Here is a 288358-nt window from a genome sequence, read left to right as displayed (position 1 = left end):
ATTTTTTTTTTTTGTTGGGATCCAATTAACCTATCAGTATATTTTTGGATTGTGGGAGGAAACCGGAGTACCCGGAGGAAATCCACGCAAGTACGGGGAGAATATACAAACTCCACACAGTTATAGCCATGGTGGAAATCAAACCCATGACCTCAGGGCTGTGAGGCAGTAATGCTAACCATTACACCATACGTATCATCAACAAGAGTATCTATGTAAAGATATGGGGGAACAACATACAGTACCAAAGGGACAGTTCCTTTGCATAAAAAGAAGCTGATCAAATAAAGAATCCTTTGGTGAGCAAGCTGTGGCTTTTGTATAATTCCTTCTGAAAACAAGAATGGCCTATATAACTTTTGGATAAAACCTTAACATCAGTTCTCAAACTTGATCCTCAGGATCCCAAACAGTGCATGTTTTCTAGGTCTCCTCACAGAATCATAAGTGAAATAATTAGCTCCATCCCTGGATTTTTATTAAAATGTGTCAGTGAGTAATGAATACACCTGTGTACCAGGTAGGTGACTGGAAAACATGACCTGAGGACAGAGTTAAAGCTGCATACACATGGTACGATTTTCCGTGCAATATGGACTATACAGTGTGTGTGCACTTGCGATGCCGATGTGCGGTCCCGCGGGATCAGCATCGCAAGAAAATATAGTGTGTGCAGGCTGGGCCGACACCGACTACATGCCCCCAGCCACAATGTAGTCAGTATCGGGCGTTAGCCTGCATCAATGTATGTGTATGCACCTTTAGAAGAAGCAGATTGGTATGTTAGAGAACTTATCCTTAATGCAGAAATCTGTGAATATCATACTTACCTACTTTCTGGCAGCTCTCTCCGGGAGAGAGCTGCCAGGACAGCTCAGTGGAGGGGCTGGGCAATGTCGAGAGGAGGGGGCGGGGAGGAGGCGGAACGGGGCGGGGAGGAGGCAGAATGAGGGTGGGGGGAGGCGGAACGAGGGCGGGGTTACAGCGGTACACGTTTAAACCACGCCCCCGCTCTGTAATGCCGCGATAACCGGCATTTTACAGCAGGGGGCGTGACTATGATGACGCGATTCAACAAGAATCGCGTCATCTACTGTCCGGACTGCCCACTTTACTCTCAAAGTGGGTAGCCGGGCAGGGGGGAACTTGAAAAACCGGGAGACTTGTCTGCTCGTCCGTGGGGCCGGGAGGGTCACCCGATTTTCGGGAGCCTCCCGGCCATTCCTGGAGAGTAGGCAAGTCTGGTGAATATAGATATCCCACTGTCATGGCCTAACAAACTAAACAGACGCAATAGATGTGGGAGAGGAAATGTGTAACCTGTAAATATACAGATGGTGAAAATGTGGGTTTTGAGTCATACTGCGTGTGGAAGCCTATCAAGCGTCATCATTAGTGGCTAGACCTGCAACTAGAGATGAGCGCCGGAAATTTTTCGGGTTTTGTGTTTTGGTTTTGGGTTCGGTTCCGCGGCCGTGTTTTGGGTTCGACCGCGTTTTGGCAAAACCTCACCGAATTTTTTTTGTCGGATTCGGGTGTGTTTTGGATTCGGGTGTTTTTTTCAAAAAACACTAAAAAACAGCTTAAATCATAGAATTTGGGGGTCATTTTGATCCCAAAGTATTATTAACCTCAAAAACCATAATTTACACTCATTTTCAGTCTATTCTGAATACCTCACACATCACAATATTATTTTTAGTCCTAAAATTTGCACCTAGGTCGCTGGATGACTAAGCTAAGCGACCCTAGTGGCCGACACAAACACCGGGCCCATCTAGGAGTGTCACTGCAGTGTCACGCAGGATGGCCCTTCCAAAAAATACTCCCCAAACAGCACATGACGCAAAGAAAAAAAGAGGCGCAATGAGGTAGCTGTGTGAGTAAGATAAGCAACCCTAGTGGCCAACACAAACACCGGGCCCATCTAGGAGTGTCACTGCAGTGTCACGCAGGATGTCCCTTCCAAAAAACCCTCCCCAAACAGCACATGACGCAAAGAAAAAAAGAGGCGCAATGAGGTAGCTGTGTGAGTAAGATAAGCGACCCTAGTGGCCGACACAAACACCGGGCCCATCTAGGAGTGTCACTGCAGTGTCACGCAGGATGTCCCTTCCAAAAAACCCTCCCCAAACAGCACATGACGCAAAGAAAAAAAGAGGCGCAATGAGGTAGCTGTGTGAGTAAGATAAGCGACCCTAGTGGCCGACACAAACACCGGGCCCATCTAGGAGTGTCACTGCAGTGTCACGCAGGATGTCCCTTCCAAAAAACCCTCCCCAAACAGCACATGACGCAAAGAAAAAAAGAGGCGCAATGAGGTAGCTGTGTGAGTAAGATAAGCGACCCTAGTGGCCGACACAAACACCGGGCCCATCTAGGAGTGTCACTGCAGTGTCACGCAGGATGTCCCTTCCAAAAAACCCTCCCCAAACAGCACATGACGCAAAGAAAAAAAGAGGCGCAATGAGGTAGCTGTGTGAGTAAGATAAGCGACCCTAGTGGCCGACACAAACACCGGGCCCATCTAGGAGTGGCACTGCAGTGTCACGCAGGATGGCCCTTCCAAAAAACCCTCCCCAAACAGCACATGACGCAAAGAAAAAAAGAGGCGCAATGAGGTAGCTGTGTGAGTAAGATAAGCGACCCTAGTGGCCGACACAAACACCGGGCCCATCTAGGAGTGGCACTGCAGTGTCACGCAGGATGTCCCTTCCAAAAAACCCTCCCCAAACAGCACATGACGCAAAGAAAAAAAGAGGCGCAATGAGGTAGCTGTGTGAGTAAGATAAGCGACCCTAGTGGCCGACACAAACACCGGGCCCATCTTGGAGTGGCACTGCAGTGTCACGCAGGATGTCCCTTCCAAAAAACCCTCCCCAAACAGCACGACGCAAAGAAAAATTAAAGAAAAAAGAGGTGCAAGATGGAATTGTCCTTGGGCCCTCCCACCCACCCTTATGTTGTATAAACAGGACATGCACACTTTAACCAACCCATCATTTCAGTGACAGGGTCTGCCACACGACTGTGACTGAAATGACGGGTTGGTTTGGACCCCCACCAAAAAAGAAGCAATTAATCTCTCCTTGCACAAACTGGCTCTACAGAGGCAAGATGTCCACCTCATCATCATCCTCCGATATATCACCGTGTACATCCCCCTCCTCACAGATTATCAATTCGTCCCCACTGGAATCCACCATCTCAGCTCCCTGTGTACTTTGTGGAGGCAATTGCTGCTGGTCAATGTCTCCACGGAGGAATTGATTATAATTCATTTTAATGAACATCATCTTCTCCACATTTTCTGGATGTAACCTCATACGCCGATTGCTGACAAGGTGAGCGGCGGCACTAAACACTCTTTCGGAGTACACACTTGTGGGAGGGCAACTTAGGTAGAATAAAGCCAGTTTGTGCAAGGGCCTCCAAATTGCCTCTTTTTCCTGCCAGTATAAGTACGGACTGTGTGACGTGCCTACTTGGATGCGGTCACTCATATAATCCTCCACCATTCTTTCAATGTTGAGAGAATCATATGCAGTGACAGTAGACGACATGTCCGTAATCGTTGTCAGGTCCTTCAGTCCGGACCAGATGTCAGCATCAGCAGTCGCTCCAGACTGCCCTGCATCACCGCCAGCGGGTGGGCTCGGAATTCTGAGCCTTTTCCTCGCACCCCCAGTTGCGGGAGAATGTGAAGGAGGAGATGTTGACAGGTCGCGTTCCGCTTGACTTGACAATTTTCTCACCAGCAGGTCTTTCAACCCCAGCAGACTTGTGTCTGCCGGAAAGAGAGATCCAAGGTAGGCTTTAAATCTAGGATCGAGCACGGTGGCCAAAATGTAGTGCTCTGATTTCAACAGATTGACCACCCGTGAATCCTTGTTAAGCGAATTAAGGGCTCCATCCACAAGTCCCACATGCCTAGCGGAATCGCTCCGTGTTAGCTCCTCCTTCAATGTCTCCAGCTTCTTCTGCAAAAGCCTGATGAGGGGAATGACCTGACTCAGGCTGGCAGTGTCTGAACTGACTTCACGTGTGGCAAGTTCAAAGGGCATCAGAACCTTGCACAACGTTGAAATCATTCTCCACTGCACTTGAGACAGGTGCATTCCACCTCCTATATCGTGCTCAATTGTATAGGCTTGAATGGCCTTTTGCTGCTCCTCCAACCTCTGAAGCATATAGAGGGTTGAATTCCACCTCGTTACCACTTCTTGCTTCAGATGATGGCAGGGCAGGTTCAGTAGTTTTTGGTGGTGCTCCAGTCTTCTGTACGTGGTGCCTGTACGCCGAAAGTGTCCCGCAATTCTTCTGGCCACCGACAGCATCTCTTGCACGCCCCTGTCGTTTTTTAAAAAATTCTGCACCACCAAATTCAAGGTATGTGCAAAACATGGGACGTGCTGGAATTTGCCCATATTTAATGCACACACAATATTGCTGGCGTTGTCCGATGCCACAAATCCACAGGAGAGTCCAATTGGGGTAAGCCATTCCGCGATGATCTTCCTCAGTTGCTGTAAGGGGTTTTCAGCTGTGTGCGTATTCTGGAAAGCGGTGATACAAAGCGTAGCCTGCCTAGGAAAGAGTTGGCGTTTGCGAGATGCTGCTACTGGTGCCGCCGCTGCTGTTCTTGCGGCGGGAGTCCATACATCTACCCAGTGGGCTGTCACAGTCATATAGTCCTGACCCTGCCCTGCTCCACTTGTCCACATGTCCGTGGTTAAGTGGACATTGGGTACAGCTGCATTTTTTAGGACACTGGTGACTCTTTTTTTGAGGTCTGTGTACATTTTCGGTATCGCCTGCCTAGAGAAATGGAACCTAGATGGTATTTGGTACCGGGGACACAGTACCTCCAACAAGTCTCTAGTTGGCTCTGCAGTAATGATGGATACCGGAACCACGTTTCTCACCACCCAGGATGCCAAGGCCTCAGTTATCCGCTTTGCAGCAGGATGACTGCTGTGATATTTCATCTTCCTCGCAAAGGACTGTTGGACAGTCAATTGCTTGGTGGAAGTAGTAAACGTGGGCTTACGAGTACGACTTCCCCTCTGGGATGACCATCGACTCCCAGCAGCAACAACAGCAGCGCCAGCAGCAGTAGGCGTTACACGCAAGGATGCATCGGAGGAATCCCAGGCAGGAGAGGACTCGTCAGAATTGCCAGTGACATGGCCTGCAGGACTATTGGCATTCCTGGGGAAGGAGGAAATTGACACTGAGGGAGTTGGTGGGGTGGTTTGCGTGAGCTTGGTTACAAGAGGAAGGGATTTACTGGTCAGTGGACTGCTTCCGCTGTCGCCCAAAGTTTTTGAACTTGTCACTGACTTATTATGAATGCGCTGCAGGTGACGTATAAGGGAGGATGTTCCGAGGTGGTTAACGTCCTTACCCCTACTTATTACAGCTTGACAAAGGCAACACACGGCTTGACAAATGTTGTCCGCATTTCTGTTGAAATACTTCCACACCGAAGAGCTGATTTTTTTGGTATTTTCACCAGGCATGTCAACGGCCATATTCCTCCCACGGACAACAGGTGTCTCCCCGGGTGCCTGACTTAAACAAACCACCTCACCATCAGAATCCTCCTTGTCAATTTCCTCCCCAGCGCCAGCAACACCCATATCCTCCTCATCCTGGTGTACTTCAACACTGACATCTTCAATCTGACTATCAGGAACTGGACTGCAAGTGCTCCTTCCAGCACTTGCAGGGGGCGTGCAAATGGTGGAAGGCGCATGCTCTTCACGTCCAGTGTTGGGAAGGTCAGGCATCGCAACCGACACAATTGGACTCTCCTTGTGGATTTGGGATTTCGAAGAACGCACAGTTCTTTGCGGTGCTTTTGCCAGCTTGAGTCTTTTCAGTTTTCTAGCGAGAGGCTGAGTGCTTCCATCCTCCTGTGAAGCTGAACCACTAGCCATGAACATAGGCCAGGGCCTCAGCCGTTCCTTGCCACTCCGTGTGGTAAATGGCATATTGGCAAGTTTACGCTTCTCCTCCGACAAATTTATTTTAGGTTTTGGAGTCCTTTTTTTTACTGATATTTGGTGTTTTGGATTTGACATGCTCTGTACTATGCCATTGGGCATCGGCCTTGGCAGACGACGTTGCTGGCATTTCATCGTCTCGGCCATGACTAGTGGCAGCAGCTTCAGCACGAGGTGGAAGTGGATCTTGATCTTTCCCTAATTTTGGAACCTCAACATTTTTGTTCTCCATATTTTAATAGGCACAACTAAAAGGCACCTCAGGTAAACAATGGAGATGGATGGATACTAGTATACAATTATGGATGGACTGCCGAGTGCCGACACAGAGGTAGCTACAGCCGTGGACTACCGTACTGTGTCTGCTGCTAATATAGACTGGATGATTGATAATGAGATGAAATCAATATATATATGTATGTATATATAATATCACTAGTACTGCAGCCGGACAGGTAGATAATATATTTATTAGGTATTGGTAATGATGACTGATGACGGACCTGCTGGACACTGTCAGCTCAGCAGCACCGCAGACTGCTACAGTAAGCTACTATACTATAGTAGTATGTACAAAGAAGAAAGAAAAAAAAAACCACGGGTAGGTGGTATACAATATTATATATATATATATTATATACAATTATATATATATTAAACTGGTGGTGATTGATTATTAAACTGGTGGTCAGGTCACGTTGCAACTTGCAACTAGTACTCCGAGTCCTAAGCAGACAATCACAAAATATATTATTATACTGGTGGTCAGTGTGGTCACAACAATGGCAGTGTGGCACTGACTCTGGCAGCAAAAGTGTGCACTGTACGTTATATGTACTCCTGAGTCCTGCTCTCAGACTCTAACTGCTCCCCACTGTCAGTGTCTCCCCCACAAGTCAGATAATACACTTACAGTCACACTATCTAATCTATAAATATCACTTCAGCAAGTAGTATAGTAGTATACAGTATAGTAGTACTCCTCCTAATAATGCTCCCCAAAATACTGTGTCTCTCTCTTCTCTAAACGGAGAGGACGCCAGCCACGTCCTCTCCCCATGACTCTATAAATATCACTTCAGCAAGTAGTAGAGTAGTATACAGTATAGTAGTACTCCTCCTAATAATGCTCCCCAAAATACTGTGTCTCTCTCTTCTCTAAACGGAGAGGACGCCAGCCACGTCCTCTCCCTATGACTCTATAAATATCACTTCAGCAAGTAGTAGAGTAGTATACAGTATAGTAGTACTCCTCCTAATAATGCTCCCCAAAATACTGTGTCTGAGTAGTATACAGTATAGTAGTACTCCTCCTAATAATGCTCCCCAAAATACTGTGTCTCTCTCTTCTCTAAACGGAGAGGACGCCAGCCACGTCCTCTCCCTATGACTCTATAAATATCACTTCAGCAAGTAGTAGAGTAGTATACAGTATAGTAGTACTCCTCCTAATAATGCTCCCCAAAATAGTATACTGTGTCTCTCTCTTCTCTAAACGGAGAGGACGCCAGCCACGTCCTCTCCCTATGACTCTATAAATATCACTTCAGCAAGTAGTATAGTAGTATACAGTATAGTAGTACTCCTCCTAATAATGCTCCCCAAAATACTGTGTCTCTCTCTTCTCTAAACGGAGAGGACGCCAGCCACGTCCTCTCCCCCTATGACTCTATAATATCACTTCAGCAAGTAGTATAGTAGTATACAGTATAGTAGTACTCCTCCTAATAATGCTCCCCAAAATACTGTGTCTCTCTCTTCTCTAAACGGAGAGGACGCCAGCCACGTCCTCTCCCTATGACTCTATAAATATCACTTCAGCAAGTAGTATAGTAGTATACAGTATAGTAGTACTCCTCCTAATAATGCTCCCCAAAATAGTATACTGTGTCTCTCTCTTCTCTAAACGGAGAGGACGCCAGCCACGTCCTCTCCCTATGACTCTATAAATATCACTTCAGCAAGTAGTAGAGTAGTATACAGTATAGTAGTACTCCTCCTAATAATGCTCCCCAAAATACTGTGTCTCTCTCTTCTCTAAACGGAGAGGACGCCAGCCACGTCCTCTCCCCCTATGACTCTATAAATATCACTTCAGCAAGTAGTATAGTAGTATACAGTATAGTAGTACTCCTCCTAATAATGCTCCCCAAAATAGTATACTGTGTCTCTCTCTTCTCTAAACGGAGAGGACGCCAGCCACGTCCTCTCCCTATGACTCTATAAATATCACTTCAGCAAGTAGTATAGTAGTATACAGTATAGTAGTACTCCTCCTAATAATGCTCCCCAAAATACTGTGTCTCTCTCTTCTCTAAACGGAGAGGACGCCAGCCACGTCCTCTCCCTATGACTCTATAAATATCACTTCAGCAAGTAGTAGAGTAGTATACAGTATAGTAGTACTCCTCCTAATAATGCTCCCCAAAATACTGTCTCTCTCTCTTCTCTAAACGGAGAGGAACGCCAGCCACGTCCTCTCCCTATGACTCTATAAATATCACTTCAGCAAGTAGTAGAGTAGTATACAGTATAGTAGTACTCCTCCTAATAATGCTCCCCAAAATACTGTGTCTCTCTCTTCTCTAAACGGAGAGGACGCCAGCCACGTCCTCTCCCTATGACTCTATAAATATCACTTCAGCAAGTAGTAGAGTAGTATACAGTATAGTAGTACTCCTCCTAATAATGCTCCCCAAAATACTGTGTCTCTCTCTTCTCTAAACGGAGAGGACGCCAGCCACGTCCTCTCCCTAGGACTCTATAAATATCACTTCAGCAAGTAGTAGAGTAGTATACAGTATAGTAGTACTCCTCCTAATAATGCTCCCCAAAATACTGTGTCTCTCTCTTCTCTAAACGGAGAGGACGCCAGCCACGTCCTCTCCCTATGACTCTATAAATATCACTTCAGCAAGTAGTAGAGTAGTATACAGTATAGTAGTACTCCTCCTAATAATGCTCCCCAAAATACTGTGTCTGAGTAGTATACAGTATAGTAGTACTCCTCCTAATAATGCTCCCCAAAATACTGTGTCTCTCTCTTCTCTAAACGGAGAGGACGCCAGCCACGTCCTCTCCCTATGACTCTATAAATATCACTTCAGCAAGTAGTAGAGTAGTATACAGTATAGTAGTACTCCTCCTAATAATGCTCCCCAAAATACTGTGTCTGAGTAGTATACAGTATAGTAGTACTCCTCCTAATAATGCTCCCCAAAATACTGTGTCTCTCTCTTCTCTAAACGGAGAGGACGCCAGCCACGTCCTCTCCCTATGACTCTATAAATATCACTTCAGCAAGTAGTATAGTAGTATACAGTATAGTAGTACTCCTCCTAATAATGCTCCCCAAAATAGTATACTGTGTCTCTCTCTTCTCTAAATGGAGAGGACGCCAGCCACGTCCTCTCCCTATGACTCTATAAATATCACTTCAGCAAGTAGTATAGTAGTATACAGTATAGTAGTACTCCTCCTAATAATGCTCCCCAAAATACTGTGTCTCTCTCTTCTCTAAACGGAGAGGACGCCAGCCACGTCCTCTCCCTATGACTCTCAATGCACGTGTGAAAATGGCGGCGACGCGCGGCTCCTTATATAGAATCCGAGTCTCGCGAGAATCCGACAGCGGGATGATGACGTTCGGGCGTGCTCGGGTTAACCGAGCAAGGCGGGAGGATCCGAGCCTGCTCGGACCCGTGGAAAAAAGCTGAAGTTCGGGCGGGTTCGGATTCAGAGGAACCGAACCCGCTCATCCCTACCTGCAACACCGCAGGCTGAGTGCAGAAATATCCGGATGAAACAACCGTCCCATCTCCGAGCATGAAGTTCATCTACATGCCCCCCATACTCCTGTGTGACAGAACAAGCCCTGGCTCTAAGTGTGGGGGCTCGTGTGTGTGTGTGTGTGTGTGGGGGGGGGGGGGGGGGGGAAGCTGTGGCAACCACGCTGTTCGGCATTGTCCATGGACATCTCCAGGCTTGCACAGTCTGGCACACACTAGAAGGGGAGAGCTGACAATAGTCTTTGCATATTAGTGCCGCAGCGACTCTGCAAAAAGTCACAGGCACACATGAATTATCATCCACTGCTAAATCAGGCCTATAACCGTTTTTATCTATGGCATTGTTAGGCATCATTATATAACGGAAGTCCACGGAAGAGCTTGTATGCTCAACAAGCACCTGTCATGGCTATGGGGCAGATGTACTAACAGAGAGATAAAGTACCAGCCAATCAGCTACAGTCATTTTTCGAACACAGCCAGTAACAGTTAGGAGCTGATTGTCTAATACTTTATCTCTCTCCACTTCATCAGTCTTCAAGGCTTAGGACACCTCCCCCTATGTCACATAAATGCAAGAAGCCAATCAGTGCACCTAGTTCTGTGGAGTAGGGCAGAAAGGAAATGTCATTTAGTGGAGCGATATTACTGCAATTACATCAAGTGCTGGAGAAGGAATACATTTAGGAGCTGTGGTGGATTTTACCAATGGACTGCAGTCCCCGCAGTAAAATCCAACACCTCAGAGAGCCAGTTGTAGTCCCTGACTGCACTGGCTACACTGTGACTGGCAGAGACTTCCCATTGGAAGTGCTACCTGCCAGTCAGCCTTACCGCAGCCCAACCCTAACCCCCCCCCCCCCCCCCCCCCTCTCCTTTACACACTGCAGCTTACCTGACCGGCAGCTCGGCAGTCACTAGTTCGGTATCTGAGCGTCGGTATTCTGAGCAGTGTCGGGATTCCGGCGTCAATATTTCCACTGCCGGGATCCTGACCGGATCCCTGATTAACTTTAAGAAAGGAAAGAGACATGTCTTAACTAATGGTTCTCGGATAATTCTCTTCAGTTTTCCATATTACAGTAATATCAATTTCTGATACCTTAATAGATACAAACCCCTAGGTGTCAGGATAAACACAGCAAATGTAAAACTGAACTTTGCCATTTATTAGTGGCCATTCTAATATCTCCTCCAATAGTGCTGTTTTTCAGATGAAAAGATTGAGCGGTGATACAATATATATGCGCAATCTGTGCAATAATACATTAGATTCTTTGCTTTTCTGAGAATCCAGATGTCTGACTGGCCAACTGACACTTACATGAGCATGATTGGCCTAATCTTTTAGGTCTCAATTGTTTTTTATATTTTTGCTGCAAGATGTGGACGTGATATCATTTGTTTTACTGTATACACGTGGCAGAAAGGGGGTGCAGTCGGGATCCTGGCAGTCAGATCACCGACACCCCGAATAGGTACACATCCCGGCGTCGGATTCCCGACAGCAGGGATGCCAAACGTCCACACACCGCGGCGCTGCAGAGGTAAGCTGCGGGAAGGTTATGTTTAGTCTGCGTCCCGGGAGGGTTATGGTGCGGAGAGGGGGCATAGGCACCCCACTTTGAAGGTTAGGGTTAGGCTGTGCGGCAGGAGGGTTAGGTTTAGGCAGCGGAGACTGAGTTTAGGTTTAGGCACTTACAGGGGAAGGTTAGGGTTAGCCACTAAGGGGGAGGTTAGGGTTTGGCAGTTGGTAGTGAGGGTTAGGGTTAGGAGGGTAGGGGAGAGGGTATAACACCCCTAAACCCTGTCGGTGTCTTCCCAATCAGGACCACAACATAAGTGTAGGGGTGGTGTTTGCCTTGGTATGGGTTTAAAGGGGTATGATACAGGATGCGGTCACATCACCAGCATCCTGATAATTAGAATGCCAACAGGGGACGGGGTAATTATTTTACCCTCCCCTATCATAAACCGCCTGGGGTGGTGGCTAGGGCTAAGATAGTGGGTGTGGCAGCTAGGGCTAAGTGTCGGGGGGAAGGGAGCTAAAGCTACCCCCCCCCCCATCCCTCTAGTGCCTAACCCTAACATTAACCATTGGGATGTGGGATGTCTGCAGTCGGTGTTCCGGTGCCGGGATTCCAAGTGGTGTCAGTCAGGATTCCGGCATCACTCACTTGACCGCTGGCATCTCGATCGCAACCATTTCTAAAGATGTAGGGTGAGTAAAAGTGTAAGCAAATAGGTAGAGCCCAATCTAGAAGTGTGTGTAGTTTGGAGATCTACAGTATGTTGTGAGGAGGTGTAATACAAAAGGCCCAATATCGCACGAAAGGGTAGATGAGAGGCAGGAGGTTTACAGAAAATAGGATTTTGGTACTTACCAGGTAAATCCTTTTCTTTGAATCCATAGGGGGCACTGGAGTACTCTTGGGATATGGACGGCTTCCGCAGGAAACAGGGCACTGAATATTCAAATTCAGAACTCTCCTCCCCTCCATATCCCAGAGTAGCTCAGTGTTTTTTACTGAGCCGAACAGGAGCTATAGAGAGGTTTACAATGGAGAATTACATATAACATAACGGACAACAATAAAGTTGACACATAACGTGACTGACAACTAAACAGTTGGCACTATAACCGATAGAACTTGAAACTTTGAACCAGTCGGTGAGAATGTGTTACCATAAGATCCCCTGAACTTACCACAAACCAGGTATAACTGCTCTTGGTGGGCGTCCAGTGCCCCCTATGGATTAAAAGAAAAGGATTTACCTGGTAAGTACCAAAATCCTATTTTCTTTTTTATCCACTAGGGGTCACTGGAGTACTCTTGGGACGTACCAAAGCTTCCCCCGTGGGCGGGAGAGCAGTTTGGCACCTGTAACACTAGACGGCCAAAGCTAGATGCTGATGCCGCAAACGTATCAAACTTGTAAAAGCGCACAAACGTGTGCACTGATGACCATGTAGCCGCACGGCAAAGCTGCGTCGTAGAAGCTCCACGACCAGCTGCCCATGAAGTTCCCACAGAACGTGTGGAATGAGCTGTTACTGATGTAGGCGGCTGTAACCTAGCATGAAGGTAAGCCTGAAGTATGGTCAGTTTTATCCATCTGGATAAGGTCTGCTTAGACGCTGGCCAACACATCTTGGCAGCATCATAGAGAACAAACAACGTATCCGTCTTGCGAACTGTAGACGTTCGGGATACATAAACGCGTAATGCGCGTACCACATCCAAAGTTCCAGAATTTCCCGTTAACACAGGAACTACTATTGGTTGATTGATGTGAAAAGATGACACTACCTTTGGTAAGAAAGCGGGATTCGTCCGAAGTTCCGCTCTGTCATCATGAAACACCAAATACGGTGGCTTGCATGACAAGGCACCCAAATCTGAAACACGCCTTGCCGAAGCTAAGGCTAGTAGAAAAATTGTTTTTCAAGTGAGAAACTTAATATCCACTCGTTGTAAGGGTTCAAAATATGAAGACTGTAAGAAATCTAAAACCAGATTCTAGTCCCATGGCGCTGTAGGTGGAATGAATGGAGGCTGTACTCTGAGGACACCTTGCAGAAAAGTGTGTACAGATGGCAATAGAGCCAATCGTCTTTGAAAGTAAATTGACAAAGCAGAGACCTGCACCTTTAGTGTAGATAAACGCAGTCCTCCATCTAACCCCGTCTGTAGAAATAACAAAAGACGGGATAACCTGAAAGATGATGTCGGAAACTTCCGATCTTCACACCAACCTATATAGGCACGCCAAATTCTGTAATAATGAGCTGCCGTAACTGGCTTCCTAGCACGTAACCTGGTTGGTATAACCGATTCTGGAATGCCCTCTCTTCTTAAGAGGGCGGTCTCAACAGCCACCCCGTCAAACGCAGCCGCGCTAAATCGGGGTAAAGGAATGGGCCCTGTTGTAACAGGTCCGGACGTAGTGGGAGCGGCCAAGGATCGTCTGCGAGTAGACCGCGGAGATCCGTGAACCAAGCTCTCCGAGGCCAATGAGGCGCCACTAGTATGACTGTGGCGGACTCTCTTTTGATCCGTTTTAGCAACAGAGGGAGCAGCGGAAACTTGGAAACAGGTACACGAGGCTGTACGGCCACGCGATTGTGAGAGCATCCACCGCCACTGCCTTTGGATCTCGCGTTCTGGACACATACTGGGGCGTTTGGTGATTGTGGCGAGATGCCATCAGGTCCACTTGAGGGTAACCCCACCTCTGGACCAACATGTGAAACACTTCTGGATTTAATGCCCATTCTCCTGCACGAAAATCCCGACGGCTGAGATAATCCGCCTCCCAGTTGTCCATTCCCGGGATGAACACTGCCGACAATATCACGTGGTGATGCTTGGCCCAATTGAGGATTCGAGCTACTTCCCGCATTGCCATGCGGCTTCTCGTTCCTTCTTGTTTGTTGATGTATGCGACCACCGTCGCATTGTCTGACTGCCCCTGGACAGTCTGAGACCGAAGCATGTGCACTGCTTGTCGTAGCGCATTGTAAATTGCCCGGAGTTCCAGGATATTTATAGACAGCAATCTTTCGTGATCCGCCCAGAGACCCTGGAGCTGACAATTTTGAACTACAGCTCCCCAACCTCTGAGACTCGCGTCCGTCGTTAGAATTATCCAATTCCAGGCGCCGAACCGTTTCCCTGCGGTTAGATTGTGTACTTTGAGCCACCAGAGTAGAGATACTCTGGCCCGTGGCGACAACCTCACCCTGTGGTGAATCTGCAGATGCGAGCCCGACCACTGTGCGAGCACATCCAGTTGAAAAGGACGTGAGTGAAATCTTCCGAACTGAAGCGCTTCGAAAGCCGCCACCATTGTGCCTAAGGGGCGAATGCACAAATGTACCGAGACTGTGCGTGGCTTGAGCACTAATTGTACCAGATGACGAATGATCTGTACTTTCTGTTCTGGTAGGTAAATTCTTTGATTTACCGTATAGAGAATTATACCTAGGAATTGCAGTCGTTGAGACGGAATCAGATGTGATTTCTTGAAGTTGACAATCCAACCGTGCTGAACTAGTACATCGTACGGTAGCAACGCATGTTGGAGGAGCATCTGTTGAGATGGAGCTTTGATGAGCAGATCAGCCAAGTACGGAATTATTATCACTCCCAGGGATCTGAGATGAGCTATCATCACAGACATCACTTTGGTGAATACCCGAGGCGCTGACGAGAGGCCAAACGGTAGAGCCTGAAACTGGTAATGGTTCTGCCGTATTGCAAACCACAAGAACCTCTGATGAGGTGGCCAAATCGGAATGTGTAAGTACGCATCCTTGAGATCCAGCGCAATCATGAATTCCTGTGGCTCTAAACCTGCAATTACTGACCGCAGAGATTCCATCTTGAAACTGTAGTAAGTGACGTACTGATTGAGGCCCTTCAAGTTCAATATTGGCCTGACCGAGCCATCCGGCTTTGGTACCACAAACAGACTGGAATAATAACCCTGACCTTGTTGGTGTACAGGGACCGGAATCAAAACTGCTGAAACCAGCAGAGACTGAATGGAAATTTGCAGAACCGCCCTCTTGTCGTCCGACACAGGCAGTCCTTTCTTGAAAAACCGCAGTGGCGGGAAACAGTCGAACTCTATTTTGTAACCTTTTAACACTAAATTGCGGATCCACCCATCTGTGGACGTCTGGAACCACGCCAAATGGAACGTCTGAAGGCGTGCTCCCACAATTGGAGATCCAAGATGGGCTGGGAGTCCGTCATGCCACTGGCTTGTCGGTGACCTTAGCGTCTTGACGACTGGTGTTGGTTTGTTGGAAACCACGCCCTTGACCTCGTCTACCAGGCGTGGCTGGTCCTCTACTACGGCCTCGAAAGGGCTGAGGCCGAAAGGATTTGAACGCCGTGCCAGAGTATCTCCGTCTAGGTACCGTTGGAGGCAATGGTAAGAAAACAGACTTTCCTCCCGTGGCCTCAGAAATCCATTTGTCCAATTCAGGACCAAACAACTTCTCGCCCCCGTAAGGTAATGCCTCTGTACCTCTTTTGACCTCCGCCTCCGCTTGCCAAGAACGCAGCCAGAGTGCTCGTCGTGCTGTAACTAGCGACGATGAAAGGCGAGAAGTGAGCTGACAGACATCAGTAGAAGCTGTACATAGATAATCAGCAGCTTCCCAGATTTGATCAGCGAGAAGTATAAGGTGATCGTCACGTAGGGCAGACTTGAGTTCTGTTATCCATACCATTAGCGCCTTAGTTACCCTGATAAAGCTAAATATTTATCTTACTTAAAACCCTTTAAGAGGTCAAAGAACACAGTACGCTATTGGCGTACGGAATACCGTAAGGGTACGCACGTTGCGTAACAATCGCTTAGCCGTAGTCGAGACGCTCAAGCGTCACGTTCGCTCACGGCTAAGAGATCACAGGCAGGCACGCTATTGGCTGCCGACTAACGTAATGATACGCTATTAGCGTAGCGGACGCTCGGGACCACGAGATCATCACAAGCGGCGCTGACGCTCACAGTATAAAACCTTTATAACTATACCATAAAACAATGTATTATGCAGTAAACCTTGGTGTAGTGATAGGGTGTAAATGTAACACAGTGTAACCTTATTAACTTAAAGCTGTACGAGCGTCTCCGACGCTCAGAGAATACTTAGAAATATAAGAAATACACAGATACCGATCTTAGGTTCTAACACCGTATATGGACGTTCTATTTGCAAAAGAATAATACAATACAAGTCATACACTACCAATATAACATAGACTAACTAACCAGATAACTGCACATGAAATACAATAACAGTACAATAACACTTTAAGAGGAAAAGAGAGGGAAAAGGTGAGAAGAGAGAGAGAGAGAGAGAGATATGGCTCACAATAACAATAAAGACAATATGATTGCGGAGAAAACTTATGCACAAAGGGAACAATCGCATGCGCCTTTCTGAATATCCAGCTCCCGATTATCAGTGATGAGAACCGTTGAAGAGAGTGAGCTGGATCAGATCGGCTTGTCTATTTATGCACCACACACAATACAATACAATGGTCCCTACAATCTCATTGTTCATTGGACACAGGAATTAGTCTTCGCATTATAACAAAAGGTCATAGGTTGATTCATACAGGTGGGCTGTGACTATTTCCAACTGCTCAGGTGGGTGGGAAACTAGGTTTCCCGCCGCATGGATAAGTGAGTGCAAATAATAGTAAAAGTACATAAACTTCTTATGTCCATAACTATTCGCACGAGCGATTAATCCGCTTCAAACCAACACCGGAATATTGCTAATTAAATACTCTTCCGATGGATACTAAACACCACTGTATAACCCATGTCTGACCCTTCGTATCAAACAAAGAGGGATCTCTTTGTCTATGAACATGCTACATTAACTAAACTTTCAGATTCTATCAAAGGGACCATAATCTACAAAATACATTATATGGTAAAAATATGTAACGATCGAGTCGCCCGCTAGACGCACACAAACTCTACCGTAAATGCGCATACCGTGCGCCTGCGGGTGCACGCACCAGCGGGTATGCGTACGCACGGGAGAGCGTGGGCACGCGCAGCGGGGACACGCATGAGGTGCAAATATGGTAGTGTGCATCATGATATTTTTCTGACTTTGACAGTCCACCTTTTGGCAGTCACCAATAACTGCCACTTCCTAAAACATTTCAAAAAGAGAAAAATATATGTCATATGTAAATATTTCTATGGTTGGGTAGGGGAGGAGAGGAGAAGGTGAGAAAAGGGTATGACCTAGTGAGATAGAAGAAGCATGTGTGTATGAATCCATGTTTGGGGGGTCATGTATCATCGTGCCGTACGTGTCTTAAATCAAGCTTCGAGGTATTGCGAAGTATACATTTGAATTCCTTCTTATCCCGTGGTACGGGTCTGTGGATGGGCTATCAAACTTTACCGAGCTCTTTTCGGCTTTTGGTTGCAACAAAATGGGGGAGCACATTTTAGTTGATGATACATGAATGGGGGAATATGTGAATGCTGATATCTGTGCCTGTATTCCCTATCGACTATGTGTGTTGTTACCTGAAGGTTGTAGAGATGAAGCTAAAGAACACTTATGGTAAATGCATTGATAAACTATGTGAGTTTAATGAACATTTGTCGGTTGAAGTCTTGTCTGGTGTCTGTTGAATGCAGTCTTCTTTGGGCTTTTGCCAAAAAGTGCGAGCAAAAAGCTTTGTCAATGTCCATAGACTTACAAAAGTGTTGGGCTAGCGTAAATTTAAAATTTCTAGGGAAACTGGGGGTCTATGGCATAGTTCATCAATTATCTGTGTACAAGGTTGTCAAAACTTCTTCTTTAATCCATCTGTTGTCTGTATACAGGATCATCAAATTCCTCGTCCAAGTGGGTCTTTTTACCTTGGAGAAAACGGAGAAACAGGTGAAAGAAACCGACCGTATAATCGCATTTTCATCACATCATTGTCTCTACCGTTGGGTCATAAATCAAATCCATTGGTACTACGTTTGCACTTCGTTAAAGCCTGACCGCATCTAAATATTAAGCCAATCGTTATGACAACACCCAAGATACATAGGAGAAACTCCCCTACATCCATTATGACTCCTTGAGCCCATTCTCCTAAACCAGAGAACCAATTTCGCGGGTTCAACCATGACACCCAACCAGTCAGCTCATTACCCACAGCAGCAAGGGTGAGATTGTGTCTCCTGCGAAATTCCCACTTTAATTGGAGAATATCGTCCATCTTTTGGTCTATGACCTCGACCGGATCCTCGGTACTATTCGTAATATATGTGCAGCATTTCACGCCGTACTGCGTTGCCAGTGTGACACAATATCCACCTGTCACTGCTGTGAGATAATTAAGAACCATTCTATGCTGAACCAGTTCTGTTTTATAAGCTTGAAGCTCCCTTCCGGTATACCTAAAAGTGTCATCATACATTTCTGTGATATTGTCTAATAAATTAGCAAGCGCAGAGATATACTTATAGTTCAACACTCCTCTAGCGGTGCGAGTGAAATCTAACGCAAGTAGAACCTGAATCCCGGTGGATTCATGGATCAGATCAGAGGCCGGGTGCTCTGTCCTTTCTGTCAGTTGCCTTTTAACGACGTGCTCGTAATGAGTGTGAGTATAAGGAGCTTGGGCACCACGGTGTATATCTTTCATTTTGGTATGTGATACAGTCATTACCTCAGGCAGTACTTTTCCAATATAACACAATCCTTCAGAGTTTGGGGCAAGCCACTTATACGCCTTCCTCCCGCATATGAAATATGCATCATCGGGGAGAACATATGGGACGGAGTAGGACATAACCATTTTACACATCTTCCATGTGAAATCTCCTAACCCTAATTCTCCCATCTGTTTAGTACACGTATCTGTTTGTATGATATGTGCACAGTATCCTGGTGATACCTCTCCAACTCTCATGATCCTATTTCCTAGGGTATACCTGTATCGGAAAGATTTTTCTCTACTGGCTATGTGGCGTATAAGCTCTGTATCTGTAGGCATTCTCTCTGCTCTATATGAAAAGGTCATGGTTTGGTTACTCCATGACACTTCCCAATTTCCCGGCTTTCGGGGATTGGAAATGTTAAAACATATTAGGGATCTATCCACATGGTATTGGTGGAGCTTCAAACTAGGAGGACTGGAGATATTAAACCTCCTGTCCACCGGTCTCCCACCCTTTAGCTCAAGTACCTCTCCTACCGTTAATGGGAATGGTACTAGCCCTGATTTGCTATGGCCTTGAGGTACTTGAGAGCATACCCAACAATCTGTCTGATTTAACACATTACCCACTAAGGAGTGATAGTCACTCAATGGATGCCGGTCCATGTGGATATTAAAACTGGATTGGCATTTCTTGATGCACCCATCCTCAACTACATTGTCACAGAGTCTACAGATACAGTTTTCTTCAGCTAACAATCCTTCACAATTCCTTCTATTGTCAATGCTATCGGATCGTTTTCTGATACTCGCCTTTACTTGTTGATTAAGTTGTTCTTGGAAAACTACGCCTCCATCTTTGTCATCAGAACCCATTCCAGAACCTCTCTCGACCTCCATGGTACTCTTGCCGGAACAGACTGCTCTGGTCAACATCATGGTCAACAGGAATATCCGGATCACAGTCTCTTGGGGCAAGTCCATCTTATAGGAGGAAACGGAGAAGAGTAAGAAGGGGGAAAAAATAATTGAGGGAGATGGGATGGGAAGTGGAGAAAACAATAAAAGGGAACAGGGGATCGACAACTGCTTCCGATCTTATGATTTTCAAAGCTCAGGTGCCGCCTCAGTCCTCCTGAAACAGACACTCCAGTGATACAACTTCCTCTACCGTCTGTTCTTTATCACGGGACCTCTCTGGATCAGCAACCTTCTTACAATGGGACGAATGAACCCAAGTCTCTCTCTCGGCAACCTTCAATGCTGTAGTGCTAGTCAATAAGACTTGGTATGGTCCTTCCCATCTGTCAATAAGGCAACCTGAGCGTAGAAAATTCCGTATCATTACATAATCCCCAGGTTCAATGTCATGACAATTACTATCTGGTAAATCTGGAATCACCAACTTCAAATTATCATTTTGATTCCTTAGCTGTTTACTCATGTTAACCAGGTATTTTACAGTCACTTCATTGTTACACTTCAAATCATCCTGAGGGTTAATCATAACATGCGGTTGTCGACCAAACAAGATTTCAAAGGGGGACAGATTAAGAGGGGACCTGGGAGTGGTTCTGATGCTGTATAGTACAATGGGTAAAGCTTCTGGCCATGTCAATCCCGTTTCTGTCATAACTTTGCTCAGTTTATTTTTAATAGTGCTGTTTACTCTTTCCACCTTCGCACTCGCCTGGGGGCGATACGGAGTGTGCAGCTTACTATCAATTCCCATCAACTTACACATTCCTTGAAAGACATCACCTGTAAAATGGGTACCCCTATCACTTTCAATTATTCTAGGGATACCGTATCTACATACAAATTCCTGCACAATTTTCTTAGCAGTAAACATAGCGGTATTTGTGGCCGCAGGAAATGCTTCGACCCAATTTGAGAATACATCTATACAAACAAGTACATATTTCAAATTTCGACAAGGGGGTAGTTGTATAAAGTCAATCTGTATTACCTGAAAAGGGCCGCCTGTAGGTGGGATATGAGATGGTTCTGTTGGTATTGCCTTTCCGATATTCTTCCTCAAACAGGTAAGGCATGACATTGCTCTCTTACCTGCATGAGATGAAAATCCTGGGGCGCACCAATATGCTCTTACCAACTTACACATTCCCTCCTTGCCCAGATGAGTCAGCCCGTGTGCTGCCTCAGCTAAACATGGAAGATATGCTCTGGGGACCACTGGTTTACCTTGTCCATCCGTCCAGAGTCCTGAGGACTCCTGGCCATATCCTTTTGCCTTCCAGACTGCCTTTTCCTGTGTGGAACACAAATTTTGCATTTCACACAACTTCTGTGTGTTGATGGTATTAAATACCATCAGTTGTGTGGTGTCTGTCTGTCTGGGGGTACCAGCTGCTAACTTAGCAGCTTCGTCTGCTCGGCTGTTACCAAGTGATACTGGGTCCTGGCTATATGTGTGTGCTTTACACTTGATAACAGCCACTCTGTCGGGTTCCTGTATCGCTGTTAGAAGCCTTTTGATGTGAGCTGCATGCGCTACCGGTGTACCAGCTGCCGTCATGAAATTTCTGAGGCGCCATAGGGCTCCGAAATCATGGACTACCCCGAAGGCGTATCTAGAATCGGTGTAGATATTGGCTGACTTGCCCTTAGCCAATTCACATGCTCTGGTTAGGGCAACCAGTTCAGCAACCTGGGCTGAGTGAGGTGGGCCTAGCGGTTCAGCTTCTATGGTGCCTTGGTCATCTACGACTGCGTATCCAGTACACAAGTCTCCCGAGTCCGACTGTCTGTGACAACTACCGTCAGTGTAGAAAGTAAGATCTACATCTTCCAGTGGGTTGTCACTGATGTCAGGCCTTGCCGTGAAATTTTGGGTCAAATATTCCATACAATCATGCATGTCATCTTTTGTATTAAATCCTCCTTCCCCATAGCTCTCATCCTCCACCCTTTGTGCCTGTGCAGGCACACCTGGGAGATATGTTGCAGGATTTAATGCACTGCATCTCTTTATGGTGATGTTTACGGGGGCCATTAGTGCCAATTCCCATCTTGTAAACAGCGGTGATGAGACGTGCCTGGTTTGGGCAGAATTTAGCAAGGCTGACACTGCATGTGGTGTATGAATTGTGAGGTTCTGACCTAGCACTACATCTTCGCTTTTCGTTACTAGCAATGCTATCGCAGCAACGCTTCGCAAGCATGTGGGGAGGGATCGCGCTAACGTATCTAGCTGAGCGCTGTAGTATGCTACCGGCCTGCTGGCATCACCGTGCTTTTGGGTTAGGACGCCTGCCGCGCAACCAGCACTTTCTGTTCCGTACAGCTCAAAGGGTTTCCCATAGTCTGGCATACCTAATGCTGGTGCCTGCGTTAGGCACTGTTTAAGTCTCTCAAACGCCATCTTGGACTCGTCTGTATGCGAAATCCGATCAGGTTTGTTTGATGAGACCATCTCCTGCAAAGGTAATGATAGAATGGAAAATCCTGGGATACAGTTACGGCAATACCCACACATTCCTAAAAACGTTCTGATCTGTTGCTGGGTTTGTGGCAGAGTCATGTCTCTAATTGCTTGGATTCTATCAGCGGTCAGGTGTCTCAGTCCTTGTGTTAGACAGTGTCCTAAATATTTTACTTTAGTTTGGCATAATTGCAACTTGTCTTTGGAAACCTTGTGTCCTGTGTCTGAAAGATGAAACAGGAGCTGTTTCGTATCCTTCAGGGACGCTTCCAATGAATCTGAACACAGTAGTAAATCATCCACGTACTGTATCAATATTGATCCACTCTCTGGTTGGAAAGACTGTAAACAATCATGCAAAGCCTGGGAAAATATACTTGGACTGTCTATGAAACCTTGTGGTAATCGAGTCCATGTGTATTGGACTCCTCTGTATGTAAATGCAAACAAATATTGGCTGTCAGGGTGCAGAGGTACCGAAAAGAAAGCGGAGCAGAGGTCAATAACAGTGAAAAATTTCGCAGTGGGAGGGATTTGCATAAGGATGACAGCTGGATTTGGCACTACGGGGAACTGACTCAACTATTTTGTTAATCCCCCTTAGATCCTGCACTAGCCGGTAACCCCTCCCCCCGCTCTTTTTCACAGGGAAGATGGGACTATTGGCAGTGCTGGATGTTCTTACCAGAATGCCCTGTTGTAGCAAGCGCTCTATTACGGGATATACTCCTAACTCCACCTCTGGCTTCAGAGGGTATTGTGGGATTTTTGGAGCTATCCTACCATCTTTTACTTGTACAACTACCGGAGCTACGTTTGCCATTAATCCAGTGTCTTGTCCATCTTTAGTCCAAAGTGACTCTGGTATCTGGGATGTCATCTCTTCTACTTGGGATGGAGTCTTATTTGCCATAACAGTATGTGACATTAATTTTGATGGGGAGTCTAACATGTCTCGTACCTTCCTGAGCGTTATTCTCAGGTATGTCTAAGAATACACCTTCAGGAGTACAATAAATGACGCACCCCATTTTACACAATAGATCTCTTCCCAGGAGATTAGTTAGTGCCGATGCAGCCAGCAAAAAGGAATGCTTGGTATGTAAAGGCCCTATTGTAATCTCGGCTGGTTTGCTAACAGGGTAGTGCTGGACTACTCCCGTTACTCCCATGGCTGGAATTTTCTTACCAGTGGTTCTCATGCCCACTGTCGAATTTATCACTGATTTGGCCGCCCCCGTATCTACAAGAAAGTTTAATGATTTACCAGCTACATTAATTGCAATTTCGGGTTCACTTCCAAGACTTGCAATCAATTTTACTGGCTGCAGATTACAGGTGTGGCCACACCCCTATTGGGTATGGTGACCTCCCTGAATCCCGCTGGCAGCAACTACTTGAGAAGGGGTTAAATGGGAACTGCCAGAAGCTTGCCAGTCTCCTTTTGGGGGATATCTTTTTGTTTCCCCTGTATGTGGCTCATAACTCCGTCTCTGCGGACCCTGATCCCAATTTCGTGTGTCATGTCGTTGTCTAGGGGGTTGGTATGATTTTTGTGAATTTTTCGCTCTACAGTCTCGTGCCATGTGTCCCAGTCTATGACAAAAATAACAAGTTACCACATTTGACTTACCCACAGGGGTCGGAGGTTTATACGAAGGTTGCCTTGTGGTCAAAGCCTGTATACTTACGGCCATTAACTTATCACCTTGTGACTCCCTGTGTCTGGTGATATTTCGATCGTGATCAATAGCAGCCTCTCTCAAAGTAGCCACCGACAGACCTCGCCAACATGGTTGCGTGGTCTGTACCCTTGCTTTCAATACCTCTTTTACCATCCATTAACACCGATACTGCTACTTCTCTATGATTTATGTTTGTTTTAATGTCCTCTATGCCTGTGTATTTAGCCATATCTAGTAATGCCCTGTGGAAATACTCTGCAGCTGTTTCTGACTCCTTTTGTTTAATGGAGAAAATTTTGTTCCATTTAACTACAGCTGGAAAATATTCTTTCAACTGTAAATTTATTCTTTTTACATTGTCTTGGTTGTACACATCTGTAAGGGGTACATCCTGATCCAATCCACAGTCAGCTAAAAATTGAGCTGAATCGACATTGGAGGGTAAACATGCCCTCAGCAATATCTGCCAGTCTTTGTTATTGGGCTCTACAGTGTTCCCTAGGTCTCTGATGTATTTCTGGCTAGCAACTAGATCTTTTCTAGGATCAGGGAATTCAGACACTATGGTTCTTAATTCCATTCGGGAAAACGGGCTGTACATGGCAATGTTCCTGACAGGAGTGACACCTGTAGTGTCAGTTTTCCCATTTGGCACTGCTATTACCCTAACGGGATTAAGCCTAATAACATCATTCTGAGTGGATTCTACAGCCTGTGGTGAAATGGTTTCAGCATAGTGTATGGTGCCGTACTTACCCGTTGATACGACCTCACCTGTCCCTCCGCTAGGGGCCTTTGATACTAATCTTAAGGGTTGGGCCGTGCCTACTGTTGTTTCTGATATGGTGGCTGCTAGAGAGCGCCAATATTGTTGATGATTCGTCCTCTTGATCACACTCCTGGGGAAAGTTTAAAACAGGGTACAACTTGCACGAGTTAATATTTGCATTAGTTAACTTATTAACATTATCTTTAACATTTATACAGTTGCTAAGTGTTTGTTTGTTACACCCTAGTGCGTCATTCTCCGCAACCAATTTCTCTCCTGATATATATGGTGGCGGCGGTGCCGTGGCTATCAGTTTCCTGATAGGATTAGATCCCGCCGCCTGAGCCAATCCTCTCTGTATTTCACCCTCCTGTTCCCATAACTGCAAATAATCATAATGTTTGATCCGTCTCTTTGTTGATTTAATGAGACATATCCTCCTCCTTAGATTTAGTAACACATCTGGGCTAAAGCTGCCTACTCTTGGGAACTTCTCCCCGTCATGTACAGTCATTCTTTCCCATTCATCACATAAAACCTCTGTGTGTGAACCGTATTTTTCACACATTACATACCTTGCCGACCCGATTGGTCGGTTTACTAAATCAACCCGAACCGAGGTTGATCGCCCCCTACCTGAACAACTGGCCCCCATAGCTTGCAGGTGTTGCTTGCACTACCTCTGACCTTTATATCAGGGTCTTCAGCGAACCCTTACAAAAACCAAGATGTTCAAGATAGGCTGACGGTGGCGGTTTACCGAGTACCCCACTCACTCGCCCACGCCGACCAATACGCCCCACACACTGCCTTAGCGCTGGCGTACTCGACCCAGGGCCCCTATGAACCTTTGTTTACTGGAACATGCGAGTGTGATCCGAAGAGCATTAACCCTTTCCAGTAACTGTTGGTTGTTGGATAATTCCTGAGTGACCAGCGAACTTCCCTTAAAAAAAATAAAAAATTACACAAATCACGTTAGAATGTACAAATAGCGTTTATGACCCCTTCCGTACGCAAATGGTACTGGGTCAAATTACTAACTAATGCACACAATTACGTGCGGTACAATCGTTCAGCACATAAGCAACTAATCTTATGTGCGGAGCGACCAGTGGAATCGAAATTTAGCAGCTGCGAATTCCTTCAGCCTGAGCTTTATGGCCTATATGGGTTCCGCACCAACCCTTCCTGGTGTTGGGCTACTTGTCTCTATAGCGGACTTCTTTGTCTGCTGTACCTAGACCTCCTGGTCTGTTCCGGACCTCCTGGTCTGCTACAGTATGACCTCCTGGTCTGCTACACTCTAATGCTCTTTATATGTTTAACAAGGGATGCCTCCCTAGCCACCATGTATGTCACTTACACGTATGTACTTCACGAGAACTCGATGATTTCCTGTGGTTCAATTCTCAAAAATTGTAGAAACTTATATAATTGCACTCACTCACCACAACTTTTGTTTCTATTTCTATTTCTATTTCTGCGCAGAAATTTCTTTCCTTTAGACCAGATGAGTTGTAAATTGGAGAAGGATCTATTAGCTTAAATTTCGGACACTAAAATCGATTTGCGCTATTTATCGCGTTGCCACCTTTTCGCCTGTTTAAAATAACACTATCGTGTGATTTGTTACGTGGGCGTACCCAGACGCTCCGTTGCGTAATATACGCTGCGTGCGTCGGCCTTTGGGTTGCGCACGCGGGTCTCAGCCTTTTGTTAGAGACACATGTACGCAAGGCAGATATCCACCGTAACACAATTAACACGTTTATCAATGTAGGTGATCCTCAATCATCTACCGAGCACCACACAGATCTCTCCTTGTATCCTTAGGCAGAGCTGTGTGCATGCTTTACAATTTACCCCTTAATGCAGGGGTGTCAAACTCAAATTCATCGGGGGCCGCATCAGCAGTTTGGTCCCCATCAAAGGGCCGGTTGTATCTGTAGGTCTATCCAAAATTTACCGCTCCACCTGCCTTATATGTGCCCAGCCATCTGCCCCCTTTTAAAGTGCCCAGCCATGTGCCCCCTTTTATAGTGCCCAGCCATGTGCCCCCTTTTATAGTGCACAGGTCCCCATTTTACACATTGTGGCAGGCACAGGTCCCCATTTTACACATTGTGGCAGGCACAGGTCCCCATTTTACACATTGTGGCAGGCACAGGTCCCCATTTTACACATTGTGGCAGGCACAGGTCCCCATTTTACACATAGCGGCAGGTACAGGTCCCCATTTTACACTTTGTGGCAGGCACAGGTCCCCATTTTACACATTGTGGCAGGCACAGGTCCCCATTTTACACATAGCGGCAGGTACAGGTCCCCATTTTACACATTGTGGCAGGCACAGGTCCCCATTTTACACATTGTGGCAGGCACAGGTCCCCATTTTACACATAGCGGCAGGTACAGGTCCCCATTTTACACATTGTGGCAGGCACAGGTCCCCATTTTACACATTGTGGCAGGCACAGGTCCCCATTTTACACATAGCGGCAGGTACAGGTCCCCATTTTACACATTGTGGCAGGCACAGGTCCCCATTTTACACATTGTGGCAGGCACAGGTCCCCATTTTACACATAGCGGCAGGTACAGGTCCCCATTTTACACATTGCGGCAGGTGGTGGAAGGAGGGAGAGAGAGAGAAAGAGAGGAAGGGAGAGGGGCTGACTTACATTTGAAGCGGTTCTCGCCGCTCTTCAGCCGCCTCTCCCTCCTCGTCTGCGCGGCTCCCTTCTCCCTCCTCCGACGGGGTTTCGTTGAATGACGCGTTTGCGCCGTGACGTCACGACGCAATCGCGTCATTCCGCGAAACCCCGCCCCCCCCCGAGCTGGGCACTCGGGAGAAGGGGGTTTCATGGCGGCGGCACCGCGGGCCATCAGACGAGGTCTGGCGGGCCGGATTTGGCCCGCGGGCCTTGTCTTTGACACCCCTGCCTTAATGTATTACTTTTACTCTTTAACTATTAATAGCGACAAATCTCTCTTAGCACGTTTATCAATTATAAAATGGCAAACAGGAGAGTGATATGAAAATACACGAATGAAAAGAAATGCAGATATATGCGTGCGTGTGTGCGTACGCAAAACAGAAAAAAAACAGTTTTAAAAGACACTATTGTTGTTCTTACCTCCGGTTCCGGATTCCCTCAGCACCCTTTACTAAGCGAAGCAGACGCTTATCCAGGCAGCACTACGAGGAATATGATCTCCCGCCCTTTGCTGATGGATAATGTCTGCTGAAATTACCTAGTACAGATATGTGAAGGACGGACGAGCCGCCAATTGATAAAGCTAAATATTTATCTTACTTAAAACCCTTTAAGAGGACAAAGAACACAGTACGCTATTGGCGTACGGAATACCGTAAGGGTACGCACGTTGCGTAACAATCGCTTAGCCGTAGTCGAGACGCTCAAGCGTCACGTTCGCTCACGGCCAAGAGATCACAGGCAGGCACGCTATTGGCTGCCGACTAACGTAATGATACGCTATTAGCGTAGCGGACGCTCGGGACCACGAGGAGATCACAAGCGGCGCTGACGCTCACAGTATAAAACCTTTATAACTATACCATAAAACAATGTATTATGCAGTAAACCTTGGTGTATTGATAGGGTGTAAATGTAACACAGTGTAACCTTATTAACTTAAAGCTGTACGAGCATCTCCGACGCTCAGAGAATACTTAGAAATATAAGAAATACACAGATACCGATCTTAGGTTCTAACACCTTATATGAACGTTCTTTTTGCAAAAGAATAATACAATACACGTCACACACTACCAATATAACATAGACTAACTAACCAGATAACTACACATGAAATACAATAACAGTACAATAACACTTTAAGAGGAAAAGAGAGGGAAAAGGGGAGAAGAGAGAGAGAGAGATATGGCTCACAATAACAATAAAGACAATATGATTGCGGAGAAAACTTACGCACAAAGGGAACAATCGCATGCGCCTTTCTGAATATCCAGCTCCCGATTATCAGTGATGAGAACCGTTGAAGAGAGTGAGCTGGATCAGATCGGCTTGTCTATTTATGCACCACACACAATACAATACAATGGTCCCTACAATCTCATTGTTCATTGGACACAGGAATTCGTCTTCGCATTATAACAAAAGGTCATAGGTTGATTCATACAGGTGGGCTGTGACTATTTCCAACTGCTCAGGTGGGTGGGAAACTAGGTTTCCCGCCGCATGGATAAGTGAGTGCAAATAATAGTAAAAGTACATAAACTTCTTATGTCCATAACTATTCGCACGAGCGATTAATCCGCTTCAAACCAACACCGGAATATTGCTAATTAAATACTCTTCCGATGGATACTAAACACCACTGTATAACCCATGTCTGACCCTTCGTATCAAACAAAGAGGGATCTCTTTGTCTATGAACATGCTACATTAACTAAACTTTCAGATTCTATCAAAGGGACCATAATCTACAAAATACATTATATGGTAAAAATATGTAACGATCGAGTCGCCCGCTAGACGCACACAAACTCTACCGTAAATGCGCATACCGTGCGCCTGCGGGTGCACGCACCAGCGGGTATGCGTACGCACGGGAGAGCATGGGCACGCGCAGCGGGGACACGCATGAGGTGCAAATATGGTAGTGTGCATCATGATATTTTTCTGACTTTGACAACCCAAATGCCAATCAACCCAGGTCTAAGCAACACTCCTGCTGCTATATACATGGACTTTAGCATAGCTTCTATTTCTCTAACGTCCTAGTGGATGCTGGGAACTCCGTAAGGACCATGGGGAATAGCGGGCTCCGAAGGAGGCTGGGCACTCTAGAAAGATTTAGGACTACCTGGTGTGCACTGGCTCCTCCCACTATGACCCTCCTCCAAGCCTCAGTTAGATTTCGTGCCCGGCCGAGGTTGGATGCACACTAGGGGCTCTCCTGAGCCCTTAGAAAGAAAGTATAATTTTAGGTTTTTTATTTTCAGTGAGACCTGCTGGCAACAGGCTCACTGCAGCGAGGGACTAAGGGGAGAAGAAGCGAACTCGTCTGCTTGCAGCCGGATTGGGCTTCTTAGGCTACTGGACACCATTAGCTCCAGAGGGATCGACCGCAGGCCCAGTCCTTGGTGTTCGGTCCCGGAGCCGCGCCGCCGTCCCCCTTACAGAGCCAGAAGCAAGAAGAGGTCCGGAAAATCGGCGGCAGAAGACATCAGTCTTCACCAAGGTAGCGCACAGCACTGCAGCTGTGCGCCATTGCTCCTCATGCACACTTCACACTCCGGTCACTGAGGGTGCAGGGCGCTTGGTGGGGGGCGCCCTGAGCTGCAATAAAAACACCTTGGCTGGCAAAAATACCACAATATATAGCCCTAGAGGCTATATATGTGGTAAATTCCCCTGCCAGAATCCAGAAAAAAGCGGGAGAATAGGCCGCGGAAAAGGGGCGGAGCTATCTCCCTCAGACACACTGGCGCCATTTCTCCTTCACAGATCCGCTGGAAGGAAGCTCCCTGGCTCTCCCCTGCAGTCTACACTTCAGAACAGGGTAAAAACAGAGAGGGGGGGCACTAAATTTGGGCGCAATACATATATAATATAAAAAGCAGCTATAGGGGACATAACTTAGTTAGTCCCTGCATTATATAGCGCTCTGGTGTGTGCTGGCATACTCTCACTCTGTCCCCCCAAAGGGCTTTTGTGGGTCCTGTCCTCATTCAGAGCATTCCTTGTGTGTGTGCGGTGTGTCGGTACGGCTGTGTCGACATGTTTGATGAGGATAATGATGTGGAGGCGGAGCAGATGCCTTTAGAAGGGATGTCACCCCCTGCGGGGCAGACACCTGAGTGGATGGGCTTATGGAAAGTAATGAGTGCACGTATAGACTCCTTATATAAGAAAATCGACGACATGCCAAATGTGGGACAGCCGACTTCTCAGCTCGTGCCTGCCCAGGCGTCGCATGGGTCGTCAGGGGCTCTAAAACGCCCGCTACCTCAAGCAGACCCAGATGTCGACACGGATACTGACACCAGTGTCGACGACGATGAGTCAAACCTGATGCCCACTAAGGCCATTCACTGTATGATTGAGGCAATGAAAGAGGTGTTAAACATTTCTGATATAACTACTGGTACCACTAAAAAGGGTATTATGTTTGGAGAGAAAAAACTACCCGTAGTTTTTCCCCCATCAGATGAATGAAATGAAGTGTGTGAAGAAGCGTGGGCTTTCCCTGATAAAAAATTGGTAATTCCTAAGAAGGTACTAATGGCGTTCCCTTTCCCGCCAGAGGATAGGTCACGTTGGGAAACACCCCCTAGAGTGGATAAAGCGCTCACACGTTTGTCTAAAAAGGTGGCACTACCGTCTCCGGATACGGCCGCCCTCAAGGAACCTGCTGATAGAAAGCAGGAGGCGATCCTGAAGTCTGTATATACACACACAGGCATTATACTTAGGCCAGCTATTGCGTCAGCTTGGATGTGCAGTGCTGCCGCTGCGTGGTCAGATAAACTGTCAGAAAATATTGACACATTAGACAGAGACACGATCCTGTTAACCATAGACCATATAAAAGACTCAGTCTTATATATGAGAGATGCACAAAGGGAAATCTGCCGATTGGCATCTAAAGTAAGTGCATTGTCCATTTCTGCTAGGAGAGGCTTATGGACTCGCCAGTGGACAGGAGATGCAGATTCAAAAAAGCACATGAAGTGTTACCATATAAGGGTGAGGAATTATTTGGGGATGGTCTCTCGGACCTAGTTTCCACAGCAACGTCTGGGAAGTCAGCATTTTTACCCCATGTCCCCTCACAGCCTAAGAAGGTGCCGTTTTATCAGGTTCAGTCCTTTCGGACCCAGAAAAACAGGCGTGGAAAAGGCGGGTCCTTTCTGTCCAGAGGCAGAGGTAGGGGAAAAAGACTGCAACAAACAGCAGGTTCCCAGGAGCAAAAGTCCTCCCCCGCTTCTTCTTCCAAGTCCGCCGCATGACGGTGGGGCTCCACAGGCGGAGCCAGGTACGGTGGGGGGCCGCCTCAAGAATTTCAGCGATCAGTGGGCTCGCTCACAGGTGGATCCCTGGATCCTTCAAATAGTATCTCAGGGGTACAAACTGGAATTCGAGGCGTCTCCACCCCACCGGTTCCTAAAATCTGCCTTGCCGATTGCTCCCTCAGACAGGGAGGCGGTGCTAGCGGCAATTCACAAGCTGTATTCCCAGCAGGTGATAATCAAGGTACCCCTACTTCAACAAGGCCGGGGTTACTATTCCACACTATTTGTGGTACCGAAACCGGACGGTTCGGTGAGACCCATTTTAAATTTGAAATCCTTGAACACATACATAAAAAAATTCAAGTTCAAGATGGAATCGCTCAGGGCGGTTATTGCGAGCCTGGACGAGGGGGATTACATGGTATCCATGGACATCAAGGATGCTTACTTGCATGTCCCCATTTACCATCCTCACTAGGAGTACCTCAGATTTGTGGTACAGGATTGCCATTACCAATTCCAGACGCTGCCGTTTGGACTGTCCACGGCACCGAGGGTATTTACCAAGGTGATGGTGGAAATGATGATACTCCTTCGAAAAAAGGGAGTTTTAATTATCCCGTACTTGGACGATCTCCTAATAAAAGCGAGGTCCAAGGAACAGTTGTTGGTGGGAGTAGCACTATCTCAGGAGGTGCTGCACCAGCACGGCTGGATTCTGAATATCCCAAAGTCACAGCTGGTTCCGAGGACACGACTACTGTTCCTGGGTATGATTCTGGATACAGTCCAGAAAAAAGTGTTTCTCCCGGAGGAGAAAGCCAGGGAGTTGTCATCTCTAGTCAGAGACCTCCTGAAACCAAAACAGGTATCAGTGCATCGCTGCACGCGGGTCCTGGGAAAGATGGTGGCTTCTTACGAAGCAATTCCCTTCGGCAGGTTCCATGCCAGAATCTTTCAGTGGGACCTGTTGGACCAGTGGTCCGGATCGCATCTTCAGATGCATCGCTTGATAACCCTGTCTCCAAGAACCAGGGTGTCGCTACTGTGGTGGCTGCAGAGTGCCCATCTTCTAGAGGGCCGCAGGTTCGGCATACAGGACTGGGTCCTGGTGACCACGGATGCCAGCCTTCGAGGCTGGGGGGCAGTCACACAGGGAAGAAACTTCCAAGGACTATGGTCGAGTCAGGAGACTTCCCTTCACATAAATATTCTGGAACTAAGGGCCATCTACAATGCCCTAAGTCAAGCAAAATCCCTGCTCCTACACCAGCCGGTGCTGATCCAGTCAGACAACATCACGGCAGTCGCCCATGTAAATCGACAGGGCGGCACAAGAAGCAGGATGGCGATGGCGGAAGCCACAAGAATTCTCCGATGGGCGGAGAATCATGTACTAGCACTGTCAGCAGTGTTCATTCCGGGAGTGGACAACTGGGAAGCAGACTTCCTCAGCAGACACGACCTCCACCCGTGAGAGTGGGGACTTCATCCAGAAGTCTTCCAGATGCTGGTAAACCATTGGGAAAAACCACAGGTGGACATGATGGCGTCCCGCCTCAACAAAAAGTTAAAAAGATATTGCGCCAGGTCAAGGGACCCTCAGGCGATAGCTGTGGACGCTCTAGTGACACCGTGGGTGTACAGTCGGTTTATGTGTTCCCTCCTCTGCCTCTCATACCAAAGGTATTGAGAATAATAAGAAAGCGAGGAGTAAACACCATTCTCGTGGTTCCGGATTGGCCAAGACGAGCGTGGTACCCGGAACTTCAAGAGATGCTCTCAGAGGACCCGTGGCCTCTACCGCTCAGACAGGACCTGCTACAACAGGGGCCCTGTCTGTTCCAAGACTTACCGCGGCTGCGTTTGACGGCATGGCGGTTGAACACCGGATCCTAAAGGAAAAGGGTATTCCGGAAGAAGTCATTCCTACGCTTATTAAGGCCAGGAAAGATGTTACGGCAAAGCATTATCACCGTATATGGCGGAAATATGTTGCATGGTGCGAGGCCAAAAAGGCCCCAACAGAGGAATTTCAACTAGGTCGATTTCTGCATTTCCTGCAAGCAGGAGTGAATATGGGCCTAAAACTAGGCTCCATTAAAGTACAGATCTCGGCTCTGTCGATTTTCTTTCAAAAAGAACTAGCTTCAGTACCTGAAGTTCAGACATTTGTGAAAGGAGTGCTGCATATTCAGCCCCCATTTGTGCCTCCTGTGGCACCTTGGGATCTCAACGTGATGTTGAGTTTCTTAAAATCACATTGGTTTGAGCCACTAAAAACCGTGGATCTGAAATATCTCACGTGGAAAGTGGTCATGTTATTGGCTTTGGCTTCAGCCAGGCGAGTGTCAGAATTGGCGGCTTTATCATGTAAAAGCCCTTATCTGATTTTCCATATGGATAGGGCAGAATTGAGGACTCGTCCCCAGTTTCTCCCTAAGGTGGTGTCAGCGTTTCACCTGAACCAGCCTATTGTGGTGCCTGCGGCTACTAAGGATTTGGAGGACTCCAAGTTGCTAGACGTTGTCAGGGCCCTGAAAATATATGTTTCCAGGACGGCTGGAGTCAGAAAATCTGACTCGCTGTTTATCCTGTATGCACCCAACAAGGTGGGTGCTCCTGCTTCTAAGCAGTCTATTGCTCGCTGGATTTGTAGTACAATTCAGCTTGCACATTCTGTGGCAGGCATGCCACAGCCAAAATCTGTAAATGCCCATTCCACAAGGAAGGTGGGCTCATCTTGGGCGGCTGCCCGAGGCGTCTCGGCTTTACAACTTTGCCGAGCAGCTACTTGGTCAGGGGCAAACACATTTGCAAAATTCTACAAATTTGATACCCTGGCTGAGGAGGACCTGGAGTTCTCTCATTCGGTGCTACAGAGTCATCCGCACTCTCCCGCCCGTTTGGGAGCTTTGGTATAATCCCCATGGTCCTTACGGAGTTCCCAGCATCCACTAGGACGTTAGAGAAAATAAGAATTTACTCACCGGTAATTCTATTTCTCGTAGTCCGTAGTGGATGCTGGGCGCCCATCCCAAGTGCGGATTGTCTGCAATACTTGTAAATAGTTATTGTTAACTAAAGGGTTATTGTTGAGCCATCTGATGAGAGGCTCAGTTGTTTTTCATACTGTCAAACTGGATATAGTATCACGAGTTGTACGGTGTGATTGGTGTGGCTGGTAAGAGTCTTACCCGGGATTCTAAATCCTTCCTTATTATGTCTGCTCGTCCGGGCATGGTGTCCTAACTGAAGCTTGGAGGAGGGTCATAGTGGGAGGAGCCAGTGCACACCAGGTAGTCCTAAATCTTTCTAGAGTGCCCAGTCTCCTTCGGAGCCCGCTATTCCCCATGGTCCTTACGGAGTTCCCAGCATCCACTACGGACTACGAGAAATAGAATTACCGGTGAGTAAATTCTTATTTTTACGGTCCGAAGGGTCTTTAAGCATAGTAGCAGTTGGTACTGGTATGGTTAATTCTTTTCTAAGTTTAGACACAGACGAATCCACCAATGGCGGATTCTCCCATGTAGCTGTCACAGACTCTGGAAACGGGTAACTAGACTTAAATCTGCGAGGTATAGAAAACCGCTTATCCGGATTCTTTCATGTTTCTAGTAACATCTTATTAAGAGATTCCGAAACAGGAAAATACATCGGAGTTCTCTGTCGTTTAGTAAAGACGACTTCATCATTTGTCAGAGGCTCCTCAGTTTCTGTAAACTTCAGAGACTGACGCACCGCTCTGATGAGATTATCAATGCCTGGGCTGTCAAATCGTCACTATCTGACTGCTGGTCTACTTCGCCCTCCTCACCTTCATCTTGCGCAATGAGGTCTGGCATAGAATCGTCAGAATGCAACAAAGCAGAAACTGGTAAATCATAAGACAAATGAAATTTATCCCTACTACCCAAAAGGGACTTGGACTTTTGGCAAGGCTGAGACCCCTCCGGTAGATCTAGCGGTCTCACCCATGGAGGGTCCGGGGATGAAACCGGCTTGGAGACCGGAGCCGAAATTGTATTCGTAGCTGAATCCACAAAACATACTGTACATGTGGTAGATCCATCCGGTAACACACTCTTACAAACATGGCAGGGAAACTGCTTCTTTGTTTTTGCTGGTGCCTTACTCATTATGCAGACAGACAATACAATACAATACACAAAGACAGACAACTTGCACGACTCAGTAAAATAGTACTAAGGTGACTCTATATATATATATATATCTGGCCAAGTGCAGTGCACGCCAGTACTATATGAAATCTGATCCCAAATTCCCACTAACACCCCTGCGCCTCCGGTGGAGTAGAGATGTAGTACAGGAATGTTCTGGAATCACAACAGGAAGAAACAGGAAGCATGGTTAAAATGGCCCCATGCCATGCTTTCAGTCCTGATCACAGTGCAGGGTATAGCTTATAACCTTTAACTAGTGCAGCAAAGGAACCCGTTAATATAGGCTTAACAGCCTATGTCAGTATTGTAACCCCCGCAGTGTCAATGATATCCATGCCGCCTTACTGTCCCCCCTTCTTCTCTCCCCACTGTGGCTCGGGTACCGCTGTCTGAGTGGGAGTTACCGGGGGCGGGTATCCGGCAGGCCGAGATCGGGTGCAGGGAGCCGGGGAGCGCTGTAGTGGAGCGGTCCTGCAGCGGCGGCTGGCGGGTGTGAGCGGCGGCTGGCGGGTCTTAGCGGCGGAGGAGCGGACATGGCGGTGCTGGTCGGAGCGGTTGCCGGGGCGGGTGCGGGCGTAGCGGCGGCCGGCTCTGTGAACATTGTCCCCACACAGCGGGGCGGCAGCGTGCGCTGACCGCCCCGTCCCCCCAGCATACCTGACTCCAGTAGCGATGGTTGTGACGGGGCTTCTATCTGTAAGCTCTGTCCAGCTCTTGCAGCAGTCAGTGAGCTGTGTGTGGCTGTGAGGGTGCTCTTTGTGAGGACCGACACGCCATGCGCTGCCTCCGTGCAGCGGCATTATCCCGGACCCACGTTTTTACAGAAACTGGGAAGGGATGTGCTGTAAAAAGTAAAAATGAAAAGAAAAATCAAAAAGAAAAATATTCAAAAGAATTGTGGTTTAAGCTCCACACAAGCCTTGTTGCTACTATGAGCACAGAAAAAACACTGAGGTACTCTGGGATATGGAGGGGAGGAGAGTTCTAAATTTGAATATTCAGTGCCTTGTTCCTGCGGAAGCCGTCCATATCCCAAGAGTACTCCAGTGACCCCTAGTGGATGAAAAAAAAATCAGGATTTTGGTCCTTACCGATAAATCCCTTTCTCCAATTCCACAGAGGACACTGGAGAGCAGTTACAATGGGGATATAGTAGGCAGTAACTGGGAGCTGGCACATTTTAAATTTTAACAATGTGGCTATCTCCTCCCCTACTATGTCCCCATCCATGCCAGTCCACCTAAAACTGTGCCTGAGGAGAGCTGGAAGAGACCAACATTAAAATAGAGGTTAACTAAGCCATGTAAAACAGGATAACACCAAGTAAACCTGGAAACCTATAATCGTAGGAAAGGTTAACATGAATAAAACAAGCAATCTTACAGTGACCTACAAACAGAGAAGTGAAGTAGGAGGAAACAGCGCTGGGTGGGCATCCAGTGTCCCCTGTGGAATCGGAGAAAGGGATTTATCGGTAAATACCAAAATCCTGATTTCTCCTTCATCCACTAGGGGACACTGGAGAGCAAGTACAATGGGGACGTCCCAGAGCTCCCAAGATGGGAGGGAGAGCGCTGAGAGTCTTGCAAAACCACCAGGCCAAACTGTGATGCAGAGGCCGCAAAAGTGTCAAACCTGTAAAACTTGAGAAACGTATGTCGGCCCGACCAAGTGGCAGCGCGACATAAAGTAGTCATAGAAACCCCGCGGGCGGCCGACTAAGGGTCCCACAGAGCACATAGAGTGTGCAGAAATGGAAGACGGAGGCTCTCGAGAAGCTGCCAAATAAGCTTGTCTGATGGGCAGCTGAATCCATTAGGACAACGTCTCTTGGAAGCTGGCCATCCACAACGGGCAGCATCGTACAGAACAAATAAGGAATCGGACTTCCGAATAGCCGAAGACCTATCCACATAGATTCGGAGCGCCCTGACAACATCCAAAGATCTCAAATCCGGTGAAACCGCCAAGGGGGCTGGAACCACAAGTGGCTGATTGATGTGAAAATCGGACACCACCTTCGGGAGAAACGACATGTGAGTACGAAGCTCAGCCCTATCCTCATGAAATATCAGGCAAGGTGGTCGACAAGAGTAAGCCCCAAGTTCCGACACCCGTCTGGCTGAAGCCAGAGCCAGAAGGACCACCTTACAGTGGAGATATTTCATCTCCACTGACTCCAGAGGCTCAAATAACGGAGACTGCAGAAAAGAGAGGACCAGGTTGAGGTCCCATGGTGCCGTTGGAGGGCGAAATATACGTTATGGTAAGAACTTACCGTTGATAACGGTATTTCTCCTATGTCCACAGTTTTCCACAGGATAACATTGGGATATGCTTGAGCGTCAGCGGATTGGCACCAAATCGATCACGAGCTTTGTGGCCTCCCAGGATGCACCGGGCTCGTCCATATAATCCCGCCCACCGACTCAGTCAAATCAGTTGTTTCCAAAGCAATTAGGCAGAAGTATTATGATGAACCCTATTTAGGCAAGAAGAACACAGATGCACACCCTTCCACGCAAGAGGGAAGAGGTTAGTGAGTCTAAAGATTCTCAAATCAGGTGCGTCAGGGTGGGATCCCTGTGGAAACCTGTGGACATAGGAAAAATACCGTTATCAACGGTAAGTTCTTACCATAACATATATTTCTCCGGCTGGGTCCACAGGTTATCCACAGGATAACATTGGGATTTCCCAAAGCAAATTTTTAGTGGTGAGGACGCTCCTGATTGGACAGGAGAACCTTTTGCCCAAATTCAGCGTCATGAGAGGCAAAGCTATCCAAGGCATAATGTCTAATGAATGTGTTAATGGAAGACCATGTGGCTGCCTTACATATCTGTTCTGCTGAAGCACCATGTTGTGCTGCCCATGAAGGACTTACCTTACGCATCGAGTGAGCAGAGACATTAGCCGGAACAGGGAGATCAGCTTGAGAGTATGCTTCTGAAATCGTAATTCGAAGCCATCTTGCTAGCGTCTGTTTAGTAGCAGGCCATCCCCTCTTATGAAATCCGTAGAGAATGAAGAGAGAATCTGTCTTTCAGACGGCACTGGTACGATCTACGTAGATTCTTAATGCACGGACTACGTCCAGCGACGCTTCTCCCGCAGACAGTCCTGCTACCTGAAACGCTGGGACCACAATTTCTTCATTAAGGTGAAACTTAGAGACCACCTTTGGAAGATAACCAGACTTAGTTCTGAGAACTGCTTTATCTGGATAAAAAATCAGAAAAGGAGATTTACACGACAGCGCTCCTAAATCTGATACTCTTCTAGCTGATGCCATAGTCAGAAGAAAGAGTACTTTAGCTGTCAACCATTTAAGATCCACTTTCTTAAGTGGTTCAAACAGAGCCCCCTGGAGGGCTTTGAGAACCAGACTAAAATCCCAAGGTACTTCAGGAGGAACAAAAGGTGGTTAAATGCGCAGCATTCCCTGGAAAAAAGGTATGCACATCCTGTAAAGTAGCAATATTCTTTTGAAACCATACAGTTAATGCTGAAACTTGAACTCTCAAGGAAGCCACCTTCAAACCCTTATCCATTCCTGCCTGAAGGAACTCAAAGATTTTGGATCCATATTTCTTTCACTGCCCCAGTGAATATAGGCTTGCCATATTCGGTGATAAATGTGAGCAGAGGAAGGTTTCCTTGCTCTAAGCATTGTTTGAATTACCTGTTGTGAAAAACCTCTTGATCTTAGGATAGAGGTTTCAACAGCCATGCAGTCAAAGACAGCCGATCCAGATGCTTGTGACAACAAGGACCCTGCATTAGTAGATCTGGATGTTGAGGGAGCAGAATTGGTGCATCCAATGACATCCTCTGCAGATCTATGTACCAATGCCTCCTTGGCCAAGCTGGACCTATTAGAATCACGGCACCCTTTGCTTGCTTTATTTTCCTCACCACCCTGGGTAGCAGGGAGATTGGAGGGAAACAGATATGCCAGATGAAATTCCCATTTCACTGACAGTGCGTCCACCAGGGTCGCTCCGGGGTCTTTTGTTCTTGACCCGTATACCGGAACTTTGTGATTCAGACGGGACACCATGAGATCTATCTCTGGCAACCCCCACTTGTCTACTAGAGTCTTAAAGACCTCCGGGTGTAGAACCCATTCGGTTTCCTGAATGGTGTGCCGACTGAGAAAGTCCGCTTCCCAGTTTAGGACTCTTGGACCGAACACTGTGGATAATGCTGGAAGATGGAGTTCTGCTCACTTTAGTATGTGACTTACCTCCTCCATTGCCCTTTGACTGCGAGTTCCTCCCTGATGGTTAAGGTACGCTACTGCCGTTGCATTGTCCGAGCAGATCTGGACTGGTTTTCCTTGCAGAATGTCCTTTGCTTGAATCAGTGCCATGTATATGGCTCGTAGTTCCAACAAATTTATTGGCAGGCAACTTTCTTTTTTGGTCCACTGTCCCTGGAACCGTAATTTTCCGGACACTGCTGCCCAGCCCTGAAGACTGCCATCCGTTATCAGGATCACCCAATCTGATACCCAAAAGGGTCTTCCCTTGTCTAGATGGGATGTCTGTAGCCACCAGGCTAACAACCTTTTTACCTTTACCAGAAGTACAATCATTTGTTTCTTTATTGTCTGATGTACTCCATTCCATCTGGTTAGGATCAGATGTTGGAAAAAACTATTTGTGTTCCCTAATGCACACTGAGTGAGTAATAATACTACTACATAATAATCAGATAATACGGAGATCTTAGTTGCGTATATCTGCAGATATAGGGTTAAGCCCCCAGGCCGATCGACAAGGCTTCTCCGTCACTGGGGGTCCCTAATACTAGGTATGGGTCCGGGATGCAGGACCCCATCATGCCAGCACAGGTCGGCTACCCCAGGTCAGCACACAGGTGAAAATTAATAAGGGTTAATAAGAAGCACAGAAGTGCTATATAAGTGAAGTGTGATTAAAATACAAAAATATATACAAAGTGATAGGGAAAATCATGAGTGTTAATAAAGTGTTAGGGTGTGCCGACCTGAAGCCACCCAGCCATACCGACACAGGGGCCACCGCACCCCACCCCATAAATAATTACATATATGTCTGGGTCTAAATGCCCAGTGTAAGGCCACATGATAATGGCTCCTACAGCATCTGAGAGCCAGCTTACCTGGAGACACACCTGGCTTCCCCAATGGCACTCTGGAGTCAGCAATCCCTCATAATGCTGACCCATCCATGCCTCTCTAAATACAATGCACAAATATTGGAAATATTGAGCAGCTTTCCAATATTTGTGCATAGGATCAGATGTTGCAAAGGTCTCAAGTGGAATTGTGCATATTCCACCATGTCGAATGTCGACACCATCAACCCCATCACTCGCATAGCCGTGTGAACTGATATTGTTTGACTGTGCAACAATTCCTGAGTCATCAACTGCACCTTTGATATTTTTTCCCCAGGTAGAATTATCCTCTGCAAACCTGAATCCAATACAGCCCCTAAATGAATCATCCGTTGTGACGGAATCAGAGACGACTTTGCCCAATTTATGAGCCATCCATGTTTTTGTAGACAAGTTATTGTCTGTTGGAGATGGCTCAGAAGCAATTCCTGGGACTGTGCCAGGATCAAAAGATCGTCGAGGTATGGAAAAATTCTTATCCCTTGTTCGCGGAGATAAGCTGCCATAACCACCATAATCTTGATGAATACACTGGGGGCTGTAGCCAACCCAAAGGGTAAGGCTTGGAACTGAAAATGTTGCTGGAGAATAGCGAACCTGAGATAACAGATGGGACAATGCTATCGGCACATGCAGGTAAGCATCTTGTATATCCAGAGAAACCATGTAAGCCCCTGGTTCCATGGCCAAAGTTATGGAATGTAATGTTTCCATATGGAACCTCGGTACCCAAATGTATTTGTTCAACATTTTGAGATTGAGAATGGGTCGAAACGAGCCATTTGATTTCTGGACCAAAAATAGGTTGGAGTAAAACCCCTTCCCCCGTTGTTCCGGAGGTACTGGGATGATCACTCCTGACTGAAGCAATTTTTGAACTGCTTCTTGCAGTGCCCTGGCCCTCGTCTCTATGTGAGACGGGCTGGTACAAAAAAACCTTCGAGGAGGCTGTTTATTGAATGGGAAAACATAACCCCAAGATACCACTTCTTGCACCCATGCGTCTGTTGTCGACTGCTGCCATATGTGTGCAAACTGAAGAAGATGGCCCCTACCTTGGTGTCCCCCAAGTGGAGGCCCGCACCCTCAGGCTGATGGTTTCTGTTCTGGTTTGGAAGCTGGCCCTCTAGTGGCCCACTGCTTCCTCGTTTTACCAGACTTATTGTACTGGGTTTGCTTAAGTTCATTCTTACCTTTTGTTTTACCATGCCACCGAAAAGGCCTAAAACCTGAACCCCTAGGTTTAGGAGTATAACTGGCAGGAAATTTAACCTTCTTGGATGCAGCCTCTGACTCCAGAATCTCTGCCAATTCCTTACCAAAAAGAATGTTCCCAACAAAAGGCAAAGATTCCAGAACCTTTTTGGATTCGGAATCAGCTTTCCATGTACGTAGCCAAATTGCTCTGCGAGCGGCTACCGTTAAGGCTGAAGCTTTGGAAGCAATCGTACTCATATCCATTGCTGCTTCTTCTAGAAATAGTGCAGCCTGTTTCATATGGGCTATATGAGACTCCTGCTCCCTAGTAGGTGCTAAAAGCCCATTCTCTAAATCTTCAGCCCATTCAACTACCGCTTTTGCCATCCAGGCCGAAGCCATACCCGGCCTTAGGACTGCCCCTGACAGGGAAAAATTTTTTTCAATGATGTTGAAGGCAAGGGTAAAATGGATTTTCGCACCAGTCGAATGACGTGCGTATCTACTTTAGGAGGCACTTCTCTTTTTAAACAGACCCCAGTTGGAAAAGGGTAGTACGAATCCCATTTCCTTGGGATTTTATATTTCTTATTGGGCGTAGCCCATGGTTCCTCCATAATTTCTGTCAGTTCCTCTGACTCTGGAAATTCTACCCTCACTGTTCTGGGATGTTTAAAGACAGGTGCTTTAGTTTTTACTAAATCTTCAAGAGACAGAATAGCCTTCATTGCTCCAATTAACTCAGCTATATCTTCTGAGCTGAAGCCCTCTATTTGTTCTTCATAAGGTAAAGTACAGTATATGGAGTCATCATTTGTTGTATCCTCCTGCGTAGCTTGCAAATTGGATGATATATTTACCTTCGGTTTATCAGCTTGATGACTTGTAGAAGCTGTAGGGTCTATACCATAAGATGGGAGCTGCATGTAAGGGTTAATTGTGTAACCTATTCCTGCAATAGGAGCTGCAGGGGCCAACCTGTCAGCTATACTGGATAAAGTCTGTGCAAATACGGCCCAAGGTGGATCTATTTGTTGTTGAACAGGGATCTGCCTAGTAGTCTGCAGAAATGAAAAGCAATTTGAACACAACCCATTATTTCCCAAGGATTGCGTTATTAATCCAACCTTGCAGGATAAACATGTCTTAAGTGCTGGTGTTAGTGTAGCCTCGTCACCTTTGCCGCTCTAAGACATAATAATCAACTCATCCACAATACTACACAATCTGTGACTGAACACACTTTATATTGCATAAAAAGTGATATAAATCTGATCCCCAACCCAAGCACCAGCATTGAGGTTCAGAAGAAACACTGACAAACATATATAAAGTCAGCAATCACACTAGCAGTCAGCCACATGATATTATTAGTCATATGAGCATATTATCAACTACAAACACATTTCAAGTATGTAGGCGTACATTTACTGTTCTCTGTATTATACAGTTATTTTAATGAATTCAGACGCAATTGCGGAGAAAACCACAGCATTGTACAAAAACTCATATGCAATAGGCACTAAACTTAACAATTCATACTAACATAGTAGATAGAATTTTAGTGCTGTATAACCCTTACTCTATAGAGTGGGATACAGGGAGACTCACCCCACTTCCAGGATCGATCAATACGTTAGCAAACCGCTGAGTGGATCCAGACGCTACTAGTGTACACAGCCGCTCCAGTATTTTTATTGGACACAGACGCTCAGTGAACATTCGTGCATGCAGACGCTCTGTCTGTGACCCTTTCTTAGCGGTCAAACTTTAGTGTATAAAGACGCAGCGCCACGCTGCGAGCGAGTTCCCTTGTGGTAGCGTCTGAGACGGAAGTGAGGCAATCAGTTCATGGCGGGACACGCTCGGAAACTGGTCATGAACTGGGGGGAGGGGCGACCAGGAGAGCGTCTGACTCCCCACTGCTGGAATCAACCCTAGGGATCGCGGCCTCAAACTATTCCTGGCGCCTTCTGATCCCTAAAGCCTAGCGCTAGAGCAACTGGTGGTGGCGCGCCAGCTACCGTTTGGTAGTCTCCTCCCAAATCAGTGCGGCTGTGTCCGTATTCCCCCTCTAAGCAGAACCGATGCCTTACCTTCTCCCCGTGCTCCGGCCACAGCCTGGTAACGTCTGCTGGACCTGCTAGCAACATCCGACACAGACGCCCGTCGAGACAGCACTTGTACTGTGGGTAAGCGTTGTTGTGTACCGGCTGAGAGTTGTTGGAGCGAGTCTTTCCAATATGCATGTAAGACGCTGTTAGGAAAGTTCACTCCAAAAAAGGTAAGACTATAAAAATAAATCAAATTCAAAGCTTAGGGCTGCCAAACACAGCAACCCTGTGACCATGGTCCGACTCCTGCCACACCAAACATAAAACTGATTTGACTGAGTTGGTGGGCGGGATTATATGGACGAGCCCGGTGCATCCTGGGAGGCCACAAAGCTCGTGATCGATTTGGTGCCAATCCGCTGACGCTCAAGCATATCCCAATGTTATCCTGTGGATAATGATAAGATCAAATATTACCTTTAAACATAAGCTATATACTATTTACGGACTAAGGGGGTCATTCCGAGTTGTTCGCTTGGTAATTTTTTTCGCATCGCAGCGATTTTCCGCTTAGTGCGCATGCGCAATGTCCGCAGTGCGACTGCGCCAAGTAAATTTGCTATGCAGTTAGGAATTTTACTCACGGCTTTTTCTTCGTTCTGGTGATCGTAGTGTGATTGACAGGAAGTGGGTGTTACTGGGCGGAAACTGGCCGTTTTATGGGTGTGTGCGGAAAAACGCGGGAGTGGCTGGAGAAACGGAGGAGTGTCTGGGCGAACGCTGGGTGTAGTTATGGCGTCAAACCAGGAACGACAAGCACTGAACTGATCGCAGATGCCGAGTAAGGTTGAAGCTACTCAGAAACTGCTAGGAGGTGTGTAATCGCAATTTTGAGAATCTTTCGTTCGCAATTTTAAGATGCTAAGATTCACTCCCAGTAGGCGGCGGCTTAGCGTGTGTAAAGCTGCTAAAAACAGCTTGCGAGCGAACAACTCGGAATGACCCCCTAAGTACGCTATTGGCGCACAGAGTACCGTAAGGGTACGCACTTAGCGTAGCAGACGCTAGGCCGTGGGCGCGACGCACGAGCGACACGTACGCTCACAGACTCACGCTTAGTATCGAACACGCTAAAGGCGTCCCGAGTACCGTAATGCTACGCTATCGGCGTAGCGGACGCTGCACCGTGCGAGTGAGACACAAGCGGCGCAGATGCTCACAGAATGACACACAGTAAACCTTGTTAACAACACACAGTAAGGGTATGCTTATACTCAAAACCTTAGCAATGTAATACTACAATGATGTAACGCTTATTAACCTTGATAATATGAAAGCTGTTTGAGCGATTGAGACGCTAAGAAAACCCTTTACAGTAACTAGTGAAAACACAAGACCTGGTTTGGATTTAAAAACCACTCCGGCTCTAACACCTTCGTGGATGATTCTTTAGAGTAAAAAGGGAAAATCAGTACAGCTTATACACTACAAAACTAACATCAAAATCTAAACAGAATAACAAGGAATAATATGAACAATAGCATACAAATACAAACACAAGCAAACAGAATGAGAATAAATGGCAAACACTAAGGATAATAAAATGGCTACAGAGTACAATACATACGTGGGAATGATTCGCAAGCGCGTCCTGGATCCAGCCCTCAGCATTCAATGGGAAAGCCTTTCAGAGAGAGTGAGTGAGTGGCCCAGGCAATGGTGGTCCTTATATACACAGCATACAGTAACAATACAATGGTCCCTATAATCTCATTGTTCATTGGACACAGGAATGTGTCTCTGCATTATAACAAAAGGTCATAGGTGGGTTTGAACAGGTGGGCTGTGTCTTTCTCCAACTGCTCAGGTGGGAGGTATCCTCAGGATTCCCGCCGCATGTGTAATTTATTGCAAATACAATATGTGTTCATAAACTACTTTTGTACATAACTATACGCAGGAGCGAGCGATCCTTTCCTAACTAGCATCGGAATGATACTCATAAAATACCCTACAGCTGGATACTAAACACCACCTTTCAACCTTTGTCTGACCCTTCCTATCATGCAAAGAGGAATCTCTCTGTCCAGGAACCGTTTAAACTAAACATACTTACTGACATTGTCTAGGGGAATATTTACTACAATATACACTATATGGGTTAAATATGCTATGATCGAGTCGCACGCTAGACGCTTACAAACTCTACCGTAAATGCGCATACACTGCGCGTGATCGGCGGAGCGATCTTACGCAAATTGCGGATATGTGCACGCACGGCAGAGCGTGTGCACGTGCAGCGGGCATGTGCATGAGGGGTTAGTACGAGGCATATGTATCAGGATATTTTTCGACTTTGACAATAACCTGTGGACCCAGCCGGAGAAAGGGAGGTTGTATTCAGAGAACCCCATGAAAGAAGGTCTGAACTTCTGGCAGCAAAGCTAATTTCCTTTGGAAGAAAACCGAAAGAGCAGAGACCTGAACTTTTAGTGAACCCAGCCGTAGCCATGCCGAGAAACCCGCCTGCAGAAAACTGAGAAGGCGGGCTAAATGAAAAACTGAAGGGGAAAACTCGTCGTTAACACCAGGCCACATAAGCCTTCTTAATGCTGGAGTAGTGAGAAGATGTGACTGACTTCCAAGCATGGAGCATAGTAGGTATAACCGTACTAGGAATCCCCTTCCTTCTCAAGATGGCCTTCTCAACAGTCACGCCATCAAACGTAGCCTGCGTAAGTCTGGATAAAGAAAAGGACCCTGTTGTAGTAGATCGTCTCGTATTGGCAGGGGTCAAGGCTCCGCTACTGACAACCGGTGTAGGACGGAGTACCAAGTCCTGCGCGGCCAATCTGGAGCCACCAGGAGGACCAGTGCGTCTTCTCTCTTGATGCGTTGCAGAACCCGAAGCAGCAATGGGAAAGGAGGAAAGAGATAAAAGAACTGGAAGTTCCAAGGAGCCGTGAGGGCATCCGTGACCGCCGCCGGGTCCCTTGTCCGAGAGTAGTAAAGAAACAGTTGATGGTTCAGGCGGGACGCCATGAGGTCGATCCGCGGTCTTCCCCACCGGCAGACCAGCTGACAAAACACCTGGGGATTGAGTGACCACTCCCCCGGGTGCATGTCCTTGGCAGCTGAGATAATCGGCTTCCCAACTGTCCACCCCTGGAATCAATATTGCCGACAAGGACAGAGCATTTTCCTCTGCCCGGAGGAGGAGGTTTGTGACCTCTCTCATCGCTGCACGGCTGCGAGTGCCGCCCTGACTGTTGATGTATGCCACTGTCGTGGCGTTGTCAGACTGAACTCTGACTGCCCTACCGCAAAGCAGGTGATGTGCCTGAAGGAGGGCGTTGTAAACCGCCCGTAGCTCGAGAATGTTTATGGGGAGAGCGGATTCGTGATATTACCAGCGCCCCTGAAAAGGATGTTCCAGGGTCACAGCACCCCATCCTCGCAGACTTGCGTCTGTGGTGAAGAGAGTCCAATCCCAAACGCCAAACTGCTTTCCCTCCAACAGATGAGTCAAATTGAGCCACCAGAGGAGAGACAACCTTGCTTTTGGAGACAGCGTCACCCGCTGATGAATAGATGAGAACCTGACCACTGATGTAAAAGACAGTTGGAAGGGTCGAGAATGGAACCGTCCATATGGAAGAGCTTCAAACGCCACTACCATCTTTCCCAGAAGGCGAATACAGATACACCGACACCCAACGGTGACGAAGGACCAACCTCACCAACGTCTGAAGAGATAGGATCTTGTCCTGTGGAAGTAAAACCTTCTGACGGACCATGTCGAGAATCATCCACAACAGCAGCAACTGTTACGAGGGGCATAATTGAGACTTCGGGAAGTTGAGGACCCACCCGTGCCGAATCAGGAGGTCCTGGGTTATCTGGATATTCTGAAACAGGTCTGCAGAGCACGCCTTCAGCAGCAGATCGTCCAGATAGGGTACAATCATCACTCCCTGCTTCCGAAGTAGGGCCATCATGACTGCCATGACCTTTGTGAACACTCTGGGAGCAGAAGAGAGACTGAACGGAAGAGCCTGGAACTGGAAATGAGCATCCTGTATCTCGAACCGGAGAAAAGCCTGATGAGGAGGCCAAATGGGAACATGTAAGTACAGTATGCATCTTTGATGTCCAAGGATGCCATAAACTCGTTTTGCTCCAACCCAGCAATAACAGACTGAAGGGACTCCATCTTGAATTTGAATATCATCAAAAATGGATTGAGATCCTTTAAGTTCAGAATTGGTCTGACCGAGCCGTCCGGCTTCGGTACGAGAAACAGGCTTGAGTAATAGCCCTGTTTCCGTCAGTACCTTTGCGGACAGAAGTTTCTGGACCGCCGCTTGCAAGGCGACCCTTCTGTCATCGGAAACTGGCAAACCCGTGGTAAAGAAACGCTGAGGCGGTCGGGTTTGAAAATCCAGTTTTTAACCCCAAGTGATAACATCCCTCACCCAAGCATCTGAACAGGATTGAACCCAGGCTTTCCAGAAATCCCAGACGAGCTGCCATCCTGTGATCCCCCAGGTGAGAGGGAAGCCCGTCATATGGTGGGAGTGGTGGAGGACTTAACCTCTGTCTGGGTTGAGGCTGTGGAACCTCTGCCTCTATGGCCACGGGAGACGGAAGCTCCGCCCCTGGCCTGGCAACCTGGAAGGGGCACGAAAGGACCGAAAGGAAGGACCCTTATAGGGCCTCCGAGAGGCTGGAAAAGCAGAGGGAAGATAAGTGGACCTACCTCCAGTGGCCTGAGAAATCCAGGCATCCAGATCCTTTCCGAATAGGACCTCTCCTGTAAAGGCCAACGCCTCTGACATCCTCTTGGATTCAGCATCCGCCTGCCACTGTCAAAGCCAGAGAGCTCTGCGGGTCGAGATAGCCAAAGCGGAAATTCTGGCTCCGAGGACACAGACATCCTTGGAAACCTCACAAAGATATAGGGCTGATTCGCAAATATGCTCTGAGAATGGTATCAGCTGATCCGGATGTAAGTCGTCACATAGGCCTGAGGACAATTGTTCCGCCCTAGCTTCCATAGCCTTGTTGACCCAACTACCTACCTGCGCCGGTGGATGTAACCGAGTAAATCGTCTTCAAGGTGGTCTCCAACTTCCCATCTGAAGGCTCCTTCAGCGAGGTTGCTAAGGAACCGGTAGAACAGTCTTCTTGGATAGAAGAGACACCGAAGGATCCACAACTGAAGAGGTCTCACAACGCTTCCTGCTATCTGCGGGAAAAGGATAGGAAGACAAAATTTTCTTTGATACCTGAAATCTTGCATCCGGATGTTTCTAAGCTACCGTCATGAGTGCATCCAGCTCCTCCGAAACTGGAAAGGTCACCGGCAGTTTTTGGTTGGTGCCAAACTGTGAAGGACATAAGGTATCCTGTTCAGTCTCCTCTACCTGTAATACTGAGCGAATAGCAGTAATAAGCGCCTCGATAACCTGAACCACTGGTTCAGAGTCCTCATAAACCTGATCGTCATCAGTATCCTGTACATCTACCATCTCCTCCTACAATAGAGGCATATCATCGTCAGAGTCGTGTAACACTGAGGCTAGCAACCTCTTTTTTGATACCAGGGGAGGAGTAGTTAAGGACAGGCCTGGGAAGGGAGCACTGCCTTAGAGAGCCCTTCAACTGATTTTGCCAGGGTACGGGCCCATGCTGGTTACGGCTCAGGCATCGGGACAAGCTGTTGGAACCGGGCCGCCTCTCTATCTTCCCGAGAAGACTTCAGTCCCCTAGTTAACAGTGACATAACTTCTGTAAGCTGTGTTGTCCAAACAGGAGTGCTCTGCGGCTGTGATGAGGGCTGAGCAGATGGTTCAGACCCACAATCCTCACATAACAGAGAATTCTCAGACTGTCCCTGAGTGAACTTCGCAGAACATTTCTGACATTGAAAAACTTTCTGTGCTGCCTTGGAACCCTTTCCAGCCTTGGCAGCACCTTTCACACAGCCACACACACAAACCAGTACTAACACAGTATCAGACAGAAGGGGGGGGGGGGGGGGTAGTAAAGGATTGCAGCCACACCCACCTGTGAGCCCTGCACGCCACTGTGCAGTGACAGGCACGTTCAGAAAAATTACAGGTGCCTCACACGACCCCGTAGTGCCCCACCAAAGACCCCACTGAAACTGCTCAGTGTCCTGGGATGAAGCTGCTAGACCTCCGTGCAGCGTTGGAAAATGGGCGCCAGCGCACGCAGAGCCGCTGGGGCTGCTGGGAGCCCATAGCGGGAATAAGCTCCGCCCCCCATTATGGCGCCCAATTCAAACTCTAATGGCGTCAGCGGTAGATTGTAGCGGGGAGAGCCCTGCATCCCCCGCCGGCAATGTGAGCCGCGGCCAGGGGGTAATTCTTACCTCTGCCGCGCTGATGGAGTGGCCACGACACGCGCCGCACGCAGCAGGGTCCGGTCATCTCCAGAGAGCCAGCGGCTCTTCAGCCGAGGATCCATCCCAAGCCGCATGCAGCTGCGATGGGACCCCGCCGGCAGCTCCCGCGGTGCAGACTGGCAGTGTAAAAAAATAAAATTAAAATACAAAAATCTTCAGGAGTAATCCCAAGAGTGACCAGCTCCCTTGGGCACAAAATAAAGACTGGCTTGGAGGGGGGACATAGTAGGGGAGGAGCTAGCCACATTGTTAAAGTTTTAAAGTGCCAGCTCCCAGTTACTGCCTACTATATCCCCATTGTAACTGCTCTCCAGTATCCCCTAGTGGATGAAGGAGAAAAGTGTAACAGTGGAACCACATCTAACTTTTTTGTTGGTTTAGATACAATAGAATGAATGACAATCAGCACTTCAGATAAAAGCAGCCTGTGGTGCATTAGGTTCTACATCCTGCACCCAAGTGAATAGAAAGTAAGTGAAAGTGTGGACCACAATGGCACTAGTAACTATGGATGAAAACACACAAATATAAATGCACATACATCGGCTAACATCCTATCATAACTAAAAATCTAAAAATAAATATAAAAAAATAGGATGTTGGTATTTTCCAGGTAAATCCTTTTCTTTGAATCCATAGGGGGCACTGGAGTACTCTTGGGATATGGACGGTGTTAGCAAGGACAGGGCACTGAATATTCAAATTTCAGTAACTATCCTCCCTTCCATACTCCCAGAATACCTCAGTGTTTTTTCCTGAGGCGAACAGGAGCGATAGAGAGGATGTACAATGGAGAATTACCTATAACATTATAATATAACGGACAACAATAAAGTTGACACATAACGTAACTGACAAATAAACAGTTGACACCATAACCGATAAGTCGGTGAGAATGTGTTACCATACGATCCACTGAACTTACCACAACCAGGTAAAACTGCCTGGGTGGGCGTCCAGTGCCCCCTATAGATTCAAAGAAAAGGATTTACCTGGTAAGTACCAAAATCCTATTTTCTTTTTCATCCACTAGGGGTCACTGGAGTACTCTTGGGACGTACCAAAGCTTCCCTCGTGGGCGGGAGAGCTGTTTGGCACCTGTAACACTAGGCGGCCAAAGCTAGAGGCTGATGCCGCAAACGTATCAAACTTGTAAAAGCGCACAAACGTGTGCAATGATGACTATGTAGCCACACGGCAAAGCTGCGTCGTAGAAGCCCCACGACCAGCTGCCCATGAAGTTCCTACAGAACGTGTGGAATGAGCTGTTAGGCGGCTGTAACCTTAGCATGAAGGTAAGCCTGACGTATGGTTAGTTTTATCCATCTGGATAAGGTCTGCTTAGACGCTGGCCAACCTATCTTGGCAGCATCATAGAGAACAAACAACGTATCCGTCTTACGAACGGTAGACGTTCGGAATACCTAAACGCGTAATGCGCGTACCACATCCAAAGTTCCCGAATTACCTGTTCACACAGGAACTACCATTGGTTGATTGATGTGAAAAAATGACACTACCCTTGGCAAGAAAGCGGAACTCGTCCGAAGTTCCGCTCTGTCATCATGAAACACCAAAAACGGTGGCTTGCATGACAAGGCACCCAAATCTGAAACACGCCTTGCCGAAACTAAGGCTAGAAGAAAAATTGTTTTCCAAGTGAGAAACTTAATATCCACTTGTTGTAAGGGTTCAAAATATGAAAACTGTAAGAAATCTAAAACCAGATTCAAGTCCCATGGCGCTGTAGGTGGAATGAATGGAGGCTGTACTCTGAGGACACCTTGCAGAAAGGTGTGTACAGACGGCAATAGAGCCAAACGTTTTTTGAAAGTAAATTGACAAAGCAGATACCTGCACCTTTAGTGTAGATAAACGCAGTCCTCCATCTAACCCCATCTGTAGAAATAACAAAAGACGGGATAACTTGAATGATGATGTCGGAAACTTCCGAGCTTCACACCAACCTATATAGGCACTCCAAATTCTGTAATAATGAGCTGCCGTAACTGGCTTCCTAGCTCGTAACCTGGTTGGTATAACAGATTCTGAAATGCCCTCTTTTCTTAAGAGGGCGGTCTCAACAGCCACCCCGTCAACTGCAGCGGCGCTAAATCGGGGTAAAGGAACGGACCCTGTTGTAACAGATCCGGACGTAGTGGGAGTGGCCAAGGATCGTCTGCAAGTAGTCCGCGGAGATCCGAGGCCAATGAGGCACCACTAGTATGACTGTGGCGGACTGTCTTTTGATCAGTTGTAGCAACAGAGGGAGCAGCGGAAACGATGGAAACCGATACACGAGGCTGTACGGCCACGCGATTGTGAGAGCATCCATAGCCACTGCTTTTGGATCTCGCGTTCTGGACACATACTGGGCGTTTGGGGATTGTGGCGAGATGGCATCAGATCCACTTGAGGGTAACCCCACCTCTGGACCAACATGTGAAACACTTCTAGATTTAATGACCATTCTCCTGGATGAAAATCCCGATTGCTTAGATAATCCGCCTCTTAGTAGTCCTCTCCCTGAATGAACACTGCCGACAATATCACTTGGTGATGCTCGGCCCAATTGAAGATTCGAGCTACTTCCCGCATGGCCATGCGGCTTCTCGTTTCTTTGTTGATGTATTCGACCGCCGTCGCGTTGTCTGACTGCACTTAGACAGTCTGAGACTGAAGGATGTGCACTGCTTGTCGTAGCGCATTGCAAATTACCTGAAGTTCCAGGACATTTAGAGACAGCAATCCTTCGTGATCTGCCCAGAAACCCTGGAGCTGACAATTTTGAACCACAGCTCCCCAACCTCTGAGACTCGCGTCCATCGTTAGAATTATCAAATTGCAGACGCCGAACCGTTTTCCTGCGGTTAGCGTGTGTACTTTGAGCCACCAGAGTAGAGATACTCTGGCCCGTGGAGACATCACCACCATCTGGTGAATTTGCCGATGTGAGGCCGACCACTGTGCGAGCACCTCCAGGCGAAAAGTATGTGAGTGAAATCTTCCGAACTGAAGCGATTCGAAAGCTGCCACCATATTTCCTAACAATGGAATGCACAAATGTACCGAGACTGTGCGTGCTTGAGCACTAATTGTACCAGATGACGAATACTCTGTACTTTGTGTTCTGGTAGGTAAATTAGTTGATCTACCGTATCGAGAATCATTCCTAGGAATTGAATGTGATTTCCTGAAGTTGACAATCCAACCGTGCTGAACTAACCCATTGTACGTTAGCAACGCATGTTGGAGGATCATCTGTTGAGACGGAACTTTGATGAGTAGATCGTCCAAGTACGGAACTATTATCACTTCCAGTGATCTGAGATGAGCTATCATCACAAACATCAGTTTGGTGACTACCCGAGTTGCTGACGAGAGGCCAAACGGTAGAGTCTGAAACTGGTAATGGTTTGGCCATAGTGCAAACGCAAGAACCTCCGACGAAGCGGCCAAACTGTAATCCTTTAGCTGTAAACATGCAAATACAGACCGCAGGGATTCCAGTTTGAATCTGTAGTGAGTGACGTACTGATTGAGACTGTAAGTTCAATATTGGTCTGACTGAGCTATCCGGCTTTGGTCCAACAAAAACTGGAGTAATAACCCTGATCTTGTTAGTGAACAGGGACTGGAAACAAACTGCTGAATCTAGCAGAGACTGAATTGCGATTTCCAGAACTTAGACATGGGCAGGGAGCACTTCATGTCCCAGGCTTCTTGGTGGCCCTCGCGTTGTAAACCACGTTCTTTACCACATCTATTAGGTGTGGTTGTTCCTGTACCACAGCCTCGAAAAGGCTGAGGTCTCTAATTTAGAATTAAACAACTTCCTGTCAGCGGAAGGTAATGCTTTCAGATAGCCCGTCGTGCCGAAACTAGTGACGCTGAAAAGCGAGAACTGACTTGACAGACGTCCGTAGAAGCTGCACATAAATAATCAGCAGCTTCACCGATGTGATCAGCAAGAAGTATAAAGTGGTCGGCTTGCAGGCGTATGTTATCAATATAATCACCGCCTTATGTACCCAAATTCCAACCAAACTAGATCTAAGTAGCAATGAAACAAAATGATAGTGTAAAATCCTGGCGCAACAAGTTATCAGCCCAATCTCAATCCTCAATCCGTCCAAATAACAGATTAAACAATATTATAGAGATGAGCGCCGGAAATTTTTCGGGTTTTGTGTTTTGGTTTTGGGTTCGGTTCCGCGGCCGTGTTTTGGGTTCGACCGCGTTTTGGCAAAACCTCACCGAATTTTTTTTGTCGGATTCGGGTGTGTTTTGGATTCGGGTGTTTTTTTCAAAAAACCCTAAAAAACAGCTTAAATCATAGAATTTGGGGGTCATTTTGATCCCAAAGTATTATTAACCTCAAAAAACATAATTTACACTCATTTTCAGTCTATTCTGAATACCTCACACCTCACAATATTATTTTTAGTCCTAAAATTTGCACCGAGGTCGCTGTGTGAGTAAGATAAGCGACCCTAGTGGCCGACACAAACACCGGGCCCATCTAGGAGTGGCACTGCAGTGTCACGCAGGATGTCCCTTCCAAAAAACCCTCCCCAAACAGCACATGACGCAAAGAAAAAAAGAGGCGCAATGAGGTAGCTGTGTGAGTAAGATAAGCGACCCTAGTGGCCGACACAAACACCGGGCCCATCTAGGAGTGGCACTGCAGTGTCACGCAGGATGTCCCTTCCAAAAAACCCTCCCCAAACAGCACATGACGCAAAGAAAAAAAGAGGCGCAATGAGGTAGCTGACTGTGTGAGTAAGATAAGCGACCCTAGTGGCCGACACAAACACCGGGCCCATCTAGGAGTGGCACTGCAGTGTCACGCAGGATGGCCCTTCCAAAAAACCCTCCCCAAACAGCACATGACGCAAAGAAAAAAAGAGGCGCAATGAGGTAGCTGACTGTGTGAGTAAGATAAGCGACCCTAGTGGCCGACACAAACACCGGGCCCATCTAGGAGTGGCACTGCAGTGTCACGCAGGATGGCCCTTCCAAAAAACCCTCCCCAAACAGCACATGACGCAAAGAAAAAAAGAGGCGCAATGAGGTAGCTGTGTGAGTAAGATAAGCGACCCTAGTGGCCGACACAAACACCGGGCCCATCTAGGAGTGGCACTGCAGTGTCACGCAGGATGTCCCTTCCAAAAAACCCTCCCCAAACAGCACATGACGCAAAGAAAAAAAGAGGCGCAATGAGGTAGCTGACTGTGTGAGTAAGATAAGCGACCCTAGTGGCCGACACAAACACCGGGCCCATCTAGGAGTGGCACTGCAGTGTCACGCAGGATGGCCCTTCCAAAAAACCCTCCCCAAACAGCACATGACGCAAAGAAAAATAAAAGAAAAAAGAGGTGCAAGATGGAATTGTCCTTGGGCCCTCCCACCCACCCTTATGTTGTATAAACAGGACATGCACACTTTAACCAACCCATCATTTCAGTGACAGGGTCTGCCACACGACTGTGACTGATATGACGGGTTGGTTTGGACCCCCCCCAAAAAAGAAGCAATTAATCTCTCCTTGCACAAACTGGCTCTACAGAGGCAAGATGTCCACCTCATCATCATCCTCCGATATATCACCGTGTACATCCCCCTCCTCACAGATTATCAATTCGTCCCCACTGGAATCCACCATCTCAGCTCCCTGTGTACTTTGTGGAGGCAATTGCTGCTGGTCAATGTCTCCGCGGAGGAATTGATTATAATTCATTTTAATGAACATCATCTTCTCCACATTTTCTGGATGTAACCTCGTACGCCGATTGCTGACAAGGTGAGCGGCGGCACTAAACACTCTTTCGGAGTACACACTTGTGGGAGGGCAACTTAGGTAGAATAAAGCCAGTTTGTGCAAGGGCCTCCAAATTGCCTCTTTTTCCTGCCAGTATAAGTACGGACTGTGTGACGTGCCTACTTGGATGCGGTCACTCATATAATCCTCCACCATTCTTTCAATGTTGAGAGAATCATATGCAGTGACAGTAGACGACATGTCCGTAATCGTTGTCAGGTCCTTCAGTCCGGACCAGATGTCAGCATCAGCAGTCGCTCCAGACTGCCCTGTATCACCGCCAGCGGGTGGGCTCGGAATTCTGAGCCTTTTCCTCGCACCCCCAGTTGCGGGAGAATGTGAAGGAGGAGATGTTGACAGGTCGCGTTCCGCTTGACTTGACAATTTTCTCACCAGCAGGTCTTTCAACCCCAGCAGACTTGTGTCTGCCGGAAAGAGAGATCCAAGGTAGGTTTTAAATCTAGGATCGAGCACGGTGGCCAAAATGTAGTGCTCTGATTTCAACAGATTGACCACCCGTGAATCCTTGTTAAGCGAATTAAGGGCTCCATCCACAAGTCCCACATGCCTAGCGGAATCGCTCCGTGTTAGCTCCTCCTTCAATGTCTCCAGCTTCTTCTGCAAAAGCCTGATGAGGGGAATGACCTGACTCAGGCTGGCAGTGTCTGAACTGACTTCACGTGTGGCAAGTTCAAAGGGCATCAGAACCTTGCACAACGTTGAAATCATTCTCCACTGCACTTGAGACAGGTGCATTCCACCTCCTATATCGTGCTCAATTGTATAGGCTTGAATGGCCTTTTGCTGCTCCTCCAACCTCTGAAGCATATAGAGGGTTGAATTCCACCTCGTTACCACTTCTTGCTTCAGATGATGGCAGGGCAGGTTCAGTAGTTTTTGGTGGTGCTCCAGTCTTCTGTACGTGGTGCCTGTACGCCGAAAGTGTCCCGCAATTCTTCTGGCCACCGACAGCATCTCTTGCACGCCCCTGTCGTTTTTTTAAAAATTCTGCACCACCAAATTCAAGGTATGTGCAAAACATGGGACGTGCTGGAATTTGCCCATATTTAATGCACACACAATATTGCTGGCGTTGTCCGATGCCACAAATCCACAGGAGAGTCCAATTGGGGTAAGCCATTCTGCGATGATCTTCCTCAGTTGCCGTAAGAGGTTTTTAGCTGTGTGCGTATTCTGGAAAGCGGTGATACAAAGCGTAGCCTGCCTAGGAAAGAGTTGGCGTTTGCGAGATGCTGCTACTGGTGCCGCCGCTGCTGTTCTTGCGGCGGGAGTCCATACATCTACCCAGTGGGCTGTCACAGTCATATAGTCCTGACCCTGCCCTGCTCCACTTGTCCACATGTCCGTGGTTAAGTGGACATTGGGTACAACTGCATTTTTTAGGACACTGGTGAGTCTTTTTCTGACGTCCGTGTACATTCTCGGTATCGCCTGCCTACAGAAGTGGAACCTAGATGGTATTTGGTAACGGGGGCACACTGCCTCAATAAATTGTCTAGTTCCCTGTGAACTAACGGCGGATACCGGACGCACGTCTAACACCAACATAGTTGTCAAGGCCTCAGTTATCCGCTTTGCAGCAGGATGACTGCTGTGATATTTCATCTTCCTCGCAAAGGACTGTTGGACAGTCAATTGCTTACTGGAAGTAGTACAAGTGGGCTTACGACTTCCCCTCTGGGATGACCATCGACTCCCAGCAGCAACAACAGCAGCGCCAGCAGCAGTAGGCGTTACACGCAAGGATGCATCGGAGGAATCCCAGGCAGGAGAGGACTCGTCAGAATTGCCAGTGACATGGCCTGCAGGACTATTGGCATTCCTGGGGAAGGAGGAAATTGACACTGAGGGAGTTGGTGGGGTGGTTTGCGTGAGCTTGGTTACAAGAGGAAGGGATTTACTGGTCAGTGGACTGCTTCCGCTGTCGCCCAAAGTTTTTGAACTTGTCACTGACTTATTATGAATGCGCTGCAGGTGACGTATAAGGGAGGATGTTCTGAGGTGGTTAACGTCCTTACCCCTACTTATTACAGCTTGACAAAGGGAACACACGGCTTGACAAATGTTGTCCGCATTTCTGGTGAAATACTTCCACACCGAAGAGCTGATTTTTTTGGTATTTTCACCAGGCATGTCAACGGCCATATTCCTCCCACGGACAACAGGTGTCTCCCCGGGTGCCTGACTTAAACAAACCACCTCACCATCAGAATCCTCCTGGTCAATTTCCTCCCCAGCGCCAGCAACACCCATATCCTCCTCATCCTGGTGTACTTCAACACTGACATCTTCAATCTGACTATCAGGAACTGGACTGCGGGTGCTCCTTCCAGCACTTGCAGGGGGCGTGCAAATGGTGGAAGGCGCATGCTCTTCACGTCCAGTGTTGGGAAGGTCAGGCATCGCAACCGACACAATTGGACTCTCCTTGTGGATTTGGGATTTCGAAGAACGCACAGTTCTTTGCGGTGCTTTTGCCAGCTTGAGTCTTTTCAGTTTTCTAGCGAGAGGCTGAGTGCTTCCATCCTCATGTGAAGCTGAACCACTAGCCATGAACATAGGCCAGGGCCTCAGCCGTTCCTTGCCACTCCGTGTGGTAAATGGCATATTGGCAAGTTTACGCTTCTCCTCCGACAATTTTATTTTAGGTTTTGGAGTCCTTTTTTTACTGATATTTGGTGTTTTGGATTTGACATGCTCTGTACTATGACATTGGGCATCGGCCTTGGCAGACGACGTTGCTGGCATTTCATCGTCTCGGCCATGACTAGTGGCAGCAGCTTCAGCACGAGGTGGAAGTGGATCTTGATCTTTCCCTAATTTTGGAACCTCAACATTTTTGTTCTCCATATTTTAATAGGCACAACTAAAAGGCACCTCAGGTAAACAATGGAGATGGATGGATACTAGTATACAATTATGGATGGACTGCCGAGTGCCGACACAGAGGTAGCTACAGCCGTGGACTATTGTACTGTACTGTGTCTGCTGCTAATATAGACTGGATGATAATGAGATGTAGTATGTATGTATAAAGAAGAAAGAAAAAAAAACCACGGGTAGGTGGTATACAATTATGGATGGACTGCAGAGTGCCGACACAGAGGTAGCTACAGCCGTGGACTACTGTACTGTGTCTGCTGCTAATATAGACTGGTTGATAAAGAGATGTAGTATGTATGTATAAAGAAGAAAGAAAAAAAAACCACGGGTAGGTGGTATACAATTATGGATGGACTGCCGAGTGCCGACACAGAGGTAGCTACAGCCGTGGACTACTGTACTGTGTCTGCTGCTAATATAGACTGGTTGATAAAGAGATGTAGTATGTATGTATAAAGAAGAAAGAAAAAAAAACCACGGGTAGGTGGTATACAATTATGGATGGACTGCCGAGTGCCGACACAGAGGTAGCTACAGCCGTGAACTACCGTACTGTGTCTGCTGCGACTGGATGATAAATAATGATATAAAAAATATATATATATCACTACTGCAGCCGGACAGGTATATATTATATAATGACGGACCTGCTGGACACTGTCTGTCAGCAGAATGAGTTTTTTATAGAATAAAAAAAAAAACACCACACAAGTCACACGACGAGTGTTTAACTTTTTCAGGCAATCACAATATAGTATACTACTAACTATACTGGTGGTCAGTGTGGTCAGGTCACTGGTCAGTCACACTGGCAGTGGCACTCCTGCAGCAAAAGTGTGCACTGTTTAATTTTAATAATATGTACTCCTGGCTCCTGCTATAACCTATAACTGGCACTGCTCCCCAGTCTCCCCCACAATTATAAGCTGTGTGAGCACAGTCAGATATATACATAGATGATGCAGCACACTGGGCTGAGCAGTGCACACAGATATGGTATGTGACTGAGTCACTGTGTATCGTTTTTTTCAGGCAGAGAACGGATTATATTAAATAAAACTGCACTGTCTGGTGGTCACTGTGGTCAGTCACTACTAAACTCTGCACTCTCTACAGTACTCCTAAGCTCCAGTAAATCAAGTGTCTCTGTCTCAAATCAATCTCACTCTCTCTCTTCTAATCTAAATGGAGAGGACGCCAGCCACGTCCTCTCCCTATCAATCTCAATGCACGTGTGAAAATGGCGGCGACGCGCGGCTCCTTATATAGAATCCGAGTCTCGCGAGAATCCGACAGCGTCATGATGACGTTCGGGCGCGCTCGGGTTAACCGAGCAAGGCGGGAAGATCCGAGTCGCTCGGACCCGTGAAAAAAAACATGAAGTTCGGGCGGGTTCGGATTCCGAGGAACCGAGCCCGCTCATCTCTACAATATTATACAAAAAAGAGATGAGGTGGTGGATCAAAGGCGATAACAAATTAATTAAATTAAATGAAATATAATAATAAAATATTATACGTCACATATTGGGGTGTCCTTTCCTGATTGATCACTCTTTGAAACGTCTCACAAAATCCAGATGATAAACATGAAAAAGGAAATAATACACATGTATGGGTGGTAATGCTTTAGAATAATTGTTTTAAAGTAATTGTTTAGTCCATAAGTGTCCAGAAAAGGAAAGCTTAATGTGCCGGGATACTTTTGATAGAAGATGAGGACAGTGTCTCGCCACCATTCAATTCTACTGGAAAACGTACCGAAACTCACATAAAATAAGGTAAGGACAAGTATGTAAAGGTATCTTTTGAAGATCTATCCCACGTGATGTAAGGCAATACGTAAAAGACAGATGACGTACCCCACTTACTTTGGAAGGGGGATTAATCCCACGTATCAAGGTTTCTTTTAAGCCAGGACCAGGGAAAACTTCCAAGATACTTCAAAGCAGTTTATTTGAAAGAATGTCCATAAAAACAGCAATCAGATACTTTTCTAAGTGGTTTTTCAACTCTCTGGTTAATGAAGGGCATGCAGGTCTAGATGTATTTAGACAGGGCAACTGATGTAATCCGGTTTTACACCAATGCTGTCATGCTCGATATGACACCAAAAAGTATCCCTTGAAAAGTAACAAAATGTCTAATCTCTCTCCGGTACATTGGTGTAAAACCGGATTACATCAGTTGCCCTGTCTAAATACATCTAGACCTGCATGCCCTTCATTAACCAGAGAGTTGAAAAACCACTTAGAAAAGTATCTGATTGCTGTTTTTATGGACATTCTTTCAAATAAACTGCTTTGAAGTATCTTGGAAGTTTTCCCTGGTCCTGCCTTAAAAGAAACCTTGATACGTGGGATTAATCCCCCTTCCAAAGTAAGTGGGGTACGTCATCTGTCTTTTACGTATTGCCTTACATCACGTGGGATAGATCTTCAAAAGATACCTTTACATACTTGTCCTTACCTTATTTTATGTGAGTTTCGGTACGTTTTCCAGTAGAATTGAATGGTGGCGAGACACTGTCCTCATCTTCTATCAAAAGTATCCCGGCACATTAAGCTTTCCTTTTCTGGACACTTATGGACTAAACAATTACTTTAAAACAATTATTCTAAAGCATTACCACCCATACATGTGTATTATTTCCTTTTTCATGTTTATCATCTGGATTTTGTGAGACGTTTCAAAGAGTGATCAATCAGGAAAGGACACCCCAATATGTGACATATAATATTTTATTATTATATTTCATTTAATTTAATTAATTTGTTATCGCCTTTGATCCACCACCTCATCTCTTTTTTGTAGATCTAAGTAGCACCCCTGCTGCTGTATACATGGAGTTTTAGCTTACGCTCTGACGGGTCTTGAAGCGTAGTAGCAGTTGGTACTGGTTAATTTTTTTTGTAAGTTTTGACACAGACGAATCCACCATTGGCGGATTCTCCCATGTAGATGTCACAGACTGTGGAAACGGGTAACTAAACTTAAACCGGCGAGGTATAGAAACCCGTTTATGCGGATTCTGCCATGCCTCTATTAACCGCTCATTAAGAGAGTCTGAAAACACACTAAAGATCTCTGTCATTTAGTAAATACCACCTTATTGTCAGCGGTTCTTCAGTGTCCGTAAAAATCAGAGACTGACGTACCGCCCTGATGAGAGAATCAATGCCGGCTGTCAATATCCTCACTATCTGACTGGTGGTCCAATTTCCTTCCTCATGCTCATCCTGCGCAGTCGTCAGGATGCAATATAGCAGAAACTGGGAAATGATAAGACAAATGAGAACTTTGTTACCCGAACTAGACTGGGACCTGTGCAAAGACTGAGACCTATCCTGAGAGCCTTTGGTATCTTTTGCGGTCTCATCCGAGCCTCAATTCTTGCCGTGTTTCGTTTTAAATGAAATTGCAGAAAAGTGAACAAAAAAAACAAATGTGGCTATTTCTTGGTTTTTTTTGTAACCATAGCCAATAAATACTTTGCGGTTCTTGTTTCTGCATTAATCCACCTCACAGCAAAAATAGGATTTCGGTACTTACCAGGTACATCCTTTTCTTTGACTCCATAGGGGCACCTGTTGTCGAACAGCGCCCATTTTGCGAGACAACACACACTGACAGACATTGCAGTTACACTGCATTTTGTGTTTGCTGGTGCCTTATTCATTATGTTGTACTGCTGAAGGCAGTGCACGTGGCCAGACTATAGGAAACTTGATCCAAAAGTCCTACCAACACCCCTACGCCATCCGGTGGAGTATTGTTGTAAGACAACCTCTTCCTGGAAGAAGAAACAGGAAGCATTGGTTAAAATGGCTTCCAGCCATGTGCTTACATTGTATAACACATACCTCCCAACATGACCCTCTCCAGGAGGGACACAATGCTCTGCTTCTGGACTTTATCTTTCTCTATGATTGCCGGCACCTGTGTTGAACAGGTAAATGGATAAGAAAGGTGTTTCAGCACAGGTGCTGGAAATCATACATTATTAGGGAAGTCCAGGAGCAGAGCATTCTGTCCCTCCTGGAGAGGGTCATGTTGGGAGGTATGATAACATAGCATACTAGGTTATAAAGACGTGCCCTTAAAACCATGGCCTTAACTGTCCCTTTCACATATAAAACAGCCTCTCTCAATATAAAGCAGCCTTTCTCATATAAAGCAGCAGTGCACAATATAATGCAGCCTTTCTCATATCAAGCAGCAGTGCACAATATAATGCAGCCTTTCTCATATCAATCAGCAGTTCACAATATAATGCAGCCTTTCAATACAATGCAACATTTTACCTATGTAATACTTATATCTTGGCTTAACAGCCTGACTAGTACTGCTGTTGTGGGCATTTTGTCCCCCCCCCCCCCTTCAGCTGCGCTGCATGTAGAGGGGACAGACCGCGGCAGCCCTGAGCGCTGTCCGCGGTCTGAGTGAGGGCTGAGCCGCCGCAATTCCCCCCCCCCCCCAGCGTGAGCTCACGTACTGCGGGTATGAGCGGGCGGCTGCAACAGGCATGATGCTGTGACAGGCTTTTTTTTTTTCTTCTTTCTGGCTCCCCTCTGCGCCGGATTCTTACAATGGCCGGCGGGTCGGGAGCGGCGGCTAGTGCGGGCGCTAGGGAGCCTGTGACAAGAGGCAGGCAGCAGGGAAGTAACGGGCGGCGGTGATAACAGATATGGCGGCGCGCAGTCCCACACACGGCGGGGCGGCAGCGGGAGCTGACCGCCCCGGTCATAAATACCTGCGATCCAGTGCTCCTGGACTCTGACGGGGCTTCTCCAACAAGTTCCGTCCAGTCCTTTCTGCAGCCTCAGCTGTTGTTAGCTGAGCTGCTTGTGGCTGTGAGGGGGCTCATTTGTGAGGCCCGACACGCCAAGAGCTGCACGCAGCAGCTTCTATAATCCCGGACCCATAGCTTTTGTGTAAGCTGGAAAGGGATTGTAATCAGAAAGAAGTATAAAAAAAATAAGAATATACTCACCGGTAATTCTATTTCTCGTAGTCCGTAGTGGATGCTGGGAACTCCGTAAGGATCATGGGGAATAGCGGGCTCCGCAGGAGACTGGGCACTCTAAAAGAAAGATTAGGTACTATCTGGTGTGCACTGGCTCCTTCCTCTATGCCCCTCCTCCAGACCTCAGTTAGGGAAACTGTGCCCGGAAGAGCTGACACAATAAGGAAAGAATTTGGAATCCCGGGTAAGACTCATACCAGCCACACCAATCGCACCGTACAACTCGTGATACTATACCCAGTTAACAGAATGAATAACAACTGAGCCTCACGAAAAGATGGCTCATAACAATAACCCTTTAGTTAGGCAATAACTATATAAAAGTATTGCAGACAATCCGCACTTGGGATGGGCGCCCAGCATCCACTACGGACTACGAGAAATAGAATTACCGGTGAGTAAATTCTTATTTTCTCTGACGTCCTAGTGGATGCTGGGAACTCCGTAAGGACCATGGGGATTATACCAAAGCTCCCAAACGGGCGGGAGAGTGCGGATGACTCTGCAGCACCGAATGAGCAAACTCAAGGTCCTCCTCAGCCAGGGTATCAAACTTGTAGAATTTTGCAAATGTGTTTGAACCCGACCAAGTAGCAGCTCGGCAAAGTTGTAAAGCCGAGACCCCTCGGGGAGCCGCCCAAGAAGAGCCCACCTTCCTCGTGGAATGGGCTTTTACTGATTTAGGATGCGGCAGTCCAGCCGCAGAATGTGCAAGTTGAATCGTGCTACAGATCCAGCGAGCAATAGTCTGCTTTGAAGCAGGAGCACCCAGCTTGTTGGGTGCATACAGGATAAATAGCGAGTCAGTTTTCCTGACTCTAGCCATCCTGGAAACATAGATTTTCAGGGCCCTGACTACGTCCAGCAACTTGGAATCCTCCAAGTCCCGAGTAGCCGCAGGCACCACAATAGGTTGGTTCAAATGAAACGCTGATACCACCTTAGGAAGAAATTGGGAACGAGTCCTCAATTCCGCCCTATCCATATGAAAAATCAGAGAAGGGCTTTTACATGACAAAGCCGCCAATTCTGATACACGCCTGGCCGAAGCCAAGGCCAACAGCATGACCACTTTCCGCGTGAAATATTTTTGCTCCACGGTTTTAAGTGGCTCAACCAATGCGACTTTAGGAAATCCAACACCACGTTGAGATCCCAAGGTGCCACTGGAGGCACAAAAGGGGGCTGAATATGCAGCACTCCTTTAACAAAAGTCTGAACTTCAGGCAGTGAAGCCAGTTCGTTTTGGAAGAAAATCGACAGAGCCAAAATCTGGACCTTAATGGAACCCAATTTGAGGCCCATAGTCACCTCTGACTGTAGGAAGTGCAGAAATCGACCCAGCTGAAATTCCTCCGTTGGGGCCTTCCAGGCCTCACACTAAGCAACATATTTTCACCATATGCGGTGATAATGTTTTGCGGTCACATCCTTCCTAGCTTTAATCAGCGTAGGAATGACTTCCTCCGGAATGCCCTTTTCCTTTAGGATCCGGTGTTCACCGCCATGCCGTCAAACGCAGCCGCGGTAAGTCTTGGAACAGACAGGGCCCCTGCAGTAGCAGGTCCTGTCAGAGCGGCAGAGGCCAAGGGTCCTCTGAGATCATTTCTTGAAGTTCTGGGTACCAAGCTCTTCTTGGCCAATCCGGAACAATGAGTATAGTTCTTACTCCTCTCCTTCTCATTATTCTCAGTACCTTGGGTATGAGAGGAAGAGGAGGGAACACATAAACCGACTGGTACACCCACGGTGTCACTAGAGCGTCCACAGCTATCGCCTGAGGGTCCCTTGACCTGGCGCAATATCTTTTTAGCTTTTTGTTGAAGCGGGACGCCATCATGTCCACCTGTGGCCATTCCCAACGGTTCACAATCAGCTGGAAGACTTCTGGATGAAGTCCCCACTCTCCCGGGTGGAGGTCATGCCTGCTGAGGAAATCTGCTTCCCAGTTGTCCACTCCCGGAATGAACACGGCTGACAGTGCTATCACGTGATTCTCCGCCATCAAAGAATCCTTGTGGCTTCTGCCATTGCCACCCTGCTTCTTGTGCCGCCCTGGCGGTTTACATGGGCGACCGCTGTGATGTTGTCTGACTGAATCAGAACCGGTTGGTTTTGAAGCAGGGGTTCTGCTTGACTCAGGGCGTTGTAAATGTCCCTTAGTTCCAGAATATTTAAGTGTAGGGAAGTTTCCTGACTTGACCATTGTCCTTGGAAGTTTCTTCCCTGGGTGACTGCCCGCCAACCTCGGAGGTTTGCATCCGTGGTCACCAGGACCCAGTCCTGTATGCCGAATCTGCGGCCTTCGAGCAGATGAGCACTCTGCAGCCACCACAGCAGAGACACCCTGGCCCTCGGGGACAGGGTGATTAACCGATGCATCTGGAGATGCGATCCGGACCACTAGTCCAACAGATTCCACTGGAAGATCCTTGCATGGAATCTGCCGAAGGGACTTGCTTCGTAAGAAGCTACCATCTTTCCCAGGACTCGCGTGCAGTGATGCACCAACACCTGCTTTGGTTTCAGGAGAACCCTGACCAGAGATGATAATTCCTGGGCCTTCTCCTCCGGGAGAAATATCTTCTTCTGTTCTGTGTCCAGAATTATGCCCAAGAACAGCAGACGCGTCGCAGGAATCAGCTGCGACTTTGGGATATTCAGAATCCAGCCGTGCTGATGCAGCACTTCCTGAGATAGTGCCACGCCGACTAGCAACTGCTCTTTGGACCTCGCCTTTATAAGGAGATCGTCCAAGTACGGAATAATCATGACTCCCTTCTTTCAGAGGAGCATCATCATTTCGGCCATTACCTTGGTAAATACCCACGGTGCCGTGGACAGACCAGACGGCAACGTCTGGAATTGGTAATGACAGTCCTGTACCACACCCTTGAGGCACTTTGAACTTGAACTTTTTTATATAAATGTTCAAGGATTATAAATTTAGAATGGGTCTCACCGAACCGTCTGGTTTCGGTACCACAACATTGTGGAATAGTAACCCCGTCCCTGTTGAAGGAGGGGTACCTTGATTATCACCTGCTGAAGATACAGCTTGTGAATTGCCGCCAGTACAAACTGTACCTGATAATACGGTGCTTTCTGAGGCTGTGAGGGAACCTGAGGTAAAAATGTTGACTTCCCAGCTGTTGCTGTGGATACGAGGTCCGAGAGACCATCCCCAAACAATTCCTCACCCTTATAAGGCAGAATCTCCATGTGCCTTTTAGAATCAGCATCACCTGTCCACTGCCGGGTCCATAATACCCTCCTGGCAGAAATGGACATTGCATTAATTTTGGATGCCAGCCGGCAAATATCCCTCTGTGCATCCCTCATATATAAGACGACGTCTTTAATATGCTCTATGGTTAGCAAAATAGTATCCCTGTCGAGGGTAACACTATTATCTGACAGGGTATCAGACCACGCTTCAGCAGCACTACACCTCCATGCTGAGGCAATTGCAGGTCTCAGTATAGTACCTGAGTGTGTATACACAGACTTCAGGATAGCCTCCTGCTTTCTATCAGCAGGCTCCTTCAAGGTGGCCGTATCCTGAGACGGTAGTGCCACCTTTTTTGACAAACGTGTGAGCGCCTTATCCACCCTAGGGGATATCTCCCAACGTGACCTATCCTCTGGCGGGAAAGGGTACGCCATCAGTAACTTTTTAGAAATTACCAGTTTCTTATCGGGGGAAACCCACGCTTCTTCACACACTTCATTCAATTCATCTGATGGGGGAACAAAACACTGGCTGCTTTTTCTCCCCAAACATAAAACCCCTTTTTAGTGGTACTTGGGTTAATGTCAGAAATGTGTAACACATTTTTCATTGCCGAAATCATGCAATGGATGCCCCTAGTGGATTGTGTATATGTCTCAACCTCGTCGACACTGGAGTCAGACTCCGTGTCGACATCTGTGTCTGCCATCTGAGGTAGCGGCCGTTTTTGAGCCCCTGATGGCCTTTGAGACGCCTGTGCAGGCGCGGGCTGAGAAGCCGGCTGCCCCATGGCTGTTACGTCATCCAGCCTTTTATGTAAGGAGTTGACACTGTTGGTTAATACCTTCCACATATCCACCCACTCTGGTGTTGGCCCCGCAGGGGGTGACATCACATTTATCGGCACCTGCTCCGCCTCCACATAAGCCTCCTCATCAAACAAGTCGACACAGCCGTACCGACACACCGCACACACACAGGGAATGCTCTGACTGAGGACAGGACCCCACAAAGTCCTTTGGGGAGACAGAGAGCATGCCAGCACACACCACAGCGCTATTTAATCAGGGATTTATACTAATAGAAAGTGATTTTTCCCTATAGCTGCTTTTTATATACAGTTTGCGCCTAAATTTAGTGCCCCCCCTCTCTTTTTAACCCTTTGAGTCTGGAAACTGCAGGGGAGAGCCTGGGGAGCTGTCTTCCAGCTGCACTGTGAAGAGAAAATGGCGCCAGTGTGCTGAGGGAGATAGCCCCGCCCCTTTTTCGTCTGACTTCTCCCGCTCTTATAATTGTATTATGGCAGGGGATTTTTACACATATATAGCTTATTAGGCTATATTATGTGTTGTTTGCCAAAGTTAAGGTAATCTAATTGCAGCCCAGGGCGCCCCCCCCCAGCGCCCTGCACCCATCAGTGACCGGAGTATGTGGTGTGCATAGAAAGCAATGGCGCACAGCTGCAGTGCTGTGCGCTACCTTAATGAAGACCGAAGTCTTCAGCCGCCGATTTCCAGGACGTTCTTCTTGCTTCTGGCTCTGTAAAGGGGAACGGCGGCGCGGCTCCGGGACCAGACGACCGAGGCTGGGCCTGTGTTCGATCCCTCTGGAGCTAATGGTGTCCAGTAGCCTAAGAAGCCCAAGCTAGCTGCAAGCAGGTAGGTTCGCTTCTTCTCCCCTTAGTCCCTCGTAGCAGTGAGTCTGTTGCCAGCAGATCTCACTGAAAATAAAAAACCTAACAAATACTTTCTTTTCTAGGAGCTCAGGAGAGCCCCTAGTGTGCAACCAGCTCGGGCCGGGCACAGATTCTAACTGAGGTCTGGAGGAGGGGCATAGAGGGAGGAGCCAGTGCACACCAGATAGTACCTAATCTTTCTTTTAGAGTGCCCAGTCTCCTGCGGAGCCTGCTATTCCCCATGGTCCTTACGGAATTCCCAGCATCCACTAGGACGTCAGAGAAATAAAACAAAAATATCTAAAAGTAAAAAATGTATGTCCCCCTCTGGAGGTCCACACTTGTGCTTCCTATCCATGTGAGCACCGAAAAAACACTGAGGTATTCTGGGAGTATGGAAGGGAGGAGAGTTACTGAAATTTGAATATTCAGTGCCCTGTCCTTGCTAACACCGTCCATATCCCAAGAGTACTCCAGTGACCCCTAGTGGATGAAAAAGAAAATTAGAATACTCCCAAGACGGGAGGGACCAATCTACTGCAGGCGAGTATGGGTGATCACAGTCCTTTTACTTCATTGATGGGGGTGCTCCTTTCTTATGCTTCACACAGTGGATACCATATAACGAGAAATCATCATCAATGTGTAGTATGTCAAGCTACAGATACGATTGACATGCTGACGCTTATATTTTGTATGGAATTAAAACGCTAATTTTCAGCTCTAGTACGGACAATACCGTCACTTCTGGTCGCTGAAGCTATATATCTATCTGCTTTGGCCAGATCTTTACCATGCCTTGATAACGATAAGGCTTGAAACCCATTTTTCTAGGAACCTCGTGATAAATCTGTCTAGAGAGATGGACTCTATATTGAACCCTACCAGCTCATGGGAGTATTTTATATATTTTTTATATTTATTTTCACATTTTTAGTTATGATGGTATGTTAGTCGACATATGTGCATTGATATTTGTGTGTATTCATCCATAGTTACTAGTGACGTTGTGGTCCAAACCTTCACTTGTTTGTTGGGTTTCACCAAGCTTTCTGTGATGAGCCTCACAAGTTTTTAATAACTATAATGTTGCACACCTTACTTAGAAGGCCAGGCTATCATCCCAGAAGGCTGTAATCCTAGGGACTTTTTATTATTAACAATTAGGGTTGTTGCAAGAACTCTTACTACAGGACCCACTATAACACAAATGAATACCCTGTTATGGGTATGACAGCATCACATTCAGTATAGTACATCTTGGTGGCCCACTAACATGTCCCAATTTATGCTAAACATGTCAACACATATTCAATGAAAAGTTATGGACAATCCGAGATCAGTATGAAAAATTCCATTTATTCTCTGTGTTCAGCCATTCACGGATATTTACACACGAACAATTCATAATCTAATACATGAACCATTTTGTCCCGAATACTTGAGATTTATATTTGCACAGCCTGTACACATGATGAGTGAGCTGGGGATGAAAGAAGCGAAAACACTCAGATTTAACCGTCTGTTCACCCTGATCTTATACAAATGGTTACAAAATGTAAGAAAAGAAAAGAAAACGAAACATAAGAATGAACCTGCAGAACTGTTCTGTATCCACTTCATTAAAACAAGAAGGGAAAGGGGCAAGACAGACCAATCATGAAAATCATTTTAACTTTTTCAAGCTATTAAATTACACACACGTTGTAACTGCCCATTATTTAGCCTGCAGACCATTAAGTGATACTATGGTTATCATAAAGAGAGCACTCGTTCATTTTACAGTTACCAGTCTAGTGATTTGGGAACCAAAAACTCAGTTTCTTGAGAATATTTAATAGGGGGGAGGAGGGTAAATGGAGGGGTGTCTTTATTAAATAAAACTTTACAATACTCAAGTGGCAAGCTTTAAATTTCGATTTATAAATATTTTTTTTTTTTTCTGAACTTGCTCCTCCTTGTAGAATATAGCACATACATAAATGTGGTATAAAAATGATATTTATATATATAAATATATATATATATTTACAATGATGCGTCTGCCCATTCCTATCCAGGCCTCTCAGGAACCCTGCAGGATGGCAGAGCAGTTCACTTTCACCAGGGGACACGACCAGCTTTCGGTACAGTAAATTAGGAACTAGCTGCCTCTTCACACAATGTGTGCTCTGTTACTGACGTGCACTCAACACAAAGAGAAAGGATTGTACAATATTAGGAATCCAACTTTTAAACTGTGTTGTTCTTTGAAATACACCGTAAATATATGTATATACACACACATACATATAGATGTATGTTTATAGAGAAAGCATTAAAATAATGTACAAAAAAAGAAAGGATCAGTCACTACACAAGACACTGGTTATTCATTAAAAACAAATTGGTGAGGCTCTACAGGTGGGATTTATGCACAGAAGGACAAACATGAGCATGAATGGAATAAGATTATAAAAAAAATATATACATATTTGAGTTGTTGCTGACAATGTATACATGAACATTACTGGCAGAATGGTGACGCTGTAGGGTCGAATCCTTTAAAAACATCTTTAAGGGAACCAGCGTCCTGCTCACTGTCCTGCGTTGGGCTGTTCCCGGCGAAGGGACTGACGTTGCCTGTCTTAGCGGCCTGCTTGACCAAGCCGTAGACAGATGGCACAGGGAGATTGTGGACAGCGGGCTGACTGCTTTCTGAGGCAGCTGGAGTTTTAGTACGTGGCCGATTATAACTGCTGTATCGGTCAGTTGTAGTCTCTGAGTTTGTTTTTTCAACATCTGCTTGGTCAAGGGCAGACTTGCGCACAAATAGTGGCTCTTTTGCTTTGCTGGCAACTTTACTGTCCAGTCCCTTAGATGATGTCTCGCTAGGAGCGGACTCAGCTGAAGTCTTACTCCCCGTCCTGGGATCGTACAAACTAATGGAGCTCAAAACATTGCTTTGACCAGCAGGCTTGCTCAGACCTCCTGCAGTTAGTAGACGAGGATCATAGGGTGCAATAGTTGGTGTGCTCTCAGCAGGAGGTATTGTGGGAAGAGGCTGAGTGGGTTCGGGAGGTCGTACAGGAAGCACGGGTTCGGCTGATTTTTGCAGCCGGGGGTCAGCAGGTGGCTTACGTGTTCGGGGGTCACTAGGTTTCTCAACAGGTGCTGGCACAGCAGTAGCGGGTACAGAGGCAGCATTGACAGTCTTCAGAATCCTAGACAGAAGTTCAAAGTCAGGCAGGCTAGTATTAGGTGCTGGTGCTTCAGGAGCAGATGCTCGCTGACGTGGGTCATGAGAAGCAACAGGCGCTGGACGGTTAAGCCGTGGATCAAGGCCTGGCATAGACTGTAATGCCGCTGGCACAGGGACAAACTCCTGTTTGGGAATGGGCAGTGGAATAAGGTCTTCAGGACTCCACAGAATAGTCCTGGCAAAGCTGGGCTTGCTCAAACTTACGTCCTTTTTGATATGGCTGAACTGCTGTAGCCGAGTACGTGGGTCTCTCAACGTCTGCCCAGGGAGCAGTTCCAATGGGATAGTGACCGTTTTCTCACGCAAGACCCTCTCGGGCTCTTCCTCGTCTACAGGCATTTTACTAACTGGTGAATCCTGTTTGGGTTGTGGAGGGTGTCGGCTCAATCTAGGGTCACTTGGACCCGTCTCAGCTGGAGTGGAGTCTGTGTTTCGGGAAAGGCGAGGGTCACGAGAGAGACGAGGGTCTGTGGGGCGATTAGATGGGCTCTTCTGCAAACGTGGGTCAACATGGCTTCCCGTACTGATGTCTCGGGCAGGGATTTGCTGAGCTGTGCGGTTAGAGGACTGTTGCCGCAAAGATTTCAGTATTGAGGTCATACTACTTCCACCTTCCTCCTCATCACTGGAGTACCAGTTACCAGGATCACCTAACAATGAGAGAGATAATCAGGTCATAGGTCTTCAGTACATAAATGCAGCCTAATACACACCACACTTTTACATTTTGGGGAGGCACCTACCTATTCTTCCTTATATATATATATATATATATATATACACACACACACACACACACACACACACACACACACACACACACACACACACACACACACACACACAGTAGGTTTAAGGCTTCTTCATAGAAAGCATGGGTAACTGAAAACATATATAACATGGTGTGACCACCAGTATAGTTGATGTAAATGTGACCTTTGCTCTACATTCATGGGCTGTATATACAGTTGTCTGCTATGTCCTGGTTTCTAGAACAAGGCACCTTTGTGGGCAAAATAGGATATCTGCTGTCCAAAATAAGCTCTGGTCACACACTGAGGTGTAGAATGCTGAACTTGAAAAGAGGTCGTACTCATAACAGCAGCTGGTGACCACCATATGGTTGTTTATGGTTTAGTATGATTTACCTACAATCAAAATCCTGACCGTCAAAACCCTGACAACTATTGACTGATGGTCAAAATACAGACAGTGTCAAAATACAGACATTTAAAATACCGGCATCTGAAATATCGACAGGTCAACGCGAGTTTTTCATTTTTTTTGGGTGTGTATGTCAACATAGGTCGACATGGACACCGAATAAGTAGAGATAAAAATAAGATTTTACTTACCGGTAAATCTATTTCTCGTAGTCCGTAGTGGATGCTGGGTACTCCGTAAGGACCATGGGGAATAGACGGGCTCCGCAGGAGACATGGGCACTTTAAGAAAGAATTTAGATTCTCGTGTGCTCTGGCTCCTCCCTCTATGTCCCTCCTCCAGATCTCAGTTAGAGAAACTGTGCCCGGAAGAGCTGACAGTACAAGGAAAGGACTCATACCAGCCACACCAATCACACCGTTTAACTTGTGATAAACTTACCCAGTCAACAGTATGAACAACAACAGAGCATCAGTTCAACCCTGATGCAACAATAACATAGCCCTTATTGCAGCAATAACTATATACAAGTATTGCAGAAAAAGTCCGCACTTGGGACGGGCGCCCAGCATCCACTACGGACTACGAGAAATAGATTTACCGGTAAGTAAAATCTTATTTTCTCTAACGTCCTAGTGGATGCTGGGGACTCCGTAAGGACCATGGGGATTATATCAAAGCTCCCAAACGGGCGGGAGAGTGCGGATGACTCTGCAGCACCGAATGAGCAAACACAAGGTCCTCCTCAGCCAGGGTATCAAACTTGTAGAACTTTGCAAAAGTGTTTGAACCTGACCAAGTAGCAGCTCGGCATAGTTGTAATGCCGAGACCCCTCGGGCAGCCGCCCAAGAAGAGCCCACCTTCCTAGTGGAATGGGCTTTAACTGATTTTGGCAGCGGCAATCCAGCCGCAGAATGAGCCTGCTGAATCGTGTTACAGATCCAGCGAGCAATAGTTTGCTTTGAAGCAGGAGTACCCAGCTTGTTGGATGCATATAGGAGAAACAGTGACTCCGTTTTCCTGACTCTAGCCGTTCTGGCTACATAAACCTTCAAAGCCCTGACCAGATCCAGTAACTCGGAATCCTCCAAGTCACGAGTAGCCACAGGCACCACAATAGGTTGGTTCATATGAAAAGATGACCCACTTTTGACAGAAATTGTGGACGGGTCCGCAATTCTGCTCTATCCATATGGAAAACCAGATAGGGGCTTTTATGTGACAAAGCCGCTAATTCTGACACACGCCTAGCCGAAGCCAAGGCCAATAGCATGACCACTTTTCACGTGAGATATTTAACTCCACCATTTTAAGTGGTTCAAACCAGTGTGATTTCAGGAAACTGAACACCACGTTAAGATCCCAAGGTGCCACTGGAGGCACAAAAGGAGGCTGAATATGCAGCACTCCCTTACAAACGTGTGAACTTCTGGTAGAGAAGCCAACTCTTTTCGAAAGAAAATGGATAGGGCCGAAATCTGGACCTTAATGGAACCCAATTTTAGGCCCAAATTCACTCCTGACTGTAGGAAGTGAAGGAAACGGCCCAGCTGGAATTCCTCTGTAGGAGCATTCCTGGCCTCACACCAAGAAACATATTTTCGCCATATACGGTGATAATGTTTAGCTGTCACGTCCTTCCTAGCCTTTATCCGCGTAGGAATGACCTCGTCCGGAATGCCCTTTTCTGCTAGGATCCGGCGTTCAACCGCCATGCCGTCAAACGCAGCCGCGGTAAGTCTTGGAACAGACAGGGCCCCTGTTGCAACAGGTCCTGTCTTAGAGGAAGAGGCCACGGGTCCTCTGTGAGCATTTCTTGCAGATCTGGATACCAGGTCCTTCGTGGCCAATCTGGAACAATGAGGATTGTTCTCACTCCTCTTTTTCTTATTATCCTCAGCACCTTGGGTATGAGAGGAAGAGGAGGAAATAAATAGACCGACTGGAACACCCACGGTGTCACCAGTGCGTCCACAGCTATCGCCTGAGGGTCTCATGACCTGGCGCAATACCTCTGTAGCTTTTTGTTGAGGCGGGATGCCATCATATCCACCTGTGGCAGTTCCCACCGACTTGCAATCTGCGTGAAGACTTCTTGATGAAGTCCCGACTCTCCCGGGTGGAGGTCGTGCCTGCTGAGGAAGTCTGCTTCCCAGTTGTCCACTCCTGGGATGAACACTGCTGACAGTGCGCTTACGTGATTCTCCGCCCAGCAAAGAATTCTGGTGGCTTCTGACTGATTCAGAACCGGTTGGTCGCGAAGCAGAGTCTCCGCTTGACGTAGGGCGTTGTATACGGCCCTTAGTTCCAGGATGTTGATGTGAAGGCAAGTCTCCTGACTTACCCACAGAGCTTGGAACTTTTTTCCCTGTGTGACTGCTCCCCACCCTCGAAGGCTTGCATCGGTGGTCACCAGGATCCAGTCCTGAATGCCGAATCTGCGGCCCTCGAGAAGATGAGCACTCTGCAGCCACCACAGGAGAGACACCCTGGGCCTGGGGGATAGGGTGATTAACCGATGCATCTGAAGATGTGATCCGGACCACTTGTCCAGTAAGTCCCATTGAAAGGTCCTCGCATGGAACCTGCCGAAGGGAATGGCCTCGTATGATGCCACCATCCTTCCCAGGACTCGAGTGCAGTGATGCACTGACACCTGTTTTGGTTTTAATAGGTTCCTGACCAGTGTCATGAGCTCCTGAGCTCTCTCTATCGTGAGATAAACCCTTTTGTCTAGAATCATGCCTAGGAAAGGCAGATGAGCCGTAGGAACCAACTGCGACTTTGGAATATTTAGAATCCAGCCATGTTGTCGTTACACTTCCAGAGAAAGTGATACGCTGTTCAGCAACTGCTCTCTTGATCTCGCTTTTATGAGGAGATCGTCCCAGTACGGAATAATTGTGACACCTTGCTTCCGCAGGAGCACCATCATTTCCGCCATTACCTTGGTGAAGATTCTCGGGGCCGTGGAGACACCAAACGGCAAATTGGTAATGACAATCCTGTACCGCAAATCTGAGGTACGCCTGATGTGGTGGATAAATGGGGACATGAAGGTATGCATCCTTTATGTCCAGAGACACCATAAAATCTCCCCCTTTCAGGCTTGCTATGACCGCTCTTAGAGATTCCATTTTGAACTTGAACCCTTTCAGGTATATGTTCAGGGATTTTAAATTCAATATGGGTCTGACCGAACCGTCCGGTTTCGGGACTACAACATGGTCGAATAATAACCCCCTCCTTGTTGAAGGAGGGGAACCTTGACCACCACCTGTTGAAGATACAATTTGTGAATTGCAGTTAACACTATTTCCCTCTCGTGGGGGGAAGCCGGCAGGGCCGTCGGTGAGGGGGCATCTCCTCAAAGTCCAGCTTGTATCCCTGAGACACAATATCTATTGCCCAGGGATCCAACAGGGAGTGAACCCACTTGTGCTGAAATTAGGAAGACGTGCCCCCACCGGGCCTAGCTCCGCCTGTGGAGCCCCAGCGACATGCAGTGGATTTTGTAGAGGCCGGGGAGGACTTCTGTTCCTGGGAACTAGCTGTGTTGTGCAGCTTCTTTCCTCTGCCCCTGCCTCTGGCAAGAAAGGACGTACCTCGGACTTTCTTGTTTCTTTGTGATCGAAAGGCTGCATTTGATAATGTCGTGCTTTCCTAGGCTGTGCAGGAATATAAGGCAAAAGATAAGAATTACCAGCCATAGCTGTGGAGATCAGGTACGAGATCCCTTCTCCACACAATCCTCAGCCTTCCATATGCCTCTTAAGTCGGCATCACCTGTCCATTGCATATCTACAGGACACGTCAAGCAGAAATCGACATAGCGTTGACTCTAGAACCCAGTAGACTAATGCCTTTTTGGGCATGTTTTATATATATATCTATACATACTAGCGTCTCCATCTCTGCTGATAAGGTACCTGTCCACGCTGCTACAGCGCTATAAACCCATGCCGACACAATCGCCGGTCTGAGTAGTGTACCAGAATGTGCACGCTATCTGCAGGATCCCTGAGGATAGCTGTTAAGTAAGGGCTACCTTTTGGGCAAACGTGACACCCTAGGGGAAGATTCCCATCGTATCCTGGCCCTAGTAGGAGAAGGATACTCCCTGAGAATTCTTTGTGGGAAACTGCAGTCTCTTGTCTGGAGATTCCCGCTCTTTTTCATCATGAGAGGAGGGAAATTTACCTCAGCTTTCTTCCCCTTAAACATGTGTACCCTTGTGTCAGGGACAGATGAGTCATCAGTGATATGCAAATCATCTTTTATTACAATAATCATATATTGAATACTTTCCTGACATTTTGGCTGTAACTTTGCATTACCGTAGTCGACACTGGAGTCAGACTCCGTGTCGATATCAGTGTCTATTATTTTGGATTGTGAGCATTGAGAGACTCTGAAGGTCTCTGCGACATAGGGACAGACATGGGTAGATTCCCTGTCTGTTCTCTATTATTCTGTGCAATAAATTCACCTTAGCACTTAATTACACATATCCAAACAGGTGTCGGCGTTGTCGACGGAGACACCCCTCATACACATATTTGTTCCATCTCCTCCTTAGGGGAGCCTTTTACCTCAGACATGTCGACACACACGTACCGACACACCACACACTCAGGGAATGCTCATCTGAAGACAATTCCCCCACAAGGCCCTTTGGAGAGACAGAGAGAGAGAGTATGCCAGCACACACCCCAGCGCTATTAACCCAGGAATAACACAGTAACTTAATGTTAACCAAGTAGCTGCTGTTTATAATGATTTTTGCGCCATGGCGCTGGTGAGTGCTGAGGAAGAAGCCCCGCCCCCTCGACGGCGGGCTTCTGTCCCGCTTAAATATACATTTTCTTGGCGGGGGCTCATACATATATACAGTGCCCAACTGTATATATGCTAAACTATTGCCAAAGAGGTCCCAATAGCTGCCCAGGGCGCCCCCCCCCCCCCTGCGCCCTACACCCTTACAGTGACCGGAGTATGTGAGGTGTGTGTGGGAGCAATGGCGCACAGCTGCAGTGCTGTGCGCTACCTCAGTGAAGACTGGAGTCTTCTGCCGCCGATTTCGAAGTCTTCTTGCTTCTTATGCTCACCCGGCTTCTGTCTTCCGGCTCTGCGAGGGGGACAGCGGCGCGGCTCTGGGATCGGAAGACGAGGGTGAGATCCTGTGTACGATCCCTCTGGAGCTAATGGTGTCCAGTAGCCTAAGAAGCAGGACCTATCTTCAGAGAGTAGGGCTGCTTCTCTCCCCTCTGTCCCACGATGCAGGGAGTCTGTTGCCAGCAGAGCTCCCTGAAAATAAAAAACCTAACAAAATACTTTCTTACAGCAAGCTCAGGAGAGCTCACTGAACAGCACCCAGCTCGTCCGGGCACAGATTCAAACTGAGGTCTGGAGGAGGGACATAGAGGGAGGCGCCAGAGCACACCAGAATCTAAATTCTTTCTTAAAGTGCCCATGTCTCCTGCGGAGCCCGTCTATTCCCCATGGTCCTTACGGAGTCCCCAGCATCCACTAGGACGTTAGAGAAAACAGCAGGATAGAAGGCAATAGAGGAGCTGTGTTACGTCATAGGTGGTAAAGAGAAAGTTATAAAGGAGCAGAGGTTGTTAGCAGAAGCTACAAAGCAACACACTGCAACTGCTGGGAGAAAAAACAAACAAACAAATACTGATTGTGGTGGTGACCGTGTTACAGAGGAGGATGCAAGGACAGGGAGAGATTCTACTTAAGGTGGGTACACACTAGGCGACGTGCTCTATGAGCGGTGTCACGTAGTGTTTCCCCCTCCCGAGGCAGTCGACAGCTGGGCACACACACTGAGCCATATGACATTCATATTGCTCAGTGACGTCACGCAGCTGCCAGGCCGTGCAAGCTGCTCTCGGACGACAGTCCAAATTCGCTCAGGAAGGGTGAAAATGAGCGAAGTAGCTAATTTTCTTGGCAAGTGTGTATGCACCTTTACTGTGGGAGACATTTATCAAAGCTAGGAGAGAGATAAAGTGAAAACCAATCAGCCCCTGTCAATTTGAAAAATACCCCCCCCCCACACTTCATGTCTGCCGGACTGTCCTGAAAGCAGAGTGCGAAGTCGGCATCTGCATTGGTCTATTGGAGGAGCAGCTGTGGCTGGACATGGCCAGCAGCTCCATTCTGACCATTAGTATTAGTTGCAGAGAGAAGCATCAGCGGTTCTTCCCTCTGCAGTAGTAGTTCCTGCTGTGGGATGATTTAAGGACACCGGTCAGTAAGCCTGGATTACAGGAGGTGGCGGGCTGCATTTCACGGTCCCTGCAGTGGAGGGACACAGAGGATTGTGCCATTTCTCCGGTTCCTTTTCATGTTTCTTTGCTGGGCTAACTGTAGGAGGGGTAATATGTAGATGTCCGTTCTTGCCCCGGAGCGCTGCCTCTTAATTGTAAAGCAGAAACCACCATGTCCCTCCAGCCTCTGAAAGAGAGAGATTTAACTGGAGGCTCCACAAAATTTCTTCCACTGTGAGCCGTAAGGAGGCAAGTAACGGGATTTAATACCTACCGGTAAATCCCTTTCTCATAGTCCATAAGGAATACTGGGGTTTACTAAATACGATGGGGGTATAGAAGGGGTTGAAAGGAGCCGGTTCACTTTAAATTTCTTCAACTGGGTGTGCTGGTTCCTCCCGTCTATGCCCCCTCCCACAGACCGTTATAAGTAAAATAGTGCCCGAAGGAGAAAGGACATACCTGAGAGAAGGAACATAACAATGAGTGGTGAGATTCACACAACAGCACACCATAACATAAAACAACTAGCAACGGCTAGTACAAAACATCAACAGCTGAACAGGTAACTTTTGGAAAAGAAAAAACCTGCAGAGAAATCAACGCATTGAGGCGGGCGCCCAGTATCCCTTATGGACTACGAGAAAAGGATTTAATTGTAGGTATTACAATCCCGTTTTCTCTGGCATCCATAAGGGATACTGGGGTTTAATTAATACGATGGGGACGTCCCAAAGCATCCAGAACGGCGGGAACGTGCGGAGACGCCTGCAGTACCGCCTGCCCAAACTGGGTATCCTCTTTGGCCAGGGTATCAAACTTGTAGAACTTCACAAAGGTGTTCTTCCCTGACCAGGTAGCAGCTCGGGATAGTTGCAAGGCCGAGACTCCACATGCAGCCGCCCAGATAGACTCCACTGATCTTGTAGAGTGGGCCTTCAGAGACTGTGGAACGGACAAGGCTGCCGACACATAGGCCTGTTGGATAGTCAACCTAATCCAACGAGCAATGGACTGCTCTTAAGCAGGGCAACCCTTTTTCTGCGCATCACATAGCAGGAACAAGGAATCCGTCTTTCTGATCCGAGTCGTTCTCTTGACATAGATCTTCAAGTCTCTCACAGCATCGAACGACTCCAGAGGAGCAGATGTACCAGAACTTGACAGGACTACAATTGGTTGATTCAAGTGGAATGCAGAGACAACCTTCAGCAGGAACTGCTGTCTAGTCCTGAGCTCAGCTCTGTCCATGTAAAAGACCAAGTAGGGACTTTTACACGGTAAGGCCCCCAATTCTGAGACAGGCCTAGCAGAGGCCAGGGCCAGCAACATCACAGTCTTCCACATGAGGTACTTGTCTTCTACTGTCATCAAAGGTACAAACCAGGAGGACTGTAGAAATTCCAACACCACATTCAAGTCCCAGGGTGCCGTGGGCGGCACAAATGGAGGTTGTATGTGGAGAACTCCCTGCAAGAAGGTCTGAACTTCTGGCAATACGGTTAACTTCTTCTGGAAGAAAATTGAGAGAGCTGGAATCTGGACCTTAAGGGACACAGAAGTAAACCTTTATCCACACCAGCCTGCAGGAAACATAAGAGACGTCCTAAGTGGAACCCTGCAGGTGGATATGTGCGTTCCTCGCACCAGGAGACATATCTACTCCAGATATGATGATAGTGTTTTAATGTTACAGGTTTTCTGGCCTGATCCATGGTTGCAATAACCTTCTTAGAAAGGCCTTGGCGAGCTAGGATGTTCCGCTCAACTTCCAAGCTGTCAAACAAAGTCGACGCGAGTCCGGGTAGACGAACGGTTCTTGTTGCAGAAGACCTTTCTCAGTGGCAGGGGCCAAGGGTCTCTCACTGACATGTCCAGAAGATCTGCGTACCACGCCCTCCGAGGCCAATCCGGGGCAATCAGACTTGCCTGGACTCCCTAATTCCTGAGAGCACCCTCGGGAGCAACGGAATCGGAGGAAACCGGTAGACCAACCGATAAGGCCAAGGAGATGCCAGCGCGACTATTGCCCTCGCTTGAGGGTCCCTGGTTCTTGAGCAATAACAGGAAAGCTTCTTGTTGAGTCGAGAAGCCATCAAGTCTATCTGTGGCCAGCCCCACAAGTCGATGATCTGTTGACACACCTGGTGGTGTAGACCCTGCTCTCCCGGGTGGAGATCGTGGTGGCTGAGAAAGTCCGCTTCCCAGTTGTCCATCCCCGGAATGAAGATGGCGGACATCGCTTTTGCGTTTCTTTCTGCCCAGAGGAGTATTTTTGACACCTCTCGCATGCAGGCTCTGCTTTTGGTACCTCCTTGTCGATTTATGTAAGCTACTGCAGTGGCGTTGTCCGACTGGACTTGAATTGCCTGATCCCTGAGCAGAGGAGAGGCCTGAAGCAGAGCATTGTAGATTGCCCGCAGTTCTAGAATGCTGATGGGAAGAAGGGCTTCGTGGGTTGACCATCTGCCCTGGAACTGAGCCCCTTGGGCGACAGCTCCCATCCCCTCAGACTTGCATCTGTCGTGAGGAGGATCCAATCCTGAATACCAAAACTTCGACCTTCCAGTAGGTTGGAGGACTGCAGCCACCACAGGAGGGAAATCCTGGCCTGAGGTGACAGCCGTATTATCCGGTGCATCTGAAGATGTGATCCGGACCACTTGCTCAGGAGATCCAACTGAAACGTTATGGCATGGACCCTTCTATACTGGATCGCCTCGTATGAGGCTACCATCTTACCCAACAATTTTATGCAAACATGGATGGATATTCGTGTAGGCCGGAGGATCATTCGGACCATCTCCTGAAGTGTTCTTGCTTTGTCCTCTGGGCGGAATACTTTCTGGGCCACAGTATCCAGTCACATTCCCAGGAACAGGAGCCGCTGAGTTGGCTCCAAGTGGGACTTCTGTCACACCATGGGTGGATCCTCAATTTACAGAAGTTGGATAGTGCAGTCTATATGGAGCAATAAAAGCTCCCTGGATCTTGCTTTTATCAAAAGATCGTCCAGATAAGGGACAATATTGACTCCTTTATATCCAGAGACCATGAACTCCCGTTCCTCCAGGCCCGCAATCACTGCTCACAAGGATTCCATTTTGAACTTGAAACCCTTGAGGTAAAGGTTCAAGGATTTTAGATTCAGAACGGGCCTTACCGAACCGTCCGGTTTGGTACCACAAACAGGTTGCAGTAGTAACCCTCTCCCTGTTGTAGCAGCGGTACTGGAACAATGACCTGGGACTGGACCAACTTTAGGACAGCCCGTTGCAGCATAACCCGTGTATCATCCAAAGTTGGTACGCCTGATTTGAAAAATCGTTGGGGAGGAGCGCTGTCGAACTCCAGCTTGTAGCCCTGGGAAATGAGGTCCCTTACCCAGGAAATGAGGTCCCTTGGCAGGATCCAACCCAGACGCAGCTGAAGTGACGCAGACGAGCACCCACCTCGAGATCCCCTCGGGGTGGGGAGGCACCGTCATGCTGAGGCTTTTGTGGAAGCTGAACTGGTGCTTGGTAACCTTAGAAATCCATGTATCTAACTCAACCCGGAAGAGCCACTCCCCTGAGAAAGGGAGAGACTCCACACTGCGCTTGGAATCTACGTCCACAATCCACTGACGCAGCTACAAAGCTCTGTGTGCCGACACTGCCATGGTAGTAGTCCTAGCATTAATAGTGCCTATCTCCTTGATAGAGTCACACAGCACGCGTGCAGTGTCTTGAATGTGTTTAATGAGGGTCACCGTAGTGACCAGGGGCATATCCCCCGCAAGGCCCTCTTGAATTTGAGTCGCCCAGGTATGGATGACATGAGACATCCAGCAACCTGCTATCACAGGTCTTTGTGATACGCCAGCAGCTGTATAAATAGACTTTAGTGTAGTTTCTATTTTCCTATCCCCAGGGTCCTTGAGCTGAAAGGACCCAGGGGCCGGTAACACCACCTTCTTAGAGAGACAGGAGACTAAGACATCTATGGCTGGGGGTTCTTCCCAATGTTTCCTACCCTCCGATGTAAATGGGAAAAAGCATAAAAACCTCCTGGTAACCTGTTATCTTTTATAAGGAGTTTTCCAGGCTTGTTTAAAGACCTCATCTATTTCCGGAGAATCAGGGAAGGTGATGCTGAGCTTTTTCTGCACTAGGAAAAAAACTGTGGTTCAGCAGCCTCTTCCAAAGGGATTTTTAATACAGCCCTGATAGCAAGAATGAGGGGCTCAATACCCAGTGCAGAAGTGGAATCTTCTATATCACGTTCCAATTCCTCCCCCTCCTCCTGAATATCCTCATCAGATTGTGACAGTAGAGCAGGCAGCCCACGTTTAAGTGGCCCTGAACTAAGGAGGGGAGGCTCAGCCTTAGCAGCCAGGTCTGCAACAGCCTGTTGCAGTTGTTGTGTTGTCTGTTTATTAGCATTGAGCTGAGATGACATGTCTGAATCATAGTTTTTATGGCACCGAGCCAGGATGGCTCCTGACCCTCCCCCCCAGTCTCCACACTAACTTGGGAAGACTGACTGCATTGGTCACACGATAGGGAACCAGTTGTAGAAGGGGAAAATCTGGTGTGACAAACCTTGCAAAATGTGTTTGACCATATTGACAGTAAAACAACACACACACAGACAAAGTACAATAACAAGCCTGCCCTTACTGCGTGTGAGATGGAGACCTAGAGTGAGAGGAGAACAGCACACCCCAGTCTGTCAGACTCAGGAAATCTGCAAGCTGAATGGATTGATATCACAGTAGAAATCGGATTACTTGTCCTTTCCAGGTCACTAGATTGTGTACAATAGCGGCTCTCCCCATTAGACACCCCTGTACCAGTTTATCTCGGAGTGCCTGGAGGAGCTGTGTGTCCCTGCGCTGCTACTGTAGGCAGAGGAATGCGCCAAAATGCCACTGGTCTGGCACTGATTGAGCTCCGCCCCCTGTAATGGCGCCGGAGCTACATAGATTCTTTATACTGGCAAAGTCTCCTAACACTGTGCAAACATCACAATTGCCGTCAGTTTGCATTACTGCTGCCAGTGCACACAGGGGGGCTATAGCAGGTCACCCCATGTAGGGTCCCGTATGCCGCCTATGCGTTAAGCCGCACCAAGACCCGGGGCCCACGGTTTATACTCACCACTGATGTCACCTTTAGGCTGTGTTAGGGGTGTGTGGCGTGCTGCGATTGCGACCGCCAAGACGCAGTGCCCGCGGAACAAACAACCCCTCAGGACAGTGATCCTGCAGCGGGGAAGCGGCTCTGACGCCTTACAGAGGCCGGTAACCGTTCCCTTCCTAACTCCCACGGTGCAGGTATACTGTTACCCAAACAGTATACCGAAAATAATAAAGTTTAAAAGAAACTTAAGAAAAATCCTCAGGAGCTCCCAGAGTGTGCATCCTCTCCTGAGGGCACTATTTTCTAAACTGCATGTGGCAGTGGGCATAGAGGGGAGGAGCAAGCACACCCAGTTGAAGAAATTTAAAGTGCACCGGCTCCTATACCCCCATCGTATTAAGTAACCCCAGTATCCCTAATGGATGCCAGAGAAATAGATGTCCCAAAATCACATCAAACAGACGGGGGGAATACTGTACCTACAAATGAATCTGCATCTTGAAAACCTTTCTGCCAAAGGCAACCCCTGCAATGATGGGGATGACAAACTGGTTACTGTACAAGCCTGGCCCGCTGTTGGCCCTTGAAACACCACTGCCAAAGGAGGACCAACTGCCCCGTTTAACAAACATGTGTTAAAAAGCCATGGCATCAACACCAACTTTTTATGCCCTGAAGAGAAATAGGGCTACAAGCCAGACGATCCAGCCAAAGAGGAAGATGCTTAACATGACTGATTGGGAGAACAACACAATTATTGTACTGGGGTAGTATGTGTTAAGGGGATCATGAGAGCACTATAAATAGCTAAAAACTCTGTCTGACTTTCTAGGAGTCCAAAGAAGTTGCATTGTAGAAGGAAGGAGAAACACAAAGGTCTGATTCAGAATTTTGTGTAGTTTAGTCACAGTTCCGGATGCCTACGGTGTACGGAATTGTAATGCGACTATACGCCTGTAGGGAGGCACTCGATATCCCAGCTGACGGCTCTGAAAACCGGCGCCAGGATAACGACAACTATTCTCCCTCATGGGGTGTTCACGACACCCCTGGAGGGAGAATAAATAGCGCGGCGCGGATAGCGTGCCACCTTACCCGCAGCATGGCGAGCGCAGCGAGCCCACAAGGGGCTCTTTTGCGCTCGCCCCGCTGTCGGCATTCCGGCGGTCAGGATCCCAGCACCGGTATGCTAGGCGCCGAGATCCCGAGCGCCGATATAACGTAGTACACCCATGCATGTATCCTGAGTCTATGCATCTATACAATTGGAGAACCCCTGTGGCCGGGAGAGCAGCTGCCATCACTATCAAGGCACCATGCTAGGTGCAGGCAATGCACTAAGCGCACACACACAACTCAGGCACTCCCCAGAATCATCTGTGTCCCACTTTGGTTAAGGAAATAAACATTCCTTGGCAATACATTATAAAGCTGGGTACACAATGGAGCAAAGGGCATTTGTTCCGACATCGCAGTGTATGCCCTTGAGCCCAGATTCTGAGTAAACATTAGAACGATTTTTATGAAAGACAGGATCATGTTCCATCCTTCATAAGCATAAACAAGGTCGCTAGTGATATCGCTAGGTTTGATGTGCAACACATCAAACCTACTGTCCGTCCCTAGTGAGTGGTGCAAAGCTTTTGCCTTTGACAGTGTTAAAGCCTCTTTACAGACAGCAACAACACATACAACCACTTATAGATGTAATATAAAGGGCTGGGTTAGCAAAGATTCATTTGATGTAGTGTAGCACTCCTTCTAGCCAAGTGCATGATACATAGTGTTAAAATGATAAAGCTATTAAACTGTAGAGAAACATAGTTAGATGTCAGTTTGTGCAGCGTCCCAATACCTTCTTCATTGTCTCTTTCGTGTTGGGAGCCCCCAGCCATCCTCCTGGCTCGCTCTTCTTCTTCCTGCTGCTTTTGCTGGATGCGCAGGTACAGGGCGCGCTGAGTAGAGGGCAGGAAGTCGGGGATGTTTCCTTTGTTGAAGTTGGATTGTATATCCAAGTCTTCAGGTGCCTGCTCTGGTGGGAGCTCATGGAAATGGTGAGGCTCTTCCTGTATCCCACCATACTCATCATAGACTCCTAATAACACATGGAATTTATATCATCAACCAATGTAAACCTCATCTTGACTTTATAATACCATGGGCTGCATAGATAGGATGAAAGTGTCAGGTGTCAGTGCAGTGTTCTTACAGGTTGGGTATGCCTGACCGGCTTGTTAGGGGGCAGGATGTAGGGGGAGGTATTGTGACCGCCAGTCACATACAGTGCATCCGGAAAGTATTCACAGCGCTTTACTTTTTCCACATTTTGTTATGTTACAGCCTTATTCAAAAATGGAATAACGATATTTATTTTAAGAACTTACCGTTGTTAAATCTCTTTCTGCAAGGTACACTGGGCTCCACAGGGAATTACATTGGGGGTGTAGAGTAGGATCTTGATCCGAAGCACCAACAGGCTCAAAGCTTTGACTGTTCCCAGAATGCATAGCGCCGCCTCCTCTATAACCCCACCTCCGTGCACAGGAGCTCAGTTTTTAACCAGTCCAACGCAGTAGCAAGCAAATGAGACGACAACTGTTAGTAGCCACATACACCACATTCTCACGACAGGAGAAAGTGTCAGCGGCTAATGCCATACCAACCCAAGGAAGCTAAGGGCGTCAGGGTGGGCGCAGTCAGTGTACCTCGCAGAAAGATTTAACAATGGTAAGTTCTTACCATAAATCTCATTTTCTGCTGCGGGATACACTGGGCTCCACAGGGAATGACATTGGGGATGTCCTAAAGCAGTTCCTTATGGGAGTGGACGAACTGTAGCGGACACAAGAACCCAGCGTCCAAAGGCAGCATCCTGGGAGGTGGAAGTATCCAAGGTATAGAACCTTATGAATGTGTTCACTGAGGACCACGTAGCCGGGGTCGCACCACGACGTGCCGCCCAAGAAGGTCCAACCGACCGAGTAGAATGGGCCTTTATGGTAGCAGGAGCTGGAAGGCCAGCCTGTACATAAGCATGTGCAGTCACCATTCTAATCCATCTGGCCATGGTCTGCTTGTGAGCAGGCCAGCCACGTTTGTGAAAACCAAACAGAACAAAGAGAGAATCCGACTTCCTGATGGAGGCAGTTCTCTTCACGTAGACACGGAGAGCCCGTACCACATCCAAAGACCGCTCTTTGGAAGACAATTCAGGAGAGGCAAAGGCCGGAACCACAATCTCCTGATTAAGGTGGAAAGAAGACACCACCTTAGGTAAATACCCGGGACGTGTTCTAAGAACCGCCCGATCACGGTGAAAAATCAGATATGGTGACCTACAAGACAAGGTACCCAAATCCGACACCCGACTAGCAGAGGCAATAGCCAGCAGAAACAAAACCTTAAGAGAAAGCCACTTAAGGTCTGCAGATTCAAGACGCTCAAACGGAGACCCTTGCAACGCCTCTAAAACCACCGACAAGTCCCAAGCGGCCACAGGCGGGACGTAGGGAGGTTGAATCCGCAACACACCCTGAGTGAACGTATGTACATCAGGTAAAGTCGCAATTTTTCTCTGGAACCAAACCAACAAGTCAGAAATATGAACCTTGATGGAGGCCAGACGAAGGCCCAAGTCCAGGCCCTGTTGTAGAAAGGCCAAAAGTTTGGCCGTACTAAACTTGTAAGCGTCATGATTGTTAGATGCGCACCAAGCAAAGTAAGAATTCCAGACCCTATAGTAAATCCGAGCAGAAGCCGGTTTCCGGGCCTTAAACATGGGTTGAATGACTCAGAAAATCCTTTGGCCCTCAAGACGGAAGCTTCAAGAGCCACACCGTCAAAGTCAACCGGGCTAAATCCTGATATACACAGGGGCCCTGAACGAGGAGATCTGGGCGCTCTGGAAGTAGAAGGGGACGCTCTATCGAGAGACCCTGAAGGTCTGAGTACCAATGCAGTCTGGGTTACGCGGCAGCGATCAGAAGTAGGATTCCTCCTTCTTGCTTGAACTTCCTTATTACTCTGGGCAGTAGTGACACCGGAGGGAACACGTATGGCAGCTGAAAGTTCCATGGAATTGCCAGTGCGTCCACGAACGCTGCTTGAGGATCCCTTGTCCTTGCTCCGAAGACCGAAACCTAGTGATTGTGTCGAGACGCCATCAGGTGCACATCTGGAAGGCCCCACCTGTCCACGAGGAGTTGAAACACTTCTGGATGGAGGCTCCACTCTCCGACGTGTACGTCCTGACGACTGAGAAAGTCTGCTTCCCAGTTTAGGGCCCCCGGAATGAATACTGCCGATATGGCTGGCAGATGGCGTTCCGCCCACTGAAGAATCCGTGATACTTCCCTCATTGCCATGAGGCTTCGAGTGCCACCTTGATGATTGATGTATGCCACCGTGGTGGCGTTGTCAGACTGTACTTGAACAGGTCTGTTCTGTATTAAATGCTGGGCCAAGTTCAATGAGCTGAACACCGCCCGCAACTCCAGAATGTTTATCGGGAGGAGAGACTCCTCCTTAGTCCACCGACCCTGAAGGGAGTGTTGCTCCAACACCGCGCCCCAACCTCTCAGGCTGGCATCCGTCATCAGAGGGACCAGGTTGGAGATCCAGAAGGGACGACTCTTGCTCAATTGTTGGTCCTGAAGCCACCAACTCAGTGACAGACAGACCTCCGAAAACAATGAGATCATTTGAGACCTGATCCGGTGAGGCAGGCCGCCCCACTTGGCAAGAATCAGCTTCTCCAGGGGGCAGGAATGGAATTGAGCGTACTCCACCATGTCGAAAGCAGACACCATGAGACCTAGCACTAGCGTCACCGAATGTATCGACACTTGCGGACGAGATATGAAGCATCGAATCCTGTCCTGAAGCTTCAGGACTTTCTCCCGAGACAAGAACAACCGCTGGTTGTGAGTGTCCAACAACGCCCCCAGGTGCACCATGCTCTGAGCAGGGACCAGGGAAGATTTCTTCCAGTTGATGAGCCACCCGTGGGCTTGCAGAAACTGGATGGTCAGATTCAGATGGCGTAGGAGAACTTCTGGGGAATTTGCCAGGATCAACAAGTCGTCCAGGTACAGTAGGATCCTGACCCCTTGACGGCGGAGTACAGCCGTCATTACTGCCATGACCTTGGTGAAGACTCGCGGAGCCGTGGTCAAACCAAAAGGTAACGCCCAAAATTGGTAATGGAGGTTGCCAACCGCAAACCTCAGGTATTGCTGATGCGACATTGCAATGGGAATATGTAGGTAAGCATCCTGTACGTCCAGGGAGACCATATAATCCCCAGGTCCCAATGCCAGAACAATAGAGTGAAGAGTTTCCATACAAAACTTGGAGACCCTCACAAATTTGTTCAAGGACTTGAGGTTGAGAATGGGAAGGGAGGACCCATTCGTTTTCGGGACTAGGAACAGCGGTGAATAGTACCCCTTGCCTCTCTGAGCCAGAAGCACCTGTACTACCACTCCTGTGTCCGGGAGGGACTGTACCACCGAATGAAGAGTTTTTGCCTTCACCTGATCCGAAGGAACGTCTGTCAGGCAAAATCGATGAGGGGGACGATTTTTGAAGGATACGGCGTAACCTCGAGTGACAACTTCCCGTACCCAGGCATCTGAAGTGGTCTTCAACCATTCCTAGGTATACCCTAGAAGTTGGCCCCCCCACCCTTGAATCCCCCAAAGGGAGGTCCACCCTGTCATGCGGCAGACTTGTCAGTTTTGGAAGCAGGCTGACGGGCAGCCCAGGCCCATTTGGGTTTGGGCTTATTGGGTTTGGAAGTGCGAGTCTGTTTCGGGTACGCCTGACCCTTTGCATTCCCTGAAGGACGAAAGGAGCGAAAGAAGTAATCTTAGCCTTCGGTACAGAGCAGTACTAGGTAGACAAGCTGTTTTAGCAGAAGCTAAGTCAGCCACTATCTTGTTGAGGTCTTCTCCGAAAAGGATGTCTCCCTTAAAAGGGAGAACCTCCAGGGTTTTCTTAAGAGTCCAGATCCACGGACCAGGACTGCAACCATAGAATCCGGAGAGCCAGTATGGACGTAGTAGAAGCCTTGGCCGCCTGAATACCGGCATCAGAAGCCGCCTCTTTAATGTAATGAGAAGCTGTGACAATATACAATAAGCATTGTCTAGCATGATCAGAAGCGTTGGAAGACATCTCAGCTTCCAACTTCTGAGCCCACGCTTCAATAGCCTCTGCAGCCCATGTCGCTGCAATGGTGGGTCGATGCGCAGCACCTGCTAGGGTGTAAAAGCCCTCCACACGCTTATCCGTCGGTTCTTTCAGAGACCTGACGGTAATTACTGCCAGAGCTGAGGATACCACCAGCCGTGCCACCTGCGAATCCACTGGCAGGGGTGTTTCCCAATTTTTACTTCGCTCCGCAGCGAGGGGATAGCGAGCCAGCATCTTCTTGTGAGGCGTGAATTTCTTTCCTGGATTTTCCCAGGACTCCAGACGTATGTCAACTAAATGGCCAGAATGAGGTAAAACTTGTTTAACCACTTTCTGACGTTTAAACCTGTCCGTTTTTTTAGGGGCAGCATCAGGCTCCGGGTCATCAGTAATTTGAAGAATGAGCCTGATAGCCTCCAACAAGTCAGGAACATCCACCTGTGAAACAGATTCCCCATCAGAAGCGTCAGGATCAGAATCTGTGGGGTCAGTATAAACACCATCCTCATCAGACGAGGTGTCTAGGACGTTGGTGGATTGTGAGGAAGTAATGGCCCGCTTAGAGGACCCCTTGGTCTTAGGCGAGTGAGGGTTATACTTCTGAGTAGTCAGTGATTGGTTCAATTGCTGTAACTGAGTAGACCAGTGGTTTCCAAACTTTATTGAATCACGGCGCCCTAGAATAATAAGAATTTACTTACCGATAATTCTATTTCTCGGAGTCCGTAGTGGATGCTGGGGTTCCTGAAAGGACCATGGGGAATAGCGGCTCCGCAGGAGACAGGGCACAAAAAGTAAAGCTTTTACAGGTCAGGTGGTGTGCACTGGCTCCTCCCCCTATGACCCTCCTCCAGACTCCAGTTAGGTACTGTGCCCGGACGAGCGTACACAATAAGGGAGGATTTTGAATCCCGGGTAAGACTCATACCAGCCACACCAATCACACCGTACAACTTGTGATCTAAACCCAGTTAACAGTATGATAACAGAGGAGCCTCTGAAAGATGGCTCCCTAAACAAAATAACCCGAAATAGTTAACAATAACTATGTACAAGTCTTGCAGATAATCCGCACTTGGGATGGGCGCCCAGCATCCACTACGGACTCCGAGAAATAGAATTATCGGTAAGTAAATTCTTATTTTCTCTATCGTCCTAAGTGGATGCTGGGGTTCCTGAAAGGACCATGGGGATTATACCAAAGCTCCCAAACGGGCGGGAGAGTGCGGATGACTCTGCAGCACCGAATGAGAGAACTCCAGGTCCTCTTTTGCCAGGGTATCAAATTTGTAAAATTTTACAAACGTGTTCTCCCCTGACCACGTAGCTGCTCGGCAGAGTTGTAATGCCGAGACCCCTCGGGCAGCCGCCCAGGATGAGCCCACCTTCCTTGTGGAATGGGCCTTAACAGAATTAGGCTGTGGTAGGCCTGCCACAGAATGTGCAAGTTGAATCGTGTTACAAATCCAACGAGCAATCGACTGCTTAGAAGCAGGTGCACCCAACTTGTTGGGTGCATACAGTATAAACAGCGAGTCAGATTTTCTGACTCCAGCCGTCCTTGAAATGTATATCTTTAAAGCTCTGACAACGTCCAACAACTTGGAGTCTTCCAAGTCGTTTGTAGCCGCAGGCACTACAATAGGCTGGTTCAGGTGAAACGCTGACACCACCTTCGGGAGAAAATGCGGACGCGTCCGCAGCTCTGCCCTATCTGAATGGAAACTTAAATAAGGACTTTTATAAGATAAAGCCGCCAGTTCTGATACTCTCCTGGCCGAAGCCAGGGCCAGTAACATAGTCACTTTCCATGTGAGATATTTCAAATCCACCTTCTTAAGTGGTTCAAACCAATGGGATTTGAGGAAATCTAAAACTACATTTAGATCCCACGGTGCCACCGGAGGCACCACAGGAGGCTGTATATGCAGTACTCCTTTGACAAAAGTCTGGACCTCAGGAACTGAGGCCAATTCTTTTTGGAAGAATATAGACAGGGCCGAAATTTGAACCTTAATATATCCCAATTTGAGACCCATAGACAATCCTGATTGCAGGAAATGTAGGAAACGACCCAGTTGAAATTCCTTCGTCGGAGCATTCCGACCCTCGCACCATGCCACATATTTCCGCCAAATGCGGTGATAATGCTTTGCGGTGACTTCTTTCCTTGCCTTAATCAAGGTAGGAATGACTTCTTCAGGAATGCCTTTTTCTTTTAGAATCTGGCGTTCAACCGCCATGCCGTCAAACGCAGCCGCGGTAAGTCTTGAAAAAGACAAGGACCCTGCTGAGGCAGGTCCCTTCTCAGAGGTAGAGGCCACGGATCGTCCGTGACCATCTCTTGAAGTTCCGGGTACCAAGTCCTTCTTGGCCAATCCGGAGCCACTAGTATCGTTCTTACTCCTCTTTGCCGTATAATCCTCAATACCTTTGGTATGAGAGGCAGAGGAGGAAACACATATACCGACTGGTACACCCAAGGTGTTACCAGCGCATCCACAGCTATTGCCTGCGGATCTCTTGACCTGGCGCAATACCTGTCCAGTTTTTTGTTGAGGCGAGACGCCATCATGTCCACCATTGGTTTTTCCCAACGGTTTATTATCATGAGGAAAACTTCTGAATGAAGTCCCCACTCTCCCGGGTGAAGATCGTGTCTGCTGAGGAAGTCTGCTTCCCAGTTGTCCACGTCCGGGATGAATACTGCTGACAATGCTATCACGTGATTCTCCGCCCAGCGAAGGATCCTGGCAGCTTCTGCCATTGCACTCCTGCTTCTTGTGCCGCCCTGTCTGTTTACATGGGCGACTGCCGTGATGTTGTCCGACTGGATCAACACCGGTCTTCCTTGAAGCAGAGGTTCCGCCTGGTTTAGAGCATTGTAGATTGCTCTTAGTTCCAGAATGTTTATGTGAAGAGACTTTTCCAGGCTCGTCCACACTCCCTGGAAGTTTCTTCCCTGTGTGACTGCTCCCCAGCCTCTCAGGCTGGCGTCCGTGGTCACCAGGATCCAATCCTGTATGCCGAATCTGCGGCCCTCCAGTAGATGAGCCTCCTGCAACCACCACAGAAGAGATACCCTTGTCCTTGGAGACAGGGTTATCCGCTGATGCATCTGAAGATGCGATCCGGACCATTCGTCCAGCAAATCTCCCTGAAAATGTTTTGCGTGAGATCTGCCGAATGGAATCGCTTCGTAAGAAGCCACCATTTTTCCCAGGCCTCCTGTGCATTAATGCACTGATACTTGGCCTGGTTTTAGGAGGTTTCTGACTAGGTCGGATAACTCCCTGGCTTTCCCCTCCAGGAGAAATACCTTTTTCTGGACTATGCCCAGAATCATTCCTGGGAACAGCAGACGTATCATCGGAAAACACAGCTGCGATTTTTGGAATATTTAGAATCCACTCGTGCTATCGTAGAACTACTTTAGATAGTTCTTTTCCGACCTCCAACTGTTCTCTGGAACTTGCCCCTTTCAGGATATCGTCCAAGTAAGGGATAATTAAGATGCCCTTTTCTTTGAAGAGAGTCATCTTTTCGGCCATTACCTTGGTAAAGGCCCGGGGTGCCGTGGATAATTCAACGGCAACTTTTGAAACTGATATTGACAGTTCTGTATCACGAACCCGATGTACCCTTGTTGAGAAGGGCAAATTTGGACATGGAGGTAATCCTTGATGTCCAGGGACACCATATAGTCCCCTTCTTTCCGGTTCGCTATCACTGCTCTGAGTGACTCCATCTTGATTTGAACCTTTATGTAAGTGTTCAAAGATTTCAGATTTAGACTATGTCTCACCAAGCCGTCTGGCTTCAGTACCACCATATAGTGTGGAAGACTAATACCCTTTTCCTTGTTGTAGGAGGGGTACTTTGATTATCACCTGCTGGAAATACAGCTTGTGAATTTTTCCCAATACTGCCTCCCTGTTGGAGGGAGCCGTTGGTAACGCAGACTTCAGGAACCTGCGAGGAAAAGATGTCTCGACTCTCCAATCTGTACCCCTGGGATAATACTAGTACGATCCAGGGGTCAACTTGCGAGTGATCCCACTGCGCGTTGAGACTCTTGAGACTACACCCCCACCTAACCTGAGTCCGCTTACACGGCCCCAGCGTCATGCTGGGGACTTGGCAGACGCGGTGGAAGGCTTCCTTTCCTGGGAAGGAGCTGTCTGCTGCAGTCTACTTCCCTTTCCTCTATGTCTGGGCAGATATGACTGGCCTTTTGCCCGCTTGCCCTCATGGGAACGGAAGGATTGAGGCTGAAAAGACGGTGTCTGTTTCTGCTGAGATGTAACTTGGGGTAAAAAGGTTGGATTTCCAGCTGTTGCCGAGACCCCCAGGTCCGTTGGACCGACCCCAAATAACTCTTTCCCTTTATACGGCCATACTTCCATGTGTCGTATGGGATATGTATCACCTGACCACTGTCGTGTCCATGACATCTTCTGGGAGATATGGATCACGCACTTATTTTGATGCCAGAGTGCACATATCCCTCTGTGCATCTCGCATACATAAATATATAATGCATCCTATTAAATGCTCTATATCAATCAAATATTTTCAGTCAGGGAAACCGACCAAGCCAACCCAGCACTGCATCTCCAGGCTGATGGCGATCGCTGGTCGCAGTATAACCACCTTATGTGTGTATATACTTTTTAGGATATTTTTCCAGCTGCCTATCAGCTGGCTCCTTGAGGGCGGCCGTATCTGGCGACGGTAACGCCACTTGATAAGCGTGTGAGCGCCTTATTCATTCCCAACGCGCCCTAACTTCTGGCGGGAAAGGGTATAACGCCAATATTTGCTATCGGGGTAAACCCACGCATCATCACACACTTTATTTTATTTTATCTGATTCAGGAAAAACTACAGGTAGTTTTTTCACTCCCACATAATACCCTTTTTTGTGGTACTTGTAGTATCAGAAATATGTAACACCTCCTTCATTGCCCTTAACGTGTGGCCCTAATAAGGAATACGTTTGTTTATTCACCGTCGACACTGGATTCAGTGTCGGTGTCTGTGTCGACCGACTGAGGTAAATGGGCGTTATTAAAAACCCCTGACGGTGTTTCTGAGACGCCTGGACCGGTACTAATTGTTTGTCGGCCGTCTCATGTCGTCAACCGACCTTGCAGCGTGTTGACATTCTCACGTAATTCCCTAAATAAGCCATCCATACCGGTGTCGACTCCCTAGAGAGTGACATCACCATCATAGGCAATTGCTCCGCCTCCTCCAACATCGTCCTCATACATGTCGACACACACGTACCGACACACAGCACACACACCGGGAATGCTCTGACAGAGGACAGGACCCCACTAGCCCTTTGGAGAGACAGAGGGAGAGTTTGCCAGCACACACCAAAAAACGCTATAATTACATAGAGACAACCTTATATAAGTGTTTCTCCCTTATAGCATCTTTAATATATTTATGTCGCCAATTTAGTGCCCCCCCTCTCTGTTTAAACCCTGTTTCTGTAGTGCAGTGCAGGGGAGAGCCTGGGAGCCTTCTCTCCAGCCTTTCTGTGAGAGAAAATGGCGCTGTGTGCTGAGGAGATAGGCCCCGCCCCTTTTTCGGCGGGCTCGTCTCCCGCTATTTATTGTATTTAGGCAGGGGTTAAATATCTCCATATAGCCTCTGGGGGCTATATGTGAGGTATTTTTAGCCTTATATAGGTTTACATTTGCCTCCCAGGGCGCCCCCCCCCAGCGCCCTGCACCCTCAGTGACTGCCGTGTGAAGTGTGCTGAGAGGAAAATGGCGCACAGCTGCAGTGCTGTGCGCTACCTTTAGAAGACTGCAGGAGTCTTCAGCCGCCGATTCTGGACCTCTTCTTGCTTCAGCATCTGCGAGGGGGCCGGCGGCGAGGCTCCGGTGACCATCCAGGCTGTACCTGTGATCGTCCCTCTGGAGCTTCATGTCCAGTAGCCAAGAAGCCAATCCATCCTGCACGCAGGTGAGTTCACTTCTTCTCCCCTCTGTCCCTCGTTGCAGTGATCCTGTTGCCAGCAGGAATCACTGTAAAATAAAAAACCTAAGCTAAACTTCTCTAAGCAGCTCTTTATGAGAGCCACCTAGAATTGCACCCTTCTCGGCCGGGCACAAAAATCTAACTGGAGTCTGGAGGAGGGTCATAGGGGGAGGAGCCAGTGCACACCACCTGACCTGTAAAAGCTTTACTTTTTGTGCCCTGTCTCCTGCGGAGCCGCTATTCCCCATGGTCCTTTCAGGAACCCCAGCATCCACTTAGGACGATAGAGAAATCAGAATTTTTTTCACGGCACCCCTAGGCCAAAAATTTCTTATTGAGAAATTTAGAAAGAAATATTACATTAAGTAGATCGCGTTTATATGTCATCCTTAGGGTCAGTTGTGTGGTGAGGGACAAGATTTGCTTCTGTTTGGCCACATATTTTATGACTGGCAGCCAACAGCACTGGTTTTGCCTATTATATTGACCATGAATAATTTGAATTGGTCCTGGACCACCATCCCAGGGCACCCCTGCAAGTGTCCCGAGGCACCCCAGGGAGACACGGCACACAGTTTGGGAACCTCTGGTGTAGACAGTTGATCTGCCCATGGCGGGTTAACCGTAGGGACCATAAGCAGTTGTACCGGCACAGGAGGTCCCATAGGGGCGTTAGTCTAGTTACCAGCATATTCAATAGTGTGGAGAAGGTAGCCCAAGGTGGGTAATTTTGAACCCCCGTTGCTACAGTCCCACTTGGGGGTAAGGATCCCCCAGAACCTGAACCCTCAGCTACTATGTTTTCCTCAAATGTGTCTGCAGCGTCACCACCACGCAATGTGGGATCAGCTCCAGCACCATTGCCCTTTGTAGCGGACATATCCGAAAGCTCAATACAAGGCAACACAGTACATTATCAGCAGCACAATACCTGACAAGAACCCCCTGTGCAGTGTATCAGCACAAACAAGGAATTCAAGAGGCATATGGTGACTAGAAATCACAGAGAAAAATACACACTGGGTATATCCTGTGAACTACCTATATTAAATGATAAACCTGACGCACATAGCCCCCTCTGGCTATAGAATATAGGGATAGCAATGTGAGTGAGATACACGAAATGGAGGTCACAGCAGCTATATGCACACACACATAGTAACATTGTACAATGCAGAAATTATGACATGCAATAAAACTGCACTGGACTAGCAATACAGAGTAGTATAGTACTAAGTATAGCTATACACTCAATAGATATAACAATGCACAGTAAAGAGTGGATGTATATCACAGGGTACTTGTACTATATAACCCTGACTAAATGCACTCTTTCTTAACTAACACTGTCAGCAGACGTGTAGAATACTGAAGTGTCCTGTAAAATGCACAGCGCTGACATGCAGGTGGCTTTACAGAGGAGGATTTGCCCAAACAGTCCCAGGATCAGCTCAGCTTGACCTAATGGCGCCCAAACGCTGACAGGGAGTGAGGGAGAGAGAGATGCAGCTACAGAGCGAAAACATTGACTCTAAATGGCACCCTGGGGCTGGGGGAGGGGCTACAGGTCAAAGCCTTATCCCCCTGCTGGACTTCACCACGGGTACTGTGGGTTATATAATAAACGTTTGTTTTTTTTAATCAAAACCGACCTGTGCCCTTGCCCTGGTGGTCTAGTGGGGTTCATGTACCGCCACAGTGTACACGCCAGCGCGCGCGGCCCGCCTCCCACCGGCCGCGCGGGATCGTGATTTCCAGCGGGTCCCGTCTGGGGGACCCACTTACCTCCTCCCTAAGTGCGGCCACGCGATCCTGGAGAGAAGTGGTGGTGTGTGTGACCAACTTGAGAGAAACTGGAGCCTCCGCTGTAGGTACCCGGCAACCAGGGCGCGGGAGTGTACAGCGCCACTGGGGGAGGTGATGGAGCTGCAGCAGGAGATGTCTGACTGACATCTAACACTTACAGTGCCTCTGCTGCAGCCCTTGAAGTCTTCATTTTTCACTTTAAAATCTCTTCTCAGGGCTGCTGGAGCAGCCACCCTCTTGTATGCCTGCTTACTGCATGGCACCAACTACAAAACTGAGCTCCTGTGCACGGAGGCGGGGTTATAGAGGAGGCGGCGCTATGCATTCTAGGAACAGTCAAAGCTTTTATCCTGTTGGAGCCTCGGATCAAGATCCTACTCTACACCCCCAATGTCATTCCCTGTGGAGCCCTCAGCAGAAAAAATTATTTTTTCCCCCTCAAAATTCTACACACAATACCCTATAATGACAACGTGAAAAAGTTTTTGGGAGATTTTTGCACATTTATTAAAAATTTAAAAACTAAGAAATCACATGTACGTAAGTATTCACAGCCTTTGCTCAATACTTTGTTGATGCACCTTTGGCAGCAATTACAGCCTCAAGTCTTTTTGAACATGATGCCACAAGCTTGGCACACCTATCTTTGGGCAGTTTCGCCCATTCCTCTTTACAGCACCTCTCAAGCTCCATCAGGTTGGATGGGAAGCATCGGTGCATAGCCATTTTCAGATCTCTCCAGAGATGTTCAATCTGATTAAAGTCTGGGCTCTGGCTGGGCCACTCAAGGACATTCACAGAGTTGTCCTGAAGCCACTTCTTTGATATCTTGGCTGTGTGCTTAGGGTCGTTGTCCTGCTGAAAGATGAACGGTCGCCCCAGTCTGAGGTCTAGAGCGCTCTGGAGAATGTTTTCATCCAGGATGTCTCTGTACATTGCTGCATTCATCTTTCCCTCTATCCTGACTAGTTTCCCAGTTCCTGCCGCTGAAAAACATCCTCACAGCATGATGCTGCCACCATGCTTCACTGTAGGGATGTTACTGGACTGGTGATGAGCGGTGCCTGGTTTTCTCCAAACATGATGCCTGGCATTAACGCCAAAGAGTTCAATCTTTGTCTCATCAGACCAGAGAATTTTGTTTCTCATGGTCTGAGAGTCCTTCAGGTGCATTTTGGCAAACTTCAGGCGGGCTGCCATGTGCGTTTTACTAAGGAGTGGCTTCCGTCTGGCCAGATTGGTAGATTGCTGCAGAGATGGTTGTCCTTCTAGAAGGTTCTCCTCTATCCACAGAGGAATGTTGTAAGCTCTGACAGAGTGACCATCGGGTTCTTGGTCACCTCCCTGACTAGGGCCCTTCTCTACCAATCGCTCAGTCTAGATGGCCGGCCAGCTCTAGGAAGAGTCCTGGTGGTTCCGAACTTCTTCCATTTACGGATGATGGAGGCCAGTGTGCTCATTGGGACCTTCAAAGCAGCAGATATTTTTCTGTACCCTTCCCCAGGTTTGTGCCTTGAGACAATCCTGTCTCAGAGGTCTACAGACAATTCCTTTAATTTCATGCTTGGTTTTTACTCAGACATGCACTGTCAAGTGTGGGACCTTATATAGACAGGTGTGTGCCAATCAACAGAATTTACCACAGGTGGACTCCAATTAAGCTATAGAAACATCTCAAAGATGATCAGTGGATACAGGATGTACCGGAGCTCAATTTTGAGCGTCATGGCAAAGGCTGTGAGTACTTATGTATATGCGATTTTTTTGTTTTTTTAATTGTTAATAAATTAGCAAAAATCTGAAATAAACTTTTTTCACGTCATTATTGGGTATTGTGTGTAGAATATTCAGGGAAAAAAATAAGATTGTAAACCTACCGGTAAATCTTTTTCTCCTAGTCCGTAGAGGATGCTGGGGTCTCCGTAAGGACCATAGGGAATAGACGGGCTCCGCAGGAGACATGGACACTATAAAGAAACTTTAGAATGGGTGTGCACTGGCTCCTCCCTCTATGCCCCTCCTCCAGACCTCAGTTAGAGAAACTGTGCCCAGAGGAGACGGACAGTACGAGGAAAGGATTTTGTTAATCCGAGGGCAAGATTCACACAAGCTCACGCCATCCACACCGTATAACCTGGAATATACGAACCAGTCAACAGTATACAAGTCTTGCAGAATGTTGTCCGCACTGGGACGGGCGCCCAGCATCCTCTACGGACTATGGGGGACTCCATAAGGACCATGGGGATTATACCAAAGCTCCCAAACGGGCGGGAGAGTGCGGATGACTCTGCAGCACCGATTGAGCAAACATGCGGTCCTCCTCAGCCAGGGTATCAAACTTGTAGAATTTAGCAAAAGTGTTTGAACCCGACCAAGTCGCCGCTCGTCAAAGCTGTAATGCTGAGACGCCTCGGGCAGCCGCCCAAGAAGATCCCACCTTCCTAGTGGAATGGGCCTTCACCGAATTAGGTAACGGCAATCCAGCCGTAGAATGAGCCTGTTGAATCGTGTTACAGATCCAGCGAGCAATAGTCTGCTTAGAAGCAGGAGCTTTATGAAAATGAATTCTATAGGTTGCTGCGCTGTAAAAAGCTGCTCAGGTTGTTGGGGGTTAGAAATTGAATTATTGTAAACCAAGCGCTGTGTATGTTGGTGGGTGCAAAAATAAGGAAAAAGTAAAAAAATAATAAAAATAAAATTAAAATAAAATGAAATTAAATAAAATACAAGATAAAATATCTTGGGTCTGCTCCTTTTCTATTCCAACGCGTTTCGAATCCTATTCGGATTCTTTCTCAAGGAAGTGATGGAATTTTTGTCATTGTATTTGCTTTTTATAGGATAACTTTATTAAAAACAGGAAGACTTCCTGTTTTTAATAAAGTTATCCTATAAAAAGCAAATACAATGACAAAAATTCCATCACTTCCTTGAGAAAGAATCCGGCTCCACATATCCATAGAGGAGCTGTAAACATTGCATTACCCTTAACCCCCTCTCCCTCCATTATTTTTATTTTTATCTATTTTTTATTTTATCTTGTATTTTATTTAATTTCATTTTATTTTAATTTTATTTTTATAATTTTTTTACTTTTTCCTTATTTTTGCACCCACCAACATACACAGCGCTTGGTTTACAATAATTCAATTAGAAGCAGGAGCGCCAACCTTGCTGGCTGCATACAGGACAAACAGAGCTTCTGTTTTCCTAATTCGAGCCGTCCTGGCTACGTAAATTTTTAAGGCCCTGACTACATCAAGGGATTTGGAATCCTCCAAATCTCCCGTAGCCACAGGCACCCCAATAGGTTGGTTCATATGAAAAGAGGAAACCACCTTAGGCAAAAATTGAGGACGAGTTCGCAACTCAGCTCTGTCCACATGGAAAATCAGATAGGGGCTTTTGTGAGATAAAGCCGCCAACTCAGACACTCGCCTTGCAGACGCTAAGGCCAACAACATAACCACTTTCCAAGTGAGATATTTTAATTCCACGGTTTGAAGAGGCTCAAACCAATGAGACTTAAGGAACTGTAACACCACGTTAAGGTCCCATGGTGCCACTGGGGGCACAAAAGGAGGCTGGATATGCAGCACTCCCTTCACAAAAGTCTGGACTTCTGGTAGAGAAGCCAATTCCTTCTGAAAGAAAATAGACAGGGCCGAAATCTGTACCTTAATGGAACCTAATTATAGGCCCAAATTCACTCCAGTCTGTAGGAAGCGGAGAAAACGGCCCAGATGGAATTCCTCCGAAGGAGCATTCTTGGTCTCACACCAAGACACATACTTCCTCCAGATACGGTGATAATGTTTCGCTGTCACCTCCTTCCTTGCCCTTATCAGAGTAGGAATGACCTCATCCGGAATGCCCTTTTCAGCTAAGATCCGGCGTTCAACCGCCATGCCGTCAAACGCAGCAAGTCTTGGAACAGACAGGGCCCCTGTTGCAACAGGTCCTCTCTGAGAGGAAGAGGCCACGGATCTTCTGTGAGCATTTCCTGCAGCATTGGCCCTTCGAGGCCAATCTGGAACAATGAAAATTGCCTGTACTCCTTTTCGTCTTATGATTCTCAATATTTTTGAGATGAGAGGAAGAGGAGGGAACACATAGACCGACTGGAACACCCACGGAGTCACCAGGGCGTCCACCGCTACCGCCTGAGGGTCCCTTGACCTGGCACAATACCTCGGGAGCTTTTTGTTGAGGCGTGACGCCATCATGTCTATTTGAGGCAGTCCCCACTGACTTGCAATCTCTGCAAAGACTTCTTGATGAAGTCCCCACTCTCCTGGATGGAGATCGTGTCTGCTGAGGAAGTCTGATTCCCAGTTGTCCACTCCTGGAATGAAGACTGCTGTCAGAGCGCTTACATGATTTTCCACCCAGCGAAGAATTCTGGTGGCTTCTGCCATTGCCACTCTGCTCCTTGTTCCGTCTTGGCGGTTTACATGAGCCACAGTCGTGACGTTGTCTGACTGAATCAGAACCAGTAGGTCGCAAAGAAAATTCTCCGCTTGACGTAGGCCGTTGTATATGGCCCTCAATTCCAGTACGTTGATGTGTAGACAAGCCTCCTGGCTTGACCACAGACCCTGGAAGTTTCTTTCCTGTGTGACTGCTCCCCAGCCTCGGAGGCTTGCGTCCGTGGTCACCAGAACCCAGTCCTGAATGCCAAACCTGTGACCCTCTAGAAGGTGAGCACTCTGCAGCCACCACAAGAGAGATACCCTGGCCCTGGGGGACAGGCTGATCATCTGATGAATATGTAGATGTGACCCGGACCACTTGTCCAGAAGGTCCCACTGAAAGGTCCTCGCATGGAACCTGCCAAATGGAATGGCCTCGTAAGACGCCCCCATCTTTCCCAGAACTCGAGTGCATTGATGGACCGACACCCTTTTGGCTTTAACAGGTCCCTGACCACGTTCTGGAGTTCCTGTGCCTTTTCCATCGGGAGAAAAACCCTTTTTCTTATCCCGTATCCAGAATCATGCCTAAGAAAGGCAAACGGGTCGTTGGAACCAACTGTGACTTTGGTAGATTGAGAATCCAGCCGTGCTGTTGCAACACCCTCAGGGAGAGTGACACGCTGTTCAGCAACTGTTCTCTCGATCTCGCTTTTATTAGGAGATCGTCCAAGTACGGGATAATTGTGACACCCTGCTTGCGCAGGAGCACCATCCTTTCCGCCACTACCTTGGTGAAAATACTCGGGGCCGTGGAAAGCCCAAACGGCAACGTCTGAAATTGGTAATGACAATCCTGTACAGCAAATCTCAGGAACGCCTGATGAGGAGGATATATGGGGACATGAAGGTATGCATCCTTTATGTCCAGGGACACCATATAATCCCCCCCCTCCAGGCTGGCGATGACCGCTCTGAGCGATTCCATCTTGAATTTGAACCTTTTCAAGTATAGGTTTAAGGATTTTAAATTCAGAATGGGTCTGACTGAACCGTCCGGTTTCGGAACCACAAACAGGGTTGAGTAGTACCCCGTCCCCTGTTGAAGCAGGGGAACTTTGACCACCACCTGTTGAAGACACAGCTTTTGAATTGCATTTAAAACTACTTCCCTCTCCGGGGAAGAAGCTGGTAGGGCCGATTTGAAAAACCGGCGAGGAGGCACCTCTTCGAATTCCAGCTTGTAACCCTGGGAAACAATGTCTATTGCCCAGGGATCCACCTGAGATTGAATCCAGACGTGGCTGAAAAGTCGAAGACGTGCCCCCACTGGGGCGGACTCCCTCAGCGGAGCCCCAGCGTCATGCAGTGGATTTTGTAGAAGCCGGGGAGGACTTCTGTTCCTGGGAACTAGCTGTAGTTGGCAGCTTTTTCCCTCTGCCCTTACCTCTGGCGAGAAAGGAAGATCCCCGTACTCTCTTGGATTTATGCGACCGAAAGGACTGCATCCGATAATGTGGCGTTTTCTTTGGCTGTGTGGAAACATAAAGGTAAAAAAGTGGATTTACCTGCAGTAGCTGTGGAAACCAGGTCCGTGAGACCTTCCCCCCAAAAAATCCTCACCCTTGTAAGGCAAAACCTCCATATGCTTCTTTGAGTCGGCATCACCCGTCCATTGTCGGGTCCACAGGGCTCGCCTAGCAGAAATCGCCATGGCGTTGGCTCTGGAACCCAGTAGGCCAACGTCTCTCTGAGCATCTCTCATATATAGGACAGCATCCTTAATATGACCCAAGGTCAATAAAACGGTATCCTTATCCAGTGTATCAATTTCAGCAGACAAGGCATCTGTCCACGCTGCTACAGCGCTACAAAACCAAGCCGACGCTATCGCCGGTCTGAGTAATGTACCAGTATGTGTGTAAATTGACTTCAACGTAGTCTCTTGCCTGCGATCAGCAGGATCCTTAAGGGTTGCGGTATCTTGAGACGGCAGCGCCACCTTTTTGGATAAGCGCGTCAACACTTTGTCCACTCTGGGAGAGGATTCCCACCGTATCCTGTCCTTAGCCGGGAAAGGATACGCCATAAGAATCCTTTTGGGAATCTGCACCTTATACATGTGCACCCTCGTGTCCGGGGCCGAGGGGTCATCTGTGATATGCAACACATCTTTTATAGCAATAATCATATAATGAATACTTTTTGCCAATCTCGGCTACAACCTCGCATCATCATAGTCGACACTGGAGTCAGAATCCGTGTCGGTATCAGTGTCTGCTACTTGGGATAGTGGGCGCTTTTGAGACCCAGAAGGGCCCTGTGACATAGTGAAAGGCAGGGATTGACTCCCCGTATTTCCCCTGTACTCCGCTTTCTCCAACATTTTGTGTAATAAATTCACATTTGCATTTAAAACATTCCACATATCCAACCAATCAGGTGTCAGCGTTGCCGACGGAGACACCACACTCATTTGCTCCACCTCCTCCCTAGAAGAGCCTTCCGCTTCAGACATCCCGACACACGCGTACCGACACCCCACACACTCAGGGAAATCTCTAATCTGGAGATAGTTCCCCCAACCAGGCCCTTTGGAGAGACAGAGAGAGAGTATGCCAGCACACACCCAGCGCCAATGACCCTGGAAACACAAGTCCCAGCTATATACAGCGCTTTTTTGTTTTGTGTATATATATATATATATATATATATATATATATATATATATATATATATATATATATATATAATAGAATAAGAGATCCTTTTTGCGCTCTAAAATTGGACCTATACCTTTGATTGTACTCAATAATTTTATTAAGGGGCAAGCTTCTACACAGAGATGGTCCCCTGTCGAACAAGACCAAAAATAGAAATCAAGAAATAGTATATCTCTGTGGAGCGCACTTAATGACTGAAATAAATAAGAATTTACTTACCGATAATTCTATTTCTCGGAGTCCGTAGTGGATGCTGGGGTTCCTGAAAGGACCATGGGGAATAGCGGCTCCGCAGGAGACAGGGCACAAAAAGTAAAGCTTTCCGATCAGGTGGTGTGCACTGGCTCCTCCCCCCATGACCCTCCTCCAGACTCCAGTTAGGTACTGTGCCCGGACGAGCGTACACAATAAGGGAGGAATTTTGAATCCCGGGTAAGACTCATACCAGCCACACCAATCACACTGTACAACCTGTGATCTGAACCCAGTTAACAGTATGATAACAGCGGAGCCTCTGAAAAGATGGCTCACAACAACAATAACCCGATTTAGTTAGCAATAACTATGTACAAGTATTGCAGATAATCCGCACTTGGGATGGGCGCCCAGCATCCACTACGGACTCCGAGAAATAGAATTATCGGTAAGTAAATTCTTATTTTCTCTATCGTCCTTGTGGATGCTGGGGTTCCTGAAAGGACCATGGGGATTATACCAAAGCTCCCAAACGGGCGGGAGAGTGCGGATGACTCTGCAGCACCGAATGAGAGAACTCCAGGTCCTCTTTTGCCAGGGTATCAAATTTGTAGAATTTTACAAACGTGTTCTCCCCCGACCACGTAGCTGCTCGGCAAAGTTGTAATGCCGAGACCCCTCGGGCAGCCGCCCAAGATGAGCCCACCTTCCTTGTGGAATGGGCCTTAACAGATTTAGACTGTGGCAGGCCTGCCACAGAATGTGCAAGTTGAATTGTGCTACCAATCCCACGAGCAATCGACTGCTTAGACGCAGAAGCACCCAGCATTGTTGGGTGCATACAGGATAAACAGCAAGTCAGATTTCCTGACTCCAGCCAACCTGGAAACTATATTTTCAGGGCCCTGATAACATCCAGCAACTTGGAGTCCTCCAAGTCCCTAGTAGCCGCAGGTACCACAATAAGCTGGTTCAGGTGAAACGCTGACACCACCTTAAGGAGAAACTGGGGACGAGTCCGCAGCTTTGCTCTGTCCGAATGGACAATCAGATATGGCTTTGTGAGATAAAGCCGCCAATTCTGACACTCGCCTGGCCGAGGCCAGGACCAACAGCATGGTCATTTTCCATGTGAGATATATCAAATCCACAGATTTGAGTTGTTTAAACCAATGTGATTTTTTAGGAATCCCAAAACTACGTTGAGATCGCCCAGTGCCACTGGAGACATCAAAGGGGCTGTATATGCAGTACTCCCTTAACAACTTCTGGACTTCAGGAACTGAAGCCAATTTCTTTCTGGAAGAAAATCAACAGGCCGAAATTTGAACCTTAATGGACCCATTTTGAGACCCATAGACACTCCTGTTTGCAGGAAATGTAGAAATTAACCTAGTTGAAATTCTTCCGTGGAGCCTTCCTGGACTCACACCCTGGCACATATTTTCACCTAAGTGGTGATAATGTTGTGCGGTCACCTCCTTCCTGGCTCTGACCAGGGTAGGGATGACCTCTTCCGGAATGCCTCTTTCCCTTAGGATCCGGCGTTCACCCGCCTTGGCGTCAACGCAGCTGCGGTAAGTCCCGGAACAGACACGGTTCTTGCCGAATCAAGACCCTTCTTAGTATCTCTTGAAGTTCCGGGAACCAAGTCCTTCTTGGCCAAACCGGAGCCACGAGTATAGTTCTTACTCCTCTCCTTCCTATCATTTTCAATACATTGGGTATGAAAAGCAGAGGATGGAACACATACACCGACTGGTACACCGACGGTGTTACTAGAGCGTCCCAGCTATTGCCTGAGTGTCTCTTGACCTGGCGCTTCAGGTGGGACGCCATCATAACCACCTTTGGTCTTTCCCAACGGTTTACAATCATGTGGAAACTTCCAGATTAAGTTTCCACTTTTCCGGGTGGAATTCATTTATGCTGAGGAAATCTTCCCAGTTGCCCACTCCCGGAATGAACACTGCTGACAGTGTTATCACATGATTTTCCGCCCAGCGAAGAATCCTTGCTGTCATTGCCCTCCTGCTTCTTGTGTCGCCCCGTCTGATAACGTGGGCGACCGCCATGATGATGTCCTACTGGATCAGCACCGGTTGACTTTGAAGCAGGAGTCTTCCTAGGCTCAGAGCATTGTAAATTGCCCTTAGCTCCAGTATATTCATGTGGAGAGAAGTCTCCAGACTTGACCACACTTCCTTGGAAAAATTTTTCCCTGTGTGACTACTCCCCAGCCTCTCAGGCTGGTATCCGTGGTCCCCAGAACACAGTCCTGAATGCTGAGTGTGCTGCCCTCTAAAAGATGAGCACTCTGCAGCCCCCACAGAAGAGACACCCTTGTCCTTGGAGACAGGATTATCCGCTGATGCATCTGAAAATGCGATCCGGACCATTCGTCCAGCAAATCCCCTGAGATCTGCCGAATGGAATCGCTTCGTAAGAAGCCACCATTTTTCCCAGGACTCCTGTGCATTGATGCACTGATACTTGGCCTGGTTTTAGGAGGTTTCTGACTAGGTCGAATAACTCCTTGGCTTTTTCCTCCCGGAGGAACACCTTTTTCTGGACTATGCCCAGAATCATTCCTAGGAACAGCAGACGTATCGTCGGAAAACAGCTGCGATTCTTGGAATATTTAGAATCCAGTCGTGCTGTCGTAGAACTACTTTAGATAGTGCTCTTCCGACCTCCAACTGTTCTCTGGAACTTGCCCTTTTCAGGATATCGTCCAAGTAAGGGATAATTTAGATGCCTTTTTTCTTTGAAGAAACATCTTTTCGGCCATTACCTTGGTAAAAGGCCCGGGGTGCCGTGGATAATTCAAACGGCATCGTCTGAAACTGATATTGACAGTTCTGTACCACGAACCAGAGGTACCCTTGTTGAGAAGGGCAAATTTGGACATGGAGGTAATCCTTGATGTCCAGGGACACCATATAGTCCCCTTTTTTCCGGTTCGCTATCACTGCTCTGAGTGACTCCATCTCGATTTGAACCTTTTATGTAAGTGTTCAAAGATTTCAGTTTAGACTATGTCTCACCAAGCCGTCTGGCTTCAGTACCACAATATAGTGTGGAAAAATAATACCCTTTTCCTTGTTGTAGGAGGGGTACTTTGATTATCACCTGCTGGATATACAGCTTGTGAATTGTTTCCAATGCTGCCTCCCTGTCGGAGGGAGCCGTTGGTAAAGCAGACTTCAGAAACCTGCGAGGAGAAGATGTCTCGACTCTCCAATCTGTACCCCTGGGATAATACTTGTACTATCTAGGGGTCAACCTGCGAGTGATCCCACTGCGCGCTGAGACTCTTGAGACTACCCCCCCACCTTGAGTCCGCTTGCACGGCCCCAGCGTCATGCTGAGGACTTGGCAGACGCGGTGGAGGGCTTCTTTTCCTGGGAAGGGGCTGCCTGCTGCAGTCTACTTCCCTTACCTCTATGTCTGGGCAGATATGACTGGCCTTTTGCCTGCATGCCCTCATGGGAAAGGAAGGATTGAGGCTGAAAAGACGGTGTCTTTTTCAGCTGAGATGTAACTTGGGGTAAAAAGGTTGGATTTCCCAGCTGTTGCCGTGGTCCCCAGGTCCGATGGACCGACCCCAACTAACTCCTTCCCTTTATACGGCAATACTTCCATGTGCCGTATGGGATCTGTATCACCTGACCACTGTCGTGTCCATGACATCTTCTGGGTGATATGGACAACGTACTTATCTTGATGCCAGAGAGCAAATATCCCTCTGTGCATCTCACGTACATATATATAGAATGCATCCTATTAAATGCTCTATATGAATAAAATATTTTCAGTCAGGGAATCCGACCAAGCCAACCCAGCACTGCATCTCCAGGCTGATGGCGATCGCTGGTCGCAGTATAACCACCGTATGTGTGTATATACTTTTTAGGATATCTTTCCAGCTTCCTATCAGCTGGCTCCTTGAGGGCGGCCGTATCTGGAGACGGTAACGCCACTTGATAAGCGTGTGAGCGCCTTATCACCCTAAGGGGTGTTTCCCAACGCGCCCTAATTTCTGGCGGGAAAGGGTATAACGCCAATATTTGCTATCGGGGTAACCCCACGCATCATCACACACTTCATTTTATTTTATCTGATTCAGGAAAAACTACAGGTAGTTTTTTTCACTCCCACATAATACCCTTTTTTGTGGTACTTGTAGTATCAGAAATATGCAACACCTCCTTCATTGCCCTTAACGTGTGGCCCTAATGAGAAATACGTTTGTTTATTCACCGTCGACACTGGATTCAGTGTCCGTGTCTGTGTCTGTGTCGACCGACTGAGGTAAATGGGCGTTTTTAACGCCCCTGACGGTGTTTCTGAGACGCCTGGACCGGTACTAATAGTTTGTCGGCCGTCTCACGTCGTCAACCGACCTTGCAGCGTGTTGACATTCTCACGTAATTCCCTAAATAAGCCATCCATTCCGGTGTCGACTCCCTAGAGAGTGACATCACCATTACAGGCAATTTCTCCGCCTCCTCACCAACATCGTCCTCATACATGTCGACACACACGTACCGACACACAGCACACACACCGGGAATGCTCTGACAGAGGACAGGACCCACACTAGCCCTTTGGGGAGACAGAGGGAGAGTTTGCCAGCACACACCAAAACGCTATAATTATATAGGGACAACCTTATATAAGTGTTTTCCCTTATAGCATCTTTATATATATCTCAATATCGCCAAAATCAGTGCCCCCCCTCTCTGTTTTAACCCTGTTTCTGTAGTGCAGTGCAGGGGAGAGCCTGGGAGCCTTCTCTCCAGGCTTTCTGTGAGAGAAAATGGCGCTGTGTGCTGAGGAGATAGGCCCCGCCCCTTTTTCGGCGGGCTCGTCTCCCGCTATTTAGTGAATCTTGGCAGGGGTTAAATATCTCCATATAGCCTCTGGGGGCTATATGTGAGGTATTTTTCGCCAAAAAAGGTTTTCATTTGCCTCCCAGGGCGCCCCCCTCCCAGCGCCCTGCACCCTCAGTGACTGCCGTGTGAAGTGTGCTGAGAGGAAAATGGCGCACAGCTGCAGTGCTGTGCGCTACCTTTAGAAGACTGCAGGAGTCTTCAGCCGCCGATTCTGGACCTCTTCTTACTTCAGCATCTGCAAGGGGGCCGGCGGCGCGGCTCCGGTGACCATCCAGGCTGTACCTGTGATCGTCCCTCTGGAGCTGATGTCCAGTAGCCAAGAAGCCAATCCATCCTGCACGCAGGTGAGTTCACTCCTTCTCCCCTAAGTCCCTCGTTGCAGTGATCCTGTTGCCAGCAGGACTCACTGTAAAATAAAAAACCTAAGCTAAACTTTCTCTAAGCAGCTCTTTAGGAGAGCCACCTAGATTGCACCCTTCTCGGCCGGGCACAAAAATCTAACTGGAGTCTGGAGGAGGGTCATGGGGGGAGGAGCCAGTGCACACCACCTGATCGGAAAGCTTTACTTTTTGTGCCCTGTCTCCTGCGGAGCCGCTATTCCCCATGGTCCTTTCAGGAACCCCAGCATCCACAAGGACGATAGAGAAAATATATTTATGTATAATACAATTTAATATGGTTATATTGGTTTCTGACAAAAAGAGGATGACATCACACAAACACCCTTTAAACTTTAAAACATCTATTGCTTTTTATTGCTAAAATAATTACATTTCAATACTGATAAAAAATTATGTACACTTTTACAATGTGTTATTGTTCATTACAGCCAAAAAATTGAATAACAACTTTTCCAAACAATAAAAGATTTTTACACTCAACGCGTTTCGTCGTATGTCGACTTCTTCAGGAGTGTTTTTTATGAAAAGGCAATTAATTAATTTGAAACAGCTGTATTTTCACAAAATTATAATCCATATTTTACTAAGAATTATTATGTATAATTAACTTCCATAGTTTTGTAGTATTTAATGAATCTTCTTTTGGATCCACTTTTGGATCTCTGTGTATGAGGACACACAAGGAGAGCTGCTGGGAAATAAAAGAAGCTTAATATTATTTATCCCATTGCCGGATCCTCATATATATTTTTTGGACATATGAAAGTATTATAGGTAAATTAAATAAAAATTTGGACAAATTAATTACAAGCCTTTGGAAGATTAATATTAACCATCAGATGGTCGCAAATAGGAAGATTCATTAAATACTACAAAACTATGGAAGTTAATTATACATAATAATTCTTAGTAAAATATGGATTATAATTTTGTGAAAATACAGCTGTTTCAAACTAATTAATTGCATTTTCATAAAAAACACTCCTGAAGAAGTCGACATACGACGAAACGCGTTGAGTGTAAAAATCTTTTATTGTTTGGAAAAGTTGTTATTCAATTTTTTGGCTGTAATGAACAATAACACATTGTAAAAGTGTACATAATTTTTTATCAGTATTGAAATGTAATTATTTTAGCAATAAAAAGCAATAGATGTTTTAAAGTTTAAAGGGTGTTTGTGTGATGTCATCCTCTTTTTGTCAGAAACCAATATAACCATATTAAATTGTATTATACATAAATATATTTATTTCAGTCATTAAGTGCGCTCCACAGAGATATACTATTTCTTGATAGATAGATAGATAGATAGATATATATATATTTTGACTGCGCCCAAATTATGTGCCCCCCCCGCTCCTTCAAAGCCCTCTGTCACCGTGCCAGCAGGGGAGAGTCCGGGGAGCCAGCTTCTCAGCAGCGTGCTGTGGAGAAAATGGCGCTGGTTAGTGCAGTGGGATCAAGCTCCGCCCCCTCAGCGGCGGGCTTCGGGTCCCGCTCAAAATACAAAATAACCTGGCAGGGGGATTGTATATTATACTGCCATAGCTGAATATACTTGTAATGCCAGCCAAGAGGATTATTGCTGCCCAGGGCGCCCCCCCTGCGCCCTGCACCCATCTGTATCTGTGTGTGTGTGTAGGAGCAATGGCGCGCAGCGTTACCGCTGCGCGTTACCTCAGTGAAGATCCGAAGTCTTCTGCCGCCTGTGAAGTCTTGTTTTTTCGTAGACTCACCCGGCTTCAATCTTCCGGCTCTGCGAGGAGGACGGTGGCGCGGCTCTGGGACGAACGGCAAGGGTGAGACCTGCGTTCCGATCCCTCTGGAGCTAATGGTGACCAGTAGCCTAAGAAGCAGAGCCTATCACTGAAGTAGGTCTGCTTCTCTCTCCTCAGTCCCACGGCGCAGGGAGCCTGTTGCCAGCAGGACTCCCTGAAAATAAAAAAACGGAACAAAATTCTTTATTACAGGGAAACTCAGGAGAGCTCCCCTGAAAGCACCCAGTCTCCTCTGGGCACAGGATCTAACTGAGGTCTGGAGGAGGGGCATAGAGGGAGGAGCCAGTGCACACCCATTCTAAAGTTTCTTTATAGTGCCCATGTATCCTGCGGAGCCCGTCTATTCTCCATGGTCCTTACGGAGACCCCAGCATCCTCTAGGATGTAAGAGAAATAGGATTTTAATTACCTACCGGTAAATACTTTTCTCGTAGTCCGTAGAGGATGCTGGGGTCCACATTAGTACCATGGGATATAGACAGGTCCTTTGGGAGCCACTGGCACTTTAAGAATTTAATAGTGTGGGCTGGCTCCTCCCTCTATACCCCTCCTACCATACTCAGTCTAGAAACTGTGCCCGAGGAGACGGACATACTTCGAGAGAAGGAAATACACAGATAGTGGTGAGATTCACACCAGCTCACACATAACAAAAAGAAAAGCCAAGCTAACCAACTTGGAACAATTCAGCAACGGCTGAAATAACAATACTGAACCAAGTAACAATATAGGAATACGAAGCACTGGGCGGGTGCCCAGCATCCTCTACGGACTACGAGAAAAGGATTTACCGGAAGGTAATTAAAATCCTATTTTTTCCTTCGTCCTAGAGGATGCTGGGGTCCACATTAGTACCATGGGGATGTACCAAAGCTCCTAGTACGGGAGGGACAGTGCTGAGGTTCCTGCAGAACTGACTGACCAAACTTTAGGTCCTCAGAGGCCAAAGTATCAAACTTGTAGAACTTAGCAAACATGTTCGACCGTGACCAAGTAGCATGCTCGGCAAAGCTGTAAAGCCAAGACACCCCGGGCAGCCGCCCAGGAAGAACCCACTTTACGAGTAGAGTGGGCCTTAACAGATTTTGGACACGGCAAGCCTGCCGTTGAATAAGCATGCTGGATAGTAAACCTGATCCAGTGAGAAATCATCTGCTTAGACGCAGGACACCCAACCTTGTTGGGCTCACAAAGGACAAATAAAGCGTCCGACTTCCTGTGACGAGAAGTTCTCTTCACATAAAATTTCAAAGCCCTCACCACATCCAAGGACGTTGAGGTAATTGAGGAGTCAGTAGCCACTGGCACCACAATAGGTTGGTTGATATGAAAAGCTAACACAACCTTCGGAAGAAATTGCTGACGCTCTTTGACCTCAGCCCTATCTTCATGGAAAATCAAGTAGGGGCTCTTGCATGACAATGCCCCCAATTCTGACACACGTCTAGCAGATGCCAATGCCAACAGTGTGACCGCCTTCCACGTAAGAAACTTGACGTCCACCTCCTGCAAAGGTTTGAACCAATCCGATTGCAGGAACTGCAGCACCACATTAAGATCCCAAGGTGACGTAGGAGGCACAAAGTGTGGTTGGATGTGCAGAATCCCTTCAAGAATGTCTGAACCTCAGGGAGGGCAGCCAATTGTTTCTGGAAGAAAATGGACAAGGCCGAAATCTGAATCTTTATGGAGCCCAAGCGGAGGCCCACGTCCACACCTGCTTGCAGAAAGAGGAGAAACCGTCCCAGTAGAAACTCCACCGTTGGAAACTTCTTGGATTCACACCAAGACACATACTTTTTCCAAATCCGATGGTAATGTTTAGACGTAACTCCCTTCCTAGCTTGAATCAGGGTAGGAATGACCTTTTTCGGAATGCCCTTCTGAGCTAAGAACTGGCGTTCAACCTCCACGCAGTCAAACGTAGCCGCGGTAAGTCTTGATAGGCGAACGGCCCATGTTGTAGAATGTCCTCGCGAAGAGGAAGAGGCCTCGGATCCTCTAGCAGTAATTCCAGGAGATCCGCGTACCAAGCCCTCCTTGGCCAGTCCGGAGCAATGAAAATCGCCTGAACTCTTGTTCTTTTTATTAGTTTGAGAATCCTTGGGATGAGTGGAAGTGGAGTGAACACATACACTGACTGGAACACCCACGGAGTTAGTAGTGCGTCCACCTCCACTGCCTGTGGGTCTCTCGACCTGGAACAGTACCTCCGAAGCTTCTTGTTGAGGCGAGAGGTCATCGTATCTACCTGAGATACACCCAATCGGCTTGTCACCTCTGCGAACACCTCCGCGTGGAGGCCCCATTCTCCTGGATGGAGATCGTGTCTGCTGAGGAAGTCCGTTTCCCAATTGTCCACTCCCGGAATGAAGATTGCTGATAGAGCCACCGCGTGCTTTTCTGCCCAGAGGAGGATTCTTGTTACCTCTGACATTGCCGCTCTGCTCTTCGTTCCGCACTGTCGGTTTATGTAGGACACTGCCGTTACATTGTCGGACTGAACCTGAATAGCCCGATCTTGCAGAAGCTGCGCCGCTTGAAGAAGTCCGTTGTATATGGCCCTTAGCTCCAGAATGTTTATCGGTAGGATGGATTCCAGACTTGACTACCTTCCTTGGAAGTTTTCCCCTTTGGTGACTACTCCCCAACCTCTGAGACTTGCATCCGTGGTTAGAAGGATCCAATTCTGTATCCCGAACCTGCGACCCTCGAGTAGGTGAGAAGTTTGCAGCCACCAGAGGAGTGACATTCTGGCTTTCGGCGACAGGCGTATCCGCCGGTGCATGTGAAGGTGTGATCCTAACCACTTGTCCAGGAGATCCAGCTGGAAGAACTTTGCATGGAATCTTCCGTACTGTAGAACCTAGTAGGAGGCAACCATCTTCCCCAGAAGGCGAATGCACTGATGAACCAACACCCGGGCTGGCTTCAAGATATCCCGAACCATTGACTGGATCACCAACGCTTTCTCCACTGGCAGAAACACCCGCTGCACTTCCGTGTCGAGTATCATCCCGAGGAAGGGCAGTCTCCTTGTCGGATCCAAATATGACTTTGGAAGGTTCAGGATCCACCCGTGATCCTGGAGTAGTCGAGTTGAGAGAGCAATACTCTGCAACAACCTCTCCCCGGAAGATGCTTTTATCAGCAGATCGTCCAGATATGGAATTATGTTCACTCCTTGCCTGCGAAGGAGTAGCATCATGACCTTGGTGAACACACTTGGTGCTGTGGAGAGGCCAAAAGGCAGTGCCTGGAACTGATAGTGACAATCCAGCAGCGGAAATCGGAGATAAGTCTGGAGAGGCGGCCAGATCGGGACGTGAAGGTACGCATCCTTGATATACAGGGATACTAGGAATTCCCCCTCTTCCAGACCTGAGATCACCACTCTCAGAGACTCCATCTTGAATTTGAATTCCCACAAGTAGGGGTTCAATGACTTTAGGTGTAATATCGGCCTTACCGAACCGTCCGGTTTCGGTACCACAAACAGGTTTGAGTAATAACCCTTGCGTTTTAGGTGAGGTGGAACTGGAACAATAACATTTGTTCGGACCAATTTTTGAATGACTTCCTGCAGGATAGCACTTTCTGTCAATGAAACTGGTAAGCCTGATTTGAAGAATCTGTGAGATGGGAGTTCCTGAAACTCCAGTCTGTAGCCCTGGGTAACAATGTCTGTCACCGAGGGGTCTAGGCATGACGACGCCCAGCTGTGAAATTTTTAAGTCTCGCTCCCACCTGCCCGATCTCCAGGCTGGGAGGTCCACTGTCATGCTGAAGATTTTGAGGAAGTAGAACCTGGTTTCTGTTCCTAAGAACCTGTTGGTGCAGGTTTTCTGTATTTTCCCTGACCACCACTAAAGAAAGTGGAAGGGGATTTGGATTTTTTAAATTTTGCGGTCCAAAAGGACTGCAGTGTAGATGTAGGATAAGATTTCCCAGTCGGTGGTGATGCTGAGGGAAGAAAGGTTAACTTACCCGCAGTTGCAGTGGAGATCCATGCATCCAATGCATCCCCAAACAGAGCCTGACCTGTGTAGGGTAGGTTCTCCACACTTTTCTTGGATTCTGCATCCGCAGTCCATTGGCGTAGCCAGAGTCCTTTGCGCGCCGAAACCGCCATGGAAGTAGCCCTCGCATTCAGCATGCCAAGGTCCTTCATGGCCTCCACCATGAACCCAGCAGAATCCTGTATGCGACGCAAAAACAATTCAATGGCACACCTATCCACAGTATCTAAGTCCTCTAGTAATGTGCCTGACCACTTTACTATGGCTTTAGAAATCCACGCACAAGAAATAGTAGGCCTTTTAAAGCCACGCTTGTAGCAGTGTATAGTGATTTGAGCGTGGTCTCAATCTTGCGGTCATCCGGCTCTTTTAGGGCGGTTGAACCAGGGACAAGTAAAACCACCTCTTTAGACAAATTAGAAACAGAAGCGTCTACTATAGGTGGGTTGTCTCACTTCTGTCTATCCTCCTCAGGGAATGGGAAAGCAATGAGAATTATTTTAGGGATCTGGAATTTTTCCTCTGGGTTTTCAGAGGATTTTTCAAATTAAGAATTTAACTCCTTAAAAGCCGGGAAGGTGAGCGAGGATTTCCTATTTTCCGTAAAATAAGATTTTACTTACCGGTAAATCTATTTCTCGTAGTCCGTAGAGGATGCTCGGGACTCCGTAAGGACCATGGGGAGAGACGGGCTCCGCAGGAGACATGGGCACTTTAAGAAAGAATTTAGTTCCTGGTGTGCACTGGCTCCTCCCTCTCTGCCCCTCCTCCAGACCTCAGTTAGAGAACTGTGCCCAGAGGAGATGGACAGTACGAGGAAAGGATTTTTGTTAATCCAAGGGCAAGATTCATACCAGCCACACCAATCACACCGTATAACTTGTGATAACAATCCAGTAAACAGTATGACAATAACATAGCACCAGTTCACGCCCGATGCAACAATAACGTAACCCTTATTGAAGCAATAACTATATACAAGTATTGCAGAAGAAGTCCGCACTTGGGATGGGCGCTCAGCATCCTCTAGAGACTACAAGAAATAGATTTACCGGTAAGTAAAATCTTATTTTCTCTAACGTCCTAGAGGATGCTGGGGACTCCGTAAGGACCATGGGGATTATACCAAACCTCCCAAACGGGCGGGAGAGTGCGGATGACTCTGCAGCACCAATTGAGCAAACATGAGGTCCTCCTCAGCCAGGGTATCAAACTTATAGAATTTTGCAAAGGTGTTTGTACCCGACCAAGTAGCAGCTCGACACAGCTGTAGTGCCGAGACCCCTCGGGCAGCAGCCCAAGAAGAGCCCACTTTCCTAGTGGAATGGGCCTTGACCGATTTTGGTAACTGCAAACCAGCCGTAGAATGCGCTTGCTGAATCGTGTTACAGATCCAGCGAGCCAGAGGCTGCGTTGAAGCAGGGCCGCCAAGCTTGTTGGCTGCATACAGAACAAACAGTGCTTCTGTTTTTCGGACTCTAGCCGTCCTGGCTACATAAATCTTCAAAGCCCTGACCACATCAAGGGACTCGGAATCCTCTAAGTCCCGTGTAGCCACAGGCATCACAATAGGTTGGTTCATATGAAAGGATGAAACCACTTTTGGCAGGAACTGAGGACGTGTCCGCAATTCCGCTCTATCCATATGGAAAACAAGATAGGGGCTTTTATGTGATAAAGCCGCTAATTCCGACACTTGCCTAGCCGAAGCTAGGGCTAATAACATGACCACCTTCCAAGTGAGATATTTCAACTCCACCGTTTTCAGTGGTTCAAACCAGTGTGACTTTAGGAAGTCCAAGACCACATTAAGGTCCCAAGGCGCCACCGGAGGCACAAACGGAGGCTGAATATGCAGTACTCCCTTAACAAAAGTCTGAACTTCTGGGAGAGAAGCCAATTCTTTTTGAAAGAAAATGGATAGGGCCGAAACCTGGACCTTAATGGAGTCTAATTTAAGGCCCAAATCCACTCCACTTTGTAGGAAGTGAAGGAAACGGCCCAGATGGAATTCTTCCGTAGGAGCATCCCTGGCCTCACACCAAGAAACATATCTTCGCCATATACGGTGATAATGTTTTGCTGTTACTTCCTTCCTAGCCTTTATCAGCGTAGGGATAACCTCAACCGGAATACCTTTCTCCGCTAGGATCCGGCGTTCAACCGCCATGCAGTCAAACGCAGCCGCGGTAAGTCTTGGAACAGACAGGGTCCCTGTTGCAACAGGTCCTGCCTTAGAGGAAGAGGCCACGGATCTTCCGTGAGCATTTCCTGCAGATCTGGATACCAGGTCCGTCGTGGCCAATCTGGAACAACGAGGATTGTTCTCACTCCTTTTCTTCTTACTATTCTCAACACCTTGGGTATGAGAGGAAGAGGAGGAAATACATAGACGGACCGGAACACCCACGGTGTCACGAGGGCGTCTACCGCTACTGCCTGAGGGTCTCTGGACCTGGCGCAATACCTCTGTAGATTTTTGTTGAGGCGGGACGCCATCATGTCTATCTGTGGCAGTTCCCACCGACTCACAATCTGTGCGAAGACTTCTGGATGAAGTCCCCACTCTCCCGGGTGTAGGTCGTGTCTGCTGAGGAAGTCTGCTTCCCAGTTGTCCACTCCCGGAATGAACACTGCTGACAGTGCGCTTACATGATTCTCCGCCCTGCGAAGAATCCTGGTAGCTTCCGCCATTGCCGCTCTGCTCCTTGTGCCGCCTTGGCGGTTTACATGAGCCACTGCGGTGTGCAGACAAGTCTCTTGACTTGACCAAAGACCCTGGAAATTTCTTCCCTGTGTGACTGCTCCCCAACCTCGGAGGCTTGCGTCCGTGGCCACCAGGATCCAATCCTGAATGCCGAATCTGCGGCCCTCGAGAAGGTGAGCACTCTGCAGCCACCACAGGAGCGACACCCTGGCCCTGGGGGACAGGGTGATCAACCAATGCATCTGTTGATGTGATGCGGACCACTTGTCCAACAGATCCCATTGGAAAGTCCTCGCATGGAACCTGCCAAAGGGAATGGCCTCGTATGAGGCCACCATCTTTCCCAGGACTCGAGTGCAATGAAGCACGGACACCTGTCTTGATTTCAAAAGGTTCCTGACCAGAGTCATGAGTTCCTGGGCTTTTTCTATCGGAAGATAAACCCTTTTCTGGGTCGTGTCCAGAATCATGCCCAAGAAAGGCAGACGAGTCGTAGGAACCAACTGCGACTTTGGGATATTGAGAATCCAGCCGTGTTGTTGTAACACTTTCAGTGAAAGAGATACGCTGTTCAGCTACTGCTCTCTTGATCTCGCTTTTATGAGGAGATCGTCAAAGTACGGGATAATTGTGACACCCTGCTTGCGCAGGAGCACCATCATTTCCGCCATTACCTTGGTGAAAATCCTCAGAGCCGTTGAGAGACCAAACGGCAACGTCTGAAATTGGTAATGACAGTCCCGTACCGCAAATCTTAGGTACGCCTGATGAGGTGGATAAATGGGGACATGAAGGTACGCATCCTTTATGTCCAGTGACACCATAAAATCCCCCCCTTCCAGGCTGGCGATGACCGCTCTTAGCGATTCCATCTTGAACCTCTTCAAGTATAGGTTCAGAGATTTTAAATTCAATATGGGTCTGACCGAACCGTCCGGTTTCGGAACCACAAACATGGTTGAATAATAACCCCTTCCCTGTTGAAGGAGGGGAACCTCGACCACCACCTGCTGAAGATACAATTTTTGTATTGTATTTAACACTATCTCCCTCTCTAGGGGGGAAGACGGTAGGGCCGATTTGAAACACCGGCGAGGAGGCACCTCTTCGAATTCCAGGTTGTAACCCTGAGACACAATTTCTATTGCCCAGGGATCCACCTGGGAATGAACCCACATGTGGCTGAAAATCCGAAGACGCGCCCCTACTGGCCCCGACTCCGCCAGTGGAGCCCCAGCGTCATGCGGTGGATTTTGCAGAGGCCGGGGAGGACTTCTGCTCCTGGGAACTAGCTGTGTTGTGCAGCTTCTTTCCTCTGCCCCTGCCTCTGGCAAGAAAGGACGCACCTCGGACTTTCTTGTTTCTTTGTGAACGAAAGGACTGCATTTGATAATGTGGTGCTCTCTTAGGCTGTGAGGGAACATAAGGCAAAAAATTTGACTTTCCAGCCGTAGCTGTGGAGACCAGGTCCGAGAGACCTTCACCGAACAATTCCTCACCCCTGTAAGGTAAAAATACGATTTTACTTACCGGTAAATCTATTTCTCGTAGTCCGTAGAGGATGCTGGGACTCCGTAAGGACCATGGGGAATAGACGGGCTCCACAGGAGATAGGGCACTTTAAGAAAGCTTTGTATTCTGGGTGTGCACTGGCTCCTCCCTCTATGACCCTCCTCCAGACCTCAGCTAGGGAAACTGTGCCCAGAGGAGATGGACTGTACGAGGAAGGATTTTTGTAAATCTAAGGGCGAGATTCATACCAGCCACACCAATCACACCGTATAACTTGTGATAAACTTACCCAGTTAACAGTATGAACAACAACATAGCCACGGTATCACCGAAAACTATAATATAACCCTTATGTAAGCAATAACGATATACAAGTCTTGCAGAAGAAGTCCGCACTTAGGACGGGCGCCCAGCATCCTCTACGGACTACGAGAAATAGATTTACCGGTAAGTAAAATCTTATTTTCTCTAACGTCCTTGAGGATGCTGGGACTCCGTAAGGACCATGGGGATTATACCAAAGCTCCCAAACGGGCGGGAGAGTGCGGATGACTCTGCAGCACCGATTGAGCAAACAGGAGGTCCTCCTCAGCCAGGGTATCAAACTTATAGAACTTTGCAAAGGTGTTTGTCCCCGACCAAGTAGCTGCTCGGCACAACTGTAATGCCGAGACCCCTCGGGCAGCCGCCGAAGAAGAGCCCACTTTCCTAGTGGAGTGGGTTTTAACCGATTTCGGTAACGGCAATCCTGCCGTAGAATGCGCCTGCTGAATCGCGTTACAGATCCAGCGAGCAATAGTCTGCTTTGAAACAGGGGCGCCAACCTTGTTGGCCGCATACAGAACAAACAAAGCTTCAGCCTTCCTGATCCGAGCCGTTCTGGTCACATAAATCTTCAAAGCCCTGACTACATCCAGGGACTCAGAATCCTCCAGGTCCCTTGTAGCCACAGGCACGACAATAGGTTGGTTCACATGAAAAGATGAGACCACTTTTGGCAGAAAGTGAGGACGAGTCCTCAACTCTGCCCTATCCACGTGAAAACCAAGTATGGGCTTTTATGCGATAAAGCCGCCAACTCTGAAACACGTCTCGCCGAAGCTAACGCCAACAACATGAACACTTTCCATGTGAGGTATTTCAACTCCACAGTTTTAAGTGGTTCAAACCAAGGTGACTTGAGGAAACGTAACACCACGTTAAGATCCCAAGGCGCCACCGGAGGTACTAAAGGAGGCTGAATATGCAGCACCCCCTTCACAAAAGTCTGTACCTCAGGAAGAGAGGCTAATTCTCTTTGAAAGAAAATGGCTAAGGCCGAAATCTGGACCTTTATGGACCCTCATTTTAGGCCCAAAGTCACTCCTGTTTGACGGAAGTGAAGTAGACGGCCCAAATGGAACTCCTCCGTAGAAGCAGCTCTGGCCTCACACCAAGAAACATATTTCCGCCATATACGGTGATAATGTTTTAACGTCACGTCTTTCCTAGCCTTGATCAGGGTAGGAATGACTTCCTCCGGAATTCCTTTTTCCGCTAGGATCCGGCGTTCAACCTCGATGCCGTCAAACGCAGCCGCGTTAAGTCTTGGAACAGACAGGGCCCCTGCTGCAGCAGGTCCTGCCTTAGAAGAAGAGGCCACGGATCTTTTGTGAGCAACTCTTGTAGTTCCTGATACCAAGTCCTCCGTGGCCAATCTGGAACAATGAGGATTGTTCTGACCCTGCTTATTCTTATAATTCTCAATACCTTCGGTATGAGAGGAAGAGGAGGAAACACATAGACCGATCTGAACACCCAAGGTATCACCAGAGCGTCTACCGCTACCGCCTGAGGGTCCCTTGACCTGGCGCAATACCGCTTTAGCTTTTTGTTGAGACGGGACGCCATCATGTCTATTTGAGGCAGGCCCCACCGATCCGCGATCTGTGCAAAGACTTCTTGATGAAGTCCCCACTCCCCCGGATGCAGGTCGTGCCTGCTGAGGTAGTCCGCCTCCCAGTTGTCCACCCCCGGGATGAACACAGCGGACAGCGCGCTTACATGGCCTTCCGCCCAGCGTAGAATCCTGGTCACTTCTGCCATGGCCACTCTGCTCCTTGTTCCGCCTTGGCGGTTTATATGAGCCACTGCCGTGACATTGTCTGACTAAATCAGAACCGGTCTTCTCTAAAGTAAGTTCTCCGCTTGGCGCAGGGCGTTATATATGGCCCTCAACTCCAGGACGTTGATGTGGAGACTAGTCTCCAGGCTTGACCAGAGACCTTGGAAATTTCTTCCCAGTACCACTGCTCCCCAGCCTCGGAGGCTTGCGTCCGTGGTTACCAGGACCCAGTCCTGAATGCCGAACCTGCGACCCTCTAGAAGGTGAGCACTGTTCAGCCACCACAGGAGAGATACCCTGGTCCTGGGAGACAGGGTGATCCTTAGATGCATTTGTAAATGGGACCCGGACCACTTGTCCAAGAGGTCCCATTGAAAAGTCCTCGCATGGAATCTGCCGAAAGGGATGGACTCGTATGAAGCCACCATCTTCCCCAGGACCCGCGTGCACTGATGCACTGAAACCTTCTTTGGTCTCAACAGGTTCCTGGCCATGGTCATGAGTTCCAGAACCTTTTCGATCGGAAGAAAAACCTTTTTCTGTTCTGTGTCTAGGATCAGGCCCAGAAAGGTCAGACGCGTTGTAGGAACTAGCTAGGACTTCGGTATATTGAGAATCCAGCCGTGTAGCTGCAACGTCTTCATGGACAGAGACACGCTGTCCAGCAACTTCTCCCGAGATCTCGCCTTTATTAGGAGATCGTCCAAGTATGGGATAAATGTGACCCCCTGCCTGCGCAGGAGCACCATCATTTCCGCCATTACCTTGGTGAAAATCCTCGGGGCCGTGGAAAGCCCAAACGGCAACGTCTGAAATTGGTAGTGACAGTCCTGCACTGCAAATCTCAGGAATGCCTGATGAGGGGGGAATATTGGAACATGAAGGTATGCATCCTTTATGTCCAGGGATACCATCCAATCCCCCCCCCCCACTCCAGGCTGGCGATGACCGCCCGGAGTGACTCCATCTTGAACTTGAACCTTTTCAAGTACAAGTTCAGAGATTTCAGGTTTAAAATGGGCCTGACCGAACCGTCCGGTTTCGGGACCACAAACAGGGTCGAATAATATCCCTCTCCCTGCTGGAGAGGAGGAACTGTGACAATCACCTGTTGAACATACAATTTTTGGATTGGTGTCAACACTGACTCCCTCTCTGACGGGGAAGTCGGTAGAGCCGATTTGAAAAACCGTCGAGGAGGCAAGTCTTCGAATTCCAGCCTGTATCCCTGAGCAACAATCTCTATTGCCCAGGGATCCACCTGCGATTGAACCCAGACGTGGCTGAATAACCGAAGACGAGCCCCCACCAGATCTGCCTCCCCCCGGGGGAAGCCCCAGCGTCATGCGGTGGACTTTGCAGACGCAGGGAGGACTTCTGCTCTTGGGAACTAGCTGTGTGCAGCTTCTTTCCCCTGCCCTTTCCTCTGGTAACAAAGGACGATCCCCGCACCTTCTTGTTTTTATTGGAACAAAAGGACTGCATTTGATAATGAGGTGTCTTCTTAGTATGCTGCGGGGGGACATAAGGTAAGAAATTCGACTTACCAGCCGTAGCGACTAGGTCCGAGAGGCCGTCTCCAAACAACTCCTCCCCCTTGTACGGCAAGGACTCCATGTGCCGCTTAGAATCGGCATCTCCCGTCCACTGCCGGGTCCACAGGAGTCGCCTAGCAGAAATAGACATAGCATTTATTCTGGAGCTTAATAAACAAATGTCTCTCTGAGCATCTCTCATATACAAGGCAGCATCTCTGATATGCTCTATGGTCATTTGAATGGCATCCCTATCTAAGGTGTCAATCTCCGCAGATAAGGAATCTGCCCATGCCACAACTGCACTACAAACCCAGGCCGACGCCATCGCCGGTCTAGCAATAGTACCGGAGTGAGAGTAAAAGTGCTTCAAGGTAATTTCCTGCCTGCGATCGGCCGGTTCCTTGAGGGAAGCCGTATCCTGAGAAGGCAGTGCCACCTTTTTGGACAAGCATGTCAGCGCCTTGTCCACTTTTGGTGAAGATTCCCAGCGTATCCTATCAGTTTGTGGAAAAGGATACGCCATAAGAATCCTTTTGGGAACTTGTGGTCTCCTATCTTGAGAGACCCAAGCCTTTTCGCACAATTCACTTAACTCAAATGATGATGGAAAAGTGACATCAGGCTTTTTCTCTTTATACATGTGTACCCTCGTGTCAGGGACGGGGGTTCCTCAGTAATATGCAAAACCTCCTTAATGGCCATAATCATGTACCGTATACCCTTAGCCACCTTCGGCTGTAATTTTGCATCCTCATAGTCGACCGTATATGGCCGCAGGTTCGGCAAAGGGAACCTAACAAAAGGTTAACCTGAAACAAACAAGTAGTCACAAAGTGATCTGCGAACCGTTAAGCGAACAAGGAGGAGACAGCGCTGGGTGGGCGTCCAGTGTCCCCTGTGGAATCGGAGAAAGGGATTTATCGGTAAGTACCAAAATCCTGATTTCTCCTTCATCCACTAGGGGACACTGGAGAGCAGTTACAATGGGGACGTCCCAGAGCTCCCAAAACGGGCGGGAGAGCGCTGAGAGTCCTGTAAAACCGCTCGGCCAAACTCAGTTGATCCGCTGGCAAATCGTCCCGAATTCCAGAGGACAATTGCTCTGCCCAAGCCTCCATCGCCTTGTTGACCCAACAACCTACCTGCGTTGGGCGATGTAATACCCCCGCCGCCGAGTAAATAGTCTTCAAGGTGAATTCCAATTTCCTATCTGACGCCTCTTTAAGCGAAGTTGCTCCCGGAACCGGCAGAACCGTCTTCTTGGACAGATGAGACACCGAAGGATCCACAATCGGGGAGGTCTCATAACGCGTCCTGCTATCTGCGGGAAAAGGATAGGAAGACAACATTTTTCTTGATACCTGAAACTTCGCGTCTGGATGTTTCCAGGCTGCCGTTATGAGTGCATCCAGCTCCTCCAAAACTGGAAAAGTCACCGGCAAGCATTGGTTGGTGCCAAACCTTGAAGGGCATAAGGCGTCCTACTCCGTCTCCTCCACGTGTAATACTGAGCGAATAGCAGTAATAAGAGCCTCTATACCCTGAGCTACTGGTTCAGAGTCCTCGTACACCTGATCGTCGTCAGTATCCTGTACATCTACCACCGCCTCATCTAACTGAGGCATATCATCGTCAGAATCATGCAACACAGAGGCTAGCAATCTTTTTTTAGAAGCCTGTGTGGGAGGACTAAAGGACGGGGCTTGAGAAGGGATTACTGCCGGCTGCCGGACCCGGGCCGCCTCTCTGTCTTCCCTAGATGCCTTCAGCTCCCTAGTCAGCAGGGACATAACCTCTGTGAGCTGTGATGTCCATGCAGGGGTGCTCTGGGGTTCTGATGAGGGCTGGGTAGATTCTGACCCCCCCTCCTCACATAAATGAAGACTCTGTTTTTGAGGTGCCTTGGAACCTTTGCCTGCCATGGCAGCACCAATCTGTCACCCTCCCCCACACACACAGCAATAGGCAGAAGGGGAGGGAGAGCAGGGAGCAGCACAGCCACAGCAGCCCAAAGTATCCTGCACTGTACTGTGCAGTGTAAGCAGCCCTAACAAAAAAATACAGGTGCCCCCAGTGCCCCCTTTTTGTCCCCACTGTAACCAGCTCACTGCGTGTCCCGTTTGTTCCCGCGCTGCAGCCTCGGGAAATGGCCGTCAGCGGAGTAAAGTGGGGCTAAGCTCCGCCCCCTCCGCAAAGGCGCCAAATTGAAACTTGCTTCGCGCCTCCAGCGCGATCCCCGTGCCGACTCTGTGAGCCGCTCTTAGCGGGGATCCGGCTGAAGGAGCAGGGGGAGCAAGCCGGGACCCGCGTACAACGGGTGGAGTGATCCGCGGCCGGGACCAGCCCTAAGAGTGGCGGCCGGGGGGGGGGGGGGGGGTGTTTTGAAGGATCGGCGTGTGGGAGCGGGCAGGAGCTGCGGCGCCGGGACCAGCCCTAGGTGCGGGAGGAGACCGGAGCACTAAAATAAATAAATAAAAGAAAATTATACAGTATAAATAAAAGTCTGCAACCACAACACTGCTTTTACTCACCCCTTGGTGAAGCAGCCCCTACACGCGCCGCACGCATCGGTGTCCGGCCGCACATTCTTACCGCTGCCCGCTGCCGGACTCTTCTGCGACGGAGCGGCCCCGACACCGGAGAGCTCAATGTCTCCTTCAGCCGGGGCCCATCCCGAGCCGCACGCAGCTGCGATGGGACCCCGCCGGCAGCCTCCTGCGGTGCAGACTGGCAGTGGCAAAGCTGCCAGTCTGTGAGAAAAAGAAGAAGAGAAAAATAAAAATTCTTCAGAGAAACCCAAAGAGTGACCAGCTCCCTCTGGGCACAAAACAAAGACTGGCTTGGAGGGGGGACATAGTAGGGGAGGAGCTAGCCACAGTGTTTGAGTTTTAAAGTGCCAGCTCCCAGTTACTGCCTATTTCCCCATTGTAACTGCGCTCCAGTGTCCCCTAGTGGATGAAGGAGAAAGACTCTTCTGGAGAAGATACACACTCTGCAACACATGATACAGAGCACTTAGACATGGTAATGTGGATATATACACTCACACACACATACAGGAAAATGTCAGACACAGTCTCCCCCAGAGTACCTTCAGAGAGTCACAGAGTATAAGGAGCCAGCCACACAGCGCCCCTGTGGAAAGTTATTATGGTAAAAGCCTGGCGCTGACTAATCAACCTTAATAGGTTGAATAGTACTAACTACACTCTCCCCCCTTTCTATAACAACCTGGTACCGCAGTAACTGGAGTTATGTGGGGTTCAGCGCTCCCTGTCAGCATCTTGTACAGCGTTCTGCAGGGAGAAAATGGCGCTGGTGAGTGCTGGATGGTCTCTGAGGAGAAGCCCCGACCCCTGTAATGGCGCACGGTTTCCTGCACAATAATTATACTGGTCTGAGGTCTCATGGTACTAACAGCGGGATTAGCCCCTGTTAGCTATAGACACCAGTGTTAGGGTGATCTTGCTGGCCCAGGACACCCCTCAGCAGTGTCTACATACACATGTTGCTGAGCCTTTATGGAGCGTTAGCCTGCCAGAGCTGCGCTCCCACCCTTGTGCCGCCATTCCCGCTGGCGACCCGCTAACCGGGCCACCGGCGCTGTACTCACCACTCTTCTTTCTTCTGGCTCTGTTAGGGGGTGGCGACCATGCTACGGGAGGTGAGCGGTCCCCTCGTGGGTTTGCGATCAGCACCCTCAGGAGCTCAGTGTCCTGTCAGCGGAGATAGAGAACCATTAACTTCTAGAGTTGGTTCCTACTTCCCTCCTAAGTCCCATGAAGCAGGGAGGCTGTTGCCAGCAGCCTCCCTGTACCTAACACTCTTAGAAAAAGAATAAAACAAGAAAAACTCCTAAGAGCTCCCCTAGCTGTGACCGGCTCCTCCGGGCACATTTTCTAAACTGAGTCTGGTAGGAGGGGCATAGAGGGAGGAGCCAGCCCACACTATTAAACTCTTAACGTGCCAGTGGCTCCCAAAGGACCCGTCAATCCCCATGGTACTAATGTGGACCCAAGCATCCTCTAGGACGCAAGAGAAAATTAATTTATTCCATTTTAAGGTTGTAACATAAAAATAAGAATTTACTTACCGATAATTCTATTTCTCATAGTCCGTAGTGGATGCTGGGGACTCAGAAAGGACCATGGGGAATAGCGGCTCCGCAGGAGACTGGGCACAAAAGTAAAAAGCTTTAGGACTACCTGGTGTGCACTGGCTCCTCCCCCTATGACCCTCCTCCAAGCCTCAGTTAGGATACTGTGCCCGGACGAGCGTACACAATAAGGAAGGATTTTGAATCCCGGGTAAGACTCATACCAGCCACACCAATCACACCGTACAACTTGTGATCTGAACCCAGTTAACAGCATGATAACAGAAGGAGCCTCTGAAAAGATGGCTCACAACAACAATAACCCGATTTTGTAACTATAACTATGTACAAGTAATGCAGACAATCCGCACTTGGGATGGGCGCCCAGCATCCACTACGGACTATGAGAAATAGAATTATCGGTAAGTAAATTCTTATTTTCTCTAACGTCCTAGTGGATGCTGGGGACTCCGAAAGGACCATGGGGATTATACCAAAGCTCCCAAACGGGCGGAAGAGTGCGGATGACTCTGCAGCACCGAATGAGAGAACTCCAGGTCCTCCTCAGCCAGGGTATCAAATTTGTAGAATTTAGCAAACGTGTTTGCCCCTGACCAAGTAGCTGCTCGGCAAAGTTGTAAAGCCGAGACCCCTCGGGCAGCCGCCCAAGATGAGCCCACTTTCCGTGTGGAATGGGCTTTAACAGATTTTGGCTGTGGCAGGCCTGCCACAGAATGTGCAAGCTGAATTGTACTACAAATCCAACGAGCAATCGTCTGCTTAGAAGCAGGAGCACCCAGCTTATTGGGTGCATACAGGATAAACAGCGAATCAGATTTTCTGACTCCAGCCGTCCTGGAAACATACATTTTCAGGGCCCTGACTACGTCCAGCAACTTGGAATCCTCCAAGTCCCTAGTAGCCGCAGGCACCACAATAGGCTGGTTCAAGTGAAAAGCTGAAACCACCTTAGGGAGAAATTGAGGACGAGTCCTCAATTCTGCCCTGTCCGTATGAAAAATTAGGTAAGGGCTTTTATAGGATAAAGCCGCCAATTCTGAGACACGCCTGGCTGAAGCCAGGACTAACAGCATTACCACTTTCCATGTGAGATATTTTAAGTCCACAGTGGTGAGTGGTTCAAACCAATGTGATTTTAGGAATCCCAAAACTACATTGAGATCCCAAGGTGCCACTGGAGGCACAAAAGGAGGCTGTATATGCAGTACTCCCTTGACAAACGTCTGAACTTCAGGAACAGAAGCCAGTTCTTTTTGGAAGAATATTGACAGGGCCGAAATTTGAACCTTAATGGACCCTAATTTGAGGCCCATAGACAGTCCTGTTTGCAGGAAATGCAGGAAACGACCCAGTTGAAATTCCTCTGTAGGGGCCTTCCTGGCCTCGCACCACGCAACATATTTACGCCAAATACGGTGATAATGTTGTACAGTTACATCCTTCCTGGCTTTGATCAGGGTAGGGATGACTTCATCCGGAATGCCTTTTTCCTTCAGGATCCGGCGTTCAACCGCCATGCCGTCAAACACAGCCGCGGTAAGTCTTGGAACAGACATGGTCCCTGCTGGAGCAGGTCCTTTCTTAGAGGTAGAGGCCACGGGTCTTCCGTGAGCATCTCTTGAACTTCCGGGTACCAAGTCCTTCTTGGCCAATCCGGAGCCACGAGTATAGTCTTTACTCCTCTCCTTCTTATGATTCTCAGTACTTTTGGTATGAGAGGAAGAGGAGGGAACACATACACTGACTGGTACACCCACGGTGTTACCAGAGCGTCCACAGCTATTGCCTGAGGGTCCCTTGACCTGGCGCAATATCTGTCCAGTTTTTTGTTGAGGCGGGACGCCATCATGTCCACCTTTGGTTTTTCCCAACGGTTCACAATCATGTGGAAGACTTCTGGGTGAAGTCCCCACTCCCCCGGGTGAAGATCGTGTCTGCTGAGGAAGTCTGCTTCCCAGTTGTCCACTCCCGGAATGAACACTGCTGACAGTGCTATCACATGATTCTCCGCCCAGCGAAGAATCCTTGCCACTTCCATCATTGCCCTCCTGCTTCTTGTGCCGCCCTGTCTGTTTACGTGGGCGACTGCCGTGATGTTGTCCGACTGGATCAACACCGGCTGACCCTGAAGCAGAGGTCTTGCCTGACTTAGGGCATTGTAAATGGCCCTTAGTTCCAGGATATTTATGTGAAGTGACGTTTCCATGCTTGACCACAAGCCCTGGAAATTTCTTCCCTGTGTGACTGCTCCCCAGCCTCTCAGGCTGGCATCCGTGGTCACCAGGACCCAATCCTGAATGCCGAATCTGCGGCCCTCTAGGAGATGAGCACTCTGTAACCACCACAGGAGAGACACCCTTGTCCTTGGAGACAGGGTTATCCGCTGATGCATTTGAAGATGCGATCCGGACCATTTGTCCAGCAGATCCCACTGAAAAGTTCTTGCGTGGAATCTGCCGAATGGAATCGCTCCGTAAGAAGCCACCATCTTTCCCAGGACCCTTGTGCATTGGTGTACTGACACTTGGCCTGGTCTTAGGAGGTTCCTGACTAGGTCGGATAACTCCTTGGCTTTCTCCTCCGGGAGAAACACCTTTTTCTGTACTGTGTCCAGAATCATCCCTAGGAACAGCAGACGTGTCGTCGGAATCAGCTGCGATTTTGGAATATTTAGAATCCATCCGTGCTGTCGTAGTACTACTTGAGATAGTGCTACTCCGACCTCTAACTGTTCTCTGGACCTTGCCCTTATCAGGAGATCGTCCAAGTAAGGGATAATTTAAGACGCCTTTTCTTCGAAGAAGAATCATCATTTCGGCCATTACCTTGGTAAAGACCCGGGGTGCCGTGGACAATCCAAACGGCAGCGTCTGAAACTGATAGTGACAGTTCTGTACCACAAACCTGAGGTACCCTTGGTGAGAAGGGCAAATTGGGACATGGAGGTAAGCATCCTTGATGTCCAGAGACACCATATAGTCCCCTTCTTCCAGGTTCGCTATCACTGCTCTGAGTGACTCCATCTTGAACTTGAACCTTTTTATGTAAGTGTTCAAGGATTTCAGATTTAAAATGGGTCTCACCGAGCCGTCCGGCTTCGGTACCACAAACAGCGTGGAATAATACCCCTTTCCCTGTTGTAGGAGGGGTACCTTGATTATCACCTGCTGGGAATACAGCTTGTGAATGGCTTCCAATACCGCCTCCCTGTCGGGGGGAGACGTTGGTAAAGCAGACTTCAGGAACCGGCGAGGGGGAGACGTCTCGAATTCCAATTTGTACCCCTGAGATACTACCTGCAGGATCCAGGGGTCCACTTGCGAGTGAGCCCACTGCGCGCTGAAATTCTTGAGACGGGCCCCCACCGTGCCTGAGTCCGCTTGTAAGGCCCCAGCGTCATGCTGAGGACTTGGCAGAAGCGGGGGGAGGGCTTCTGTTCCTGGGAAGAGGCTGTCTGCTGCAGTCTTTTTCCCCTTCCTCTGCCCCGGGGCAGATATGAGTGGCCTTTTGCCCGCTTGCCCTTATGGGGACGAAAGGACTGAGCCTGAAAAGACGGTATCTTTTTCTGCTGCGAGGTGACTTGGGGTAAAAAGGTGGATTTTCCAGCCGTTGCCGTGGCCACCAGGTCCGATAGACCGACCCCAAATAACTCCTCCCCTTTATACGGCAATACTTCCATATGCCGTTTGGAATCCGCATCACCTGACCACTGTCGTGTCCATAATTCTCTTCTGGCAGAAATGGACATCGCACTTACTCTTGATGCCAGAGTGCAAATATCCCTCTGTGCATCTCGCATATATAGAAATGCATCCTTTAAATGCTCTATAGTCAATAACATATTGTCCCTGTCTAGGGTATCAATATTTTCAGTCAGGGAATCCGACCAAGCCACCCCAGCACTGCACATCCAGGCTGAGGCGATTGCTGGTCGCAGTATAATACCAGTATGTGTGTATATACTTTTAAGGATATTTTCCAGCTTTCTATCAGCTGGTTCCTTGAGGGCGGCCGTATCTGGGGACGGTAACGCCACTTGTTTTGATAAGCGTGTGAGCGCCTTATCTACGCTAGGGGGTGTTTCCCAACGTGCCCTAACCTCTGGCGGGAAAGGGTATAATGCCAATAACTTTTTAGAAATTAGCAGTTTTTTATCGGGGGAAACCCACGCTTCATCACACACCTCATTTAATTCATCTGATTCGGGAAAAACTACGGGTAGTTTTTTCACACCCCACATAATACCCTTTTTTGTGGTACTTGTAGTATCAGAAATGTTCAAAACCTCCTTCATTGCCGTGATCATGTAACGTGTGGCCCTACTGGAAAATACGTTTGTTTCCTCACCGTCGACACTGGAGTCAGTGTCCGTGTCTGTGTCGACCATCTGAGGTAATGGGCGCTTTAGAGCCCCTGACGGTGTTTGAGACGCCTGTACAGGTATTAACTGATTTGCCGGCTGTCTCATGTCGTCAACAGTCTTTTGTAAAGTGCTGACACTATCACGTAATTCTTTCCATAAGACCATCCAGTCAGGTGTCGACTCCCTAGGGGGTGACATCACTAACACAGGCAATTGCTCCGCCTCCACATCATTTTCCTCCTCATACATGTCGACACAACGTACCGACACACAGCACACACACATGGAATGCTCTGATAGAGGACAGGACCCCACTAGCCCTTTGGGGAGACAGAGGGAGAGTTTGCCAGCACACACCAGAGCGCTATATATATACAGGGATAACCTTATATAAGTGTTTTTCCCTAATATAGCTGCTGTATATATTTATATGCCAAATTAGTGCCCCCCCTCTCTTGTTTTACCCTGTTTCTGTAGTGCAGGACTGCAGGGGAGAGTCAGGGAGCCTTCCTCCAACGGAGCTGTGAGGAAAAAATGGCGCCAGTGTGCTGAGGAGATAGGCTCCGCCCCTTTTTCGGCGGCCTTTCTCTCGCTTTTTTATGTAAAAATTGGCAGGGGTTAAATACATCCATATAGCCCAGGAGCTATATGTGATGTATTTTTTGCCAAAAAAGGTGTTTTTATTGCGTCTCAGGGCGCCCCCCCCCCAGCGCCCTGCACCCTCAGTGACCCGAGTGTGAAGTGTGCTGAGAGCAATGGCGCACAGCTGCAGTGCTGTGCGCTACCTTATAGAAGACAGGACGTCTTCTGCCGCCGATTTTCCGGACCTCTTCCGTCTTCTGGCTCTGTAAGGGGGACGGCGGCGCGGCTCCGGGACCCATCCATGGCTGGGCCTGTGATCGTCCCTCTGGAGCTAATGTCCAGTAGCCTAAGAAGCCCAATCCACTCTGCACGCAGGTGAGTTCGCTTCTTCTCCCCTTAGTCCCTCGGTGCAGTGAGCCTGTTGCCAGCAGGTCTCACTGAAAATAAAAAACCTACTTTAAACTTTTACACTAAGCAGCTCAGGAGAGCCCCTTAGCCTGCACCCGTCTCGTTCGGGCACAAAAATCTAACTGGGGCTTGGAGGAGGGTCATAGGGGGAGGAGCCAGTGCACACCAGGTAGTCCTAAAGCTTTTTACTTTTGTGCCCAGTCTCCTGCGGAGCCGCTATTCCCCATGGTCCTTTCGGAGTCCCCAGCATCCACTAGGACGTTAGAGAAATGTGGAAAAAGTGAAGTGCTGTGAATACTTTCCGGATGCACTGTAACTACATCCCGTTCTTACATATTTTTCAGTAATTGGACATTTTCCGTTTGGATTGTGACGGAAGTACAGGTAAACCCAATGCTGGGAGAGTGGAACACTGATACACTAGAAGATGGAACCTGCAGTACGAGCCTACTCTACGCACCAGTGTGTGTGTTTTGCCTCAGTACAGGGAGAAATTAAGGGCATGTTTCACAAATTATGTAATGGCCTATGGAAGGCAATATTATTACACTACATTACTGTACTACATATTACCACTTTAATACAACACCTGTAACAGCACCATCACTAGGTAATAGCTAATAAGGTCCAAGAATTAAAGACTCGTCAGGAGGCCAGGAATCTCATTTTGAACAGTACCTCATTATAAGTTTACCCAAACATGATTTACGTTGTCACCCCACCAGAAAAAAAACAACACAGTTTTTGTTAGTTATGCAGCCTATGGTCAACTAGCAGCACAGAACATTCTCCTGCCTTCTTCAATCATCATGGCAGTTTCAGGAGATTATTACTTTGACAAGAATATGAGAGGTCTTCCTCTGTGCAAAGTTCCATATTCATGTTTGCTAAACGCTTTCAGTTTCTTGAAATTCCTTTTCCTTTTTTCTGTTTTTTTTTTTGCTTATCACATATCTTTAATTCTAATTCACTGCCTCACTCATAAGTGTAAGATGGTCTAGCCAGGCATCATAACCCTGTTTTAGGGTTTGGCCGGTATATCTGTGTTCTGTTGTGTCAATTACTTTATTCAATAATTGTGATTTACAGCCTATTCATCCCATGTAATTCACAATTTTATAGGTAAACCGGTCTAAAAAAAACCCCACACAGCTATGACTCGTATACATACCGGTGTCCTCCATCATATTTGGGTCCAACTCCATATTCAGGTCTTGATAATATTCACCATAGAATTCCTGGCCAGGTGGGCCATCAACCATCATCTCAGAGCCATCATCAGGGCCATAGGGCATCATAGGGGGTCCTTCATCCATGCCCATGTCATGATGCATAGGGCCTTGAGGACCCATAGGCCCAGGAAACCTTGGAGGAGGTGGCCCTGGAGGACCCCCTGGTGGGCCAGGAGGTCTATAAAGCAAAAAAACATACAAAATATTATCACCTGCTCAAACTAAGATACACATAAAATATCAGAATGTAGCACTGTAAATGAGCCATAACTCACCTGACACCCAGTTTGTGAGCCAAATGGGCAGTGGGTCGCACCACAATTTCAAATAGTGAAGGTATTTTGCGCTGGCACATTTGGGGATCCATAGACCCAGACATTGGGCTTCCAGGCATTTGATCTATTGGAGGACCTCCAGATCCTGGGCTTCCAAGCATTGGATCTTCATCTTGCATTGGAGGCATGGGGCCCCCGGGTCCAACTTGCATTGGAGGCATGGGCCCTCCTGGTCCAACTTGCATTGGAGGCATGGGCCCTCCTGGTCCAACTTGCATTGGAGGCATGGGCCCTCCTGGTCCAACTTGCATTGGAGGCATGGGCCCTCCTGGTCCAACCTGCATTGGAGGCATGGGCCCTCCTGGTCCAACCTGCATTGGAGGCATGGGCCCTCCCGGTCCAACCTGCATTGGAGGCATTGGACCTCCCGGGCCAACATGCATTGGGGGCATAGGCCCCCCCGGGCCAACATGCATTGGGGGCATGGGCCCTCCGGGGCCAAGCTGCATTGGGGGCATGGGCCCTCCCTGGCAGGGATGCATAGGTCCTCCTTGATAATGGGGCATTGGGCCTTCTGGTGGTAATTGATCAATGGGACAAATTTGAATGGAGTGTATTGGGTCTCCTGGCAAAGGACCTCCAGGAACCTGAATACCAGGATCACCAGGCATTTGTCCTCCTGAAATAGGACCTCCAGGTACTGGACCACCACTAGGCAAAGGGCCACATGGTACTCCAAGAACCTGTCCACCCAACACAGGGCCTTCAGGCACTGGCCCAGTGACACCAGGCATACTTCCTCCTGATAAAGGACTTTCAGGCCCCTGCATATCTGAAACTGGGCAAGCCGGAAGCGGAACACTTGCGGAAGCACCTCCAGGAGAAGGAGCAGAATTAGAGTTTCCAGATGGTGCAGTAGATGTAGGGGACGGTGGGTCACACTGTGCTGTGGAACCAGAAGATCCTGTTGAGGCAGAAGGTGTAGGGAGGAGTCCAACCCCAGGGGGTGGTTTAGGTAGAGGATTTATGCCCTGTTTTTTCAGCTCTTCCACATCCTTCTCATCCTCTGCACCAGCTTCTGCATCCTCAGCCAAAATCTGCATTCAGTACAACATAAATTTAGTACAAAAAAACAATATCTGCATGCTACATTGTAGTTATAGGTGTCACAACAAAATACACAATAGGTAAATGTAAATATTTGTAGTACTTGGGAATCCTTATGGGCCCTACACACTGGAAGATAACACTGAACGATATGACCGTTCTCGTTCATTAATGAACGAGAGCTTGTTTATATCGTTCAGTGTGTAGGCACCAACGATGTATGATGCGCTGCCCCGTCCTCGTTCATCGTTGGTGCCCCGTCGCTTATACATGCAGGCCAATATGGACAACCTCGTCCATATTAGCATGCAGTGCTATGAAGCCGGGTGGAGTGAAGAAACTTCACTCCCCCCCGTCACCTCTCCCCCGCCGCCGTGTCGCCTGCCGACCGTATTGGCCGTTGGGCACCTCGGCGGAACATCGCCAAATGTGTAGGGCCCATTAGTTTTTGGTTATAAAGATATCAGGTGCCAGTTCTGTGACCAGCATGGCAGCAAGGGTACTTTCTTAGCTCTATAAAGCTAGCACTGTTAAGGTCCATACACGCTTAACGATAAAATGAGCGACATCGCTCATTTTCCCCCTCCTTGAGCGACGTCGCTCATTTTATCATCAAGTGTGTATGCCGCCAGCGACGACCGATGCGCGGCCCCGCGGGTCGGCAACGATCGTCGCTGTCGGTAGGGCATGCATGAAGGATGTGGACTGTCGTCCACGACCTTCATGCAGGGCTGGCTGGGGCGTGACGTCACTGAGCGATATGAGCGGTCATATCGCTCAGTGCGTACAGGCGGCCGCCGACCGGCCGGCCCGGGAGGGGGAAACGTTAGAAGATGTCGCTCACAGAGCGACATCGTCTAATGTGTATGGGCCTTTAGGCTGATCAGCCTTCACAGTACAAAATATTTAGACAAATTTATTTCTACACCAAACGTCTGCAACAAATACATCATCATAAGCAACCAATTAGATTCTAGCTATCATTTTTATAGAATGTAACAGATCAGTGGTTCTCAAACTCTGTCCTCATGATCCCACAGTTCACTTTTTCAGATCATCTAGCAGGTGCACAGGTGTACTCATTACTCACGGACACATTTAAAAACATTCACAAGTGGAGCGTGAGGAGACCTGGAAAACATGAACTGTTTAGTGCCCTGAAGGCCAAGTTTGAAAACCTGTGCAGTAATTGGTTGCTATGGGTAACACTTCCACTAGTCCTCTTTAGAAGGTTTGTTAAATATCCCCTAAGACGACAAGGACAACAAACCCCATTAGTGCATGCACCTCCTAGAGTGTGTGCTCAGTACCTTATCCAGCAGCTCCTGAGTCTCGTCTGTGAGCGGCTCATGGGAAAACATGCACTCCTCGCCATTGATGCAGTTGCCTGTGGTGTGGTATAGCTTGCAAGGGAAGTCATGTAAGTAAAGTTAAGGAGAATCAAACCTGCAGATCCACATTAATCAGTAGCTACAGTAATAACATGGTGTATCAGCCCATCCACACAGGGCATCAATCATATAAACTCCCACCCAGCTCCAACCTTTGCATGCACCAAGTGTGGAATTTTAGGTCTACTGGACATCAGGTGAATTGGAGAGGTGTATCTATTATACAGCATTATGTCCTAAGAAAAGGATATTGTGCATATAAGGGCAGCTGTCTGCTCTGGCACAGTAGCCTGTAACATAGAACTTGCAGAGACCGCGGCGCCTTGGAACCTCCACGTCGTGGCTGAAATTACAATGCTCCCCCTGCAGGATGATAAAAGAATTGCAGTCAGCATACAAGTCCATTTAAACATTAAAATAATTATACCAAATACTGCGGAGACGGCGGCTGTTATCAATCGCTTAGGAAAAAATAAGAATTTACTCACCGGTAATTCTATTTCTCGTAGTCCGTAGTGGATGCTGGGACTCCGTAAGGACCATGGGGAATAGCGGCTCCGCAGGAGACTGGGCACAACTAAAAGAAAGCTTTTGGTCTAACTGGTGTGCACTGGCTCCTCCCCCTATGACCCTCCTCCAGACCTCAGTTAGGATACTGTGCCCGGAAGAGCTGACACAATAAGGAAGGATTTTGAATCCCGGGTAAGACTCATACCAGCCACACCAATCACACCGTATAACTCGTGATACAATACCCAGTTAACAGTATGAACAATAACTGAGCCTCTCAACAGATGGCTCAACAATAACCCTTTAGTTAAACAATAACTATATACAAGTATTGCAGACAATCCGCACTTGGGATGGGCGCCCAGCATCCACTACGGACTACGAGAAATAGAATTACCGGTGAGTAAATTCTTATTTTCTCTGACGTCCTAAGTGGATGCTGGGACTCCGTAAGGACCATGGGGATTATACCAAAGCTCCCAAACGGGCGGGAGAGTGCGGATGACTCTGCAGCACCGAATGGGCAAACTCTAGGTCCTCCTCAGCCAGGGTGTCAAACTTGTAGAATTTAGCAAATGTGTTTGACCCCGACCAAGTAGCTGCTCGGCAAAGTTGTAAAGCCGAGACCCCTCGGGCAGCCGCCCAAGAAGAGCCCACCTTCCTCGTGGAATGGGCTTTCACTGATTTAGGATGCGGCAGTCCAGCCGCAGAATGTGCAAGCTGAATCGTACTACAGATCCAACGAGCAATAGTCTGCTTTGAAGCAGGTGCACGCAACTTGTTGGGCGCATGCAGGATAAATAGCGAGTCAGTCTTTCTGACGCCAGCTGTCCTGGAAACATAAATTTTCAGGGCCCTGACTACGTCCAACAACTTGGAAGCCTCCAAGTCTTTAGTAGCCGCAGGCACCACAATAGGTTGGTTCAAATGAAAAGCTGATACCACCTTAGGGAGAAACTGGGGACGAGTCCTCAATTCTGCCCTATCCATATGAAAAATCAGATAAGGGCTTTTACATGACAAAGCCACCAATTCTGATACACGCCTGGCCGAAGCCAAGGCCAACAACATGACCACTTTCCACGTGAGATATTTCAATTCCACGGTTTTAAGTGGCTCAAACCAATGTGACTTTAGGAAATCCAACACCACATTGAGATCCCAAGGTGCCACTGGAGGCACAAAAGGGGGCTGAATATGCAGCACTCCCTTAACAAAAGTCTGAACTTCAGGCAGTGAAGCCAGTTCTCTCTGGAAGAAAATCGATAGAGCCGAAATCTGGACCTTAATGGAACCCAATTTTAGGCCCATAGTCACCCCTGACTGTAGGAAGTGCAGGAAACGGCCCAGCTGAAATTCTTCCGTTGGGGCCTTCCTGGCCTCACACCACGCAACATATTTTCGCCAAATGCGGTGATAATGGTTCGCGGTCACTTCTTTCATAGCTTTAATCAGCGTAGGAATGACTTCCTCCGGAATGCCCTTTTCTTCAGGATCCGGCGTTCAACCGCCATGCCGTCAAACGCAGCCGCGGTAAGTCTTGGAACAGACAGGGCCCCTGCTGCAGCAGGTCCTGTCTGAGTGGCAGAGGCCATGGGTCCTCTGAGATCATTTCTTGAAGTTCCGGGTACCAAGCTCTTCTTGGCCAATCCGGAACAATGAGTATAGTTCTTACTCCTCTTCTCCTTATTATCCTCAGTACCTTTGGTATGAGAGAAAGAGGAGGGAACACATAAACCGACCGGTACACCCACGGTGTCATTAGAGCGTCCACAGCTATCGCCTGAGGGTCTCTTGACCTGGCGCAATATCTTTCTAGCTTTTTGTTTAGGCGGGACGCCATCATGTCCACCTGTGGCCTTTCCCAACGGTTTACAATCAGTTGGAAGACTTCTGGATGAAGTCCCCACTCTCCCGGGTGGAGGTCGTGCCTGCTGAGGAAGTCTGCTTCCGAGTTGTCCACTCCCGGAATGAACACTGCTGACAGTGCTAAAACGTGATTTTCCGCCCATCGGAGAATCCTTGTGGCTTCTGCCATCGCCGCCCTGCTTCTTGTGCCGCCCTGTCGGTTTACATGGGCGACTACCGTGATGTTGTCTGACTGGATCAGTACCGGCTGGTTTTGAAGCAGGGGTTTTGCCTGACTTAGGGCATTGAAAATGGCCCTCAGTTCTAGAATATTTATGTGTAGGGAAGTCTCCTGACTCGACCATAGTCCTTGGAAGTTTCTTCCCTGTGTGACTGCCCCCCAGCCTCGAAGGCTGGCAGCCGTGGTCACCAGAACCCAGTCCTGTATGCCGAATCTGCGGCCCTCTTGAAGATGAGCACTTTGCAGCCACCACAGCAGAGACACCCTGGTCATTGGAGACAGGGTTATCAGCCGATGCATCTGAAGATGCGATCCGGACCACTTGTCCAACAGGTCCCACTGAAAGGTTCTTGCATGGAACCTGCCGAATGGAATTGCTTCGTAGGAAGCTACCATCTTTCCCAGGATCCGCGTGCAGTGATGCACCGACACCTGTTTTGGTTTTAGGAGGCCTGACTAAAGATGACAGCTCCTTGGCCTTCTCCTCGGGAGAAACACTTTTTTCTGTTCTGTGTCCAGAACCATTCCCAGGAACAGTAGACGTGTCGTAGGGACCAGCTGTGACTTCGGTATATTTAGAATCCAGCCGTGCTGTTGTAGCACCTCCCGAGATAGTGCTACCCCGACCAACAACTGCTCCCTGGACCTCGCCTTTATCAGGAGATCGTCCAAGTACGGGATAATTAAAACTCCCTTTTTTCGAAGGAGTATCATCATTTCGGCCATTACCTTGGTAAATACCCTCGGAGCCGTGGATAGACCAAACGGCAACGTCTGGAATTGGTAATGACAATTCTGTACCACAAATCTGAGGTACTCCTGGTGAGGATGGTAAATGGGGACATGCAGGTAAGCATCCTTGATGTCCAGTGATACCATGTAATCCCCCTCGTCCAGGCTTGCAATAACCGCCCTGAGCGATTCCATCTTGAACTTGAATTTTTTTATATATGTGTTCAAGGATTTCAAATTTGAAATGGGTCTCACCGAACCGTCCGGTTTCGGTACCACAAACATTGTGGAATAGTAGCCCCGTTCTTGTTGAAGTAGGGGCACCTTGACTATCACCTGCTGGGAATACAGCTTGTGAATTGCCTCTAGCACTGCCTCCCTGCCTGAGGGAGTTGTTGGCAAGGCAGATTTTAGGAAACGGCGGGGGAGGGGGGGACGTCTCGAATTCCAGCTTGTACCCCTGAGATACTACTTGAAGGATCCAGGGATCCACCCGTGAGCGAGCCCACTGATTGCTGAAGTTTTTGAGACGGGCCCCCACCGTACCTGGCTCCGCTTGTGGAGCCCCAGCGTCATGCGGTGGACTTGGAGGAAGCGGGGGAGGACTTTTGCTCCTGGGAACTGGCTGTATGCTGCAGCTTTTTCCCTCTACCTCTGCCTCTGGGCAGAAAGGACGCGCCTTTAACCCGCTTGCCCTTATGGGGCCGAAAGGACTGTACCTGATAATACGGTGCTTTCTTTGGCTGTGAGGGAACATGGGGTAAAAATGCTGACTTCCCAGCTGTTGCTGTGGAAACGAGGTCCGAGAGACCATCCCCGAACAACTCCTCACCCTTATAAGGCAAAACTTCCATGTGCCTTTTAGAATCTGCATCACCTGTCCACTGCCGAGTCCATAACCCTCTCCTGGCAGTAATGGACATTGCACTTATTTTAGATGCCAGCCGGCAAATATCCCTCTGTGCATCTCTCATGTATAAGACTGCGTCTTTAATATGCTCTACGGTTAGCAATATAGTGTCCCTGTCTAGGGTATCAATATTTTCCGACAGGGAATCTGACCACGCAGCTGCAGCACTGCACATCCATGCTGAAGCAATAGCTGGTCTCAGTATAATACCTGTGTGTGTATATACAGACTTCAGGATAGCTTCCTGCTTTCTATCAGCAGGCTCCTTTAGGGCGGCCGTATCCGGAGACGGTAGTGCCACCTTCTTTGACAAGCGTGTGAGCGCTTTATCCACCCTAGGGGATGTTTCCCAACATGACCTATCCTCTGGCGGGAAAGGGTACGTCATTAGTAACCTTTTAGAAATTACCAGTTTCTTATCGGGGGAAGCCCACGCTTCTTCACACACTTCATTTAATTCCTCAGATGGAGGAAAAACTACTGGTAGTTTTTTCTCTCCATACATAATAACCTTTTTTTATGGTACCTGGGGTAACATCAGAAATGTGCAACACATTTTTCATAGCCTCAATCATGTAACGTGTGGCCCTATTGGAAGTTACATTAGTCTCATCGTCGTCGACACTGGAGTCAGTATCCGTGTCGACATCTGTGTCTGCCATCTGAGGTAGCGGGCGTTTTAGAGCCCCTGATGGCTTTTGAGACGCCTGGGCAGGCACAGGCTGAGAAGCCGGCTGTCCCATATTTGGTATGTCGTCAAACCTTTTATGTAAGGAGTCGACACTTGCACGTAATTCCTTCCACATAACCATCCACTCAGGTGTCGGCCCCGCAGGGGGTGACATCACATTTATAGGCATCTGCTCCGCCTCCACATAAGCCTCCTCATCAAACATGTCGACACAGCCGTACCGACACACCGCACACACACAGGGAATGCTCTGACAGAGGACAGGATCCCACAAAGCCCTTTGGGGAGACAGAGAGAGAGTATGCCAGCACACACCAGAGCGCTATAATAATACAGGGATTAACTGAATTATTTCCCCTTATAGCTGCTATATAAGTTATACTGCGCCTAAATTTAGTGCCCCCCCTCTCTTTTTTACCCTTTGTAGCTTGATACTGCAGGGGAGAGCCTGGGAGCAATCCTTGCAGCGGAGCTGTGAGGGAAAAATGGCGCCAGTGTGCTGAGGGAGTTAGCCCCGCCCCTTTTTCGGCGGACTTCTCCCGCTTTTTTCAGGAATTCTGGCAGGGGTAATTTATCACATATATAGCCTCTGGGACTATATATTGTGATGATTTGCCAGCCAAGGTGTTTATATTGCTGCTCAGGGCGCCCCCCCCCCAGTGCCCTGCACCCATCAGTGACCGGAGTGTGAGGTGTGCATGAGGAGCAATGGCGCACAGCTGCAGTGCTGTGCGCTACCTTGTTGAAGACCGAGGTCTTCTGCCGCCGATTTTCCGGACCACTTCTTGTTTCTGGCTCTGTAAGGGGGACGGCGGCGCGGCTCAGGGACTGAACGATCGAGGTCGGGTCCTGTGTTCGATCCCTCTGGAGCTAATGGTGTCCAGTAGCCTAAGAAGCCCAAACTATCTCCAATCACGTAGGTTCGCTTCTTCTCCCCTTAGTCCCTCGCTGCAGTGAGTCTGTTGCCAGCAGATCTCACTGTAAAATAAAAAACCTAAAAATAAGAATTTACTTACCGATAATTCTATTTCTCGGAGTCCGTAGTGGATGCTGGGGTTCCTGAAAGGACCATGGGGAATAGCGGCTCCGCAGGAGACAGGGCACAAAAAAGTAAAGCTTTACTAGGTCAGGTGGTGTGCACTGGCTCCTCCCCCTATGACCCTCCTCCAGACTCCAGTTAGGTACTGTGCCCGGACGAGCATACACAATAAGGGAGGCATTTTGAATCCCGGGTAAGACTCATACCAGCCACACCAATCACACCGTACAACTTGTGATCTAAACCCAGTTAACAGTATGACAACAGAAAGGGTCTCTTAAAGATGGCTCCTTAACAATAACCCGAATTAGTTAACAATAACTATGTACAAGTATTGCAGATAATCCGCACTTGGGATGGGCGCCCAGCATCCACTACGGACTCCGAGAAATAGAATTATCGGTAAGTAAATTCTTATTTTCTCTATCGTCCTAAGTGGATGCTGGGGTTCCTGAAAGGACCATGGGGATTATACCAAAGCTCCCAAACGGGCGGGAGAGTGCGGATGACTCTGCAGCACCGAATGAGAGAACTCCAGGTCCTCCTTTGCCAGGGTATCAAATTTGTAAAATTTTACAAACGTGTTCTCCCCCGACCACGTAGCTGCTCGGCAGAGTTGTAATGCCGAGACCCCTCGGGCAGCCGCCCAAGATGAGCCCACCTTCCTTGTGGAGTGGGCTTTTACAGTTTTAGGCTGTGGCAGGCCTGCCACAGAATGTGCAAGTTGAATTGTGTTACAAATCCAACGAGCAATCGACTGCTTAGAAGCAGGTGCGCCCAACTTGTTGGGTGCATACAATATAAACAGCGAGTCAGATTTTCTGACTCCAGCCGTCCTTGCAATGTATATTTTTAAGGCTCTGACAACGTCCAACAACTTGGAGTCCTCCAAGTCGCTAGTGGCCGCAGGCACCACAATAGGTTGGTTCAGATGAAATGCTGATACCACTTTAGGGAGAAAATGCGGACGAGTCCGCAGTTCTGCCCTATCCGAATGGAAGATTAGATAAGGACTTTTATAAGATAAAGCCGCCAATTCAGATACTCTCCTGGCAGAGGCCAGGGCTAGTAACATAGTCACTTTCAATGTGAGATATTTAAAATCCACCTTTTTCAATGGTTCAAACCAATGGGATTTGAGGAAATCTAAAACTACATTTAGATCCCACGGTGCCACCGGAGGCACCACAGGAGGCTGTATATGCAGTACTCCCTTGACAAAAGTCTGGACCTCAGGGACAGAGGCCAATTCTTTTTGGAAGAATATTGACAGGGCCGAAATTTGAACCTTAATGGATCCCAATTTGAGACCCATAGATAATCCTGATTGCAGGAAATGTAGGAAACGACCCAGTTGGAATTCCTCCGTCGGAACCCTCCGATCCTCGCACCACGCTACATATTTTCGCCAAATGCGGTGATAATGTTTCACGGTGACTTCCTTCCGTGCCTTAATCAAGGTAGGAATGACTTCTTCTGGAATGCCTTTCCCTTTTAGGATCTGGCGTTCAACCGCCATGCCGTCAAACGCAGCCGCGGTAAGTCTTGAAAAAGACAGGGACCCTGCTGTAGCAGGTCCCTTCTCAGAGGTAGAGGCCACGGTTCGTCCGTGAGCATCTCTTGAAGTTCCGGATACCAAGTCCTTCTCGGCCAATCCGGAACCACTAGTATTGTTCTTACTCTTCTTTGCCGTATGATCTTCAATACCTTTGGTATGAGCGGCAGAGGAGGAACCACATACACTGACTGGTACACCCAAGGAGTTACCAGTGCGTCCACAGCTATTGCCTGTGGATCTCTTGACCTGGCGCAATATTTGTCCAGTTTCTTGTTGAGGCGAGACGCCATCATGTCTACAATTGGTCTTTCCCAACGGTCTATTAACATGATGAAGACTTCTGGATGTAGACCCCACTCTCCCGGATGAAGATCGTGTCTGCTGAGGAAGTCTGCTTCCCAGTTGTCCACGCCCGGGATGAACACTGCTGACAGTGCTATCACGTGATTCTCCGCCCAGCGAAGAATCTTGGCAGCTTCTGCCATTGCACTCCTGCTTCTTGTGCCGCCCTGCCTGTTTACATGGGCGACCGCCGTGATGTTGTCCGACTGAATCAACACCGGCTTTCCTTGCAGGAGAAGTTCCGCCTGGCTTAGAGCATTGTAGATTGCTCTTAGTTCCAGAATGTTTATGTGAAGAGACTTTTCCAGACTCGTCCATACTCCCTGGAAGTTTCTTCCTTGTGTGACTGCTCCCCAGCCTCTCAGGCTGGCGTCCGTGGTCACCAGGATCCAATCCTGAATGCCGAATCTGCGGCCTTCTAATAGGTGAGCCTTCTGCAACCACCACAGAAGTGACACCCTTGTCTTTGGTGACAGGGTTATTCGCAGGTGCATCTGCAGATGCGACCCTGACCATTTGTCCAACAGATCCCTTTGGAATATTCTTGCATGGAATCTGCCGAATGGAATTGCTTCGTAAGAAGCCACCATTTTTCCCAGGACTCTTGTGCATTGATGTACTGACACTTTTCCTGGTTTTAGGAGGTTCCTGACCAGATCGGATAACTCCTTGGCTTTTTCCTCTGGAAGGAAAACCTTTTTCTGAACCGTGTCCAGAATCATTCCTAGGAACAGCAGACGAGTTGTCGGGATTAAATGGGATTTTGGAATATTCAGAATCCACCCGTGTTGTCTTAGCACCTCTTGAGATAGTGCTAAAGCTGTCTCCAGCTGTTCTCTGGACCTTGCCCTTATTAGGAGATCGTCCAAGTATGGGATAACTAATACGCCTTTTCTTCGAAGAAGAATCATCATCTCGGCCATTACCTTGGTAAAGACCCGAGGCGCCGTGGACAATCCGAACGGCAGCGTCTGAAACTGATAGTGACAGTTTTGAACAATGAACCTGAGGTACCCCTGGTGTGCGGGGTAAATCGGAACGTGTAGATACGCATCCTTGATGTCCAAGGATACCATAAAGTCCCCTTCTTCCAGGTTCGCTATCACTGCTCTGAGTGACTCCATCTTGAACTTGAACTTTTTTATGTAGAGGTTCAAGGACTTCAGATTTAGAATAGGCCTTACCGAGCCATCCGGCTTCGGTACCACAAATAGAGTGGAATAATACCCCTTTCCTTGTTGTAATAGGGGTACTTTGACTATCACCTGCTGAGCGTACAGCTTGTGAATGGCTTCCAACACCCTCTCCCTTTCGGAAGAGACGGTTGGTAAGGCAGACTTCAGGAAACGATGAGGAGGATCCGTCTCTAATTCCAACCTGTACCCCTGAGATATTATCTGCAGGATCCAGGGGTCTACCTGCGAGTGAGCCCACTGCGCGCTGTAATTTTTGAGACGGCCCCCCACTGTCCCCGAGTCCGCTTGAGAGGCCCCAGCGTCATGCTGAGGTTTTTGCAGGAGCCGGGGAGGGCTTCTGTTCCTGGGAAGGAGCTGCCTGTTGGTGTCTCTTCCCTCTTCCTCTGCCTCGTGGCAGGTACGACAAGCCCTTTGCTCTCTTATTTTTGTAGGAGCGAAAAGGCTGCGGTTGAAAGGTCGGTGCCTTTCTCTGTTGGGGAGTGACTTGAGGTAAAAAAGTGGATTTCCCGGCAGTAGCCGTGGCCACCAAGTCTGATAGACCAACTCCAAATAACTCCTCCCCTTTATACGGCAAAACCTCCATGTGACGTTTTGAATCCGCATCGCCTGTCCACTGTCGTGTCCATAAGGCTCTTCTGGCTGAAATGGACATAGCACTCACCCGAGATGCCAGTGTGCAAATATCCCTCTGTGCATCACGCATATAGATAAATGCATCCTTTATTTGTTCTAACGACAGTAAAACATTGTCCCTATCTAGGGTATCAATATTTTCAATCAGGGATTCTGACCAAACTACTCCAGCACTGCACATCCAGGCAGTTGCTATAGCTGGTCGTAGTATAACACCTGCATGTGTGTATATATTCTTTTGAATAACTTCCATCTTTCTATCTGATGGATCCTTAAGTGCGGCCGTCTCAGGAGAGGGTAACGCCACTTGTTTGGATAAGCGTGTGAGCGCCTTGTCCACCTTAGGGGGTGTTTCCCAGCGCGCCCTAACCTCTGGCGGGAAAGGGTATAATGCCAATAACTTTTTTGAAATTATCAACTTTTTATCAGGAGCAACCCACGCTTCATCACACACGTCATTTAATTCTTCTGATTCAGGAAAAACTGTTTGTAGTTTTTTCACACCATACATAATACCCTGTTTTACGGTATCTGTAGTATCAGCTAAATGTAACGTCTCCTTCATTGCCAAAATCATATAACGTGTGGCCCTACTGGAAAATACGTTTGAATTTCTACCGTCGTCACTGGAATCAGTGCCCGTGTCTGGGTCTGTGTCGACCGACTGAGGCAAAGGGCGTTTTACAGCCCCTGACGGTGTTTGAGGCGCCTGGACAGGCATTAATTGATTGTCCGGCCGCCTCATGTCCTCAACTGACTGTTTAAGGGAAGATAAACCATCACGTAATTCCACAAATAAAGGCATCCATTCTGGTGTCGACCCCCTGGGGGGTGACATCTGCATATTTGGCAATTGCTCCGCCTCCACACCAATATCGTCCTCATACATGTCGACACCACGTACCGACACACACCGCAAACTCACAGGGAATGCTCTAATGAAGACAGGACCCACTAGCCCTTTTGGGGAGACAGAGGGAGAGTCTGCCAGCACACACCACAAAGCGCTATATATACAAGGGATATCCTTATATTAAGTGCTCCCTTATAGCTGCTTTAATATATATATATATAGCCATTAATGTGCCCCCCCTCTCTGTTTTACCCTGTTTCTGTAGTGCAGTGCAGGGGAGAGACCTGGGAGCCGTTCTGACCAGCGGAGCTGTGACAGAAAATGGCGCCGTGTGCTGAGGAGATAGGCCCCGCCCCTTTTTCGGCGGGTTCTTCTCCCGCTATTTTTCCAGTCAGGCAGGGGTTAAATATCTCCATATAGCCCCTATGGGCTATATGTGAGGTATTTTTAGCCTTGTATAAGGTTTATATTTGCCTCTCAGAGCGCCCCCCCCCAGCGCTCTGCACCCTCAGTGACTGCCCAGTGAAGTGTGCTGAGAGGAAAATGGCGCCCAGCTGCAGTGCTGTGCGCTACCTTATGAAGACTGAGGAGTCTTCAGCCGCCGGTTTCCGGACCTCTTCACGCTTCAGCATCTGCAAGGGGGTCGGCGGCGCGGCTCCGGGACCGGACTCCACGGCTGGGCCTGTGTTCGATCCCTCTGGAGCTAATGGTGTCCAGTAGCCAAGCAGCAAATCCACTCTGCATGCAGGTGAGTTTACTACTTTCCCCCTAAGTCCCACGTTGCAGTGATCCTGTTGCCAGCAGGACTCACTGTAAAGAAAAAAACCTAAACTAAACTTTCTCTAAGCAGCTCTTTAGGAGAGCCACCTAGATTGCACCCTTCTCGTTCGGGCACAAAATCTAACTGGAGTCTGGAGGAGGGTCATAGGGGGAGGAGCCAGTGCACACCACCTGACCTAGTAAAGCTTTACTTTTTTGTGCCCTGTCTCCTGCGGAGCCGCTATTCCCCATGGTCCTTTCAGGAACCCCAGCATCCACTTAGGACGATAGAGAAATATACTTTCTTTCTAGGAGCTCAGGAGAGCCCCTAGTGTGCATCCAGCTCAGCCGGGCACAAGATTCTAACGGAGGTCTGGAGGAGGGTCATAGGGGGAGGAGCCAGTGCACACCAGTTAGACCAAAAGCTTTCTTTTAGTTGTGCCCAGTCTCCTGCGGAGCCGCTATTCCCCATGGTCCTTACGGAGTCCCAGCATCCACTTAGGACGTCAGAGAAATAAGAATTTACTCACCGGTAATTCTATTTCTCGTAGTCCGTAGTGGATGCTGGGTACTCCGTAAGGACCATGGGGAATAGACGGGCTCCGCAGGAGACTGGGCACTCTTTAAAGAAAGATTAGGTACTACATCTGGTGTGCACTGGCTCCTCCCTCTATGCCCCTCCTCCAGACCTCAGTTAGGGAAACTGTGCCCGGAAGAGCTGACATTACTAGGAAAGGATTTGGAATCCAGGGTAAGACTCATACCAGCCACACCAATCACACCGTACAACTTGTGATAACTATACCCAGTTAACAGTATGAACAACAACTGAGCCTCATTCAACAGATGGCTCAGAACAATAACCCTATAGTTAAGCAATAACTATATACAAGTATTGCAGAAAGTCCGCACTTGGGACGGGCTCCCAGCATCCACTACGGACTACGAGAAATAGAATTACCGGTGAGTAAATTCTTATTTTCTCTGACGTCCTAGTGGATGCTGGGTACTCCGTAAGGACCATGGGGATTATACCAAAGCTCCCAAACGGGCGGGAGAGTGCGGATGACTCTGCAGCACCGAATGAGCAAAACAAGGTCCTCCTCAGCCAGGGTATCAAACTTGTAGAATTTTGCAAACGTGTTTGATCCCGACCAGGTAGCAGCTCGGCAAAGTTGTAAAGCCGAGACCCCTCGGGCAGCCGCCCACGAAGAGCCCACCTTCCTCGTGGAATGGGCTTTTACTGATTTAGGATGCGGCAGTCCAGCCGCAGAATGTGCAAGTTGAATTGTGCTACAGATCCAGCGAGCAATAGTCTGCTTAGAAGCAGGAGCACCCAGCTTGTTGGGTGCATGCAGGATAAACAGCGAGTCAGTTTTTCTGACTCTAGCCATCCTGGCAATATAGATTTTCAGGGCCCGGACTACGTCCAGCAACTTGGAATCCTCCAAGTCCCGAGTAGCCGCAGGCACCATAATAGGTTGGTTCAAATGAAACGCTGATACCACCTTAGGGAGAAATTGGGGACGAGTCCTCAATTCTGCCCTGTCCATATGGAAGATCAGATAAGGGCTTTTACATGACAAAGCCGCCAATTCTGACACACGCCTAGCCGAAGCCAAGGCCAAAGGCATGACCACTTTCCACGTGAGATACTTCAACTCCACGGTTTGAAGTGGCTCAAACCATTGTGATTTTAGGAAATCCAACACTACGCTGAGATCCCAAGGTGCCACTGGAGGCACAAAAGGGGGCTGAATATGCAGCACTCCCTTAACAAACGTCTGAACTTCAGGCAGTGAAGCCAGTTCTTTTTGAAAGAAAATAGACAGGGCCGAAATCTGGACTTTTATGGATCCCAATTTTAGGCCCATAGTCACTCCTGACTGTAGGAAGTGCAGAAATCGACCCAGCTGAAATTCCTCAGTTGGGGCCTTCATAGCCTCACACCAAGCAACATATTTTCGCCATATGCGATGATAATGTTTTGCGGTCACATCCTCCCTAGCTTTTATCAGCGTAGGAATGACTTCCACCGGAATGCCCTTTTCCATCAGGATCCGGCGTTCAACCGCCATGCCGTCAAACGCAGCCGCGGTAAGTCTTGGAATAGACAGGGCCCCTGCTGTAGCAGGTCCTGTCGGAGCGGCAGAGGCCAAGGGTCCTCTGAGATCATTTCTTGTAGTTCCGGGTACCAAGTTCTTCTTGGCCAATCCGGAACGATGAGTATAGTTCTTACTCCTCTCTTTCTTATTATCCTCAGTACCTTTGGTATGAGAGGAAGAGGAGGGAACACATAAACCGACTGGTACACCCACGGTGTCACTAGAGCGTCCACAGCTATCGCCTGAGGGTCCCTTGACCTGGCGCAATATTTTCTTAGCTTTTTGTTGAGGCGGGACGCCATCATGTCCACCTGTGGCCTTTCCCAACGATTTACAATCAGCTGGAAGATTTCTGGATGAAGTCCCCACTCTCCCGGGTGGAGGTCGTGCCTACTGAGGAAGTCTGCTTCCCAGTTGTCCACTCCCGGAATGAACACTGCTGACAGTGCTATCACGTGATTCTCCGCCCATCGGAGAATCTTTGTGGCTTCTGCCATTGCCATCCTGCTTCTTGTGCCGCCCTGTCTGTTTACATGGGCGACCGCCGTGATGTTGTCTGACTGAATCAGCACCGGCTGGTTTTGAAGCAGGGGTTTTGCTTGACTTAGGGCATTGTAAATGGCCCTTAGTTCCTGAATATTTATGTGTAGGGAAGTCTCCTGACTCGACCATTGTCCTTGGAAGTTTCTTCCCTGAGTGACTGCCCCCCAACCTCGGAGGCTTGCATCCGTGGTCACCAGGACCCAGTCCTGTATGCAGAGACACTCTGGCACTCGGGGACAGGGTGATCAACCGATGCATCTGAAGATGCGATCCGGACCACTTGTCTAACAGATCCCACTGAAAGATCCTTGCATGGAACCTGCCGAAGGGAATCGCTTCGTAAGAAGCTACCATCTTTCCCAGGACTCGCGTGCAGTGATGCACCGACACCTGTTTTGGTTTCAGGAGGTCTCTGACCAGAGATGACAACTCCTTGGCCTTCTCCTCCGTTAGAAACACCTTCTTCTGTTCTGTGTCCAGAATCATACCCAAGAACAGCAGACGCGTCGTAGGAACCAGCTGCGACTTTGGGATATTCCGAATCCGGCCGTGCTGTTGTAGCACTTCCTGAGATAGTGCTACTCCGACCAACAACTGCTCCATGGACCTCGCCTTTATAAGGAGATCGTCCAAGTACGGGATAATTATAAAACTCCCTTCTTTCGAAGGAGTATCATAATTTCGGCCATTACCTTGGTAAATACCCTCGGTGCCGTGGACAGACCAAACGGCAACGTCTGGAATTGGTAATGGCAATCCTGTACCACAAATCGGAGGTACTCCTGGTGAGGTGGGTAAATGGGGACACGTAGGTAAGCATCCTTGATGTCCAGTGATACCATAAAATCCCACTCTTCCAGGCTTGCAATAACCGCCCTTAGCGATTCCATTTTGAACTTGAACTTCCTTATAGAAGTGTTCAAGGATTTCAAATTTAGAATGGGTCTCACCGAACCGTCTGGTTTCGGTACCACAAACATTGTGGAATAGTAACCCCGTCCCTGTTGGAGGGGAACTTTGATCATCACCTGCTGGAGGTACAGCTTGTGAATTGCCGCCAGTACTACCTCCCTTTCCTTGGGAGTAGCTGGCAAGGCTGATTTGAGGTAACGGCGAGGGGGAGACGTCTCGAATTCCAGCTTGTATCCCTGAGATACCACTTGTAGAACCCAGAGACCCACCTGTGAGCGAACCCACTGGTCGCTGAAGTTCCGGAGACGGGCCCCCACCGCACCTGGCTCCACCTGTGGAGCCCCAGCGTCATGCGGTGGACTTAGTGGAAGCAGGGGAGGATTTTTGTTCCTGGGAACTGGCTGACTGGTGCAGCCTTTTCCCTCTACCCCTGCCTCTGGGCAGAAAGGACGCGCCTCTGACCCGCTTGCCTTTCTGGGGCCGAAAGGACTGTACTTGATAATACGGTGCTTTCTTAGGCTGTGAGGGAACCTGAGGTAAAAAGATCGACTTCCCAGCTGTTGCTGTGGACACGAGGTCCGATAGACAGTTCCCAAACAATTCCTCACCCTTATAAGGCAAAACTTCCATGTGCCTTTTAGAATCAGCATCACCTGTCCACTGCCGAGTCCATAATACTCTCCTGGCAGAAATGGACATTGCATTAATTCTAGATGCCAGCCGGCAAATGTCCCTCTGTGCATCCCTCATATATAAGACTACGTCTTTAATATGCTCTATGGTTAGCAAAATAGTATCCCTGTCAAGAGAATCAATGTTATCTGACAGGGAATCAGACCATGCTGCTGCAGCACTACACATCCATGCTGAAGCAATAGCAGGTCGCAGTATAGTACCTGAGTGTGTATACACAGACTTCAGGATAGCCTCCTGCTTTCTATCTGCAGGCTCCTTTAAGGTGGCCGTATCCTGAGACGGTAGTGCCACCTTTTTTGATAAGCGTGTGAGCGCCTTGTCCACCCTAGGGGATGTCTCCCAGCGTAACCTATCCATTGGCGGGAAAGGGTACGCCATTAGTAACCGCTTAGAAATCACTAGCTTCTTATCTGGGGAACACCACGCTTCTTCACACAATTCATTTAACTCATCAGATGGGGGAAAAGTCACTGGCTGCTTTTTCTCCCCAAACATAATACTCTTTTTTGTGGTAACCGGGTTAATATCAGAAATGTGCAACACATTTTTCATTGCCGTAATCATGCATCGGATGGCCCTTGTGGATTGTACATTTGTCTCATCCTCGTCGACACTGGAGTCAGACTCCGTGTCGACATCTGTGTCTGCCATCTGAGGTAGCGGGCGTTTTTGAGCCCCTGATGGCCTCAGACGCTTGGGCAGGCGCGGGCTGAGATGCCGGCTGTCCCAAAGCTGTTACGTCATCGAACCTTTTATGCAAGGAGTTGACACTGTCGGTTAATACCTTCCACATATCCATCCACTCTGGTGTCGGCCCCGCAGGGGGCGACATCACACTTATCGGCTCCTGCTCCGCCTCCACGTAAGCGTCCTCATCAAACATGTCGACAAAGCCGTACCGACACACCGCACACACACACAGGGAATGCTCTGACTGAGGACAGGACCCCACAAAGTCCTTTGGGGAGACAGAGAGAGAGTATGCCAGCACACACCAGAGCGCTATATAACAGAGGGATATACACTATACACAAAGTGAATTTTCCCCCAATAGCTGCTTATATCACAATTTTGCGCCTAAATTTATGTGCCCCCCTCTCTTTTTTACCCTTTCCGTAGTGTATACTGCAGGGGAGAGCCTGGGGAGCGTCCTTCCAGCGGAGCTGTGAAGAGAAAATGGCGCTGGCTGTGCCGAGAAAGATAGCCCCGCCCCTTCAGCGGCGGGCTTCTCCCGCTTTTTTTAATAATAATTATGGCGGGGGATTAGGCACATATACAGTTTTGAACTGTATTATGTGCATTTTGCCACTTAAGGTATACTAATTGCAGCCCAGGGCGCCCCCCCCCCAGCGCCCTGCACCCATCAGTGACCGGAGCGTGTGGTGTGCTGTGGGAGTAATGGCGCACAGCTGCAGTGCTGTGCGCTACCTTATTGAAGACCGGAGTCTTCAGCCGCCGATTTTCTCCGGAATCTTCCGTCTTCTGGCTCTGCAAGGGGGACGGCGGCGCGGCTCCGGGAACGGACGATCGAGGTCGGGCCCTGTGTTCGATCCCTCTGGAGCTAATGGTGTCCAGTAGCCTTAGAAGCACAAGCTAGCTGCAAGCAGGTAGGTTTGCTTCTCTCCCCTAAGTCCCACGTAGCAGTGAGTCTGTTGCCAGCAGATCTCACTGAAAATAAAAAACCTAACAAATACTTTCTTTATAGTGAACTCAGGAGAGCCCACTAAGTGCATCCAGCTCTGGCCGGGCACAGATTCTAACTGAGGTCTGGAGGAGGGGCATAGAGGGAGGAGCCAGTGCACACCAGATGTAGTACCTAATCTTTCTTTAAAGAGTGCCCAGTCTCCTGCGGAGCCCGTCTATTCCCCATGGTCCTTACGGAGTACCCAGCATCCACTAGGACGTCAGAGAAACAAGACAATCACTGAATGCTACATTGTTCTGCTGCAGCAGATTAGTAAGAACTACAAACCAATAACATTTATACAAAATGTATAAATAACTGTTCTCTGAATTCTCAGCTATCAGGATGGATGGGTTCAAGGATCGCTACATATATTCTACTCATGTCATGCTTTACATCTGCATTTATTTAACAATGCGGTTGCCCATAGAGGATATAAAGAAGACATTAAACATGGAGACTGCTCGGTGTCCCTTTCCGGTGCAGATAAAAGTATGGCGCAGAAAGTGAAGTGCTCCTTAAGTGCCTCTTTCACCTCCTCCTGACAGCTTCTTTAGCCATACCCTCTGACAGAGCGTGAACAAGAGAATGTCACATATAGTGAACCTGTATATACCCCATGGTACTAAATGGAACCCCAGTATCCCCTACAGACTACAAGAAAAGGATTTACCAGTAGGTAATTAAAATCCTATTTTCTGTTACGTCGTAGAGGATAACTGGGGATCCATTTAGTACTATGGGGAAGTACCAAAGCTCCCAAACCAGGTGGGAGAGTGCTGATGTTGCCACACAACTGACTGACCAAACTGAAGGTCCTCAGAGGTCAAAGTATCAAACTTGTAGAACTTAGCAAACGTGTTCGATCCCGACCAAGTAGTTGATCGGCAGAGCTGTAAAGCCAAGACACCGCGGTCAGCCGCCCAAGAAGAACCCACCGACCTAGTAGAGTGGGCCTGTACAGATTTTGGAACCGGCAAGCCTGCCATAGAATAAGCATGCTGGATAGCGAGCCTGATCCAGAGTGGAATTGACTGCTTAGAAGCAGGACACCCAATCTTATTGGGATCATAAAGAACAAACAGTGCGTCAGAGTTTCTGTGACGAGCTGTTCTATTTACAAACACCTTCAAAGCCCTCACCACATCCAAAGACTTTGAAGAAGCAGAAGTGTCGGAAACCACCGGAACCATAATAGGTTGGTTGATGTGAAACGCCAACACCACTTAAGGAAGAAATTGCTGACGAGTTCTGAGTTCAGCTCTATCTTCATGGAAAATTAAATAGGGGCTCTTGTGAGAACGCCCCCAGCTCCGACACACGCCTCACCAAAGTTAAGGCCACAGTGTGACGGCCTTCCACGTAAGATATTTTATGTCTACCTTCGGTCATGGTTCAAACAAGTCTGATTGGAAGAACTGCAGCACCAAATTGAGATGGTGCCGTGGGAAGCACAAAGGGAGGTAGGATGTGCAAAACACCTTTCAAGAAAGTCTGGACCTCAGGGAGAGAAGCCAATTGTTTCTGAAAGAAAATGGATAAGGCCGAAATATGGACTTTTATGGAGCCCAGCTGGAGGCCCACATCCACACCTGCCTGCAGAAAAGCAGGAAACGTCCCAGATGAAATTCCACCGCAGAATAATTTCTGCTCTCACCAAGAGACGTATTTCTTCCAACACGGTGGTAATGTTTAGACGTTACCCCCTTCCTGGCTTAGATCATAGTCGGAATAACCTTGTCAGGGATCCCTCTCCTGGCTAGAATCAGCATTTCAACTTCCATGCCGTCAAACGTAGCTGCGGTAAGTCTTGATAGACGAACAGGCCCTGTTGCAGAAGATCCTCGCAAAGAGGTAGAGGCCACGGATCTTCAAGAAGCATCTCCAGAAGGTCCGCGTACCAGGCCCTTCTTGGCCAGTCCAGAGCATTAAGTATTACTTGAACCTTTTCCCTTTTTATTCTTTTGTGAATTCTTGGGATCAGAGGAAGTGGAGGAAACACATACACCATCTGATAGACCCATGGAGTCATCAGAGCATCTACCGCCACTGCCTGTGGGTTTCTCTAACTGGAACAATACCACTTGAGCTTCTTGTGGAGACGAGAGGCCATCATGTCGATTTGTGGATATCCCCATTGACGTGTCAAGCACCTGAACACTTCCAAGTGAAGGCCACACTCCCCCAGGTGCAGGTTGTGTCTACTGAGGAAGTCTGCTTCCCAGTTGTCTACTCCCGGAATGAATACCGCTGACAAAGTCACAGGGTGTATTTCTGCCCAGAGGAAAATTGTTGACACCTCTGACATTGCTGCTCTGCTTTTCGTTCCGCCCTGTTTATGTACGTTACTGCCGTCACCTTGTCCAACTGGACATGAATGGCATGATCTTGAAGATATGAGGCCTGCAAAAGGCCGTTGTATATGGCCCTTAGTTCCAGAATGTTGATTGGAAGGATGACTTCCTGACTTGACCATCGTCCTTGAAACTTTACCCCCTGGGTGACTGCTCCCCAACCTCTGAAGTTTGCGTCTGTGGTTAACAGAATCCAATTCTGAATACCGAACCTCCAACCCTCGACGAGGTGAGAAATCTGTAGCCACCACAGAAGGGAGATACTGGCTTTTGGCGACAGATGGATCCTCTGGTGCTGTCCGGACCATTTGTCCAACAGACCGAGCTGGAAGGGTCTTGCGTGAAACCTTCCGTATTGAAGCATCTCGTAAGAGTGCACCATTTTTCCCAGAAGGCGAATGCATAGATGCACTGATATCCGGGTGGGTTTCAGGACATCCAGAACCATTGACTGGATTACTAACACCTTCTGCGACTCAGTGTCCAGTATCACTCCCAGGAATGGAAGCCTCCGTATCGGCTCTAGGTGAGATTTTGAAAGCTTCAGAATCCACCCGTGACCCTGGAGACATCTGGTTGAAAGACCAATACTGTCCAGCAACCTCTCCCTGGACGGCGCCTTTATCAGAAGATCGTCCAAGTATGGAATTATGTTCACTCTGTTTGCGGAGTATAAACATCATCTCTGCCATCACCTTGGTGAACACCCTCGGTGGCGTGGAGAGACCAAATGGCAGGGCCTGGAACTGGTAGTGACAGACCTGCAGTGCAAACCGTAGATAAGCCCTATGAGGCGGCCAGATCGGAATGTGAAGGTACGCATCCTTAATATCCAGAGACACTAGGAATTCCCCCTCTTCCAGATTACCGCTATCAGAGACTCCATCCTGAATTTGTACGACGATGACTTGAGGTTCAGAATTGGTCTTACCGAACCATCTGGTTTCGGTACTACAAACAAGTTGGAATAGTACCCCTTGTTTTACTGATGAGGTGGAACTGGGAGAATGACCTGAGTCAGTACCAGTTTTTGAATGGCGTACTGTAAAGTTATACTTGCCTCTTGCGAAACTGGTAAGCATGATTTTAAGAATCTGTGAGGTGGGAGCTCTTGGAACTCCAGTCTGTAGCCCTGGCAAAAAAGATCTATGACCCAGGGATCCTGGCACAACTTGTCCAGATGTGACTGAAGAATTTTTGCCAGGCTCCCACCTGCCAGTCTTCTAGGCATCGCGGTCCACCGTCATGCTGAAGGCTTTGAGGAAGCAGAGACTGAACTCTGTTCCTGAGAATCGGCAGTTGCTGGTTTGCGTGGTTTACCTCTTGCGCCTCTGGTGGCTGCAGAAGCACCTCTGTATTTGCCCTTAAACTTGGCTGTCCGAAAGGACTGTAAGTTTGAAGCTGAGTAAGCTTTCCTGGCTGAGGGAGCTGTGGAAGGAAGATATGTAGACTTACCCGCAGTAGCTTTGGAGATCCATTTGTCTAGTAGCCACAAGCCCCTGCGTGCTGACACTGCCATAGCAGTGGTGCGCGCATTAAGCAAGCCTCTCTCTTTTATGGCTTTCACCATGAAGTTCACAGAGTCCTGTATATATTGCAGGAGTAAAAACAATCTCCCAACTAGGTAAGGAATCTAATCCCTCAATTAGGTTACCTGACCATTTAGCAATGGCTTTTGTAATCCATGCACATGCAATAGTGGGTCTCTGGGCCACCCCAGCAGCTGTATACAAGGATTTGAGAGTAGTTTCAATTTTACGATCAGCCGTGAATTTTAGGGAGGCTGTACCAGGGACAGGCAATACAATTTTCCGTGACAGCCTGTACACTGATGCATCTACTATCGGTGGATGTTCGCATTTTTTCCTATCCTCAGGAGGAAAAGGAAAAGATGAGAGTAACCCTTTAGGGATTTGAAATGTCCCATAACCCATGAGTATTGAATTCCTTTGGCACAGGAAAAGTTTCATTTTATCAGGAATTTGCAGAACGTCTCTGATAGTTTCTATAAAAGCTTCTATTCCCTGTGACAGAGCAGCATCCCCCTCTTCTGAATCCCCCTCCCCCTCCTCCATGTCTGACCCTTCAGCGTCAGAGTCAGACTGCAGGACATGGGCCAGAGTTCGCTTTTGTTGACAAATGGTAGGGGACTGAGACGCTGGTTTGGGGACTGAGTCTCTGTTCACAAACTCTTAAGTATTGCGTCTCTTTCTCATTGCGGGACAATTTATTAGAAATAGTGGAAATCATTCCTTTAATGTAATCCCGCCAAGCTGGTTCAGCCCCGCTAACCTGGGTCTTTGCCTGACATTTGTAAATGTGACAGTACACACACACACACACAGGAATGGTTAAAAGCACAATTAACCCACAAAGAGCCCTTCTAGGGAGACACAAAGGTATAGTGGAGCCAGCACACAGAGCCCTTATCGCTAATGCCAAACTTAGCCACGTCGCAGACTAAGTACCCAGATTGGGGACTTAGTACACTAGTAATCGCACTCCCCCTGCTATGACCCCCTCGTACAGCTGAGGTAATCTGGAGTCACACCTGAGGAGCTGCGCGTCCCTGTTAGTCAGCGTCTGTGTCCACTGCAGAGGGAAAATGGCGCTGGTGAGCTGCTGGATCCTCTCATAGTGAATCCCCGCCCCTTCAATGGCGCGCGGTCTTCCCGCTTCTTTATACTGGCTGAGGTAATCTAGTGCTTAAATTGGAGTGAGATCCGTTTTAATGCTGTTTTTGCCAGTGTGGGTACTGTGTACAGTGACTGAGACGTAGTTGTGTACTGAGTCTGGAGACGCATTCCGCCCCGGTTAGAAGCCGTGCGTCTCCATACCCTCATGCCGCCATACTGGCCGGCGACCCGCTGACCAGGACGCCGGCTTAGTACTCACCACTCTTCATTCTTCTGGCTCTGTTAGGGGTGGCAGTGCGCTGCGGGAATGTACGCTCGCCGTGGTGGGGCTTGTGAATAGTTCCCTCAGGAGCTAGTGTCCTGTCAACAGGGAACGGGACCATTAACCCTTCAAGAGGTTGGGACGTTCCCCCCCACTAAGTCCCACGAAGAAGGCAAGCTGGTGCCAACCAGCCCTGCCTGAAAATAACAAGCAGAGAAAATAAATGCAGAACACACTTCAGGAACTTCCTTCAGTGTGACCGGCTTCTCTGGGCACATTTTCTAAACCGAGTCTGGTAGGAGGGGCACAGAGGGAGGAGCAAACTCTTAAAGTGCCTATGGCTCCTAGTGGACCCGTCTATACCCCATGGTACTAAATGGAACCCCAGTATCCTCTAGGACGTAAGAAAAATACACTTATGTCAGGGGAAACAGTAGATACATGTCTGCACTCAGTAAGAGAGCGCGAATCCTCATTTTCCATGGAGATACTGTCAGACACTCACTAGTATATATAACATTCAAAAATCAGTAGGCTGCGTACACTACACATAGGGCCTTGTGTGTCTCTAATACAAAAAAAAGTCTACAAAAGCACCTTTATCAATTTCACTGTAAAGTTCTATGGTAACTCACCCAGGTACACCGGCCCTCTATAAAGTATTTACAGATGACTTTTCCCTTCTTGTCTGCTCGATGGTGAGGCTTCTCATAGTCATTTCTGTACATCCCTCCATCCTAGACAGGAAAGAGTGTTAAAAGACCTTAACAAGGAAGCATAACAGATCCCTGCTCATCCCCATGAACAACTTGCAAATGTATGCTAGTCAAGAATTTCCTTGTGTATAATAATAATGTTAACAGCTTACTCCATCTTCTTCATAGTAATCATCATCATCGTTTCCTTTCCCTCTGCCTCTTCCTCTACCACGACCCATGCCTTTGAATCCTCTCCCACGGAGCCCTCTCCCCCGACCTCTATAAAATCCTGAAAGCAAGGATCACAAATGTAACTAAACAAGAGGGCAGCATTAAATACAACTAAATGCTGCCCTCTACCATCAGTCTTCCCCACTGAATGAATAAGCCTACCTCTACCTCTGCCTTCTTTAGACTTGCGGTACTGGTTCAGCTCTTTGGAATATTCATCGTAATCCTCATCTGCCATCATCTCTTCATCACAATACTGCAAAGCCAAAACAAATCACAACACTGACCATCACAAGAATCAGAAAATGTCGAAAGAGTCGTATAAATGGGAGGACTACACAGGCTGCTTTCTATAAATCACAATAATTGAAGTTTGCCCTTCAGATCCTTACAAGTACCAGTGAGTGGGCTAAAGGTATGTATATGACACAATTTTATACCACCTTCACAAAAGCATACAGGGCACACAAAAAAAAACGGAAGCCTTTGTATGCAGACTAGATGAGCCAAGTGGTTCTTATCTGCCGTCAAATTTAAATTCTATGTTTCTAGGGTAGTGGTATAGAGGGGGAGGAGTCAGAGACCAAGAAATCTGCAGTGTAGTTGTGTCCTGCACAAGCGCCCTCTAGACCCCAAGGTAGAGCAGTGTCCTCCAATATTGCAGACAGAAAGAATGTATAAATTTACAAAGACTATGGGGTATATGCAATTGCGGTCGAATTCCCGAAATTGTCGAAAAACTGGACTTTTTCGCCCCCCATAAAAATTCGACAATGCAATTCAGTACTTTCCGTCAAAAAAACGGACTTTCAAAATTCGACTTTTTGAAATTCGACATTTGTCAAATTCGACTTTTCTGCAATGGTACAAATGCGGCAATTCGACAAAAGTATATTCAATTGAAGTTTGGAAATTCGACAACAGTGCTTTTAGACAGTAAATTCGTCATTTTCAATCTGCCACACTTTGGTGGGTGAATCTAATAAAAAAAATGTAAAACATGTTTTTTTTGGTGTTTTTTTTATTGGTAATAGCATATCTATTTATATTAGAAGGGATTAGGTACTTGGTTTGTCTTTTTGGGAGGCACAAGTATTATTTATATATTTAAAAAAAATATATATATAAATATATATATATATATATATATATATATATATATATATTGCAAAAGAATGATGAAGGCGCACTCAGTGAATCATGATTAAAACAGATTTACTGAAAATAACAAGCTCACATACATCAAGGTAAGAAATAACCGGCTCATAGGATTCGACCCAGCTGTATCACGTATCACTCTCAGCGGTCCGATTCACAGGTTGCCGGCATGTGATAAATCTCAAGTCCGCGTCTTAGCTTGCAGGACCAGTGTTCACAGTTGAAGCAAACACGTCTTGGTTTAGGCCACGCCCAACGCGTACTTGAGATTTATCACATGATAAATTAGTACGTGTTCAGCAGGACTATGCGCAGCATAGGGTATACCTATGGCTTAACAGCAATAATCCCAGGCAGAATCCACAGAGGCAGCAACAATATAGACAACGACAATCAAGACATCAATATTCTAGTACGTCGGCCAGTGATGTTGAAGAGACCCCGTCCAAAAAAGGACAGCAAACGCAAGATGCCCCTTTAGGGGTGCGCACCCGGGCCATACTGGCAGGCCGCGAGGTGCGCCCACGAGGAGAGGGGGGCAGACGTGGAGGAAAGCCAGGTCCCAAAGTAGGGACAAAACCTCCGAGGAGGGGTCGCAATTAATCATCAATCTCTCAACTAAATTATTGACACCTATAGAAAATAAGGTGTTAAGTAAGGGTCTGTCTTTTATTCCTACCAGTTCGATGGACCCGTTACAGTGGAAGATTGAATCATACAGATTAACGCGTTCACTTAAATTAAAGGAATATTACAACAAGAATATTAACTCTAACCCGTTGATGGAATCGATCATTCCAGCACAGCTAAAGAAACTAAAGAAATCCACGTTTGAACCCATGTCACAAAATTCATCTATTAGAACTTTTAGTAGAATGATGGACGGTGTCGGGGAAGAAATACGTGGGAAATTAAGCTCTAATATATCACGGGAAGAATCCGCAGCCCTGAAAAGTCTCGGTAAGAGACAAGATATCATCATTAGGAATGCGGACAAGGGGGGTGCTTTAGTTGTTCTTGATGTTGATAAATATAAACGTGAATGTGAAAGATTACTGTCTGATACTGATACCTATGGCAGACTGAGCCAAGATCCTACTTGGCAATTTAAGAAGGAATTAGACTGTATGCTTAAAGATGCAGTTGACCAAGGTATCATCACACAGTCTGTCTGTAAAGCCTTATCCACTGAGTTTCCTGTAGTACCTGTGTTTTATATAATTCCTAAGGTACATAAAGATCCCCTGGACCCCCCAGGACGACCTATTATATCGGCCAGGGGATCGTTATGTGAACCTCTTTCTGTGTACTGTGATGCTTTTTTACAGCCTTGTATCCAGAACACTAGCACACACTTGAAAGATACTTCTATGTTACTAAGGAAATTCCTAGAAATGGGTAAATTACCTGAACAGACTAGCCTCGCCACCATAGATGTTACCAGCTTATACACATGTATACCGCATGGGGCGGGGCTACAATCTGTTAGAAGACTCATTACTAATAACCCACTGTACAAAGGTCCTGATATTGATTTTTTCTTAGCACTATTAGAATTCTCCCTAACCCACAATTTTTTCCTTTATGATAAGATCTTTTTCCTGCAGCGCACAGGTTGCGCAATGGGATCGGCGGTGGCACCATCCTTCGCCAACTCATATATGTGGGAGGTTGAGAATGATTTATTTTTTCTCAATAGTGCTATATATGATAGGATAATCCTATACTTCCGTTATATAGATGATGTTCTTATATTTTGGAAGGATAATAGGGAGGACCTTAAAACACTAGTTTTTGCACATAATGCCACAGACAGTCCCATCAAATTAACTTTAACCATTGATGACAAAACTATTAATTTTTTGGATGTCTGTATTACGCTTGATGAAGGGATGATCAACACATCACTGTTTGTGAAACCTACAGACAGGAATAATGTGTTGAGATATGATAGTTCCCACCCTAAATCAACGATTCGCAGTTTACCGTTTTCTCAATTCTTGAGAGTATGTCGGATCACGACTAATCTACAGGAGAAGGAATTAGCCTTACACAACATGACCCTAAGATTCTTAGATAGAGGTTATCCTAGTAAACTGTTGATGACAGCACGAAAAAGGGCGTTGAGTCTCACACGAGAACAACTATTGGAACAAAAACCCCCTAAACGGTTACAGGGTAGATTTCCCTGGGTGACTCGTTTCAATTCTAGTAGCCATTACTTGACTAAAAAGACCAAACAAATCTGGCCCATTGTGGCTACTGACAAGGGGCTCGGTGAGGCATTCCAATCCAGGTTATTACCTAGCTATTCTAATAATAGCAGTATAAGAGATATAGTCGTGAAAACCGATATCTCTCAATTCAATGAAGCTAAGGAACATTTTCTTAGCAGAAAAGCGGGGTGTTATCGATGCAGTGGATGCACAACATGTAGCTATATGACACCAGGTACAAAATTTTTGCATCCTCACACTGGGAAATCTTATAGCATCAAACAGCACTTATCCTGTGAATCGAAATTTGTGGTCTACTTGTTAACATGCCCATGTGGTTTATCATATGTGGGCAAGACGGATTGCACTTTTAAGACCAGGATGGCACAACACAGGTATGCCATCCGTGAAGCCATAAAAGCGGGTGATAGCGAACAGCCAGTAGCTCGTCATTTTGCTAAAAAACAACATAATATGGCTACGCTCCGTTACAAAATTATTGACCAGGTACCTAAATCTCTAAGAGGTGGGGACAGATCTAGAAAACTCCTACAACTTGAGTCCCGCTGGATACACACACTAGATACACTTGCCCCCAAAGGGCTCAATGAAGCCCTTAATTTAAGATGTTTTTTATGAGCAGTTGCTAGGCAAGTAAAGAAGATGTAATAATTATTAGCACAGTCAATAACCTAGGTTTAATTCTAATATATATAATATGATAGCCTTATGGATATACATTTTACTATGTCACATATATTACTTCTTATGTCACTATATTAATATTTTTTCTATGTCAGTAATATTGTTATTTTATTCGTGATTTTAACAGGCTGCCTACGGTTTGTTGCACTAATATAACTTATATTTTACACTTATATCGCTCTGATTACCATTGGATATATGTTTGGTTGTTCTTATGGATCAGATCGTCTTATTTATATATTGATGTTGGTTTGATGCACAATGCGATGACTGTAAGGAGGCCGTTTATTATCTTTTGTTTATATGTTGCTATGGTTTCTTTCTCCCCAGCCACAACGCGTCAGCTGGACGGGCCGGCATGATGTCATTTCCGGTGGGACCGGGAGGACGCGGCCGGAAACCGGGCGACGCGGCTGGAGGCGGCGGGTGTGAGTATTCTCACTTATGTATGTATTTAAACACTGTTTTTTGATATGCACACTTATCCTGACGAAGGGGCTGTGTCCCCGAAACGTAGATCACCTGATTAAAACTTTTGAAAAGTCTCCGGAGTGCCGCCTCATTACCCTATTTGTATGACGGAGGACTCTCTCCACGAGGAGGGCACCAGGAGCAGTTGTTGCTGGCGGAGGGGACCGCAGGAGTGCCGGGTCATTGCGCAGGTTATATATATATATATATATATTTATTTTTTTTATTTTTTAAATGGAATGGTAAAATCCCGAAAAAAAATGGCGTGGGGTCCCCCTGCAAAGCATAACCAGCCTCGGGCTCTTCGAGCCGGTCCTGGTTCTAAAAATACGGGGGACAAAAAGAGTAGGGGTCCCCCGTATTTTTAACACCAGCATCGGGCTCCACTAGCTGGACAGATAATGCCACAGCCGGGGGTCACTTTTATACAGCGCCCTGCGGCCGTGGCATTAAATATCCAACTAGTCACCCCTAGCCGGGGTACCCTGGGGGAGTGGGGACCCCTTCAATCAAGGGGTGTCCCCCCCCCAGCCACCCAAGGGCCAGGGGTGAAGCCCGAGGCTGTCCCCCCCCATCCAAGGGCTGCGGATGGGGGGCTGATAGCCTTGAGAAAATGACAAGAATATTGTTTTTTCCTGTAGTACTACAAGTCCCAGCAAGCCTCCCCCGCAAGCTGGTACTTGGAGAACCACAAGTACCAGCATGCGGGAGAAAAACGGGCCCGCTGGTACTGTGATACTCTAGTCTTGCCACTGTTTCCTTCTTGGATATGGGTAGTGTCTAGTCAACGTAATTATCAGGTGAGTTATACGGGATGTGTAGGCTTATTTTCCAATTTTCTGTTCCTGCAGGTTGATTCAACTCCGGATAGAGACTGGCCAGACGACTTGGAATGGAATACCAATTCTAATATTTTTACGAAACAAATAACTACAATGATGACTGATCTTTTTATCCATAAGTCAGTAACAGACACACATGGAACCGAAATTATTTATTATACCGGAAAATCACGTTCAGTGAATCCTATATGGGATCAATCTTCTGTTCTGTTAAAAAGGTTAGTATAACATATACATTGAAATAATATTTTACACAATGTACCTTACAAATTTCATTATAACAATTAACGATAATATTTTCCCCAGGATTCAGTACTGAAATCCCCAGACCCTACTTTCAATACCCCTAAAGTTCAGCTGACTATTCTTACGTTGGTGCACAATTGGGAATGGATAACCCTGTGGGGGTTCCTCTGTAGTCTTCTAAGTAGCTTAATATGAATCACTAAAATCCCTTGGTGCTTTAATTCCAGATTTATCAACGATGCCACTTGTATAATCCAATGTTTATTATACCCGAGATCGTTACCTCGTTGGTCTATGGATATGAGTATTAATTAATGGGTCACTTAAAATACATCTGTCAAATTCCTGCTGGCTGAATGACTCCTGTTCTATCCGCTGAATGTTGCTTAATAGTCTTTTATTATAAGTCTCTACTGAGCTTCATCAAAGCTAGCGCTATGCTCTCTTCCAGACTGGGTTTAGATATAGCTGGCGTCGCTATCCATTCACTATAATCAGTTACCAGGCAAGTGATAACTATTGTATTGCCTCTGACTTTCTCTCTCTTAGATGTTTACTCTCTTTCTCTCTCTTTTATTCGATGATAACTGTAGTCTAGTGCTCTCCTGAAGGTGCGTCACTCACTACTTGTTGCTATTCATGCAACGGCATCTACTTAAACTAGGCAGCGATCTGTGAGACGAGTAGGGAGTCTGACTCTACTACAATACTGTGAAAAGAGTAGGGAGTCTGTCTATGCAGTATCCTGTGAGCGGAGTAGGGAGTCTATCTACGCAGTATCCTGTGAGCGGAGTAGGGAGTCTATCTACGCAGTATCCTGTGAGCGGAGTCTGTCTACGCAGTATCCTGTGAGCGGGACTGAGAATCTGATTATACAGTGTCCTGTGAGAATAATAGGGAGTCGGGTTTGGCACTGGTTTTAATCTCTGTTTCTAACTTGGACACGATTCACTGCACTCTAAGCGGGCGGCCTCCGTCTCAGCTCAGTGTCCCTTACAGCATCAGGTGCCGTCACTATCCAATATTGCTCACCAGTCACTCCCGTACTCACGGTCCGTCTCCTCCGCTCCTTCTGTCACTCTTCTCCGATGCCGATCACCGCCACTTCACTTTGTTTCAGCCTTTACTCTACTGCCACCCTGTGGTTCTATTTCGGTAAGTCACGGCTTGCTATAAGCTCGGCTGACTCCACTTTCCGCTTCTCGTCTCGGAAGTCTGCCGCGTAGTCACTCCTCTCTCCCTCAGCTCTCTCCGACGACGCCAACAACGCTCACCGCTCGAGCCCTCTGTACTTTTATATCCCTCTCTAGAGTACCCGTATGTCTCCCGCCGAGCGCTCGTGATCTTTCAGTTTGCCTGGCCTCCGTTCTCTCTGTAATAGGTCAAAGTTCACCAGTTCTGCTTGAGCACTCTATGTAATCATAGGAAACTATATAATCCAGTCACTCCATTATACTAGTCAGCTTTTGATCTCCCTTACGGTTGTTACCCTAAGTCGGGTCCATATCTCTAAGTGATACCCTAATGCCGGTAGTCAGTGACGTGTCTATTTCTGGGTATCACATACTTCCCCGGTAATCGGATGTGTATCCTTACACATCTAGTTAGTACAAATTAACATTGCGACAAACATTTTAATTTATTATTGCTACCAGTATAACAATTCATACATTCAGTACAAGTCATTTACTTCTCTAATTTTTCTATTCAACCATTGTACCTAATAACAGTTTGCTTCATATACCTCTTTAACTTTCTATGGTATTACTTTTAATTCTGATAACGAGTAGGTAATTTCCCTCTGGTGCTTCTCTCCGAACGCCTCAATATCATACTCTCAGGCCGTTCGGATTCGATAACGGTTGGAGTTAGACTGTCATTACCCCCTAGGTCCGGGAGTTTTCCGAACGTGGTCAATATTGGCCAGCAAAGATTCATCATCTCGTCTGGATACGTATTTATTTCTGACGTCATTTCTGGAGATGAGACTGTTCCATCTTTCGGTTCGGGCCAGTTAGGACATAGTTTTAATTGATCTCGATGTACTAAATTTTGTCGTGTTCCATTCTCTAACCTAATGAGGTACACTTCGATGTTTGGATTCGGTTTTTCTATGACTTTATATGGCAGTGGTTCCCACCGATGATCCAATTTACTTTGGCGTCGATTGTTTTTTCTTAATATTTTGCATCCTATTGGCAATGGTTCCGCTTGAGCATTCAAATTGTAATATAACTCTTGCCGTTCATGTACAGTCTCCCTACGTTGGTTAACTAATTCTTGTGCTACCCTCATGCGCCGGTGATGTTCGTTTACCCAATCAGTTTTCAGGAACGGCTCTGGTGTGATTTTTCGATTGAAACTCATATCTACTGGTAGCCTCCCTTGTCGGCCAAAGAGCAAATAGTAGGGAGTATATCCGGTCGAACTGTGCGTAGTATTATTGTAGGTAAACATGAATTCTGTCAACAACAATGGCCATTCTTGTCGTCGCTGTTCTGGAAGGGTCCGCAGCATTTGTATTAGCGTTTGGTTAGTTCTTTCACAGAGCCCATTTCCTTGGGGATGATATGGGGTGATTTTAATCTAGCTACATCCATATAAAGAACATAGTTCTTGGAATAGGTTAGATGTAAATGCCGGCCCTTGATCCGTTAAAATTTTATCTGGGAATCCATATGGTCTCACAAAGGCCCTCCAGAAGATTTCTGCTGTGGTTTTTGCTGTCATATCCTTGACTGGCAGAGCTACTGCGAACTTGGTATAATGATCCACGATCATGATCGCGTATTCATACCCTAGTTTACTCTTCTCCAGTTTGAGATGATCGATGGTAACTAGTTCTAGTGGCTGGCAGCTGGCTATTGGATGTAGCGGGGCTCTATCCGTCGGAAGGGGTGCCCTCCGGAGAGTACATTCAGAACAATTCTGGCACCATTCTTCTACACTTTGGCGGATTCCAACCCAATAAAATCGTTGTCTGATGTTTGTTTCAGTTTTCTGAATTCCGAAGTGTCCTGATCGATTATGGTAGCCATTCAATAATATAGATACTTTGTTAAGAGGAATCAGTACTTGGATGACCGTCAGATGGGTCTTTGGATGGATACTTTTCCGGACTATAACATTCTGGTGTAGTTCTAAACGATCTCGCTGTCTCCATAACTTGACTACTTCAAATGCTGCTACTTGTCTTTCTGTCTTTGTCAAGACTTCTTTTTTTAGTAGTAACCTTTTCAATTGACAAAAAGGTGGGTATTCTTCCTGCCATTGCCGCCATTCGCTCAAATCAACTCCTTCTGCCGTAGTTTCCAACTTATTTCTCGTAGAGCTAGTTTTGTGTTGTAACACTAGTTTTTGGTCTCCTTGAAAAGGCGGTAATTCTATCAATTCCGCTTGATCTTCCACTTCGGATTCCTCTTGCTCGGGAAGGCGGGGTAGTGCATCAGCATTCTTGTTATTTTGTCCGGGCCGATATTGGATGTTGAATTGATAGGTAGATAATCTTGCATACCATCGTTGCTCCAGCGCTCCCAGTTTAGCGGTAGCCAAGTGGGCTAATGGATTACAATCGGTGTAAACTACAAACGGAGTAGCCGTCAAATAATCTCGGAATTTCTCTGTGATGGCCCACACTAATGCCAGAAACTCTAATTTAAAAGCGCTATAATTAGCGTCATTACGTTCCGTTTTCCGCAGGCCTCGGCTGGCATAGGCTATGACTTTTTCTTTACCATCTTGTAATTGGGCAAGTACTGCACCGAGCCCTTTTTGACTAGCGTCAGTTTGCAGGATAAAAGGTTTACTGTAATCTGGGTACGCTAGGAGGGGTGCTTGGGTCAAGAGTTCCTTGAGATGGTCAAAAGCGACTTGTTGCCTTGAAGTCCATGCAATCGGTAGACGTTTGCTCTGGCTGACTTGCGGTACGTCCCGAAGTAACTCATGTAATGGCGCAGCTATTTTAGCAAAATTTTTCACAAAACGCCTATAATAACCCACGAATCCCAGGAACCTTCTTACATCTTTGACCGTCTGGGGTATTGGCCATTCTTGGACGACTCTAATCTTTTCGGGATCTGGAGCTACCCCCTCGGAACTCACTAAATGTCCCAAGTAATGAACCTGTGGCTTTAATAAGTGACACTTAACTGGATTTACTTTCAGTCCGTAATGGGCCAGTTGTTGCAGAACTTCTTGTAGATGTTGTAAATGCTCTGAATAAGACTTAGAAAAGATAATGATATCGTCTAAATATAATAGGATCATTTCAAAATTCTTATGGCCCAAACAATGTTCCATCATCCTTTGGAAAGTTGCCGGGGCATTACACAATCCAAAGGGCATTCGTTTGAATTCATAGAGTCCCATGGGTGTGGTAAAAGCCGTTTTTTCTTGGTCTTCCGTTGCCACCATAATTTGCCAGTATCCACTTGTGAGATCTAGCGTGGAGAAATATTTAGCTGACTTCAAGGCCGCTAACGACTCTTCTATTCTGGGTAGTGGATAAGCGTCCCGGTGAGTGATCTGATTTAGTTTCCTATAATCAACGCAAAACCGTAACTGACCGTTTTTCTTTTTGACTAGTACCATCGGGGCAGCCCAGGGGCTATGGCTTTCCTGGATGACACAAGTGACCTTCATATCCTCTAACATTTGTCGAACTGGCTGATATAGAGCTGGGGCTACAGGGCGATGTTTTTCTCTGATAGGTATTGCATTCCCGGTTACGATATGATGTTTTACGGTCGTAACTGTGCCAAAATCCAATGGGTTTTGGCTGAAAGTCTGTGGATTCCCCTTTACCACTTGTAACACTCCTTCTTTTTGTTCTAAAGGGGTGTCCCCGCCTCCAATCTGGACACCCTTCCACCATTCGTTTTTTATATCCTCTTCGGCGCTGGTAAAATCATCACTTGGTCGATGAACCCGGGTCTGGGCATGCATTACATCCTGAAAAGTGACCCACGTGAGTTTGGCAATCGGTCTTTGAAGATACAATTTAATCTGGTGGTTGTGAGGGTTCATGATCCGAATTGGCACTCGTCCGTTCTTAATATGCACTAAACAATGGGCCACCACAATTCCGTCTTCATTACCTTCACAAGGTTCAACCAGGGCTTCATAACTTTTTCCCCTCGGGCCACAACGAGCCTTTCCCCAAACTATTACTTCTGAATTGGGAGGCAACTTGATGGGCTTACCATCAGTAATCCTTACTTTACCCAAGGAACCTCCACACTGTATAAATGCCCGTTGACTTTGCAGGGTCTTAATGGTCTTTTGTATAATATTCCGATCAGGGGACAACTGATCAGCTAGGGACCGCTTAAGGATCGCAATTAGCTCATCCGGGCAACTTTGCAGAATATTCATCCCTAAGATGATTGGGATCGCGTTAGGGTCACTAGTATGGGTAATCAGACATCCTTGCCGAGGTAATTCTGTGTCTCCGATTTTTACATTAGCCTCCCAATAGCCCACACACGAGATGCTTGATCCGTTACTGGCTATTAACTGTAACCAGGCTGGTGGCGGGGACACCATTTGCTGCTCTCCCCAGTATTGAATGAAGGTGGAATGTTGAATGGTGGTTATTTGTGAACCAGTATCCACCATAGCCGTAATCCCCATTCCATTGACAGAAATCCGGATATGCGGACACCGTCCCACGTACTGGGCCCACCATTCTTCAGACTTTGGACCTATTCGGGTGTCTCCCCCCGAGGCTCGGCCCCCAACCTCGGGACATTGGAGTTTAAAGCCTCCGCTGATTCACAGTTTCGTTCGATATGTCCCGGTCGTTGACATCGCCGACAAATTGGACGTCCTTGAGGATCAAACTGATCGGTACTTCTTCTGCCACTTATTGGTGGTGGAGTCCACCAATCGCTCCTGGTTCTCCGGCGTTCCCGGGACCACCGATTTTCATTGGGAAAGGAGGCTTGTTTCCTAGTGACATTCTGAATTTCTTTACTCATCTCAGTCATGCCCATTACGAGCTCTTTCATTTGGCTCTGTAGAGCTCGGATTGGGTCCATTGTAGGTGTCTGGAAATTCCGACCGCCAATGTCAGTGGCTCTCTTGTTCCGTACTGGATGAAGAGAGCCGTCTCCACCGGGCATCCGACCCTCCAGATAACCTGGCCTCTCCGGAAAACTGACCTCTTGGGTTACCTCGGTCCCAACTACTTTGATCGCAGCCTCTTTAAAATCTAAGAATGACTGATCAGGTTTCTGCATTCTGAGTAGTCTGAGTTGAGCTCTTACGCCTTCTCTATTTGCCCCTTCAATCAATTGGGATACTAGCGTCTCATCACTATTTTCCATTTCACTCTCATCCACTGTTCGGATTGCTTTTAAGGCTTCCTGCAAGCTTAACGCAAAATCTCGAAGTGTTTCACTCTGGCGCTGTTTCCTAGCATAAAATCTCATCTTTAGTTCTGAAATGGTATGCAGCTCAAATGTAGTAGCTAATCGCTGGAGTATCTGTTCAATGGTCTTCCTCTCCCCAGCGGGCCATGAAATAACCTCACGCTGTGCAGATCCTTTCAATTGTCCGATGAGAATCTCAACCTTTTGTTGTTCGTTTAAGGGATAAAGACGAAACATGGACTTCATCTTATTCTTGAAATCAGTCAATGTATTCCCTTCGGAATTAAGTCTATCGCCATAGTAGGTGGGAAGCCACGGGGCCCCGAAATAGTAGGGTAACGTGATGGGATTTACTTGAGCCATACTGGGGATTCCTGAGGTGGACTGGCTGGTTTCTCCACTAGCGGAGGGAGTGGACTTCTCCTGTTCCTTGGACATGTCTTTAGGGTAAAATCTGCCCCGTTTTGGTGTAGGCATCCCGTCCGTGACGCCAAACAAATTTAGTATGTGATACTCTAGTCTTGCCACTGTTTCCTTCTTGGATATGGGTAGTGTCTAGTCAACGTAATTATCAGGTGAGTTATACGGGATGTGTAGGCTTATTTTCCAATTTTCTGTTCCTGCAGGTTGATTCAACTCCGGATAGAGACTGGCCAGACGACTTGGAATGGAATACCAATTCTAATATTTTTACGAAACAAATAACTACAATGATGACTGATCTTTTTATCCATAAGTCAGTAACAGACACACATGGAACCGAAATTATTTATTATACCGGAAAATCACGTTCAGTGAATCCTATATGGGATCAATCTTCTGTTCTGTTAAAAAGGTTAGTATAACATATACATTGAAATAATATTTTACACAATGTACCTTACAAATTTCATTATAACAATTAACGATAATATTTTCCCCAGGATTCAGTACTGAAATCCCCAGACCCTACTTTCAATACCCCTAAAGTTCAGCTGACTATTCTTACGTTGGTGCACAATTGGGAATGGATAACCCTGTGGGGGTTCCTCTGTAGTCTTCTAAGTAGCTTAATATGAATCACTAAAATCCCTTGGTGCTTTAATTCCAGATTTATCAACGATGCCACTTGTATAATCCAATGTTTATTATACCCGAGATCGTTACCTCGTTGGTCTATGGATATGAGTATTAATTAATGGGTCACTTAAAATACATCTGTCAAATTCCTGCTGGCTGAATGACTCCTGTTCTATCCGCTGAATGTTGCTTAATAGTCTTTTATTATAAGTCTCTACTGAGCTTCATCAAAGCTAGCGCTATGCTCTCTTCCAGACTGGGTTTAGATATAGCTGGCGTCGCTATCCATTCACTATAATCAGTTACCAGGCAAGTGATAACTATTGTATTGCCTCTGACTTTCTCTCTCTTAGATGTTTACTCTCTTTCTCTCTCTTTTATTCGATAACTGTAGTCTAGTGCTCTCCTGAAGGTGCGTCACTCACTACTTGTTGCTATTCATGCAACGGCATCTACTTAAACTAGGCAGCGATCTGTGAGACGAGTAGGGAGTCTGACTCTACTACAATACTGTGAAAAGAGTAGGGAGTCGGTCTATGCAGTATCCTGTGAGCGGAGTAGGGAGTCTATCTACGCAGTATCCTGTGAGCGGAGTAGGGAGTCTATCTACGCAGTATCCTGTGAGCGGAGTCTGTCTACGCAGTATCCTGTGAGCGGGACTGAGAATCTGATTATACAGTGTCCTGTGAGAATAATAGGGAGTCGGGTTTGGCACTGGTTTTAATCTCTGTTTCTAACTTGGACACGATTCACTGCACTCTAAGCGGGCGGCCTCCGTCTCAGCTCAGTGTCCCTTACAGCATCAGGTGCCGTCACTATCCAATATTGCTCACCAGTCACTCCCGTACTCACGGTCCGTCTCCTCCGCTCCTTCTGTCACTCTTCTCCGATGCCGATCACCGCCACTTCACTTTGTTTCAGCCTTTACTCTACTGCCACCCTGTGGTTCTATTTCGGTAAGTCACGGCTTGCTATAAGCTCGGCTGACTCCACTTTCCGCTTCTCGTCTCGGAAGTCTGCCGCGTAGTCACTCCTCTCTCCCTCAGCTCTCTCCGACGACGCCAACAACGCTCACCGCTCGAGCCCTCTGTACTTTTATATCCCTCTCTAGAGTACCCGTATGTCTCCCGCCGAGCTCTCGTGATCTTTCAGTTTGCCTGGCCTCCGTTCTCTCTGTAATAGGTCAAAGTTCACCAGTTCTGCTTGAGCACTCTATGTAATCATAGGAAACTATATAATCCAGTCACTCCATTATACTAGTCAGCTTTTGATCTCCCTTACGGTTGTTACCCTAAGTCGGGTCCATATCTCTAAGTGATACCCTAATGCCGGTAGTCAGTGACGTCTCTATTTCTGGGTATCACAGTACCTGTAGTACTACTGGAAAAAAAATACCCAAATAAAAACAGGAGACACACACCTTGAGAGTAAAACTTTATTGCACACCTGCCGACACACACATACTTACCTATGTTGACCCGCCGACTGCCACGTCTCCTGATCCGACGATCCGGGGTACCTGTGAATAAAATTATACTGACCTCAATCCAGTGTCCAGATATAAATCCTCGTACTTGGCAAAACAAATAAAGAACACCCGGACCAGCGGACTAAAAGGGGTCCCATGTTTTCACATGGGACCCCTTTCCCCGAATGCAGAGACTCCCCCCCCCCCCTGTGACTGCTGTCACAGAAAGGTCTCTTAAGCCAATCAGCGAGCGCAACGTCCTGGCACTCTGCTGATTGGCTGCACGTCTGAGCTGTCAGACAGCGCATCGCAAAGCCTCTCCATTATACTCAATGGTGGGAACTTTGCGTCAGCGGTGAGGTCACCCGCGGTCAGCGGCTGACCGCGGGTGACCCCACCGCTGACGGCAAAGTTCCCACCATTGAAAGTAATGGAGAGGCTTTGCGATGCGCTGTCTGAGGTCACACGCGCATACAGCCAATCAGGTGAGTGCAACGAAGTAGCACTCCCTGATTGGCTGAAGGGACCTCTGTGACAGGAGTCACGTGGGGTCCCGGCATTCGAGGGAAAGGGGTCCCATGTGAAAACATGGGACCCCTTTCAGTCCGCTGGTCCGGGTGTTCGTTTATTTGTTTTGCCAAGTACGAGGATTTATTTCTGGACACTGGATTGAGGTGAGTATAATTTTATTCACAGGTACCCCGGATCGTCGGATCAGGAGACGTGGCAGTCGGCGGGTCAACATAGGTAAGTATGTGTGTGTCGGCAGGTGTGCAATAAAGTTTTACTCTCAAGGTGTGTGTCTCCTGTTTTTATTTGGGTATTTTTTTTCCAGTAGGACTACAGGTACCAGCGGGCCCGTTTTTCTCCCGCATGCTGGTACTTGTGGTTCTCCAAGTACCAGCTTGCGGGGGAGGCTTGCTGGGACTTGTAGTACTACTGGAAAAAACAATATTCTTTTCATTTTCTCAAGGCTATCAGCCCCCCATCCGTAGCCCTTGGATGGGGGGGGACAGCCTTGGGCTTCATCCCTGGCCCTTGGGTGGCTGGGGGGGGGACCCCTTGATTGAAGGGGTCCCCACTCCCCCAGGGTACCCCGGGCCAGTGGTGACTAGTTGGATATTTAATGCCACGGCCGCAGGGCGCTGTATAAAAGTGACCCCCGGCTGTGGCATTATCTGTCCAGCTAGTGGAGCCCGATGCTGGTGTAAAAAATACGGGGGACCCCTACTCTTTTTGTCCCCCGTATTTTTTGCACCAGCACCAGGCGCAGAGCTCGGTGCTGGTTTTAAAAATACGGGGGGATCCCCTGTCCATTTTCCCCCCGGATTTTTAGAACCAGGACCAGCTCGAAGAGCCCGAGGCTGGTTATGCTTTGGAGGGGGGACCCCACGCCATTTTTTCCCGTGTTTTTTCCCGTTTTTAAAAAATCGGAACAAAATCCGTCAAATCGGCCGTTTTTCGTCAGCGGGACTGTCGAATCCGTTTTTTATTTAATATGGTCAATTTCGGCACCCACTTGCCGAAATTAGACTGTCGAATTGTGTCGAATTGAAAAACGGCCGAAAAATTGCCGCGATTCGCCGCTAATTGCATATACCCCTGTATCTCTAAATGTGGACTAGTCATTTATACACGTACAACATAAAGTTAATGAACTTGTATACTATGGTTCATAATAACATTTATATAAGGGCACGGGTTCGGGAGACCGCCGGGATCCCGGAAGTCAGATGGCCGACAGGGAGGTGCTGGTGGTAGGGGGCGAGCACAACAAAGCCCCTTGCGACCACTGATCACATAACCGCATCCCGTTTAAATACAATACAATACAGTGTTCAGACTGTATGGAAAGACAATAGGCTTGTATCAGGCATTTATTATACAGTTTTCCCCTCACAGATAGTGCAGACATCTAATACTGTCACATTCCGATAGCTAGGACTCCATATTACACCTAAATCAGAAACCATGTAATTTGCACTGCTGAACATAAAACATGCAGTGTTATAGCAAGTTCTGTGCCACTCTGATCTCGATAAAGAACAAACTAATCACACAAAATAATTTAGTTATCCAGAGTCACACTATATATAAGGAAAGATTCTTAAACAGGTGCATTATAAGACATAATATTACTTTTATTCTCCTTATTAAACTTTCACAATCCTAATTAAAAGAAAGTCTGGAGGGGAAATAAAAGAACATGATTTGACCATCTGAAACCCGGACAGATGATTGATAATTATTTCAGCATAACAACTCTCCCAAATTGACTCCAGAGAATGTTTCATTATTAAAATAGAATATAATCCTCGAAGAAAACCAAAAAGCAATTAAATCATGAAAGACGTCCTCATCTCCCCCTGTCCTGGTGAATACTCTGACCACTACTAGAAAAAACATCCTGATGTTGTAGTGCCCAAACTTATGGCTCTAAAACCTGCAACCACTTAAGATAATATTGGGGCCATTCTCAAGCTAAGAAGAAACCATGCTAACTACAGATTTACTTCACTGCTAAATGTGGATCTAAAAATAGGTGTTAAAATCTTAGCTAAATTGGTGAAATGCCCTTCTCCCATCGTTTAATCCCAGGCTTAATCAGGCTGGGTTTGTTCCAGGCAGTCAGGTCTCCGAAAACATCAGACATACAAATCGACTTGATCCACACCATACACAAACATAACACGTAAGAACACCGCTTGTATTGTAGCTCTTGATGCCAAGGGGGAACGGATCTCCTAGCCTTTGTTGTTCCAAACTTTGCTGTAAATATATCTGCTATCTACTGCTCACTTTCAGTCGCAGTTTTAGGTAACAGAGTAGTCTCTTCCCTGTTTGGCATAACCAATAGCAAAGACAGGGTTGCCCTCTATTTTGTTACTGAACCTGTCAGTCATTTCAGAAGTTTAAATGAGCAAGTGCATAGTATTTTTCTCACACTCACTTCCCCACAAACCCTCCCTTACCTTTAAACTTATGGAACCTGAGAATTACAGAAGGCTATAAACTCAATATCCAGATAACAAGCATTAGATTTTTCTCTCCCTCCCTAAATCAACTCAGCAATCTCAGTTTCAGATTTTGTTGCACCTCCAAAAGCTAAAATACCTAAGCATAAATGTTACAGAACATCATCAGCAGCTTGATCAGACTTTTATACATTATTAAAAAAACAAAATTCATTAACCAGGACTGGACACATAAGCATAATGAAGATGAACATCCTTCCAAGACTTCTATACCTGTTGGCAACCCTAGATTTAGACAAGAGGTTCTGTCCGCACTAATGAACATAAAACAATAACAAACTCGAAAATAAACCAATATAAAGACTGGTCAGTGACTAAATTGTTTCTGATACTTTCACTATAATCAGATTAATTTTAATACTGGTTTGAAATCTGTATTTTGCGCTCTCTATGGGGGTCATTCCGAGTTGTTCGCTCGCAAGCTGCTTTTAGCAGCTTTGCACACGCTAAGCTGCCGCCTACTGGGAGTGAATCTTAGCTTATCAAAATTGCGAACGAAAGATTAGCAGAATTGCGAATAGACACTTCTTAGCAGTTTCTGAGTAGCTCCAGACTTACACGGCATCTGCGATCTGTTCAGTGCTCGTCGTTCCTGGTTTGACGTCACAAACACAACCAGCGTTCGCCCAGACACTCCTTCGTTTCTCCAGCCACTCCCGCGTTTTTCCCAGAAACGGTAGCGTTTTTTCACACACTCCCATAAAACGGCTTGTTTCTGCCCAGAAACACCCACTTCCTGTCAATCACACTCCGATCACCAGAACGAAGAAAAAACCTCGTAATGCCGTGAGTAAAATTCCTAACTGCATAGCAAATTTACTTGGCGCAGTCGCACTGCGGACATTGCGCATGCGCATTAGCGACTAATTGCTCCGTTGCGAGAAAAAAATAACGAGCGAACAACTCGGAATGACCCCCTATGTGCATTTTAGGGTGTTTCAATAAAAGTTATTTTTTAGATTCTTTTTTTATATTTACACAGAGTGCCCAAGTATTTTGTTTAATCTCTCTGCCTTTGCAAAACCATGTGACCCTAGATTTACCCCGGGCATTGACCGGTTGAACTATACAGTATGGCTTAGTGATGGTACCAGGTTTCTAAGTGACTAACAGATCATCCAACCTCCACCAATTTGCAGATTTATCAGTAAAGTTTATAAATTCTTGCAGACCAGAGATTTTTATTCACTCAAAAAATCCTGGTTATCTAAGGCCCCTCATTGCCTCTGAGCCCCTTGGTAAAAAGACAAGCCTCTACGCTGTATTCTGATCACATGATTTCTGGTTCATCAACCTCTGACCTGCACACATTGTCATGGATGGTAGGGGGAAGTCTGTTGATAAAGAGGAGTGGAGTGATCGGAGATCTGGGAACGTACTGCTTCAAGCTCTGTATTTATTAAAATAAAAGCTTATAAGGTTCTGTATCATTGAGTCTAAGTACCATCTATAATGAATGTTTCCTGGCACTTCAGACAGATGTTGGAGAGGAAGCCCGGCTCCTGGCACTGTCTCACATATCTGGTGGAACTGAATACTGGTCTACCTTTAGGGACCAAATACTACCTGTTGCCGATGACTCCCCTTGATACAACCAAACACCAATCAAAGCTTGTTTGTCACATTACTCAAGCCACCAATTGTCAGCTAGCAGGATGCTGGAAGTCTCCAAATCAGCAGTCTATTTCAGCTGTTAACGGATTGTGGAACTCCTAACGCATGTACTATGCCATAATTAATAGTTTCATAATAGTTTGATTAACTCTTTTGTTAAGACTGGGACCTTGGATGGCATTCCACAAGGTTTCTCAGCTTTTCTTTTCTTGAGACTGTTGGAGATAACGAGATTTATGGTAAGAACTTACCGTTGTTCAATCTCTTTCTGTGAGGTACACTGGGCTCCACAAGTATTCACATCGGGGGTGTAGAGTAGGATCTTGATCCGAGGCACCAACAGACTCAAAGCTTTTGACTGTTCCCAAGATGCACAGCGCCGCCTCCTCTATAACCCCGCCTCCATGCTCAGGAGCTCAGTTTCGTTAACCAGCCCAATGTAGTAGCAGATACCAGAGACGACAATCGCTCGTAGCCACTTACACAACACACTCACCACAGGAGAGGGTGTCAGCGGCTATGCCATACCAACCCAAAGAAGCCAAGTGCGTCAGGGTGGGCGACTTGTGGAGCCCAGTGTACCTCGCAGAAAGAGATTTAATGGTGAGTTCTTACCATAAATCTCGTTTTCTGCTGCGGGGTACACTGGGCTCCACAAGGATTCACATCGGAGATGTCCTAAAGCAGTTACTTATGGGAGGGGACGCACTGTAGCGGGCACAAGAACCCGGCGTCCAAAGGAAGCATCCTGGGAGGCGGAAGTATCGAAGGCATAGAACCTTATGAACGTGTTCCCAGAGGACCACGTAGCCGCCTTGCACATTTGTTCAAGGGTCGCACCACGGTGGGCCACCCAAGACGTCCAACCGACCTAGTAGAATGGGCTTTGATGGTAGCAGGAACCGGACGACCAGCCTGTACATAAGCATGTGCAATCACCATTCTAATCCATCTGGCCAGTGTCTGCTTGGAAGCAGGCCAGCCACGTTTGTGAAAACCAAACAGTACAAAAAGAGAATCAGAGTTCCTAACGGAGGATGTTTTTCTTCACATAGATATGGAGAGCCCGTACCACATCCAAAGACTGCTCTTTGGAAGACAACTCAGGAGAATTAAAGGCCGGAACCACAAACTCCTGGTTAAGGTGGAAGAAAGACACCACCTTGGGTAAATAACGTGGCCGTGTTCTAAGTACCGCCCGGTCACGGTAAAAAATCAAATAGGGAGACTTACAGGATAAGGCACCCAGGTCCGAGCCCCTTATAGCTGAAGCAATAGCCAGCAAGAACAACACCTTAAGGGAAAGCCACTTAAGGTCAGCGGAGGGAAGAGGCTCAAACGGAGATTCTTGTAAGGCCTCCAAAACCACCAACAGATCCCAAGGGGCCACATGTGGCACATCAGGAGGCTGAATTCGCAACTCACCCAGAGTGAATGTATGGACATCAGGAAGGGTGGCAATCTTTCTCTGAAACCAAACCGACAAGGCAGAAATGTGAACATTGAGGGAGGCCATACGCAAGCCTAAGTCCAGGCCCTGTTGTAGAAAGGCCAATAGTTCGGCCGTACTAAACTTGAAAACGTCATGATTGTGAGACGCACACCAAGTAAAGAAAGCATTCCAGACCCTATGCTAGATCCAAGCAGAAGCAGGCTTACAGGCCTTCAACATAGTTTGAACGACCGCCTCAGAAAAAACCCTTGGCCCTCAGGACGGAAGCTTCAAGAGCCATGCCGTCAAAGCCAGACGGGCCAAATCCTGGTAAACACAAGGGCCCTGAACGAGGAGGTCCGGACGTTGTGGAAGTAGAAGGGGACGATCCAACGAGAGGCCCTGTAGATCGGAGAACCAGTGCCGCCTGGGACACGCTGGAGCGACCAGAAGTAGTTTTCCTCCTCTTGATTGAACTTCCGTATTACTCTGTGCAGGAGTGACACCGGAGGGAACACATACGGCAGCTGAAAGTTCCATGGAATTGATGGAGCGTCCACGAACGCAGCCTGAGGATCCCTTGTCCTTGCTCCGAAGACAGTAACCGTGTGATTGTATAGAGACGCCATCAGATCTACATCTGGAAGGCCTCACGTGTTCACGAGAAGTTGAAACACCTCCGAATGGAGGCTCCACTCTCCGGCGTGTACATACTGACGATTGAGATAGTCCGCTTCCCAGCTCAGAACGCCTGGAATGAACACTGCGGATATGGCCGGCAGATGGCATTCTGCCCACTGAAGAATCCGTTGTCAAAGTCAGAAAAATATCACGCTGCACATTGCCATATATGCACCTCATGCGTGTGCCCGCTGCACGTGCATGAGCCCTCCCGTGCGTATACTCGCAGTTGCGTGCACTCGCAGGCGCACGGTATGCGCATTTACGGTAGAGTTTGTGTGCGTCTAGCGGGCGACTCAATCGTTACATATTTTAGTCATATAATGTATTTTGTAGATTATGGTCCCTTTGATAGAATATGAAAGTTTAGTTAATGTAGTATGTTCAGAGACAAAGAGATCCCTCTTTGTTTGATACGAAGGGTCAGACAGGGGTTACACAGTGGTGTTTAGTATCCATCGGAAGAGTATATAATTAGCAATATTCCGGTGTTGGTTAGAAACGGATTTATCGCTCAGGCGTATAGTTATGACTATAAGAAGTTTATGGACATTTACTATATTTGCAGTTTATTACCCATGCGGCGGGAAACCTGAGTTCCCCTCCCACCTGAGCAGTTTGAAATAGTCACAGCCCACCTGTATGAACCAACCTATGACCTTTTGTTATAATGCGGAGACGGATTCCTGTGTCCAATGAACAATAAGAATGTAGGGACCATTGTACTGTACTGTGTGTAAGTGTATATAAAGACAAGCCGACCTGGGCCAGCTCCACTCTATTCTTCTCAACGGTTCTCATCACTGATAATCGGGAGCTGGATATCCAGGAAGGCGCATGCGATTGTTTCCCCTTGTGCGTAAGTTCTCTGCAACCATTTTACCTCTTATTAATGTTTGTAAGCCATTCTCTCTCTCCTTCTCCTTAAATGTAATTGTGCCATTATTGTATTTTTAACGTGTAGTAATACTGTTAGGTGTTTATGTTAGTTTGGTAGTGTATAAATTGTAATGTGTATTCTTTTGCAATTGAACGTTCATTCTCTCCCTTAAAAGGTGTTAGAACCTTAGACCGGTATTTGAGTGTTTATTATATTGTTTAAGTGTTCTCTGAGCGTCACATACGCTCATACAGCTTTAAACTAACAAGGTTACACTGCGTTGCATTTACACCTTACCACTACACAAAGGTTTACAGTATAAGTACATTACTCATGGTATAGTTATAAAGGTTTAACTCTGTGAGCGTCAGCGCCGCTTGTGATCTCCTCGTGGTCTCGAGCGTACGCTACGCTGATAGCGTGTCATCACGGTAGTCGGCAGCCTATAGCGTGCTTGCCTCTACGCATTAAGCCGTGAGCGAACGTGCCGCTCGTGCGTCTCGTCCACGGCTAAGCGTCCGCTACGCTAAGTACGTACCCTTACGGTACCACATACTCCAATAGCGTACTGAGTCTCTTAACCTTTTAGAGTGTTTAATATAGGATAAATCAGTAGGCTTTATCAATTGGGGGCTCGGCCGCTCTTCACATATCTGCACTAGGTAACGTTAGCAGACATTATCGGTCAGCAAAGGGCGGGAAGGTGGTATCCTTCGCAGTGCTGACCAGATAAGCGTCTGCTTCACTTATACCCCTTTCACACCGCAGCTTATACCCGGTATTTTGCCGTTTTAACTGGCTTCCTAAACGGGTCAAGCTGCGATGTGAAAGGGTCCCCTTCAATTTACCGTTTTCAAAATACCTGTATTTTGAAACGGTAAAAAAGAAGGGTCCTACCCGTTTCAGTCCCATTTCACTGTGCAGTGTGAAAGGGTCTGAAACGGTATTTGCAAGCCCCAGCAGGTCATAGGCTGTCTCCATGTGTGATGTCAGCAGCCACAACCAGGAAACAGCTTGGAAAACACAGGAGACACATGTGAGAGTGGCTTTATAAACGTTTAGACTGCAAAGCCATTATAAAATGTCTAATTGGAGTGATGAAGAGGTGAGGGAGCTGCTTTAGGATCAGAGGGGATGAGGAAATCTGCTACCAAATTACTGGGACAGTCAAGGATACCCTCATATATAAAAACATAGCAAAAATGCTTCAAGCTGCTGGGTTCCATCGTACGACTATCCAAATTATTAATAATGAATTAATTAATAATTATTAATAATGTGTGGGCCAGAAAAGTCCATTTATAATGACAACCACTGTTTTCTATGGGTGAAACGGGTTCAGTGTGAAAGGTACCAAAACGGTAATGAAATGGTAATTTACTGGTTACAACATGAGATGTGAAAGGGGTTTAACTGCTCAGACCCGTTTTAAGAACCGTTTCAAATACCATTTCAAAAGCAGGTTTTGCGATGTGAAAGCAGCATTAGTAAGGAGTGCTGAGGGAATACGGAACCGGAAGGTAAGAACAGTACGTTATTGTCTTTTAAAACTGTTTAGTTTCTGTTTTGCGTACGTACACATAAGCGCACACACCTGTATTTCTTGCTTAGTAGTATTTGTCCGTATCTCATTCTCCTGATTGCCACATACTAGTGATAACGTGCTGAGAGATTTGTCGCTATTAATAGTTAAAAGATAAAAAGTAATATTTAAGGGAATAATTGTAAAGGCACGCACACAGTCTCGCCTAGAAATACAAGGGAGATTTGGGTGGTGTTCAGTGAATGATTACAGTTAAAGATCATTTACATTGATAAACGTGTAGTTGTGTTACTGTGGACGTACTTGGTCTGTGTACACGTGTCCTTACAAGGGCAGGGCGTACGCAACGCAAGGGTCGACGCACGGAGCGTACATTACGCAACGGAGCGTACGGATACGCCCACATAATACAAACCGCACGATAGTATTGTTTTTAGCAGGCGATAAGGAAGTAATGCGATAATAACGCAAGTCTATCTCAAATCCAAAAGTTAAAGTTAAAAGAAAAACCTTCTCTGTTGCAATTCTTCTGGGTTAGGCTAATACCGAATGAAAGGAATTCTGTACAGAAATAAGAGTGTTCGAATGTAAGAGTGTGTATATATAAGATTTCTCTTTTTTTACGAACGTGGGAACCATAGGCCAGTAGGAAGAGGTACACCAGCGAGAGTGATAGCGCGGGGTGGCTTGGGAGGCGTCCCTTGTTAGTCTCGACATATTATGAGCAGTAGAGTCTGCTGTACATAACAGACCAGGAGGTCACGGACCAGGAGGTTCAGGTACAGCAGACTAGAAGAAGAGAGCACAACCGAAGAGGGTTGGTGCGAGACCCATATAGGCCAATAAAAGCTCAGGCTGAAGGAATTTGCAGCCGAAATTTTCAATTCCACTGATCGTTCCGCACATAAGATTAGTTGCTTGTGTGCAGATACGATTGTACCGCATGTGATTGTGTGCATTGGCGTGTCTTGAATATTCTTAAGAACGGTACTTGCACATTGTTAACGTGATTTGTGTAATTTTTTTATTTTAAAGGGAAGTAGTCTGATCACTCAGGGACATTCCAACGACTGATACTTGCTGGGGAGGGTAAGACACTCCCACACGCCTGAGCAAGTAGACGTTCTTAGGTGCCCTAGGTTGGGTACGGAACCTCTGGGAACTTTGGTCGCCGTATTGGCCAGCGTGGGCGGAAGTTAAGTGGGCGGACCTCGAGGCAAAACCCCCACCGCAGCCTTACCCCGGGCATCTTGGTTTTTGTAAGGGTTGCCGAAGACCCTGATTTGAAGTCAGAGGTAGTGAAAGCAGCACCTGCAAAGATGGGGGCCAGTTGTTCAGGTAAGGGGCGATCAACCGAGGTTCAGGTTGATTTGGTAAACCGATCAATCGGGTCGGCAAGGTATATCATGTGTGAGAAATATGGTCATCACACAGAAATGTTGTGCAATGAATGGCAAAGGATGACTGAGCATGACGGGGAGAAGTTTCCCCGGGTAGGTACTTTTAACCCAGAAGTATTACAGAATTTAAGGAGAAGAGTTTGCCTGATTAAATCTTCAAAAAGGCGTATTAGACATTATGACTATTTAACATTGTGGCAACAGGAAGGTGAAATACAAAGGGGGTTGGCGCAAGCCGCTGGATCTAACCCTATCAGGAAACTGATAGCCACTGCACCCCCACCACCATACATACCTGGAGAGAAATTGGTTGCAGAGAATGGCACTCAGGGTTATGTTAAATGTATAGAAGTTAAAGATAATGTAACCAAAGTAATTAATGCTAAGACTAATCCGTGCAAGTTGTACCCTGTTTTGAACTTTCCCCAGGATTGTGACCAAGAGGATGAGCCCACAACAATATCAGCACTCTCCCTAGCAGCCACCATAGCAGACACAACCGTGGGCACGGCCCAACCCGTAAGATTAGTATCAAAGGCCCCTAGCGGAGGGACAGGTGAGGTCGTATCGACTGGTAAGTACGGCACCATACACTATGCTGAAACCATTTCACCACATGTTGTAGAATCTACTCAGAATGATGTTATTGGACTTAATCCCGTTAGGGTAATAGCAGTGCCAAATGGGAAAACTGAAGCCTCAGGAGCAACTCCTGTCAGGAACATCGCCATGCACTGTCCCTTTTCCCGAGCAGAATTAAGATCAATGATGTCTGAATTCCCTGATCCTAGGAAAGACTTAGTTGCATGTCAAAAGTATATTAGAGAGCTAGGAAATTCTGCAGAGCCAAATAACAAAGATTGGAGGACAGTTTTGAGGGCATGCTTACCCCCCAATGTTGATTCGTTAAAGTTTATCACTGATTGCAAGTTAGATGAGGAAGTACCACTAACAGACGAGTATAACCAGGATAATGTAAAGAGAATCAACTTACAGTTAGGAGTATATTTTCCTGCAGTAGTAAAGTGGAATAAAATCTTTACAATAAAACAAAAAGACGGTGAATCCACACCAGAGTATTTTCACCGGGCTCTGCAGGATATGGCTAGGTACACTGGTATAGATGACATTAAAACTAATGTACACCACAGGGCAGTAGCTGTCTCTGTATTAATGGATGGGTTAAAAGAGGTTTTAAGGAATAGAATACAAACCACTAGGCCTGATTGGAGAGGTATGTCGGTGGATGCATTGGGAGAGGCTGCTGCTGGGCACGATCGGAATATCATTAGACACAGGGAGTCACAGAGTGATAAGCTAATGGCTGTGAGCATACAGGCCCTTACTACCAGGCCACCTCAGCCCAGAACTGTGACCCCTGTGGGTAAGTCAAGAGGTATAAAATCTTATAATTGCCACAGAGAGGGACACATGGCACGTGATTGTAAAACAAAACAAATGCAAAATTCATATCAACCCCCTAGACAACGACCTGATACGAGACATTGGGATCAAGGACCGCAGAGGCGGAGCTATGAGCCACATGCAGGGGAAGCAAAAAGGTATCCCCCAAGAAGAGACTGGCAAATCTCTGATAGTTCCCATTTACCCCCACCACAAGTAATTGCTGCCAGTGCGATTCAGGGAGGTCACCATACCCAATAGGGGTGTGGCCATACCTGTAATCTGCAGCCAGTAAAATTAATTGCGAGTCTTGGAAGTGAACCCGAGGTCACAATTGATGTAGCTGGTAAACCATTAAATTTCCTTGTAGATACGGGGGCGGCCAAATCAGTGATAAATTCGACAGTGGGCATGAGAACCACTGGTAAGACAATTCCAGCCATGGGAGTAACGGGAGTAGTACAGCACTACCCTGTTAGCAAACCAGCAGAGATTACAATAGGGCCGTTGCATACCAAGCATTCCTTTTTGCTGGCTGCATCGGCGCCGACTAATCTCCTGGGAAGAGATTTATTGTGTAAAATGGGGTGCGTCATATATTGTACTCCTGAAGGTGTATTCCTAGACATACCTGAGAACCACGCTCAGGAAGTACAAGATATGCTAGACTCCCCATCAAAATTAATGTCACATACTGTTATGATAAATAGGAGTCCATCCCATGTAGAAGAAATGACATCCCAAATATCAGAGTCACTTTGGACTAAAGATGGACAAGACACTGGATTAATGGCAAACGTAGCTCCAGTAGTTGTGCAAGTAAAAGATGGTAGGATAGCTCCAAAAATCCCACAATACCCTCTGAAGCCAGAGGTGGAGTTAGGAGTGTACCCCGTAATAGAGCGCTTGCTACAACAGGGCATTCTGGTAAGAACATCCAGCACTGCCAATAGTCCCATCTTCCCTGTTAAAAAGAGTGGGGGGAGGGGTTACAGGCTAGTGCAGGATCTAAGGGGGATTAACAAAATAGTTGAGAGTCAGTTCCCCGTAGTGCCAAATCCAGCTGTCATCCTTATGCAAATCCCTCCCACTGCGAAATTTTTCACTGTAATTGACCTCTGCTCCGCCTTCTTCTCGGTACCTCTGCACCCTGACAGCCAATATTTGTTTGCATTCACATATAGAGGAGTCCAATACACATGGACTCGATTACCACAAGGTTTCATAGACAGTCCAAGTATTTTCTCACATGCCTTACATGATTGTTTACAGTCTTTTCAACCAGAGAGTGGATCAATATTAATACAGTATGTAGACGATCTACTTCTGTGTTCAGATTCACTGGAAGCGTCCCTGAAGGATACGAAACAGCTCCTGTTTCATCTTTCAGACACAGGACACAAAGTTTCCAAAGACAAGTTACAATTATGCCAGGACCGGGTGAAGTATTTGGGACACTGTCTGACACAAGGACTGAGACAGCTGACCGCTGATAGAATTCAGGCAATTCGAGACATGACTCTGCCACAAACCCAGCAACAGATCAGAACGTTTTTAGGAATGTGTGGGTATTGCCGAAACTGGATTCCAGGTTTTTCCATACTAGCCCTACCTTTGCAGGAGATGGTCTCATCAAACAAACCTGATCGGATCTCGCATACAGACGAATCCGAGATGGCATTTGAGAGACTTAAACAGTGCCTAACACAGGCACCTGCATTAGGTATGCCTGACTATGGGAAACCCTTTGAGCTGTACGGAACAGAAAGTGCTGGTTGCGCGGCAGGCGTCCTAACCCAAAAGCACGGTGATGCCAGCAGGCCGGTAGCATACTACAGCGCTCAGCTAGATACGGTAGCGCGATCCCTCCCCACATGCTTGCGAAGTGTTGCTGCGATAGCATTGCTAGTAACAAAAAGCGAAGATGTAGTGCTAGGACACAACCTCACAATCCATACACCGCATGCGGTGTCAGCCTTACTAAATTCGGCTCAAACCAGACATGTCTCATCAGCGCGGTTTACAAGATGGGAATTGGCATTGATGGCCCCCGTAAACATCACCATAAGGAGATGCAGCGCATTAAATCCTGCAACATATCTCCCAGGTGTGACTGGACAGGCACAAAGGGTGGAGGATGAGAGTGGTGGTGAAGGAGGATTTGGTAAGGACAATGACACACATGATTGTATGGAATATTTGACCCAAAATTTCACGGCAAGGCCTGACATCAGTGACAACCCACTGGAAGATGTAGATTTTACTTTCTACACTGACGGTAGTTGTCACAGACAGACGGACTCGGGAGACTTGTGTACTGGATACGCAGTCGTAGATGACCAAGGCACCATAGAAGCAGAACCGCTAGGCCCACCTCACTCAGCCCAGGTTGCTGAACTGGTTGCCCTAACCAGAGCATGTGAATTGGCTAAGGGAAAGTCAGCCAATATCTATACCGATTCTAGATACGCCTTCGGGGTAGTCCATGATTTCGGAGCCCTATGGCGCCTCAGAAATTTCATGACGGCAGCTGGTACACCGGTAGCGCATGCAGCTCACATCAAAAGGCTTCTAACAGCGATACAGGAACCCGACAGAGTGGCTGTTATCAAGTGTAAAGCACATACATATAGCCAAGACCCAATATCACTTGGTAACAGCCGAGCAGACGAAGCTGCTAAGTTAGCAGCTGGGACCCCCAGACAGACAGACATCACACAACTGATGGTATTTAATACTGTCAACACACAGAAATTGTGTGAAATGCTAAATTTGTGTTCCCCACAAGAAAAGGCAGTTTGGAGATCAAAAGGATATGGCCAGGAGTCCTCAGGACTCTGGACAGATGGACATGGTAAACCAGTGGCACCAAGAGCATACCTTCCAAGTCTAGCGGAAGCAGCACACGGGCTGACTCATCTGGGCAAAGAAGGGATGTGTAAGCTAGTAAGAGCTTATTGGTGCGCCCCAGGATTTTCCTCCCATGCGGGTAAGAGAGCAATGACATGTCTTACCTGCTTGAGGAAGAATATCGGAAAGGCAATACCAACAGAACCATCTCATATCCCTCCAACAGATGGCCCTTTCCAGGTAATACAAATTGATTTCATACAATTACCCCCTTGTCGAAATTTGAAGTATGTACTAGTTTGTATAGATGTGTTTTCAAATTGGGTTGAAGCATTTCCAGCGGCCACAAACACCGCTATGTTTACTGCTAAGAAAATTGTGCAGGAATTTGTGTGTAGATACGGTATCCCTAGAATAATTGAAAGTGATAGGGGTACCCATTTTACAGGTGATGTCTTTCAAGGAATGTGTAAGTTGATGGGAATTAATAGTAAGCTGCACACTCCGTACCGCCCCCAGGCGAGTGCGAAGGTAGAAAGAGTGAACAGCACCATTAAAAATAAATTGAGCAAAGTTATGGCAGAAACAGGATTGACATGGCCAGAAGCTTTACCCATTGTACTATACAGCATCAGAACCACTCCCAGGTCCCCTCTTAATCTGTCCCCTTTTGAAATTCTGTTCGGTCGACAACCGCATGTTATGATTAACCCTCAGGATGATTTGAAGTGTAACAATGAAGTGACTGTAAAATACCTGGTTAACATGAGTAAACAGCTAAGGAATCAGAATGACAATTTGAAGTTGGTGATTCCTGATCTGCCAGATAGTAATTGTCATGACATTGAACCTGGGGATTATGTAATGATACGGAATTTTCTACGCTCAGGTTGCCTTATTGACAGATGGGAAGGACCATACCAAGTCTTATTGATTAGCACGACAGCATTGAAGGTTGCCGAGAGAGAGACTTGAGTTCATTCGTCCCATTACAAGAAGGTTGCTGATCCAGAGAGGTCTCGTGATAAAGAACAGACGGTAGAGGAAGTTGTATCACTGGAGTGTCTGTTTCAGGAAGACTGAGACGGCACCTGAGCATTGAGAATAATAAGATCGGAGGCAGTTGTCGATCCCCTGTTTCCTTTTATTGTTTTTCTCCACCTGCCATCCCATCTCTTTCCCCCTTCTCATTTTTCTCCATTTCCTCCTATAAGATGGACTTGCCCCAAGAGACTGTGATCCGGATTTTCCTGTTGACCATGATGTTGACCAGAGCAGTCTGTTCCGGCGAGAGTACCATGGAGGTCGAGAGAGGTTCTGGAATGGGTTCTGATGACAGAGATGGAGGCGTAGTTTTCCAAGAACAACATAATCAACGAGCAAAGGCGAGTATCAGAAAACGATCTGGTAGCATTGACCATAAAAGGAATTGTGAAGGATTGCTAGCTTAAGAAAATTGCATCTGTAGGCATTGTGATAACTTAGTTGAGGATGGGTGCATCAAGAAATGTCAGTCCAGTTTTAACATTAACATGGACCGGCATCCATTGGGTGACTATCACTCATTAGTGGGTAAGGTGTTAAACCAAACAGACTGCTGGGTATGCTCTCAAGTACCTCAAGGTCACAGCAAGTCAGGACTAGTACCATTTCCTTTAACGATAGGGGAGGTACTTGAGTTAAGTGGTGGGAGGCCGGTGGACAAGAGGTTTAACATCTCTAGTCCTCCTAGTTTGAAGCTCCACCAATACCATGTGGATAGGTCCTTAGTGTGTTTTAACATTTCCAATCCCCGAAAGCCGGGAAATTGGGAAGTGTCATGGAATAACAAAACCATGACCTTTTCATATAAAGCCGATAGAATGCCTACAGATACAGAGCTTATACGCCACATAGCCGATAGTGGAAAATATTTCCGATATAGGTATACCCTAGGAAGTAGGACCATGAGAGTTGGAGAAGTATCACCAGGATACTGTGCACATATCATACAACCAGATACGTGTACTAGACAGATGGGAGAATTAGGGTTAGGAGGGTTCACATGGAAGATGTGTAACATGGTTCTAACATATTCAGTCCCATATGTTCTCCCCGATGATGCATATTTCATATGCGGGAGAAAGGCGTATAAGTGGCTTGCCCCAAACTCAGAAGGGTTATGTTATATTGGAAAAGTACTGCCTGAGGTAATGACTGTATCCCACACACAAATGAAAGATATTCACCGCAGTGCCCAAGCTCCTTATACTCACACTCATTACGAACACATCGTTAAACGGCACCTGATAGAAAGAACAGAACATCCGGCTTCTGACCTGATCCATGAATCCACCGGGATTCAATTCCTAATCGCGTTAGATATCACTCGTACCGCCAGAGGAGTGATAAATTATAAATATATATCTGCGCTTGCAAATTTATTAGACAATATCACTGAAATGTATGATGACACATTCAGGTATACTGGGAGAGAGTTACAAGCCTACAAAACAGAACTGGTTCAGCATAGGATGATTCTCAATTATCTCACGGCTGTGACAGGCGGGTATTGTGTTACCCTAGCGACTCAGTATGGAATAAAGTGCTGCACGTATATTACAAACAGCACTGAGGACCCAGCCGAGGTCATAGACCAAAAGATGGATGACATCTTGCAATTAAAATGGGAGTTCCGAAGGAAACACAATCTCACCCTTACTGCTGTGGGTAATGAGCTGACCGGTTGGGTGTCATGGTTGAACCCACGAAATTGGTTCTCTGGTTTAGGAGAATGGGCCCAAGGTATTATCATGGATGTAGGGAAATTTCTTTTGTGTATTCTGGGTGTCATCATATTGGTCGGTCTGATATTTAGATGCGTTCGGGTTTTAACAAAGTGTAAACGTAGCGCCCGAGTGATGAGTTTAAGAAGTGAAGATACTGTAATAACAACGACTGATTTGATTTACGACCCAACCATTGAGACAATGTTGTGATGAAAATGTGATTCCACGGTCCGTTTCTTTCACCTGTTTCTCCTTTGTTTTCCTCCAAGGTAAAAAGACATCCGCTTGGAAGAAGAATTTGACAACCTTTTACACAGACCATTGATGGACAATGCCATAGACCCCCAATATCCCTAGCGATTTTAAAATTTTACGATAGCCCAAACACTTTTGTAAGTCTATGGACATTGAGAAAGCTTTTTGCTCAAGCAATTATAGCAAAAGCATCGGGAGACTACAGTCAACATGTACATCAAGACAAGACACCAGACAAGACTTCAATCAACAAATGTATATTAAACTCACATAGTTTAAGACTGCATTTACCATAATTGCTCCTTATCTTCATCTCTACAACCTTCAGGTAATGACACACATAGTCGATAGGGAATATAGGCACAGATATCAGCACTCACATATCCCCCCCATTCATGTATCATCAACTAAAATGTGCTCCCCCATTTTGTTGCAACCAAAAGCCGAAAAGAGCTCGGTAAAGTTTGACAGCCCATCCACAGACCCGTACCACGGGATAAGAAGGAATTCAAATGTATACTTCGCAATACCTCGAAGCTTGATTTAAAACACGTACGGCACGATGATACATGACCCCTCAAACATGGACTCATACATACATGCTTCTACTATCTCACTAGGTCATACCTTTTTCCCACCTTTTTCTTACCCAATCATAGAAATGTATTATAAAATGACACATATTTTTCTCTTTTTGAACTGTTTTAGGAAGTGGCAGTTATTGGTGACTGCCAAAGGGTGGACTGTCAAAGTCAGAAAAATATCACGCTGCACATTGCCATATATGCACCTCATGCGTGTGCCCGCTGCACGTGCATGAGCCCTCCCGTGCGTGCGTATACTCGCAGTCGCGTGCACTCGCAGGCGCACGGTATGCGCATTTACGGTAGAGTTTGTGTGCGTCTAGCGGGCGACTCAATCGTTACATATTTTAGTCATATAATGTATTTTGTAGATTATGGTCCCTTTGATAGAATCTGAAAGTTTAGTTAATGTAGTATGTTCAGAGACAAAGAGATCCCTCTTTGTTTGATACGAAGGGTCAGACAGGGGTTACACAGTGGTGTTTAGTATCCATCGGAAGAGTATATAATTAGCAATATTCCGGTGTTGGTTAGAAACGGATTTATCGCTCAGGCGTATAGTTATGACTATAAGAAGTTTATGGACATTTACTATATTTGCAGTTTATTACCCATGCGGCGGGAAACTTGAGTTCCCCTCCCACCTGAGCAGTTTGAAATAGTCACAGCCCACCTGTATGAACCAACCTATGACCTTTTGTTATAATGCGGAGACGGATTCCTGTGTCCAATGAACAATAAGAATGTAGGGACCATTGTACTGTACTGTGTGTAAGTGTATATAAAGACAAGCCGACTTGGGCCAGCTCCACTCTATTCTTCTCAACGGTTCTCATCACTGATAATCGGGAGCTGGATATCCAGGAAGGCGCATGCGATTGTTTCCCCTTGTGCTTAAGTTCTCTGCAACCATTTTACCTCTTATTAATGTTTGTAAGCCATTCTCTCTCTCCTTCTCCTTAAATGTAATTGTGCCATTATTGTATTTTTAACGTGTAGTAATACTGTTAGGTGTTTATGTTAGTTTGGTAGTGTATAAATTGTAATGTGTATTCTTTTGCAATTGAACGTTCATTCTCTCCCTTAAAAGGTGTTAGAACCTTAGACCGGTATTTGAGTGTTTATTATATTGTTTAAGTGTTCTCTGAGCGTCACATACGCTCATACAGCTTTAAACTTACAAGGTTACACTGCGTTGCATTTACACCTTACCACTACACAAAGGTTTACAGTATAAGTACATTACTCATGGTATAGTTATAAAGGTTTAACTCTGTGAGCGTCAGCGCCGCTTGTGACCTCCTCGTGGTCTCGAGCGTACGCTACGCTGATAGCGTGTCATCACGGTAGTCGGCAGCCTATAGCGTGCTTGCCTCTACGCATTAAGCCGTGAGCGAACGTGCCGCTCGTGCGTCTCGTCCACAGCTAAGCGTCCGCTACGCTAAGTACGTACCCTTACGGTACCACATACTCCAATAGCGTACTGAGTCTCTTAACCTTTTAGAGTGTTTAATATAGGATAAATCAGTAGGCTTTATCACCGTGATACTTCCCTCATTGCCGTGCGGCTTCGAGTGCCGCCTTGATGATTGATGTACGCCACCGTGGTGGCATTGTCCGATTGTACTTGAACAGGTCTGTTCTGTATCAGATGCTGGGCCATTGTCAATGCATTGAACACTGCTCGTAATTCCAGAATGTTTATCGGGAGTAGAGACTCCTCCTCGGTCCACCGACCCGGGATAGAGTGTTGTTCCAACACCGCGCCCCAACCTCTCAGACTGGCATCAGTCGTCAGCAGGACCCAGTTGGATATCCAGAAGGGACGGCCCCTGCTCAATAGTTGGTCCTGAAGCCACCAGCTCAGTGACAGGCGGACCTCCGGAGACAATGAGATCATGTGAGATCTGATCCGGTGAGGCAGGCCGTCCCATTTAGACAGAATCAACTTCTGCAGAGGACGAGAATGGAATTGAGCATACTCCACCATGTCGAAAGCCGACACCATGAGACCTAGCACTTGCATTGCCGAATGAATCGACACTTGCGGACGAGATAGGAAGCATCGAATCCTGTCCTGAAGTTTCAGGACTTTCTCCTGAGACAAGAACAACCACTGGTTGTGAGTGTCCAATAACACCCCCAGGTGTACCATGCTCCGCGCGCAGGAACCAGGGAGGATTTCTTCCAGTTGATCAGCCACCCGTGGGCTTTCATGCACTGGACCGTCAGATCGAGATGACACAGGAGAAGTTCTGGGGAATTCGCCAGGATCAACAAATCGTCTAGGTATGGTAGGATCCTGACCCCTTGACGGCGGAGTGTAGCCGTCATGAAGGCCATAACTTTGGTGAAGACTCGGGGAGCCGTTGTCAAACCAAAGGGTGACGCCCGAAACTGGTAATGAAGATTCCAAACAAACAGAAAAGAGTAACTCGCGCCTTTAGGGCAGCTCGGTACCAACCCCCAAGAGCACTACTCCTTGATACAATATACCATACAAAATGTGGGGAGGTTCACAAGCGCTACAAAATACTAATCAAATAGTATCATATAATGTCATAGTTGTTATATCCAAAATCCTTGGACCACAAGGATCCCACGACTTCTTCCCCTTCGTGGTTTGGCAAAGGTTCGCACCTTTCGACTAACCTCCTCCAAGTGGGATATCTACTTCAAAAGGTTTCTTTAAATATTCTCCTTGGACACCCTTATTCCTCAGACACGAGATTTAACACCGCCCCGTCCCTCAGAGAGGGCACTCACCTTTCAACAATGCCCTATATTCCTTGAAAGGTTTCTTTCACTGCTGGAGAAGACCTGGATTTTCACTGGTGAACCACCAGTATGGAATGGATATGTGGATGAAGACGATGGATATCCAAAAAAAATTTCACAAATTTATTGGATCTTAAAAGGATATATCCATATACATAAAAATATAAAAAAACATAAATAAAATACAGCAACAAATCACTGGTTCCCAATGTCAAATTGGTAACATTATTTCCCCCAAATGCCACAGGATTTCAACCACTCTAAAATTGTCCGCACAATTTAAAATGTAAATTGAGTGTTGGTCCTTTCAAACAAAAAAGGCAAATGGAGAAGACCATACGACCTGGGGTACACAGGACACACACCGACGCGTTTCGGATTCAAGATCCTTCCTCAAGGTGCCTTTTTTGTTTGAAAGGACCAACACTCAATTTACATTTTAAATTGTGCGGACAATTTTAGAGTGGTTGAAATCCTGTGGCATTTGGGGGAAATAATGTTACCAATTTGACCGAGGGAACCAGTGATTTGTTGCTGTATTTTATTTATGTTTTTTTATATTTTTATGTATATGGATATATCCTTTTAAGATCCAATAAATTTGTGAAATTTTTTTTGGATATCCATCGTCTTCATCCACATATCCATTCCATACTGGTGGTTCACCAGTGAAAATCCAGGTCTTCTCCAGCAGTGAAAGAAACCTTTCAAGGAATATAGGGCATTGTTGAAAGGTGAGTGCCCTCTCTGAGGGACGGGGCGGTGTTAAATCTCGTGTCTGAGGAATAAGGGTGTCCAAGGAGAATATTTAAAGAAACCTTTTGAAGTAGATATCCCACTTGGAGGAGGTTAGTCGAAAGGTGCGAACCTTTGCCAAACCACGAAGGGGAAGAAGTCGTGGGATCCTTGTGGTCCAAGGATTTTGGATATAACAACTATGACATTATATGATACTATTTGATTAGTATTTTGTAGCGCTTGTGAACCTCCCCACATTTTGTATGGTAATGAAGATTGCCCACCGCGAACCTCAGGTACTGCTGATGAGTCACTGTAATGGGAATATGCAGGTAGGCATCCTGTATGTCCAGGGAGACCATATAGTCCCCAGGATCCAAGGCCAGAACAATAGAGCGCAGAGTTTCCATACGAAACTTGGAGAACCGCACATGCTTGTTCAAGGGCTTCAGATTGAGAATGGGCCGCGAGGACCCGTTCGGCTTAGGGACTAGAAACAGCAGTGAATAGTATCCCTTGCCTCTCTGAGCCAGAGGCACCTGTACTACGACTCCTGTGGTCAGGAGGGAATGTACCGCCGAATGCAGAGTGTTTGCTTTTGCCGGGTCCAGAGGAACATCTGTCAGGCAAAATCGATGAGGAGGACGAGTCTTGAAGGGTACGGCGTAACCTCGAGTGACGACTTCCTTTACCCAGTTATCTAAAGTGGTCTTCAACCATTCCTGGGCAAATCCTAGAAGTTGGCCCCCACCCCGTCATGCAGCAGGCTTGTCAGTTTTGGAAGCAGGCTGACGGGCAGCCCAGGCTCGCTTCGGTCTGGGCTTGGCAGGTCTGGAAGCACGAGTTTGCTTTGGGTACGCCTGACCTTTTGCTTTACCTGGAGTGCGAAAGGGCTGAGGGAAAGTACTTTTAGCCTTCTGTGCGGAATGAGCCGTACTAGGTAGGCAAGCTGTTTTAGCAGTAGCCAGATCAGCAACAATCTTATTGAGGTCTACTCCAAAGAGAATGTCTCCCCTGAAAGGAAGCACCTCCAGGGTTTTCTTGGAATCCATATCCGACCAAGATCTCAAGCAAAGGATACGTCTGGCCAAGACGGACGTAGTAGCAGCCTTGGCCGCCAGCCCCCCGGCATCGGAGGCCACCTCCTTAAGGTACAGAGAAGCCGTGGTAATATATGAAAGACATTGTCAAGCATGCTCAGATGCATTGGAAGGTAGTTCCGCCTCAAGCTCCTGAGCCTACGCCTCAACAGCTTCAGCAGCCCATGTCGTTGCAATGGTTGGCCTATGCACAGCCCCGTTAGGGTGTAAATCGCTTTTAAACAACCCTCCACACATCTATCAGTCGGTTCCTTCAGAGAGGTGACGGTAGTTACTGGCAGAGCAGAGGAAACCACCATACGCGCCACATGTGAATCAACGGGCGGAGGTGTTTACCAATTTTTACACACCTCCGCAGAGAGAGGATAGCGAGCCAACAGTCTCTTATTCGGTGTGAATTTTGTCCCCGGATTTTCCCAGGATTCCTGACGTATGTCAACCAGGTGTTCAGAATGGAGTAAAACTTGTTTAACCACCTTCTTACGTTTAAACCTATCCGGTTTCTTAGAGACAGCCTCAGGCTCAGGATCATCAGACACCTGAAGAATGAGACTAATCGCTTCAATCAAATCCGGGACATCCACTAAAGACTTCCCTTCCCCATCAGAAACATCTGTATCAGTGTCTGTGGGATCAGTATATGCACCATCCTCAGCAGAGGACGTGTCTGGGATAGCAGTGGATTGGGAGGAGGTAATGGCCAGTTTAGAAGACGACGTCTTAGGCGGGCGAGAGTGACACTTAGATTTAGTCAGTGACCGGTTCAAATGCTGTAACTGAGTGAAGATTTGATCAGCCCATGGCGGATTAATAGCAGGGACCATAAACTGCTGCAGTGGTACAGGTGGTCCCACAGGGGGCGCCAATTTAGTTAAAAGCGTGTTTAATAGCGTGGAAAATGTAGCCCAAGGTGGATCCTGTGAAGCCCAGGTGCTACCGACCCACTGGGGGGTAAGGAGCCCCCTGAACCTGAGCTCTCACCTGCCATATTATCCTCCATCACGTCCGCGGCCTCACTACCACGCAATGTGGGAAAAGCCCCAGCATAGTTGCCACGTGTAGCAGACATAACAATGTGCACAATATCGGGCAACCTGGTACAAGGTGTAGCAGCAATATACCTAGCAAGAGCACCCGTGAAGTGCGACTATGACAGCACAGACCGGGAGTTCAAGAGATATTAACGTATATGGTGACTATAAATCACAAGTAAAAATACACAGCAGGTATATCTTGTGATGCAATTCTATATTAAACAAAAAGACACCTGATACACTTAGCCCCATCAGGTATAGCAATATAGGAGTAGCACGCTTAGTGAAATACCCTGTAATGAGGCAACCACGCAGCAGCTACATGCACACACACACACATCTATAGTCACAAGCGTACCATGCAGAAATTATGCACCATAAAACTGCACTGGACTAGCAATACGAAGTAATCCTCAGTATGGCTATATGTGTTAACAATAGATATAACAAACACAGTAAAGACTGGATGTATATCACAGGGTGTTTGTACCACACAACCCTGAATGTATGCACTCTTTCTTAACTAACACTATCCCAGTGACAGGTAGAATACTTAAGTGTCCTGTAGGAAATACAGCACTGGCAATCAGGCGGTTCTACAGAGGAGGATTTGCCCCAGCAGTCCCCGGAACAGCTCAGCTCAAAATGTGATGGCCGCTGGTCGGTAGTGAAGGAGAGGAAAACAGCTCCAGGGCGGGAACGTTCATAGAAATGGCGCCCTGGGGGGGAAGGGCCACAGGTCCGACCTGCTCCCCCTGCTGGCATCCCCACCGGGCACTGCGGTCAGCTTAAAACGGGGTATATGTATAATAAAATACCCCAAGACCTGTGCCCATGAGGTGTCCCTGGTGGCTAGTGGAGCAGCTGCCCAGTAATCAGTGTCCACGCCAGCGCACGCGGCCCGCCTCCTACGGCCGTGCTGGATCGCGGTAAGGTACGGGCACAGAAACCCTTACCTCCCCCGTAGCTGTGGCCTCACGATATGGGAGGACGGCAGCATGTGTGTGACTCACGTTTAGAAGGAACCGGCGCCTCTTCTGCAGTGACCCGGCGACCAGGGCACGGGAGTATACAGCGCCGCTGGGGGTGAGGGGGCTGCAAACAGAAAAGTCTGAGAGACTTTGACTGCTGCAGCCCTTCAAGTCTTTTGTAGAAAAATCTTCTTCTTTCTGTCATCTAAGCTATCAATAGACTGCCTCAGGCAGCCCTCCTGTTAAGTGCCTGCTTACTGCATGGCACCAACATACAAACTGAGCTCCTGTGCATGAGGGCGGGGTTATAGAGGAGGCGGCGCTGTGCATCTTGGGAACAGTCAAAAGCTTCGAGACTGTTGGTGCCTCGGATCAAGATCCTACTCTACACCCCCGATGTGAACCCTTGTGGAGCCCAGTGTACCCCGCAGCAGAAATACTGTGACGCACTATATATATATATATATATATATATATATATATATATATATATATATAAGATTTTACTCACCGGTAAATCTATTTCTCGCAGTCCGTAGTGGATGCTGGGGACTCCGTAAGGACCATGGGGAATAGACGGGCTCCGCAGGAGACTGGGCACTCTAAAGAAAGATTTAGTACTACCTGGTGTGCACTGGCTCCTCCCTCTCTGCCCCTCCTCCAGACCTCAGTTAAAGAAACTGTGCCCGGAAGAGCTGACATTACAAGGAAAGGATTTTGGAATCCAGGGTAAGACTCATACCAGCCACACCAATCACACCGTATAACTCGAGATAAACTTACCCAGTTAACAGTATGAACAACAAACAAGCATCACTCAACTGATGCCACATAACATAACCCTTTAGTAAGCAATAACTATATACACGTATTGCAGAAAGTCCGCACTTGGGACGGGCGCCCAGCATCCACTACGGACTACGAGAAATAGATTTACCGGTGAGTAAAATCTTATTTTCTCTAACGTCCTAGTGGATGCTGGGGACTCCGTAAGGACCATAGGGATTATACCAAAGCTCCCAAACGGGCGGGAGAGTGCGGATGACTCTGCAGCACCGAATGGGCAAACTCAAGGTCCTCCTTAGCCAGGGTATCAAACTTGTAGAACTTTGCAAATGTGTTTGAACCCGACCAAGTAGCAGCTCGGCAAAGCTGTAATGCAGAGACCCCTCGGGCAGCCGCCCAAGAAGAGCCCACCTTTCTTGTGGAATGGGCTTTCACTGATTTTGGATGCGGCAAAGCAGAATGAGCCTGCTGAATCGTGCCACAGATCCAGCGAGCAATAGTTTGCTTTGAAGCAGGAGCACCCAGCTTGTTGGATGCATACAGGACAAACAGCGAGTCAGTCTTCCTGACTCCAGCCGTTCTGGTCACATAAATCTTCAAAGCCCGGACTACGTCAAGCAACTTGGAATCCTTCAAGTCACCAGTAGCCGCAGGCACCACAATAGGTTGGTTCAAATGAAAGGATGACACCACCTTTGGCAGAAATTGCGGAGTCCGCACTTCTGCCCTATCCATATGGAAAACCAGATAGGGGCTTTTACATGACAAAGCCGCCAATTCTGACACACGCCTAGCCGAAGCTAAGGCCTACAGCATGACCACTTTCCACGTGAGATACTTTAGCTCCACGGTCTTAAGTGGTTCACACCAGTGGGATTTCAGGAAACTCAACACCACGTTAAGATCCCAAGGTGCCACTGGTGGCACAAAAGGGTGCTGAATATGCAGCATTCCCTTAACAAACGTCTGAACCTCAGGCAGTGAAGCCAGTTCTTTTTGGAAAAAAATGGATAGGGCCGAAAGCTGGACCTTTATGGACCCTAATTTCAGGCCCATAGTCACTCCTGACTGTAGGAAGTGCAGGAATCGACCCAGCTGGAATTCCTCTGTAGGGGCCTTCCTGGCCTCACACCAAGCAACATATTTTCGCCATATACGGTGATAATGCTTTGCTGTCACATCCTTCCTAGCCTTTATCAGCGTAGGAATAACTTCATCCAGAATGCCTTTTTCCGCTAGGATCCGGCGTTCAACCGCCATGCCGTTAAACGCAGCCGCAGTAAGTCTTGGAACAGACAGGGCCCTTGTTGTAACAAGTCCTGTCTGAGAGGCAGAGGCCACGGGTCCTCTGTGAGCATTTCTTGCAATTCCGGGTACCAAGTCCTTCTTGGCCAATCCGGAACAATGAGTATTGTTCTCACTCCTCTTTTTCTTACAATTCTCAGCACCTTTGGTATGAGAGGAAGAGGAGGAAACACATAGACCGACTGGAACACCCACGGTGTTACTAGTGCGTCCACAGCTATCGCCTGAGGGTCCCTTGACCTGGCGCAATATCTTTTTAGCTTTTTGTTGAGACGGGACGCCATCATGTCCACCTGTGGCAGTTCCCATCAATTTGCAATCTGCGTGAAGACTTCTTGATGAAGTCCCCACTCTCCCGGGTGGAGGTCGTGCCTGCTGAGGAAGTCTGCTTCCCAGTTGTCCACTCCCGGAATGAACACTGCTGACAGTGCTAGTACGTGATTCTCCGCCCAACGAAGAATCCTGGTGGCTTCTGCCATTGCCACCCTGCTTCTTGTGCCGCCCTGGCGGTTCACATGGGCCACTGCCGTGATGTTGTCTGACTGAATCAGCACCGGTTGGTTTCAAAGCAGAGGCTCCGCTTGACTCAGGGCGTTGTATATGGCCCTTAGTTCCAGGATATTGATGTGCAGACAAGTCTCCTGACTTGACCACAGCCCCTGGAAGTTTCTTCCTTGAGCGACTGCCCCCCATCCTCGGAGGCTTGCATCCGTGGTCACCAGGACCCAGTCCTGTATGCCGAACCTGCGGCCCTCGAGGAGGTGAGCACTTTGCAGCCACCACAGAAGAGACACCCTGGCCCTGGAGGACAGGGTGATCAGCTGATGCATCTGAAGATGCGATCCGGACCACTTGTCCAACAGATCCCACTGAAAGATCCTCGCATGGAACCTGCCGAAGGGAATGGCTTCGTATGACGCCACCATCTTTCCCAGGACTCGCGTGCAGTGATGCACCGATACCTGTTTTGGTTTTAGGAGGCCTCTGACCAGAGTCACGAGCTCCTGAGCCTTCTCCTCCGGGAGAAACACCTTTTTCTGGTTTGTGTCCCGAATCATGCCCAGGAAGGGCAGACGCGTCGTAGGAATCAGCTGCGACTTTGGAATATTCAGAATCCAGCCGTGCTGTTGCAACACTTCCTGAGAGAGTGCTACGCTGATCAGCAACCGCTCCCTGGACCTCGCCTTTATGAGGAGATCGTCCAAGTATGGGATAATCGTAACCCCTTGCTTCCGAAGGAGCACCATCATTTCCGCCATCACCTTGGTAAATATTCTCGGTGCCGTGGACAGGCCAAACGGCAACGTCTGGAATTGGTAATGACAGTCCTGTACCACAAACCTGAGGTACTCCTGATGAGGTGGATAAATGGGGACATGCAAGTACGCATCCTTGATGTCCAGAGACACCATAAAATCCCCCTCTTCCAGGCTTGCAATGACCGCTCTGAGCGATTCCATTTTGAACTTGAATCTTTTCAGATAAATGTTCAGGGATTTTAAATTCAATATGGGTCTGACCAAACCGTCCGGTTTCGGTACCACAAACATTGTGGAATAGTATCCTCTTCCTTGTTGAAGGAGGGGAACCTTTACCACCACCTGCTGGAGATATAACTTGTGAATTGCCGCTAACACTACTTCCCTTTCTATGGGCGAAGCTGGCAGGACCGATTTGAGGTAACGGTGAGGGGGCATCACTTCGAATTCCAACTTGTATCCCTGAGACACAATCTGTATAGCCCAGGGATCCACCTGTGAGCAAACCCACTGGTGGCTGAAATTTCGGAGACGCGCCCCCACCGCTCCTGGCTCCTGTGGAGCCCCAGCGTCATGCGGTGGATTTAGTGGAAGCTGGGGAGGACTTCTGTTCCTGGGAACTAGCTGAATGGTGCAGCTTCTTTCCTCTACCCCTGCCTCTGGCCAGAAAGGACGCACCTCTGACCTTCTTGCTTCTCTGTGATCAAAAGGACTGCATTTGGTAATACGGTGCTTTCTTAGGCTGTGAGGGAATATATGGCAAAAAGTTTGACTTCCCAGCCGTAGCTGTGGAAACTAGGTCCGAGAGACCGTCCCCAAACAATTCCTCACCCTTGTAAGGTAACACCTCCATGTGCTTTTTGGAGTCGGCATCACCTGTCCATTGCCGAGTCCACAGGACCCTTCTGGCAGAAATTGACATTGCATTTATTCTAGAGCCCAATAGGCAAATGTCCATCTGGGCATCCCTCATATATAGGACAGCGTCTTTTATATGCCCCAGGGTCAGTAAAATGGTATCCTTGTCTAAGGTATCCATTTCCTCAGACAGATTATCTGTCCATGCTGCTACAGCACTACACATCCAGGCCGACGCAATAGCCGGCCTCAGTATAGTACCCGAGTGTGCATAAACAGACTTCAGGATACTTTCCTGCTTCCTATCTGCAGGATCCTTTAGGGCGGCCGTATCCTGTGACGGCAGGGCCACCTTTTTAGATAAGCATGTCAGAGCTTTATCTACCCTAGGGGAGGATTCCCAGCGCATCCTGTCCGTTGGCGGGAAAGGGTACGCCCTAAGTAACCTTTTGGAAATCAGCACTTTCTTATCGGGGGAATCCCATGCTTTTTCAAATAATTCATTTAACTCATGTGAAGGGGGAAAAGTCACCTCTTGCTTTTTCTCCCCATACATATACACCCTTTTGTCAGGGACAGGGTTTTCCTCCGATATGTGCAATACATCCTTCATTGCTATAATCATGTATTGGATGACTTTAGTCATTTTAGGCTGCAACTTTGCCTCATCGTCATCGACACTGGAGTCAGAATCCTTGTCGACATCTGTGTCAACCAACTGGGATAGTGGGCGCTTTTGAGACCCTGACAGCCTCTGAGCTGCAGAATCAGACACGGGTTGAGACCCTGACTGATAATCCAACCTTTTATGCAAGGAGCTTACGTTATCATTTCTCTAACATCCTAAGTGGATGCTGGGGACTCCGTAAGGACCATGGGGAATAGCGGCTCCGCAGGAGACTGGGCACATCTAAAGAAAGCTTTAGGACTATCTGGTGTGCACTGGCTCCTCCCCCTATGACCCTCCTCCAAGCCTCAGTTAGATCTCTGTGCCCGAACGAGAAGGGTGCACACTAGGGGCTCTCCTGAGCTTCTTAGTGAAAGTTTTAGATTAGGTTTTTTATTTTCAGTGAGACCTGCTGGCAACAGGCTCACTGCATCGAGGGACTGAGGGGAGAAGAAGCGAACTCACCTGCGTGCAGAGTGGATTGGGCTTCTTAGGCTACTGGACATTAGCTCCAGAGGGACGATCACAGGCCCAGCTTGGATGGGTCCCAGAGCCGCGCCGCCGGCCCCCTTACAGAGCCAGAAGGCAGAAGAGGTCCGGAAAATCGGCGGCAGAAGACGTCCTGTCTTCAACAAGGTAGCGCACAGCACTGCAGCTGTGCGCCATTGCTCTCAGCACACTTCACACTTCGGTCACTGAGGGTGCAGGGCGCTGGGGGGGGGCGCCCTGAGACGCAATAAAAACACCTTGGATGGCAAAAAAATGCATCACATATAGCTCCTGGGCTATATGGATGCATTTAACCCCTGCCAGAATCCATAAAAAAGCAGGAGAAAAGTCCGCGAAAAAGGGGCGGAGCCTATCTCCTCAGCACACTGGCGGCATTTTCCCTCACAGCTCCGTTGGAGGGAAGCTCCCTGTCTCTCCCCTGCAGTCACTACACTACAGAAAGGGTTAAAAAAAGAGAGGGGGGCACTAATTAGGCGCAGTATTAACTATACAGCAGCTATAAGGGGAAAAACACTTATATAAGGTTATCCCTGTATATATATAGCGCTCTGGTGTGTGCTGGCAAACTCTCCCTCTGTCTCCCCAAAGGGCTAGTGGGGTCCTGTCCTCTATCAGAGCATTCCCTGTGTGTGTGCTGTATGTCGGTACTTTTGTGTCGACATGTATGAGGAGAAAAATGATGTGGAGACGGAGCAGATTGCCTGTAATAGTGATGTCACCCCCTAGGGGGTCGACACCTGAGTGGATGAACTGTTGGAAGGAATTACGTGACAGTGTCAGCTCTGTATAAAAGACAGTGGTTGACATGAGACAGCCGGCTACTCAGCTTGTGCCTGTCCAGACGTCTCATAGGCCGTCAGGGGCTCTAAAGCGCCCGTTACCTCAGATGGCAGATATAGACGCCGACACGGATACTGACTCCAGTGTCGACGGTGAAGAGACGAATGTGACTTCCAGTAGGGCCACACGTTACATGATTGAGGCAATGAAAAATGTTTTACACATTTCTGATAATACGAGTACCACCAAAAAAGGGGTATTATGTTCGGTGAGGAAAAACTACCTGTAGTTTTCCTGAATCTGAGAAATTAAATGAGGTGTGATGATGATGATGCGTGGGTTTCCCCCGATAACAACGGATAATTTCTAAAATGTTATTGGCATTATATCCTTTCCCGCCAGAGGTTAGGGTGCGTTGGGAAACACCCCCTAGGGGGGATAAAGCGCTCACACGCTTGTAAGGGCTCTACCTTCGCCTGAGATGGCCGCCCATAAGGATCCTGCTGATAGAAAGCAGGAGGGTATCCTAAAAGGTATTTACACACATACTGGTGTTATACTGCGACCAGCAATCGCCTCAGCCTGGATGTGCAGTGCTGGGTTGGCGTGGTCGGATTCCCTGACTGAAAATATTGATACCCTAGATAGGGACAGTATATTTTTGCCTATAGAGCATTTAAAAGATGCATTTTTATATATGCGTGATGCACAGCGGAATATTTGCCGACTGGCATCAAGTCTAAGCGCGTTGTCCATTTCTACCAGTAGAGGGTTATGGACACGTCAGTGGTCAGGTGATGCGTATTCCAAACGGCATTTGGAAGTATTGCTTTATTAAGGGAGGAGTTATTTGGGGTCGGTCTTTCAGACCTGGTGGCCACGGCAACAGCTGGGAATTCCACGTTTGTACCCCAGGTCGCCTCTCAACATGAGAAGACGCCGTATTATCAGGCACAGTCTTTTCGTGGACAAGCGGGCAAAAGGTTCCTCATTTCTGCCCCGTGACAGAGGGAGAGGAAAAAGGCTGCAGAAATCAGCCAGTTCCCAGGAACAGAAACCCTCTCCCGCCTCTGCCAAGCCCTCAGTATACGCTGGGGCTTTACAAGCAGAATCAGGCACGGTGGGGGGCCCGTCTCAATGAATTTCAGCGCGCAGTGGGCTCACTCGCAAGTAGACCCCTGGATCCTTCAGGTGATAGCTCAGGGGTACAAATTAGAATTCGAGACGTCTCCCCCTCGCCGTTTCCTAAAGTCGGCTTTACCGATGTCTCCTTCTGACAGGGAGACTGTTTTGGAAGCCATTCACAAGCTGTATTCCCAGCAGGTGATAATCAAGATACCCCTCCTGCAACAGGGAACGGGGTATTATTCCACACTGTTGTGGTACCGAAGCCGGACGGCTCGGTGAGACCGATTCTAAATCTAAAATCTTTGAACACTTACGTACAGAGGTTCAAATTCAAGATTGAGTCACTCAGCAGTGATTGCGAACCTGGAAGAAGGGGACTACATGATGTCTCGGGACATCAAGGATGCTTACCTTCATGTCAAAATTTACCCTTCTCACCAAGGGTACCTCAGGTTTATGGTACAGAACTGTCACTATCAGTTCAGACGCTGCCGTATGGATGGTACACGGCACCCCGGGTCTTTACCAAGGTAATGGCCGAAATGATGATATTCCTTCGAAGGAAGTGAATTTTAGTTATCCCTTCCTTGGACAATTCCCTGATAAGGGTAAGATCCAGGGAACAGTTGGAGGTCGGTGTAGCACTATCTCAGGTAGTGTTGCGGCAGCACGATTGGATTCTCAATATTCCAAAATCGCAACTGGTTCCGACGACGTGTCTTCTGTTCCTAGGGATGATCCTGGACACAGTCCAGAAAAAGGTGTTTCTCCCGGAGGAGAAAGCCAGGGAGTTATCCGAGCTAGTCAGGAACCTCCTAAAACCGAGCCAAGTCTCAGTGCATCAATGCACAAGGGTTCTGGGTAAAATGGTGGCTTCCAACGAAGCAATCCCATTCGGCAGATTCCACGCAAGAACTTTCCAGTGGGACCTGCTGGACAAATGGTCCGGATCGCATCTTCAGATGCATCAGCGGATAACCCTGTCACCAAGGACAAGGGTGTCCCTCCTGAGGTGGTTGCAGAGTGCTCATCTTCTAGAGGGCCGCAGATTAGGCATTCAGGACTGGGTCCTGGTGACCACGGATGCCAGCCTGCGAGGCTGGGGAGCAGTCACACACGGAAGGAATATCCAGGGCTTATGGTCAAGCCTGGAGACATCACTTCACATAAATATCCTGAAGCTAAGGGACATTTACAATGCTCTAAGCTTAGCAAGACCTCCGCTTCAAGGTCAGCCGGTGTTGATTCAGTCGGACAACATCACGGCAGTCACCCACGTAAACAGACAGGGTGGCACAAGAAGCAGGAGGGCAATGGCAGAAGCTGCAAGGATTCTTCGCTGGGCGGAAAATCATGTGATAGCACTGTCAGCAGTATTCATTCCGGGAGTGGACAACTGGGAAGCAGACTTCCTCAGCACGACCTCCACCCGGGAGAGTGGGGACTTCACCCAGAAGTCTTCCACATGATTAAAAACTCGACAGGTATTGCGCCAGGTCCAGGGACCCTCAGGCAATAAGCTGTAGACGCTCTGGTAACACCGTGGGTGTACCAGTCAGGGTATGTGTTCCCTCCTCTGCCTCTCATACCCAAGGTACTGAGATTGATAAGATGGAGAGGAGTAAGCACTATATTCGTGGTTCCGGATTGGCCAAGAAGGACTTGGTAACCGGAAATTCAAGAGATGCTCACGGAGGATCCGTGGCCTCTACCTCTAAGAAGGGACCTGCTCCAGCAAGGACCCTGTCTGTTCCAAGACTTACCGCGGCTGCGTTTGACGGCATGGCGGTTGAACGCCGGATCCTGAAGGAAAAAAGGCATTCCGGATGAAGTCATCCCTATCCTGATCAAAGCCAGGAAGGATGTAACCGCAAAAACATTATCACCGCAATTGGCGAAAATATGTTGCGTGGTGCGAGGCCAGTAAGGCCCGACGAAGGAAATTCAACTGGGTCGATTCCTACATTTCCTGCAAACAGGAGTGTCTATGGGCCTGAAATTGGGGTCCATTAAGGTTCAAATTTCGGCCCTGTCAATTTTATTCCAAAAAAAGAGCTAGCTTCAGTCCCTGAAGTTCAGACGTTTGTAAAAGGGGTACTGCATATACAGCCTCCTTTTGTGCCTCCAGTGGCACTTTGGGATCTCAATGTAGTTTTGGGTTCCAAAAATCACATTGGTTTGAACCACTTAAATCTGTGTAGTTAAAATATCTCACATGGAAAGTGGTCATGCTGTTGGCCCTGGCCTGGGCCAGGAGCGTGTCAGAATTGGCGGCTTTATCCTGAAAAAGCCCTTATCTGATTTTCCATTCGGACAGGGCGGAATTGAGGACTCGTCCTCAGTTTCTCCCCAAGGTGTTTTCAGCGTCTCACCTGAACCAACCTATTGGTGGTGCCTGCGGCTACTAGGGACTTGGAGGCCTCCAAGTTGCTAGACGTTGTCAGTGCCCTGAAAATATATGTTTCCAGGACGGCTGGAGTCAGGAAATCTGACTCGCTGTTTATCCTGTGTGCACCCAACAAGCTGGGTGCTCCTGCTTCTAAGCAGACTATTGCTCGTTGGATTTGTAGTACAATTCAGCTTGCACATTCTGTGGCAGGCCTGCCACAGCCAAAAATCTGTAAATGCCCACTCCACAAGGAAGGTGGGCTCATCTTGGGCGGCTGCCCGAGGGGTCTCGGCTTTACAACTTTGCCGAGCAGCTACTTGGTCAGGAGCAAATACGTTTGTAAAATTCTACAAAATTTATATCCTGGCTGAGGAGGACCTGGAGTTCTCTCATTTGGTGCTGCAGAGTCATCCGCACTCTCCCGCCCGTTTGGGAGCTTTGGTATAATCCCCATGGTCCTTACGGAGTCCCCAGCATCCACTTAGGACGTTAGAGAAAATAAGAATTTACTTACCGATAATTCTATTTCTCATAGTCCGTAGTGGATGCTGGACGCCCATCCCAAGTGCGGATTGTCTGCAATACTTGTACATAGTTATTGTTACAAAAATCGGGTTATTATTGTTGTGAGCCATCTTTCAGAGGCTCCTCTGTTATCATGCTGTTAACTGGGTTCAGATCACAGGTTATACGGTGTGATTGGTGTGGCTGGTATGAGTCTTACCCGGGATTCAAAATCCTTCCTTATTGTGTACGCTCGTCCGGGCACAGTATCCTAACTGAGGCTTGGAGGAGGGTCATAGGGGGAGGAGCCAGTGCACACCAGATAGTCCTAAAGCTTTCTTTAGATGTGCCCAGTCTCCTGCGGAGCCGCTATTCCCCATGGTCCTTACGGAGTTCCCAGCATCCACTACGGACTATGAGAAATAGAATTATCGGTAAGTAAATTCTTATTTTAACACCTTCCACATATCCATCCAATCAGGTGTCGGCGCCGTCGGCGGCGACACCACAGTCACTTGCTCTGCCTCCATGTAACCGTCCTCGTCAAACATGTCGACACAAACGTACCGACACACCGCACACACACAGGGAATGCTCTAATTGAGGACAGGACCCCACAAGGCCTTTTGGGGAGACAGAGAGAGAGTATGCCAGCACACACCCCAGCGCTATATAACCCAGGCATTACACAGTAACTTCGTGTTTACCCAGTAGCTGCTGTTTATGATAATTTGCGCCTAAATTTATGTGCCCTCCCTCTCTTTTTACCCTTTTTCTACCTTGATACTGCAGGGGAGAGCCTGGGGAGCTTACTCTCAGCGGAGCTGTAAAGAGAAAATGGCGCTGGTTAGTGCTGAGGAAGAAGGCCCCTCGTACATATATACAGTGCCCAGCTGTATATATGTGTCTTTTTGCCAAGAGGTATCCTAATTGCGGCCCAGGGCCCCCCCCCCTGTGCCCTGCACCCTACAGTGACCGGAGTGTGTGGGTAGTGTGGGCGCAATGGCGCACAGCTGCAGTGCTGTGCGCTACCTCATGTGAAGACAGGAGTCTTCTGCCGACGATTTCGATGTCTTCTTGCTTCTGCCGGCTTCTGACTTCTGGCTCTGCGAGGGGGGCGGCGGCGCGGCTCCGGACGACAAGGTCAGGTCCTGTGTTCGATCCCTCTGGAGCTAATGGTGTCCAGTAGCCTAAGAAGCGCAACCTAGCCGCAGTTAGTAGGTTTGCTTCTCTCCCCTCAGTCCCACGTAGCAGAGAGTCTGTTGCCAGCAGAAGCTCTCTGAAAATAAAAAAACCTAACTAAAATACTTTCTTATTAGCAAGCTCAGGAGAGCTCACTAAAAGCACCCAGCTCTGGCCGGGCACAGATTCCAACTGAGGTCTGGAGGAGGGGCATAGAGGGAGGAGCCAGTGCACACCAGGTAGTACTAAATCTTTCTTCAGAGTGCCCAGTCTCCTGCGGAGCCCGTCTATTCCCCATGGTCCTTACGGAGTCCCCAGCATCCACTAGGACGTTAGAGAAATTATATATATAACAACTTGCAGTGTCGTGTCTCTTTTGTTCTGAGTGCCGCCGTTCAAGACTTGCATATTTGGGGAGTTGCTTCACTCTCCTAACTACGGAAGGCAACAGACGGAGTAATCCTATTATGCTGAGAGTGCCGGGCCACAAGCGATATATATATATATATATATATATAGAAGATAGTAACATGCGGCACTCACAGCTTAGTAGAAACTGGTTAATAAACGGCCAGACTCCGTGAAGATAGATCAGTGGTTTTGCCTCTATTAATTTCCCACGTCCATAGGTTGAAAAATGTCCAAGATGGTGGTGACTGCAATGGTATCCTGAAGGTGGCGTTAAGGTGTCTGGGTCAGGGCTGGTTCCCTTACGCGTTTCGCTGGCGTTTGGCAGCTTTATCAAAGGTGCTCTTACTGGGCTCATATGGCTCTTATATAAGAATAACAATTAACAACCTGGAAACACCTGTTCCTGTTTAATTAGGTTTATATACACAAAATCATATTAACTATACATATATAGCAGTAGAGAGACAGACATCTTCTAATGTAGGTAAACAAATCAAAAAACGAGATGTATAAATGTGTTAAAAACATTGTTTTAGTTACATATCAGAATGGGTCCGATCACATGACCTCTATCATGTGATATGGGTTTGTCCTCATCGTGTATCCCTATTGGTCAACAGCATAAACTAATGAGTAACCATAGTGACCACCCCTACTGTTCCCCGGTCACGTGATTTTATCTCCCAATCATTCGATTATATTCTAAGATCCCTCATCATATGACCGGTATTATTTCCTTATAAGGACTTCCGGATCCGCCACGTCATACCGTCATGTGACCGCGGCTTAACCGCCCGTCATAATGACGTATCCTGAGGCCCGATCACGTGATCGCCGGGTTTCCTGCACAGTGTAAAGACGCCCTACACTGCGGCGGCGCAGGACGTATCTTCGACTTCAGGTCACATGATAACATTCAGTCATGTGATCGCCGCTGAGTAACTTACACAGTGCAGAAGCGCTTCACAATGCAGCCGCGCGAACACGTGATCAATACTAGGTGACATCATATTGTTTACCTTTTCTTAAAAGGACAGAAACCTCTTTTCAAAAAGATATAAAATATGAAATAAACCCATATTTTCTACTATACAATTCTACATATTCCTTCTGGGGGGGGTGAGGAAATATATAAGGGAAGAAAAATTGTGTGGGGGGGGGGGGGGGGGGGGGGGAGGACAGAACATGGCAGGTCATTCTTGGATCATAGTACTGAATTTAGCTCCAAGGCCTCATTCAGACCCTGAGGATGGAGTGAATTTAATTTAAAGGTCCAGAATATCTCCTGTTTACATAACTTACTATATCTGTCCCCACCTCTTTCGGTCTGTGTGATATGTTCAAGACCAAGTAATTTAAGCGTACTTGGATCTCCCTGGTGATAATCCAGGAAGTGTCTCGGTACGCTGTGGTCCATCTTTTTGTTAATAATATTACGACGATGTTCCATAAATCTAATCTTCAAATTACGTGTTGTCCTGCCTATATATCTTAGGTTACATCCACATTGTAATAAGTAAATAACCCAGCTTGTATCACAATTAATAAAGCTTTTTATATTAGATGTATTCCCATCACTATCTATAATCACAGTTTTTGTTCGATTCATTACATGTTTACATGTTGTACATCGTGATTTGCCACATTTATAAAATCCATTAGGCTTTGTGGACAGCCAATCTCCTTCTAACATTTTCTCTGCTAATTTTCGTTTACTTTTCAGCATACTCGGTGCTAATATTGTTTTAAGGGATCTGTTCTTTTTAAAAATGACTTTCGGTTGAGCGGGGAGTTCATTTTTTAACAGAGGGTCTTGTTTGAGAATAGTATAATTATGATTAAATGCCCGTTTGATTTCTCCTGATTTATTATTAAACTTAGAGATGAACGCCAGATCACTCGGAAATGTGGTAGACTTCTTTCCCCCCCTCCCATTAATCAAAGAATCTTTATCTACCCTTGTAACCTCATCATAAGCTTTCGATAATAATTTCTTAGGGTAACCTCGGGAGTGGAATGATTCGATCATAGATTGTGCTTGATCAATAAACAGTTCTTCCTTAGAACAGTTGCGTTTGACACGCAACAGCTGTCCCTTAGGGATATTTTCCTTCCAAGAAGCATGATGTGCACTACTAAAGTGCAAGTATGCATTACTACTTGTTTCTTTTATATAATTTGTAGTTTGAATCTTATTATCAACAATCTCCAATGTAATATCCAGATAATTAATTTTAAACCTATCAAAGGTATGAGTAAAGGATAAATTAAAAGTGTTAGTGTTCAGTGAAGTGACAAATTGTGAAGCAGTGTGAGAATCCCCATCCCAAATGAAAAATAAATTGTCAATATAACGGCCATAGAAGACCAGGTGCGCGCCGAGGTCCCCCCCCCCAGATGAGCTGGTCCTCGACCTGGCCCATATAGAGGTTGGCATAACTCGGCGCGAACCTGGTCCCCATGGCCGTTCCCATCACCTGCAAATAATAATTATCCAAAAACAAAAAGTAATTGTGCTTGAGAATAAAAGTGATGGAATCTAATATAAAATTCCTGTGTGCCTCTGTTAGGTCCCCATCTGTTGTTAGTTGTTGGCGAATTGCCTCTAATCCCAGTGTATGTGGGATATTGGTATATAAACTCTGGACGTCCAGAGTGAGGAATGCAAATGTTGGTTTCCAAACTATGGACTGAATGAGTTTAAAAAAATGAGTTGTATCCCTGATGTGGGACCTCAACAGAGGCACCCGTGGTTGTAAGTGACTGTCAACATAAAAAGATAAGTTGGACGTGAGGGAATCTATACCTGAAATTATGGGACGACCTGGGGGTGCTGTGAGGGATTTGTGAATTTTTGGCAAGTGATAATAAACAGGTGTGATCGGGTGGTGGGAAAACAAAAACGAAAATTCTTCCTTAGAGATTGTATCTTTTAATAGTGCCCTTTCTAATAATGATTGTAACTCTAATTTAAATCTATTCGTGGGATCTCTAGGTAACTTTTCATAGAATTTTTTGTCTTCTAGTTGACGTAAAGCTTCTTTTATATAGTCATCCCTATCTTGTATGACTAGGCTACCGCCTTTATCGGCTTGTTTTATTACAAGGGATGTATCCTTTAATAAATTGTTTAGGGCTTTTTTCTCCCATTTGTTAAGGTTTTGATTCTTCTTTACCTCTTTCTCTTTCTTACTGCAAATCATTTTAAAGTCCTCCAGAGTAGTTTTATAAAAACTTTCAATGCCTGTCTGAATACGGAAAGTTATCGGGCTACAAAGTCAACTGGTCCAAGACGGAAGCTCTCCCCTTCCACATCTCCCCTCCCCAAATAGCCAACATGCAAAACAACTTCAAATTCACCTGGTGCACCTCTAAAATTCGATATCTGGGGGTCTATATTACGAGCCGCTATGGAGACTTGTTTAAGGAAAATTTCTCGCCTTTGCTTAAAAAATCTTAAGGCCGATCTCCATAAATGGCAATCATTAATTATATCTTGGTTAGGCCGTATCATAGCTCTGAAAATGAATATTATCCCCCGCCTCCTCTATCTATTTCAAACGCTACCAGTGAAAGTGCCGGACTCGGTACTGGCACAAATTCATACGTGGTTGCTACGTTTTGTGTGGAGAAATAAAACTCCTAGGATAGGGTTCTCTACCCTCCGCAGATCAGAACAAGAAGGGGGGAGAGGATTCCCAGATATCCGTCTTTACTATCTGGCTACCCATCTCAGCCAAGCGGTTGCATGGTTCGCCCCTATGCAGTCCATACGTTGGCTCCAGTTAGAGAGGACACTTAGCCGCACCCCTCTATCGTCTCTACTCCTATCCCCTCCTAAATCTAGGCCTCCCCATTTGCAACTCCACCCGGTTCTGGAATTCACCTGTCAGATCTGGGACTATTGTACACGCCATTTCCACATGCTATCAGCCCCTTCGGCGCTTACTCCATTGTGGGGCAACCCTTCGTTCGTCCCAGGCTATTCCATGACCCGCTCGCACTCATGGTCGACACATAACATCCGCTTTGTTCTAGATGTATTGTCCGAAGGGGCCTGTACACCCTTACCAGAAATCGCGTCAAAAATAAGAATTTACTTACCGATAATTCTATTTCTCGGAGTCCGTAGTGGATGCTGGGGTTCCTGAAAGGACCATGGGGAATAGCGGCTCCGCAGGAGACAGGGCACAAAAGTAAAGCTTTCCGATCAGGTGGTGTGCACTGGCTCCTCCCCCTATGACCCTCCTCCAAGCCAGTTAGGTACTGTGCCCGGACGAGCGTACACAATAAGGGAGGAATTTTGAATCCCGGGTAAGACTCATACCAGCCACACCAATCACACCGTACAACTTGTGATCTAAACCCAGTTAACAGTATGATAACAGCGGAGCCTCTGAAAAGATGGCTCACAACAATAATAACCCGATTTTTGTAACTATGTACAAGTATTGCAGATAATCCGCACTTGGGATGGGCGCCCAGCATCCACTACGGACTCCGAGAAATAGAATTATCGGTAAGTAAATTCTTATTTTCTCTATCGTCCTAGTGGATGCTGGGGTTCCTGAAAGGACCATGGGGATTATACCAAAGCTCCCAAACGGGCGGGAGAGTGCGGATGACTCTGCAGCACCGAATGAGAGAACTCCAGGTCCTCCTCAGCCAGGGTATCAAATTTGTAGAATTTAGCAAACGTGTTTGCCCCTGACCAAGTAGCTGCTCGGCAAGGTTGTAAAGCCGAGACCCCTCGGGCAGCCGCCCAAGATGAGCCCACCTTCCTTGTGGAATGGGCATTTACATATTTTGGCTGTGGCAGGCCTGCCACAGAATGTGCAAGCTGAATTGTATTACACATCCAACTAGCAATAGTCTGCTTAGAAGCAAGAGCACCCAGTTTGTTGGGTGCATACAGGATAACAGCAAGTCAGTTTTCCTGACTCCAGCCGTCCTGGAACATATTTTCAGGGCCCTGACAACATCTAGCAACTTGGAGTCCTCCAAGTCCCTAGTAGGTGCAAGGCACCACAATAAGCTGGTTCAGGTGAAACACTGACACCACCTTAGGGAGAGAACTGGGGACGAGTCCGCAGCTCTGCCCTGTCCGAATGGACAAACAGATATGGGCTTTTTTGAGAAAAAACCACCAATTTGACACTCGCCTGGTCCAGGCCAGGGCCAAGAGCATGGTCACTTTTCATGTGAGATGCTTCAAATCCACAGATTTGACTGGTTTTAAACCAATGTGATTTGAGGAATCCCAGAACTACGTTGAGATCCCACAGTGCCACTGGAGGCACAAAAGGGGGTTGTATATGCAATACTCCCTTGACAAACTTCTGGACTTCAGGAACTGAAGCCAATTCTTTCTGGAAGAAAATCGACAGGGCCGAAATTTGAACCTTAATGGACCCCAATTTGAGGCCCATAGACACTCCTGTTTGCAGGAAATGCAGGAAACGACCGAGTTGAAATTTCTTTGTGGGGCCTTCCTGGCCTCACACCACGCAACATATTTTCGCCACATGTGGTGATAATGTTGTGCGGTCACCTCCTTTCTGGCTTTGACCAGGGTAGGAATGACCTCTTCCGGAATGCCTTTTTCCCTTAGGATCCGGCTTTCCACCGCCATGCCGACAAACGCAGCTGCGGTAAGTCTTGGAACAGACATGGTACTTGCTGAAGCAAGTCCCTTCTTAGCGGCAGAGGCCATAAGACCTCTGTAAGCATCTCTTGAAGTTCCGGGTACCAAGTCCTTCTTGGCCAATCCGGAGCCATGAGTATAGTTCTTACTCCTCTACGTCTTATAATTCTCAGCACCTTAGGTATGAGAAGCAGAGGAGGGAACACATACACCGACTGGTACACCCACGGTGTTACCAGAACGTCCACAGCTATTGCCTGAGGGTCTCTTGACCTGGCGCAATACCTGTCCCGTTTTTTGTTCAGACGGGACGCCATCATGTCCACCTTTGGTATTTCCCAACGGTTTACAATCATGTGGAAAAAACTTCCCGATGAAGTTTCCACTCTCCCGGGTGGAGGTCGTGCCTGCTGAGGAAGTCTGCTTCCCAGTTTCCATTCCCGGGATGAAACACTGCTGACAGTGCTATCACATGATTTTCCGCCCAGCGAAAAGTCCTTGCAGTTTTTGCCATTGCCCTCCTGCTTCTTGTGTCGCCCTGTCTGTTTACGTGGGCGACTGCCGTGATGTTTTTCCCACTGGATCAATACCGGCTGACCTTGAAGCAGAGGTCTTGCTAAGCTTAGAGCATTATAAATTTACCCTTAGCTCCAGTATATTTATGTGGAGAAAAGTCTCCAGACTTGATCACACTCCCTGGAAATTTTTTCCTTGTGTGACTGCTCCCCAGCCTCTCGGGCTGGGCTCCGTGGTCACCAGCATCCAATCCTGAATGCCGAATCTGCGGCCCTCTAGAAGATGAGCACTCTATAACCACCACAGGAGAGACACCCTTGTCCTTGGATATAGGGTTATCCGCTGATGCATCTGAAGATGCGATCCGGACCATTTGTCCAGCAGATCCCACTGAAAAGTTCTTGCGTGAAATCTGCCGAATGGAATTGCTTCGTAGGAAGCCACCATTTTTACCAGGACCCTTGTGCAATGATGCACTGTTTTTAGGAGGTTCCTGACTAGCTCGGATAACTCCCTGGCTTTCTCTTCCGGGAGAAACACCTTTTTCTGGACTGTGTCCAGAATCATCCCTAGGCACAGCAGACGTGTCGTCGGGATCAGCTGCGATTTTGGAATATTTAGAATCCACCCGTGCTGTTGTAGCAGTATCCGAGATAGTGCTACTCCGACCTCCAACTGTTCCCTGGACTATGCCCTTATCAGGAGATCGTCCAAGTAAGGGATAATTAAGACGCCTTTTCTTCGAAGAAGAATCATCATTTCGGCCATTACCTTGGTAAAGACCCGGGGTGCCGTGGACAATCCAAACGGCAGCGTCTGAAACTGATAGTGACAGTTCTGCACCACGAACCTGAGGTACCCTTAGTGAGAAGGGCAAATTTGGGACATAGAGGTAAGCATCCCTGATGTCCCGGGACACTATATAGTCCCCTTCTTCCTGGTTCGTTATCACTGCTCTGAGTGACTCCATCTTGATTTGAACCTTTGTAAGTGTTCAAAAAATTTTTTAGAATAAGTCTCACCTAGCCTTCTGGCTTCAGTACCACAATATAGTGTGGAATAATACCCCTTTTCTTGTAGTAGGAGGGGTAATTTAATTATCACCTGCTGGGAATACAGCTTGTGAATTTTTTCCCATACTGCCTCCTTGTCGGAGGGAGACCTTGGTAAAACAGACTTCAGGAGCCTGCGAAGGGGAAACGTCTCGACATTCCAATCTGTACCCCTGGGATACTACTTGTAGGATCCAGGGGTCCTGTACGGTCTCAGCGCCATGCTGAGAACTTGTCAGAAGCGGTGGAACGCTTCTGTTCCTGGGAATGGGCTGCCTGCTGCAGTCTTCTTCCCTTTCCTCTATCCCTGGGCAGATATGATCTTATAGGGACGAAAGGACTGAGGCTGAAAAGACGGTGTCTTTTTCTGCAGAGATGTGACTTAGGGTAAAAACGGCGGATTTTCCAGCAGTTGCCGTGGCCACCAGGTCCGATGGACCGACCCCAAATAACTCCTCTTCCTTTATACGGCAATACACCTTTGTGCCGTTTGGAATCTGCATCACCTGACCACTGTCGTGTCCATAACATCTTCTGGCAGATATGGACATCGCATTTACTCTTGATGCCAGAGTGCAAATATCCCTCTGTGCATCTCGCATATATAGAAATGCATCCTTTAAATGCTCTATAGTCAATAAAATACTGTCCCTGTCAAGGGTATCAATATTTTTAGTCAGGGAATCCGACCAAGCCACCCCAGCTCTGCACATCCAGGCTGAGGCGATCGCTGGTCGCAGTATAACACCAGTATGTGTGTATATACTTTTTATGATATTTTCCAGCCTCCTGTCAGCTGGTCCTTGAGGACGGCCCTATCTATAGACGGTACCGCCACTTGTTTTGATAAGCGTGTGAGCGCCTTATCCACCCTAAGGGGTGTTTCCCAACGCGCCCTAACTTCTGGCGGGAAAGGGTATACCGCCCATAATTTTCTATCGGGGGGAACCCACGCATCATCACACACTTTATTTAATTTATCTGATTCAGGAAAAACTACGGTAGTTTTTTCACATCCCACATAATACCCTCTTTTGTGGTACTTGTAGTATCAGAAATATGTAACACCTCCTTCATTGCCTTTAACGTGTGGCCCTAATAAGGAATACGTTTGTTTATTCACCGTCGACACTGGATTCAGTGTCCCTGTCTGTGTCTGTGTCGACCGACTAAAGTAAACGGGCGTTTTAAAACCCCTGACGGTGTTTTTGAGACGTCTGGACCGGTACTAATTGTTTGTCGGCCGTCTCATGTCGTCAACCGACCTTGCAGCGTGTTGACATTATCACGTAATTCCCTAAATAAGCCATCCATTCCGGTGTCGACTCCCTAGAGAGTGACATCACCATTACAGGCAATTGCTCCGCCTCCTCACCAACATCGTCCTCATACATGTCGACACACACGTACCGACACACAGCACACACACAGGGAATGCTCTGATAGAGGACAGGACCCACTAGCCCTTTGGAGAGACAGAGGGAGAGTTTACCAGCACACACCAAAAACGCTATAATTATATAGGGACAACCTTATATAAGTGTTTTCCCTTATAGCATCTTTTTTATATATTTCTAACGCCAAATTAGTGCCCCCCCTCTCTGTTTTAACCCTGTTTCTGTAGTGCAGTGCAGGGGAGAGCCTGGGAGCCTTCCCTCCAGCCTTTCTGTGAGGGAAAATGGCGCTGTGTGCTGAGGAGATAGGCCCCGCCCCTTTTTCGGCGGCCTAGTCTCCCGCTCTTAACGGATTCTGGCAGGGGTTAAATATCTCCATATAGCCTCCGGAGGCTATATGTGAGGTATTTTTAGCCAAAATAGGTATTCATTTGCCTCCCAGGGCGCCCCCCTCCCAGCGCCCTGCACCCTCAGTGACTGCCGTGTGAAGTGTGCTGAGAGGAAAATGGCGCACAGCTGCAGTGCTGTGCGCTACCTTTAGAAGACTGAGGAGTCTTCTGCCGCCGATTCTGGACCTCTTCTTACTTCAGCATCTGCAAGGGGGCCGGCGGCAAGGCTCCGGTGACCATCCAGGCTGTACCTGTGATCGTCCCTCTGGAGCTGATGTCCAGTAGCCAAGAAGCCAATCCATCCTGCACGCAGGTGAGTTCACTTCTTCTCCCCTAAGTCCCTCGTTGCAGTGATCCTGTTGCCAGCAGGGCTCACTGTAAAATAAAAAACCTAAGCTAAACTTTTCTAAGCAGCTCTTTAGGAGAGCCACCTAGATTGCACCCTTCTCGGCCGGGCACAAAAATCTAACTGGCTTGGAGGAGGGTCATAGGGGGAGGAGCCAGTGCACACCACCTGATCGGAAAGCTTTACTTTTGTGCCCTGTCTCCTGCGGAGCCGCTATTCCCCATGGTCCTTTCAGGAACCCCAGCATCCACTAGGACGATAGAGAAATATGACTTCCCGGATGCGAATCCTTTTACCTATCTCCAGGTGAGACACTTTGTCTCGTCCTTAACAAGCACATCCCCATTCCAACCTCTCTCCACCCTGGAGTCCTATTGCTATTACAAACCGCTCGCTCGTGGAATCATCTCCCAACTGTATTCCCTTCTCCAGGTAGGGGATAAGGAGACGACCCCGGCTTTTATACTCAAGTGGGAACAGGACCTTGGCCCGATACCAGATGACTATGATTGGTCAGATGTCTTTGCGGCTGCCGCGAAATCCTCGATTTCAACCCTAGTTAAGGAAAACGCATATAAAATCTTATATCGGTGGTATCTAGTCCCCTCTAGACTTCACAAAATGTTTCCCTCCTCCCAGCCATTGTGCTGGAGAGGATGCGGCGGACACGGCTCTTTCCTCCATATATGGTGGACATGCCCTAAAATCGAGCTATTCTGGGATTCAGTCGCCCACTTGTTGAGTACAGTGCTCCAGACCCGGATATACAAAGATCCTTGGTCCTTTCTGCTAGGCCTCCCCACTGCCAATGCACCTCCGAACTCCGGTAAATTACTGACACAGATCTTGAACGCGGCTAGATGCGCAATTGCCCTAAACTGGAAAAAGAGGGAGTCCCCCCCTATACAACAGGTCATCAACAAAATATGGTACTTCGCAAGCATGGAAAAAATCACTGCATACCTCCATAACAGATCTTTTCAGTTCCTTCAAATATGGGAACTTTGGTTTGACTCACAGGCCCCCGCACACGGAGCTCGACCCCCCGGGAGCTCGACGGCCCTACTATTATGACCCCTGTACTCTCCTAGCCTGACAAGTAGCTCAGAGGATATCCTCAACATATCCTTTTCGTGTTCCCCGAGTAGCACTTTCCATTTAGTACTAGCGCCATGCGCATACCAGCGCAAAACGGGGGCGTACCAGCGGCATTTCCCTAACCCTGCCACCTCTCCTCCTACTCTATTCCCTCCCCATCTCCCCTGTCTCTTTTTCTCGCCTCTCAGGTTCTATCTCTTTAGTCTCTACCCTCCTACAGTCATAATTACGAACCTGTGTGTCGGTTCCCACCCATCTGAATAGTCTCTGTCTACCCTGAGACATAACTCTTTGCTGTTTCTTTGCATTGTGGGAACCACATGTTCCTTATTTTAAGGTTATATTTCTGTTATCGGTAATGTAATGTTAGACAGAACAGCCCATCCCATGTAAGGGGGAAGGCTGCAGTAATGTTTGTAACCTGTAAAGTTTATACCCTGAAAATTAAAATAAACAAATTAAAAAAAAAAAAAAAAAAACTTTCAATGCAACTACTTTTATAATTTATTGGGAAAAATTCGGATCTACGTTTGAATAAAGATTTATCCACATCAAATATCTTTTTAGTTGTTGTCTCCGAGGACGCAATTTAAGTGCAGAGGAAAGAGAGGGGGGAAAAAGGAGAAACCTAAGAGATTGAAAATACAAACTAAAAAGTCAAAGAACAATGTAATTTTCAATCTTTCATCCAGATCCCTATCACAAAGCGAACTCTCTCTTCTGAATAAAGGTCTGAAATTTTCTCCCAATACAGATCCAAATATTTTTGATCTTTTTGTGGAGCTCAATAGATACATTAGATCCCTATGCAGAAAACGATACTTCGCTAAAAAAACATTAGATAGGAATAATGATCCTGCTACACCTATCCTCCTAAACTCTACCGATGATCTAGCCATACAAATATTATTAGAACTACAAAATGAGAGTACTAATCTTTCGGAGACAACAACTAAAAAGATATTTGATGTGGATAAATCTTTATTCAAACGTAGATCCGAATTTTTCCCAATAAATTATAAAAGTAGTTGCATTGAAAGTTTTTATAAAACTACTCTGGAGGACTTTAAAATGATTTGCAGTAAGAAAGAGAAAGAGGTAAAGAAGAATCAAAACCTTAACAAATGGGAGAAAAAAGCCCTAAACAATTTATTAAAGGATACATCCCTTGTAATAAAACAAGCCGATAAAGGCGGTAGCCTAGTCATACAAGATAGGGATGACTATATAAAAGAAGCTTTACGTCAACTAGAAGACAAAAAATTCTATGAAAAGTTACCTAGAGATCCCACGAATAGATTTAAATTAGAGTTACAATCATTATTAGAAAGGGCACTATTAGAAGATACAATCTCTAAGGAAGAATTTTCGTTTTTGTTTTCCCACCACCCGATCACACCTGTTTATTATCACTTGCCAAAAATTCACAAATCCCTCACAGCACCCCCAGGTCGTCCCATAATTTCAGGTATAGATTCCCTCACGTCCAACTTATCTTTTTATGTTGACAGTCACTTACAACCACGGGTGCCTCTGTTGAGGTCCCACATCAGGGATACAACTCATTTTTTGAAACTCATTCAGTCCATAGTTTGGAAACCAACATTTGCATTCCTCACTCTGGACGTCCAGAGTTTATATACCAATATCCCACATACACTGGGATTAGAGGCAATTCGCCAACAACTAACAACAGATGGGGACCTAACAGAGGCACACAGGAATTTTATATTAGATTCCATCACTTTTATTCTCAAGCACAATTACTTTTTGTTTTTGGATAATTATTATTTGCAGGTGATGGGAACGGCCATGGGGACCAGGTTCGCGCCGAGTTATGCCAACCTCTATATGGGCCAGGTCGAGGACCAGCTCATCTGGGGGGGGGGACCTCGGCGCGCACCTGGTCTTCTATGGCCGTTATATTGACAATTTATTTTTCATTTGGGATGGGGATTCTCACACTGCTTCACAATTTGTCACTTCACTGAACACTAACACTTTTAATTTATCCTTTACTCATACCTTTGATAGGTTTAAAATTAATTATCTGGATATTACATTGGAGATTGTTGATAATAAGATTCAAACTACAAATTATATAAAAGAAACAAGTAGTAATGCATACTTGCACTTTAGTAGTGCACATCATGCTTCTTGGAAGGAAAATATCCCTAAGGGACAGCTGTTGCGTGTCAAACGCAACTGTTCTAAGGAAGAACTGTTTATTGATCAAGCACAATCTATGATCGAATCATTCCACTCCCGAGGTTACCCTAAGAAATTATTATCGAAAGCTTATGATGAGGTTACAAGGGTAGATAAAGATTCTTTGATTAATGGGAGGGGGGGAAAGAAGTCTACCACATTTCCGAGTGATCTGGCGTTCATCTCTAAGTTTAATAATAAATCAGGAGAAATCAAACGGGCATTTAATCATAATTATACTATTCTCAAACAAGACCCTCTGTTAAAAAATGAACTCCCCGCTCAACCGAAAGTCATTTTTAAAAAGAACAGATCCCTTAAAACAATATTAGCACCGAGTATGCTGAAAAGTAAACGAAAATTAGCAGAGAAAATGTTAGAAGGAGATTGGCTGTCCACAAAGCCTAATGGATTTTATAAATGTGGCAAATCACGATGTACAACATGTAAACATGTAATGAATCGAACAAAAACTGTGATTATAGATAGTGATGGGAATACATCTAATATAAAAAGCTTTATTAATTGTGATACAAGCTGGGTTATTTACTTATTACAATGTGGATGTAACCTAAGATATATAGGCAGGACAACACGTAATTTGAAGATTAGATTTATGGAACATCGTCGTAATATTATTAACAAAAAGATGGACCACAGCGTACCGAGACACTTCCTGGATTATCACCAGGGAGATCCAAGTACGCTTAAATTACTTGGTCTTGAACATATCACACAGACCGAAAGAGGTGGGGACAGATATAGTAAGTTATGTAAACAGGAGATATTCTGGACCTTTAAATTAAATTCACTCCATCCTCAGGGTCTGAATGAGGCCTTGGAGCTAAATTCAGTACTATGATCCAAGAATGACCTGCCATGTTCTGTCCTCCCCCCCCCCCCCCCCCCCACAATTTTTCTTCCCTTATATATTTCCTCACCCCCCCATATATTTATGTGGGCATATATTTACTCTTGATAATTGCTCAAGTTTATAAATAGCTAAAGTGGGTCTTTAAAGTGGGTTTTTTTAACTCCTAACTCTTATATTAACTCCTAACTCTAATCATAATTCTAATTTAATGTTTTTTATATATATTAAAAAAAGCTGAAACCTAACTTATAGAAATATCAATTGCCGTATGGATATATAAAATATATTAAAAAGAAGGAATATGTAGAATTGTATAGTAGAAAATATGGGTTTATTTCATATTTTATATCTTTTTGAAAAGAGGTTTCTGTCCTTTTAAGAAAAGGTAAACAATATGATGTCACCTAGTATTGATCACGTGTTCGCGCGGCTGCATTGTGAAGCGCTTCTGCACTGTGTAAGTTACTCAGCGGCGATCACATGACGGAATGTTATCATGTGACCTGAAGTCGAAGATACGTCCTGCGCCGCCGCAGTGTAGGGCGTCTTTACACTGTGCAGGAAACCCGGCGATCACGTGATCGGGCCTCAGGATACGTCATTATGACGGGCGGTTAAGCCGCGGTCACATGACGGTATGACGTGGCGGATCCGGAAGTCCTTATAAGGAAATAATACCGGTCATATGATGAGGGATCTTAGACTATAATCGAATGATTGGGAGATAAAATCACGTGACCGGGGAACAGTAGGGGTGGTCACTATGGTTACTCATTAGTTTATGCTGTTGACCAATAGGGATACACGATGAGGACAAACCCATATCACATGATAGAGGTCATGTGATCGGACCCATTCTGATATGTAACTAAAACAATGTTTTTAACACATTTATACATCTCGTTTTTTGATTTGTTTACCTACATTAGAAGATGTCTGTCTCTCTGCTGCTATATATGTATAGTTAATATGATTTTGTGTATATAAACCTAATTAAACAGGAACAGGTGTTTCCAGGTTGTTAATTGTTATTCTTATATAAGAGCCATATGAGCCCAGTAAGAGCACCTTTGATAAAGCTGCCAAACGCCAGCGAAACGCGTAAGGGAACCAGCCCTGACCCAGACACCTTAACGCCACCTTCAGGATACCATTGCAGTCACCACCATCTTGGACATTTTTCAACCTATGGACGTGGGAAATTAATAGAGGGAAAACCACCAAAACATCTGCGTCGGATCGGAGACAGCCTCTGGATCTTCGCTAGGTGGGATACCCGGCTCAAATCCACTACAATTTTGGTAACTATACCACAAGATTGGACAAATCTGCATATTTGAAAGTTAGGATCCTGTTGATATTGTGACCGGTCACAGGGACATTACCAATACCAAGAGGTGTGCATATTTACATCAAAATGTCGATGGTCAGAGACTGGCTATAGAGGCTCTATTTTTTATGGCTCATATCTGTGAGAATTTTCTCTGATTTTTATATATATGTTTAATAAAACGTATGTGATTTATTTTAAGGAAACACCTGTTTTATTAGCGCTGTTTTTTTGTTTTAAATAGTGATAGGTATATCTCGGAAACACTGAATTGTATATCTATCTATACATATACTAGTCCATTGCAGTTTTATTGTCATAACAACTATTTGCATTGTCTATGACTGTGTATGCCTGTATCTGCTGTGTGGCGGCTTTACAAGCGAGACCTTGCCCTGCAGTCCCAGAGACCAGCCGCAACTATGCTTAGAAAATGGCGCCCAGCGTCTCAATCAGGGAGTCAGTGAGAGTTTGAGGCAGCTCCAGGGCTGGAAAATCTGCAGATGTCGCCCTGGGCTGGGAAAAGGCTACAGGTCAAGCCCCGGCTCCCCTATGCTGGACTTCCACCCCAAGTAATAGCAAGCCTTATTAAATGGGGCGTTAGTACACCCGACCTGTGCTCTATTGCCCTGGTGGTCTAGTGGAGTCCATGCTCGGTGACAATGTCCACGCCAGCGCCACGAACAGCCTCCCTAGGTCGTGGACGGAACGTGATTTAATGGCAGGTCCCTTATGGGGGACCCTCTTACCTCCTCTCCGTAGCAGACACGCGAACCAGGAGAGCGACTGCGACCGTGTGCCTAAAGCCAGAGCGTCTCCGCCGCAAGTACCGGGAAACAAACGCCGCTTGGGAGATGGAGCAGCGGCAATGAATGTCACACAGAGCTGACAGCCCAGTTTTGAAGAAATTTTATGACAGACGCCCGCCGACACAGCACTGTACTCGTGGGTAAGCGACTTTTTCTAAGGTACGTATAAGACACTGTTTAGAAAGATCACTCAAAAAATAGTAAGACTATAAAAATAAAATAAGAAAGCTTAGGGCTGCTAAGAATCAGCAGCCCTCTTGACCATGGTCCGGCTCCTGCCGCACCAAACAAAAAAACGAATTTGCCTGAGCAAGGAGGCGGGGATATATGGCCGGGCCCGTTGCATGCTGGGAGGCTGGAAAAGCTTTGACCGATTGGTGCAAATCCGCTGTCGCCTCATAATAACCCATTGTGAACCCTGCCGGAGAAAAGCTGTTTCAGGGCTGCCCAGTGCAGCACTCCTGTTAGGTGACCTGCTGCTGCAGACACCAACTGAAACGGAGCTCACAGTGCCTGGAAGCAGGGTTATAGAGGAGGTCCCAATGCATCAAGGGACAGCCTAAAGCTTTAGCCTGTTGGTGCCTCTGGATCTAGAGCCACTCTACCCCGATGTTTCCCTGTGGAAACCAATGTAACCTGCTGCAGAAAATAAATAAATAACCTGCAACAGTCAAATTCAGCACTAATTTCAATCATGAGAACCACACACTGTTTAGTAACTGTTCGCTTACATTGATTGGCATGGGTTTATTGGATGAGGAGTTGTAACACTGCTTATGGTTTGCAGACATGAAGAACTTGGGGGGGCTCAGGATTATTTCCACAGTAACCTGTATTCCTGTCACAATTACAATCACATTACACACATTTAAACTATACTGTACATGCATACGTATGTGTGCCACTCACCTCCATTTCTTCATCATACATCTCCTCTTCCTCCATATGATCCTCCCCTGGGAATCCTCTCCCTCTACCTCCTCTGCCCCTAAAGCCTCCTCTTCCCCGCATCATGCCTCTTCCCCGTCCTCGAATCAATTTACCCCGTCCTCTCATGCCTGGGGAAAAAAATAGGATTTGAATTACCTATAGGTAAATCCTTTTCTCGTAGTTCGTAGAGGATGCTGGTGTTCCATTTAGTACCATGGGGTATAGACGGCTCCACTAGGAGCCATGGGCACTAAGAATTTGATAGTGTAGCTCCTCCCTCTATGCCCCTCCTACCAGACTCAGTCTAGGAAACTGTGCCCGGGGAGACGACCATACTTTGAGAAAAGGATAGATAAAGATAGTAATGAGATTCCGAACCAGCACATACAAAACAGAGGAAAGCTATGCTAACCCAACTTAAAACAGGAACAGCAACAGCTGAACCAACAATACTTAATCAAGTAACAGTGCAGGAAGAACGAAGCACCGGGCGGGCGCCGAGTATCCTCTACGGACTACGAGAAAAGGATTTACCAGTAGATAATTAAAATAAGATTTTACTTACCGATAAATCTATTTCTCGTAGTCCGTAGTGGATGCTGGGGACTCCGTCAGGACCATGGGGATTAGCGGCTCCGCAGGAGACAGGGCACAAAACTAAAGCTTTAGGATCAGGTGGTGTGTACTGGCTCCTCCCCCTATGACCCTCCTCCAAGCCTCAGTTAGGATACTGTGCCCGGACGAGCGTACACAATAAGGAAGGATATTGAATCCCGGGTAAGACTCATACCAGCCACACCAATCACACCGTATAACTTGTGATCTAAACCCAGTTAACAGTATGACAAACGTAGGAGCCTCTGAACAGACGGCTCACAACAATAACAACCCGATTTTTTTGTAACAATAACTATGTACAAGTATTGCAGACAATCCGCACTTGGGATGGGCGCCCAGCATCCACTACGGACTACGAGAAATAGATTTATCGGTAAGTAAAATCTTATTTTCTCTGACGTCCTAAGTGGATGCTGGGGACTCCGTCAGGACCATGGGGATTATACCAAAGCTCCCAAACGGGCGGGAGAGTGCGGATGACTCTGCAGCACCGAGTGAGAGAACTCCAGGTCCTCCTCAGCCAGGGTGTGCCCCTGACCAAGTAGCAGCTCGGCAAAGTTGTAAAGCCGAGACCCCTCGGGCAGTCGCCCAAGATGAGCCCACCTTCCTTGTGGAATGGGCATTTATATATTTTGGCTGTGGCAGTCCTGCCACAGAATGTGCAAGCTGAATTGTACTACACATTCAACTAGCAATCGTCTGCTTAGAAGCAAGAGCACCCAGTTTTTTGGGTACATACAGGATAACAGCAAGTCAGTTTTCCTGACTCCAGCCGTCCTGGAAATCTATATTTTCAGGGCCCTGACAACATCTAGCAACTTGGAGTCCTCCAAGTCTCTAGTAGCCGCAGGTACCACAATAAGCTGGTTCAGATGAAACGCTGACACCACCTTAGGGAGAAACTGGGGACGAGTCCGCAGCTCTGCCCTGTCCGAATGGACAATCAGATATGGGCTTTTGTGAGACAAAGCCGCCAATTCTGACACTCGCCTGGCCGAGGCCAGGGCCAACATCATGGTCACTTTCCATGTGAGATATTTCAAATCCACAGATTTGAGCGGTTTAAACCAACGTGATTTGAGGAATCCCAGGACTACGTTGAGATCCCACAGTGCCACTGGAGGCACAAAAGGGGGTTGTATATGCAGTACTCCCTTGTCAAATTTCTGGACTTCAGGAACTGAAGCCAATTCTTTCTGGAAGAAAATCGACAGGGCCGAAATTTGAACCTTAATGGACCCCAATTTGAGGCCCATAGACACTCCTGTTTGCAGGAAATGCAGGAATCGACCGAGTTGAAATTTCTTCGTGGGGCCTTCCTGGCCTCACACCACGCAACATATTTTCGCCACATGTGGTGATAATGTTGTGCGGTCACCTCCTTCCTGGCTTTGACCAGGGTAGGAATGACCTCTTCCGGAATGCCTTTTTCCCTTAGGATCCGGCGTTCAACCGCCATGCCGTCAAACGCAGCCGCGGTAAGTCTTGGAACAGACATGGTACTTGCTGAAGCAAGTCCCTTCTTATCGGCAGAGGCCCTGAGTCCTCTGTGAGCATCTCTTGAAGTTTCGGGTACCAAGTCCTTCTTGGCCCATCCGGAGCCACGAGTATAGTTCTTACTCCTCTACGTCTTATAATTCTCAGTACCTTTGGTATGAGAAGCAGAGGAGGGAACACATACACCGACTGGTACACCCATGGTGTTACCAGAACGTCCACAGCTATTGCCTGAGGGTCTCTTGACCTGGCGCAATACCTGTCCAGTTTTTTGTTCAGGCGGGACGCCATCATGTCCACCTTTGGTCTTTCCCAACGGTGCACAATCATGTGGAAAAAACTTCTCGATGAAGTCCCCACTCTCCCGGGTGGAGGTCGTGCTGAGGAAGTCTGCTTCCCAGTTGTCCACTCCCGGAATGAAAAACTGCTGACAGTGCTATCACATGATTTTCCGCCCAGCGAAGAATCCTTGCAGTTTCTGCCATTGTCCTCCTGCTTCTTGTGCCGCCCTGTCTGTTTACGTGGGCGACTGCCGTGATGTTGTCCCACTGGATCAATACCGGCTGACCTTGAAGCAGAGGTCTTGCTAAGCTTAGAGCATTGTAAATTGCTCTTAGCTCCAGTATATTTATGCGGAGAGAAGTCCCCAGACTTGATCACACTCCCTGGAAATTTTTTCCCTGTGTGACAGCTCCCCAGCCTTTCAAGCTGGAATCCGTGGTCACCAGGACCCAGTCCTGAATGCATAACTGTGGCCCTTTAGTAGATGAGCACTCTGCAGCCACCACAGAAGAGACACCCTTGTCCTTGGAGACAGGGTTATCCGCTGATGCATCTGAAGATGCGATCCGGACCATTTGTCCAGCAGATCCCACTGAAAAGTTCTTGCGTGAAATCTGCCGAATGGAATCGCTTCGTAAGAAGCCACCATTTTTCCCAGGACCCTTGTGCCATGATGCACTGACACTTTTCCTGGTTTTTGGAGGTTCCTGACTAGCTCGGATAACTCCCTGGCTTTCTCCTCCGGGAGAAACACCTTTTTCTGGACTGTGTCCAGAATCATCCCTAGGGACAGCAGACGTGTCGTCGGAGACAGCTGCGATTTTGGAATATTTAGAATCCACCCGTGCTGTCGTAGAACTACTTGAGATAGTGCTACTCAGACCTCCAACTGTTCTCTGGACCTTGCCCTTATCAGGAGATCGTCCAAGTAAGGGATAATTAAGACGCCTTTTCTTTGAAGAAGAATCATCATTTCGGCCATTACCTTGGTAAAGACCCGGGGTGCCGTGGACAATCAAAACGGCAGCGTCTGAAACTGATAGTGACAGTTTTGTACCACGAACCTGAGGTACCCTTTGTGAGAAGGGCAAATTTGGACATGGAGGTAAGCATCCTTGATGTCCAGGGACACCATATAGTCCCCTTCTTCCTGGTTCGCTATCACTGCTCTGAGTGACTCCATTTAGAATAGGTCTCACCTAGCCGTCTGGCTTCAGTACCACAATATAGTGTGGAATAATACCCCTTTACTTGTTGTAGGAGGGGTACTTTGATTATCACCTGCTGGGAATACAGCTTGTGAATTGTTTCCAATACTGCCTCCCTGTCGGAGGTAGACGTTGGTAAAGCAAACTTCAGGAACCTGCGAGGGGGAGACGTCTCGAATTTCCAATCTGTACCCCTGGGATACTACTTGTAGGATCCAGGGGTCCACTTGCGAGTGAGCCCACTGCGTGCTGAAACTCTTGAGACGACCCCCCACCGCACCTGTTTGTACGGCCCCAGCGTCATGCTGAGGACTTGGCAGAAACGGTGGAAGGCTTCTGTTCCTGGGAATGGGCTGCCTGCTGCAGTCTTCTTCCCTTACCTCTATCCCTGGGCAGATATTATGGGGACGAAAGGACTGAGGCTGAAAAGACTATGTCTTTTTCTGCTGAGATGTGACTTGGGGTAAAAAAGGTGGATTTTCTAGCTGTTGCCGTGGCCACCAGGTCCGATGGACCGACCCCAAATAACTCCTCCCCTTTATACGGCAATACTTCCATGTGCCGTTTGGAATCTGCATCACCTGACCACTGTCGTGTCCATAAACATCGTCTGGCAGATATGGACATCGCACTTACTCTTGATGCCAGAGTTTCGCATATATAGAAATGCATCTTTTAAATGCTCTATAGTCAATAAAATACTGTCCCTGTCAAGGGTATCAATATTTCCAGTCAGGGAATCCGACCAAGCCACCCCAGCGCTGCCCATCCAGGCTGAGGCGATCGCTGGTCGCAGTATAACACCAGTATGTGTGTATATACTTTTTAGGATATTTTCCAACCTCCTATCAGTTGGCTCCTTGAGGGCGTCCGTATCTGGAGACGGTAACGCCACTTGTTTTTATAAGCGCGTGAGCGCCTTATCCACCCTAAGGTGTGTTTCCCAACGCGCCATAACTTCTGGCGGGAAAGGGTATACCGCCAATAATTTTCTATCGGGGGAAACCCACGCATCATCACACACTTCATTTAATTTATCTGATTCAGGAAAAACCACATGTAGTTTTTTCACACTCCACATAATACCCTTTTTTGTGGTACTTGTAGTATCAGAAATATGTAACATCTCCTTCATTGCCCTTAACAAGTAACGTGTGGCCCTAAAGGAAAATACGTTTGTTTCTTCACCGTCGACACTGGAGTCAGTGTCCGTGTCTGTGTCGACCGACTGAGGTAAAAGGACGTTTTAACGCCCCTGACGGTGTTTTAGACGCCTGGACAGGTACTAATTGGTTTGCCGGCCGTCTCATGTCGTCAACCGACCTTGCAGCGTGTTGACATTATCACGTAATTCCTTAAATAAGCCATCCATTCCGGTGTCGACTCCCTAGAGAGTGACATCACCATTACCGGCAATTGCTCCGCCTCCTCACCAACATCGTCCTCATACATGTCGACACACAAGTACCGACACACAGCACACACACAGGGAATGCTCTGATAGAGGACAGGACCCCACTAGCCCTTTGGGGAGACAGAGGGAGAGTTTGCCAGCACACACCAAAAACGCTATATTATACAGGGACAACCTTTATATAAGTGTTTTTCCCTTATAGCATTTTAATATATATACATATCGCCAAATAAGTGCCCCCCCCTCTCTGTTTTAACCCTGTTTCTGTAGTGCAGTGCAGGGGAGAGCCTGGGAGCCTTCCCACCAGCATTTCTGTGAGGGAAAATGGCGCTGTGTGCTGAGGAGAATAGGCCCCGCCCCCTTTTCGGCGGGCTTCTTCTCCCGTTTTTCTGAGACCTGGCAGGGGTTAAATACATCCATATAGCCTCCAGGGGCTATATGTGATGTATTTTTAGCCAGAATAAGGTATTATACATTGCTGCCCAGGGCGCCCCCAGCAACGCCCTGCACCCTCCGTGACCGTTGGTGTGAAGTGTGTGACAACAATGGCGCACAGCTGCAGTGCTGTGCGCTACCTTCATGAAGACTGAAAAGCCTTCTGCCGCCGGTTTCTGGACCTTCAATCTTCAGCATCTGCAAGGGGGGTCGGCGGCGCGGCTCCGGGACGAACCCCAGGGTGAGACCTGTGTTCCGACTCCCTCTGGAGCTAATGGTGTCCAGTAGCCTAAGAAGCCAATCCATCCTGCACGCAGGTGAGTTGAACTTCTCTCCCCTAAGTCCCTCGATGCAGTGAGCCTGTTGCCAGCAGGACTCACTGAAAATAAGAAACCTAAAAACTTTTTCTAAGCAGCTCCTTAAGAGAGCCACCTAGATTGCACCCTGCTCGGACGGGCACAAAAACCTAACTGAGGCTTGGAGGAGGGTCATAGGGGGAGGAGCCAGTACACACCACCTGATCCTAAAGCTTTAGTTTTGTGCCCTGTCTCCTGCGGAGCCGCTAATCCCCATGGTCCTGACGGAGTCCCCAGCATCCACTTAGGACGTCAGAGAAAATCCTATTTTCTCTTAAGTCCTAGAGGATACTAGGGCTCCATTTAGTAACATGGGGATATACCAAAGCTCCCAAACCGGGTGGGAGAGTGCAGAGGTTCCTGCAGAACTGATTGACCAAACTGAAGGTCCTCAGAGGCCAAAGTATCGAACTTGTAGAACTTAGCAAACGTGTTCAAACCTGACTAAGTAGCTGCTCAGCAGAGCTGTAAAGCCGACACACCCTGGCAGCCGCCCAGGAAGAACCCACCGACCCAGTAGAGTGGGCCTGTACAGATCTTGGAACTCCACGGCAAACCTGCCGTGGAGTAAGCATGCTGGATAGTGAACCTGATCCAGCGTGCAATTGTCTGCTTTGAAGCAGGACACCCAATATTATGGGGATCACATAGAACGAACGGATTTCCTGTGACGAGCTGTCCTCTTTACGCATACCTTCAAAGCCCTCACATGATTAAAAAGACTTTGAAGTAGCGGAAGGGTCGGTGACAACCGGAACCACAATAGGTTGGTTGATGTGAAATGCAGGCAACACTTTCGGAAGAAATTGCTCACGAGTTCTGAGTTCAGCTCTGTCCTCATAGAAAATTAAATAGGGGCTCTTGTGAGACAAAGACCCCAACTCCGACACACGTCTTGCTGAAGCCAAGGCCAACAGTGTGACGGTCTTCCACGTAAGATATTTTACGTCCACCTCCTGTAATGGTTCAAACCAGTCCGATTGGAGGAACTGCATCACCAAATTGAGATCCCAAGGTGCTATGGGAGGCACAAAGGGAGGTTGCATGCACAGAACACCTTTCAAAAACGTCTGGACCTCAGGGAGAGAAGCCAATTGTTTTTGAAAGAAAATGGACAAGGCCGAAACCTGGACTTTTATGGAGCCCAGACGTAAGCCCTCATCCACACCTGCCTGCAGGAAACGTCCCAGGTGAAATTCCATCGCAGAAGTTCTGCTCTCACACCAAGAGACATATTTCTTCCAAATACAGTGGTAATGTTTAGACGTTACCCCCTTCATGGCTTGGATCATAGTCAGGATAACTTTATTAGGGATCCCTCCTCTTCTGGCTAGAATCAGCCGTTCAACTTCCATGCCGTCAAACGTAGCTGCAGTAAGTCCCGATACACGAATGGGCCCTGTTGCAGAAGTTCCTCGCGAAGAGGTAGAGGCCACGGATCGTTGAGGGGCATCTCCGGAAGGTCCGCGTACCAGGCCCTTCTTGGCCAATCCGGAGCAATGACTATTGCTTGAACCTTTTCCCTTTTTATTCTTTTGAGAATTCCTGTGATCAGAGAAAGTGGAGGAAACACGTACACCATCTGATAGACCCATGGAGTCGTCAGAGCGTCTACCGCCACTGCCTGTGGGTCTCTCAAACTGGAACAATACCACTTGAGCTTCTTGTTGAGACGAGAGGCCATCATGTCAATCTGTGGATATCCCAACCGACGTGTCAAGCACCTGAACACTTCAGGGTGCAGGCCCCACTGCCCCGGGTGCAGGTCCTGTCTGCTGAGGAAGTCTGCTTCCCAGTTGTCTACTACTGGAATGAAGACCGCTGACAACGCCACAGCGTTTTTTTTCGTCCCAGAGGAGAATTCTTGACACCTCTGACATTGCTACTCTGCTTTTCGTTCCGCCCTGTTGGTTTATGTACGTCACATTGTCCGACTGGACTTGAATGGCCCGATCCTGAAGAAGATAAGAGGCCTGCAGAAGGGTGTTGTATATTGCCCTGAGTTCAGGAATGTTGATTGGAAAGATGACTTCCTGACTTGACCATCTTCCTTGAAACTGCACCCCCTGGGTGACTGCTCCCCAACCTCGGAGGCTTGCGTCCGTGGTTAGCAGGATCCAGTCCTGAATTCCGAACCTCCCACCCTCAACGAGGTTAGAGGTCTGTAGCCACCACATAATCGAGATCCTGGTTCTTGGCGACAGATGAATCCTCTAGTACATGTGAAGATGCGATCCGGACCATTTGTCCAACAGATCGAGCTGGAGGGGTCTTGCGTGAAACCTTCCATATTGAAGCGCCTCGTAAGAGGCCACCATTTTCCCCAGAAGGCGAATGCATAGATGCACCAATATCCAGGTTAGCTTCAGGACATCCCGAACCATCGACTTGATTACCAATTCCTTTTCCAACGGAAGGAACACTTTCTGCGACTCCATGTCCAGTATCATTCCCAGGTATGGGAGCCTCCCAGTTGGCTCTAGGCGAGATTTCGGAAGGTTCAGAATCCACCCATGATTTTGGAGAAGTTTGGTTGAGAGGCCAATGCTGTCCAGCAACCTCACCCTGGACGGCGCCTTTATCAGAAGATCGTTCAGGTACAGAATTATGTTCACTCCCTGCTAGCGGAGTATAAACATCATCTCTGCCATCACTTTGGTGAACACCCTCGGTCATTCCGAAGTGACAGTCCTGTAGTGCAAACCGTAGATAAGCCCGATGAGGCGGGCAGATCGGAATGTGAAGGTACGCATCCTTGATATCCAGAGACACTAGGAATTCCCCTTCCTCCAGACCTGAGATCACCGCTCTCAGAGACTCCATCTTGCACTTCAACACTCTTAAGAATGGGTTCAAGGACTTGAGGGTCGTACCAAACTGTCCGGTTTCGGTACTACAAACAAGTTGGAATAGTACCCCTTGTTGTGTAGATGAGGTGGAACTGGAACAATGACTTGAGTCTGTCCCAGTTGTTGGATGGCCTGCTGTAAAGTTATACTTGCCTCTTGTTAAGTTGGTAAGCCTGATTTGAAGAATCTGTGAGGTGGGAGCTCTTGGAACTCCAGTCTGTAGCCCTGGGAAAATAGGATTTTGGTACTTACCAGGTAAATCCTTTTCTTTGAATCCATAGGGGGCACTGGAGTACTCTTGGAATATGGACGGGGCGTAGCCGGAAATGGCACATTTAAATATTTAAATTAGTAACTGGTCACCCCCCTCCATACTCCCATAAACCCTTCAGTATTTTTACTGAGCCGAACAGGAGTGATAGAGAGGATGAACCATAGAGAATTACAGATAATATAACGGTCAACAGAAAAGTTGACACCTTAACCTAAATTAGAACGGTCAACACTAAAGTTGACACATAACGTAACTGACAACTAAACAGTTGACACCATAATAGATATCACCGTAACAACGTATCCATTGGTGATAATGTGTTCCCATAAGATCCACTGAGCTTACCACATGACAGGTAAAACTGCTCTGGGTGGGCGTCCAGTGCGCCCCCTATGGATTCAAAGAAAAGGATTTACCTGGTAAGTACCAAAACCCTATTTTCTTTTTCATCCACTAGGGGTCACTGGAGTACTCTTGGGACGTACCAAAGTTCCCCCTTGGGCGGGAGAGCTGTGTGGCACCTGTAACAGTAGACGGCCAAAGCAAGATGCTGATGCCGTAAACCTATTAACATGTAACAGCGCACAAACGTGTGCACTGATGACCATGCACTCATGACCTTGTAGCAGCGCGTGTAAGTTGTTTCGTAGAAACTTCTCAACCTGCTGCCCATGACGTTCCCAAAGAACGTGTGGAATGGTCTGACACTGATGTAGGCGGTTGTAGCCTGCCTATGACATTCCGAAGAACGTGTGGAATGGCCTGACACTGATGTAGGCGGTTGTCGTCTATTATGAAGCTAAGACTGACGTATAGTATAAGGTCTGCTTGGAAGCTGGCTAAGCTATCTTAACTACCTTATAGAGAACAAACAATGTAATTGTTTAACGTACAATTGATGTTTGGCTACATAAACGCGTAGTGCGCGTACCATATCTAAAGTAGCTGAAGTTCCTGAACCTACTGATAACCCAGGAACTACGATTGAGTAAGTGATGTGTAACATCTTCGGCAGGAAAACGGAATTCGTGCGAAGTTCCACACTATGATTATAAAACACCAGATACGGTGGCTTGCATGACAATGCACCCAATGTATAACACGCCTTGCTGAGGCCAAGGCTAAGAGAAACGGTTTTCCAAGTGAGAAACGTAACCTCCACTTGATATAAGGGTTCAAAATATGAAGACTGTAAAAACAACAAAAAATTCAACCAGATTCAAGGCCCATGGCTCTGTAGGTGGTATAAATGGAGGTTGTACTCTGAGGACACCTAACTGGAAAGTAAGTAAAGTCGGCAAAAGAGCAAAACGCCTTTGCAGGTAAATTGAAAATGCCAAGACCTGCACCTTGAGTGTAGAAACGTAGTCCTCCACCTAATCCAGTCTGTAAAAATATGAAAAGACGGGATAATGATAAAGATAATGTCGGAACTTCCGAGCTTCCCACCAACCTATATAGGCACGCCAAATTCTGTGATAATGAGCTGGCGTAACTGGCTTCCTAGCACTTAACATGGTTGGTAGAACAGATTGTGGCATGCCCTCCCTTCTTAAGAGGGCGGTGTCAACAGCCACCCCGTGAAGCGCCACCTCGCGAAATCGGGATAAAGGCACGGAACCTGTCGTAACAGGTGTGGACGTGGCAGGAGCGGTTAATAATCGTCTGCGAATAGGTCGCAGGGATCCGAGAACCATGCCCTCAGAGGACAAAGAGGCGCCAGTAGTACGACCGTCGTGGACTCTCGTTTGGTTTGTTTTAGCAAGCGAGAAAGCAGCGTAAACGGTGGAAACAGCTGCACCAAGCTGTACGGCCACGCGATCATGAGAGCATCCACTGCCCCTGCCTTTGGAGCTCTAGTTTTGGACACAGTCTGAGATGGTTGATGATTTTTGGCAAGATGCCATTAGATCCCCCTGTGGGTAACTGCACCGCTTGCCAACATCAGGGACGCTTCCGAATTGAATGCCCAGTTTCCTGGATAGAAATCCTGACTGCTGGGATAATCTGCCTCCCAGTTGTCCACTCCCAGAATGAACCTTGCCGACAATATCACTTGGTGATGCTCGGCCCAATTGAGGATTTGAGCACTTGTCACATTGCCATGCAACTTCGCGTTGTCTGACTGCACGTGGACAGGCTGAGGCCGGAGCATGTGCACCGCTTGCTGCAGCGCATTGTAAATTGCCCGAGTTCCAGGAAATTTTATTGACAGCAATCTTCTGTGAAGTTGATAATTTGGGACCATAGCTTCCCTACCTCTGAGACTCGCGTCCGTCTGAGAATTAGCCAATTCCAGACGCCGAACATTTTCCCTGCGGTGATTGTGTATTTGGAGCCACTAGAGTAGTGATACTCCGGCCCTTGAAGACAACCGCACTATCTGATGAATCTGTAGATGCGTGCAATAACATCCAGGTGACAATGACATGAGCGAACTCTTGCGAACTGGAGTCCGTCGAAAGACGCCACCCTCCTTCCTAACAGTCGAATGCCCAAATGGATGGAGACTGGTCGTGGAATGTGTACTAACTGTACGCAAAGACAAACCCTTTGTGTGTTATGTTCAAACAGGTAAATCCGTTGATCCATGGACTCATTCCTATGCATGAATCCTTTGTTACGGAATGAAGCTTGATTACTTTAGGTTGACAATCCAACCGTGCTGAACGACGCCATTGTACGTTAGTAAGACACGTTGCAGGAATAAGCGTTGAGACGGAGCTTTGTTGAGCAGATTTGCAAAGCACGGAACTGTTATCAGTCAAAGGAATCTGAGATGAGCTATCATGACAGCCAGTACTTGTGACCACCCGAGGCGCCAATACGAAGCCAAACGGTAGCGCCTGAAAGTGAAAATGGTGTCTACTGCAAAACACAAGTAGGCTTGATGCGTCTAAGTACTGTTGTTTGTGGAAAGCCAGAACTACCAACTGCAGGTAGTTCTTTTGAATATGTAGTAAACTACGTACTGATAGACCTCTCTTAGGGTCAGTATCAAACTGAAGAACATCCTGCGTTTGTATCGCTGTCTGCAGATCCGCCGTCTTGTCTTCTGACCCAGGCAGACCTGAATTGCAAATTGCAATGGTAGAAGACAATCGACCTGTATTATGAAAGCTGAGAACCCAAAATTGCAGATTCACCCAACTGTGGACGCCCACAACTGACGATCGGTGATGGTCTGGAAACACAGTATGGCACTTGCCTGTCAGTGGGCTTAGCGTTCTGTAAAAGCCACTGAAAACCTGGTTAACGATGCCTTGAAGTAAGCGGCAGTACCCTAACCGTATACGTGTTGATGACAATTAGTGGTTTGTTGAAACCACGTCTTCTACCACATATCCTGTATGTGGCTGTTTTTGTAGCACGGCCTGAAAAGGATTGAGGTGTAAAGACTATGTCCTGAGTATTCTAATCAGGAATTTGTGCAGACAATGGCAGGAAATTAGATTTTTGCCTTTCATACGAAATGCGTTTGTCCAAGACAGGACGAAACCTGTAGCCAGTGTAAGGTAATGCTTCAGACTTCGTTCTGTTAAGAACATAGCGAAAGTGCAAGTCGTGCCGCAACTAGTGAAGCTGAAAGGAAACTAAACTGGCCGACGTCCACAGAAGCTGTACCTAAATATTGAGCAGATTCACAAGTGTGATCAGCGAGAAGTATAAGGTGTTCTACTTGGAGGGCAAACGTGAACTGAATTGCCATGCCAATTCTGTCTTGTTAACCCAAAACCTGCACCAAAGCAGGGCTAAGCAACACCCCTACTGTGTCTGAGTTGCTTAGTAAGATATGCTGAATATGGAAAACACACCAGAGTTCCCTGTTTAGCCACCATACCGCATTATCGGGAAAAACGGTCTCCAGTTTTCGTTGAGAACCGGACGTACTGCCTGTTAATTATTAATAAAGTCTCCCTAGGCAGTATACGCGTGGTATGTGCAGTCGTATTTGTTCGACATACTGTCTGACAGACATTGCAGCGAAGCTGCTTGTTTAACTTTACATTAGACGCACTCATTATGTACACTGACCAGTAAGCCCAGAAGGACAGACCAGTACCGTGCTTTACAGTGCACGTGTTTAACCTACCATAGTGAAACTAGGTGTACAAAACCAATAAAATAAAAATTCCTAACAACACCCCGGCTCCTCCAGAGTCCGAGTGTTGTAGTGCAGCCACTTCCTGGGAAGAAGCAGGAAGTAATGTTAAAATGGTGTCCGCCATGTGCTTGCCATTGCAAGATAAGTGTATTGATACATACTCATGATGTAGCCATATACAAAGATCCATATATACACATATACAAATATACTTTTGGAAATATATATCCATAAATATACACACATATCCATATAGATATACATATATACCCCCATATATACATCTTTACAGGTAACATAGCCATACAGTGCCCAGCAGTCCTGAAAATCACTGACCCCCTCACAGGCTTAATAGCCTGAGCTGTCTTCTGCCTTAAACGCAGCTTAGTTATGGTGCCTCCCTGCGGGCATTACTCACCCCCCCCCCCCTCTCCCCGCGATCTCCCTTCTCAGAGACGGACCGCGGCAGCAGTGAGAGCTGTCCGCGGTCAGCCTTTCACCTCTCCCCCCTCTGCATACACAGCCGCTGGAGCCGCCGTTCGCGGCTCCGGAGCTCTGGCGGGTGGCGGGTAGCGGCTAGCAGAAGCTAACCGCGGGAGGGAGGGAAGCGGCGTCCAGGGACTGGGGAGAGCGGGTATGGGAGCGGACGGCCGGGAAGCGGCAGCGGCTTGGCGCCCAGTGGCGGCTGCTGTGCAGTCCGCGGCTGGGCAGTGGAATACAGCCAGTGAATGTTGTCTTGGCGCCCAGCGGCGGCTGCTATGCAGTCCACGGCTGGGCAGGCAGGAGGTGTTGTTGTGAACTTTGTCCACTTGCTTGGCGCCCAGTGGCGGCTGCTGTGTAGGAGGGTGCACGGTATATAGTGTGTATAAAAAAAAATAAGATTTTACTTACCGATAAATCTATTTCTCGTAGTCCGTAGTGGATGCTGGGACTCCGTCAGGACCATGGGGATTAGCGGCTCCGCAGGAGACAGGGCACAAAAATAAAGCTTTAGGATCAGGTGGTGTGCACTGGCTCCTCCCCCTATGACCCTCCTCCAAGCCTCAGTTAGGATACTGTGCCCGGACGAGCGTACACAATAAGGAAGGATTTTGAATCCCGGGTAAGACTCATACCAGCCACACCAATCACACCGTACAACTTGTGATCTGAACCCAGTTAACAGTATGACAAACGTAGGAGCCTCTGAACAGACGGCTCACAACAATAACAACCCGATTTTTTTGTAACAATAACTATGTACAAGTATTGCAGACAATCCGCACTTGGGATGGGCGCCCAGCATCCACTACGGACTACGAGAAATAGATTTATCGGTAAGTAAAATCTTATTTTCTCTGACGTCCTAGTGGATGCTGGGACTCAGTCAGGACCATGGGGATTATACCAAAGCTCCCAAACGGGCGGGAGAGTGCGGATGACTCTGCAGCACCGAATGAGAGAACTCCAGGTCCTCTTTAGCCAGGGTATCAAATTTGTAGAATTTTACAAACGTGTTCTCCCCCGACCACGTAGCTGCTCGGCAGAGTTGTAATGCCGAGACCCCTCGGGCAGCCGCCCAGGATGAGCCCACCTTCCTTGTGGAATGGGCCTTGACAGATTTAGGCTGTGGCAGGCCTGCCACAGAATGTGCAAGTTGAATTGTGCTACAAATCCAACGAGCAATCGTCTGCTTAGAAGCAGGAGCACCCAGCTTGTTGGGTGCATACAGTATAAACAGCGAGTCAGATTTTCTGACTCCAGCCGTCCTTGAAATATATATTTTCAATGCCCGGACAACGTCCAGCAACTTGGAATCCTCCAAATCGCTAGTAGCCGCAGGCACCACAATAGGCTGGTTCAGGTGAAACGCTGACACCACCTTAGGCAGAAACTGAGGACGCGTCCGCAGTTCTGCCCTGTCCGAATGGAAAATCAGATATGGGCTTTGATACTCTCCTGGCTGAAGCCAGGGCCAGTAGCATGGTTACTTTCCACGTAAGATATTTCAAATCCACCGATTTGAGTGGCTCAAACCAATGGGATTTGAGAAAATCCAAAACTACATTAAGGTCCCACGGAGCCACTGGGGGCACAACCGGGGGCTGTATATGTAGTACTCCTTTTACAAAAGTCTGGACTTCAGGAACTGAAGCCAATTCTTTCTGGAAGAAAATCGACAGGGCCGAAATTTGAACCTTAATGGACCCCAATTTGAGGCCCATAGACAATCCTGTTTGCAGGAAATGTAGGAATCGACCCAGTTGAAATTCCTCCGTGGGGGCCTTCCTGGCCTCACACCACGCAACATATTTTCTCCAAATGCGGTGATAATGTTGTGCAGTCACCTCCTTCCTGGCTTTTACCAGTGTAGGAATGACCTCTTCCGGAATGCCTTTTTCCCTTAGAATTCGGCGTTCAACCGCCATGCCGTCAAACGCAGCCGCGGTAAGTCTTGGAATAGACACGGTCCCTGCTGAAGCAGGTCCCGTCTTAGAGGAAGAGGCCACGGATCTTCCGTGAGCATCTCCTGAAGTTCCGGGTACCAAGTTCTTCTTGGCCAATCCGGAGCCACGAGTATCGTTCTTACTCCCCTTTGCCGTATAATTCTCAGTACTTTTGGTATGAGAGGCAGAGGAGGAAACACATACACTGACTGGAACACCCACGGTGTTACCAGAGCGTCCACAGCTATTGCCTGAGGGTCTCTTGACCTGGCGCAATACCTGTCCAGTTTTTTGTTGAGGCGAGACGCCATCATATCCACCTTTGGTTTTTCCCAACGGTTCACAATCATGTGGAAGACTTCTCGATGAAGTCCCCACTCTCCCGGGTGTAGATCGTGTCTGCTGAGGAAGTCTGCTTCCCAGTTGTCCACTCCCGGAATGAACACTGCTGACAGTGCTATCACATGATCTTCCGCCCAGCGAAGAATCCTTGCAGCTTCTGCCATTGCTCTCCTGCTTCTTGTGCCGCCCTGTCTGTTTACGTGGGCGACTGCCGTGATGTTGTCCGACTGGATCAACACCGGCTGACCCTGAAGCAGGGGTTTTGCCAGGCTTAGAGCATTGTAAATCGCTCTTAGCTCCAGTATATTTATGTGAAGAGACATCTCCAGGCTTGACCATACTCCCTGGAAGTTTCTTCCCTGTGTGACCGCTCCCCAGCCTCTCAGACTGGCATCCGTGGTCACCAGGACCCAGTCCTGTATGCCGAATCTGCGGCCCTCTAACAGATGAGCACTCTGCAACCACCACAGAAGAGACACCCTTGTCCGTGGCGATAAGGTTATCCGCTGATGCATCTGCAGATGCGATCCGGACCATTTGTCCAGCAGATCCCACTGAAAAGTTCGTGCGTGGAATCTGCCGAATGGAATCGCTTCGTAAGAAGCCACCATCTTTCCCAGGACTCTTGTGCATTGATGCACAGACACTTTTCCTGGTTTTAGGAGGTTCCTGACAAGTTCGGATAACTCCCTGGCTTTCTCCTCCGGAAGAAACACCTTTTTCTGAACCGTGTCCAGAATCATTCCCAGGAACAGCAGACGTGTCGTCGGGTTCAATTGAGATTTTGGAAAACTCAGAATCCACCCGTGCTGTTGCAGCACTACTTGGGTTAGTGCTACTACGTCTTCCAGCTGTTCTCTGGACCTTGCCCTTATCAGGAGATCGTCCAAGTAAGGGATAATTAATACGCCTTTTCTTCGCAGAAGAAACATCATCTCGGCCATTACCTTGGTAAAGACCCGAGGTGCCGTGGACAATCCAAACGGCAGCGTCTGAAACTGATAATGACAGTTTTGCACCACGAACCTGAGGTACCCTTGGTGTGAAGGGCAAATTGGGACATGCAGGTAAGCATCCTTGATGTCCAGGGACACCATAAAGTCCCCTTCTTCCAGATTCGCTATCACTGCTCTGAGTGACTCCATCTTGAACTTGAATTTTTGTATGTACAGGTTCAAAGATTTCAGATTTAGAATAGGTCTTACCGAGCCGTCCGGCTTCGGTACCACAAATAGCGTGGAGTAATACCCCTTTCCCTGTTGTAGGAGGGGTACCTTGACTATCACCTGCTGAGAAAACAGCTTGTGAATGGCTTCCAATACCGTCGCCCTGTCTGAGGGAGACGTTGGCAAAGCAGACTTTAGGAACCTGCGAGGGGGAGACTTCTCGAATTCCAACCTGTAACCCTGAGATACTACCTGCAGGATCCAGGGGTCCACCTGTGAGCAAGCCCACTGCGCGCTGAAATTCTTGAGTCGACCCCCCACCGCTCCTGAGTCCGCTTGTAAAGCCCCAGCGTCATGCTGAGGGCTTTGCAGAACCCGGGGAGGGCTTCTGTTCCTGGGAAGGAGCTGCTTGCTGCCCTCTCTTACCCTTTCCTCTGCCTCGGGGCAGATATGACTGTCCTTTTGCCCGCTTGTTCTTATAGGACCGAAAGGACTGCGGCTGAAAAGACGTTGTCTTTTTCTGTTGGGAGGGGGTCTGAGGTAAAAAGGTGGATTTCCCGGCAGTTGCCGTGGCCACCAGATCCGATAGACCCACGCCAAATAATTCCTCCCCTTTATACGGCAATACTTCCATATGCCGTTTGGAATCCGCATCACCTGACCACTGTCGCGTCCATAAACTTCTTCTGGCAGATATGGACATCGCACTTACTCTCGATGCCAGAGTGCAAATATCCCTCTGAGCATCTCGCATATAAAGAAAAGCATCCTTTAATTGCTCTAAAGTCAATAAAATACTGTCCCTATCCAGGGTATCAATATTTTCAGTCAGGGAATCCGACCAGACCACCCCAGCACTGCACATCCAGGCTGAGGCGATGGCTGGTCGCAGTATAACACCAGTATGTGTGTATATACTTTTTAGGGTAGTTTCCAGCCTCCTATCAGCTGGATCCTTGAGGGCGGCCGTATCAGGAGACGGTAACGCCACTTGTTTTGATAAGCGTGTGAGCGCCTTATCCACCCTAGGGGGTGTTTCCCAGCGCGCCCTAACCTCTGGCGGGAAAGGGTATAATGCCAATAACTTTTTTGAAATTAGCACTTTTCTATCTGGGTTAACCCACGCTTCATCTCATTCAATTCCTCTGATTCAGGAAAAACTACAGGTAGTTTTTTCACACCCCACATAATACCCCATTTTGTGGTACTTGCAGTATCAGAGATATGTAAAGCCTCCTTCATTGCCGTGATCATATAACGTGTGGCCCTACTGGAAAATACGTTTGTTTCTTCACCGTCGACACTAGATTCAGTGTCCGTGTCTGTGTCGACCGACTGAGGTAAAGGGCGTTTTACAGCCCCTGACGGTGTCTGAGACGCCTGGGCAGGTACTAACTGGTTTGCCGGCCGTCTCATGTCGTCAACTGATTTTTGTAATGTGCTGACATTATCACGTAATTCCATAAACAAAGCCATCCATTCCGGTGTCGACTCCCTGGGGGGTGACATCACCATTACCGGCAATTGCTCTGCCTCCACACCAACATCGTCCTCATACATGTCGACACACACGTACCGACACACAGCAGACACACAGGGAATGCTCTATTGAAGACAGGACCCCACTAGCCCTTTGGGGAGACAGAGGGAGAGTTTGCCAGCACACACCCAAGCGCTATAATATATATGGGAACAACCCTATATAAGTGTTGTATCCTTATAGCAGCTTAAATATAGTAATATCGCCAAAAAAAGTGCCCCCCCTCTCTGTTTTACCCTGTTTCTGTAGTGCAGTGCAGGGGAGAGTCCTGGGAGCCTTCCTCACAGCGGAGCTGAGCAGGAAAATGGCGCTGTGTGCTGAGGAGAATAAGCCCCGCCCCCTATTTCGGCGGGCTCTTCTCCCGGAGTTTGTGAGATCTGGCAGGGGTTAAATACATCCATATAGCCTCAAGGACTATATGTGATGTATTTTTAGCCATAAGAAAGGTATTATACATTGCTGCCCAGGGCGCCCCCCCCAGCGCCCTGCACCCTCAGTGACCGCTGTGTGAAGTGTGCTGACAACAATGGCGCACAGCTGCAGTGCTGTGCGCTACCTCATGAAGACTGAAAAGTCTTCTGCCGCCTGTTTCTGGACCTCTTCAATCTTCGGCATCTGCAAGGGGGGTCGGCGGCGCGGCTCCGGGACCGGACTCCATGGCTGGGCCTGTGTTCGATCCCTCTGGAGCTAATGGTGTCCAGTAGCCTAAGAAGCCAATCCATCCTGCACGCAGGTGAGTTCACTTCGCTCCCCTAAGTCCCTCGATGCAGTGAGCCTGTTGCCAGCAGGACTCACTGAAAATAAAAAAACCTAAAAACTTTTTCTAAGCAGCTCTTTAGGAGAGCCACCTAGATTGCACCCTGCTCGGACGGGCACAAAAACCTAACTGAGGCTTGGAGGAGGGTCATAGGGGGAGGAGCCAGTGCACATCACCTGATCCTAAAGCTTTATTTTTGTGCCCTGTCTCCTGCGGAGCCGCTAATCCCCATGGTCCTGACGGAGTCCCAGCATCCACTAGGACGTCAGAGAAATAAGACAAATGTCCCTTTCACATAGCGCCCCTCACCCCCTGCATCTAACACAAGTGAGCGGCGGCAGTGTGAGCTGCCTAACCGCTCGTTACCTGTACCAGGGGAGGCTATCACGGGCTTCTGAACTAAGCACGGTCCAGCTTCTTTGTGCAGCCTGAGGCTGCAATCAGCTCTGCTGATTGTGGTCAAAGGCGGGGCCCTTTTCATGGGCACCGGCAGACCATCTGCTGCTGTTCTGCAGCACCCACCATCCCGGACCCCACTTCTCCGATAAGTTGGGAAGGGAGTGGGTAGAAAAAAATAAGACTTTACTTACCGATAATTCTATTTCTCGTAGTCCGTAGTGGATGCTGGGGACTCCGTCAGGACCATGGGGAATAGCGGCTCCGCAGGAGACAGGGCACAAAAATAAAGCTTTAGGATTAGGTGGTGTGTACTGGCTCCTCCCCCTATGACCCTCCTCCAAGCCTCAGTTAGGATACTGTGCCCGGACGAGCGTACACAATAAGGAAGGATATTGAATCCCGGGTAAGACTCATACCAGCCACACCAATCACACCGTATAACTTGTGATCTGAACCCAGTCAACAGTATGACAAACGTAGGAGCCTCTGAACAGACGGCTCACAACAATAACAACCCGAATTTGTTTGTAACAATAACTATGTACAAGTATTGCAGACAATCCGCACTTGGGATGGGCGCCCAGCATCCACTACGGACTACGAGAAATAGAATTATCGGTAAGTAAATTCTTATTTTCTCTAACGTCCTAAGTGGATGCTGGGGACTCCGTCAGGACCATGGGGATTATACCAAAGCTCCCAAACGGGCGGGAGAGTGCGGATGACTCTGCAGCACCGAATGAGAGAACTCAAGGTCCTCCTCAGCCAGGGTATCAAATTTGTAGAATTTTGCAAACGTGATTGCCCCTGACCAAGTAGCAGCTCGGCAGAGTTGTAATGCCGAGACCCCCCGGGCAGCCGCCCAGGATGAGCCCACTTTCCTTGTGGAATGGGCCTTGACAGATTTAGGTTGTGGCAAGCCTGCCACAGAATGTGCAAGCTGAATTGTGCTACAAATCCAACGAGCAATCGTCTGCTTAGAAGCAGGAGCACCCATCTTGTTGGGTGCATACAATATAAACAGTGAGTCAGACTTTCTGACTCCCGCCGTTCTTGAAATATATATTTTCAATGCCCGGACCACGTCCAACAACTTGGAATCCTCCAAATCGTTAGTAGCCGCAGGCACCACAATAGGCTGGTTCAGGTGAAACGCTGACACCACCTTAGGCAGAAAATGAGGACGCGTCCGCAGTTCTGCCCTGTCCGTATGGAAAATCAGATATGGGCTCTTATATGATAAAGCCGCCAATTCTGATACTCTCCTGGCTGAAGCCAGGGCCAGTAGCATGGTTACTTTCCATGTAAGATACTTCAACTCCACCGATTTGAGCGGCTCAAACCAATGGGATTTGAGAAAATCCAAGACTACATTAAGATCCCACGGTGCCACTGGGGGCACAACCGGGGGCTGTATATGTAGTACTCCTTTTACAAAAGTCTGGACTTCAGGAACTGAAGCCAATTCTTTCTGGAAGAAAATCGACAGGGCCGAAATTTGAACCTTAATGGACCCCAATTTGAGGCCCATAGACAATCCTGTTTGCAGGAAATGTAGGAATCGACCCAGTTGAAATTCCTCCGTGGGGGCCTTCCTGGCCTCACACCACGCAACATATTTTCTCCAAATGCGGTGATAATGTTGTGCAGTCACCTCCTTCCTGGCTTTTACCAGTGTAGGAATGACCTCTTCCGGAATGCCTTTTTCCCTTAGAATTCGGCGTTCAACCGCCATGCCGTCAAACGCAGCCGCGGTAAGTCTTGGAATAGACACGGTCCCTGCTGAAGCAGGTCCCGTCTTAGAGGTAGAGGCCACGGATCCTCCGTGAGCATCTCTTGAAGTTCCGGGTACCAAGTTCTTCTTGGCCAATCCGGAGCCACTAGTATCGTTCTTACTCCCTTTTGCCGTATAATTCTCAGTACTTTTGGTATGAGAGGCAGAGGAGGGAACACATACACTGACTGGAACACCCACGGTGTTACCAGAGCGTCCACAGCTATTGCCTGAGGGTCTCTTGACCTGGCGCAATACCTGTCCAGTTTTTTGTTGAGGCGGGACGCCATCATATCCACCATTGGTTTTTCCCAACGGTTCACAATCATGTGGAAGACTTCTGGATGAAGTCCCCACTCTCCCGGGTGTAGATCGTGTCTGCTGAGGAAGTCTGCTTCCCAGTTGTCCACTCCCGGAATGAATACTGCTGACAGTGCTATCACATGATCTTCCGCCCAGCGAAGAATCCTTGCAGCTTCTGCCATTGCTGTCCTGCTTCTTGTGCCGCCCTGTCTGTTTACGTGGGCGACTGCCGTGATGTTGTCCGACTGGATCAACACCGGCTGACCCTGAAGCAGGGGTTTTGCCAGACTTAGAGCATTGTAAATCGCTCTTAGCTCCAGTATATTTATGTGAAGAGACATCTCCAGGCTTGACCATACTCCCTGGAAGTTTCTTCCCTGTGTGACCGCTCCCCAGCCTCTCAGACTGGCATCCGTGGTCACCAGGACCCAGTCCTGTATGCCGAATCTGCGGCCCTCTAACAGATGAGCACTCTGCAACCACCACAGAAGAGACACCCTTGTCCGTGGCGATAAGGTTATCCGCTGATGCATCTGCAGATGTGATCCGGACCATTTGTCCAGCAGATCCCACTGAAAAGTTCGTGCGTGGAATCTGCCGAATGGAATCGCTTCGTAAGAAGCCACCATCTTTCCCAGGACTCTTGTGCATTGATGCACAGACACTTTCCCTGGTTTTAGGAGGTTCCTGACAAGTTCGGATAACTCCCTGGCTTTCTCCTCCGGAAGAAACACCTTTTTCTGAACCGTGTCCAGAATCATTCCCAGGAACAGCAGACGTGTCGTCGGGGTCAACTGAGATTTTGGAAAATTCAGAATCCACCCGTGTTGTTGCAGCACTAGTCGGGTTAGTGCTACTCCGTCCTCCAGCTGTTCTCTGGACCTTGCCCTTATCAGGAGATCGTCCAAGTAAGGGATAATTAATACGCCTCTTCTTCGCAGAAGAATCATCATTTCGGACATTACCTTGGTAAAGACCCGAGGTGCCGTGGACAATCCAAACGGCAGCGTCTGAAACTGATAATGACAGTTTTGCACCACGAACCTGAGGTACCCTTGATGTGAAGGGCAAATTGGGACATGCAGGTAAGCATCCTTTATGTCCAGGGACACCATAAAGTCCCCTTCTTCCAGATTCGCTATCACTGCTCTGAGTGACTCCATCTTGAACTTGAATTTTTGTATGTACAGGTTCAAAGATTTCAGATTTAGAATAGGTCTTACCGAGCCGTCCGGCTTCGGTACCACAAATAGCGTGGAGTAATACCCCTTTCCCTGTTGTAGGAGGGGTACCTTGACTATCACCTGCTGAGAAAACAGCTTGTGAATGGCTTCCAATACCGTCGCCCTGTCTGAGGGAGACGTTGGCAAAGCAGACTTTAGGAACCTGCGAGGGGGAGACTTCTCGAATTCCAACCTGTAACCCTGAGATACTACCTGCAGGATCCAGGGGTCCACTTGTGAGCAAGCCCACTGTGCGCTGAAATTCTTGAGTCGACCCCCCACCGCTCCTGAGTCCGCTTGTAAGGCCCCAGCGTCATGCTGAGGGCTTTGCAGAACCCTGAGAGGGCTTCTGTTCCTGGGCAGGGGCTGCTTGCTGCCTTCTCTTACCCCTTCCTCTGCCCCGAGGCAGATATGACTGTCCTTTTGTCCGCTTGTTCTTATAGGACCGAAAGGACTGCGGCTGAAAAGACGGTGTCTTTTTCTGTTGGGAGGGGGTCTGAGGTAAAAAGGTGGATTTTCCGGCAGTTGCCGTGGCCACCAGATCCGATAGACCGACGCCAAATAATTCCTCCCCTTTATACGGCAATACTTCCATATGTCGTTTGGAATCCGCATCACCTGACCACTGTCGCGTCCATAAACTCCTTCTGGCAGATATGGACATCGCATTTACTCTCGATGCCAGAGTGCAAATATCTCTCTGAGCATCTCGCATATAAAGGAAAGCATCCTTTAATTGCTCTATAGTCAATAAAATACTGTCCCTATCCAGGGTATCAATATTTTCAGTCAGGGAATCCAACCAGACGACCCCAGCACTGCACATCCAGGCTGAGGCGATGGCTGGTCGCAGTATAACACCAGTATGTGTGTATATACTTTTTAGGGTAGTTTCCAGTCTCCTATCAGCTGGATCCCTGAGGGCGGCCGTATCAGGAGACGGTAACGCCACTTGTTTTGATAAGCGTGTGAGCGCCTTATCCACCCTAGGGGGTGTTTCCCAGCGCGCCCTAACCTCTGGCGGGAAAGGGTATAATGCTAATAACTTTTTTGAAATTAGCACTTTTCTATCTGGGTTAACCCACGCTTCATCACATACATCATTTAATTCCTCTGATTCAGGAAAAACTACAGGTAGTTTTTTCACCCCCCACATAATACCCCTTTTTGTGGTACTTGCAGTATCAGAGATATGCAAAGCCTCCTTCATTGCCGTGATCATATAACGTGTGGCCCTACTTGAAAATACGTTTGTTTCATCACCGTCGACACTAGATTCAGTGTCTGTGTCTGGGTCTGTGTCGACCGACTGAGGTAAAGGGCGCTTTACAGCCCCTGACGGTGTCTGAGACGCCTGGGCAGGTACTAACTGGTTTGCCGGCCGTCTCATGTCGTCAACTGATTTTGTAATGTGCTGACATTATCACGTAATTCCATAAACAAAGCCATCCATTCCGGTGTCGACTCCCTGGGGGGTGACATCACCATTATCGGCAATTGCTCTGCCTCCACACCAACATCGTCCTCATACATGTCGACACACACGTACCGACACACAGCAGACACACAGGGAATGCTCTTATCGAAGACAGGACCCCACTAGCCCTTTGGGGAGACAGAGGGAGAGTTTGCCAGCACACACCCAAGCGCTACAATATATATGGGAACAACCTTATATAAGTGTTGTTCCTTATAGCAGCTTAAATATATCAAAATATCGCCAAAAAATGCCCCCCCCCCCCCCCCCTCTGTTTTACCGTTTCTGTAGTGCAGTGCAGGGGAGAGTCCTGGGAGCCTTCCTCACAGCGGAGCTGAGCAGGAGAATGGCGCTGTGTGCTGAGGAGAATAAGCCCCGCCCCCTATTTCGGCGGGCTTTTCTCCCGGAGTTTTAGATATCTGGCATGGGTTAAATACATACATATAGCCTCAATGGCTATATGTGATGTATTCTTTTGCCATAAAGGTATTAAATATTGCTGCCCAGGGCGCCCCCAGCAGCGCCCTGCACCCTCCGTGACCGCTTGGTGTGAAGTGTGTGACAACAATGGCGCACAGCTGCAGTGCTGTGCGCTACCTTCATGAAGACTGAAGAGCCTTCTGCCGCCTGTTTCCGGACCTTCAATCTTCAGCATCTGTAAGGGGGGTCGGCGGCGCGGCTCCGGGACGAACCCCAGGGTGAGACCTGTGTTCCGACTCCCTCTGGAGCTAATGGTGTCCAGTAGCCTAAGAATCCAATCCATCCTGCACGCAAGTGAGTTGAAATTCTCTCCCCTAAGTCCCTCGATGCAGTGAGCCTGTTGCCAGCAGGACTCACTGAAAATAAAAAACCTAAAAACTTTTTCTAAGCAGCTCTTTAGGAGAGCCACCTAGATTGCACCCTGCTCGGACGGGAACAAAAACCTAACTGAGGCTTGGAGGAGGGTCATAGGGGGAGGAGCCAGTACACACCACCTAATCCTAAAGCTTTATTTTTGTGCCCTGTCTCCTGCGGAGCCGCTATTCCCCATGGTCCTGACGGAGTCCCCAGCATCCACTTAGGACGTTAGAGAAACTAAAAATAAACTTGCTTGAAGAATCGAAGGACAATCCTGTCCAATGTACCTTCCGACTAGAGGCACAGAAAAAAACTGAAGGGTTTATGGGAGTATGGAGGGGGTGACCAGTTACTAATTTAAATATTTAAATGTGCCATTTCCGGCTACGCCCCGTCCATATTCCAAGAGTACTCCAGTGACCCCTAGTGGATGAAAAAGAAATAAGATCTATTACCCAGGGATCCCAGCACGAACTTGACCAGATGTGACTAAAGAATTTTAGTCGGGATCCCACCTGACAGTCCTCCAGGCCTCGCGGTCCACCGTCATGCTGAAGGCTTTGAGGAAGCACATTATGCAAATGTACTCTAGGTACCAAAGACAGCGCTTAGTGGTATACAAGATAGAATTGAATATTAACAGTAAACCAATGTATGCAGACAGGTGTAAAAGATCAATCAATATTTATTTAGTTTCTATTTGGTCAGTTAAAATACGTGATTGCACATAAGAGCATTTGTGTATACAAGTTAAAACATGACTGACTTGAATCGAGCTGAATGGTCGTGTGCACGGCACTAACTAGATAGCCAGTGGTTGGTGGACCTATGATTCCTGGGTAAGAGTGGTAAGTCTCTCTGTTTATAGTTACCGATCCTGGTAGAACCAAATGTCACATTCCCTGGTGATATCTCAGCCTGAGGAGATTTCGACACACCGGTTGTGGGAAATAGGTCCTCCGTTTAATAGTGGAAAGGTTATCCGAGAAAATCCCAGTCTTGTTCTGAAGAAGGTCCACCGTCCAAATGTCCTGGATGGTAGTGCCACACGGTCCACTAATCTGGTCCTAAGGACCAGATTAGTGGACCGTGTGGCACTACCATCCAGGACATTTGGACGGTGGACCTTCTTCAGAACAAGACTGGGATTTTCTCGGATAACCTTTCCACTATTAAACGGAGGACCTATTTCCCACAACCGGTGTGTCGAAATCTCCTCAGGCTGAGATATCACCAGGGAATGTGACATTTGGTTCTACCAGGATCGGTAACTATAAACAGAGAGACTTACCACTCTTACCCAGGAATCATAGGTCCACCAACCACTGGCTATCTAGTTAGTGCCGTGCACACGACCATTCAGCTCGATTCAAGTCAGTCATGTTTTAACTTGTATACACAAATGCTCTTATGTGCAATCACGTATTTTAACTGACCAAATAGAAACTAAATAAATATTGATTGATCTTTTACACCTGTCTGCATACATTGGTTTACTGTTAATATTCAATTCTATCTTGTATACCACTAAGCGCTGTCTTTGGTACCTAGAGTACATTTGCATATGGTGTTCAGTTTGGAGTGACGTTCCAATTTTCTTTTCAGCTGCTAGAGGAGAATCATCTCTGTCAAGCGCGTGGCCCACCCACTCTAGCGAGTGAGGTGAAGTTTTTATTTTTTGAGGAAGCACAGCCTGAGCTCTGTTCCCGAGCACCTGCAGTTGCTGGTTTGCGTGGTTTACCTCTTGCGCCGCTGGAGGCCATAGAAGCACCTCTGGATTTGCCCTTAAACTTGCCTGTCCGAGAGGACTCTAAATTTGAAGCGGAATAAGCTATCCTGGCTGGGGGAGCTGCGGAAGGAAGATACGCAGACTTACCCGCAGTAGCTTTGGAGATCCATTTGTCTAGTTGGTCTCCGAACAACGCCTCTCCTGTGAATGGTAGGCCTTCCACGCCTTTCCTGGAGTCCGCATCAGCAGTCCACTGGCGTAGCCACAAGCCCCTGCATGCTGACACAGCCATAGCGGTGGTGCGTGCATTAAGCAAACCAATCTCTTTTATGGCTTCCACCATAAAGTTTGCAGAGTCCTGTTTATGCTGCAGGAGTAAAACAACATCCCCCCTAGACAAGGAATCTAACCCCTCAATTAGGTTAGCTGACCATTTAGCAATGGCTTTTGTGATCCACGCACACGCAATACTGTGTCTCTGGGCCACCCCAGCAGCTGTGTACAATGACTTGAGTGTAGTCTCAATTTTACGATCAGCCGTATCTCTTAGGGAGGCTGCAACAGGGACAGGCAATACAATTTTTCTTGACAGCCTAGATTTGATGCGTCCACTAGCGGTGGATTTTCCCATTTTTTCCTATCCTCCAGAGGAAAAAGGAAAAGATAAGATAACCTTTTAGGGATTCAAAATTTCTTATCAGGATTAACCCACGGTTCTTCAAACAGGGAATTCAATTCCTTTGACGCAGGAAAAGTGACCGAGGACTTATTTTTTACATTAGAATAAGATTACTCACACTCCTCTGACACCTTATCAGAAATTTGCAGAACATCTCTGATAGCCTCTATTGCCTGTGACAGAGTAGCACCCCCCCCCTCCCCCTCCAAATCCACCTCACCCTCCTCCATGTCTGACCAGTCAGAGTAGGACTGCAGAATATGGGCCAGAGTTAGTTTTTGCGGACAAATGGGAGGGGATTGAGACGCTGGTTTGGGGACTGAGTCTCTGTTCATAAACTCATCCACAGTCTGTCTTAAGAATTGCGTCTCTTTCTCACTGCAGGATAGTTTTGTAGAAATATTTGAGATCATTCCCTTAATGGAATTAACCCACTCCGGTTCAGCCCCGCTATTCTGGGAAGGTGCACTGCCCTGAGTACCCAGTAGTGAGCCCCCTGATGAAGAGGAACACTCCGCTGTACAAGAAACACACTCTTTGCATGACATAATGTAAATGTGACAGCATACACACACAGGAAAAGGTTAAGCACAATTAACCCACAAAGAGACCTTCAGAGAGACACAGAGTTATTTGGAGCCAGCCCCCACAGTGCCCTTATCGCTAATGCCAAGCTTAGCCGGGTCGCAGACTAAGTGCCCTGATAGGGGACTTAGTGCACTAGTAATCGCTCCCCCATTGCTATGATCCCCTGGTACCACTGAGGTAATCTGGAGTCACTCTGGAGGAGCTGCGCGTCCGTCAGTCAGCGTCTGTGTCCACTGCAGAGGTGCTGCTGGATCCGCTCATAGTGAAGCCCCGCCCCTTCAATTGCGCACGGTCTTCCCGCTTTTTTCATACTGGCTGAGGTAATCTGGTGCTTAAAATGGAGAGAAAACAGTTTTAAGGCTGTTTTTGCCAGTGTGGGTACTGTGTACAGTGTACTGAGCCGCAGCTGTGTACTGTGTTAGGAGAAGCATTCCGCCCCGGTTGGAAGCCGTGTATCTCTGTACCCTCATGCCGCCATAATGTCCGGCGACATGCTAGCCGGGACGCTGGCTTAGTACTCACCACTCTTTATTCTTCTGGCTCTGTTAGGGGTGGCAGCGTGCTGCGGGAATGTATGCTCGCCGTGGTAGGGTTTGCGAATAGTTCCCTCAGGAGCTCAGTGTCCTGTCACCAGGGAACGGGACCATTAACCCTTCAAGAGGTTGGGACATTCCTCCTCCTCCCTCCCTCCCACTCCCCCCCCCCCCCCGCCACTAAGTCCCACGAAGCAGGCAGGCTGGTGCCATCCAGTCCTGCCTGAAAATAACAAACAGAGAAAATAAATGCAGAAGACTCTCCAGGAGCTACCTTCAGCATGACCGGCTCCTCAAGGCACATTTTCTAAACTGAGTCTGGTGGGAGGGGCATAGAGGGAGGAGCCAGCCCACACTATCAAATTCCATGGCTCCTAGTAGACACGTCTATACCCCATGGTACTAAATGGAACCGCAGTATCCTCTAGGACGTAAGAGAAATAATTGTTAGACAGAAAGGTTCCAGTGTTTGAAGCTCTGCACAAATTCAAAAATATTTCCGCTTAGAACATAACTTATTTTACCTTTAAAAGTGACTTGTTTAAATTAGTGAGTAGTATAATGTTGTATTCAAATGTGCATGTACTGAGTGAAGGAGATCATTGCTCCATAGATCATAAATAGTCTGTCCCGAACTTGGATAGTGAAGGTCTTAGACAAATGAATGTCCCCAATATTGGAGAATGGGTTCCAACGTTAGTCCCTAAACAAGAATGATTACTGCCTGCAAAGATGGTGTCAGCACCTACTTGGGTAGCCATTATGACAAGGGAGTGTGGTAATCAAACATCCAATGCAGGTATATGGTGTACACTCAGCATGAATACTCACCTCTCGCACGATGGTTGCCTTCTTTGGCTTTTCGGTACAAGCTCAATTCCTTGGCAAATTCATAGTCTTCTTTATTCATCTCATCCCCTTCATCACCTTCATACTCCCCATACTGGTCATTCTCATAATCATCGTACATGCCATAGTTTTTGCTATCCATTTTGGGATAGCCTTTCTTTGGAGGTGGGACATTGTGTGGCGGTGGAGGTGGGTACGGCTGATGCGGCTAAACAACAACAACAAAAAAAGCATGTTGTCTGAAATGATGCAATGTATGAAAACCCGAGTGCCAGTGATACTGCCTTTCTAGCACCACAAATGTACATTTTCTGCAAAACAACTGGTGATAGATAGTTAGGTGGGTTTTGACAGGCAGCCACAGACGTTTTACTGATAAAAAAGAGTTTGGATCAGTTGTAACACTTACTGGTGGGTATGATGGGCTGTACTCGCGGTACTTCCGGTGACTCTTCTCACTAGGGCTGAAGTCTGACTCATCACTATAATCTGAATAGTCATCACTGGAAGACGCATGACGCTGAAATGCACAATAAAGGATGTGTCGTACATTAATCACACTCCTGGTTTTAGGCATGGTTATGAATTTCTGCTCAAAGTATGACTGAGAATTACTGAAGAGCTGCTACAGCAGATAGCTTGTTAAGCTATCACTATAGAATCACCCTACATCCTTACATACCTTGTGCTTAGACTTCCTTTTCTTCTTTGCTCTTCTCTTCTCTTTCTCCTTTCGGCGTTTCCTTTTCATTCTGCGGTGAGATTTTTCATCATCTGACTCACTGTGATGTTTCTCCCCCTTCTCCCGTGGAGCCTGTGGAGCCTGTGGCTCGGCTTCAGTGCGGGCCCCTTCCTCACCTCCATCATCTTCCAGCTCGCCCTCTTCCAGTTCACCGTCTTCCCTATAGTGGTGTAAGACATGAGAGTTCAGAAAATATTCAGGCATGGAGAAGGATGTAATACCCAATTGTCACCTCATGTGTCCCAGCGAATCACAATACTGCAACGCATATCCTAAGCATCCTACACCACTTCAGTATTTACTTCTTTAAAAGAAGTGCAGAGTACAATGGAAAATTGCTTTGAAAGATTACTTTAATAATTAGCATTATTAATCTACTCTTCCTATACACAGATCCTATTGCTTATGCCAAACCTTGTTTATGTCACAAATGTATATCTATTCAAAGAAAAGATCAAAGCTGAGCCAACACACAGCAACCAAGACTTAAAGTAGCACCTGTACATGAAGACTACGTGAACAGAGACAGCCAATACTATTCATTATATTTCACACTGAACCATACAATGCTACCTGGAGAAACAGGACTGGTACCACAACAAGGGTTAATCATCAGGAATATCCTACCTTTCCTGGAGACAAAATATTTTTGTTACGGGCGCTTTAATAGCTAAATTCATTCAGAGACCATAGCTTAAAATAAATAGTGTGCATTCTAGCACCCTGCACCTTTCAAAACCAATGCAGTTCCTCTTTCCTACTTGGGGTGTCACTCCCTGCTTTGATGAGACCAGACAGTGCTAGAAGCACCACAGCAGAGAGCGACATTACAGGCAGGAAAGAGGTACTGCATGTGTTTTGAAAGGTGCAAGGTGGTAGAATGAGCACTAATAAAGACATAGCTTTCAAACAACAAAAAAGGATAATTCGATTTAAAATATAGATGGTAAAATCTTTGCCTTCCTAAAATAGTAAAGTGCAAACGTTTGACTCATTCAGCTCTGCCAAGACAATTCTGAAGATGAGAAGACCTTGCACTTGGCCCACAAGACAATGTTAGAGAGCAGCAGAGAACGGAGATTATCAAACGTGAATGTCAGGGGTACGGTATTAAGTTTTAGACATGTCATAAAAATGTCAATGAAGAAAGGGGGAGACCTTAGAGGGAGCGGGTGCCCTATTATCTCCCAGAAACTAATACTAGAGTATGTATGGGATTTCATCATCTTCCTCGTAGAGTAAAATGGAATTGAATTGGCTTAAATATACTGTTGCTCACCCCCATGGACCTCAAAATGTTGGATCTCTATAAAGTAGCCTCCTATATGTTATCCCCTTTAGAATATAAGTTCTCACAAGCAAGGCCCTCTCCCCTCATGTGCTTTTCCCTCTCTTCTACTCAGTACTCCCTACAATTGCACCTAACCCTCGGTTTCTGCCGCCTTGATGCTTATTTCAGTGTCAGGTCCCCTGATGCAGAAATGTTTATATACCATGTACTTGTCCTACATTGTCCTGTACTGTAAGTCACAGTTTTCTTGTTTTGCCCATTTGTTTATGTACTTTCTTAGGCGCTGCAGAACCCTTGTGGTGCCAATAAATAATGATGATGATAATAATGTTGGGGTTTCCCTCCATTACTTGGATTGGACTTACTTATCTACAAACTCACATCTTCATCAAACTCTAGCATGCATCATTTAATACTGGTTGTAAGAGCACTGGAGATACTCATTGGCAATGTCGTCGCTATTGCTGCCTATGCTCTTAATGACGTTGTCCCTCTTCTTTAACGTGTAAACCTAGAAGGCCGCAAGCAGAACACTACTGAGGAAAGCTTTTCAATTAATAGAAAATTAGGCAAATTGTTCTGCCTTGTCTGAACATATTAAAACCTTTTAATTAGCTGCTCTACAGTATAACAATGTCTACAGAGAGGTGTCTCGATGGAATGCCAGGAACACTGCGCTTTTACACGCAAGATGGGATTAAAGACACGGAGGGGACTTGTAGCTCTCACATGTAGCTCTCTGCGGCTGGCAGCAAGTAATCCATATGATGCATATAGAACAAAAACATCTCTGCTGCCCTGAATACTAAGCTTATATAAGAGAAGAATCAGCAATGCTATATAACACATCATCTAAGGACTCATGAGTTGGGAAACCTGTAACATGCTGAATCACTGATAAAGCTAGCTAGTTAGCATTAACCATTCATTTGTTGCACGGAGCCTCTACACTGCAGTCTGTAAAAATGGGAAAAGAACCTCTCTTATCAAATATAAAAATCAATTTATGAGGCTACACAATAAGAAACTGCTCAGATTGCCGGGAGAATGACTTTACGTGTAGCAAAACAGACTGGATATTATCAACCACACAAGTGGAAAACAACACTGGTTGCAGCAGAACTGTTCCTTTATAACATTTCCACAGCTGTGGTTTTAGACAGAGCACACAGACACCCTACACCGACAAGTTCCAGCTTCAGATCAACCTGACTGTGGCAGCAGCCAAAAAGGCTGAAGCAGCGCCAAGTTTTACACAAGCTGGTAACAAGGATGAAGCTGTACACAGTGGCTGCTGATCAGCATACAAAGCAGAGCACTGTCAACCTGCATTTATCATGCTGCTGTAACTCACAAAGGGGGGTGTGCATACACCAGGCGGAGGCAGCTTTCAGCATACACACGGTTAAAGCACAGAAACTAAGAAACCACCTCATCCCCATGTACTATTACACTCACTGTCCTGCTTATGGCACGACCATTTTTTTTTCCTTTTTAGCTGGATTAAAACATATACTATGGGGGGTGGGCAGTATAAGGTAAAAGTCTGAGTTTAGAAGTCTTAATATGAACACCCCCTGCAATCTAAAGAAATCACCCCCCAAGATAGATCCCCACAGACAATATATATATATATATATATATATATATATATATATATATACACGTGTCAGGTAACTGGGGTGTGTTCGTACTGCACTGATGAGCTGAATCACGCACATATTCTGGTATATATGGCTAACAAGAAGAAAAAGCATTCTTTTCTACCAAAAAATATAAACTTATTTTTCGGTGTAGAAATGCCAACATGTTTTGTTTTTTTTTGCTTAACAGGCCATATAAAATGAACCTTAAAGTAAATGATGCAGGCATGCAAAAAAGAGAGATACATGACACGTCACTGCATATGTGCTGGGTTATGATGGAAAAGTGAACATTTCTCACAGACGTGTGGCTGAGAAAAGACATTTCAGTTGGGGGAGAGATACTCACATCCTCAGTTTCACAATAATAACAAATAAGAGTTTTACAGTAAGTTCCTGCTTTTCCTGTTATGAGGGAGAGGGGATGAAGTTACACCGTACAGATTCAGATGGAAAACGTAAAAAAAAAAAAAAAAAAGCTGAAGGAAAGCGGGTGTTCAGGACAGGACTTGGAGGAAGGGGCTCTCGGGAAGGAGGGAGGTTTGATATTTTGTTGATTGTTTGTTAGGTCTTGTTTTCAATAAACGCTCGACAAAAAAAAAAAAAAAAAAAAGGTGCAGCTCGGTAGGAGGGATTACAGGAGAAAGGAGAAGCGAGAGACTGGTTCAAAGGTCATCTGGCAGTGATGAGGCAAAACGGCAGCAAATGTTGATTATTAAAATAGAGGGTGGGTGGGCGAAAGAGCTTGCCATCCATCATATATGCTATTTAAAAAATAATCTACTGTTAAAGAGATGAAAGCTTGGGATTCCTAGCAGTGAGTTCTGGGAGGTGTTCACATCTAATACTTCTGGACAAAGAAAGACCCTCCCCCACAGTTTGCCATTTTACAAACAAAGGAGCCATATTAACCCCCTCCTCACAGACTATCAAGAGCTTCACTCTCCTATAATCTTACAGGACAAATACATATGAAGCAAAAAAACACCATCAACATGTCCCCTGCTTTGTATCTAATATCACATTGCAAAACGGATTTTATTTTTCAAAATGTCAAATTGAAAGCAAAGATTTTCTCTGGGCTGCTCATTTCCACTGACCCATCCCCCACTAATATATAACACACACGATGCTTCAATGACAACAGATATCCTATTTTACATTGCAGGCATGAAACGACACTACCTAATCATTTATTGTCCATTACAACCATGCATTCCACCCACACAAACACTTGTAGGAAAGACATCTTAAGTTTGTAACAATTCACTAAACACAAACTTCACAGATTTGTCAACATTTACTTTTTGTCATCATTTTAGGCATTTGTGCTGTAAACATTTATGTAACTAGGAAATCAGATGTAGGAATCTGTGACACGAGGTCTTACACACAACAATCTCCTGGCTCAGCCGGAACACGACGACTCAGCAAATGTGGGTGTACACAGTGACATTGAACTTTATGCTTTCTCAACTTTTAGTGTTCAGTCCACGTTAGCATATTTAGGATTTGCATTTTCAGACGACAGAGCACTGAATACTTTACGTGGTCAAACAAAAAAGCTCAAAGATAAGACTCCTATTGCATGCTTAAAGTGTGAAATATTAATGCTGTCATATGTTGGGTATATCATATCTATATAATGTAGACAGATCTGTACTACTGCCAACCATTCTTAACATATATGACTAATAAAAATGTCAAATATTGCCTTGACCTTACTTTTGTAAAAAAAAAAAATTAAAAAAATTACAAGTATTATCTGACTTCTCAGTAATTCTTTTGTTCTTTGGCCTTGCAGAACAGGCTACTTAGGGCAGATTTAGCATATGATCTTTGCCAGATCTATAGAATTGCAGCAACATTACATCACACACTGCTCTGTGTTTCTAAACCCCAGGGGCAACCTCACCTACTGTACAGTATGTAGACTTTCAAACTGCCACAAACCTATGAGCCATCCTGGAATGAACCCTGTGTTCCCCTATTGATTATTTTTGCTGTGCTTTTCAACAATGCTAAAAAAAAAGAACTTTAAATTCTCTTTAAAGATATCATTGTTAGACTGTTTTTCTTTCTTGCGTCTGGTGTCTCCCAGGAAGGTACTGGCCTATATAAGGGGTTTATGTTATGCAGATGCCCATATAGGGGTCCCTGGATGCCATGGGTAGTGCAAAGTATATTTTAGTCAGCCAGTCAAAAGTAAAATGATCTACGCTGCCTGCAGTACACAGACCTCTGGCTTCCCTGCTCTCTCAAAGCAAGGACCTAGGAGAAGACCTGTTTCACAAAGCAGCCTTGTAGATAATTTGTTGGAACACAACGTTCAGTTACAAATCCTTACTATGGCGATGCACGCACTGTACCGATGCGGCCGACACCACAAAATGTATCAGATCATGGAAGGAAGGGGAGAGAAATCTAAAGTCAAAAGTTTGGGGTTTTTTTTGGTTTTTATATCTTGAATTCAGAAATGCCTGACATAGGCCACACCAAAGAAAACAGAGCATTCACACCAACAGCATTGCACAAATACAACATTGACATAAAGAACGACCAGATAACGATTCTCAGGGGAAAAAAAGGACACAACCCCCAAGCTTTGTCGCACCACAATTATATACTAAACGCCATCAATACCTGTGCTACGGTAATAAAACCACATTTCACTCTTCCAATACACAATGCAAGCTTATGGAGAGATTACACCCCAAAGGGTTGTATGGGTGGGAGGGGGGTTGGGGTTAGGTGGGGGTGTAGGAGGAAGGAGTCTTCTATATTATAGAAATCCCCACAAAATGATATGATACTGGCCTGTACTATGAGACATGAAACAGCATTATATAGCAATATACAGCATCTAGGTAGTAGAATATGGAGAGAGATATAGATAATATGGGGGTGTCACAGGAAGAGGAGACACATGACAGTATAATGGCACAGATTACCTGCTGTGACCCCCCCACAGAACCCCAGCCCAGCCCCCTCCCCTCCAGACCTGTGGACACAAGGGTTATTCTAGACACACAGACTCTGTTACTCGACCTTTCGGCGGGGAGGAAGAGGAGGTTGTGTTCATTTTCATGGTTTGATGTTGGGGAGGAGGATTCATGGACACTGGTGCCCTCCACGGCCATAATAAGCATTAACTGTCTGTACTGGGCTTAGTGTCACTTGTGTACCCGGCTACATCACATGAGTCCACGTGTGGTTTGCACTGTAACACGGCAGGGTGCTGAGGGCGCTACAGGGCCCCCCTTACAGGCTTTGGCCTCGGGTGAGATGGTGGCGGTGGGCAGGAGGTCAGTGGGTATGAGGGGGTTGGGGGGTGACAGATGGGGGGCTTGGGGTGACAGTCCCCGGCAGAAGGTGATTCCGTGTACCGTGGCGCAGTGAGGAGAACACACTGAAAGATGGCGGCCGCGCTGGGCTGGTGGGAGGGACTTCTAGCGGTGAGGTCACAAAGCGGACCGAGGCCGCCGTTCTCCGAGGGTGACGTCACCTTCGGTTGTTTCCGGGTAGTGGGGGCGGGAAGAGGGAGCGTTGTCATTGGCCAAACGCGTTCGGAGCGGTGGTGGGAAAACAGTGCGCCAATCAGCAGGCAGCAGGGGGCGGGGAACAGAGAGATGAAGGCGACCATTGGGGGGATGAGGCGAGGCTTGTGGCGACGTCATTTCGCAGTGCACTGTGGGACTCCTAGCGACAGTCCCGAGCTTTGTAGATATAAACACCGAGAAACCTAGTCACCCTCTCTACCTCACGCCCATTGTACATGCTCCTCCTCCCCAGCGGTCTCTCCCACCTAGGGTGTCCACCGTCAGTGACCAATGCCGCTTGCACCGATAGTGACCAATGATGCTATGATGGCAAAACCATCGATGATAATTATTAACAGCAAAACACTTATTAAGAACAGCCTAGCAACTCTGTGCAGCTGCCCTTTTTAAAAAGGAAAACCCTTATAAACATAGGTCCCTCGCTACAATCGATGGTATAAGTATTTGTCATCGGTATAGGTCATCGATTGGTTGCAACCATTGATGGTCATTCCTAACCTTCGGTGACTTAACCATAAGGAGTAGGGACGGCTATCAGAGGACTGTCCATCGATGGGTGGCATCGATGATTATCGATGGCACATAAACCATCTGTGGTGAACCATTGATGGTGTGCATCCCTCGATGGCCACCGTTGACCGGGCAACACAACAATGGGGGCGGGGCTTAGCTCTGTGCAGTTTGGGGGAAAACCTATTTGGTTCCACTCAGCCATCCTTTTACCATCGGCAGTTAGCCATCGATGTTTGGTAACTATTGATGGTCGATAGTAGAGATGGAACATCGGAAGCCCACCTTAAAATGATGGCTGATCTTCAGCCAACAAATCTTTTGATGCAACGGTAACTAACCATCGCATAAAAAGAGTTCAATAAAAAAAAAAAAACATTATTTTGCATGCGCTAAAAAAATGTTTGCACATGCGCAAAACCTCTGCAGCGTGGCCAGCCGGAGATGGGATTGGGGGCGGGACCCAGAGTAACATCGGAACACCATCAAATGTTTGATGGCGGCGAACATCAGAATTTCGCCATCAAATGGTAAATACACTAACCTCAAATTAGAAACAACGATGGTTTCAAACCATCACATTCCGATGTCCATCCTTAGTCGATGGCCATCCCTAATAGACAGTATACCTAACACGTGAATGTCCGCCAGGCACCGACTCCTCCAAAACACACATACACATTCCAACCATACATGTACATCCTACCCACCAACTAATCCAATCTACCCCACCCAACCATATGTGCCCACCTGCCATACACACACTCCGTACATCTCCGTCCTTTTCACCGACTTGTCCCACCTACCCCCCAATCTTATGTGCGCTCTTGCCTCACACACACTCTGTACTTATCCATCCTTCCCACCGGGGGCGTTTTAAGAGAGGAGGGGACCCGCGTGCAGCTTCCATTGCAGGCCCCCTCCTCTCCGGCAGCCAGTACACTCTGGCATATGGGGGGGGGAGACATCGGTGCAGTGTGGGCCCCCCCGGACCGAGGGATCCGTGTGGACCGCACACACATTATAGAAACGCCTATGCTTCCCGTCAACGTGGCCCACCCCCAGCCATATGTGCCCTCATGCCTCACACACACTCACTACATCTCCATCTTTACCAACAACTTGTCCCACCTAACCCCCTCACCAGCCATGTGTGCCCTCATGCCTCACACACACTCAGTACATCTCCATCTTTACCAACAACTTGTCCCACCTACCCCCCCTCCAGCCATATGTGCCCACCTGCCTTACACACACTCAGTACATCTCCATCCTTCTCACCAACTTGTCCCACTTACCCCCCAGCCATATATGCCCACCCGCCTTACACACACTCAGTACATCTCCGTCCTTCTCACTAACTTGTCCCACCTACCCCCCCAGCCATATATGCCCACCTGCCTTACACACACTCAGGACATCTCCATCCTTCTCACCAACTTGTCCCACCTACACCCCCCCCCCCCCAGCCATATATGCCCACCTGCCTTACACACACTCGGTACATCTCCATCTTTACCAACAACTTGTCCCACCTACCCCCCCCCCCCACCAGCCATGTGTGCCCTCATGCCTCACACACACTCAGTACATCTCCATCTTTACCAACAACTTGTCCCACCTACCCCCCCCTCAAGCCTTATGTGCCCACCTGCCTTACACACACTCAGTACATCTCCATCCTTCTCACCAACTTGTCCCACCTACCCCCCAGCCATATATGCCCACCTGCCTTACACACACTCAGTACATCTCCGTCCTTCTCACCAACTTGTCCCACCTACCCCCCCAGCCATATATGCCCACCTGCCTTACACACACTCAGTACATCTCCGTCCTTCTCACCAACTTGTCCCACCTACCCCCCAGCCATATATGCCCACATGCCTTACACACACTCAGTACATCTCCATCCTTCTCACCAACTTGTCCCACTTACCCCCCAGCCATATATGCCCACCTGCCTTACACACACTCAGTACATCTCCGTCCTTCTCACCAACTTGTCCCACCTACCCCCCCAGCCATATATGCCCACCTGCCTTACACACACTCAGGACATCTCCATCCTTCTCACCAACTTGTCCCACCTACACCCCCCCCCCCCCAGCCATATATGCCCACCTGCCTTACACACACTCGGTACATCTCCATCTTTACCAACAACTTGTCCCACCTACCCCCCCCCCCACCAGCCATGTGTGCCCTCATGCCTCACACACACTCAGTACATCTCCATCTTTACCAACAACTTGTCCCACCTACCCCCCCTCAAGCCATATGTGCCCACCTGCCTTACACACACTCAGTACATCTCCATCCTTATCACCAACTTGTCCCACTTACCCCCCAGCCATATATGCCCACCTGCCTTACACACACTCAGTACATCTCCGTCTTTCTCACCAACTTGTCCCACTTACCCCCCAGCCATATATGCCCACATGCCTTACACACACTCAGTACATCTCCATCCTTCTCACCAACTTGTCCCACTTACCCCCCAGCCATATATGCCCACCTGCCTTACACACACTCAGTACATCTCCGTCCTTCTCACCAACTTGTCCCACCTACCCCCCCAGCCATATATGCCCACCTGCCTTACACACACTCAGGACATCTCCATCCTTCTCACCAACTTGTCCCACCTACACCCCCCCCCCCCCCAGCCATATATGCCCACCTGCCTTACACACACTCGGTACATCTCCATCTTTACCAACAACTTGTCCCACCTACCCCCCCCCCCCCACCACCAGCCATGTGTGCCCTCATGCCTCACACACACTCAGTACATCTCCATCTTTACCAACAACTTGTCCCACCTACCCCCCCCTCAAGCCTTATGTGCCCACCTGCCTTACACACACTCAGTACATCTCCATCCTTCTCACCAACTTGTCCCACCTACCCCCCAGCCATATATGCCCACCTGCCTTACACACACTCAGTACATCTCCGTCCTTCTCACCAACTTGTCCCACCTACCCCCCCAGCCATATATGCCCACCTGCCTTACACACACTCAGTACATCTCCGTCCTTCTCACCAACTTGTCCCACCTACCCCCCAGCCATATATGCCCACATGCCTTACACACACTCAGTACATCTCCATCCTTCTCACCAACTTGTCCCACTTACCCCCCAGCCATATATGCCCACCTGCCTTACACACACTCAGTACATCTCCGTCCTTCTCACCAACTTGTCCCACCTACCCCCCCAGCCATATATGCCCACCTGCCTTACACACACTCAGGACATCTCCATCCTTCTCACCAACTTGTCCCACCTACACCCCCCCCCCCCCAGCCATATATGCCCACCTGCCTTACACACACTCGGTACATCTCCATCTTTACCAACAACTTGTCCCACCTACCCCCCCCCCCCCCACCAGCCATGTGTGCCCTCATGCCTCACACACACTCAGTACATCTCCATCTTTACCAACAACTTGTCCCACCTACCCCCCCTCAAGCCATATGTGCCCACCTGCCTTACACACACTCAGTACATCTCCATCCTTATCACCAACTTGTCCCACTTACCCCCCAGCCATATATGCCCACCTGCCTTACACACACTCAGTACATCTCCGTCTTTCTCACCAACTTGTCCCACTTACCCCCCAGCCATATATGCCCACATGCCTTACACACACTCAGTACATCTCCATCCTTCTCACCAACTTGTCCCACTTACCCCCCAGCCATATATGCCCACCTGCCTTACACACACTCAGTACATCTCCGTCCTTCTCACCAACTTGTCCCACCTACCCCCCCAGCCATATATGCCCACCTGCCTTACACACACTCAGGACATCTCCATCCTTCTCACCAACTTGTCCCACCTACACCCCCCCCCCCCCCCAGCCATATATGCCCACCTGCCTTACACACACTCGGTACATCTCCATCTTTACCAACAACTTGTCCCACCTACCCCCCCCCCCCCACCAGCCATGTGTGCCCTCATGCCTCACACACACTCAGTACATCTCCATCTTTACCAACAACTTGTCCCACCTACCCCCCCTCAAGCCATATGTGCCCACCTGCCTTACACACACTCAGTACATCTCCATCCTTCTCACCAACTTGTCCCACCTACCCCCCCAGCCATATATGCCCACCTGCCTTACACACACTCAGTACATCTCCGTCCTTCTCACCAACTTGTCCCACCTACCCCCCCAGCCATATATGCCCACCTACCTTACACACACTCAGTACATCTCCATCCTTCTCACCAACTTGTCCCACTTACCCCCCAGCCATATATGCCCACCTGCCTTACACACACTCAGTACATCTCCGTCCTTCTCACCAACTTGTCCCACCTACCCCCCAGCCATATATGCCCACCTGCCTTACACACACTCAGTGCATCTCCATCCTTCTCACCAACTTGTCCCACTTACCCCCCAGCCATATATGCCCACCTGCCTTACACACACTCAGTACATCTCCGTCCTTCTCACCAACTTGTCCCACCTACCCCCCCAGCCATATATGCCCACCTGCCTTACACACACTCAGGACATCTCCATCCTTCTCACCAACTTGTCCCACCTACACCCCCCCCCCCCCCCAGCCATATATGCCCACCTGCCTTACACACACTCGGTACATCTCCATCTTTACCAACAACTTGTCCCACCTACCCCCCCCCCCCACCAGCCATGTGTGCCCTCATGCCTCACACACACTCAGTACATCTCCATCTTTACCAACAACTTGTCCCACCTACCCCCCCTCAAGCCATATGTGCCCACCTGCCTTACACACACTCAGTACATCTCCATCCTTCTCCCAAACTTGTCCCACCTACCCCCCAGCCATATATGCCCTCATGCCTCACACACACTCACTACATCTCCATCTTTACCAACAACTTGTCCCACCTACCCCCCCCCCCACCAGCCATGTGTGCCCTCATGCCTCACACACACTCAGTACATCTCCATCCTTCTCAAAAACTTGTCCCACCTACCCCCTCCCCCCCCTCAAGCCATATATGCCCATCTGATACATACACACTCAGTACATCTCCATCCTCAGGGCCGGATTAAGCCTTGGGGGTGCCCGGGGCACTTAAGACAGGGGGGCCCTGATGAAAGGTGGGAGATGTATATTAGATTGTGCATACCTCCCGACATGTCCCATTCCAGGAGGGACAAAATGCTCTCTACCTGGACTTCACCAGATGATTGGCGTCACCTGTGTTGAATTATGTCATTGATAACAAAGGTGCTTCAACACTGGTGATTGCAACATAAATTAAGAAGGAAGTCCAGGTTAGAGAGCATTGTGTCCTTCCTGGAATGGGTCATGTTGGGAGGTCTAGATTGTGTATATTAAATGTAAACCAATTTGGGTATATTAGTTTTAACTAGAGATGAGCGGGTCCGTTTTTTTGCGGATTTACCCGGATCTCAAAACTGTATCTTATTGGCTCACGGATGTCACGTGTTTTGGATAGCCAATAAGAAAAATCAGGATAAAACCGAACTTACGATAATTCTGGCATTAAGAACCGAGTAAATCCAAACCCGCTCATCTCCAGTTTTAAATAATAGTGTAATAATGCCTGGGTACTGTTTATAGCTCCACCTAATTGAAAGACAACTATTTTATAAACTTTTCTTGTAGTGGAACAAAGACAACTTAACCTTAAAATACACAAATAAAAAATAAGAATTTACTTACCGATAATTCTATTTCTCATAGTCCGTAGTGGATGCTGGGGACTCCGTAAGGACCATGGGGAATAGCGGCTCCGCAGGAGACTGGGCACATCTAAAGAAAGCTTTAGGACTAACTGGTGTGCACTGGCTCCTCCCCCTATGACCCTCCTCCAAGCCTCAGTTAGGATACTGTGCCCGGACGAGCGTACACAATAAGGAAGGATTTTGAATCCCGGGTAAGACTCATACCAGCCACACCAATCACACCGTATAACCTGTGATCTGAACCCAGTTAACAGTATGATAACAGAGGAGCCTCTGAAAGATGGCTCACAACAATAATAACCCGATTTTTGTAACAATAACTATGTACAAGTATTGCAGACAATCCGCACTTGGGATGGGCGCCCAGCATCCACTACGGACTATGAGAAATAGAATTATCGGTAAGTAAATTCTTATTTTCTCTAACGTCCTAAGTGGATGCTGGGGACTCCGTAAGGACCATGGGGATTATACCAAAGCTCCCAAACGGGCGGGAGAGTGCGGATGACTCTGCAGCACCAAATGAGAGAACTCCAGGTCCTCCTCAGCCAGGATATTAATTTTGTAGAATTTTACAAACGTATTTGCTCCTGACCAAGTAGCTGCTCGGCAAAGTTGTAAAGCCGAGACCCCACGGGCAGCCGCCCAAGATGAGCCCACCTTCCTTGTGGAGTGGGCATTTACAGATTTTTGGTTGTGGCAGGCCTGCCACAGAATGTGCAAGCTGAATTGTACTACAAATCCAACGAGCAATAGTCTGCTTAGAAGCAGGAGCACCCAGCTTGTTGGGTGCACACAGGATAAACAGCGAGTCAGATTTCCTGACTCCAGCCGTCCTGGAAACATATATTTTCAGGGCACTGACAACGTCTAGCAACTTGGAGGCCTCCAAGTCCCTAGTAGCCGCAGGCACCACCAATAGGTTGGTTTAGGTGAGACGCTGAAACCACCTTGGGGAGAAACTGAGGACGAGTCCTCAATTCCGCCCTGTCCGAATGGAAAATCAGATAAGGGCTTTTTCAGGATAAAGCCGCCAATTCTGACATGCGCCTGGCCCAGGCCAGGGCCAACAGCATGACCACTTTCCATGTGAGATATTTTAACTCCACAGATTTAAGTGGTTCAAACCAATGTGACTTTTGGAACCCAAAACTACATTGAGATCCCAAAGTGCCACTGGAGGCACAAAAGGAGGCTGTATATGCAGTACCCCTTTTACAAACGTCTGAACTTCAGGGACTGAAGCTAGTTCTTTTTGGAAGAAAATTGACAGGGCCGCAAATTTGAACCTTAATGGACCCCAATTTCAGGCCCATAGACACTCCTGTTTGCAGGAAATGTAGGAATCGACCCAGTTGAATTTCCTCCGTCGGGCCTTACTGGCCTCGCACCACGCAACATATTTTCGCCAATTGCGGTGATAATGTTTTTGCGGTTACATCCTTCCTGGCTTTGATCAGGATAGGGATGACTTCATCCGGAAAGCCTTTTTTCCTTCAGGATCCGGCGTTCAACCGCCATGCCGTCAACGCAGCCGCGGTAAGTCTTGGAACAGACAGGGTCCTTGCTGGAGCAGGTCCCTTCTTAGAGGTAGAGGCCACGGATCCTCCGTGAGCATCTCTTGAAGTTCCGGTTACCAAGTCCTTCTTGGCCAATCCGGAGCCACGAATATAGTGCTTTCTCCTCTCCATCTTATCAATCTCAGTACCTTGGGTATGAGAGGCAGAGGAGGGAACACATACACTGACTGGTACACCCACGGTGTTACCAGAGCGTCTACAACTATTGCCTGAGGGTCTCTTGACCTGGCGCAATACCTGTCGAGTTTTTTAATCATGTGGACGACTTCTGGGTGAAGTCCCCACTCTCCCGGGTGGAGGTCGTGCTGAGGAAGTCTGCTTCCCAGTTGTCCACTCCCGGAATGAATACTGTTGACAGTGCTATCACATGATTTTCCGCCCAGCGAAGAATCCCTGCAGCTTCTGCCATTGCCCTCCTGCTTCTTGTGCCACCCTGTCTGTTTACGTGGGTGACTGCCATGATGTTGTCCGACTGGATCAACACCGGCTGACCTTGAAGCAGAGGTCTTGCTAAGCTTAGAGCATTGTAAATGGCCCTTAGCTTCAGGATATTTATGTGAAGTGATGTATCCAGGCTTGACCCTAAGCCCTGCATATTCCTTCCCTGTGTGACTGCTCCCCAGCCTCGCAGGCTGGCATCCGTGGTCACCAGGACCCAGTCCTGAATGCCGAATCTGCGGCCCTCTAGAAGATGAGCACTCTGCAACCACCACATGATGGATACCCTTGTCCTTGGTGACAGGGTTATCCGCTGATGCATCTGAAAATGCGACCCGGACCATTTGTCCAGTAGGTTCCACTGGAAAGTTCTTGCGTGGAATCTAACGAATGGGATTGCTTCGTAGGAAGCCACCATTTTTACCCAGAACCCTTGTGCATTGATGCACTGAGACTTGGTTCGGTTTTAGGAGGTTCCTGACTAGCTCGGATAACTCCCTGGTTTTCTCTTCCGGGAGAAACACCTTTTTTCTGGACTGTGTCCAGGAACATCCCTAGGAAACAGAAGACAAGTCGTCGGAACCAGCTGCGATTTTGGAATATTGAGAATCCAATCGTGCTGCCGCAACACTACCTGAGATAGTGCTACACCGACTTCCAACTGTTCCCTGGATCTTACCCTTATCAGGGAATCGTCCAAGTAAGGGATAACTAAAATTTCCTTCCTTCGAAGGGATATCATTTCGGCCATTACCTTGGTAAAGACCCGGGGTGCCGTGGACCATCCCTACGGCAGCGTCTGAACTGATAGTGACAGTTCTGTACCATAACCTGAGGTACCCTTGGTGAGAAGGGTAAACTTTGACATGAAGGTAAGCATCCTTGATGTCCCAAGACATCATGTAGTCCCCTTCTTCCAGGTTCGCAATCACTGCTCTGAGTGACTCAATCTTGAATTTGAACCTCTGTATGTAAGTGTTCAAAGATTTTAGATTTTAGATTTAGAATCGGTTTCACCGGGCCGTCTGGCTTCGGTACCACAATAGTGTGGAATAATACCCCGTTCCCTGTTGCAGGAGGGGTACCTTGATTATCACCTGCTGGGTGAATGGCTTCCAAAACTGCCTCCCTGTCAGAGGGAGACGTCGGTAAAGCCGACTTTTGGAAACGGCGAGGGGGAGACGTCTCGAATTTCAATACGTACCCTTGAGATATTACCTGAAGGATCCAGGGGTCTACTTGCGAGTGAGCCCACTGCGCACTGAAATTCATTGAGAACGGGCCCCCACCGTGCCTGAGTTTGTAAGGCCCTAGCGTCATACTGAGGGCTTTTGCAGAGGCGGGAAAGGATTTCTGTTCCTGGGAACTGGGTAATCTCTTCAGCCTTTTTCCTCTCCCTCTGTCACGAGCAGAAAAGAGGAACCTTTTGTCCGCTTGCCAACAAAGGACTGCGCCTGATAATACGGCGTCTTATTTTGAGAGGCGACCTGGGGTACAAACGTGGATTTCCCAGTTGTTGCCGTGGCCACCAGGTCTAAAAGACCGACCCCAAATGTCCCCTTTTAAAGGCAATACTTCCAAATGCCGTTTGGAATCCGCATCACCTGACCATTTTACTGGTAGAATTGGACAACGCACTTATACTTGATGCCAGTCGGCAAATATTCCGCTGTGCATCATGCATATATAGAAATGCATCTTTTAAATGCTCTATAGGCAATAATATACTATCCTTATCTAGGATATCAATATTTCCAGTCAGGGAATCCGACCATGCCAACCCAGCACTGCACCTCCAGGCTGAGGCGATTCCTGGTCGCAGTATATAACACCAGTATGTGTGTGAATACATTTTTGGATACCCTCCTGCTTTCTATCAGCAGGATCCTTAAGGGCGGCCATCTCATGAGAAGGTAGAGCCCTTGTTCTTACAAGCGTGTGAGCGCCTATATCCCCCCTAGGGGGTGTTTCCCAACGCACCCTAACCTCTGGCGGGAAAGGGTATACAGCCAATACTTTTTAAGAAATTATCAATTGTTATCGGGGGGAAACCCACGTATCATCACACACCTCATTTTATTTTTCAGATTCAGGAAAACTACAGGTAGTTTTTCCCTCACCGAACATAATACCCCTTTTTGGTGGTACTCGTATTATCAGAAATGTATAAAACATTTTCCATTGTCTCAATCATGTAACGTGTGGCCCTACTGGAAATCACGGTTGTCTCTTCACCGTCGACACAGGAGTCAGTATCCGTGTCGGCGTCTGTATCTGCCATCTGAGGTAACGGGCGCTTTAGAGCCCCTGACGGCCTATGAGACGTCTGGACAGGCACAAGCTGAGTAGCCGGCTGTCTCATGTCAACCACTGTTTTTTTATACAGAGCTGACACTGTCACGTAATTTTCAACAGTACATCCACTCAGGTGTCGACCCCCTAGGTGGTGACATCACTGTTACAGACACTCTGCTCCGTCTCCACATCATTTTTCTCCTCATACATGTCGACACAAACGTACCGACACACAGCACACACACAGGGAATGCTCTGATAGAGGACAGGACCCCACTAGCCCTTTGGGGAGACAGAGGGAGAGTATGCCAGCACACACCAGAGCGCTATATATATATACAGGGATAACCTTATATAAGTGTTTTTCCCCTTATAGCTGCTGTATGTTTTAATACTGCGCCTAATTAGTGCCCCCCTCTCTTTTTTTAACCCTTTCTGTAGTGCAGGGAAGAGCCAGGGAGCTTCCCTCCAACTGAGCTGTGAGGGAAAATGGCGCCAGTGTGCTGAGGAGATAGGCTCCGCCCCCTTTTCGGCGGCCTTATCACCCGTTTTTCTGTATATTCTGGCAGGGGTTAAATGCATCCATATAGCCCAGGAGCTATATGTGATGCATTTTTTGCCATGTAAGGTATTTTTATCGTGTTTTATTGCGTCTCAGGGCGCCCCCCCCAGCGCCCTGCACCCTCAGTGACCGGAGTATGAAGTGTGCTGAGAGCAATGGCGCACAGCTGCAGTGCTGTGCGCTACCTTATTGAAGACAGGAACGTCTTCTGCCGCCGATTTTTCCGGACCTCTTCGCTCTTCTGGCTCTGTAAGGGGGCCGGCAGCGCGGCTCCGGGACCCATCCAGGCTGAACCTGTGATCGTCCCTCTGGAGCTAATGTCCAGTAGCCAAGAAGCCCAATCCACTCTGCACGCAGGTGAGTTCGCTTCTTCTCCCCTTAGTCCCTCGATGCAGTGAGCCTGCTGCCAGCAGGTCTCACTGAAAATAACAAACCTAAACTAAAACTTTCACTAAGAAGCTCAGGAGAGCCCCTAGTGTGCACCCTTCTCGTCGGGCACAGAAATCTAACTGAGGCTTGGAGGAGGGTCATAGGGGGAGGAGCCAGTGCACACCAGTTAGTCCTAAAGCTTTCTTTAGATGTGCCCAGTCTCCTGCGGAGCCGCTATTCCCCATGGTCCTTACGGAGTCCCCAGCATCCACTTAGGACGTTAGAGAAATAAGATTTTACACTTACCGGTAAATCTATTTCTCGTAGTCCGTAGAGGTTGCTGGGACTCCGTAAGGACCATGGGGAATAGACGGTCTCCGCAGGAGACATGGGCACTTTAAGAAAGACTTTAGACTCTGGGTGTGCACTGGCTCCTCCCTCTATGCCCCTCCTCCAGACCTCAGTTAGAGAAACTGTGCCCAGAGTAGTTGGACAGTACGAGGAAAGGATTTTTGTTAATCCAAGGGCAAGATTCATACCAGCCACACCAATCACACCGTCTAACTTGTGATAACTACCCAGTTAACAGTATGAACAAACAACATAGTCCCGGTCCAAACCGATGAACTATAAGAAAACCCTTATGTAAGCAATAACTATATACAAGTCTTGCAGAAGAATTCCGCACTTGGGACGGGCGCCCAGCATCCTCTACTGACTACGAGAAATAGATTTACCGGTAAGTGTAAAATCTTATTTTCTCTAACGTCCTAGGGGATGCTGGGACTCCGTAAGGACCATGGGGATTATACCAAAGCTCCCAAACGGGCGGGTGAGTGTGGATGACTCTGCAGCACCGATTGAGCAAACCGGAGGTCCTCCTCCGCTAGGGTATCAAACTTATAGAACTTTGCAAAGGTGTTTGATCCCGACCAAGTAGCTGCTCGGCACAACTGTAATGCCGAGACCCCTCGGGCAGCCGCCCAAGAAGAGCCCACCTTCCTAGTGGAATGGGCCTTAACCGATTTTGGCAATGGCAATCCTGCCGAAGAATGTGCTTGCTGAATCGTGTAACAGATCCAGCGAGCAATAGTCTGCTTTGAAGCCGGTGCGCCAACCTTATTGGCTGCATACAGGATAAACAGCGCCTCTCTCTTCCTGACCCTAGCTGTTCTGGCCACATAAATCTTCAAAGCCCTGACCACATCAAGTGACTCAGAATCCTCCAAATCACGCGTAGCCACAGGCACGACAATAGGTTGGTTCATATGAAAAGATGAGACCACTTTAGGCAGGAATTGAGGACGAGTCCTCAATTCTGCCCTATTCACGTGAAAAACCAGATAGGGACTTTTATATGACAAAGCCGCTAATTCCGAAACACGCCTTGCAGAAGCTAAGGCCAACAACATGACCACCTTCCAAGTGAGATATTTCAACTCCACTGTTTTGAGTGGTTCAAACCAAGGTGACTTGAGGAAACTTAATACCATGTTAAGATCCCAAGGCGCCACCGGAGGTACAAAAGGAGGCTGAATATGCAGCACTCCCTTCACAAATGTCTGTACTTCAGGAAGAGAAGCCAATTCTTTTTGAAAGAAAATGGACAAGGCCGAAATTTGAACCTTTATGGATCCTAATTTTAGGCCCAAATTCACTCCTGTTTGAAGGAAGTGAAGTAGACGGCCCAAATGGAACTCCTCCGTAGGAGCATTCCTGGCCTCACACCAAGAAACATATTTTCGCCATATGCGGTGATAATGTTTTGCTGTCACTTCCTTCCTAGCCTTAATCAGGGTAGGAATGACCTCCTCCGGAATACCTTTTTCCGCTAGGATCCGGCGTTCAACCGCCATGCCGTCAAACGCAGCCGTGGTAAGTCTTGGTACAGACAGGGCCCCTGTTGCAGCAGGTCCTGCCTTAGAAGAAGAGGTCACGGATCGTCTGTGAGCAACTCTTGCAGATCTGGATACCAAGTCCTTCGTGGCCAATCTGGAACAATAAGGATTGTTCTCACTCTTCTTTGTCTTATTATTCTCAACACCTTGGGTATGAGAGGCAAAGGAGGGAACACATAGACCGATCTGAACACCCATGGTGTCACCAGAGCGTTTACAGCTACCGCCTGAGGATCTCTTGATCTGGCGCAATATCGCTTCAGCTTTTTGTTGAGACGGGACGCCATCATGTCTATCTGAAGCAGTCCCCACCGACCCGCGATCTGTGCGAAGACTTTCTGATGAAGTCCCAACTCTCCCGGATGCAGGTCGTGTCTGCTGAGGAAGTCTGCTTCCCAGTTTTCAACCCCTGGGATGAACACTGCCGACAGTGCGCTTACATGATTCTCCGCCCAGCGAAGAATCCTGGTTGCTTCTGCCATGGATTGTGCCGCCTTGGCGGTTTACATGAGCCACTGCTGTGACATTGTCCGACTGAATCAGAACTGGTTTGCCCCGAAGTAATGCCTCCGCTTGACGTAGGCCGTTGTATTTAGCCCTCAACTCCAGTACGTTGATGTGGAGACAAGTCTCTAGACTTGACCAGAGACCTTGGAAATTTCTTCCCAGTGTGACTGCTCCCCAACCTCGGAGGCTTGCGTCCGTCGTCACCAGGATCCAGTCCTGAATGCCGAACCTGCGGCCTTCTAGGAGGTGAGCACTGCGCAGCCACCACAGGAGAGATATCCTGGCTCTGGGAGACAGGGTGATCCTTCGATGCATTTGTAAATGAGACCCGGACCATTTGTCCAGCAGGTCCTATTGAAAGGTCCTCGCATGGAACCTGCCGGAGGGGATGGCCTCGTACGATGCCACCATCTTCCCCAGGACACGTGTGCAGTGAAGCACTGAAACCTTTTTTGGCTTTAATAGGTTCCTGACCAAAACGATGAGCTCCTGAGCCATTTCCATCGGAAGAAAAACCTTTTTCTGGTCTGTGTCCAGAATCAGGCCCAAAAAGGTCAGACGCATTGTAGGAACCAGCTGGGACTTCGGAATATTGAGAATCCAGCCGTGCTGTTGCAACATTCTCACAGCCAGTGACACACTGTCCAGAAACCTCTCTCGAGATCTCGCCTTTATGAGGAGATCGTCCAAGTATGGGATAATTGTGACACCCTGCCTGCGCAGGAGCACCATCATTTCCGCCATCACCTTGGTGAAAATTCTCGGGGCCGTGGAAAGCCCAAACGGCAACGTCTGAAATTGGTAATGACAGTCCTGTACCGCTAATCTCAGGAACGCCTGGTGAGGAAGAAAAATCGGAACATGAAGATAAGCATCCTTTATGTCCAGGGAAACCATCCAATCCCCCCCCCCCCCTCCAGGCTGGCGATGACCGCTCTGAGCGATTCCATCTTGAACTTGAACTTTTTCAAGTACAGGTTCAGGGATTTCAGATTCAAAATGGGTCTGACCGAACCGTCCGGTTTCGGGACCACAAACAGGGTTGAGTAATACCCCTTCCCTTGCTGGAGAAGAGGAACCTTGACTATCACCTGTTGCAGATACAATTTTTGAATTGCAGTTAACACTAACTCCCTTTCTGAGGGAGAAGCTGGGAGAGCCGATTTGAAAAACCGGCGAGGAGGCATCTCTTCGAATTCCAGCCTGTATCCCTGAGAAACAATCTCTATTGCCCAGGGATCCACCTGTGAGTGAACCCAGACGTGGCTGAAAAATCGAAGACGTGCCCCCACTTGAGCTGACCCCCCCAGGGAAGCCCCAGCGTCATGCAGTGGATTTTGCAGACGTAGGGGAGGACTGCTCCTGGGAACTAGCTGTGTGCAGCTTTTTTCCCTTGCCTTTACCTCTGGCAAGAAAGGACGAACCCCGTACCTTTTTGCTTTTATTTGAACGAAAGGACTGCATTTGGTAATGAGGTGCCTTCTTAGTATGTTGCGGGGGAACATAAGGTAAAAAATTCGATTTACCAGCCGTAGCAGTAGAGACAAGGTCCGAGAGGCCTTCTCCAAACAACTCCTCCCCCTTGTAAGGCAACGACTCCATATGCCGCTTTGAGTCGGCATCCCCCGTCCACTGTCGGGTCCACAAGAGTCGCCTAGCAGAAACAGACATAGCATTTATTCTGGAGCTTAGTAAACAAATGTCTCTTTGAGCATCCCTCATATATAACGCAGCATCCTTGATATGCTCTAGGGTCATTAGAATGGTATCCTTATCCAGGGTCTCAGTCTCCGTAGATAAGGAATCTGTCCACGCTGCGACAGCACTACAAACCCAGGCCGATGCCATAGCCGGCCTAACAATAGTACCAGAATGTGTGTAAATGTACTTCATGGTAACTTCTTGCTTACGATCCGCAGGATCCTTGAGGGTAGCAGTATCCTGGGAAGGCAGTGCCAACTTCTTGGATAAGCGTGTCAACGCCTTGTCTACTTTAGGCGAAGATTCCCATCATATTCTGTCCTTTTGTGGGAAGGGATACGCCATAAGAATCCTTTTGGGAACTTGTAGTCTCCTGTCTGGAGATTCCCAAGCCTCTTCGCACAATTCGCTTAGCTCAAATGAGGACGGAAAGGTGATATCAGGCTTTTTCTCTTTATACATGTGTACCCTCGTGTCAGGGACAGGGGGTTCCTCAGTAATATGCAAAACCTCTTTAATAGCAATGATCATGTAACGAATACCTTTAGCCACTTTAGGCTGTAATTTTGCATCCTCATAGTCGACACTGGAATCTGAATCCGTGTCGGTATCTGTGTCAGTGATCTGGGATAATGTGCGTTTCTGAGACCCAGAAAGTCCCTGTGTCACTGGGACAGGCATGGTCTGACTACCTGACTGATCCCTATCCTCAGTCTTGTCCAATCTCTAATGCAATAAATTTACATTAGCATTCAAGACATTCCACATATCCATCCAGTCCGGTGTCGGCGTTGCCGACGGCGACCTGACATTCATGCCCTCCCCCTCCTCCTTAGGCGAGCCTTCATCATCAAACATGTCGACACACGCATACCGACACACTTCACACACACACAGGGAAACTCTTTTCTGAAGACAGGTTCCCCCTTAGGCCCATTGGAGAGACAGAGAGAGAGTATGCCAGCACACACCCCAGCGCTATATGACCCAGGAGAAAAACACAGAATGTTTACCCAGTAGCGCTGCTGTAATGTATAATCGCCAATTATGTGACCCCCTCTACTTTAAAACCCTCTTTCACCGTGTGTCAAGCAGGGGAGAGTCCGGGGAGCTTCCTCTCAGCGGTGCTGTGGAGAGAAAATGGCGCTGGTGAGTGCTGAGGGAGAATCCCCGCCCCCTCGGCGGCGGGCTTCTGTCCCTCTCAAACTTTGTAAAACATGGCGGGGGCTCTTTTATATACATGTACAGTGCCCACCTGTACATGTATATAGGTCATTTCTCTGACGTCCTAAGTGGATGCTGGGGACTCCGTCAGGACCATGGGGATTAGCGGCTCCGCAGGAGACAGGGCACAAAACTAAAGCTTTAGGATCAGGTGGTGTGTACTGGCTCCTCCCCCTATGACCCTCCTCCAAGCCTCAGTTAGGTTTTTGTGCCCGTCCGAGCAGGGTGCAATCTAGGTGGCTCTCTTAAGGAGCTGCTTAGAAAAAGTTTTTAGGTTTCTTATTTTCAGTGAGTCCTGCTGGCAACAGGCTCACTGCATCGAGGGACTTAGGGGAGAGAAGTTCAACTCACCTGCGTGCAGGATGGATTGGCTTCTTAGGCTACTGGACACCATTAGCTCCAGAGGGAGTCGGAACACAGGTCTCACCCTGGGGTTCGTCCCGGAGCCGCGCCGCCGACCCCCCTTGCAGATGCTGAAGATTGAAGGTCCAGAAACAGGCGGCAGAAGGCTTTTCAGTCTTCATGAAGGTAGCGCACAGCACTGCAGCTGTGCGCCATTGTTGTCACACACTTCACACCAACGGTCACGGAGGGTGCAGGGCGTTGCTGGGGGCGCCCTGGGCAGCAATGTATAATACCTTATTCTGGCTAAAAATACATCACATATAGCCCCTGGAGGCTATATGGATGTATTTAACCCCTGCCAGGTCTCAGAAAAACGGGAGAAGAAGCCCGCCGAAAAGGGGGCGGGGCCTATTCTCCTCAGCACACAGCGCCATTTTCCCTCACAGAAAGGCTGGTGGGAAGGCTCCCAGGCTCTCCCCTGCACTGCACTACAGAAACAGGGTTAAAACAGAGAGGGGGGGCACTTATTTGGCGATATGTATATATATATTAAAATGCTATAAGGGAAAAACACTTATATAAAGGTTGTCCCTGTATAATATAGCGTTTTTGGTGTGTGCTGGCAAACTCTCCCTCTGTCTCCCCAAAGGGCTAGTGGGGTCCTGTCCTCTATCAGAGCATTCCCTGTGTGTGTGCTGTGTGTCGGTACTTGTGTGTCGACATGTATGAGGACGATGTTGGTGAGGAGGCGGAGCAATTGCCGGTAATGGTGATGTCACTCTCTAGGGAGTCGACACCGGAATGGATGGCTTATTTAAGGAATTACGTGATAATGTCAACACGCTGCAAGGTCGGTTGACGACATGAGACGGCCGGCAAACCAATTAGTACCTGTCCAGGCGTCTAAAACACCGTCAGGGGCGTTAAAACGTCCTTTTACCTCAGTCGGTCGACACAGACACAGACACGGACACTGACTCCAGTGTCGACGGTGAATAAACAAACGTATTTTCCTTTAGGGCCACACGTTACTTGTTAAGGGCAATGAAGGAGATGTTACATATTTCTGATACTACAAGTACCACAAAAAAGGGTATTATGTGGAGTGTGAAAAAACTACATGTGGTTTTTCCTGAAACAGATAAATTAAATGAAGTGTGTGATGATGCGTGGGTTTCCCCCGATAGAAAATTATTGGCGGTATACCCTTTCCCGCCAGAAGTTATGGCGCGTTGGGAAACACACCTTAGGGTGGATAAGGCGCTCACGCGCTTATAAAAACAAGTGGCGTTACCGTCTCCAGATACGGACGCCCTCAAGGAGCCAACTGATAGGAGGTTGGAAAATATCCTAAAAAGTATATACACACATACTGGTGTTATACTGCGACCAGCGATCGCCTCAGCCTGGATGGGCAGCGCTGGGGTGGCTTGGTCGGATTCCCTGACTGGAAATATTGATACCCTTGACAGGGACAGTATTTTATTGACTATAGAGCATTTAAAAGATGCATTTCTATATATGCGAAACTCTGGCATCAAGAGTAAGTGCGATGTCCATATCTGCCAGACGATGTTTATGGACACGACAGTGGTCAGGTGATGCAGATTCCAAACGGCACATGGAAGTATTGCCGTATAAAGGGGAGGAGTTATTTGGGGTCGGTCCATCGGACCTGGTGGCCACGGCAACAGCTAGAAAATCCACCTTTTTTACCCCAAGTCACATCTCAGCAGAAAAAGACATAGTCTTTTCAGCCTCAGTCCTTTCGTCCCCATAATATCTGCCCAGGGATAGAGGTAAGGGAAGAAGACTGCAGCAGGCAGCCCATTCCCAGGAACAGAAGCCTTCCACCGCTTCTGCCAAGTCCTCAGCATGACGCTGGGGCCGTACAAACAGGTGCGGTGGGGGGTCGTCTCAAGAGTTTCAGCACGCAGTGGGCTCACTCGCAAGTGGACCCCTGGATCCTACAAGTAGTATCCCATGGGTACAGATTGGAAATTCGAGACGTCTCCCCCTCGCAGGTTCCTGAAGTTTGCTTTACCAACGTCTACCTCCGACAGGGAGGCAGTATTGGAAACAATTCACAAGCTGTATTCCCAGCAGGTGATAATCAAAGTACCCCTCCTACAACAAGTAAAGGGGTATTATTCCACACTATATTGTGGTACTGAAGCCAGACGGCTCGGTGAGACCTATTCTAAATGGAGTCACTCAGAGCAGTGATAGCGAACCAGGAAGAAGGGGACTATATGGTGTCCCTGGACATCAAGGATGCTTACCTCCATGTCCAAATTTGCCCTTCTCACAAAGGGTACCTCAGGTTCGTGGTACAAAACTGTCACTATCAGTTTCAGACGCTGCCGTTTGGATTGTCCACGGCACCCCGGGTCTTTACCAAGGTAATGGCCGAAATGATGATTCTTCTTCAAAGAAAAGGCGTCTTAATTATCCCTTACTTGGACGATCTCCTGATAAGGGCAAGGTCCAGAGAACAGTTGGAGGTCTGAGTAGCACTATCTCAAGTAGTTCTACGACAGCACGGGTGGATTCTAAATATTCCAAAATCGCAGCTGTCTCCGACGACACGTCTGCTGTCCCTAGGGATGATTCTGGACACAGTCCAGAAAAAGGTGTTTCTCCCGGAGGAGAAAGCCAGGGAGTTATCCGAGCTAGTCAGGAACCTCCAAAAACCAGGAAAAGTGTCAGTGCATCATTGCACAAGGGTCCTGGGAAAAATGGTGGCTTCTTACGAAGCGATTCCATTCGGCAGATTTCACGCAAGAACTTTTCAGTGGGATCTGCTGGACAAATGGTCCGGATCGCATCTTCAGATGCATCAGCGGATAACCCTGTCTCCAAGGACAAGGGTGTCTCTTCTGTGGTGGCTGCAGAGTGCTCATCTACTAAAGTGCCACAGTTATGCATTCAGGACTGGGTCCTGGTGACCACGGATTCCAGCTTGAAAGGCTGGGGAGCAGTCACACAGGGAAAAAATTTCCAGGGAGTGTGATCAAGTCTGGGGACTTCTCTCCGCATAAATATACTGGAGCTAAGAGCAATTTACAATGCTCTAAGCTTAGCAAGACCTCTGCTTCAAGGTCAGCCGGTATTGATCCAGTGGGACAACATCACGGCAGTCGCCCACGTAAACAGACAGGGCGGCACAAGAAGCAGGAGGACAATGGCAGAAACTGCAAGGATTCTTCGCTGGGCGGAAAAATCATGTGATAGCACTGTCAGCAGTTTTCATTCCGGGAGTGGACAACTGGGAAGCAGACTTCCTCAGCACGACCTCCACCCGGGAGAGTGGGGACTTCATCGAGAAGTTGTTTCCACATGATTGTGCACCGTTGGGAAAGACCAAAGGTGGACATGATGGCGTCCCGCCTGAACAAAAAACTGGACAGGTATTGCGCCAGGTCAAGAGACCCTCAGGAAATAGCTGTGGACGTTCTGGTAACACCATGGGTGTACCAGTCGGTGTATGTGTTCCCTCCTCTGCTTCTCATACCAAAGGTACTGAGAATTATAAGACGTAGAGGAGTAAGAACTATACTCGTGGCTCCGGATGGGCCAAGAAGGACTTGGTACCCGGAACTTCATGAGATGCTCACAGAGGACTCAGGGCCTCTGCCGATAAGAAGGGACTTGCTTCAGCAAGTACCATGTCTGTTCCAAGGCTTACCGCGGGTGCGTTTGACGGCATGGC

The 288358-nt window shown here is 47.6% G+C and overlaps 1 protein-coding gene across 1 annotated transcript; it reads right to left on the bottom strand.

Annotated features, from left to right (window-relative positions):
• Nucleotides 1–70939: 70939 nt before the first annotated feature.
• ZC3H4 (zinc finger CCCH-type containing 4) lies at nucleotides 70940–267395 on the bottom strand. Its single transcript, XM_063937644.1, has 14 exons — nucleotides 266964–267395; nucleotides 260922–261141; nucleotides 260649–260759; nucleotides 260222–260447; nucleotides 230559–230707; nucleotides 162776–162863; nucleotides 162547–162665; nucleotides 162314–162415; nucleotides 139426–139537; nucleotides 139094–139203; nucleotides 136677–137773; nucleotides 136341–136579; nucleotides 87267–87506; nucleotides 70940–73492 (listed from the first exon to the last, which is right to left on the bottom strand). Exons 1-14 carry the CDS (start codon nucleotides 267062–267064, stop codon nucleotides 72108–72110), a joined length of 4299 nt encoding a protein of 1432 aa, XP_063793714.1. The 5' UTR covers nucleotides 267065–267395; the 3' UTR covers nucleotides 70940–72107.
• Between the last annotated feature and the right edge of the window lie 20963 nt (nucleotides 267396–288358).

This window comes from Pseudophryne corroboree, chromosome 8 (assembly GCF_028390025.1).
Source record: "Pseudophryne corroboree isolate aPseCor3 chromosome 8, aPseCor3.hap2, whole genome shotgun sequence".
In the NCBI taxonomy this organism is placed as follows: Eukaryota; Metazoa; Chordata; class Amphibia; order Anura; family Myobatrachidae; genus Pseudophryne; species Pseudophryne corroboree.
Note: the sequence above shows the minus strand (reverse complement) of the source record. Positions and strands in the feature narration are given on the sequence as shown.

Coding starts and splice junctions, on each gene's coding strand:
- ZC3H4 (XM_063937644.1), bottom strand. CDS start 267,064: ATGCTTATTATGGCCGTGGAGGGCACCAGTGTCCATGAATCCTCCTCC. Junction 260,760..260,921: donor AAAGGAAGTCTAAGCACAAG/GTATGTAAGGAT, acceptor TGTGCATTTCAG/CGTCATGCGTCTTCCAGTGA. Junction 260,448..260,648: donor ACAGCCCATCATACCCACCA/GTAAGTGTTACA, acceptor GTTGTTGTTTAG/CCGCATCAGCCGTACCCACC.